This window comes from Mesoplodon bidens (assembly GCF_964165515.1).
Source record: "Mesoplodon bidens genome assembly, chromosome: 1".
Lineage (NCBI taxonomy): Eukaryota > Metazoa > Chordata > Mammalia > Artiodactyla > Ziphiidae > Mesoplodon > Mesoplodon bidens.
The window spans coordinates 92,357,831-92,646,188 of record NC_138176.1 but is presented as its reverse complement, the minus strand read 5'-3'; positions in this window follow the sequence as shown (position 1 = coordinate 92,646,188).

Below are 288,358 nucleotides of genomic sequence, written 5' to 3'. Positions count from 1 at the left end.
CTCCTAACCACTTCTGGTTCAGTGCTGTCTGATTCAAATCAATTTTTGCTCAAATAAACTCTTAGAAATTTTAATATGCCTTAGTTTATCTTTTAACAGTAGGAAGAACACTCAGGAAAAGATCTTGAGGGAAGGACATTGTGTTGGCTTACATCTCTGGCTTGTATCACCCTGGGTTGATTTTGGATCTGATCTGTGACCCAGGAACAAAAAGGATTTAGTGCTGGGCTGGTTTTCACAGAGGAAGGCTACCATCTCCTACTGGAGTTATTTGGGCTGAGCCACACTAAGAATGTTTCTGAAGTGGTATACTCATTAAAAAATCAAAACCAGAAGAAATCATAGGAGTAAAACATTGCAAATCACTTCTGTTTATTTAGGCATGATGTTACCACTGTGCTGGCAGAAGTTTTATTTTTTCAGTTTGGAACCAATCCCATGAAATCAGAGCTAGCCTCATCAGATGTTCAGTCAGCAAGTATTTGGTGAGTGCTCAAGGAATACACCACTGAATGTGGGGAGTGTATATGAAAAAACCCCAAAACTCTGGTCTTGAGGGGTTTATAGTTTTATAGGTCAAACTAATGTGTAATCAAAATAAATGTAGAGTTATAAATGCAATAATTACTGTTGTGTATTTAGGGGGAGGGATGGATGAGAACTGAAATACTGGGTTGAAGAAAGCGTAGAGTTAAGTGGAGAAATCTGCAAAGATATATGTCCCTGACACAACCTCTTCCCTGACTTTTCTCATTCAGACTCTAAAAGAGGCTGTAATTACAGGCTGATGAACAGCCACAAAATACTTTGGAGGCTTTATGATAGAAAGACCCTTGGTGATGTGCAGACCAACACTGTTCAATAGAACTTTTTGAGATGATGGAAACGTTCTGCACAATACTGTAGGCACTAGCCACTGTGGGCAGTTAGCACTTTCAAGTGTCAGTGGAATGGAACCTTTTATTTAATTACATTGAAATTTAAATAGCCACATAAGACTGGTGGCTACCATATTGGATGGCACAGGTCAAGACAATGCTTTCCTCTGAGAATCAATCACTTCCTAAACAATGGAAACTGGAGGAACAGACAAGAGCAAGGGCTGGTGCTAGGCAATGTGGTTCAGGTGGCAAAAGCAAATCCAAAGGCTGCTGTTTGTGTAATGAAGGCCCATGTATCAGTAAGGGCCTAGTCTGGAGACAGAAACCACACCAGCTATTTATTTATTTATTTAGAGGTGAACTTGACATAACATTACAGTAACCATTTTAAAGTGAACAATTCAGTGGTATTTTGCACATTCACAACATTGTGCAATCACCACTTCTATCTAGTTCCAAAACATTTTCATCACTCCAAAAGGAAACTCCATATCCATTGAGCAGGTGCTCCCATTCACTTCTTTCTCCAGCCCCTAGGAAATACCAATCTGCACTCTAACACTATGGATTTACCTATTCTGGATATTTCATATAAATGGAAAAATACAATATGTGATTGTGTGTGTGTGTCTTTGTGTGTGTGTGTCTGTGTCTGTGTCTGTGTGTGTGGCTTCTTTCAATTCACAGTGGCATTATTCACTGTGAAGGTAAAATGTGGCAACAACCCAAATGTTCATGAATGGGTAAACAAGTTTTATCTATCCATTAAAGAGGAATGACGAACTGGGGCTGTGGCAAGATGGCAGAGTAGGAAATCCCTGAGTTCACTTCCTACCATAGGCACACCCATATTATCACTATTTACAGAGCAACTATCTATGAAAATGACCTGAACTAGCAGAAAAGATTTTCTACAGCTAAAGATATACAGAAGGACCCATAAAGAGATGAATAGGAGAGATGAAGACGCAGTACAGTCAAGATCCACCCACCACCCTGAGACGACCCACAGATGGGAGGATAATCACAGTTGCAGAGGTTCTCCCCAAGGAGTGAGGGGTCTGAGCCCCACATCAGGCTTTCAAGCCTGGGGAACCTGCACTGAGAGGACAAGGTTCCAGAATGCTTGGCTTTGAAGGCCAACAGGGCTTGTGTACAGGAGAGTTGAAGGGCTGTAGGAACCAGAGACGCCACTCTTTTTTTTTTTTTTGGCTGTGTTGGGTCTTCGTTTCTGTGCGAGGGCTTTCTCTAGTTGTGGCAAGTGGGGGCCACTCTTCATTGCAGTGCGCGGGCCTCTCACTATTGCGGCCTCTCTTGTTGTGGAGCACAGGCTCCAGACGCGCAGGGTCAGTAGTTGTGGCTTATGGGCCTAGTTGCTCCACGGCATGTGGGATCTTCCCAGACCAGGGCTCAAACCCGTGTCCCCTGCATTAGCAGGCAGATTCTCAACCACTACACCACCAGGGAAGCCCTGAGACGCCACTCTTAAATGGTACATATAAAACCTCATATGCTCTGAGTCCCAGCACAGAGGCAGTAATTTGAAAACAGCCTGGGTCAGACCCACTTGCTGATCTTGGAGAGCCTCCCAGAGAAGCAGGAGGCAACTGGGGCTCCCCCTGGGAATGTAGACACTGGTGACAGCCTTTCTGGGGAGCTTGTTCTACCACGAGGACACTGGTGCTGGCAAGTGCCACCCTAGCCTATCAGCGCTAGGCACTTACCTGCCTACCAGCTGGCTGGCACCAGCCCCAAGCCCCTCCAGGCCTGCAGCCAGCTGTGCTAGGACATGGCACTGCCCACCACTGACCTGCGCTAACTCTGGGCCCCTGCAGCTCCCAAAGCCACAAGTGGGCTGGCAGCCATCACATGAGGCATGGCCTTACAGCCAACTGGGCTAGGAGCAAGCCCTATCTACCAGTGTTCCCACAGTAGTCAGCCCCACTACAACAGAAGGGCTGACACAGCCCATGTAGGAGGCACACCATAACATATAGCTCTGGTGACCAGAGGGGAGTGTGCTGCTGGGCCCCATAAGATGTCTTCTATATAAGGCCACTTCTCCAAGGTTGGAAAGTGTAACCAACCTACCTTACAAGAAATAATCACAGAAAATTATTAGGGGAAATGAGGAGACATAGGAATGCATTCCAACTGAAGGGATAAGAAAAAAATTTAAAAAAAACCCAGGAGAAGAACTAAACAGAGATAAAGAATCTGTTAAATAAAGAGTTCAAAGTAATGATCACAAAGATGCTCAATTAACTCAGGAGAAGAATGGATGAACACAGTGAGAAGTTTAAGAAAGAGGTAGAAAATATAAAGGAAATATAATGAGCTGAAGAATACAATGACTGAAATAAAAATTACATTAGAAGGAATCAACAGTAGATTAGATGATGCATAAGAACAGATCAGTGAACTGGAAGACAGAGTAGTGGAAATCACCCAAGCTAAAGAGAGAAAAAAAATTTTTTTTAATGAGGATAGTTTAAGAGATCTTTGGGACAGCATCAAATGCATTGCATTATGCATTATAGGGATCCCAGAAGGAGGAGCGGGAGAGAAAGGGGCAGAAGAAATAATAGCTAAAAACTTCCCTAAGCTTCAGAAGGAAACAGACATCCAGGTCCAAGAATCACAGAGAGTCCCAAACAAGGTGAACACAACGAGGTGTACACCAAGACACATTATAATTAAAATGTCAAAATAAAGAGATTAAAAGCAGCTATTATTTCTTTTGAGTATTGACTTTTCAGGAGAAACTTTGCAGTCCAGAAGGGAGTGCATGATATATTCAAAGTGATGAAAGGACAAAAATTACAGCCAAGAATACTCTACCTGGCAATGCTATCCTTCAGATTTAAAGGAAGATAAAGAGTTTTACACACAAGCAAAATCTAAATGGGTTCAGCACCACTAAATTGACTTTACAAGAAATGTTAAAGGAAATTCTCTAAGCAGAGAAGAAATGACCACAACTAGAAATATGAAAATTATAAAAGGAAAAATCTCATTGGTAAAGGCAAACTTACAGTAAAGGTAGTAGATCAATCACTTATAAAGCTATTAGGAAGTTTAAAAGTTTAAAAGGTAAAGTAGTAAAACCATCTATAAGTAGTTAAGGGATACACAATACAAATAGATATAAAATATGATGCCCAAAACAATACAAGTAAGGGGGGAGGGTAAAAATGCAGAGTTGTTAGAGTGCATTTGAACTTAAGAGATCATCAACTTAAAAAATAATCAGGTATATACATAGGTTGTTATATATGAACCTCATGGCAAATGCAAACTAAAAATCTATAATAGATACACAGAAAAAAGGGAAAGGAATCCAAACATAACTTTAAAGATAGTCATCAAGGGCTTCCCTGGTGGTGCAGTGGTTAGGAATCTGCCTGCCAATGCAGGGGACACAGGTTCAATCCCTGGCCCAGGAAGATCCCACAAGCGGTGGAGCAACAAAGCCCATGTGCCACAACTACTAAGCCTGCACTCTATAGCCCGCAAGCCACACCTACTGAGCCCACGTGCCACAACTACTGAGGCCGCGCACCTAGAGCCTGTGCTCTGCAACAAGAGAAGCCATGGCAATGAGACACTCACTCACCGTAACGAAGAGTAACCCCCCACTCACTGCAACTAGAGAAAGCCTGCGCACAGCAACAAAGGCCCAACACAGCCAAAAAAAAAAAAGATAGTCATCAAATCACAAGGGAAGAGAGCAAAAGAATAAAAAATGAACAAAAAAGAACTACAAAAACAATCAGAAAACAATGGAAAAAATGGCAATAAGTACAGACCTATTAATAATTACTTTAAATGTAAGTGAACTAAATGCTCCAATCAAAAGATACAGAGTGGCTAAATGGATTTTTAAGAGAGACCCATATATATGCTGCCTACAAGAGATTCACTTCAGATCTAAGCATATACATAGACTGAAAGTGAGAGACTGGAGAGGGGATGGAAAATTCCATGCAAATGGAAACAAAAAGAAAACTGGGGTAGCAATACTTATATCAGACAAAATAGACTTTAAGACAAAGACTGTAACAAGAGGCAGAGAAGGACAGTCAATAATGAAAAAGGGATCAATCCAACAAGAAGATATAAAAATTATAAATATATATGTGCCCAGCCTAGGAGCAATGAAACACATAAAGCAAATACTAGCAAACATAAAGGGAGAAATTGATAGTAACACAATGATAGTAAAGGACTTTAACACCCCACTTATATCAATGGACAGATTATCCAGATGAAAAATCAATGAGGAAACAAAGGCATTAAATGAAATGTTATATCAGATGAACTTAATAGATATATAAAGAACATTCCAATATCACTGATGAATATAGATGCAAAAATCATCAACAAAATATTAGCAAACTAAATTCAACAATACATAAAAGCATCATGTACCATGATCAAGTGAGATTTATTTCAAGGACACGAGGATGGTTTAATATCCATAAATCAATTAATGTGATATACCATATTAACAAATTGAAGAATAAAAATCATTTGATCATCTTAATAGATGCAGAAAAAGCTTTTGACATAATTGAATATCCATTTGTAATAAAACTCTCAAGAAAGTGGGTATAGAGAGATATACCTCAACATAATAAATATCATATATGACAAACCTACAGCCAACATCATACTCGATGAGGAAGAGCTGAAAACATTTCCTTTAAGATCAGGAACAAGACTAGGATGCCATCTCTTGCCACTTTTATTCAACATAGTATAGTATGTCCTAGCCACAGCAATCAGACAAGAAAAAAAAAAGGAATCCAAATTGTAAAGGAAGAAGTAAAACTGTCACTGTTTGCCAATGACATGCTACTATACATAGAAATCCTACAGATGCCTGCAAAATACTACTAGATCTCATCAATGAATTTGGTAATGTTGCAGGATACAAAATTAATATGTAGAAATCTGTTGTGTTTTTATACACTAACAACAAACTATCAGAAAGGGAAATTAAGAAAATGATCCCATTTACAACCACACTGAAAAGAATAAAATACCTAGGAATAAATCTATAGGAGATAAAAGACTAATACTTGTAAAGCTATAAGACATTGATGAAAGAAATTGAAGAAAATACACACAAGTGGAAAGAAATACTGTGCTTATGGATTGGAAAAATTAATACTATTAAAATGACCATACTACCAGAGTCAATTACAGATTAAATGCAATCCCTATCAAAATACCAATGGCATTTTTCATAGAACTAGAACAAATAATTCTAAAATTTGTATGGAAACACATATGACCTTGAATAGCCAAAACAATCTTGAGAAAGAAGAACAAAATCAGAGATATCACACTCCCTGATTTCAAACTACACTACAAATCTACAGTCATCAAAACAGCATGTACAGGCACAAAAAACAGATACATAGATCAATGGAACAGAATAGAGAGACCAGAAATAAATGCACCCTTATATGGTCAATTAATCTACAACAAAGGTGGCAAGAATATACAATGTGAAAAAGACAGTCTCTTCAATAAATGGTGTTGGGAAGACTGGATAGCTACATGCAAAAGAATCAAACGTGACTAGTTTCTCACACCATATACAAAATAAACTCAAAATGGATTAAAGACTTCAATGTAAGATCTGGAACCATAAAGCTCCTAGAAGAAAAGAGTACACTTTTTGACATTGGTCTTAGAAATATTTTTTTGGGCCTGTCTCCTCAGGCAAGGGAAACAAAAGCAAAAGTAAACAAATAGGACTACATCAAACTAAAAAGCTTTTGTGCATGGAAGGAAACTATCAACAATAAGAAAAGGCAGTCTACTGAATGGGAGTAGATATTTGCAAATGATATATCTAATAAGGTGTTAATATCCAAAATATTAAAAAGCTCATACAACTCAACATCAAGGAAACAAACAACCTCATTAAAGAATGAGCAGAAGACCTGAATAAACATTTTTCCAAAGAAGACATACAGATGGCCAACAGACACATGAAAAGATACTCAACATTACTAATACTCAGGGAAGTGCAAATCAAAACCACAATGTGATATCACCTCACACCTATCAGAATGGTTATTATAAAAAAGACAACAAATAACAAGCATTGGTGAGGATGCAGATAAAAGGGAATCCTTGTGCACTGTTGTTGAAAATTTAAATTGGCTCAACCACTGAGGAAAACATTATGGAACTTCCTTCAAAGGTTAAAAATAGAACTACCTTAGGATCCTGCAATTCCACTTTTGGGTATTTTTCTGAAGAAAACAAAAACACTAATTTGAAAAGATACATGCATCCCTTTGTTCATTGCAGCATTATTTACAGTAGCCAAGATATGGAAGCAATCCAAGTGCCCATCAATAGATGAATGGATAAAGAAGATGTTGTATATATATACAATGGAATATTATTCAGCCATAAAGAAAAGGAAATATTGCCATTTGTGACACCTTGGATGAATCTGGAGGGAATTATGCTAAGTGAAATAAGTCAGACAAAGAAAAACAAATACTGTATGATTTCACTTACATGTGGAATCTAAAAAACAAAACAAATAAACATAACAAAACAGAAACAGTCCTCCAAACAATTACTGGGTCTGTTTTCGAGTACTGTTGTACCCTCAAGTGTTTGAAACAGTCCTGGCACAAAGGCAGGTCAGCATGTTACAGGCGAAGGAATGACTGCATAGTATTACAGAATATGGAAGTACCATAATGTATTTAATCAGTTCCTAATATATTTAATCACACTGAGAGATATGTAAGTTGTTTCTACCTTTTATATATTAACAAATGCTTCATGTTAGACTTTCAAAGCCTGATGAAGACTATGGCAATTTTCCCACCATTGAATGTTCATGGATCCAAATGTTTTGGAAACAATGATGGCATAATCTGATTACTTTAGCATTTTCTTGAACTGGACAAGAAACAAAGTACTTATTACATATTAATAAAAGGCATACTATTTATTTATAAATCAATAATGCCAAATAGTACCAAATACAATGAATTAGAATCATCAAGGGAACCAAATTAAAAAACTAACATTTTATTGTGAACCGATAAATATGTATACATTTATTTTATTATTGTTTTTGATTCATAGTTTAAGTAGTCATTGTCATTAAGTTCTTTTTTAAAAAATTAATTAATTCATTCATTTTTGGCTGTGTTGGGTCTTCATTGCTGTGCACGGGCTTTCTCTAGTTGCAGTGAGAACGGGGTACTCTTTGTTGTGTGCGTGGGCTTCTCATTGCGGTGACTTTTCTTGTTGCAGAGCACCGACTCTAGGCATGCGGGCTTCAGTAGTTGTGGCTCACGGGCCCTAGAGCACAGGCTCAGTAGTTGTGGTGCACGGGCTTAGTTGCTCTGCAGCATGTGGGATCTTCCCGGACCAGGGCTGGAACCCATGTTCCCTGCATTGGCAGGCGGATTCTTAACCATTGCACCACCAGGGAAGTCCTGTCATCAAGTTCTTGGCATGAAACTTACTTGTTTTCTTTTCATGTGATTGCACAGACAGAAGGGTATCATGCATTTTCAATCTTGTTAGGATTATTTTGACTTAACAAGGGTAAAAATATACACAAGACTACATCCCAAACTGTCAAAACTCATAAAAGAATCTGGCAATAGCTATTAAATTAAAATATCTGTATATTTTTTTATTTTGATGCCCCTGTTTTGGGGATTCTACCTTAGGAGTAGGAACATCACTATCAAAGAACATATATACAAAGATATTAAAGTAACATTATTTGCAGTTGCCAAAATGTTGGTAAAAAACCCTGTATGTTCATCAGTAGGGGGATTATTGGCTTATTTGTGGAACATTTATACTATGGATTGGTTATACATTTATGAAAAAGTGAATTGGAGATATATATATATATATATATATATATATATATATATATATATATATATATATATATATATATATATATATATATATATATATATATATATATAATCCAGAGGGATATCCATGATCTACTATATTTAGGAAAATATTTCCAAAACTTGGAAATAAGGCAAAAAAGATGATTGCGTGATCTTAATATCCTTCTATAGCATTTTCTAACAAGCCCAGTCTGAGGGTCATCTATCTCTCTCTTGAGGAAGAGAGACTTGGCCTGACTTAATGTTTACAATTGATTAGGGCCCAGGCATTTTACATCTCAGTAAAGTTAAAGGTTAACTTGTAGAAATCTAATAAGGTGTGATTATTTTTTTCTGTATAGTAAAGGAGATAACCCCAAAGGTTAAGATTTTATTTCCCTGTGGGACAATGACCATTTTTATGTTTAATTTAGCAATTTTATTTATGACATTCCTTTTTTCACTATTTATATAAGTCCAAGTTTCTCATATCTAAATTGAACCAGTGTTGTCATTCTGTCGATTTCCTCATTAATGAGTCAAACGAAATTTTGACATGTACCCATTACTATTTGTGTGGGACTTTGTTTTAACCAATTTGACTGGTTAATTGAGACTGTTAAATGAGAAAACAAGTTGAAGAGTAATGTGTATAGATTATTTATATAACGATACAAGACCCCCTATTTCTATCTCTGCATGTCTGTATATGTTTGTATAAGTGTGGATACAGGTGTGGAAAAACACACACTAGGGTGTTTACATTAATCCTGCTACCTTGGGGGATGGAGTGCAAGGAAAATTATATATATATTATGTATATATGATTTATTTTATGAATTGGTTCTTAATTTAACAGTTAAACATTTAAATTAAAACATTGAGGGGGAAAACCCTTCAAAAAAGATTCTGCAACAATTTATAATCCATTGTTTGTTTCCATAGTATATACAAGATAGTCATAATAAAAGTTTATATTTTCAAATGCAAAGTAATTTCACAAAATTGGGGTTCTATTGTACTAACTACATCCACCCATGCTTGTATTATTCGTAAAACTAGTGTGAAATTTGTTAATATGTTCTTCTCTTTTGCATTTCTGAATATATAACCTTAGATCTGACTGGTCTAGGAATCCCACTTGGGGTGGGGACAAAGAGAAGGTGTGAAAGGAATGTAGCTTCTGTATTCAAATTTGCTCTAAGACTTTTTTTTTGCAAGCTAGGCTACTAGACAAGAAAGGGTTTTCTAAAATCCTGTATTTATCCCCTTTAACATATCAAGGAGCAAATTGAAAGCACTCTATTTGTAGAATAGAGGGTGTGCCACTTGTCTGGTGGTCTAGAACGAGTCTTGCTGCTCTATGGTAGAGAGAGTATGGTGGAGAGGATCCACTAGATGCTATCTGTGGAGACAGTTCAAATCACTGGATTGGACTAAGGTTTAAACCAGATGTTTAGTAATTTTTCCCCTACTACCCAGGGGGTGTGGGCTCATGAGAAAAACCATATTAACTTCAAAGTGGAGTTGCGCTCTCTCTGTACATTTGGGCTGACATAGGAGTTAATTTAGAATGCCTTTACATTTTTGTGTTTCGTACCCCCAGTTAGGGTTAGGGTTATGCACAGTGTGGTAAAGTGGGAAGGGCTTGGATTTTGGAGTCAGTCTGACCCTTTATAATTATGTGTCCTTTAGTCGGTAATTTACTGTGACCTGTAGTTACTTGTCTGTAAAATAATAATGTATATAACGTGTCTAATACTGTGCTTGGCACAAGGCAGGCTGTCAGAAACTGTGACCTTCCTGTCTTTTAGGGTGAGATGTCATACCACTCAATTCTGGTGAGAGTCTATAAAAGAGCGACTTTGCCAGTACACTGTACATAGTGGATGTTGCCTATTACTGTTCCTTGGCTCAGAGAAATCCCCCACTATTTAATATTTCATAAGACATTTGTAATGGTTGCCACCTGCTTTATTAATAGAATGTTTTCTCTCATTAAAGTAGATGAGAAAAGCTGACAGTACTCTGGGGAATGGGTGTGTCTTGCTGAAATCAATTGCAATTTTTCAAGGGCAAGTCCGTTGGGATTATAAATATGTGTGACTGTGGCTTTGGTGGTTTGAAAATGTCCAAGGGACTCTTTCTATGGGAATATCTGATAGTTATATTGGCATAGATAAAGGGACGTTGAGGTTTGAAGTAATGATTTAGAAAACTTGGGCAAAGTAATCTTTAATGAGTAGTTTCTCTTATATAGGCTGCCTAGATGATAGACAGTTATAATCCTCTACAACTGTATTTCCTTTTGACTGTGTAGCTTGACATGTTCACATTTCTATTGCCCAAATAAAGATTCACCAGTGTAAGAGGATTATAGCTTTCTAAGGAATAGTGTTATGAAAAACTTAATTAGTGTTTATGTAGCCACTGAGTCTTTTGATCGACTCTGAGACATGTTTGGACAAACTGGCAATGTTTAGTGAAAACTGGAAATGTTTAGTGAGCCAATCAGATTAACATGTGAATGATAGCTCAATTCATAAATGGTTTATTGATTTTTGTTAAATGACCTCCAGATGTGTTTGCATTTTTTCATAACTTATTACAACCCATATTATAATATTTATAAGTAATATAGAGAATTCTTTGGAGATGATGCTATATATAATAAACTGATCTACACCAGATGGCATTAGGTAAGAGGCAAATACTCTTAAAGTTAAGGGACTGTGTGGTGTAGGACTTTAAGCAATTCTCAAGCAAGTCATAAAGTACCAGATACCTGAATTTTCAAAATGTACATCACTTCTAAAAGGAAAACTTTTGCAAGTTTAATGAGATTCTCATCTCACATGTGTAAGACACTTGTTTGCTGTTGAAATTAGGTACTGTTGCTGCAATCTCAACCTTACTTTTGATTTGATAACTCAATAGGAAGTGATAAAGTTTGCAAAGGTCACTTTCCTAAGCTGCTAGACAAACATTCATAGAAAGATGTGCCTACATTATGTAATACCTGAAGATGCACTGCAAAACATACTGTATATTATATATGTATATATGTACATGTATACATCTATATATACACACACACAACAGTTGTGAAGTAGGTTGGGAACTGTGTAAATGTAAGAGAGAGAAGACTCTCACCTAAAAATAACTAAAGGAACTAATTTAAGCAGTCTATAAATATAAAGCAATTAAAGTTTATTGTGATAAGTAATGTTGACATGTTACATTCAAGAACAAGAGATGAGTAAGGGAAAAAAGAGAGGAAAATTCCTTTTGGCAAATAACACAGTTGACAGAAAACAAACGTGAAAAAAGCCCAATTTTCTCTGTAATGCTCTGTGCTCTTCCAGTTCTTCTGCAACAAATACAAAGTGATATTTTTGGAGAAGTGGCTAATTTCATTTCATGAGCTCATTCATAATGAGAAATCTGATCATTATTTTAATTCTGCCACTTTTGTGAATGTGTTTTCATTGTTACAATTGCAAGATTGATATGAAGTCTTTACAATTATGATGCCAGGTAAATTCTACCTCAATGAATATTTCCATTCATATGTGTGGGGATTTTTTGTATAAAAATACTAAACCAGTCCTCAAATTCTGAGTTGACAAATAAAAATGAAAACCCTCCTATTGTATATGTGATATTTTAATTATATTTATTTAATACTAGATTAAGATATTTTCAGGCTGCAACCTTATAATGAGAAGAGTAATTTCTCTGTATGTGGGAGGATTGTGACTTCAGGTAACTTTGGCCCCTCCTCCCCATCTCCATCATGATTGCCCTAGTTGGACCCTCATCATTTCTTGGCCAGACCATTTCTATAGTCTACTACCTGGTTTTCATATTCAGCAGTCATTTCTCTTTGCAATCTGTTGTGTATATTACAGAGAGAATGATATATGTATTTGAATACCATGAGGTGCGCTCTGTGGTGAGGTGTTCTCCAGGAGTTTGGGAATCAGATTACACTTTGGGATGGACACTTTAGTATCAACACAGAATGATCAGATTGTAAAAATCCAAATGACCCCCAGGTGAGTCAGACTTCACTGTAACCTGATGGAATATATCCACTCACTTATGGAGAATTCTAGTCAGTCAACCAACTCGTACTGTTGAGGTGAGATTGCTGCTGGCCATCTGGTATGCTGGTCCCATCGGTCGGATTATATCTGCTGTGGAATTAACTGCTACATCTTTTCCTAAGACACTACAATGGTGCTACCTTGTTGATGTGATGAAGTGCAAGCTCTTTGCACTTATCCTTCCCTTTCCTCTTCTGGCTCACTTGTACTGGTTTAGGCGTCACTTCCTCCAGGAAGTCCACCCCTCCTAGACTGTTAAGTCCCCTTCTCTTTGCTCTTATGACATTCTGGCACTTAGCAGAGTACAATGAATTACACTTTCTGTGTCTAACTCCTAAACTGTTTTATTCTCAGGGGACAGAGACTGTGCATACAGGAACAGGGAGTGTCTTTTATTCATTTTATCACTAGGGCTCAGCACTGGGCTATTTCCCCCACCTGTTATGCTCTTGTTTTCCCTGCTATCTTTGCTTTCCTTTCCCTAAGCTTTGCCAAGAGAGTGGTTGTTTTAATTTGCATTTCTCTTGTGAGTGAGGATGAACATCTTTGTCCATTTTTCTATTATGTTTTTGGTCTTTTACCCCTCAATCTTCTTTTTTTTTGCCGTGCTGCGGGGCTTGTGGGATCTTAGTTCCCCAACCAGGGATTGAACGGGGACCACCACAGTGAAAGCATCAAGTCCTAACCACTGAACCACCAGGAAATTCCCCATTACCCCTCCATTTTTAAGAATTCTTCATATATTAGAGATATTAGCCCTTTATCTGTGATCCATGTTGCAACTATTTTTTTTCTCAGTTTGTCAGTTGTCTTTGCCTGTTTTTTTTCAAATGAAGTTGTTAATTTTTATGGAGTCAAATTTGTCAATCTTTTAAAAATTGCTTCTGGATTTTTAGTTATGGTTAGAAAATTGTTTCCTACACCTGATCAGTGAAGAATTCAACTATGTCTTCTTTTAGTACTTGCATAGTTTTATTTTCTGCATTCAGCTCTCTACTCCTCTTGGAGATGTGTATATGTGTGTATGTGTACTGAGAGGTGTAGATCTAAATTTATCTTTTTTTCAAGTAACTAAACAGTTGTTCATCCCATTCATGAAAAAGTCAGTTTCTTCTGTAGTGACTTAAGGTGTCATTTTTATCATATACAAAAGTTTAATATGTACTTGAGTCTATTATTTGAATTTCTATTCTATTTGACTTTTCTATTGATACACCAACCCCACATTATTTTAATTATAGAGGTTCTGTGGTGTTTTAATATCTGGTAGAGTTAGTTACCACTACCTCCATCATAGCTTTTCTTTTTTAGTGTTTTTTTCTGACTATTCTTAAATGTTTATTTTTCACATGAAGTTTAGTATCAACTGTATAGTTTAGTTCCATTAAAAAGCTTGTTTGTATTTCTATTGAGAGATTGCATTAAATTTATAAATCAGCATAGGGACAACTGACATTTTAAAGATGTTAGGTCTTCCTATGCAAGAACAAGGGATGGTTTTTTATTTATTCAGCTCTACTTTATGTCTTTCAGAAGTGTTCTGAAGTTTTTCTAATATAGGTTTTGCATATTTCTTGGTAAAATTTCCCAAGTATTTTAACTTTTTTGTTGCTATTGTAAATGGGCTTTTTTCTACCCTTACATCTCTAACTAGTTATTAGTTGTGTATATGAAGGCTCTTAATTTCCATATGTTAATATGGAAATTATTTTGAATAGGAAGATGCAATAGTGTAAAAATAATCTACAACTTCATTAAATAAAAAAAGTTTAAAATTCATTTTGGATAAACTTTGACAAATTTTATCTGAAAGAAGAAATATATGAGAATATCCAGGAAATTTCTTAAAATAAATCTTAATGAAGGGATGCTTGATCAATCACATATTAACATATATTATGAAGTTTTAGCAGTTGAAATAGTCTGGTGTAATAGTAGCCATATGAATTAATGAAGCAGAATTCAGATATAGCCTGGTATATAGAAATTTAACTTATGATAAATCTGTCATTAAACTTATTAAGGAAAATATAAAGTATTTAATGAATGATGTTGGGAAAACTGATAATCATTTGGAAAAAAATTGCTGGATTTCTTCTTCTAGTCTCTGCACTGAAATGAATTTAGATGCATCAAAGTTTTAATTACAAGAAATAAAGCCACAAGAATAATGGAGAAAATGTAGTTGAGTATTTTTATGATGTGGAGGCTTAGGAAACCTTTCAAAGCATTGATACTTAAAACAGAAGACAAAGGAATGTGTTTAAAGATGTATAAAGCGATAAACAAAAACCAAATCAAAACAAACCCCCAAAAGGTTGAAGGTAAATTACAACCTAAGAAAGAGGAATAATATTGACAACATATATGATAGATATGGACCAGGAAATAATTTTTTTTTTTTTTGCAGTCAAAGGTTTTGACTTTTGAGATAATCACCTGTTCTATAGATAACACGTGCTTATTTTGGAACTCAAAGTCAAGAATTTGATTATTTATTTATTTATTTATTTTTTGTGGTATGAGGGCCTCTCACTGTTGTGGCCTCTCCCGTTGTGGAGCACAGGCTCCGGACGTGCAAGCTCAGCGGCCATGGCTCACAGGCCCAGCCACTCCATGGCACGTGTGCTCTTCCCGGACCAGGGCACGAACCTGCATCCCCTGCATCAGCAGGCGGACTCTCAACCACTGTGCCACCAGGGAAGCCCCAAGAATTTGATTTTTTTGCCTTCTCCCCATTCGTCATTTTACTGAAGCAATGTTTCATTCTTTTTTTTATACAGCAGGTTCTTATTAGTTATCTATTTTATACATATTAGTGTATATATGTCAATCCCAATCTCCCAATTCATCCCACCACCTCTACCCCCCACTTTCCCCCGTTGGTGTCCATACGTTTGTTCTCTACATCTGTGTCTCTATTTCTGCCTTGCAAACTAGTTCATCTACAGCAATGTCTCATTCTTATGATCTAATGTTAATAGTGGAAGGGCCTTGAAGTAAAAGGGAATTTCCAAAATGTAAAATAAAAACTGGAATCAGATAAATACGTTGCTAATTTTTAAGTAGCTTTTATAAATTGATGGAAAAACATAACTCCACCAATAGAAAAATGGACCAAAATATAAAGATGTTATTCACAAATGGAAAAATGCAAATGGCCAATTAAACTATAAAACAGGTGTACAACTTTGCTTGTAATACAGCAAAGAAAGCAAAAACTTATTAAGATGTCATCTTCACCTATTGTATTAAAAAAGGAGAAAGAATATAATAATGTCCATTGTTGTAAAATGGGGTAGGAAATAGAACTCCCATATAGTAAAAATTGGCACTTCTTAAGAGGGTACTTTGGAACATGTGGCAAAATGTATAACATATATACATTTTATTCTATAAGTAGGAATTTATCCTACGGATATAATCTGATATCTTCACAAAGGTATATATTTAAAAAGTTAATTATAACATTGTTCATAATAATGAGAAAGAAGGGATCAGTTGTGTATATCTGTTATGGACAATGGAACATTATATAGTATGGAATGCTACACAGCTATTAAAAATAATGATATATAATGATATTTAGTGACAGGGAAAAATGTCCATGGCACTGTAGAGTTACAAAATAACAAGTATAGTACTGAGGGTCTCTTCATACAGAGACACAGAGACACATAACCTCTGGGGCGCCAATCTGCATAGACTAGGATGTGAATGGTGCTCCCAGAATTGTGCAGGGTAGCAGCCTAGATAGTGTGATAATATATATATATATATATTTTTTTTTTGTAAAAAATTCTGTATATATGTACAGGAAGAAAACGATTATTTTAAATGAAGGCCTCTGAATTCCCTGAGAGAAAACTGTGATTGTGCTAGATGGGTATGCTTCCTTGTGAAGATGAGGCTCCTTTGGCATAGCTGTGATGGGCAAGGAAGGGATAAAGAGAAAGCTGAACTCTTCTGCCTAAGAAATTGAAAGGAATTTTGGGAATAGAAGCCAGCCAGAGAGGGTGGGGAGGGGAAATACAAGGGGGTTGTACAGCAGCAGAGACTAAATGGTAGTATGTGAAAATTTCCTTGGAGCAGAAATGGCTTTGGGACTTCTTTAAAAGAACAGGTTGTATAAAATGAAATTTTACATTGATTGCTTTTCTCTGCTGCCCTCACTGTTGTCTTAAGTACCATTCAATTCTGCTATACATACAGCCTTCCTTAGGAAATATTTTGTCCCTTCCTTATTGAAGGGAAGGGACAGCGGTCAGCTTGGTCCCGATGCAGAAAAACACAGAATGGAGGTAGGGAAGCAGTGCACTTAAGGTCAGTGCCAAAATATATGTGATTCTCACCAGTCATGGGGACTGTAGCCAATGTTTAGTTTAGATATTCAGGGCAGTTGTTTGTCAAAATAAAAAATGATTTTTTTTTTCTGAGGGTGGAATTTGGGATAACTTTTTACTTTGATTTTTAACATCCCTCTGAACTATTTACAATGATCATAATTTTTTTTAAATTAGGAAAACTAAAATTATTTTCTTTTCAGGTAGTGCAACAATGTGAATGTACTTAATGCCATTGAACTATACTCTTAAAAAGGTTAAGATGTTAAATTTTATGTTATGTGCACTTTATCACAAGTAAAAAAAGGCCTCATTAATGACACAAAGATATTTGCCACAGATTCCTGTGATTTAGAGGAGAAGGAAAAATAAAGATAAAACATATATACTTCAGGGCTTCCCTGGTGGCACAGTGGTTAAGTATCTGCCTGCCAATGCAGGGGACACGGTTTCAAGCCCTGGTCCAGGAAGATCCCACATGCCGTGGAGCAACTAAGCCCGTGCGTCACAACTACTGAGCCTGTGCTCTAGAACCTGTGAGCCACAACTACTGAGCCCGCATGCCACAACTACTGAAGCCTACATGCCCAGAGCCCGTGCTCTGCAACAAGAGAAGCCACCACAATGAGAAGCCTGTGCGCCGCAACGAAGAGTAGTCCCCGCTCGCCGCAACCAGAGAAAGCCCGCACACAGCAATCGAGACCCAACTCAGCCAAAAATAAAAATAAATAAAATAAATAAATTTGTTTAAAAAATATATATATATATATACTTCAAGTCCTCTGGGGTAATTGAATGACTCCTGAAATTTCCTGCATTGTTTGTTTTGGACTATTGATAGTACTAGAAGATAAAAAGTACTAAGGAGGCAAGAAAATTAACAATTAAAAAACTAGTGTGCATTACAAGGAAAGTATCTCATGGTTTATGTGTCACGGTTTCCACATTTTATTTTTGCCCTTCCCACTGCCCACATATTTCTAAAAATTGCCACCATGGGGCAAGAGTGTGCCAATGTTAGGTTTCTGAACCTGCCCGGTTTAGGGTTTCCTTTCACACAAAGTCTCCACACAGGAATTACTGTTCCTATTATACAGATTAAGAAATTAAGGCTCGAAGTGAAGTAGGTAGTAGGCGACCTAGCATTACATGAGTGACAGAGGTAGGATTTAAATACTAGTTTCAGTAGTCCATTGGTTAGGCTCTCCTGAGTTTATAGCTATTATTTCCACATTTCCCCCATTGTTTTACAGGCCCCTTTTATTAAAGGCAGTAAATTAAGCAAATTTTAAACAAACAACCAAACAAAAAGAAAACAGAGGTGTGCTTACTGCATGGATGGTGGTAGAGAGTCAGAATTAATGTGAGAAAGTTACAAATAGAAAATGAAACCTAAGAGGACAAATTAGGTTTTGTTTGTCCATTCACCTGTTTTGAAACTCTTCTTTCAGAGTTTTTACTTGTGAAAAACTTAAAGATGGTAGCAACCATTGATTAAGATGACATATCTACAGATAAGAATTTCTTTTATCAGAGCAAGTTTTCTCAAAAGACCACTGTTATAGGTGGAATTGTGTCCCCACCCCAATTCATATGTTGAAGTCGTAATCCCAGTACCTCAGAATGTGACTATATTTGGAGATCAGGTCTTCAAAGAGGTAACTGAAGTAACATGAAGTCATTAGGGTGCACCCTAATTCAATATGACTGGTGTCCTGTTTTGTTTTTTTTTTCAAATTTATTTATTTTATTTATTTATTTTTGGCTGTGTTGGGTCTTCGTTACTGTGCGCGGGCTTTCTCTAGTTATGGAGAGCAGGGGCTACTCTTTGTTGCGGTGTTTGGACTTCTCATTGCAGTGCCTTCTCTTGTGGAGCAAGGGCTCTAGGCACACGGGCTTCAGTAGTTGTTGCACGCAGGCTTAAGTAGTTGTTTCATGCGGGCTCAGTAGTTGTGGCTCATGGGCTTAGTAGCTCCACGGCATGTGGGATCTTCCCTGACCAGGGATCGAACCCATGTCTCCTGCATTGGCAGGTGGACTCTTAACCACTGTGCCACCAGGGAAGTCCTTGGTGTCCTATTTTAAGAAGAGGAGTACACACACACACAACTGACTATTGTAAAGACACAGGGAATAGATGGCCATTTATAAGCCAAGGAGAAAGGCCCTCAGAAGAAACCAACACTACCTACACCTTGATCTTGGACTTCTAGCCTCCAGAATTGTGAAGAAATAAATATTTGTTGTTTAAGCCACCTAGTCTGTGGTATTGTTATGGCGACACCAGCAAACCTATATCAAAAAACCTATATCAAAATCATATGGGAGACTTATGAAAAATGAGAGACCTGTGAATGATTGGGAAAAAACAGGAAAATATTAAAGAAGATGTCCATACTCTTAGTTTCTTCTGCTAATCGTCAGGATACAAGTGCTATCGAAAGGATGGTACTGATCTTGTGTAATATTCATTCTTCAGGAAATGTACATTAAACCACACAGATTTTTTTTTCCTAAAAAAAGTATGATTTTCTACTCTTTAGGATAATACAGTTATCTATGTATGGACATAAATCCAGAAAGGCAGCTCCATGTTAACTATGGATTCTGAAATTCCCTTTGCTCTTCGATTCTCAGGCCAAAACTGTGAGACTTAGACCAATGACTCATGGCTTAATATGTGGATTTCTGAAAGCTCTGATAGATTTATAAATGTACTTATTTGTGTATATCCCTAGATACACAAGAAGATCCTAAAACTACCTGATCCAACAAATATTATTAGTTGATCAGTCAAAGCATAATGAATCTGATATCTTTACTCTTTTTTATGGCATGCTAATGTTCTCTCTCGGTTTTTCCCTCTTCTTCATGGCTCTTGCTGTCTCCTCATCCCTCCCCGCCCACTCTGAGCTCCTCTTTTCTTTTTCCTTGTCTCTTTCCCTTGCGTGCTCCATCACTGTTATAATCCATTTCACAAATCCTTGTGCTAATTCCACTCTTTGTGGCTATTAAGGTGATGTTTCACATGAGTTACAATGAATATTTACATGTGGAAAATAATTAGTGATATTATTCTCCGAATGTTTTCTTTTTAAAAATTTAGAAGTGAAAATCTACATAAACAAAAATAAAGCAAAAAATAAATGTTTGTTTTCTGGATTGCATTAATTTTACTACAACCCAGCAGGGAGATGAGGAAAGGGAGTTGATTTTCAGCTACTTTAAATTAAACATTTTGCAATGTTTTTATAAATTTCTTTAAATGAAATTAATATGAATTGTTTAATATTTAATAATGTTTTGACTAGAATTTGTAGAACTCCGAAGCCTTTAAGCTTAAAAGCATACATTATGCACTTAATGAAGCTGTTTTATAACAATGTTCTGTAGAGATGATATTTAAATTTAGTACTAGTTGAGAAGAGTAATATAAGAATGTCTGAATGAATCTTTATAAGAAGGAAAGGGAAAAGGAGAAAAGACATTTTGAGAGGAGATGAAAGATGGCTGGCATTGTGAACTACAGACATTAATCCCCTTCCTCATGGAAAATGGGGGATTTTGAACCATGGGGCTTAGGGGGAGAAGCCAGGGCTGGCTATTTGAATCCAGAAGGTACAAGGAAATAACAAATCAGTTGTTGTGAAACAGAGAGGTTTTATCTGCCTGGCTCCATGAAGTATACTAGGGTGCTGGCCCTGGGACAGGACTGGGCTACTGACCCCAGATGGATGCATTTGTCTTGGAACAGAGAGCCAGCTGAAGTTAGCACATATATTTTCAGCTTGGGAATGTTGGGAAATGGAAAAAGAAGCAAGTAGATGCCAAAGTTCTTACATTCAAGGGAGATTCCCCATTGCTGGCTTGGAGACATAGAGAGCCAAGTGTCCAGGACCTGAGAATAACTTCTAGGAGCTGAGAATGACCCTTGGCCAGCAGCCGGCAAGAAAATGGGAACCTCAGTCCTACAACTGTGAGGAGCTGAGTTTGGCCAATGGCCCGAATGAGCTTTGAATCACATTCTTCCCAGAACCTCCAGATGAGAACTCAGCTGAGTTAACAGCTTGAATGTGATACCCAGAGCAGAAAATCCATTTGGATAACTCTAGGACTTCTGACTTTCATAACCGTGAGAATAAATGGATGTTGTTTTAAGATGCTAAGTTTGTGGTAATTTGTTATGCAGCAATAGAAAATGAATAGTGATATAACATTGAAAACTCTCTCCTCAAGCTATTTTGGTGGTCTTAACTCAGTTTCAAACTGATTGCCTCTTACCAGTTGTTATTACCTTGGGTAAGTCACACAATCCTTCTGAGTCTGTTTTCTCACCAGCATAGTCAAAGGAAATAGTGACTGCCTCCTTAAATGAGTTTAGGTGGTAGGTGAAGTGAATGAATGCTCATGAAAATTCCTAGCAGGTTTCTTGGCATGTGGTAGACACTCTTAAATGGTTTATTCTTTCCTTCCTCCCTTCCTCTTCCTATAGGCCATTCATGCCCTGTTCCAGCAGTTTTCAAAGTATGGTCCGAGGTCCTCTGGGGAGTCTCTCAGACTCTTTTATGGAGTTCTTGAGGTCTAAGCTATTTTAATAATGATAGTAAGATGACATTGGACTTTTTCACTCTTATTCCTTCATGAGTATATGGGGGAGTTTTCCAGAGACTGCCTGACTTATCACGATAGTTGGAATGCAGAAGCAATATGAGAATCTAGTTGTCTCCTACTAATCCAGACATTGAAAAGATTTGCAAAAATCTAAACAATGCCAATCTCATCACAAAATATTTTGTTTTGGAAAACATAGTTATTTTTTAAAATAAAAAACTTATTTATATTAACATGTAAGAAGACACATGTACTATTCTGCCTTGAAATGAATTGATAAAATTTTAAATTTTCTTGGTTTTCATTTCCAATATGGTAAATATGAATAAACAAAAGCTCTTTGGGGGTCCTTGATCATTTTTAAGAGTGCTTAAGCAGAGAACCCAATATTTCCTCCTAAATGTTCATCCTCCATGAGGAGGTAAAGGTGCCTAGAAAAAGAGCTCTATAGAAAAGTGAATTTAGGAAACACTGAAATGTATTTACCTCTACTCCACCCCTTACACAACAAATGAGAGTTTAAGTTTAAGTTTGCTTAATTCAGCATTTCCCCAATTTAAACTACTCGACTATCAAGAGTAACAGGAATGATTTTACTAGACACTGGTAATAAGATTGAGATGCAGGCTCAGATTGTGAGAGAAAGATTTTATTTTAAGGGCATCAGAAAGAGAGAAAAGGGCATTCATAATAAACAAGATCATCTTTCCCAGTGAATTTTTTTTTTAAACACAGAAAGCCTAACAAGAGATTAGCCTGTAGACCACAAGGTGTTAAGAACTACTCTTGCGAGGTCATCTCCACTGCATTTCACCTACCCTGTTCTGTCTCCTTTTCCCTACGCTTATTGTTTACTTCCTTTGTGCACACCTATTCTAGCCCTAACAGCCCATCACCCGACCTTTTGGAGAATAAACTTTTGAAAGATGTTCTTTCTCTTCCTTCCTTTCTTTCTTTCTTTTCCTTCCTTTCTTTCTTTCTTTCTTTCTTTCTCGTTCTTCCTTCCTTCCTTCCTTCCTTCCTTCCTTCCTTCCTTCCTTCCTTCCTTCCTTCCTTCCTTCCTTCCTTCCTTCCTTTCTTTCTTTCTTTCTTTCTCTTTCTTTCTTTCTTTCTTTCTCTCAACATCTTTATTGGAGTATACTTTCTTTATAATGTTGTGTTAATTTCCACTGTATAACAAAGTGAATCAGTTATATGTATACATATATCCCTAAATCCCTTCCCTCTTGCATCTCCCTCCCACCCTTCCTATCCCACCTCTCTATGTGGTCACAAAGCACCGAGCTGATCCCCCTGTGCTATACAGCTGCTTCCCACTAGCTATCTATTTTACATTTGGTAGTGTATATATGTCAATGCTACTGTCTCACTTCATCCCCGCTTACACTTCCCCTTCCTCATGTCCTCAAGTCCATTCTCTACATAAGTGTCTTTATTCCTGTCCTACTGTGAGGTTCATCAGAATGATTTTTTAAAATTTTTTAGATTCCATATGTATGTGTTAGCATATGGTACTTGTTTTTCTCTTTAAGACTTACTACACTCTGTATGACAGACTCTAGGTCCATCCACCTCACTACAAATAACTCAATTTCATTTCTTTTTCTGGTTGAGTAATATTCCACTGTATATATGTGCAACATCTTCTTTATCAATCCATTCATCTGTCGATGGACACTTGGGTTGCGTCAGTGTCCAGTGTCCTGACTATTGTAAATAGTGTTGCAATGAACATTGTCTCTTTTTGAATTATGGTTTTCTCAGGGTATATGCCCAGTAGTGGGATAGCTGGATCATGTGGTAGTTCTATTTTTAGTTTTTTAAGGAACGTCCATAGTGGCTGTATGAATTTACATTCCCACCAATGGTGCAAGAGCGTTCCCTTTTCTCCATACCCTCTCCAGCATTTACTGTTTGTAGATTTTTTTAACATATTTATTGGAGTATAATTGCTTGACAATGGTGTATTAGTTTCTGCTTTATAACAAAGTGAATTAGTTATACATATACATCTGTTCCCATATCCCCTCCTTCTTGCGTCTCCCTCCCACCCTCCCTATCCCACCCCTCCAGGCAGTCACAAAGCACCAAGCTGATCTCCCTGTGCTATGCGGCTGCTTCCCACTATCTATCTACCTTACGTTTGGTACTGTATATATGTCCATGCCTCTCTTTCGCTTTGTCACAGCTTACCCTTCCCCCTCCCCATATCCTCAAGTCCATTCTCTAGTAGGTCTGTGTCTTTATTCCTGTCTTACCCCTAGGTTCTTCATGACATTTTCTTTTTTTTCCTTAAATTCCATATATATGTGTTAGCATATTTGTCTTTCTCTTTCTGACTTACTTCACTCTGTATGACAGACTCTAGGGCTATCCACCTCATTACAAATAGCTCAATTTCATTTCTTTTTATGGCTGAGTAATATTCCATTGTATATATGTGCCACATCTTCTTTATCCATTCATCTGATGATGGACAGTTAGGTTGTTTCCATCTCCGGGCTATTGTAAATAGGGCTGCTATGAACATTTTGGCACATGACTCTTTTTGAATTATGGTTTTCTCAGGGTATATGCCCAGTAGTGGGATTGCTGGGTCATATGGTAGTTCTATTTGTAGTTTTTTAAGGAACCTCCATACTGTTCTCCATAGTGGCTGTACCAGTTCACATTCCCACCGGCAGTGCAAGAGTGTTCCCTTTTTTCCACACCCTCTCCAGCATTTATTGTTTCTAGATTTTTTGATGATGGCCATTCTGACTGGTGTGAGATGATATCTCATTATAGTTTTGATTTGCATTTCTCTAATGATTAAAGATGTTGAGCATTCTTTCATGTGTTTGTTGGCAGTCCGTATATCTTCTGTGGAGAAATGTCTACTTAAGTCTTCTGCCCATTTTTGGATTGGGTTTTTTGTTTGTTTGTTATTGAGCTGCATGAGCTGCTTATAAATTTTGGAGATTAATCCTTTGTCAGTTGCTTCATTTGCAAATATTTTCTCCCATTCTGAGGGTTGTCTTTTGGTCTTGTTTATGGTTTCCTTTGCTGTGCAAAAGCTTATAAGTTTCAAAAGGTCCCATTTGTTTACTTTTGTTTTTATTTCCATTTCTCTAGGAGGTGGGTCAAAAAGGCTCTTGCTGTGATTTATGTCATAGTGTGTTCTGCCTATGTTTTCCTCTAAGAGTTTTATGGTGTCTGGCCTTACATTTAGGTCCTTAATCCATTTTGAGTTTATTTTTGTGCATGGTGTTAGGAAGTGTTCTAATTTCATTCTTTTACATGTAACTGTCCAGTTTTTCCAGCACCACTTATTGAAGAGACTGTCTTTTCTCCATTGTATATTCTTGCCCCTTTTGTCAAAGATAAGGTAACCGTATATGCGTGGGTTTATCTCTGTGTTTTCCATCCTGTTCCATTGATCTATATTTCTGTTTTTATGCCAGTACCATACTATCTTGATTACTGTAGCTTTGTAGTATAGTTTGAAGTCGCTTTGGCTACATGGGGTCATTTGTGTTTCCATACAAATTGTGCAACTTTTTGTTCTAGTTCTGTGAAAAATGCCATTGGTAGCTTGATACGGATTACATTGAATCTGTAGATTGCTTTGGGTAGTATAGTCATTTTCACAATGTTGATTCCTCCAATCCAAGAACATGGTATATCTCTCCATTTGTTTGTATCATCTTTAATTTCTTTCATCAGTGTCTTAAAATTTTCTGCATACAGATCCTTTGTCTCCTTAAGAAGGTTTATTCCCAGGTATTTTATTCTTTGTGTTGCAGTGGTAAATGGGATTATTTCCTTAATTTCTCTTTCAGATTTTTCATCATTAGTGTATAGGAATGCAAGAGATTTCTGTGCCTTAATTTTGTATCCTGCTACTTTACTAAATTCATTGATTAGCTCTAGTAGTTTTCTGGTGGCATTTTTAGGATTCTCTATGTACAGTATCATGTTATCTGCACACAGTGACAGTTTTACTTCCTTCTTTTCTGAGTTGGATTCCTTTTATTTCTTTTTATTCTCTGACTGCTGTGACTAAAACTTCCGAAACTATGTTGAATAATAGTGGTGAGAGTGGGCAACCTTGACTTGTTCCTGATCTTAGAGAAAATGTTTTCAGTTTTTCACCATTGAGACTGATGTTGGCTGTGGGTTTGTCATATATGGCCTTTATTATGTTGAGGTAGGTTCCCGCTGTGCCTACTTTCTGGAGAGTTTTTATCATAAATGGGTGTTGAACTTTGTCAAAAGATTTTTCTGTATCTATTGAGATTATCGTATGAATTTTATCCTTCAGTTTGTTAATATGGTGTACCACCTTGATTGATTTGCATATATTGAAGAATCCTTGCGCTCCTGGGATAAACCCCACTTGATCATGGTGTATGATCCTTTTAATGTGCTGTTGGATTCTGTCTGCTAGTATTTTGTTAAGGATTTTTGCATCTACGTTCATCAGTGATATTGGCCTGTAGTTTTCTTTTTTTGTGACATCTTTGTCTGGTTTTGGTATGAGGGTGATGGTGGTCTCGTAGAATGAGTTTGGGAGTGTTCCTCCCTCTACTATATTTGAAAGGGTTTGAGAAGGATAGGTGTTAACTCTTTTCTAAATGTTTGATAGAATTCACCTGTGAAGCCATCTGGTCTTAGGCTTTGTTTTTTGGAAGATTTTTAATCACACTTTCAATTTCACACTGCTTGTGATTGGTCTCTTCATATTTTCTATTTCTTTCTGGTTCAGTCTCGGAAGTTCTACTTTTCTGAGAATTTGTCCATTTCTTCCAGGTTGTCCATTTTATTGACATATAGTTGCTTGTAGTAATCTCTCATGAGCCTTTGTATTTCTGCAGTGTCAGTTGTTACTTCTCCTTTTTCATTTCTAATTCTGTTGATTTGAGTCCTCTCCCTTTTTTGTCTTGATGAGTCTGGCTAATGGTTTATCAGTTTTGTTTATCTTCTCAAAGAACCAGCTTTTAGTTTTATTGATCTTTGCTATTGTTTCCTTCATTTCTTTTTCATTTATTTCTGATCTGATCTTTATGATTTCCTTCCTTCTGCTAACTTTGGGCTTTTTTTGGTTCTTCTTTCACTAATTGCTTTAGGGGTAAGGTTAGGTTGTTTACTTGAGATGTTTCTTGTTTCTTCATGTAGGATTGTGTTGCTATAAACTTCCCTCTTAGAACTGCTTTTGCTGCATCCCATAGGTATTGGGTTGTTGTGTTTTCATTGTCATGTGTTTTTAGGTATTTTTTGATTTCCTATTTGATTTCTTCAGTGAGCTCTTGGTTATTAAGTAGTGTGTTGTTTAGCCTCCATGTGTTTGTATTTGTTACACATTTTTTCCTGTAATTGATGTCTAGTCCCATAGCTTTGTGGTCGGAAAAGGTACTTGATATGATTTCAATTTTCTTAAATTTACCAAGGCTTGATTTGTGACCCAAGATCTGATCTATCCTGGAGAATGTTCCATGAGCACTTGAGAAGAAAGTGTATTCTGCTGTTTTTGGATGGAATGTCCTATAAATATCAATTAAGTCTATCTGGTCTAATGTGTCTTTTAAAGCTTGTGTTTCCTTATTTATTTTCATTTTGATGATCTCTCCATTGGTGAAAGTGGGGTGTTAAAGTCCCCTACTATTATTGTGTTACTGTCATTTTCCCCTTTTATGGCTGTTAGTATTTGCCTTATGTATTGAGGTGCTCCTATGTTGGGTGCATAAATATTTACAATTGTTATAACTTCTTCTTGGATTTATGCCTTGAGCATTATGTAGTGTTTTGCTTTGTCTCTTGTAATAGTCTTTATTTTAAAATCTATTTTGTTTGATATGAGTATTGCTGCTCTAGCTTTCTTTTGATTTCCATTTGCATGGAGTATCTTTTTGCCTCCCCTCACTTTCAATCTGTATATTTCCCTAGGTCTGAAGTGGTCCTGTTGTAGACAGCATGTATATGGGTCTTGTTTTTGTATCCATTCAGCCAGTCTGTGTCTTTTGGTTGGAGCATTTAATCCATTTACATTTAAGGTAATTATCGATATGTATGTTCCTATTACCATTTTCTTAATTGTTTTGGATTTGTTATTGTAGGTCTTTTCCTTCCCTTGTGTTTTCTGCCTAGAGAAGTTCCTTTAGCATTTGTTGTAAAGCTGGTTTAGTGGTGCTGAATTCTCTTAACTTTTGCTTGTCTGTAAAGGTTTAATTTCTCCATCAAATCTGAATGAGATCCTTGCTGAGTAGAGTAATCTTGGTTGTAGGTTTTTCCCTTTTATCACTTTAAATATGTCCTTCCACCTCCTTCTGGCTTGCAGAGTTTCTGCTGAAAGTTCAGCTGTTAACCTTATGGAGATTCCCTGTATGTTATTTGTTTCCGTTCCCTTGTTGTATTTAATATTTTTTTCATTGAATTTAGTTTCTGTTAGTTTGATTAATATGTGTCTTGGTGTGTTTCTCCTTGGATTTATCCTGTATTGGACTCTGCATTTCCTGGACTTGATTGAGTATTTCCTTTCCCACGTTAGGGAAGTTTTCAATGACAATCTCTTCAAATATTTTCCCAGACCCTTTCTTTTTATCTTCTTCTTCTGAGACCCCTATAATTCAAATGTTTGTAGGTTTCATGTTGCCCCAGAGGTCTCTGAGACTGTCCTTAATTCTTTTCATTCTTTTTTTTTTATTCTGCTCTGTGGCAGTTATTTCCACTCTTTTATCTTCCAGGTCACTTATTCTTTCTTCTGCCTCAGTTATTCTGCTATTGATTTCTTCTAGAGTATTTTTAATTTCATTTATTGTGTTGTTCATCATTGTTTGTTTACTCTTTAGTTCTTCTAGGTCCTTGTTAAATGTTTCTAGTATTTTCTCCATTCTATTTCGAAGATTTTGGATCATCCTTATTGTCATTACTCTGAATTCTTTTTCAGGTAGACCACCTATTTCCTCTTCATTTATTTGGTCTGGTGGGTTTTTACCTTGTTTCTTCATCTGCTGCATACTTCTCTGTTTTCTCATTTTGTTTAACTTACTGTTTGCAGTCTTCTTTTCATAGGTTGCAGGTTCATAGTTCTCGTTATTTTTGGTGTCTGCCCCCAGTGACTGAGGTTGGCTCAGTGGCTTGTGTAAGCTTCCTGGTGGAGGGGACTGGTGCCTGTTCTGGTGGGTGGGGCTCTATCTTGTCCTTCTGTTGGGCAGTGCTACATCCCATGGTGTGTTTTGGAGTGTCTTTGAACTTAGTATGACTTTAGGCAGCCTCTCTGCTAATGGGTGAGTTTGTGTTCCTGTCTTGCTAGTTTTTTGGCATGGGGTATCCAGCACTGGATCTTTCTGGCCTTTTGGGTGCAGTTGGGTCTTAGTACTGAGATGAATATCTTTGGGAGAGCTCTCGCCGATTGATATTACGTGGGGCTGGAAGTTTCTTGTCGTTCAGTGTCCTGGACTTGGCCCTCCCACCTTGAAGTCTCAGGCCTGACACCCAGCCAGGGCACCAAGACCCTGCTAGCCACATGGCTCAGAAGAAAAAGAAGAGAGAAAAACAAAAAAAAAAACAAAGTAACAAAACAAAAACAAAAACAGAAAAATGACAGACAGAACCCTAGGACAAATGGTAAAAGCAAACCTATACAGACAATATAACACAAAGAAGCATACACATACACACTCACAAAAAGGCAAAAAGGAAAAAAAAAGTATATATATATATATATATATAAGAAAAGGAAGAGAGCAACCAAACCAATAAACAAATCCACCAATGATAATAAGCACTAAATACTATACTAAGATAAACGTAACACCAGAAACAAATTAGACATAGAAGGCTAACCCCAAGTCTACAGTTTTTCCCAAAGTCCATTGTCTTAATTTTGGGAACGTTTGTTGTCTATTCAGGTATTCTTCAGATGCAGGGTTTATCAAGTTGATTGTGGGGATTCAATCTGCTGCTCCTGAGGCTGCATGGAAAAATTTCCCTTTGTTTTCTTTGTTTGCACAGCTCCTGGGGTTCAGCTTTGGTTTTGGCCCTGCCTCTGCGTGTAGGTCACCCTCAGGTGTCTGTTCCTCACCCAGACAGGAGGGGGTTAAAGCAGCAGCTAATTAGGGCTCTCTTGCTCACTCAGGCCAGGCGGAGGGAGGGGTAGAGTAATATTAATTGGAATGCAGGGCGAGCCTGCATCAGCAGAGGCTGGCATGACATTGCACCAGCTTGAGGTGCGCCGTGTGTTCTCCCAGGGAAGTTGTCCCTGGATATCGGGACCCTGGCAGTGGCATGCTGCACAGGCTCCTGGGGGATGTGGATAGTGACCTGCGCTTGCACACAGGATTCTTGGTGGCAGCAGTAGCAGCGTTAGAGTTTCATACCTGTCTCTGTGGTCCAAGCTGATAGCCACTGCTCGTGACTGTCTCTGGAGCTCGTTTAGGCGGTACTCTGCCTTCTGTGGGCACAGGGGGAAGGAATCCCCTCTCCTCTCACACCCCAAAACAAAGGTCTTTTGCCTCTTAGGCAGGTCCAGACTTTTTCCCGGACTCCCTCCCGGCTAGCTGTGGTGCACTAGCTCCCTTCAGGCTGTGTTCACGCAGCCAACCCCAGTCCTCTCCCTGGGATCTGACCTCCGAAGCCCAAGCCTCAGTTTCCAGCCCCCACCCGCCCTGGTGTTTGAGCAGACAAGCCTCTCAGGCTGGTGAGTGCTGGTCGGCCCTGATCCTCTGTGTGGGAATCTCTCTGCTTCGCCCTCTGCACCCCTGTTGCTACACTCTCCTTTTTGGCTCCAAAGCTTTCCCCCCACCCACCCACTGTCTCTGCCAGTGAAGGGGCTTCCTAGTGTGTGGAAACTTTTCCTCCTTCAGAGCTCTCTCCCAGAGGTACAGGTCCCTTCCCTATTCTTTTGTCTCTGTTTTTTCTTTTTTCTTTTGCCCTACCCAGGTACGTGGTGATTTTCTTGCCTTTGGGAAGTCTGAGGTCTTCTGCCAGTGTTCAGTAGGTGTTCTGTAGGAGTTTTTCCACATGTAGATGTATTTTGATGTATTTATGGGGAGGAAGATGATCTCCACGTCTTACTCCTCTGTCATCTTGAAGGTCCAGCCTCTCTTTCTTTCTTTCTTTCTTTCTTTCTTTCTTTCTTTCTTTCTTTCTTTCTTTCTTTCTTTCTTTTTCTTTCTCTCTTTCTTTCTTCCTTTCTTTCCTTCCTTCCTTCCTCCCTTCCTTCTTTCTCTGCTTTGAAAGAGTAACCATTGTTTCTAGAAAACATTTTTCTAAGCCAAGTATGTCCTCTCAGAAGACAAAGAATGACTGGGGGAAGGGGAAAGTTAGTTGTTACTGATTCTCTGCTAATTCCTTGTGCCCAGTCGCATCCTTACCTTCCTGCCTCTTCAGTCTGCCAGCCTCAGATTCAGAGCCATCATTACTCTAAGGGGAGGGGGCCCAAGGAGACCTCCCACCCCAAGCACAGGGAGTGAATATGAAAAGTGTTAAATTCTTTCCCTTGTTCTATTTCTGTAACAGCTCAATTCTGTGACATGAAAATCTCCCTTTCTGTCTTAAAATCATCTGTACAGACAGATGCAAAGCTGTAACTCATTAAGCATTGCCCCCAACTGATTGCTAAGGAACCTAAACATAACAGAGGAGGGTGTTGGGAATTTGAGGAAATTGTTTCAGAGAAGAAAAAGAAATAGAACTAAGGCAGAAAAACCTCAACTGGTGATTGGGGATTAGGGAACCAAGGGGGAGATGTTTTTCAAATGGAGAAAGACTATTTTTGAGAAAGCCTTCAGACAAGTCATGGGATTAGCAAAACTCTAGGGTGGAAAGCCCGTGAACAGTGGCCAGCCCTGGGCAAATGAGCTTCCTCATTATGAATATTCTCTTCTTCCTTTCTGACACTAGCTGAGTCTCATTCTTTTTCACAGTGACTGGTCAAATAATTCCAGCTAAGATATAGTCAAGAGCAGTTTAAAATAGATTTGGTCCATTCAGGTATGTATAGTTCAAGTTTGGGGAGAGAGGATGAGAGGAACAGCATGGTAGATTTAAACCCTGACACTGGTTCTATAAAACTGAACCTGTGTACCTCAGATTGGGACTTGAACCCACAGGCCAGGACTTGAACTCAGCCAAAAACTGAGATTGGGACTTGAATCCATGGTCTTTTAACTGAAATCACACACCTGGTCTCAGGACTTAATGAAGCTCAGGTTCTTGATGTCTCATCACAGAAACAATTTGGTGAGAGACAAAGTGATAGGTAAGAAGTGGATTTATTTAGAGAGAAACACACTCCCCATACAGAGTGTGGGCCACCTCAGAAGGCAAGAGGCCTTGGGAGAAACACACTCCACAGACAGAATGTGGGCTATCTCAGAAGGGGAGAGAGGCCCTAGGGTATGGGGTTGTCAGTTTTTATAGGGGTGGGTAATTTCATAGGCTAATTAGTGGGAGGACTATTCCAGCTATTTTGGAGAATGGGTGGGGATTTCCAGAAATTGGGCCACCATCCACTTTTTGACCTTTATGGTTGGCCTTGGAACTGTCATGGCTCCTGCGGGTGTGTCAATTAGCTTGCTGATGTGTTACAATGAGGGTATACTGAGGCTGAAGGTCTAGTGGAAGTCAACTCATCTGCCGTTTTGGACCTATTTGTCTGTAATCAGTTTTTTAAAAATTAATTAATTAATTAATTAATTAATATTTTTGGCTGCGTTGGGTCTTTGTTGCTGTGCGCGGGCTTTCTCTAGTTGCGGCGAGCAGGGGCTTCTCTTTGTTGTGGTGCATGGGCTTCTCGTTGGAGTGGCCTCTCTTGTTGTGGAGCATGGGCTCTAGGCACACAGGCTTCAGTAGTTGTGGCGTGTGGGCTCAGTAGTTGTGGCGCACGGGCTTAGTTGCTCCGTGGTATGCGGGATCTTCCCAGACCAGTACTTGAACCTGTGTCCCCTGCATTGGCAGGTGGATTCTTAACCACTGCACCACCAGGGAAGCCCTCTAATCAGTTTATATCATGTCCTCAGGCTATGTCATTCTTTTAAAGGTTGTGCCCTGCCCCCTTTCATCCTGTTTCAAAACCACTGGTGTCAGTATCTAGGGTCAGGGGTCTCCACAGGTAGCCTCTCAAATGCTGTCTCCACAGGAAGGACTTACCTGTAGGTAGAGAATAAATCCCCTAATGTGGCATTTATTCTCATGGTTTGTTACTTTTAGTTTTTATTGTTTGACTTAGTCCACATATGCTTCCTGACAGCAGGGTTTTATTTTGCTGTGATGGGAGCTGGAGCCCTGCTACACTGCAGCACCTGCTGTGTGTACTGGCAGGTGGCCCTTGGCCACATCTCAAGGAGAATCTCAGTATACCTTTTTTTTTTTTTTTTTTTTTTTTTTTTTGCAGTACACGGGCCTCTTACCGTTGTGGCCTCTCCCGCTGCAGGAGCACAGCCTCTGGACGCGCAGGCTCAGCGGCCATGGCTCACACGCCCAGCCGCTCCACAGCATGTGGGATCCTCCCGAACCGGGGCACGAACCCACGTCCCCTGCATCAGCAGGCGGACTCTCAACCACTGCGCCACCAGGGAAGCCCTCAGTATACCCTTTTTTATACAGAGCCAACCAAGGTAGTCAAAAGCTAATAGCATTTGTCAACATGGGTAAGATTAGTATTTTCCATTTTCTGCTTAGTCCTTAGAATTTTCATTATATATGCAAAGTGTTCAGAAACGGGTATATGTGAAAGACTGAAGGTGTAAAATTCCAAGAGTGTAGCAGAAAATCTAGGAGGTTGGCTCCATGTCCTATACATTAAATAGTTCAATGAAGATTATTAGTTTTCTTAATATAAGATTAGTATGTTCTTATGACCTTTCTGATGGGAATTTTTGGATCAAAGATTGCCTATCTACTGATACAAAAAAATTTGGTAGTCAGAGTGTATCTTCCAAGCATTTGTACCTCAGAATATGTACAAAATCCAATTGTTATTTAGAAAGTGATATTAGAATGGAAATAAAATGTGCTTAAGTTAGTGTTTTTGTTTTTTTAAAGAATGATCCATTTGCACATGGATTTGTTTGAATCTAACCTCTTGAAAACATGAAGGACCCTCAAATTTGTCATCTTTTGTTCTTTGATTAGTATTATACATACTCTTCTTTAGGAAATAGGATCTGCAAGTCTATTTTTCTTTTTGCCCTAGAGATTTCACTCATCTTTTTTGTATTATCCTACAGGGTTAGGCGATTATGCACATTTATTTTATGTTTCTTCTGTGAATGGATTTAAATTCCTTTACTTAGAAACCATCCTTTCAGGGAATGAAGAGGGCTTATCTTTGCTGGCCATGTGGATTCCTGTGAACTCTCTCATCCAAGATGAAAGCAATTTGCATTCCAGTAATACTGAGCTATCTTGTGTTTCTCCCCAAATTGGTAATTTTCCAGAGGCTTTCTCCTCTGTTTGGGATGTCCTTTCCTAGCTGGTAAACACTTTGTTCATTCTTCATGTTTATGAATCAATTCTTTGTGAAGCTTTTTCTTTCCATCTTCATCTCCTTCAACCCCTACCCCATAATCCTAGGCCAGAGTTTATCATAGCTTCTTCTCTAGTATCTCCACACTGCAGATATAGCTCTATTATTATGTTAATCATGTTATACTGGGTCATAATGTTAGCGCTTCTGATTTCACTTAGCTTTCTAGGACTAAAGTTGTTGATCTTTCCAATATCTGTAAGCTTTACCTTGGGTCTCCATACAAGTCTCCTTAATAATAAGTTAAATGTAATAAGTTATATGTGATAACAACAACTATTTATTAAGTGCATACTACCATATTTTATCCACAAGGTACACATAGTTTTCTTCCATATTTAAACATCTCTAAAATCAGGATGCATCTTAAAATTGATTAAGTCTTAGGTTGATGAAATACAATGTATGTCAGCCACTGTACTGATTTCTTAATATTATATTTCATCCTTAATAATCCAATAAGGTAAGTTTTTTAAAAAAATAAATTTATTTATTTATTTATTTTTGGCTGCGTTGGGTCTTTGTTGCTGCACACAGGCTTTCTCTAGTTGAGGCAAGTGGGGGTTACTCTTCGTTGTGATGCGTGGGCTTCTCATTGCAGTGGCTTCTGTTGTTGTAGAGCACGGGCTCTAAGCATGGGAAGTCCCAAGGTAAGTGCTATTAATATTTGGTTTATGGATGAGGAAACAGAGATTTGGAGGGATTAAAAAACTGGTTCAAGGTACATAGCTACTAAGAGGCAGAGCGAGGACTGAAACTTAGGTATGTATGTCTTCATCACCCATGATCTTAATCATTCTGCTGGGGAAGAGTGGGAAGAATGGAAGAAAACTAACATTTTGAGAACTTTCTATTATGTGGCAGCCACTGTGCTAGGTACTCCTTGTACTACTGAAACCATGCAACTCAGATTGGGTCTTGAACCCACAGTCTTTTAACTGAGATCACATACCTGGTCTCAGGACTTAATGAAGCTCAGGTTCTTGATGTCTCATCACAGAAAGAATGCAGTGAGAGACAAAGTGATAGGTAAGAAGTGGATTTATTTAGAGAGAAACACATTCCACATACAGATTGTGGGCCATCTCAGAAGGTGAGAAGCCTTGGGAGAAACACACTCCACAGACAGAATGTGGGCCATCTCAGAAAGGGAGAGCAGCCCCAGGGTATGGGACTGTCAGTTTTTATAGGGGTGGGTAATTTCATAAGCTAATGAGTAGGAGGAGTATTCCAGCTATTTCAGGAAGGGGTGGGTATTTCCAGGAATTGGGCTACTGCCCAATTTTTGACATTTATTGTCAGCCTTGGAACTGTCATGGCTCCTGTGGGTGTGTCATTTAGCTTGCTGATGTGTTACAATGAGGGTATACTGAGGCTGAAGGTCTAGTGGAAGTCCATTCATCTGCCATCTTGGACCTATTTGGCTCTAATCAGTTTATATCATGTCCTCGGGCTATGTCATTCTTTTAAAGGTTGTGCCCTGCACCCTTCCCTCCTGTTTCACTACTTCTCATTTTATTCTCACAAAAACTTTGAGGTAGGCATTATAGTCTTTATATTATAGACAAGGAGACTGAGGCTTATGTTAGATAGATTGTTTGAAGCCACATAGCTGGGAAGTGCTGAAGTAAGGATTTGAACTCAGGCCTGGTGGGTTCCATAGTCATTTTCACCAGAATTTTAGCAGTGCCCTTTCAGTTTAAGAGAAACTGAACATTGATATAGGCAATGTGAACCGAACAGATATAAAAATCCATTCCCCAGATGGCAAAATTAGGTCGTGTTCCTTGTATGATGATCTAAGAGTGTCTTAGACTCTCGACTTTCCTTAAATATAAAAGAAGTAGGGACTTCCCTGGTGGCACAGTGGTTAAGAATCCGCCTGACAATGCAAGGGACAGGGGTTTGAACCCTGGTCCAGGAAGATCCCACAGACCGTGGAGCAACTAAGCCCATGTGCCACAACTACTGAGCCTGTGCTCTACAGCCCATGAGCCACAACTACTGAAGCCTGTGGGCCTAGAGCCCATGCTCCACAACAAGAGAAGCCCGCGCACCACAATGAGGAGTAGGCCTCACTAGCCATAACTAGAGAAAGCCCAACGCAGCCAAAAATAAATAAACAAATAAATATATAAAGTTATTTTTTAAAAAGTAAGCACTAGTGATGACTCTGCTGATTTGAACTGTGGACTAGTCTCAAGGTGTTTTCTTGACGTGTGTAACAAAGATAATGCTCTTTAGCCTCCACTGCCTCATCCGGTACCCCAGCAGTGTATATACCAGGTGACATAAGGGCTACTATTAACTAGACCCTACCCTGTAGCTTTGTGTGTTAAAGGACATTGAACTGGCACCATAAACAATGTTTAACTGATTTTCCATTTATTAAATTGTTTGACTTGTGGCCTAACTGATTTATCCTGGGCTAGACCATTAACCCCTTGGACACTCCATTATGCAGGATGCCTATCATATACATTTATTTTGTCTTTCATAAAGAAATATCTTTCCCCCCTTTTGAAGGAAAAAGCAAAATAGTTTCTCAAACTAATCTTAATGAGCTCACTGCAAGAATTCAAATATGCTGTCTTTAGGTATATTCAGCTCTTTCAAAGAGTATAATGTGAATACGCCAATGTTTTCATTTTTCTCTTGGACGAATTTTGATTTGTAGCTAGAGTTAATGAATTTAAGAGTAGTATTCCAAAGTAGTGTTTCCCAAAATGTATTCCAGCACATGTTAGCTCTAAGAGTTGACCTTTGAAATATGGGTCCCATGGTCAAATAAATCTAGTTAATGTAGCAAAGCTATTCCTCCCTCATAGAGTTTAACCATTAGTGCATTAAAGGCCCTGATAAGTCCAGCTGTAAAGAACTTGTTTTTTGGTAAGTCTGTTGACAATTCATGGAACTAGTCTTTCCTTAACACACTTCAGGATATACTGTCTCTGGCAGAGGCTGTAATTGTCCCCTGTATCCATTCTCTTTTTCCTTTTAGTAAGAGAATCTCTGAATTGTAGCTAGGCACATAGCTTTCTAGCTAAACACTATGTTTTCTCACTTCTTTATAACCAGTTGCAGCTGTGTGAATGATTTTTTTGACAGTAGAATGTAAACAAAAATGATGTGAGCAAAACTGAGTGTTGCTCCTTTAAAAGGAAGTTGCTTGCCCTCTACTTTCTATCTTTCCCCATTCTTGCTGGCTGGAATGCTCAGTTGCTGGTGACTCAGTTTTGACCATCTGACCAGACCACACTTCAGGGGATGCCAAATGAAAAGACACAAGGAATCTGCGTTCCTGATGGTTTTGTGGACTAGCCATTTATATCTGAATTGTTTCACGGAAGATAAATAAAATTCATTTTGTTTGAACTACTCTATTTTGGGTATCTTTGTTATAGCTGCTTAATCTAAACTGTCACTAATCACTGTCCTGGAATTCTCTGAGAATTTTATGCTTGGGTTAGTATAAACTTCCTGAATTCTATTGGCTTTTCTTAATAAATGTTTTTAAAGAGAAATTCCTAAATGCTTTAGAGGAAGCTAAAAATTTAGGTGAAATAACGTTTGGAATGAAGCTAAGCTGTAGACTTAGCATTAAAATATAGAATGAACACTCAAATAATGAAATATTTGCTCAGACTGAGCCAGGTGAAAGACTGGACTTTCTCATGAAAGAAGATGAGGTTTTAAATGACTCATGTTATACATAGTATCACTAATTTTTCTAAGTGTGTTTATACATAAATGTCTCAAGCTACTGAAATAAATGAATGATTCATATTAGCTTCAAAAAGAAAGCCTTTGGGGTTTTCTCTGTCTGCTCTGCATTTTAACTTGCCATTAATTACAGGCTTATTCAAGACTTTTAACAGCAGACACACTGGCAACAATGTCAATTCTGACCTCAGTCAAACATAATAGGAGAGAGCAAATTGTGTTTTCCTCGGAAAAGAAAACCACAGCATATTTTCCTCCTGGAATAATTTGATTTCCTTTTGCTGTAGAAAGTCCAGAGAAAATGACAGCAATTCTGCCATAAGCTTCCACAAGTTGAAACTGAATGTCTGTGATTGTACTTCCCATGATGACTTTTCTACACTAATGCTTGGGTTTCCATTTTAGAGCCCCTGATTACTAGATGTGCTTCAAGATCTTAACGTAACTAAGCATGCTTGGCTTGGCTCTGCTTTGGGGCAATGGCATCCTGCCGGCTTCTGTGATGAATGCATCCAGAGCTTTAGCCCTGAAAACTCCAATCTCCAAGGAATTGTCGATTTTGTCTCTGACATTTATGAAGGACATCTGTGTAATGTCTGACCATGGCTTAAATCTCTGTATCTCCACATCTATCATGGTACCTGTGCTTAGCTGCAAGCCCAGCAATGGAAAGGAGCAGTTTACTAATTGGAAATCGTAACAGGTTTTGACTTTTTCATTGCAACATCTGTGAAGTAGTATGAGATTTGATTGGTGTCTAAAAATCTTTATTTAATTTACTACCAGAAGCAGATCAAATTTCAGATTCCCTTTGCTGGTATTAGCATCAAGATAAATCTTTTATAAGGGTGTACAGGAATTCTAAAGAAAAAGTGAAACCAGTAGCTTTTTAGATTTTCCTTGTTTTATGTCGGGTTTCCTAGAAAATGAAAAAGAATTTTTTCTTGGGAGAAAGTTAAAAACTACTTGTGCAGAGGAAAAACAGAAAAGGAACAATGAATGATATTTCATATTTTTAGACTCTTGAAGGTTAATTTTGATCCATTTCCTATTTTTTTTTAAGATTATAATATAGTTCTTTGCAGGTCATCTCATCTCTGGAACATTCTCACTCAGTTATCAATGAAACCCAAAGATATCTGTGGGACTAAATTCTTCTTTGAAAGATTAGCATAGATTCACTATCAACAAAACAAAGTAGCCCTTATCCTCTACCTCATAACATCTTTTGAGAAGAGATTTGTGAGCCTTTTGGGTGCATGTGCTATGAAAATGCCAAATGGTGGTAAATAGATGATGTAAAGGGAAAAAAGGTTTCCATAGGTTCCCTTTGTAAAAGGAAACAAATACATGAGTTCTATACAACATTCATGATAAGGCATACCGCTTCTGTCCCAGACTGCTAATTTTTCCTTTTTCTCATTCTTTTTTCCCTCTTTTTCTCATTATTTATAGATAGAAACTTCTAATCTTACTCCCTTCCTGAAATGAGTTCTCAGCCCACTTCAGACTGCTGAATTCCAAAGAACATGGGTCATGTTTGGAAGCTTTCTTGGTGAAGGGCCTTAGTGCAACACCACCTGTGAATAAATGCTTAACAAGTAGGCTTTTGATCAGGATGTCTCTTAGATATTAGAAAAAAATTGTTTCAATAGAATAGCTTCAGGCTGCAACTCACTGTTAAATAAACTAGACAGCTGCCTCAAATCCTTTCTGAAATGAAGTGGGATTTACTCACTAACTAAAATAAGAGATCAACTCATCAAGGCAACAAGTATTCATTCTTTAACATGGCTTCAACAGATCGTGGTGCTAGGCTGGTGTCATCACAAGGTTTGTGTTAGAAAGCAGTGTGCACAAATGAGGTCACATTAATTCTAACAACTCAAATTTTACTGACTTGCGAGAGTCTTAGCCTCCTGAAAACTCCCTGCTAAGTATATTTTTAGGGTATCTTTAAGGGTCTCTCCTATACTCTCCTAGATAGCCCTTCTGCTCAATGATGTCCTCTTCCTAAGAAAACAACTGAGAGCAGTTGCTGCATGCTATCACCATACTTCTGGAGCTCCTAAAGCTGCAAACTTGAGGGACCATGTACAGTAGTATGCTCTGTAAATGACCCTGGCCCAGGAATAAGCTGTGTTCTGCACAGAATATATTTTGTAGGAAGCACACAAAGAGGGTCTTAAAAGGTGTCTCCTAAGTTCCTTTGGGAAAACAGTTTTTTGTTTGTTTGTTTGTTTGTTTTTGTTTTTTTCCATTTTTGCCTATAGCATCTCTCACTCCTTAGAGCTCAAACACGAGTCTATGTGTCCTGAGCAGGAGAGCCACCATGCTATTCCCTTCAAATCCCAGATGTCTCCCACAGTGTGCCTTGAAACACCCTACTCCCTGCAGTCACTCTACACCCCTAGGCAGATCAATTTGTATAAATAGACACCTGTGGTCTTCCACTACCTCATCAGACATACCCAGACGTGTCTGAATCCCAGCAGAGGAAATATCTTAGGCTAAAACCAAAGCGTCTGTACATGCTTAACAAAAAATTCACACAAAATACTGTGAAACTTAAAGTCTTTCAGTGGAAAATGCCTCATATTAATTTGGTTCATGCATGCATGCTTCATTTATAATCCAAATAAATTCCTAGGCCCCATATGGCCCAGTTTTGGCATAGTACTACATTAAAGAAACACAGTTTAGCAACCAAAAGTAATTAAAAAGTAATTCCCACATTTATTTGGGCTTCCTTAAGAATATTAAATGAATAACAAGTTCATAATCCTTAGTTATGAATCCTTCTAGAAGCTTTCTTTCTTCTTTCATGTTCTCTCCTGTCCCTTTGTGTTCCTAAGTGCCTCTATTTGTGCTAAGTCCCCAATATTTCTCTCCCAAACCTGCCTCTATGTCTCTTACTTTTTCTTTTTCTTTTCTTTTTGCCTTTTCAGTTTGTTCCTCTCTTTCTCAAAATCTGGGAATTTTTGATAAAATTGAACTCATCTTAATGGGTCAAAGTTTCATGGAAGCTAGCAGACCAAGACAAGACACTTTTTAGTGAGCAGAAAGGGTAGGGATGCATCAATAATTTTTGTATCCATTATACATTCATCTGACATTTATTGAGGACCTAATATACATGGCAGGCATTGTGGAGGCACTGAGGACATAAATGAATAGGATATTGTCTCCGACTTCAGGAAACTCAAGTCCAGTAGAAGGTAGAGGCATATTAGACAAATGATTGTAATCAGTGGGGCAGGTATAAGAATGGACTTAGATTTTAGGCCATATGTGACACCAAAGTTGGGTAGGTCAAAAAAGACTCCACAGAGGAGAAGCCCTTGCCTTTAAGGATAAGTTGTAGTTTTTCAAGTGGGTGGTTTCCTAAGGCAGAAACCCAGCAGTGATCCTAGAGTCTTCCCATTCCTTTATCCTCTACAAATACTTTTAGTTCTTATGGCCTATTGAGTCTATATCCTTAACATCTCTTTTGTCCACCTCTTTCTGCCAATCCACATTGCTATTGTTTATGTTAGCACAGCTTTCACTTTGAAAGTATCCAACTGGCTTCTTATTTATCTTCTTGCCTATTATCTGGCACCTTTTGAAAATATCTACCATATTGCCTATAGTCTAGATAAGTCATTTTCAGTTTTATTTTCTGTCTTAAGTCTACTTTATACTCTCAAAAAGTATTGAGGACCCCCAAAAGCTTTTGTTTATGTAGGTGATAGAAACTTAGAATTAAATTAAAAATTTAAAGATAAAAACAATCTCATTATGTGTTAACATAAATAACATGTTCTTATGAAAAATATATTTTACAAAACAAAATAAAATTTAATGAGAAGAGTGGCATTGCTTCTTACTTTTTTTGCAAGTCTCTGTATGTTTGGTTTAATAGAAGACAGATGGATTCACATATCTATTTCTACATTCAGTATGTTGAAATGTCACATGTTATATAGCCTCTGTAAGCCTCCATTGTACACTCTAAAAAATGAGGGTGAACAATACTATTATTGCAAAAATATTTTTGACCTTGAAAACCTTCTGTATGGTCTTGGGGAACCCACGGCTTCTTAGGCCACACTTTGAGAACTGCTAGTATGGATCTTTCTAAAGAACAAATCTGTTTATGTTTCTCCCCTGCTTAAAATTTTTCAGCAGCTCTCTTTTGTGTACAGAACAAAGTAAATGGAAGAGTGGGAGGACACTAAGATGACTCCTAGATTTTATGCTTAGATAACTGGGTAAACAAAATAGAAAATTAGAAAAGGGAAGCATATTTTTATAGTGATGAAGTTGATGAATTCAGTTTTTTTTTTTTTTTTGTCATGGCTTTTGAGGTGAGTACCAGTTAACTACAGTGTATAACATACCCCTCAAAAAACATAGTGGCTTAAAACAGCATTTGTTATACAACACCAAAGATGTGATCTGTGAAATAAAGAATTGATAAGCTGGACTTCATTAAAATTGAAAACTTCTTCTCTGCTAAAGACAATAACAAGAGAATTAGAAGACAACCCACAGAGTAGGAGAAAATATTTGCAAAAGACACATCTGATAAAGGACTTCTATCCAAAATATAAAAGAACTCTTAAAACTCAACAATAAGAAAACAAATAATCTGTTTTAAAAATGGGCTAAAGACCTGAGCAGACATGTCACCAAAGAGAATATACGGATGGCAAACAGCATAAGAAAAAATGTTCTACGACTTATGTTATCAGGGAAATGCAAATTAACAACAACGAGATACCACTATGCACCTTTTTGAATGGCCCAAATCCAGAACGCTTGACAACACCAAAGGCTGATGAGGATGTGGAACATCAGGAACTTTCATTCATTGCTGGTGGGAATGCAAAATGCTGCAACCATTTTAGAAGGCAGTTTGGCAGTTTCTCATAAAACTAAACATACTCTTACCACTTGATCCAGCAATCATGCTCTTTGGTATTTGTTTAATCAAAGGAGTTTAAAATTTATGTCCACACAAAAACGTGCTCAAGGGTGTTTGCAGCAGCTTTATTCATAATTGCCAAAATTTGGAAGCAACCAAGATGTCCTCCAGTAGATAAATGGATAAATAAATCATGGTACATCCAGACAATGGAATGTTATTCAGCTCTAAAAAGAAATGAGCTATCAAGCCATGAAAAGGCATGGAGGAAGCTTAAATGTGTATCACTAAGTGAAAGAAGCCCATCTGAAAAGACTACACACTATATGATTCCAACTGTATGACATTCTGGAAAAAGCAGAACTAGGGAGATAATAAAAAGGTCAGTTGCTGTCAGGGGTATGTATATGCGGTGGTGGGTAGAGGGGGGATGAATAGGTAAAGCACAGAGGATTTTTAGAGTGATGAAAATACTCTGTATGCTATTATAATGAAGGATATATGTCATTATACATTTGTCCAAACCCATAGAAGGTACAACCCAAGAGTGAATCTTAGTGTAAACTATAGACTTAGAGTGATTATAATGCATCAATGCAGGCTCATCAATTGTAACAAACGTACCACTCTGGTGAGTGATGTTGATAATGGGGGAGGTTATGTATCTGTGAGGGAAGGGGGTATATGGGAAATCTCTGTATCATCCTCTCAATTTTGTTGTAAATCTAAAACTTCTATTAAAAACGTAAGAAGTTTTAAAGAAACCCAGCATTGTTAAGCATTTGTTATTTCTCACAAGACTGTAAGTTGACTCGACAAAGCTAGGTGGTGAATGGAGGATGGTGGACCCGTGGGATGGAGAGCATTTCATCTGGCCTTTCTTTTGTCAGTATAGTGTGCTTCCTGCTCAGTCTTTGCTTTTTCAGGAAGAAAGTGCTGCCTGCCACTGGTAGAAAGTCAGGAGACATCACATCTGGGTCACTCTTTGCCAGTGGGTGGAGGGCCAGAAGACACCAACAGTCTCCTGCTACTGTGTAAGGGCTGGGAGAGCCTGGGCTTGGGTTGTCTTCTGCCACTGGGTGGAGGATTGGGAGGTATTCTACCTGCTTTTAATATTCCTCCTCTCTCTGTGTTCTCATAATGTCCTATACTGGTATTTATAACATTACATATTAATCATTGACTTTTTTTCAAGCAGAGACTATCAATATTCAACACAATGCTTAGCATGTCATAGGCACTCAATAACTGTTTGAGAAATGAATGGATGGTGAAATTTGATATTATGCAAAGCAGGCTGACAATAGGAAATCATTATAAACTTTTGAACTGAATTATGACATAAGGAATTATGTTTTAGGAAGATTTTACCATTATTATGGATGTACTGAGAAATACACTCCTCTACCTGGGTGACAACTACTGCTTTTTATTTTTTAATATGGAGGTTTGGGGATATATCCCTACTGATTTTCTTTTTTTTTTAAACATCAGGTAAATGTTTATTTTCTCTCATTCCAAGCCAGAAAATGTACATAGGTCTCGAGTTATCCCATGAAACTATCATCTACTATACATCTTTTTAAAAAATTTTTAAATTAAATTTATTTTTTTATACAGCAGGTCCCTATTAGTCATCAATTTTATACATATTAGTGTAGACATGTCAATCCCAATTGCCCAATTCAGCACACCACCATCCCCACCCCCCTGCCGGTTTTCCCCCTTGGTGGCCATACATTTGTTCTCTACATCTGTGTCTCAATTTCTGCCATGCAAACTGGTTCATCTGTACCATTTTTCTAGGTTCCACATATATGCATTAATATACGATATTTGTTCTTCTCTTTCTGACTTACTTCATTCTGCATGACAGTCTCTAGATCCATCCACATCTCTACAAATGACCCAATTTCGTTCCTTTTTATGGCTGAGTAATATTCCATTGTATATATGTATCACATCTTCTTTATCCATTCGTCTGTCGATGGGCATTTAGGTTGCTTCCATGACTTGACTATTGTAAATAGTGTTGCAGTGGACATTGGGGTGCATGTGTCTTTTTGAATTATGGTTTTCTCTGGGTATATGCCCAGTAGTGGGATTGCTGGATCATATGGTAATTCTATTCTTAGTTTTTTAAGGAACCTCCATACTGTACTCCATAGTGGCTGTATCATTTACATTCCCACCAGCAGTGCAAGAGGGTTCCCTTTTCTCCACACCCTCTCCAGCATTTGTTGTTTGTAGATTTTCTGATGATGCCCATTCTAACTGGTGTAAGGTGATACCTCATTGTAGTTTTGATTTGCATTTCTCTAATAATTAGTGATGTTGAGCAGCTTTTCATGTGCTTCTTGGCCATCTGTATGTCTTCTTTGGAGAAAGGTCTATTTAGGTCTTCTGCCCATTTTTGGATTGGGTTCTTTGTTTTTTTAATATTGAGCTGCATGAACTGTTTATATATTTTGGAGATTAATCCTTTGTCCTTTGATTCAATTGTAAATATTTTCTCCCATTCTGAGGGTTGTCTTTTTGTCTTGTTTATGGTTTCCTTTGCTGTGCAAAAACTTTTAAGTTTCATTAGGTCCCATTTGTTTATTTTTGGTTTTATTTCCATTACTCTAGGAGGTGGATCAAAAAAGATCTTGCTCTGATTTATGTCAAAGAGTGTTCTTGCTATGTTTTCCTCTAAGAGTTTTATAATATCTGGTCTTACACTTAGGTCTCTAATCCACTTTGAGTTTATTTTTGTGTATGGTGTTAGGGGGTGTTCTAATTTTGTTCTTTTATATGTAGCTGTCCAATTTTCCCAGCACCACTTATTGAAGAGACTGTCTTTCCTCCATTGTATATCTTTGCCTCCTTTGTCATAGATTAGTTGACCATAGGTTCGTGGGCTTATCTCTGGGCTTTCTATCTTGTTCTGTTGATCTATGTTTCTGTCTTTGTGCCCGTACCATATTGTCTTGATTACTGTAGCTTTGTAGTATAGTCTGAAGTCAAGGAGTCTGATTCCTCCAGCTCCGTTTTTTTCCCTCAAGACTGCTTTCACTATTCGGGGTCTTTTTTGTCTCCATACAAATTTTAAGATTTTTTGTTCTAGTTCTTTAAAAAATGCCATTGGTAATTTGATCGGGACTGCATTGAATCTGTAGATTATTTTGGGTAGTATAGTCATTTTCACAATATTGATTCTTCCAATCCAAGAACATGGTATATCTCTCCATCTGTTGGTATCATCTTTAATTTCTTTCATCTGTGTCTTATAGTTTTCTGCATACAGATCTTTTGTCTCCTTAGGTAGGTTTATTCCTAGGTATTGTATTCTTTTTGTTGCAATGGTAAATGAGAGTGTTTCCTTAATTTCTCTTTCAGATTTTTCATCATTAGTGTATAGGAATTCAAGATATTTGTGCATTAATTTTGTATCCTGCAACTTTACCAAATTCATTGATTAGCTCTAGTAGTATTCTGGTGGCATCTTTAGGATTCTCTATGTATAGTATCATGTCATCTGCAAAGAATGACAGTTTTACTTCTTCTGTTCCAATTTGTATTCCTTTTATTTCTTTTTCTTTTCTGCCGTGGCTAGGACTTCCAAAACTATGTTGAATAATAGTGGTGAGAGTGGACAACCTTGTCTTTTTCCTGATCTTAGAGGAAATGCTTTCAGTTTTTCACCATTGAGAATGATGGTTGCTGTGGGTTTGTCATATATGGCCTTTATTATGTTGAGGTAGGTTCCCTCTATGCCCACTTTCTGGAGAGTTTTTATCATAAATGGGTGTTGAATTTCGTCAAACGCTTTGTCTGCATCTATTGAGATGATCATATGGTTTTTATTCTTCAATTTGTTAATATGGTTTATCACATTGATTGATTTACATATATTGAAGAATTCTTGCATCCCTGGGATAAATCCCACTTGATCATGGTGTATGATCCTTTTAATGTGTTGTTGGATTCTGTTTGCTAGTATTTTGTTGAGGATTTTTGCATCTATATTCATCAGTGATATTGATCTGTAATTTTCTTTTTTTGTAGTATCTTTGTCTGGTTTAGGTATCAGGGTGATGGTGGCCTCATAGAACGAGTTTGGGAGTGTTCCTTCCTCTGAAACTTTTTGGAAGAGTTTGAGAAGGATGGGTGTTGGCTCTTCTCTAAATGTTTGATAGAATTCACCTCTGAAGCCATCTGGTCCTGGGCTTTTGTTTGTTGGAAGATTTTTAATCACAGTTTCAATTTCATTACTTGTGACTGGTCTGTTTATATTTTCTATTTCTTCTTGGTTCAGTCTTGGAAGGTTATACCTTTCTAAGAATTTGTCCATTTCTTCCAGGGTGTCCATTTTATTGCTATAGAGTTGCTTGCAGTAGTCTCTTAGGACGCTTTGTATTTCTGTGGTGTCTGTTGTAACTTCTGTTTCATTTCCAAGTTTATTGATTTGAGTCCTCCCCAGCTTTTTCTTGATGAGTCTGGCTAATGGTTTATCAGTTTTGTTTATCTTCTCAAAGAACCAGCTTTTAGTTTCATTGATCTCTGCTATTGTTTTCTTTGTTTCTATTTCATTTATTGCTGCTCTAATCTTTATGATTTCTTTCTTTCTGCTAACTTTGGGTTTTGTTCGTTCTTCTTTCTCTAGTTCCTTTAGGTGTAAGGTTAGATTGTTTATTTGAGGTTTTTCTTGTTTCTTGAGGTAGGCTTGTATAGCTATAAAGTTCCCACTTAGAACTGCTTTTGCTGCATCCTATAGGTTTGGGATTGTCGTGTTTTCATTGTCATTTGTCTCTAGGTATTTTTTGATTTCCTCTTTGATTTCTTCAGTGATCTCTTGGTTATTTAGTAATGTATTGTTTGGCCTTCATGTGTTTATGTTTTTTACATTTTTTCACTGTAATTAATTTCTAATCTCATAGCATTGTGGTCAGAAAAGATGCTTGATATGACTTCAATTTTCTTAAATTTACTGTGGCTTGATTTGTGACCCAAGACGTGATCTATCCTGGAGAATGTTCTGTGCGCACTTGAGAAGAAAGTATAATCTGCTGTTTCTGGATGGAATGTCCTATAAATATCAATTAAATCTATCTGGTCTATTGTGTCATTTAAAGCTTCTGTTTCCTTATTTATCTTCATTTTGGATGATTTGTGCATTGGTGTAAGTGAGGTGTTAACATCCCCCACTATTATTGTGTTACTGTCAATTTCCTCTTTTATAGCTGTTAGCAGTTGCCTTATGTATTGAAGTGCTCCTATGTTGTGTGCATATATATTTATAATTGTTATATCTTCTTCTTGGATTGATCCCTTGATCATTATGTAGTGCTCTTCCTTGCCTCCTGTAACATTCTTTATTTTAAAGTCTATTTTTTCTGTTATGAGTATAGCTACTCCGGCTTTCTTTTGATTTCCATTTGCATGGAATATCTTTTTGCCTCTCCTACTTTCAATCTGTGTGTGTCCCTAGGTCTGAAGTAGGTCTCTTGTAGACAGCATATAGATGGGTCTTGTTTTTGTATCCATTCAGCAAGCCTGTGTCTTTTGGTTGGAGCATTTAATCCATTCACATTTAAGGTAATTATCAATATGTATGTTCGTATGACCATTTTCTTAATTGTTTTGGGTTTGTTTTTGTGGGTCCTTTTCTTCTCTTGTGTTTCCCACTTAGAGAAGTTCCTTTAGCATTTGTTGTAGAGCTGGCTTGGTGGTGCTGAATTCTCTTAGCTTTTGCTTTTCTGTAAAGCTTTTGATTTTTCCGTTGAATCTCAATGAGATCCTTGCTGGGTAGAGTTATCTTGGTTGTAGTATCTTCCTTTTCATCACTTTAAGTATATCATGCCACTCCCTTCTGGCTTGTAGAGTTTCTGCTGAGAAATCAGCTGTTAACCTTATGGGAGTTCCCTTGTATGTTATTTGTCATTTTTCCCTTGCTGCTTTCAATAACTTTTCTTTGTCTTTAATTTTTGCCAGTTTGATTACTATGTGCCTCAGCATGTTTCTCCTTGGGTTTATTCTGTATGGGACTCTCTGCGCTTCTTGGACTTTGGTGGCTATTTCCTTTCCCATGTTAGGGAAGTTTTCGACTATAATCTCTTCAGTTATTTTCTTGGGTCCTTTCTCTCTGTCTTCTCCTTCTGAGACCCCTATAATGTGAATGTTGTTGCATTTAATGTTGTCCCAGAGGTGTCTTAGGCTGTCTTCATTTCTTTTCATCCTTTTTTATTTATTCTGTTCTGCAGCAGTGAATTCCACCATTCTGTCTTCCAGGTCACTTATCCGTTCTTCTGCCTCACTTATTCTGCTATTGATTCCTTCTAGTGTAGTTTTCATTTCAGTTATTGTATTGTTCATCTCTGTTTGTTTGCTCCTTAATTCTTCTAGGTCTTTGTTAAACATTTCTTGCATCTTCTCTATCTTTGCCTAGATTCTTTTTCTGAGGTCCTGGATCATCTCCACTATCATTATTCTGAATTCTTTTTCTGGAAGATTGCCTATCTCCACTTCCTTTAGTTGTTTTTCTGGGGTTTTATCTTGTTCCTTCATCTGGTATGTAGCCCTCTGCCTTTTCATCTTGTCTATCTTTCTGTGAATGTGGTTTTTGTTCCACAGGCTGCAGGATTGTAGTTCTTCTTGCTTCTGCTGTCTGCCCTCTGGTGGATGAGGCTATCTAAGAGGCTTGTGCAAGTTTCCTGTTGGAAGGGACTGGTGGTAGGTAGAGCTGGGTGTTGCTCTGGTGGGCAGAGCTCAGTAAAACTTTTATCCGCTTGACTGCTGATGGGTGGGGCTGCATTCCTCCCCTGTTGGTTGTTTGGCCTGAGGCAACCCAACAGTGGAGACTACCTGGGCTCTTTGGTGGGGCTAATTGTGTACTCTGGGAGGGCTCACGCCAAGGAGTACTTCCCAGAACTTCTGCTGCCAGTGTCCTTGTCCCCACCGTGAGCCACAGCCACTGCCCACATCTGCAGGAGACCCTCCAACACTAGCAGGTAGGTCTGGTTCAGTCTCCTCTGGGGTCACTGCTCCTTCCCCTGGGTCCCGATAAGCACATTAATTTGTGTGTGCCCTCCAGGAGTGGAGTCTCTGTTTCCGCCAGTCCTGTCGATGTCCTGCAGTCAAATTTCACTAGCCTTCAAAGTCTGATTCTCTAGGAATTCCTCCTTCCGTTGCCGGACCCCTAGGTTGGGAACCTGACGTGGGGCTCAGAACCTTCACTCCAGTGGGTGGACTTCTGTGGTATAAGTGTTCTCCAGTCTGTGAGTCACCCACCCAGCAGTTATGGGATTTGATTTTACTGTGATTGCACCCCTCTTACTCTCTCATTGTGGCTTCTCCTTTGTCTTTGGATGAGGGTATCTTTTTTGGTGAGTTCCAGTGTCTTCCTGTCGATGATTGCCCAGCAGCTAGTTGTGATTCTGGTGTCCTTGCAAGAGGGAGTGAGAGCACGTCCTTCTACTCTGCCGTCCTGGTTCCTAATCCCTACTGATTTTCTAAACGTTCATAATATTTGATTCTTTCCATTTCTATTTTTATGAAGTAATTATTTTCATAACCTGGAGGCAAACTGCCTTTACTTACATCATACAGGTATTTTCATAGTGAATGAAAAATCACACATATGATGTAGAGCTTTAGGATATATTATTATATTATTTCTGAGGAGTTAGACTTTACCTCACAGTAATTTCTCAATTGCTCCATGATAGGTGGATGTGAAATGCATCATTTTTATGTGATTAGAAATAGTCACTTTGATTATCTAAAGATTTTACAACTATTGCACCTTTTTAAAAAGATTGTATCTTGGTTTATAGAAATTGAAATAACTCTACCTGTATTTTTAGCTGGATTTAAATGTGACAGTTTCACATCGGTGGACGGTGTCTTTGGAAGATCTTGCTTCTGCCAATTCTCTAATACTGAGCTGTGTCAAACAGATAAAAGAAAGTAGATGGTTAGGCAATTTCCTTTAAATATGTTGATAAAATTATCTGTAAATATGAATGAGAGCTGGGTGTTCAAATTTTTTGAGTTCATATAATTCAGATATTGGAAACATCACCATTTTTCTCCATGAATAAACAGCAAGTTTTATTATTGTTCCTCTTATCCAAATTATCTAGACTATTTTTAATCTTCCACTTTAATCTTCTAGGGTGGACATGGTCATATAGGAGGTACACATACACACACTGCCAGTTGAATATTCAAGCTTTATTCTATTGCCAAGAAGTGATTTGTAACAAACCTGCTGATATGATTTTATATTCTCTGCAGAAATCACTCTGTAGTAAACCAGGTTTCTGGCCACAGCAGTATCCCCTGCTAAGAGCTAATAAGCCATAGTATTGAGAAGCCAGGCTGGAATTTAACTGTTTAATTGTTTTCATGTGTTTACATTAGAATGGGTATGAACCCTAACAAGTCAGCTTTACGAAGGTTGGAGATGGAATCCAGGCCTTGTTCTCAAAGAGCTAAAGCTAAAACAGTCCCTTAGTTAGCCTGTCTTAGCAGTCTCTGTTTCTCAGGAAATAAATTCTATTGCTTTTGAAGAAAACAAAGTTATTTGAAGGAAAGCAAAGTTATTTGAAGGAAAGACTCTCTCTCTTGTCCAATGCTTCCACTTCCTCCTCTTTTCTCTTGGGATTTCTTAGAATCCTGCAATTATCCGAGTAAATAAAGTTAAGCCTTTACTACCAAAAAATAACTTCCAGACTACTCATGGATCATGCACTTTATAGCCTTGCATAGATTCCTCAGATCTACTTTCTGAGGTAGGTATATTATACCATACACTATTTTTAAAAACCGCTTTTTTGAGGTGTAATTAATATACAAAGAACTGCGTATACTTAATGCATACAATTTGATGGATTTGAACATGCCCAAACACCTGTGAAACCGTTACTACAATCAAGGTAACAGAGGGTCAGAGAGAAGGAATTTGCTAAACATTCCAGAGGTTATACAGGGACTAGTAGGGATTTGAACACTGGTCTTTCTGACTCCAAAATCCATGCTCTTTCCAATTCAAAGCTGCCACGTTATGTTTTCACCTGGACTGATGTTTTTGTGTTGGCATAGGACTTGCTAGAGATGTTAGCATGGAAGACCTGTAGGTATGGGACTACTTTTTCCATCAAAAATGAAGATGTAAACGTACTTATGAGACACAACAATTGGAATTGGACTGTCCAAAAAATCTGGAGTATATTCAATTCCAGAAATTTCACTTTAGTCAGAGACAAGAGATAGTCACACTGTCTAATTATATCTGTTTCTCAGTTGTAAAAGCAAATGGGGGGATTGTGTGGATAACAGGAGTGGGTTAAGAAGCTCTGCTTCCCCAAACTGCCACAGAATCACAAACCACACTTTGCGTGATGGATGGGTTCCTCTTTCTAGGGGAATACAGTATCATTTTATTAATGCCTCTTTAAAGCAGGAGTGAATTATATACATGTGTATATATGGTATTAGATGTATTAAACTGCTTATTAAATTTTATTTTCATATACTGCCTTTCTCCTAAGTATGTGCTTATGGCAATACATACTGACATATGGAGGTGTTGGAATCACTGAAAATATAATTATTCTTAAGTTTTCAGCATGTAACATACTGTGCAAGGGGATAAAGTTAAATTGCAAGGAGTTTTGATTCCTCTCCAATAGTAAAAATAATTTTCACTAGACAATATGGTCAATGTAGAAAGCATTTACAAAAAAATAAAAATGACTTTTAACTTCATCAATCAGATATGACTATTATTGTTCTTTGGTGTATTGATAAAGTTATTTAAAAGAAAGATTTATATATGTTGCTACATGTATGGAAAATGAGTGAAGAAATAAATGTTTAATATTTTATACCACTCAGTGTAGAGGAATTAAGGTTGCACAATAGCAAGGTACTCTAGCATTTCACCGAAGAGTAACAAAATAATTGTATTTATAAATAGACATTTTCAAGAAAAAAAGCATGGATTCCCTTTAAAGTATACAGTGAAAACCTAATTTTGTATAGTAATCAGGATTATGGATCCATAATTTGAAGTCATGGTTAAAAAAAAAAGCCCATGGCTACCTAGTGTTAAATGATGGCCCCTCCCTCCATCCTCAACTGGGATACTGTTCCAAGGGCTGATGGTTTGTTTTACTTCCCACTTAAAAATAGCTAGAGAAAGAAACCATATGGAACAAAGTCTAAAAGTATTATTATGTAGCAGATTGTATTTTTGGAAAATGGTTACAAAGTAACTCCCATGTCACATACATTTTTAGAACCTTGCCACTCACCCATAAAAAGATGGAGTCTCATTTGTTCCCTCAACTTGACTTTGGGTAGGATTATAATTGCTTCACAAATGGAGTCCAGTTGAGGTGACTTTGCATTACTTATGATACTAGAAAGAACAGAACATAAGCTTCTATTTAGTTCTCTTGGTATGTCTTGTAGGAAGTCAGACCATGGAAGCTGACCAACTCCCCTGATACTGCTGTGCTGTGAGGGAGCTGAAATCAGCCTACATGGAGAGAACACATAGAGGAACATTGAATCTACAAGTTAGGAGAGATGTGTCTAGCCATCCCAGCTGCTCCAGCTCCTCAATGTTCCAATCTATCTACTGTGTGACTACAAATAAGGGACGCTGAGCCAGAACTGTAAACTGATCACTTTCTGAATTTCTGAGCTACAGAAATCATGAAAGAGAATAAAATGATTGTTGTTTTAAGCAGCTACATTTTGGGGTGATTTATCATGTAGCAATAGATAATTGGAGCAGAATTTGATGCAGAAATGGAGTGCTGACATAACAAAAATCTCAAGTGGACAGAATCCTATAGGAAGAGACTGTTAGTGAAACCCTGAAGCACCTAGGGAGGTTTGTTGGTGAAAGCTGGAAGAAACTTGAGGAGAGCCTTAGCAGTAGCCTAAAGGGTCTCAGGAAGGCTGTCTGAAAGGTCTTAAGGCAAAAGGAGGAAATCATAATTGGAAGTTGGAGAAAGAGGGACCCTCATTATGTAGCGGCAGAAAGTTTAGCAAAATTCTTGCCTGTGTGAATGTGGAGCATAGACTGTGTTCCTAATGAACTCAGTGATCTGGCCTTTCTTGCTGCCCATAACAAAATAAAAGAGGAGAGTGATGAACTAATGAGCAAATTATTCAGTTCTGAGTGAAATTCTTAGGAAATGCAAAGGATTCAGAGAAGTCTTTTCAGAAAGCAAATTGTTCTCAAATTTAGAAAGGGCTTTAGGACAAAGACCTAAGGGAAAGATAGAGCTAGAATATTCTTTTAAGACCTCAGAAAGTTCTAAGGCATAATACATGAAGTTGATGAGAGGCCCCAAGCCAGAACCACTCAGATGAGCCTTCCCTAAATTCTTGGCCTACAGAAACCAGTGGAAATAACAAAATGACTGTTGTTTTAAGTCAATCCAATTTTCAGTGAGTTTTTTAAAGAAATAGATAACCAGAACATATTCAAAAGACAAAAATAATGTACAAAGTCATAAATACTCATTTTTCATTTTAAAAATTATTTTATCACCAGGGAGTAAGGTAAACATTATTCAGGTATGTGGATATTAAATAAATTACTTTACATCAAAAGTAAAAAATTAAAACAAAAATAAAAACTTTCCACTTAAAGACTAAACCTTATTTAAATATTGACTGAAATACGTGTTCCCTTTTTTATTAAATCATCATTAAAATAGAATGGAAATATTTTTAGACTGGGGAGTTTGGCTTTCACACTATGGGTGTTGCAACATATGACACCCCTCTTCAGAAAGATGAGTGTTATAGACAGGGGGTACATAACAGTAATTTTAATTAAGTATTTAATTTTCACCCAGAAGTGAAAGTTTCCATATGTAAGTAAAGTTTCTCACCATGTGAGCTTTCACATTGATATGTTGAGAAAACCGATATGACTTTCTTTTACATAAAATTAAAAATGAAAGGTGGCTGACACTGTGCCTTTAATCAGTAATAGATACACATTGATTTAAATATAGCAATTCAAATGAACTCTACTGATAAAATTCATATGGTGTGTATAGTTGAACTACTTTGAAAAGGGGTAATACTGTAGGATATTGTTATATTCCGAATCTTCTATAGGATTCTTCTTCACCACCTTTTTCCACCCTTCCTTCTTCTCTTCCCCCCTTTCTTCCTCCTCCTCTTTTTCTCTTCCCTCCTCCTTCTTCTGTTACTTTAAAAGATAGTTTTCTTTATGATAGGTCAAAATATTGTTTCTGTTTACTTTGATCCCTTTATCATTTGCATCTGTATAACATGTTTAGTCTAGCTGCTAGCAATATTTAAGAAGAAAACCCTTCATTGTATTAAAAATGAGTGATGGAGATAATTATTCCTGACTTCACGGAGTTCACATTTTATTGTGGGAAATAGTCACGTATTGATCTCATCGCCATATTCTCATACACATGTAAGTAAAACGGATAATGAGCTTGAGATCACAGAAAAGAGAGTGATGAATATTTTGGCGTGATGAATATTTTGAGGGTGAAAATGGGATTTAAGCAGTGTTGTACTGAAGTCAGCTTGCACTGATTTGGCGATGCTTTTATGGAAGAGATGTCTTTTGAACGGAGCTTTAAAATATAAGTAGAAGAAAAAAGAATGGATATATGTATATGTATAACTGACTCAGTTTGCTGTACACCTGAACTAACACATTGTATATCAACTATACTCCAATAAAATTTTTTTAAAAATTTAAAAAGTATAAAAAATATAAGTAAAAGTATTTTTGCTGTGTTGAAAGAGAGAATGGGCTGGGAGAGAGCAGTCTCGGTAATAATAATGGCTACCATTTACTGGGTGCTAACTATGACCAAGGTGCTGTGCTAATTAAGCACTTACACTGTCATAATGCATCCTCGAAACAGTTCTGTGAGGTAGATATTACCTACTTCATTTTACATGGGAGATGGAGGCTCATGACTTGAAATCATGTCCATCATCTGAAAGGTTTACCACTGCACTTACTGCCTCAAAAATAAATAAGTGGATATGGGAAATTTGAGGGGTAGAGGTGGACTAAGTTTAACAAAACGCATTATTTCTCTTATTACCACTTTACATAGCCTGCTATTTTCTAAAGTTATGTATAGATTTCTCTGGCTGGGGCAAACTTATTCTCCAGGCTAACTCATTGATTTCATAATATAGAAGATTCCTTTAAGATATTTTGTAGTTTATTTGGAATATTAAATTTCAGGAGAGCAGTGAGTGATAAGGTTGAAACAGTTGACACATACTGTAAGTTGAAATTGTGACCTGCCCAGTGTTTTGGGTAGGGAAATTTAGGTGGCCTGCAAAGAAGGAAGGAGTTAGCCAAAGTTAACTGACAGGGACAGACTGAGAGAAGACATTTGCAGCACATATAACCAAAAAGGGATTAATATCTAGACTATATAAGGAACTCCTGCAAATCAGCAAGGATAACATAGGAAAACCATCCAAAAAAGGCAAAGTGCTTGAATAAGCAATCCATAAAAGGAAAAATCCCAAACGACCAATCAGTATATAAAGAGGTATGAAACCTCAATAGAAATCAGAAAAATGCAAATTAATAACTCAGCCTCCAGCTTCTTAAAAAAGATGTCTTACTCAGTTTTTTAATTATTATGATTATGTAAATATTACTAATATCGACAGTTATATTTCATTTGATTTATAGCTTTTAATAACAATTTTACAGAGGTATAATACACAATACAATAAGGTACACATTTAATGTGGAAATTTGATAAGATTTTACATGTGTTTACTCCCAAGAAACCATCACCACAATCAAGATAATGAACATACCCATCACTCTCAAAAGTTTTCTTGTGTCCCTTTATAATCTCTCCATACTGCCCATCACCTGATAGACAATCACTGATACACATTTTGTCATAAAGATTAGCTTGTGTTTTCAAGCATTTTACATAATTGAATCATAGAGCATGAGTCTATTTTGGCCTGGCTTCTTCCACTTAACATAATTATTGTGAGAGTCACTCATGTGGTTGCAAATCACAATAGGTTGTTTACTTTTATTGCTGAATTGTATTCCATTGTATGGATGTACTACCTTTGTGTGTGTGTGTGTGTGTGTGCACCTGATGATGGATGACTGGGTTGTTTCCATTTTTTAGCTATTATAAATAAAAACACTATGAACATTCATTGAACATTCATTTACAAATCTTTGTATGGATATATGTTTTCATCTCTCTTGGTTAGGTGCCTAGGGGTGAAATGAGAGTTCCAATTCTTTCACACCCTCTCCAACACTTGGTATTGTCAGTCTTTGGTCTTTTTAATTTTAGCCATTCTACTAGGTGTATAGTTTTAACTCACTGTGGTTTTAATTTCTGTTGCCCAATAACTAATGACATTAAGAATCTCTTATGTTCTTATTTGCCATCTGCATATCACCTTCTTTTTTTTTTTTTTTTTTTTTTTTGCGGTATGCAGGCCTCTCACTGTTGTGGCCTCTCCCGTTGTGGAGCACAGGCTCCGGATGTGCAGGCTCAGCGGCCATGGTTCACGGGCCTAGCCACTCCACAGCATGTGGGATCTTCCCGGACTGGGGCACGAACCCATGTCCCTTGCAGGGGCAGGCGGACTCTCAACCACTGCGCCACCAGGGAAGCCCTCATCTTCTTTTTTTAAATTGAAGTATAGTTGATGTACAATATTATATAAGCTATAGGTGTACAATATAGTGATTCATAATTTTTAAAGGTTATACTCCATTTATAGTTATTATAAAATATTGGCTATATTCCCTGTGTTGTAAAATATATACTTGTAGCTTATTTTTTACATAATAGTTTGTATCTCTTAATCCCCCCCTCCTGTATTTTCCCTTCCACTTTCCCGCTCCCCACTGGTAACCACTAGTTTGTTCTCTATATCTGTGACTCTGCTTCTTTTTTGTTATATTCACTAGTTTGTTGTATTTTTTTAGATTCCACTTATAAGTGATATTACACAGTATTTGTCTTTCACTGTCTGACTTATTACACTTAGCATAATGCCCTCCAAGTCCACCCATGTTGTTGCAAATGTCAAAATTTCATTCATTTTCATAGGTGAGTAGTATTCCATTGTGTGTGTATATATATATATATATATATATATATATATATATATATATATATATATATATATATATATATGTATACCACATCTTCTTTATCCATCCATCTGTTGATGGACACTTAGGTTGCTTCCATATCAACAATTGTAAATAATGCTACTATGAATATTGGGGTGCATGTATCTTTTCAAATTAGTGTTGCTGATGTTGTTTTTTTTGATATATACTCAGAGTGGAATTGCTGGGTCATATGGTAGTTCTATTATTAGCTTTTTGAGAAGCTTCTATACTGTTTTCCACAGTGGCTGCATCAATTATATTCGCACCAACAGTGTATAAGTGCTCCTTTTTCACCAAATCCTCGCCAGAGTTTGTCATTTGTGTTCTTTTTGATGATAGCTATTCTGACAGGTGTGAGGTGATATCTCATTGTGGTTTCGATTTGCACTTCCCTGATGATTAGCAATGTTGAGTATCTTTTCATGTGCCTCTTGGCCATCTGCATTTCCTCTTTGGAAAAATGTCTATTCAGGTCTTCTGCCTTTTTAAACGTTGGGTTGTGGGGGTTTTTTGATATTGAGTTGTATGAGTTGTTTATATACGTTGGATATTAACCCCTTATTGGTAATATCATTTGCAAGTATTTTCTCACATTTATTAGGTTGTCTTTTCATTTTGTTGATGGTTTATTTTGCTGTGCAAAAGATTTTAAGTTTAATTAGGTCTCATTTGTTTATTTTTGCTTTTATTTCCTTTGCTTTAGGAGACAGATCCAAAAAAATATTGCTAAGATTTATGTCAAAAAGCGTTCTGCCTATTTTTTCCTCCAGGAGTTTTATGGTTTACATTTAGTTCTTTAATCCACTTTGAGTTTATTTTTGTATATGGTGTCAGAGAATGTTCTAATTTCCTTCCTTTGTAGGTAGCTATCCAGTTTTCCTAGCACCACTTATTGAACAGACTGCTTCTTCTCCATTGTATATTCTTACCTCCTTTGTTGTAGATTAGCTGACCATAAATGCTTGGGTTTATTTATGGGCTCTGTATTCTGTTCCATTGATCTATGTGTCTGTTTTTGTGTGAGTACCATACTGTTTTGGTTACTGTAGCTTTTGTAGTGTAGCCTGAAGTTAGGGAGCATGATTTCTCCAGTTCTGTTCTTCTTTCTCAAGGTTGCTTTGGCTATTTAGGGTCTTTTGTGTTTCCATACAAATTTAGAAATTATTTATTCTAGTTCTGTGAAAAATGCCATTGGTAATTTTATAGGTATACACTGAATTGCACTAAATTATATTTTGACAGGGATTTCATACTACCCAAGGTTACCTTGGGTAGTATGGTCACTTTAACAATATTAATTTTTCTAATGCAAGAACACAGTATATCTTTCCATCTTTTTGCGTCATCTTCAATTTCTTTCATCAGTGTCTTATAGTTTTCTGAGTACAGGTCTTTTACTGTCTTAGGTAGATTTATTCTTAGGTATTTTATTCTTTTTGATGCAGTGGTATGTGGGATTGTTTCCTTAATTTCTCATTCTGATAGTTTGTTGTTAGTGTACAGAAATGCAACAGATTTCTGTATATTAGTTTTTTATCTTGCAACTTTACCAAATTCATTGATGAGGTCTGATAGTTTTCTGGTGGCATCTTTAGGATTTTTATGTATAGTATCATGTCATCTGCAAACAGTGACAATTTTACTTCTTCTTTTTCAATTTGGATTCCTTTTATTTCTTTTTCTAGTCTGATTGCTGTAGCTAGGACTTTTAATACTATGTTGAATAAAATTGGTGAGAGTGAGCATTCTTGTCTTGTTCCTGATCTTAGAGGATATGCTTTCAGCTTTTCACCATTGAGTATGATGTTAGTTGTGGGCTTGTCATATATGGCCTTCACTATGTTGAGTAATGCTCCCTCTTGCATATCTTCTTTAATGAAGTGTATGTTCACATCCTTTGCTCATTTTTAAAATTGAGTTTAAAATTGTTTCTTATTATTGAGTTTTAAATTCTTCTTTATATATTCTGATACAAATCATTTATCAGAGCTATGATTTACAAATATTTTCTCCCAGTTTGTGGCTTGTCTTTATTTTCTTAAGTTTTGAAGCTTTCAAAAAGCAAAAGTTAAAATTTTATTGAAGTTCATTTTATTAATTTTTTTCTTTTATAGATTGTGCTAATAGTGTTGTATCCAATAAATCTTTGCTTAACTCAAGGTCACAAAGATTTTCTCCTAATTTTTCTTCTAGACATTTTATAATTTTAGGTTTTACTTTTAGGCTTATGATTCATTTTGGTTTAATTTTTGTATATGATGTGAGGAGTAAATCAAAGTTCTTTTTTTTTTTTTTGAATATGGAATTCAATTGTTCCAACACTGTTTATTGAAAAGACTTGCTTTTCTCCACTGAATTTCCTTTGCATCTTTATGGAAAATCACACATGTGGGTCTATTTCTAGATCTCCATTCTACGCCATTCATCTACTTATGTATATTGATTCAAATATCCATTGTTTTTACTCTATTGTTTTATAAGTTTTACAAGCAATGTTTTATAAGTTTTTTTCTTTAACTTGTCAAGATGAAGTTATGATGAAAATAAGCTGGTGTGAGGGTATGAGGACATTTAGGTTGGGTGGCTCAGGTGAAGTATTATGGCTTTTTTACATTGATGTCGTACTCACTGAGGGCAGAGATCAACTCCTCCATGGTCAGAGAGTACTTGTTGTCCTTTCTCTTGCTTCAGGAGATGCCAGAGCTTGTGCTCTTTATTTTTCAGTCTTGCTGAACATCATTAGCAAAACCTGAGATGAATTTCTGGGCAGCTAGGGAGATGAGCTAAATTATTTGTGGATCTGAGGCTCCAAAGTCAACATTGTTCAGGGAATAGCCAGTCACTGTATCTGGGTTTTTAGGTGTATAGTCCTCTAGCTACACCAGGGAGTCCACTAGAGGCTTGCCGAACATCTCTGGCTTCACATCTATGTTGGCCTGCTGGGCAGGAGGTAAACCCCATTAGACATGGCCCCCTGGAGGTGCTGTGGGAAGAGGGTGGGTACCAGATGCTGCTCCAGCTCCAGACCCTCCTGCTGTCCCCAGGACCCTGAAGGTTCTAAGGGGCTGTGCAGCCTCCCTGGATCTTTTCACTATAGTTGTATGATGATTCTTGAAACCAGGAAGTGTTAATCCTTCAACTTTGTTCTTTTTCAAAATTTTCATGGCTGTCCTTTGCATTTACAGTGAATTTTAGAATCAGTTTGTCAATTTCTACAAAAGTCCTGCTGGGATTTTTCATTGGATTTTTAAAATCTATACATCAATTTGGGGAGAACTGACATCTTATTATTGAGTTTTGTGACCCATTAACAAAGTATAGCTCTCCATGTATTTAAGTCTTTAGTTTCTCTCAACAACGTTTTGTAGTTTTGGGTATAGAAGTCTCTCACACCTCTGATCAGATTTGTTCTTATTTCATTGTATTTGGCTTCTTTCACTTAGTCATATGCTCTTAAGTTTCCTCCATTTCTTTTTGTGACTTGAGAACTCATTTCTTTTTAGTGTTGAATTGTCCATTGTCTGGATGTACCACAGTTTATGAATATATTCACCTATTGAGGGACATCTTGGTTGCTCCCAAGTTTTGGTAATTGTAAGTAAAGCTGCTATAAATATCCATGTGCAGATTGTTGTGTGGACATAGCTTTCAGCTCATTTGAGTAGATAATAAGGAGCACCATTACTGGGTTGTATGGTAAGAGTATGTTTACTTTTGTAAGAAACTGCCAAACTGTCTTCCAAAGTGACTGTACTAGTTTGCATTCTCATCTGGAAATGAATGAGCACTTCTGTTGCTCCACATTCTCACCAGCATTTGGTATTGTTGGTGTTTTGGATTTTGGCCATTCTAATAGGTATGTAGTGGTAACTTGTTGTTTTAATTTGCAATTCCCCAATCTTGTATGAAGTTGGCAGTGCAGACTTTTTTAGGCTGAGACTTTTTTCCCCAGCTTTATTGAGATATAATTGATATATAACATTATGTAAGTTTAAGGTGTACCTCGTGTTGATTTGATACACTTATATATTCCAAAATGCTTACCACCATAGTATTAGCTAACACTTGCATTATGCCACTTTTGTGTGTGTATGGTGAGGACATTTAATATATACTCTCTTAGCAACTTTCAAGTATATAATACAGTATTGTTAACTATAATCCCCATGTTGTACATTAGATCTCCAGAATTTATTCATCTTATTACTGGAGTTTATACTCTTTGACCAACAGCTCCCCTTTTCCCCTACTCCCCAGGTCCTGGTAACCACCATTCTAGCCTCTGTTTCTATATTTGGCTTTTTTATATTCCACATACGAGTGACTTAACAGTATTTGTCTTTTTTTGTTGTCTTTTTTTTCATGGCCCATAGTATGGTGTGTTTTATGTGTATTTAAGAATAATATGGATTATGCTATTTGTTGGAGCATTCTCCCAGAGATCACTGTCTTTTGTTACTTAGTGTTGAGTGTCTTAAAAACCACTGTCTTTTTTATTGTTTGCCCTAGGTGGTAGAGTAAGTCCAGCCCCTGTTAATTCATCTTGGTTGGAAGTCTGAGTTCTTGTGTAATAATTTTCCTTTCTCTTGGGCCTTTTCCCTTACTCCTTTTTGGTTTCTTTAGTTTTTTTTTTTTTTTTTTTTTGTATCCACGACTAATTATCCTTAAACTTCATGTCAGAAATTCAAATTTCCTCTCCATTCGTTCAGACATGTTAGGTAATTTATCAATTTAATATTTTCTTAAGAACATCCTGTCTGAAGCTTTCCTTCATCATGTTTTCAATGCAGACTAGTTGCTGTCTTTTCAATACTTTGAAATCCCAGTATTGTCCTGGGATTTTTCTTAACTTACTTAAAATATTATATAAGCATTGCTGTTAACTAGTTCTAATATTCTATAAACTTACTTCTTTACTCTTTTGTGTTTTATGGACCTCTTAGCTTCCTTTTTCTTGATTTACTCCCTAGTTTTGGTGGAATACATCTTTCAGTAGCTTTCTGAGAATAGATATATGAGAGAGAAATTTTCTTGAGAACTTATAGGACTGAAAATATCTTTATTCTATGCTCCCATTTGATTTCCAATTTGGATTGTTATAGAATTCTAGGTTGTATACCAATTTCCCTCAGAATTTTAAGGTATTGTGCCATTTTTTCCCCAGAGTCCAGTATTGCAATTGAGAAGTCTGAAACGTTCTAATTCCCACTCTTTCATTGGCAATCTGCTTTTCTCTTTGGAGGCTTGTGGTGTCTTTATCTTTAGTATCATAAAAATTTTCACTGATCCCCATTACTTAGCACTTAAAAAAATCTCTTTGAAGATATTAATTTCAGTGTTTAAAGTTGTATTTTGTTCTTTGTATTGACTCTATTTCTTCTGGCCTTCATTTTTCTTTTCATTTATATTTGTCACTATCATTCATGTCAAAGATTTTTCTTCTGATATCTGGTAAGTTTTTCCTGTTTATAATTAAGAATGAAGGATTAAAGATTTGGCCAAAAGGTGTGTGTGTGTAAGTGTGTGTCTGCAGGGTGTGTTGATTAAACTGCGTTCTCTGTAGGCTATTTGGGTGGGGAGCACACTTCTCCATTGTTCAGTCAACTCTGAGTATGTGGATATTTTCTTTATTTATGGTTAGTTTTCCAAGGTAGAAATCCTTTAACTTTACCTTCTTGCTTAGGGTTATAAGGCTTACTGCCAGCATTCCAAGAGTCAAGATGGAGTATGGGGAGGTGGGATTAAGGATCTTGCTATTTAGTATCTAGAATTTCACTCACTATGGCATTTCTGCCCTCAGCTGTGCCCAGGGACTCCTAGTGCAAAGTTTCTAAGGTTCAAGCTCTTTAGTCTTTTTTGGGGTGATGGAGGATATCTAAGGGTTTAACTGCTCCTTTTTTTATATTAACAACAGGTTTTTATTAAACAACAATATATCATTTATAATAACTTTTAAAAATCCAATTTAGATCAGAGGTACAAAAGTTCCACACAGAACACTAAAAATATTATCAAGAGAAATTTTTAAAGATCTAAGTAAGAGTATACATCTGTATAGATGTTCATTCTACCAAATCAATCTATTACTCAAAACAATCTCAATTAAAACTCAGCAGTGGGGTGCGGTGTGTGTATGTACATGTATGTGTGTTTGACAAAATAATGATGAAACGTGTATGAAAATGCAAAGGGTCAAGAATAGCAAAGACAACTTTTAAAAGAATAAAATGGTAAGTCTTACCCTACATGATATCAGGACTTATTTATTATAAAGTTATTGTAAATAGAGCATGAGATATTGGCATAAGAAAAGACAAACCAGTGAGTCCAGAAAAAGACTCACATATATATGTACACTTGATTTATGACATTAGTGTCACTGCAGAGCAGTGGGGAAAGGAAGATTCTAGTCAGCAACACATGGAGTAGAACCACTGTGTTTTAACTGCTTCTTATACACAGATAACCAATCCTATCTTCAGTCCCACCAGAACCTGAACTTCAGAGGTACCTGGTAGACCCAGCTTGTGAGCCTTTTTATGGTTCTTCAAGGTTTGCATCTTCTTTCTAGGCAAGAATTTGGTTTTCTTTTGTCTCCTAAGTCAGTTATTATAAGTCCATGTACTTTCCACCTTCCAAAATTTAGTTGACATCTCTCTTTTTGATTTTATCCTCTTCTGTTCTTTTTGCTCTGTAGGTTTGAACTTAAAAAAATACTTTCAATGTAATTTTAATGTGTTCTTAGGAGGCACCAGAGATTAACGAATGGTTGAGATATGGTCTCTTTTGACTTTTAACTGTGAAATGTAACAAATGTATAGAAAAGTATAAAAAATATAATTCACTGATTTTCACAAAGTAACCAGTCAGGTTAAGAAACAGAGCATTGCCAGTCTACCAGAATCCTCTCTCATGCTTGAAAAATTCATGTTGTAAGAATCTTCATCCCGTCACAATAAGTATAATGTCAGTGCACCCCAAATATTCTGAAATTTATTATCTGGCTTCTGGAGTGTGTCACTTGATACCAAACTAGCCCCATTTTCTCTATATTTTCCAGCTGTCTATTTTACAGAGAAAATATTCCTTATAATAGGTAATATTTAGTGCTGATGTAGAGTAAGATCTAACAAATCTTGCTGAGTAAGCTTTACCTTAGCTAATAAGTATAATATTTTAAGGAACATTTGTGTGCAGGTACAACCTAATTTTATATACAAGAAACTTCATCTAACACAGTAAACCGTTCCTCCCTTGAGATATTCATTCCTTAAGACTAATCTACTTTCCAATATGATTTCTTTTTCTGTGATTTTAGAAGGTCCTGGAGAAACATTGAAGTTAGACTGTGATATAGAACCAGTATAAAATAAGTTGAAAAGTAATATTTCTCAGTAATATCATTTATTCTCTACTTCCTAGAAGCCCAACACCCTTCCTGTACAAAGGCCATAGTTTTCTGTGAACCAGAAACGCTATAAATTTTACCAGCTGGGTTTAACTGAAAAGAAATATCAAAAAATTCCTCCTCTGGGCTCTATAAATGCTCAGATAGTTGACTGACACACATGAAATATAAGCACTGTAGTTATTCATGCCTTTTTCCCCTCTCAAACATGTCCTAATGATTTGTTATTCTACTCCGTGTATAAATAGCCATGAAGCAGAGTCTCACTAAGTGAGAGGCCTGCTGTTTTTTCTTATGTAAAGTGTCAAGTGAGTTGAATATTTTTGGGCACATAAATCTTTGTTTGGTACCTAAGCAGAGAACGAGTTAATGATTTAGCATATGGAGAATAAATTGGTTATCAAATTTTGTCTACATTTAGTTTCTTTATTTATCCTTCAGGAATTAACTTGAAATTGATATCCTTTTTTTGAATTTTACTTTCTATCAGTAATCTAAAGAAAAAGATTGGAAAATAAACAGACTTGATCTTCCTTTCCATGAGTGTGCAACATTGGGAAATTTCTGCAATGCATGAGGCATTCCTCTACATGAGAAACAGGATGCTGGATGAAATCTCCAAAACCTTCTGGTTCCAGTACTTGCATTGCCACATTTAATCTCCAGCAGTTTTGTATTGCTTTTTTCCCATGCAAGAGTTTTAGATTAACTATTGAAATGGAACACCCAAAATGTAACTTCAGGGGAAACAATTTGAATACACATTATACTGGGGATTTTTTAAACTTGCTGAACATTAGAGTCCTGTGGAGTTTGTTGAACAGTTTCCTGGGTCCTGCTCCTAGAGAGTCTGATTTTCCAACAATTTTGGATAAAGTTTTTGGTTTCTGCTCCTGTAACAATGTAGTGAAGGGACCCTTTCAAAATAGCTTCCCAAACTCTGAAGTTCAAAGACCATTTTCATTACATTGCTTCTTTATTCCATAGAGTAGTAATTTTTAAGCACTAGCATTCTCTCAAGTAAGGAATAGGGATAGCTAATTTGAGGGTACGAGGCTCAGTGAGAGAGAAGGGCAGGCTGGAGGGTGGACAACATAGAATCCTTTGATATCAGATCTCTTAGCAGCCACTGGGAAGGTAGAGGACACCTATGAGAAACTGTTTCTGCTTTCTAACCATTTTCTCACTAAGCACACATCCCTCATCTCAGCCAGCTATATGAGTGGTTCTGTACAAACAGCTGGAAACAACCCCAATAATCCATCAGTATGGCAGCTCGATATTCTCCTGTGGTCTTCTCTGTGGGACATAGGTTAACTCCAAATCCACTGGATTAACTCATACACAAGGAAACATTTGAAAATATGGGACTGAGGAAAGCATACCTGAAATGGGAGACAAAAGTTCTAGTTGTTTATTACCAAAGTGACTTCCTTAATATCCCTGGACATTAGCTTTTTTGTTTACTTAAGGAAGTTTGCATTAGATGATGTCTTGTGTCTCATTTAGCTCTCAGTCTATTCTGAGAAGGCTGAGTCTGAGGCAGGAAGCTGGTTTCTGATAAAAGTTCTGGTGCCTGCTGTTGTCAGGTAACTGGTGCCTAAACTCTTTTGATGAGATTCTTTCTCTTTGGAAGAAATCAATATTTTTGATGAGTTGGCAACATTGCTTGTTTCTGCTTATTGCTGAGTATTGGAACACCTTCTGTTTTTATATACTGTAGATTGGTCTCTTTATGTTCCAAAGTCTAAAATTAAAGAGGCTGGGACTTGGAAATGTGATATGAGTTGCAAACTAGTCACTGAACTCCTACTTGTTTGAATAAGTGTTGAAAACTGGGCGATTGAACAATTTCCTTATGAAGTCTCAAGATTTGGTTTTAGTCCCTTTTCTTTTAATATCGTATTTATTAATACTATTAGTATTCTAATGGATGGATTAATAAGCAAAATCTTATTTTCAGGGACAACTAATTGCTCAAACTCAATCTACCCTAAATAAATTGATCTTCCCCTCAAAATGAGCTTCGTTTCCTGTGTTTCCTAACATTTTTAAAAGAGATGTCTTTGTAATCACCTCTAATCCCTCCTTTTCCTGCACCCTCCACATTTTAATCAATAGCCAATTTTACTTGGTTCTACCTCTGAAGAGTCATTAGTTATATGAGCCTTACTGCCACTGACTCATTACTTGTCCCTCATACCACTGCAATAACCTTCTCTCTATCTTTAATTTTTATCCACACTAATTTGTTCTTTGTCACTAGGATAATCTTTCCAACACACCATTCTGATGATTTCCCTCTTTTGTTTAAAAAACATTAATGACTTGGCATTATATGTAGGATGAAATCTAGACTTTTTAGTGGAACTTTAAATTTTTTCTTGTTTGGACATGCCTAATATTCACACACATATGTTATCCCCTACTTTTGTTTATCCTGTTCCTGTAGCATTAAATGTTGTCTCCCCACCCTTGTCTTGGTCTGGCAAAGTCCTACTCATCCTTTAAAGACAAGCCCCAAAGTGACATCCATCATGAATACTTTCCTGAGTATTTTACACCTAAATAAATGGTCCTTGGTCTAAGCTCTTAGAGCAGATCTTATTGCTTTAATATTATGCTACTTTGTATTATCTTCATACCTATTTTTCCTTCAACATTAAGGGCTCTTAATAAGCATCAGGTAGTCTTTAACCTTCAAACTGATGCAAATTTTACAGGTATTTTTGTATTTCTGGTAAGAGAAGCTGTATCTTTCATCAGATTTTCAAAAGATTCAATAACTCCAAATGATTGAGAAATATAATACAATATTGCAAACTCTTAGATAGAAGAAATGTATTTTGCCATTTTATCTTCAACATAGTCAATAAATAATTTCTCAACTGAATAAGAAAATAAATGGATATTGCATTTAAATACAGTTTAATTGAAGAATCCTCTAAATTTATATTCAGAATCATGTATTGGGTAGTTGTTATAACTTGCCAGTGTTTCTAAATATCTAGGATAAGGAAGTTTGATATAGGTAGTCTCTGTTTTATGAGAAGAGGGTTTTTTGGTATGTTTTTGTTTTTTTTGACTAAGATCCCATGGGATATGAACTTAATTAGGATTTATCTAGTATATTGGGATATGATTAGAAATCCCTTCTGTTCCATGGACTTTTCTTTTAGTCCCTGAATTGGGAGGTAGTCTAGATTAATCTTTAAGTGAGGCCCTACGCAGATTTAAATCTGTCTGCTGTGTGACTTTGGGCTGAAACTAGCCTTGGCCCTCTGCCTTCCCCTTGCACTTATTCAATGCCATCCTGTGAATTTACGTTTAGACACACTCTCCTTTCTCACCATCAAACACATGAGGAGGTACCCTCACCAGATGCGAGCAACCTCACTCTCAGCAGCAGCTTCTCCTGTACTTTTCCCCAGACCCCTATACACCGGAATTTAGAGGATACCAGACCTGATGAACCTATGCATGGCTGGAAGTTTACCTGTTGGTTTGGCTTCTTTTTCTTGTCTTTGAAATTAGGGAGCAGGAATTGTTTGCAGACTTAGGGAGGGTTTGCCAAGGACAGTGAGGAGTGATTACAGAGTTGGAAGAAAGTGCTGGCAGCCTGAGAGGGGTTCCACATTCTCAGACTTATAGTTTCTTTAAGTAGAGAGGGCTGCCTCTGGTGCACAGCAAGCATATGTGATTATAGAGACAATAACTGTTGAAAAATGCTTTTTTCTCTTTGCAGAATATTGATTAATTTGCAATATTTACTTATAACAAAGTAGACAATCTAAAGATTTATAGTCTATTTAGAAATAAAAGTATATACATTTTATTTCTAAAATGTATATACTGAAGAGGAGGGCATTTGGAATTTGTAGTTCTCATACTTTTTCATATATATTATCTCATTTAATCCTGAAAATAATTCTGTGAGGTATGAAGGGAAAATATTATTATTCTCTTTTAAAAAAAGAAAACTGAAGCTCAGCAGAATAAATAATTTACCCAAGAATTGGAACTAAAATTCAAATCCCCTAGTCCTGTGATCTTTCAATCATATTATATAATAGCAATAACCCTTCCTAACTCAATTATAGCAGTTTGTAACCTGTGGGTAATTTGGGGCAAAGAAAAATTTCTCCTACAAAATAAATGGCACGGTCATTTTACACTCAGGGAGGGACCAGAAATACTTGTGTGTCCATTGATAGTATGAATATAAATATTACTGTAAAGTACTACCATTTAAAAATAATAAAAATTCCACATCTCTACACTAAAATTTCTTATTATTTTGAGTGAAGCAGGCAAGCAACAAGAGCTTACCCTCTAGGGATAGTTGTATGAGAAGTTTGGGTATTTCTTAAATTTTTTGAGGTAATTCTAAAATTTAACTAGTGTTGAGAACCAATGGTGGAAAGGCAAGGTTGGTAGCAATCAGAGCAGGATGCCAAAGACCTGGACCATGGTAGTGGCAGAGAAAATGAGAGGCATTTCTAAGAAATATTTAAAGGAATGTTGATCAGTTGAGTATATGGAGAGAAGGAGAGAGAGAGGTTGATGTTGACTCTATAGTTTCCAATCTGCTAACAGAAGAGGCTAATCTTGGTAGTAAACTAGTTTGATGGGATGGGTGTAGGACAAAAAGACATTGATAAGCCTGATTAGGGGTATAAGATCGTAGTAGAGATATAGTTAAACATACGTTCTTCTGTTAGATCAACAATTACAATAATGACAGTTTTTAAAAGAAATTAATATTTGATAGTTAGATGTATTCTTTTTTATGTTTATTTATTTATTTTTGGCTGCGTTAGATCTTCGTTGCTGCACGCGGGCTTTCTCTAGTTGTGGCGAGCGGGGGCTACTCTTCGTTGCAGTGCGCGGGCTTCTCATTGCGGTGGATTCTCTTGTTGTGGAGCACGGGCTCTAGGTGCGCGGGCTTCAGTAGTTGTGGCACGCGGGCTTCAGTAGTTGTGGCACGCAGGCTTCAGTAGCTGTGGCACTTGGGCTCAGTAGTTGTGGCTCGTGGGCTCTAGAGTGCAGGCTCAGTAGTTGTGGTGCACGGGCTTAGTTGCTCCACGGCATGTGGGATCTTCCCAGACCATGGATCGAACCTGTGTCCTCTGTGTTGGCAGGTGGATTCTTAACCACTGCGCCACCAGGGAAGTCCCTAGATATTCTTGTAAATATTCACTGAGGTCCATTAAATACTCTAAATTGAGTAAATTAGCAAGTGCCCTCTTCCTTTTCCACCCTAGGATGGATTTAAACTAAGTAGAGCTGAGGGGAGCAGAGGTAACCTTGAATGGTTTCATGCCTAGAAAATATCACAGGGCACCTGTTCCCATTTCCACTTTGAAGGAACTCAGTTTCTTGGACCATAATTATATTGGCTTTCACCCACAGCTAGTGCAGATACTATTTTTACACATACAGTGGACTCATTATGGGATTCTGTTATTATTTTTGTTCTTTTTGGGGGCATAGTGTTAAATTCAGGCTGGGTGGGACCCTATGTGTATATTTTGTGGCTACAGACAAAGCAGTATAAGGCGTTTCCTTCTGTTCAGTTTCCAGGGTATTTCTGGGAAATCAGACCATGAAGTTTGCCCCAGGAAATTGTTTCTTTGTGGCCAAGACCAGTGTTTACACATTTTCATTGAGGGAATCTTTAATAAGCTGTTCTATTTGCACACAAACTGCCCTAAGAAGGTATTTTTACCCTCTTTTCTAAAACCTTGGCATTATAAGAATGTATTAAAACAGTGGCTCAATTGTGAGAGGTTATCCAGAACTGAAGGTTTGAAGTTCCTTTTTAATAATGTTGTAACACGGGAATAAAGACACAGACCTACTAGAGAATGGACTTGAGGATATGGGGAGGGGCAAGGGTAAGCTGTGACAAAGTGAGAGAGTGGCATGGACATATATATACACTACCAAACGTAAAATAGCTAGCTAGTGGGAAGCAACCGCATAGCACAGGGAGATCAGCTCCGTGGTTTGTGACCACCTAGAGGGGTGGGATAGGGAGGGTGGGAGGGAGGGAGACACAAGAGGGAAGAGATATGGGAACATATGTATACGTATAACTGATTCACTTTGTTATAAAGCAGAAACTAACACACCATTGTAAAGCAATTATACTCCAATAAAGATGTTAAAAAAATGTTGTACATTTAAGAATCTAAAATGACTTACTCCTGTAGATGTCATGTCTTCCCCTCATTGAAGGGATGATCCCTTTTTATCTTTGGAGGAAAAAACGTAACAAAAAGTTTTAAAACTTCCCAGTGGTTTTTTGGATTTCAAAACAATTTATGAAGGAAGTATTGGAAGATAATTTAGCTCCATTTTACCAATGAGAAAGCCATGGCCTTCACCTGGAAATGTTAAAATATGTTCTCTACAGGAAGTCAGTTGTCCAGCTGAAATTAGGACCATGGAGAAGAATCTTTGGCTACTTTTATCCATTTACATATAGGATTCTAAAATACTCTAAACTTCTTGTAGAAGTTTAACAACAATCTTGAAGGAAGAAAAAAAAGTCAAATCCCTCTTTGTGTTTGAAACAGGAATATGACATTATCCACTCAAGAGAGAAGCCTTCAATGGCTTAGTTATAATGATTTTCTTTTCATTTCTTCTTTGCCTCCACTAATTGTTTTATTAATTGCTTTTCTCACATTTTTTCTTCTCTGTACTACTTTATGGCCCTTTGTAACATATACTTAAGATCTTCCAACTATATGGTTATATACCATAGGATGATAGGGATAAGATAAGAATGAGATAGACACAACTTTTCTCACTAGAGGTTGTCATATGGCAGGAGCGTATATCACTGGGAGAAGAATGGAGAAGACATTATATTAGACCAACACACATCAATATAGTGTCAGGAAAAGTTTCCTTCTCCAAGTAAAATTTAGACTGGGACATTTCTTCTCTCTCTCCTGAGTTGATGAGAACTATGTGGTCCATAAAATCTCCTAATTTTTTCCTCCTTGAAGTGTCTTCCGACTCCAAATGTCCATGGCTACTGGGGAGGATGGGTCCTGTTATGAATAACATACACTGTTATATATTTTTCATCATAATTAATGATAATTCTGTTGGCAACATTTTTTTCATTCCATCTTTTTATTGTCAAAAAGATTTGCAAGAGTTCAGGTATAACTTAGATTCAGTGTCTACATAATGATCTCTTTCTTCTTTTTCACGAAAGTCAGGAGAATGTGAGCTATTATGTTAAGCTGTTTACCTGAGACCTAAGGACTGGGTATGACATTTACATCCCCAACCAAAATTTCTGGGTTTCCTGATAGAAATTAATTTTTCCCAATATTTCTTTTCTTCACATAGAGTGAAAGATTAACAAGCTCTGTCTTCTCCTGGATTGACATAAATAGACATCATAGTAGGATATTGGAGAGAAGTGGTGATTTTCATCGTCCTGGTTATACGTTAGTAATAGAATTTTCTTCCTGTGCTGCACTGTGAGAAGGGCATGTGGTCCACTGATGGTTCATTGATTTTTATTCATTCTCAGATCTCCTTTCCTTCTTCATTCTTTTCTTCATGTCTTCCTTTATCAACTACTAATTGAACACATACTGTGATCTAGTCACCTAAAATGCTTGAGCACACAATCCAAAGCACACACATTTTATTTGCATCATAAAATATAGACAAATAAGCTTAAAAAGGAGAATATAAAACTAGATAGAAATAGAAGTTCTAATGACTTCTTATATACATAAAGCACAGGAACACAAGAGTAATGGGGTCCAAAAAAATAGTCCTTGGTATCCTACTGAATTCCAAAAAGAACCTGGGTTATGTGCATACTGTGGCTAATGAAAATATTACCCGTGGTAGGCCCCCCAACTTACTGATATAATTTCCATCAAGGCTCATGGCAGTTTTATGTACACATTTATAAGGGGAGACTCTTAAATACTACTACTGTTCTATATCTAAAGTAGGCTAAAGTACTTTCAGGAAAGACTATTTAATTTTCTTGTGTTTGAAAAACATAAAATGAGGTGATGACTGGCAAATGAGAGCAAGCCTGTTTAATATTAAGATTATGACATAAATTGACAAAAGCCCAGGCATTCCAAGTCCAAGTTGCTAGGCACCTTCTTCTTGCTCCCATCTGAGTATAATGATGTATTGTCCGCCTCAGCTGAAGTACAGAAGGGTTATTAGACCTCGGAGTCCATCTGTTACCCGTGCAAAGGAAACAATTGAACTAACACTGCTTGCTCTTTTCCTTGGTCTCTTGCCACCTTAATTATAGTTCATCTGAGCTATGTGTGTACTTGCTGCCTTGAGTAGAACATTTTCCAGGACTGTAAGAAAGCAGAATGAAAGCTCAGGTAAGGGAATTGAAGCAGAGTTTGGAGTTAGAACTTGGGGGAAAGTGTTATCTGACGAGTCACCAAGGCAATCAAACCAACAGCACATGCTACCCACAATTCATGTCGCCTCGATGCCCACTATAGCCAAACTATTTTCATGAAGTTTTTCAACTCAGCCTTGGTCTTGGTTTTTATTTTTAAATGTTTTGTGAGTGTGCGTATGTATGTTTTTTGTTAAGACTTATATCAGGAGGTATTTCTTTTATGAATTTTAGGAAGGAGAGATGAACCAGCTTACCTCTCAAATTTATTTACCTATCATTTTTAAAACCAGCAGTCAGTCTCCTGTTTTCTGCTGGGGTACACCTTGTGGTAGATGTCTTCATGTACAAAGTGACAACTAGGTTTGTGGCTTGGATAAGATAGACTCAGGTGATGTTCATCTCCCTGAGAGACAGTGTCACTTTATTTCTTTCCATACAGCCAATGTGAGACTCACTTAGGCTACTACACCACTAATAAGAATTGCTTCTCTAAGAATAAGCCAAGTAGCTTCAAAAAGGTGATACTTAAATTCTGGAACTTCAAGGGAGATTTTGCAAGTCTTTCCTTGTCTCTTTATAAATGCTTTCACTGTGTCCAGAGTGTCTTTTTCTTACTCTGTGCAACTAGGACTATTGAGAACCTTTGGACAATCTTCTGCTTAAAACAAAATTTCTTGCTGCATTAGCTGAACTGCCCCCGCATAATATCAAATATGTTTTTTTTTGGGGGGGATATCTGATTTTGTGTCTAAAGGTACAAATCCCCTAAAGGGACAAATCTTGGTTCCTTTAAATAGGCATGTATATTGTTGAGAAATGTGGACAAGCTATTTGCAATGAATATAGGTAAGAATACATTCTCTCTGCTCAGTGTTGGTGGATCTAACTTTCATTATTGTTATGGCTAAAATTTTTTATTAGTAAATGTGTTGTTTATCTTAAGATGAATTTTTCCTCAAGAAAATTAAGAAATTGAACCTGAAGTTAAAATTTGTCAGTATCATTATCAATTGGATTGCTTATAATAGTATACGATGGCTCTGGTCTGCGTTTGGTTTATGAGTCCTGTTTTATGGCTAGTGAGAGGATTGAAATGATGCAATGGGGGTAAATTAGTAGTTCCCCACACCGTTAGATTAGAAGAATCACCTGAGCTTCATCCTCAGGTGATTTGGATCAGGGAAAGAGGGAGGCAGGGAGTTTGTACTTTGATCAGCCCAGGTGATTCTGAGGATCAGACAGATTTGGAAACTTCTGGAGAGAAGGTAAAATTTTTTCTCCCTTAGTTCTAAAATTCCATGACTATCCTCTATTCATCACATTCCAAATAATAGAAATTTAGAGCTAGAAAATACCTTAGAGCACATTTGGCCTGAACCCTTCATTAAAAATAAAGTATTTTTAGAATTAATTTAGAAAATTTGGAAAATGGGCATTAAAAAAAGAAAATAAAAATCATTGCCCCCTAAACTCACCAAATAGACATAATTATTATTTACACTTTGATAATTTTCCTTCCTTTTTCTTGAATATATACTTAAGCAATGGGAGCACACTGTACATATACATATGCATGTTATGTATGTATGTTTCTAATGTGTTATTTTCACTTAATATATTTGGGAACATTTTCCATGTCATTAGATACTCTTTAAGGTTGCAGAGTCAATGGTTTGGTTTTAACATAATCATTTTAATGGTAATTTAGGTTATTTTCCTTTTTTTCCCCTATTATAAATAATGGTGAGATTAACACTCTGATTGAAAAGTCTTTGTGCATATTTTTGATTATTTTTTTAGGATAAATTCCCAGAAGAGGAAGCTCTGGAAGTATTGCATAATTGTTAGCAGTGTGGACTCTGAACCATAGAGCCTGAGTTTGTGTCCAGGTATTACCGAGTTTACACCACTTGTGCAAATTTTAGTGTCTCAGTTTACTGATATGTAAATAGGGTTAATTATAGTGCTAGCTCATAAGATTTTTGTGAGAGTTAAATGAGCAAATATACTTAAAGCACTTAGTGTATAGGACAAGAGTTAGAGTTAAATATTTGACCTTTTTCTGGCACTAAGGCAACGTACATTTGGAAACTCCTGGTTTTTGAGAGTTACTGGCAATGAACTTAGGAAACGCCTGTTAGTTTGAGAGTTATTGCCAATTTTCCCTCCAGAAAGGCTGTAGCATCGATGCTCTCACTAGAAATATTTAGAGTCCATTTCCCTGCATCCTCACCAAAGCTACTAACCTTTTTTCATTTACAGATGAAGAAAAGTGAGGTGCAGTGAGATCACGTTACTTTCCACAGGTCTCATCAGGCATTGACAGATTTGGGACTTAAATACAGATCCAAAACTCCATAAACTTGTCCTTACCACAGTTAGAGATTAAAATTTTACATTTGTACATTTTAATGTCCCTTGTTTTGCAGGTTTGGAGTTAAGCCCTTTTTGCCCTCCAGATACAATGTAACTGTGGGAGCAATGGACAAAAAAGGAGTCATTCTCCAGTGTGCTTTGTGCTAATTTATCATAAATACTTTTCCCTCCCAGAAACATAAATTGACATTTATAAATATTTATGGGAAAAACTCTTTGAAAATGTACAAGATTCACTTAAACTTTTGTTCTCTGAGATTGAAATAAAAGTGGGTCTTATCAATGGGTCACTAGAGGGCACTGTGACTCTTCAAGTTGTATTGTTTGGAAAAGAAATTCTGCCCTGAAGGGTATTTTTGATTTCAGTGAAGAGTTTTGCTGGCATCCAGAAAAGTGTAATCAAATATGAAGAGTTTGAGAGGTGCATGGAAATAGATATGACTGTGTATGAGCTGATCAGGAGATTACCTTTTTTGGTTACAGGAAAATCCAAGTTTTAGGAGCTTTTAAAATATGAAAATGGTGTGTTTTGATCTATTTTCCTTTCAGTTTAAGACAGTGTTCTGGTCCTGAAGCTTCTCCTTGTTTTTTCCCTCTGGAATATTTTACATTACAGTTGTAGTTGTGAGTGTTCTTGAGTCACCACATGACATAAACCAATATTTGTGAAATAGACATTTACATTGTAGTGATTTTAAAGTACTGTTATCCATTAAACAACATATTTTTTCCCCACAAAGTGACCTGGGCCTTTACTAGATACTTTAGAATTGACCTGAAATAGCTTCAATGACATCCTTATTTTTATTTCTTTAAATAGTGTGCTAAAGAGAAAGCTCTTTTTCCAAACATGATGGTATTTCCCACTCCATTAGTAAGCCTGGGATCAAGTTAACATAACTGGTTAGCAGCATCTTTGTCCTTCAAAATAACCTTCCTGAAGGTTATTTGGGACTACATACTGAATAGTGCATCAAGTAGCAACTTTGTTAACAATTTAAACTATGGTTTTCATTCACACAACATAAAAACCCAAGAACATTTGAAATGGTAGTTGCTGGTTTTCATTTGATAAACTTGCAAATGATTTACCAAATTTTTTCTTTTATATGCTTGTCATCCTGTAGTATGCTGTTTATTAAACAAAAAAAAATCCGGGCTTCCCTGGTGGCGCAGTGGTTGAGAGTCCGCCTGCCGATGCAGGGGACGCGGGTTTGTGCTCCGGTCCGGGAAGATCCCACATGCCGCGGAGCGGCTGGGCCCGTGAGCCATGGCCACTGAGCCTGCGTGTCCCGGAGCCTGTGCTCCGCAACGGGAGAGGCCACAACAGTGAGAGGCCCGCGTACCGCAAAAAAAAAAAAAAAAAAAAAAATCCACAAATCATTAAGTTTGAGTTTGTTCTGACCTTATTAAGTAAACTTGACTTAAATGAGGAATGGTCTTGTGAAGTCTTCAACAACAGATGCTAGGTTTTTCCTTTAAAAAAAAGGTTCTTAATATTATATTTAAGAAATAAAGTATTAACATTATATTTAAAATATACTTAAAAGTGGAAAGAAAGGCTCTATTACTGCTTCTATCCGGAAGATAATCTATCAAAATCATTTCAAACTGATTTCCTTATGTTTCCTAACCAAACATCTTCCTCAACAGTTTCCCTGCCCCATCCCCTCCACATCCCCCTTACCTCCTTAAATCAGAGTTTATGTTGGCGAAACTCTTTAATTCTTTCCCTCCATTTCTCCCCTCTGTTTCTCCTCCCAGTAATCCATCTAACAGCCTGCAGGATTCTATATCTCCAACTGAGTACACACTTAATTTTTTCATTTCTGGAGTGATATTTTCTGAAAATAGCCAAAGCTTGTAATATAGCATCTTACTATATATACCTTGGGTTCAAATCATGTTCCTGTATATGATTCATTGCAAGGCAGAACATCTTAAACAATGGTGGCAGGTCTTCCCCTCCAGGATCAGTATTACAGTTTCCTTTACGGAAAGTGAGATCAAAAGTGAGTGTGCGTTGTGTGCCCTTTGTTTCCCAGACTAGGGTAGCATTTGAAATTGATGGTGAACCTAAGTGGCCAGTTTAGCTTTTTATGGGTCCATGTGGTTATGGGGTTCACTACTTTGAACATGTTCATTTCCTACTATGGCACTCTGCTCAGATCTTTTTCTGCCCCCTTTCTGCAGCATGGTAATCATAGCTAACTAACACTATTGAATACCAATATATATGGCAGGCTAAGCACCTCATACACATTATAGGGTGCATCCAGATCTCATCATGCCCTCTAGGCCCAGGCAGGATTGGCAATACGTTCTTTGGGAATTCCAAATGGGACGTATTTCCAGAAAGATTATCTTGTGGGCAGTAAGTGTTAAATTACTTGCCTGTCTGTGACTTTCAGAATGACCCTAGGATTCCCTTCATTACACTTTAAAACTAATATTTTGGGGATGGGATTATAGAAATAGAAAACATGTGCAGTATCCTGTAATAGTAAACTCTTATTTTTTCAAACCCCCTGCATCCATTCCACCATTATGGTTCCTAAGAAGGGGAGAACTGCTGCCTTGGGAAGAGGAAGATGGATATAAGGGAAGTCTAAGGTCAAGTAAACACAAAGTCAGGCAGCGGCTGAGGAAGCTAATGGCCAGACACGTGTCGGGATTTACTTCGAGGTGGGAAGGGGCGATTAAAAGCACCTGGCCGCACTACCAGGAAAACTGATGGTGGGGATGGGAAGCAAGAAGCACCTCATTGTGCCTTCAAGGGAATGACGGCTGCGTCCAAAACTCAGGCACCACGAGGGCGCTGTGCAAGTCGCAGGGGTCACGTAAGCTTCAAAAAAGGGAGAGAGAAGGAGACACAAACGTACTGGCCGCGGTACCACACCGGCCCACGAAGAAGCCTGCCTGCTGCAGAGGCCGCACTTCTTGGCCTGCAGTGCGTGGCTGTGCGCGGCTGTGCGCGGTGGTGCGTGGCTGTGCGCGGCCGTGCGTTGTGGTGCGTGGCGCGGGGCAGCCTGGGAGCTGCGTACGGGGCCGTCCCGACGGGTTAGGAGAAACATTAGAAGTTACGCCTTGCTCCTGGGCGACCCCGGGGGGTGGGGTGGGGCGGCCCGCGGCGGCCCGCGGCGGCCCGCGGCCCACATGGTGGGTGAGCCCAGCACGTCCTCAGTAGGTTCCCTAGGACAGAGACCCAGGCCTGGAGATAGCGTGCGAGATGCCGCCCGCAGCATCGCCATCTGGGAGAACGGGAGGGGAGAGAAGCCTTTCGCAGTCTGCCATTACCCCAAAGAGGCATCACTTAGCCGGAAGTTACTGTTCCACTCTGGAATTGTGTGTTACAACCTGAAGAAAAGGAGTAACGTTAATGGACCGGTTTACTTCCCAATTCTGCTGAGAGTACGAACTTGAGCGACACATTACGTCAATTATATGGACAAGAAAGGAGCCACATTTTCACGAAACGCGTGAGTGTGTACTTTTTCAATCTTATCAGGCACAATTTGTGTTATCACCTTCCTCCTCCCTTTTCTCAAATGTTTCTTCTGGCCCCTTTACTGCCACAGCTGTCTCCTTTATACCTCTCCTCGGTGCATCAGGCTTCCTCTTTTTCAGTCATGCCTGTATTTGGGGAAGCTTTCTGAATAATGAAGCCACCATTAAGTACTCAGAGACTCTGTTGCCTTGGACGTATTCTCCATTTATAACTCAGTGCCTCATCCATAAAATGAATTGGAATTAGGAAGCAATGGGCAGAAGACTGACCTGTAATTCCATATACTGAGAATATTTTTGAGAGCTAATTAATATGTGCAGTCTTACCAGAAAAAAATGTCCAGAACCACCATAAACTGTATTCTCCAGTCTTCCAGCCAAGTCATAAATAAATGTTCTTGATAGAAAGGAGAGGGAGGGTGGTTTAGTTGGGATTAAAATATCATGACTGGAAAATGCCCGTGCCTTTAGGATCATACGCCTCTGAGAATTGCTCTTTCCTTACCTATATGCAGGAGCAAGCTCCCTTTACAAGTGGAAAGTTGTTTATTATTATATTTTTGGAAAATTTGGTTTATTTTTATTTTCTTTCTTTAACTTAAGACATCTTCAACTTTGCTCTCTTTACTTATGACTGGCATGTATATTTGTAGTTGGTATCTTCTAATCTTGGGATGATTTTTACAGAGGTAACTTTATTTTCTACCTTGTACTTAATCTGCACGAGGAAATGGGTCTAGAATGAATGAATGGCTAGTCAGTTTTAGTGTTAATTATTCAAGGAGAGCTCAGGTTAGTTATTGTATATTTTAAAACTTAAAGATAGCAGGTTTTAGGTTTGATTTGATTATTGAAATAACTGAAGATTTTATAAGATTTTGAAATTACTTTTTGAAGAATGAAGCAGGCTTTGAAAAGGGAAACATATCCTTCCTCTTCCCTTCATCTCAAAATATACCCATCCCATAAAAAAACGCAGCAGAATCCAATTTTGATCACTTCTCTGAAATTAAAGGGAAATAAGTTTGGGTTTGAAATCTTGAACAATGATTATTTGCTGGGGATATATGAAGGTGGAAGGATAACTTTAATGAGAAGGAAAGAGTTTATTTTAGGATCATTATTTTAAGGTTAGGTGTATTATTATTGCCTTTTTTACCTCCCTGGCAAAGGTAGAGATGCTGTTGTGATTTCTATTAGGTTCGTTTAAAATATGTAAAATTATTCTCAGACCGGGCCTTTACGTATTACAAATTACATTCTGGAGGTCATCTGTTAGAGGCATGTTAACTCAAGGGAAGAAAATTATTTTATAGTAATTAGAAATTTAGAGCCATGGTAACCAGCCTGAGAGCACTGGATAAAAGGAACTGTAAGAGAATTAATTCAGTATAGGCTGAAAAGACTCAGGATACTAACAGCCTGTGGCTATGTCAATTTAAGTTTTATATATTAGGGAAAAAGCACATGTATTTCACCTGAGTTCAGTATTAAACATGATTGCAGAGTAGATATATTGCCACATCTGTCAAACATGGAATAAAAGCATGCTTTGTCTGGGGGCTCCTGCATACAAAGATATGACCTTCACTTTATGATGCTAGCTGGGTTATGAGAAGAAACTGGAAAAAAAGAGGCTGTTCTATAAATGATATTGATCACAGGATTCAATGGAAAAAATTCTGCAATGTATTGTAAATACAAAGAACCATATGTAGAGAAAACTCCACCAAAAATTATAATAATCTGAGAAGGGGAAGTTAAAGTTAAATGTGGAAGTTAAGGTTAATAGTAACTTTGACCATGAGGCCAACGCAATCCCTTTCCTCCTATACCATTGGATTTCTCTACATGGATTTTAAGAGAGGTGTTTGGATCTGGGTTATACAATCCATTGTTCTTTGCTTCAGAAGAACGTTGTGTTGCATCTTTGGATGCAATCCAAAATGCAGTCTTTGGAGATTTCCTGTCAGCTCCTCAGTAAAAAGAATTGTTCTTAAAAACTCTGCTGTCTGGAGCCAGGCTTCAGCTAGTGTAATTTTTCCGTATTAACCATGCTATAGGCAGAGTCTACATTAAACATTAGTTTGATGCAAGTTGTGAAGAAAAGGAAATAATAATGAGGTTTATTCAGTCTTTTATAACTTTTGCTTGAGGAAATAGTTTGCAAATTTTTATTATTTAATTATTTTTTAGGCTCGCTCTCTCTAACTTTGTCGAAGTTGTTTACCCCATCAGCAGACTGAAAGTCTGTTTGCCAGACCAAGGGCAAGTCAGTACACAACATTTTCTCTTTATTATTTATACTGTTACGATTGAAAAAGAAATTGAGTGAAAGGAGTCATATTTGTGGAATATATCATTTGAAGACCATATAGCTATTAGGGATTAGCCATGCAGATAGAAAATATCCTGAAGTCCTTGAAACTTCTATTTGGTACTCAGCATTTGCATTAGCTATACTCTCTTCTAAACTGTACAACACTTTTGAATAACTTTTTCCTCCACCCAACAACCAGTTCTCCAATTCTCTGACACCAATTGGGTTTCCTACAATTTAATTCAATTCTGACACTACCCAGAGTTAGCACAGACCCCACAGGTTAAGGTCTCAGTTCCATATGACTGCTCCCATTTCAGATGTTAGTAGCAAGTACTAGGTAGCCATCTATACTACTGACCAGCCATCTATGTATTGGGGGTTCCCACGACTCCCTCCTCAGGTGGGATAATTTGCTAGCATATCTCACAGAACTCAGGAAAACACTTGCTATCACTGGTTTATTATAACGGATACAATTCAGGAACAGCCAAATGGAAGACATGCACAGGGCAAAATATGGGGGAGGGGCACATAGGGCTTCCATGCCCTCTATGGACATGTCACCCTCCCAGCACCTTGATGTATTCACCAACCCAGAAGCTCTCTGAACCCCATCATTAGGAGTTTTTATGGAGGTTTCATTGATTGAGTAAATCATTGACCATTGGTGATTATCTCAATTTCCAGTGCCTTCCACCTCCCCAGAGGTTAAGGGGTGGGCCGAAAATTCCAACCCTCTAATTATGCCTTGGTCTTTCTGGTGACCAGCACCCATCCTGAAGCTATGTAAAGGCCCACCAAGAGTGGCCTCATTAAGACAAAAGATGCTTCTATTACCCAGGAAATTCCAGAAGACATAGGAGCTCTTTGTCAGGAAGCAAGGATAAAGACCAAATATTAGAACAAACAATGTTCCTATCACCCCTATCATTCAGGAAATTACTAAGGTTTTAGGAGCTATGTTTAAAGAATTGTGAGCAAAGACCAAATATATGTAGTTTTTTTAAAAAAATCACACTCTCCCTTTATATAAGTTTTGGGTGCAGTGTTATAGTTTAACATCTGTATATTCTAATTTTTTTAACTTTTGTGTTTTTTTTGAGTTAGTAATGTAGTTCTTTTTTTATCTTTCAAATTAAATTGATTTTTTAATTTTTTTAAATCTATTTTTGTCTGTATTGGGTCTTCGTTGCTGCATGTGGGCTTTCTCTAGTTGCGATGAGTGGGGGCTACTCTTCATTGTGGTGCATGGACTTCTCATTGCTGTGGCTTCTCGTTGTGGAGCATGGGCTGTAGGCACATGGGCTTCTGTAGTTGTGACATGCGGACTCAGTAGTTGCTTGCAGGTTCTAGAGTGCAGGCTCAGTAGTTGTGGTGCACGGGCTTAGTTGCTCTGTGGCATGTGGGATCTTCCTGGACCAGGGTTCAAACTTGTGTCTCCTGCATTGGCAGGCGGATTCTTAACCACTGCACCACCAGAGAAGTCCTCTATGCTCTAATTTTTAATCATAAGGAAAATATTGTCTTCCTTCCTCCCTCACGTCACATGTGTCAGTTATATTTAACTAAGTATCTGGTGTGTATTCTCTCAGAGCTTCTTCACCAGGAAACATTTTCATGAAAGTTCCAATAAGAGGAATAGAAAAGAGAGACTTCCTCATATTTTATGGATTATATTGTCCTTTTTTCCCATGTAATCTTAGCACATAATGTTATATGAAGGGTATGATAATGTTCACAGAAGTCTTGTGATTTGAGATAATTATCATAAATTACAAACATGTTTCCTTTGCTAAACAATGAATGTGGCAAATGGGAAATAATAATCTATCTTCTCAGAATGCTCTTTTGTGTACTTTTCTACCTGGTCTTAAAATGTTGGTATTTCTTGTTCTGAGTTTACCCCTCATCTGTCCTCTGTAGTGCATGGGTCACTTGATTGAAATCAGTCATACATGGTTTTAAAGAATACCTGTACACTAATGACTCCCAGATCTATACTTGTAATCTAGGGCTGCCTACTAAATACCTGATACATATAGGAAGAAATCTTACAGTTTTCCCATAGACATTTTAAGGATTCATTTATTCATTAACTCAGTGCATTTTTATTGAGGGCCTGCTTTGTGCTAGGCACTTAAAATTTCAAAAATTTGTCATTTATATTTTCTTTTCATAGGTAAATACCTCCACATAACAAACATAGCAACCTGGGGACTAATTTTCCATTCATTGATAATGATAAAAATAAGTGATCTAACACTATGATAGGCATTTAACATATTTCAGTAGCTCACTGAATTCTCACAACAACTCTGTGAGTTAGGAATTATTATTATTTTTATTTTAAAGTTAAGGAGAAATTTGAATTGAGAATTATGTAAATTATTTAAGGTCATACAGCTAGTAGATGAGAGAGCTGGGTCTGAACTAAGGCCATATACAGTAACAGAGACCAACTGATTCTCCTTTGTTAACATCACTGACATAAATCTACCTCTTTTCCATTCTCACTGCTTCAAAGTGTAGTTCAGCCCATCATCACTTGGGCTGGACTACTTTAGTTGATTTCCCTTGTCTTGGCTTATATGTCTCCATTTCATCTTCAGTACTACTACCAGATAAATCTTTCTAAGACCTGGTCATGTTACTTGTAAATTAAAAAGCCTTCAGTGGTTTCTCATTAACTACATGACATGCTACAAATTTGTCAATGTGGCGCTCCATGAGCTCATCCTGCCTCCCTCTTGTATCATCTCTTACCAGAGTCTTCCTTGCATGCTGTGTTTTATTCATATGGGATTACTTGAAGATCTTGTGAAGTATTTTGCTATATCGTGCTTCTTTGCTTTTTAGTTAGTCTTTTTACTCTGCTTGGAATGCTGTTTTTCCCTGGCCCAATTGTTGAATTCATACTCTCCATTTAAGACTCATTTCACTTACGAAGCTGTTTCTTGGTCTCTGGGTATACCCGATCCTTTATATACTTATGTTATTTCAACTATAAAAGTTTATTCACTTAATTGTTTACATGTTGGTCTCCTCTAGAGTCTGAATTCCTCGTGGCAGGAAATCATTTTCACTTAATTGTATCTAGGACAGTGTCTGGCATACCACAAATGATAGCTGAATGATCCCTTATATATAGCCCAGATAAACTGCAGAATTTGCAGTAGTTTGTTAAGAGTCACAAATTATTTTATAACTATGGATTGTTTTATTATTTATAATTTCAAGATTAAGGATCTGTGAGAAGTTCTTGACTGGCCTAGAATTAATCTTGGTTGACTGGGTAATGGTATTTGAATAGCAAATCCCCACCCCTCACTTCATTTTTATACTTTGTTCCCACTTATCTCTAACCATACATCTTCTTTACGTCCATTCATACGTATTATTTCATCCGTGATTTCCCAATAGGAATACTTTTTCCTCCTCTTGTTTTTTTCTTTTCATAGTTCAAATATGTTGATGGGAATATCAGGATTCTGTGACATTGTGGGTTATAAAAAATGCAAAAATGGATATAACTATTTTGTTTTAGGAGCAACCTAACACATACCAACTGCTGAAAAAACAAAGCAAAACAAAAGCATCAAAAGACAGAGTTTGATTTGTTTTGATGTGTCTCTGAACATTCTATCAGTTGTAATGGCAGGTATTTAAGGGGCCAATTTCACTCTTGATATTATTTCAGGAATGCACATTAATTATAAATTAATAGATTTTCTTTAATGAGCTATTATTTAATAATATAAAGACACTGCTTTCTGCATGGCAGTAGAGAAATTTCAGAGAAATTTCAAAAATTTTAAACATGGGTACCAGTTCCTCCCTGTTGTGTGAATGGAACAGTACTGTTCTGTAAGATATGCATATTCACAGATTATAAACTATATGTATTAACATGCTCCCATTTTTGATAAACATTTAAAAAGTATATATCTGCATGGAAAAAAATAAATGAAATGCTTATATGGCTCATGACTGGAGGTAGTGTTACAGTGTGTTTCAGTGGACTTTATTTCCTGTATGTTGTTCTCCTATATGTTAAATATATATATCTTAGTATATTATTATTTGTGTAATATAAAGAATAAAGGGAAAAGTAAGATATACTTTAAAAAGATCCTCTAACATGTAAATATAATTTTATTGTGGTAGTATCCTTTTGAGACTACTTTAAAGCAGGACTCAGCACTGCAAAGCTACCCCAAAATATGTTCAATTCTCTATTGCATTAATGAAAAATATAAATTTTTATGAAGATTGCATGGAGAGAGGAGAATAATGTACATTACATACCATATGCAAAACTTAATACATACCCCTTGTTAATTTTCCAAAATTTTTTTTCTGGTGTAACCCGTATCACATTTCTTCTCTACCCTCCCACTTCTTCCTAACTGCTTCTCAGCTGTACTGAGTCTTAGCTTCTTAGCCCTCTTAGATTTTTCTCTTCACTTCAATCTTTTTTGAAAGGATTGTAATTATAGTTCTTTTGGATTCTCTGTTTTTTTACTTTCTCACTCAACGGTCTAATCAACTGACAAAGTACTCTCCTCTTCTTAGAAGTCTTGGAAGTCAGGAGCATTGTGAATAATAAAGGCATTTTTCCCTTTCATATACAGTAGTATTCACCAGATATTTTCACTTGAATTCTATATGCCTTTAACTGAAGTGACTCCTTTAATGAAATTTGCTTTGCTAGTAGTAGAGCATGCAAAAACAATTAGATTTAAATTAGATATACACAGTGTAGTGACAGTATTTGTCCTGGTTATCTAGTGAAGATTTCTTTTATATTTTAATTTACTCAGAAATCTTGCCAGGTCAAAATCTAAAATTAAAATAAAAACAAAAAACTGGGAAAGATGAAACAAATGGTAGAATGTTGATAACTGTTGAAGCTGGATGATGGGTACATGGGAATTCATTACACTGTTCTTTTCACTTTTTATATGTTTGAAATTTTCCATAAAAAATAAAAATAATTGTGAACACCAGAAAGCTCAGGTAAGATGCTGCAGATACTGTCAGTTCTACCCGATATTCACCTCACTCTACTCACTCTCTCTTCTTCCCACATTTTCTGCTAACAGAACACAGATTTTCTTTGTAGTAGCAGTGTGCCCACTCCAGTGACTCGTCGCAACTGGTCTGAGTCAGGGTTTCTTAGTGGAGACATTTTGGTGTTTTGGGCAGGGCAAATCTCCATTGTAGGGGATTGTTCCTTACATTTCACTGTTTTTGGCATCTCTTACCTCTAGGCACTAGGTGCCAATCAGTAATTGGCCTCCTTCTCATCACTGTGATAATCAAAATGCCCTGACACATATTAAAACATTCTTTAAGGGTTGGAGGAGAACTGTTTGAGAACTACTAGTCAGAGCTAATCGTGGCATTCCTGCCCTCTACTTCCCAGACTCCCGCATAACTAACTGTAGCCCTGTGATCCCCTTAGGGACACTGAGACTTAAGCTGCAGGGGCTTCAGGGAAAGCTTTTTGTTTTCTTAATTGAAAGGACAAATGTAACTGTTTAATGCTCCTCTCTTTTTCCTGCCCTGAATGAAGGACTGGTGCAAAGCTGTAGAAGTAATTTTGCAACCAGTCAATGTGCCAAGTGTAGTGGAGTAGAAGGAAAGAAGGAGCCTGGATCTTAGAAGACGTGTACCAGCACTGGCCTCTTTATCTCTTTTTTTTTGTGATAAAAATAAACCCCTTTTTGTTCTAGCTACTGTTCGTCACGGTTTCTAGTTTTACTTGCAGCTAATAACACTCCTAACTAAAAATGTGAAAGTTCTGGGTTCTTTGATCAATGTTAATATGAGACAAGGATTATTTAAACAATTCTAGCCAAACTTCTTTTTGCAAAGTCCTTTATTATGCTTGGTGAAAAATAACACTCTTATGTAGAAATGAGAATGCTATTTGGAAATATTTATCAAAGTGACAACTGGAAATAATATTGTCACATATATTCAGACCTCCCTGTCCCAGATATCTAAATCCTTTGGGGAAATAGCCATACTAGTCTGGTTTTTTTCCCCCCAGGATCTAGGTACTTTTTAAACTGAATTCAAGTGATTTTAAATAGATTTTGAGAGGAGGAATTGGATTGTTTTACTCTGAATTACAAACTCAGGCTTGGTATCTAATACAATACATGTAAATTTAGAACAGATTAAAACATTGGATGTAATTGTTGCTTGAATGTGGCATTTGAGCCCCTTTAGACTAACTTTTCTGGCTCATTGTGTCCTTTTCTCTTTCACTTGTCATGTCATCCTAGGCGGCTGCAATGTTCCATGTCTATAGATAGTTCAGCATCTCATCCTTTTATTTACTTGGCTCCAGACAACTTCACCTTCTTTCTATTTCTTCATCTTTTTTTCATGGCTACACGTTGGACTTTGTCATAGCCTAACATTTCTTCCTCAGAAGTAATAAACCATCTTATTGATACAACTTCTTATTCTTCATTACTTCCTCATGTGCATCTCTAGTCCTTTTTTTTTTCTATTGGTCACTTCCTGTCTTTACTTTCTACCATATCCTGTTTAATTTCTCTGGTTCATCATCTCAACCACTTTTAAGTAGTTCCTTAAACTTCCTTATATTTTACATGGCTTGGCAATCTTTTTATTTCTTTTGTTCTACACAGAAGTTCTTTGAAAGCTTTTCCATTCTCCTTGTACTCCAGCCACTTTTGCCCTTCTCCAACCACTCCTCTCTTATAAACATGTATTATACCACAAAGAAAATCTATACTATACCTGTCTTTTACTCATGTTCTCCTGTCATAATGAAGTATCCTTTTTTAAGTATTATTTCTCTACCTGAGCTCTGGATCTCATCCCCTGCCATCTTCTGAGGAACCTTCTTCTCAGGGGCCTTCCTCAATGAATTACTCCCTTTCTCCTTCTGATATACTCTGTTAGAATTTAAATATAGTATATGTTTTTCCCATTTTATAAACAAACCAAACTTAGATCTCTCATCGCTTTCTGGATTCTCTTGATCTCTTTTCACTCCCTTGCAGCCAGACATCTTGAAAGAATTGCTTATACTTTTGCTTCCCCTCTGGCCTATTTCTTCCTTAACTCACTGAGATCTGGCATTTACCTTCACTACTCCACTAGCTCCTGGGCTTGGCTGAAAGCTGTTCTCTTCAAAGTCACTAGTGACCTTGATAAAGCCAAGAGACATGCCTCAATCCTTATGTTATTCTACCACTTTCTAGTATTTGACACTTCTGACCTTGACACACTTCCTTGACCTCTATGGTATCCTAGGTAAAAAATTTCTTTTTACCTTTTTGGGTGTTCTTTCTTATGCCTCTTTGTAGGACTCTTTGCCTAAGGAGCTTCTCCTATAGCCTTTTTCTCTTTTCATTCTATAGTTCTTTTACTAAATCATCTATTCCCATAGCTTAAAATACCAGTCATGTGGTAATGATTCCCAAGCGGTTGATTCCTTCTCAACAATCATCTTTGAACTCTAAACCAATATATCCTATTGCCTGTTAGATGTTTTCACGTGGCTATTTTATAAGTATTTCAAAACAATACATCAGGGCTTCCCTGGTGGCGCAGTGGTTGAGGGTCCGCCTGCCAATGCAGGGGACACGGGTTCGTGCCCCGGTCTGGGAGGATCCCACGTGCCGCGGGGCGGCTGGGCCCGTGAGCCATGGCCGCTGAGCCTGCGCGTCTGGAGCCTGTGCTCCGCAACGGGAGAGGCCACAACAGTGAGAGGCCTGCGTACCGGAAAAAAACAAAAAAACCCAAAAAAACCCCCAAAAAACCCCAATACATCATATCTTCCCTTCCCACAAGCTTACTTATCCTCTATCGTTTCCAATAAATGGCATCATCCAGTTATTCAAAGGAGAAACTTGAACATCATCTTTGACTTGTCCTTCTCCCTTATGTTCCGTAGTTAAAGATAACTGGATTATATTTGTTCTCCCTTCTAAAAGTTTCTCTGATCTGCTAACTTTTTTCTATCCCTATTGCTGTTTTCCTAGTTCAAGTTGATATCTAGCTGTCATCTGGATTAATTTAAGAGCCTTCTATTTCATCTGCATGCTTTATTTTTTCCTTCTTTCAATCTATTCAAATGCACATATTATTCACCTGTTTAAAATCCCTCAGTGACTTCTAGTTGTTCTTATAGCCTAAACTTTTAAACATGGCTTATAAGACCTTGTCTACTTCTTTACACTCACAATTCATCATTTAACCTTTTTTATTCCAAGCACTAGACATACTAAAATTCTTTCCATTCATTTTGCAGCGTTACATTCTCTTTCATGATTTCACACATGCTCTTTTCTTTCCACTCCTACTGTTTAACTCTTACTCATTTTCTAGATTTCATCTTAGATATCTCTTCCTTTAGGGAGCCTTCTTTCTGTTCTTCACCCCTACCTTAAGTCTGTGTAGGTCCTAGGGCACCCTGTATCTATGTCAGCATGGCATTTGTAACAGTGTATTATATTTACCTGTTTGTCTGTATCTTGGATTAGACTATGAGTTGTGTAAGGGCAATGATTAGGTCAGCGTGGCTCCCTAGTGTCTAACAAACTACATGATACTAAATAGATACTTAACACATGACTGAATGAATAAGTGAATGAATGGTGTGATTTTTTAGTTGATTAAATGTATAAAGTGAGTGAAATTTTGGGATTAAAAAAGCTAATACATAGGTTTGAGGTCCTAATTGGCTGATGTTGCCAATCACTGGCTAAAGGAATCCATAAAGCAATTTTGGGAATGAGATATCTAAAACATTCATATGGAGATATCTGATAATCAGCTAAATATATAGGACTGGTGTCAGGAGAGGGAAATGAGCTGGAAACATTGATTGGGAGTCATCAGCTTATGAGTTTGAGAGAGCCCAGGGAGAAGCTGTATTGTTGGAGGGGAAGAGAGCAACACTGGTATTTATGAGATGAGCAGAACAACAGGGAACTACCACAGAGGCATCCAAGGGAAAGCTGACAGGCAGGTAACTGGGGAAGGCACCCGACATTGGTGTCATATAAGCAAATGGAGGAGAGTTTCAAGGAGGGATGATTGACAGTATCAGGTTAATTATTTTCTTTTGTCATTCAACAAATGGAGTTTCTACAGAGGATGTAGTGTCAGATGTTATTTGTCTACCTTGCTTCACTGCAGGTTTCTTGAATGCAGGGATATTTTCTTATTTGTACTTTTAATCCCAGAATTTATCATAATATATGGCACACAGTGGAATTCAGTAAACAGAGGTTAAATGAACGTAATGCATTTGCTCTGGTAGCATGGGCATAAATAGATACTTTTATTCCGTAATGACTTTCTTCTGTATTATGCTTGGATTTCAAAGACATCTGGAAAGTGGAATATGGTTAGGTACTTCTCATTGTATGATTTTCAAATGAGCCAACTCTAATAAATATTTTCAGTTTTAGCATCCTTGACTTTTTGTGTTTTATGCCACCAGTTCTTCTTTGTTTTGTTTATCTTGCAGACATTGCCAATTATGTCTCTCTCTCTATTTATTTATTTAGTGTTGGGTCTTTGTTGCGTGCGGGCTTTCTGTAGTTGCGGCAAGTGGGGGCTACTCTTTGTTGCGGTGCGCGGGCTTCTCATTGGTGGTGGCTTTTCTTGCTGCGGAGCATAGGCTCTAGGTGTGTGGGCTTCAGTAGTTGTGGCACATGGGCTCAGTAGTTGTGGCTCGTGGGCTCTAGAGCACAGGCTCAGTAGTTGTGGCACATGTGCTTCGTTGCTCCGCGGCATGTGGGATCTTCCCGGACCAGTGCTTGAACCCGTGTCCCCTGCATTGGCAGGCAGATTCTTAACCACTGTGCCACCAGGGAAGCCCAATTCTGTCTCTCTTATTCGGAGGAGTAAAAAATATATCTGATAAAAATAGGTAATTTATATTAAAGCATATTAACTTAAAATGTTAAAAACTCCCAGGAATGCTTTCATCCAAAAATAAGACTTAGTAGAGAACTTACTTATCAAGTAGGGTAGAAGTGGTGGTAGTGGAGATGGTAGGAATTTTGAGGGAGATGGGGAGGACGACCTTTTTTTGTGTTCCTAATTATGCAGGAATACTGACACTGCTTTCCATCCTCTCATATAGAATTTGCCCTAAAAGGCATGTGTGGAGAGAGCTCTGGTTCTCAAAAAAAAAATACCTGGTTTGAATCCTTACTTCTCACCTACTATTTGGGCACCTTTGAATATATCCCAACCTTTATGAGTTTTAATTTCCTCATCTGTGAAAGGATCATAATAACTTTACTACTTACCTCTTGGGTTATCCAGCGGATCAAATGAGATTGCGTATGTACAGCTAGTTTGCAAATGAAAGACTGTTATTCTTTGCAGGCACTATTTGGAAGTGTCTGATGTTGTTGCATTGTGTTTTCAGTCTTATGTTTCTGTTTGGTTTTCTAAGTTTGAATACTCGAGAGCTGCAAAAAAAGTTTATGATATTATAACATAATTGTAATATTACATAACATAATATAATATAATTATTTGGAGGTAGTACAGATACGCAAGTGTCTTAAGCCTCCTTCCCACTTAAAAAGAATATAAAACAATAGCCTCGGACACAAAAACAGTCTTCCCATTTTGTTCTTCCTGGGGACACCCAAACTCTACATAGAACTGACTGGTGTTCATACTTCCCACACAGCTGCAGTTGAACCTGTGCAGCTATCTCCAGAGAATTGTCTTGGCTTCCAGTCTGTTGGGTAACTGCCTATTTGGACAACCTAGCCTTGGATAATTTCCCTTTGTCCAACCATGGGACTCATAAATCCATGTACAGGGGGATAGAGTTCAGAAAATGATATTTGGCCATAGGTAGTTGCAATTTCAAGACCCTTTCAAAGGGTGATGATGACAGATTTTTACTGGACAATGTAAGTTTTCAAACTTTGAAGATATATCCTGGGATCCAGATCATTTATGCATCAATATAGAATATGCGTTGCTTATCCATCAACCTGTTCTAAGATGTTAAAGTCATGAGTAAGAATGTTCCACAGCCCATAAAATACTTCTCCTGGAGTATAACTTAACTGTGAGGGAATATTATTAAATATGTAGGAGTTCTACTTTGTTATCAACTGATATATAAAATAAGAAAGAAAAAGACCCATTTCCTTCACAGTACGTTTTCCTTATAATAAATGTTTAGAAAGGAATATGCCAACAAAGATTTGTTGTTGTTGTTTGTTTTTTCTATCTCTTCTTCATCTCTGAATTTTATTTCATTTTTTGTTTTAATCATGGAAATCTGGCTGAATGACCTGAGTGGTTATCTCATCTGTAAAATATGTGAGATATAGTTATGGTTTCCCAGACAATTAACTATGTGCTAAATGTAGGTCAGTAGCATTTACAAAGGAGGACACAGCTGTATACTATTCCAAGGGAAAAGGAAACAATGTCAAGAGTCATCAGAGAGACTTAGAGATGCTTTCTGCAGGATTTCAGATTTCAACAAAACTGTTTTACCCTGAATAATGGTAGGATTAGTCTTAGCCAAAATGCAACTGGGCAATCTGTTACTTCCCATATGGAAACCAACTGTTCAAGTAAATTATATAATTGTACATTACAACTTAGCTTCTGTCATACATTATAAATTCACTTCTATCCCAAACTGAGGCCATTAAATGAGTGAGCCAAGTTTAATGTTGCTCAACCAGCCTTTCTTGTTGTAGTTATATCCAGCAAAAAAATGAGTTCTCTTGTCTATTATTCTTATCTGGCTTATTGGAAATAGAAATTTGGTTTGGACCTGTTAGTGGATGTCACTTTTATCCTGACTTGGAGAATCAATCAGGAAGACTTTCTAGAGTAGCCTATTGTGTAATCAGGAACCTAATAGGAAAAGGTAATTAATTGTTCCTTTGGATTAATTTTTATTTTCTTCTAAATGAGATTCTTAGTATTAAAATTCATGGAGAATCTGTAAAAAAAAAAAAAGTTGTTACATGGACCTTTTTGTTTTATCACAATGGTATTGTACCATGAGAGAGCTGAGCTCATGCTCTCACTGGGCTGGTGCTCTTGAGGCAGTGTAGAATGTTCCCTGTTTTGTCTTGTTGGCAAAGGAAATTACACCAGTGCCATGATTGTCAGAATGATGCAGAACCTCTGAGGAAGGGTAGGTTGGGGTGAGCTATGCCAAATGTTGAGTGAGATTTATTGAATACTCTACAAACACCATGCAAGAATTCTGTGCATTACGGTTATGAGAAAACAAGTGTTGATGAGAAAATAACAAAAGTGCAAATGGGAAAATAATAATTATTTCCAGGGTCCATTCATGAAACAAAGGGATGAAGTCTAAAAGGAATGGAAAACTCCTAAAACCCCCCCACAGAATTTACTGTCAGGGAAATGTTGTTAATTTAAATGAGGCAGGTAAGTAATACTATTCATGCTTCATAGTAAATAGAATATCTGAGACATGATACTTATGATCTGTCTGGCTCTTTACCAGTGATTTGTTTCCTTTTACTTGGTTTGTGAGGATGTGTTATGAATGTACAATTATATTTAAATTCCAATTATATTTAAATTCCTCTAAAATTCCAATGTTTAAAGCATTGACTTCTCAGATTAAAATGATACCATTTAAATATGGGCCATGATATTAAAATATAAACCTTAAAACTTTATTTTTCATTTTATGAGTGATGTCTAAAATAGTTGTCATCTTTTATATATATAAAAGAAGACATGGTATATAATGACCTTTGGAATTGTCAGATCATCTTCCTTGTAGCAGATTCACAAAGTAAACTCATTAATACAGTGTGTGGACCTTTACATGAGCCACTGCTCATGTAAAAGAAGGAAAATCTTACAGTTTTTTTATTGAACAACATATTATATTTCTACAAATGTCAGCATTGGGCTACGCAAAGAGCTTAATAAGTACTTGGGGAACCCTGAAAATGATTACTTTTTGCTATTATTAATGAATAATTGTCTTCCTATATCTTGTGTCATTTGTATTTAGGATTATAGAGTCTTGGATAGAGAATTAAAGGGAAGCAACAAAGGATCAATTTAAAAGCATAAATTACAGCAATGAATAAGGGTAACTTTGTACTGCTTAAAAATTTAATAATAAATTATGAAAGTTACAAAGTAAAGCTACTGTAGAGTTTTCAATTAGGCAAGTTTATACATCTTTTAATTTTGTTGCCACTACTGATCATAATTCATTGATATCATTATAAATAAACCTCCACTGAGTAATTGATATGTAAACTATCATTTGGTAAATAATGGTTTATAGGTTGTCAGTTTAATGCATTGATTTAGTGGACTGTCAAGTTACTACAGTGTGATTAAGAATTGTTTGATGACTTTTGGACTATTAATCCCTCAGGAAGTAGATAGGTAGGTATGCATAAAAGTCATTTAAGCATACTTAAGGACATTTTGACATCGTGTTTTAAAGTGAGAAGCTAGAAGTAGGTTTGTCAAATGCTAATCAGTGTGGAAAACTAGATGTATTCTTGAATGCTTCTTTCTTGTTTCACCAAAACCCAGCATTCTGAAAACTGACAATATGTCCCTTAGCTAAACTGTATCTTTAGTCTGAACCTGTGGACTACCTTCTTTATCTGTTATATCTTTGAACTGTCTCTTCCAATCGTCTGTATGTTAAGACACAAACAAGAAAATAGTCTTGGTATCTTAGAAAATTGTTACTTTTATTTCTCCAATCTTCACAGTTCATAGAAATATATTTCCACATTGATTGCTTTGAAGGAGAAGATAGGCAAATGTGAATTATATATCTTTCTAACACAAAAAAGTCAGTAATAAATAAGTTAGTAAAGTCTACTGTTCTTATTAGGAAGACTGAGAAACTTGTGCTCAAAGGAAGTTAAACTTTAATTTTTTTTCTGACCAATAAGCGAAGAGGAAAAATTTTTCCAGGAGTTTCTTTTACCTCCGTCAGTGTTACATGGTAGTTTGGTACTTTGTTTTATATTTGGAAGTAGGTGCTTTCTCCTAGTTTATGATGTATCAACAAAAGTGTGCAAAAATGTACTACTAGTGATAATGGTATTTTTGAGGAAATAGTTTTTTTTTTTTTTTCCTAGTAGATAGCATGAGGTAAAATGACCTCAAATAATGGTGTTACTCAAGGGGGACACATTCTCTTCAAATTGAAGGGATTTTTCTTAGTTTTGAAAGATGAAAAGAGTAAACACTAAAAAAAGGAGTTAATGCATTTCATTATTTTATGAATTAAACTTTAGTTGAAAGCATTTTCCCTCTTAAACAATGTAGAGGACAAATCACACATGATTAGCACAAACATAAGACTATTAAGGCCATAAATTAGTATTTCCAAAAGCTCTGACTGATTACTGAATGCAGGATTTATTTTGAAGACCTTTTGGTAACCTCGGCTGTAATGTTTGCTTCCACTGAAGGCTCGGTGAGTTGGGGAAGGAGTCCACATGTTCCCTTTAGGTCACAGTGGGCATGTAAAACTGATTTCCAACTTGGGCTCACACTTTTGTTCCAAACCTGAACCTTTTGGCATCAGAGCTCCTGTTCTTATGGCCAATTTGGATTTTTAAGCAAAGAAACTAATTTAAAAAGTCTCTTGGACAACAAATGGCTTTAAAAAAATAACATTTCAATGATTTAAATGGAAACAAACCAGAAGAAGCTGGATTAAATTTCTCTTAAAGTATATGTGTTTAGCGATTAAGAAGAAAAAGTGGCTGAAAAAATGCTGTCTGTTATTTTCCTTCAAAACCCCAAATAGTTGAACAGTTGAGTAGCTCAAAAGATTTGAATTGGGATATCTTTGTGGAAAATATTTCTGGCAGTGAAAGTACTGTTAATGAAAGAATGAAAGATGATAAACTCTTTAACAATGAATTTTTAACCTCTATGTTTTCTAAAGATTAGTTTTAGTGATAAAATTATTTTATTGAAGATTCTTTAGAAGAAGGTTGATCTGATTTAAGAATTTGGGGGATAGAGAAAAAATAAGTAAATATTTTGGGAAAAAAATCATTGTGAATTAGGGTTTTCCTGGATAGCACTTGCTGTTTGTGTGTCCCAGAGCTTTTTAATACCAAACTATTTCTAAGTGTCTGTATTTTTTTAGCCACCATAGACTTTGCATATGAGTGGGAGAGGTTGAGAAGCCTAGGCTTTTCAAAAATGTGGGCTTGATTTAGATGTTTTGTTAAAGAAAAATGGGGAAAGAAATCTAGATTAGTAGAAAATTTAAGTTAGTAGACAGGCAGACTTGTGGGTTTGAGCAGGTTCAGTAAATAGTATCTTTTTTAATGTTTTGAGTGAACTGAGAAATGAAATAGAGAAGATGGGAGATCAGAATGCCATCTTTATGTTTCATAACACTAATGTTGGAGATTGTGGTTTAGCTATAGGAACAATGGGCTTCCTCAAAACAGCTAGACAGCCTTCCCCAACCAGTCCCAAACAGCACAAGACTAGGCAGACACTACCTGGCAGGGTCAGAGCTGTCCCATACAACCTTCAGTGTTGGGGAGGTAACACTGAATTGTTTGCTTTCTGCAGTCATCTTATTTCTAAGAGAAAGGAAAGGGGAAATGAGTTGAACACGCCAGTTTATTTTTCTTAACATTTTCAATCAGTAAGTCTGTGTGCCTCTCTTGGAGAAGGGGGAGTAAAGTTTTGGCAAGAGCCCAAGAATGGTACTTTAATGGGACTTCCTTCACGTTGGAAGGAAACATCAAGAGCAGGAAAGAAGTGTTTTTTGAGATTTTTGTTCTTTTAACCCAGAGGTTCTAAAAAAGGATTGTTATCTACCCCTAGGGAAATTTTTGTTGTAACAATGATCACAAAATACTGACAGTTTTTAGTGGGTGGGGGGGGTCAAGGATGCAAGATATCCTGCAATGCACAGAACATCCCATACAATGAAGAATTATCACCATAAAGCTCCCTAGAGACACCCTGAACTGATCCTATTGGGTTGTCTGCTCTGTGGGTTGAGGACGAGAACAGCACTATGTCAAGAGCATTCCTGCTACACCTTCCTGAGGCTGCCCCCTCAGTGCAACTCACTGCTTCTTTGTGGTTCCTCTTTGAGCTATTCATGGCAATATAGATTTTTCTCCTAGCGGTCTCTGAAATGGGTCAGAACAACACATTACTTAAATGGACTTCAAAGCTCCTCTGTACGCAAGGCAGAAATGTCACACCCTAGTCTAGTTCCCATAAAAATGATCTGTAATATTGTCCAACATAGTTTAGAAATTGTAAAATGAAATCATATTGTAAAATAAAACGAAGTGAGACCTTCAATATGGCTGAAGAGTAAGACGTGGAAATCACCTTCCTCCCCACAAATACATCAGAAATACATCTACATGTGGAACAACTCCTACAGAACACCTACTGAACGCTGGCAGAAGACCTCGGACTCCCCAAAAGGCAAGAAGCTCCCCACGTACCGGGTTAGGGCAAAAGAAAAAAGAAAAAACAGAGACAAAAGAATAGGGACGGGACCTGCACCTCTGGGACGGAGCTGTTAAGGAGGAAAAGTTTCCACACACTAGGAAGCCCCTTCACTTGTGGAGATGGGGTGTGGCGGCGGGGAAGCTTCAGAGCCACAGAGGCGAGCACAGCAACAGGGGTGCAGAGGGCAAAGTGGAGAGATTCTCACACAGAGGATCGGTGCCGACCAGCACTCACCAGCCTGAGAGGCCTCTCTGCTCACCTGCCAGGGTGGGTAGGGGCTGGGAGCTGAGGTTCCGGCTTTGGAGTTCAGAGTCCAAGGAGAGGACTGAGGTTGGCTGCGTGAACACAGCCTGAAGGGGACTAGTGTGCCACAGCTAGCCAGGAGAGAGTCCGGGAGAAAGTCTGGACCTGCCGAAGAGGCAAGAGACTGTTGCTTCGGGGTGTGTGAGGAGGGGGGATTCAGGGGACCGCCTAAACAAGCTTCAGAGATGGGCACGGGCTGCATCTATCAGCGCTGACACCAGAGATGGGCATGAGATGCTAAGGCTGCTGCTGCAGACACCAAGAAGCCTGTGTGCAAGCACAGGTCACTCTCTACACCTCCCCTCCTGGGAGCCTGTACAGCCCGCCACTGCCAGGGTCCTGTGATCCGGGGACAACCTTCCCAGGAGAACACACAACACGCCTCAGGCTGCTGCAACATCATGCCGACCCCTGGCGCCGTAGGCTAGCCCCACATTCTGTACCCCTCCCTCCTCCTGGCCTGAGTGAGCCAGAGGCCCCTAATCGGCTGCTCCTTTAACCCCGTCCTGTCTGGGCGGGATCAGACGCCCTCAGGTGACCTACACACAGAGACGGGGCAAAATCCAAAGCTGAACCCCAGGAGCTGTGTGAACAAAGAAGAGGAAGGGAAATCTCTCCCAGCAGCCTCAGGAGCAGTGGATCAAATCTTCACAATCAACTTGATGTACCCTGCATCTCTGGAATACCTGAAGAGACAACGAGTCATCCCAAAGTGAGGTGGTGGATTTTGGGAGGAACTGTAGAGTTGGGTTTGCTTTCTGCATCTAATTTGTTTCTGGTTTTATGTTTATCTTAGTTCAGTATTTAGAGTTTATTATCATTGGTAGATTTGTTTGCTCTCTTCCTCCTTTTTCATTTTTTCATGTATAGATATATATATTTTTTCCTTTTCTTTTTCTTTAGTGTATATGTGTATGGTTCTTTGTGTGATTTTGTCTGTATAGCTTTGCTTTTATCATTTGTCCTAGGGTTCTGTCTGTCCTTTTTTAAAATATTTTTTTAAGTATAGTTTTTAGTGATTGCTATCATTGGTGGATTTGTTTTTTGGTTTGGTTGCTCTCCTTTTTCTTTTTTTCATTAAATTTTTTTTATTTTTAATAATTTTTTTTATTTTAATAACTTTTTAATTTAATTTAATTTTTTTCTTTCTTTTTTTCTCATTTTTCTTCTGAGCTGTTTGGCTGACAGGGTCTTGGTGCTCTGGCTGGGTGTCAGGCCTGTGCCTCTGAGTTGGGAGAGCCGAGTTCAGGACATTGGTCCACCAGAGTCCTCCTGGCTCCAGGTAATGTCAAACAACAAAAGCTCTCCCAGAGATCTCCATCTCAATGACCAGCAAGCTACAGTGCTGGACAACCTATGGCAAACAACTAGCAAGACAGGAACACAACCCCACCCATTAGCAGAGAGGCTGCCTAAAATCAATAAGGTCACAGACACCCCAAAACACACCACCGTATGTGGTCCTGCCCACCAGTAAGACAAGATCCAGCCTCATCCACCAGAACACAGGCACCAGTCCCCTCCACCAGGAAGCCTATGCAACCCACTGAATCAACCTTAGCCACTGGGGGCAGACGCCAAAAACAACGGGAACTATGAAACTGCAGTCTGCAAAAAGGAGACGCCAAACACAGTAAGTTAAGCAAAAGGAGAAGACAGAGAAACACACAGCAGATGAAGGAGCAAGGTAAAAACCCACCAGACCAAACGAAGAGGAAATAGGCAGTCTACTTGAAAAAGAATTCAGAGTAATGTTAGAAAAGATGATCCAAAGTCTTGGAAATAGAATGGAGAGAATATAAGAAATGTTTAACAAGGACCTAGAAGAACTAAAGAGCAAACAATGATGAACAACACAATAAATAAAATTAAAAATTCTCTAGAAGGAATCAATAGCCGAATAACTGAGGCACAAGAACGGATAAGTAACCTGGAAGACAAAATAGTGGAAATAACTGCTGCAGAGCAGAATAAAGAAAAAAGAAAAGAATTGAGGACAGTCCCAGAGACCTCTAGGACAACATTAAATGCACCAACAGTTGAATTATAGGGGTCCCAGAAGAAGAAGAGAAAAGGGAAGGGACTGAGAAAATACATGAAGAGATTATAGTTGAAAACTTCGCTAATATGGCAAAGGAAATAGTTAATCAAGTCCAAGAAGTGCAGAGAATGCCATACAGGATAAATCCAAGGAGAAGCATGCCAAGACACATATTAATCAGACTATCAAAAATTAAATACAAAGAAAAAATATTAAAAGCAGCAAGGGAAAAACAACAAATAACATATAAGGGAATCGCCATAAGGTTAACAGCTGATCTCTCAGCAGAAACTCTGCAAGCCAGAAGGGAGTGGCAGGACATATTTTAAAGTGATGAAAGGGAAAAACCTACAACCAAGATTACTCTACCCAGCAAGGATCTCATTCAGATTCGACAGAGAAATTGAAACCTTAACAGACAAGCAAAAGCTAAGAGAATTCAGCACACCAAACCAGCTTTACAACAAATGCTAAAGGACCTTCTCTAGGCAGGAAACACAAGAGTAGGAAAAAAACCTACAATAACAAACCCAAAACAATTAAAATGGTAAGAAGAACATACTTATCGATAATTACCTTAAATGTAAATGGATTAAATGCTCCAACCAAAAGACATAGACTGGCAGAATGCATACAAAAACAAGACCCATATATATGGTGTCTACAAGAGACCCACTTCAGACCTAGGGACACATACAGACTGAAAGCGAGGGCATGGAAAAAGATATTCCATGCAAATGGAAATCAAAAGAAAACCGGAGTAGCAATTCTCACATCAGAAAAAATAGACTTTAAGATAAAGACTGTTACAAGAGACAAAGAAGGACACTACATAATGATCAAGGGATCAATCCAAGAAGAAGATATAACAATTGTAAATATGCACCCAACATAGGAGCACCTCAATCCATAAGGCAAATGCTAACAGCCATAAAAGGGGAAATCAACATTAACACAATCATAGTAGGGGACTTTAACACCCCACTTTCACCAATGGAAGGATCATCCAAAATGAAAGTAAATAAGGAAACTGAAGCTTTCAATGACACATTAAACAAGATTGACTTAATTGACTTTTATAGGACATTCCATCCAAAAACAACAGAATACACTTCCTTCAAGGGCTCATGGAACATTCTCTAGGATAGATCGTATCTTGGGTCACAAACCAAGCCTTGGTAAATTTAAGAAAATTGAAATCATATCAAGTATCTTTTCCGACCACAGCACTATGACACTAGATATCAATTACAGAAAAAAGTCTGTAAACAATACAAACACATGGAGGCTAAACAATACACTACTTAATAACCAAGAGACCACTGGTGAAATGAAAGAGCAAGTCAAAAAATACCTAGAAACAAATGATAATGAAAACTCAATGACCGAAAACCTATGGGATGCAGCAAAAGAACTTCTGAGAGGGAAGTTTATAGCAGTAGAATCCTACCTCAAGAAACCAGAAACATCTCAAATAAGCAACTTAACCTTACACCTAAAACTATTAGAGAAAGAAAAACAAAAAAACGCCAAAGTTAACAGAAGGAAAGAAATCATAAAGATCAGATCAGAAATAAATGAAAAAGAAATGAAGGAAACAATAGCAAAGCTCAGTAAAACTGAAAGCTGGTTCTTTGAGAAGATAAACAAAATTATAAACCATTAGCCAGACTCATCAAGAAAAAATGGGAGAAGACTCAAATCAATAGAATTAGAAATGAAAAAGGAGAAGTTACAACTGACACTGCAGAAATACAAAGGATTATGAGAGATTACCACAAGCAACCATATGCCAATAAAATGGACAACTTGGAAGAAATGGACAAATTTTTGGAAATGTACAACCTTCTGAGGCTGATCCAGGAAAAAATAGAAAATATGAACAGACCAATCACAAGCACTGAAATTGAGAATGTGATTAAAAATCTTCCAACAAACAAAAACCCAGGACCAGATGGCTTCACAGGTGAATTCTATCAAACATTTAGAGAAGAGCTAACACGTATCCGTCTCAAACTTTTGCAAAATATAGCAGAGGGAGGAACACTCCCAAACTCATTCTCTGAGGCCACCATCACCCTGATACCAAAACCAGACTAAGATGTCAAAAAGAAAGCAACAGGCCAATATCACTGCAGAACACAGGTGCAAAAATCCTTAACACAGCACTAGCCAACAGAATCCAACAGCACATTAAAAGGATTGTATACCATGATCAAGTGGGGTTTATCCCAGGAATGCAAGGATTCTTCAATATACACCAATAAATCAATGTGATACACCATATTAACAAATTGAAGGATAAAAACCATATGATCATCTCAATGGATGCAGAAAAAGCTTTCGACAAAATTCAGTACCCATTTATGATAAAAACTCTCCAGAAAGTAGGCATAGAGGGAAGATACCTCAACGTAGTAAAGGCCATAAATGACAAATCTACAGCCAACATCGTTCTCAATGGTAAAAAACAAACCATTTCCACTAAGATCAGGAACAAGACAAGGTTGCCCATTCTCACCACTGTTATTCAACATAGTTTTGGAAGTTTTAGCCACAGCAATCAGAGAAGAAAGAAATAAAAGGAATCCAAATCGGAAAAGAAGAAGGAAAGCTGTCACTGTTTGCAGATGATATGGTACTATACGTAGAGAATCCTAAAGACTCCACCGGAAAACTGCTAGAGCTATTCAATGAATTTGGTAAAGTAGCAGGATACAAAATTAATGCACAGAAATCTCTTGCATTCCTATACACTAATGATGAAAAATCTGAAAAAGAAATTAAGGAAACACTCCCATTTACCATTGCAACAGAGAATAAAATACCTAGGACTAAATCTACCTAAGGAGACAAAAGACCTGTATGCAGAAAACTATAAGACACTGATGAAAGAAATGAAAGATGATACAAATGGAGAGATATACCCTGTTGTTGGATTTGAAGAATCAACATTGTGAAAATGACTCTACTACCCAATGCAATCTACAGATTCAGTGCAATATCTAACAAACTACCAATGGCATGTTTCACAGAACTAGAACAAAAAATCGCACAATTTGTATGGAAATACAGAAGACCCCGAATAGGCAAAGCAATCTTGAGAAAGAGAAATGGAGCTGGAGGAATCAGGCTCCCTGACTTCAGACTATACTACAAAGCTACAGTAATCAAGATAGTATGGTACTGGTGCAAAACCAGAAATATAGATCAATGGAACAGGATAAACCCAGAGATAAACCCAAGCACATATGGTCACCTTATTTTTGACAAAGGAGACAAGAATATACGATGGAGAAAAGATAGCCTCTTCAATAAGTGGTGCTGGGAAAACTGGACAACTACATGTAAAAGGATGAAATTAGAGCACTCCCTAACACCATACACAAAGATAAACTCAAAATGGATTAAAGACCTAAATGTAAGGCCAGAAAGTATCAAACTCTTAGTGGACAACATAGAACACTCTATGACATAAAGCACAGCAAGATCCTTTTTGACCCACCTCCTAGAGAAATGGAAATAAAAACAAAGATAAACAAATGGGACCTAATGAAACTTAAAAGCCTTTGCACAGCAAAGGAAACTATAAACAGGATGAAAAGACAGCCCTCAGAATGGGATAAAATATTTGCAAATGAAGCAACTGACAAAGGATTACTCTCCAAAATTTATAAACAGCTCATGCAGGTCAATATCAAAAAAAACAAACAACTCAATCCAAAAATCAGCAGAAGACCTAAACAGACATGTCTATCTTCAGACCTAAACAGAAGACCTAAACCTAAACAGAAGATCTAAACTGAAGACCTTCAGACCTAAACAGAAGACCTAAACAGACATGTATATCTTCAGACATGTCTGAAGATATACAGATTGCCAACAAACACACGAAAGGATGCTCAACATCACTAATCATTAGAGAAATGCAAATCAAAACTACAATGAGGTATCACCTCACACCAGTCAGAATGGCCATCATCAAAAAATCTACAAATGATAAATGCTGGAGAGGGTGTGGAGAAAAGGGAACCCTCTTGCACTGTTGGTGGGAATGTAAATTGATACAGCCACTATGGTGAACAGTATGGAGGTTCCTTAAAAAATAAAAATAGAAGTACTATATGACCCAGCAATCCCACTTCTGGGCATATGCCCTGAGAAAACCATAATTCAAAAAGAGTCATGTACCGCAGTGGTCATTGCAGCTCTATTTACAGTAGCCAGGACATGGTAACAACCTAAGTGTCCATTGACAGATGAATGGGTACAGAAGATATGGCACATACATACTATGGAATATTACTAAGCCATAAAAAGAAATGAAATTGAGTTATTTGTAGTGAGATGGATGGACCTAGAGTCTGTCATACAGAGTGAAGTAAGTCAGAAAGAGAAAAACAAATACCGTATGCCAACATATATATGGAATCTAATAAAATAAAATAGTTCTGAATAACCTAGGGGTGGGACAGGAATAAAGACTCAGACATAAAGAATGGACTTGAGGACACGGGGAGGGGGAAAGATAAGCTGGGACGAAATGAGAGAGAGGCATTGATTTATATGTACTATCAAATGTAAAATAGATAGTTAGTGGGAAGCAGCCGCATAGCACAGGGAGATCAGCTCAGTGCTTTGTGACCACCTAGAGTGGTGGGAGGGAGATGCAAGAGGGAGGACGTATCGGGATATATATTTATAAACAGCTGTTATACAGCAGAATCTAACACAACATTGTAAAGCAATTATACTCCAATAAAGATGTTAAAAAAAAATGAAGCTACCTTAAGATGTTCCTGAAACAAAATGTCAAAAACTATGCTGTAAATGTGAAGATAAGCACCCTCCCATTATAAGTTTCTTGGGGAAGAAAATGGATGTTCAAAGATCCATCCCCTTTAAAGTTGAGTGTTTTGGACTTGTGAATTATATTAAAAGAAATTGAAGTTTCATATTTACCTCAAATTCTTATGGTCAGTCTCTGCCAGAAGGTTCTTAACGTAGAATTTGTTTTTTTTTCCCCTGCAGTTGTAGCCTGTACTTTTTCTCACTGGAATTAGTGAAGTTTCCTCAAGGTCTTAGAGGTTTTATTGATTCTGAATCATATCTCTGATAAGCCTTAATTTTAAAAAAGATTCTAAAGGACCAGTAGGCCGTCTAACATTATAACAGCACTGGTTCCACTCTTAGGTAGAACCTAAGTACTGAGAACAGCTATCCCAGGCAAAATCATGTTCCTTAAAAACTGGTACTTAGTGTTTCTGAAGGTCCATGCCAGAAACCCAGTGGTATCTTTATCAGCCACCGACCGGCCCTGTAGGAAATAGATAGCACACTTCTAGTTGGGATAATCTGAGGGGAATTTAATAAGGTTGTACGTGGTGAGAATCTACAGGGAATAGTGTACACCTCTGTGGCTGGTTATTAGGATGCTGTTGCCACTCTTAGAGCTGAAAGGGGAAGGAAGAGAGTAATTGGAACCCTGAAAGGGAAAAGGTTGTGGTAGAGGACATCCTGACCATGGCAGGGAGAGAGGCTGGGGAGTATTTTTTCCAACCTCACTGTCTTTCCTTCCTCCAGTCTCTTGCTGTTACTTCCAAATGACTGAACTAGTCAGAAGCCAGAGGGCACAGGAGCCCATTAATGGAGGAACGAAGTGAAGATATCTGGCATAGTAACTGAAGAATGAAAGGAAAAAAGAGAAAACCTTGTTTCACTTTTACCGAGATGCCAGCGGAACCAGACATCCAATATCCTTGACCAATGAGTTTGAACTTGATTGGGAGGAACCCCTTATTAACAGGTTAATTTTGGCAACATGGATTTACTATATCTGGAGAAAAAAATACCTGTGAACACTTTCTCACGTTTAGAAAGTAGCTGTAGAGACTTTTTTGTTTTCTTGCTAAGTTTAAAAATTGCAGTGCTGGCAGCCCTAATCACCAAGTCCTACCGGAGGTATTCTTTTTCTAACTCAGCAAAAACCCATTAATGCACTGTCGAAACCTCTGAATTTCTATGTCCTCTTTGAACTCCATGTTCTGACATCGTCCGTAGACTTTGTCTAGTGACAGAGTTTCCAATGTGCCTGAAAAGGGGGCATTTTCAGTCTTGAGTTTAGGGCTGTGAAACCTGCCTTTTAGGGAGCATCTACTGGTCAGGGCCATGTTGGTATTGGTTGGTTATCTAGTTTAGATGTTGGCTTTTTAAAAATAATTTTCTCACAGTGTAAAGCTAGGCTGTCACTAGTGTTCTGAAATGGAACTCTTGCAGGTAAAAGCAGCAAATATTGTTTCATATCCTAGCTTGTAAGAAGTTTTTACCTCACTCTGACATATTCAAGCTATACCTGTGTAGTTCAGGATCAAGCTGCAACACTTATTCTCTGAGTCCCCACCATTGATGTATATCCTGTTTGATCAACATCACTTGACCATATGGTACCAGCTTGATGAGCAGCCAGCCACTCAGTATGGACAAGATTCCATGGACTGCAGTGGGAATCCATACAGTTCCCGAGGCCTCAACTGATCTGCTTCTGTCACAACAGTCACAGTAGTTAGAAACCAACTTTGTAACTGATAAAAACAAAGAAGCTCTAGTTGGTAGCCAAATATATGCTGCTATACGCTACCAAATTTTAAATGCTTTGCCACTTACTAAAAAGCCCTGGTCTTACCAAAAGCCTATCCAATTTTTATTTATTTTTATTTCTTTTAATTAATAGACTCTATTTAGAGCAGTTTTAGGTTTACAGAAAAACTGAGCAGAAAGTACACAGAATTCCTATATACCCTCACACCTTCCCCTCCCCCACCCAATTTCCCCTATTGTGAACATCTTGGAATAGTGTGGTACATTTGTAACAATTGATGAACCAGTATTGGTACATTATTAGTAACTAAAGTCCCATAGTTTACATTAGGGTTCCCTCTTTGCATTATACATTGTATGGGTTTTGAAAGATGTATAATGACATGGATCCACCATTTTAATATTTTACAGAATAGTCTCACTGCCCTAATAATCCCCTGTGCTCCAACGGTTCATCCCTTCCTTCCTCTCCCTGAACCTTTGGCATCCACTGATCTTTCTACTGTTTCCATAGTTTTGTCTTTTTCAGAGTGTCATATAGTTGGAATCATATAATATGCAGCCTTTTCATACTGGCTTTTTCAACTGTTATTTTAGTCTGTAAATTTCACCTCCTGGTTGTTTCTCAAGTATACTCCACTTAACACAACAAAGAAGATATCCTAGTTTGGTAGTATTACATTAATTTTACATTTTAAACATGATTTGGGAATGAATCTACCTCTTTATTGTTAGAAAAATGAAATATTTAATCTCCTTCCTCCCCCGCTACAGAACAGGGTTTTTTTTGTTCATGTTAGTATTAGAATATCATTGTATATAAATCTAGTGTTGTGATCTTCCCATCTTTCCATCTTTCCATCTTCACTATCTTTCTATAAAAGTAATGTGTTTATTATGTAGTGACTTTTAAAGTTTGGACAGTAGTAATGGCACCCACTCTTCTCTAAGAACCTGAACACTGTTAAAATGAACTAAATATCGAATCTTTCATAGATTAGTTGCTCATCTTGTTGGAGGCTATATTAGGATTTCCAGAGAAACAGAACCAATACGATATATATAGTTGAACTTTGAACAACATGGGTTTGAATTGCAAGGGTCCACTTATACGCAGATCTTTTTCAATAGTTATGTATTACAGTACAACATGATCTACAGTTGATTGAATCCTTGGTTGCGGAACCTTAGATATGGAGAGCCAATGGTAAAGTTACATGTTGATTTTTGACTGTGTGGTGGTGGGGAGGAGGAGTGGTGCCCCTAACCCTCACACTGTTCAGGGTTCAGGTGTGTGTGTGTGTGTGTGTGTGTGTGTGTGTAAAAGAATTGACTGACATAACTATGGAGGCTGACAAATTCCAAGATCTGTAGTTGGCAAGCTGGAGACCCAGGAGAGCCAGTGTGTACTTCCATTCCAGTCCAAGACTGAAGACCTGAGAATCAAGGGAGTCAATGTGTTCTAGTCCGAGAGCCAGCGGGCTCAAGACCCAGGAAGAGCTGATGTTTTGAGTCTGAAGGCAGGAAAAAAACCAATCTTCCAGGTCAAGCAGTCAGGCTGGAGGAAATTCTGTTTTACTCAAACTTTTTGTTCTGTTTAGGCCTTCAATGGATTGGATGTAGTCTACCAACATTTGGGAGGACAATCTGCTTTACTGAGTTCAGATGTTAATTTCATTCAGAACACCCTCACAGACGCACCTAGAATAGTGTTTGACCAAATGTTTGGGCACCTCATGTCTCAGTCAAGTTGACACATAAAATTATCCATCAGAGTCTAAAAAGAGCAAAGTACTGTCAGAGATACTGAGTGAGTGAGAGAGAGACCAGTGAGCTCTTTTTTCCTTTCCCAATGGACACAAATACTATCTAACATTCACTGAGCTGTGAGTTGGATGAGAATGGGGCCATCTGAATCATCTTTCCATTCTCTTGCCACCAACAGGGTTTGCTGTAGATCATATCCCTGGTTAATCCTGGATAAATAAACAAATGGATAAGTAAATAAAAGCTCCTGCATTGCAACATGAAAAGGTAATAGGGTCCTTTTTGGAAGAGTTTACTTGATGGTCCTGAATTTGACTTTTTTATTTTGTATTGGTAGCTTGGTTTTGGGACTCTATAGTCTTAAGAGACTTAACAAACCCATAAATTCTTTATTTCCAATGCACTGAAAAATCTTAAAAATGAACCAAAGTGATACTGTGTTTTCATTGTTGGTGCATAAAATTAGGGGATTGTGTGTTGGACATGCTAGAATGGCAGTGATGGCACAATGGGTTAAAGTCATAATGACTGAAAGACCTCAAAGCATTCCAGATTCAAAGAGTATGTGATCTGAAGCCAGACTGAGCATGCCCATTGAATTGTTTCCAAATTTATGTATCAGAAAAGTCTTCACTCCTTCTCTGAAACTGTTTGCTCATTTGTAAAATGGGATGACAGTGCATTCTGAATAGGATTGTTGTAAGAATTAAATTAGATAATTTACTTTTATTGCCTGAGTGTGTAATATATGGAAACCAGAAGAGCATGGATTTCAAGCAGAGTCTAACTGGGCTCTAGACATGCCTGGTGAGCTGTCAGAAGTATTAACAGAAATTTATTTACAGAGACACCTAGAAGCCTCCTGGTAAACATCTCTTTGATCATTTGAGTAAAATGGAAATCCTAACTTTTGAATGGTATCTTCCACTTGGATTTTTTTTCTGGCCCAGTATTTCATATCTGCATATAATGGAGAGTGAGGGTGTAGAGGGATGATGCAGATATAGAAAGAGAAAGAGTAGTTTCATGGGAAACTCTGTGAAACATTATGGATATCAGCAGGACAATCCCTTTTCCTTATAAGTTAAGAGAAGAGAAATATTTTCTCCCACTTTACCACAGGCCATTATGCAGCGCTGACATCTTAAAGCTGTGCTTCCCAATATTTTTTATATCATGACGAACATGGAAACTAATATTTTATCGAAGCTTGAGGGTACTGGAATAGATTCAGAGTCATTGCTGTGGTGATTCATGAAAAAGTTAAGATGAGGTCAAGGATAAGGTTAGTACATGAAGCTTTGGCTGCGAGTTCCTACACTTTTACTAGGGATGGAACCAAATTTTGGCTCCAGGCTGTGTATAGCCAGTCCGAAAGTAGAAAGGAGGATCAGTTACATGATTCACAGTATTCATGATATAAAAGTAGTTCAGGAGAGTTTTGTTTTGTTTGTTTTTGGTAGTGAGATCAGAGTAAAACATCGCTCATGAGACTTCATAGGGAGGACACTTATGAGATATGGTAAAAACAAATGTCTTTAGCATCATATTTATGATAAATGCAGTGAGAAAATCCATAGAGATTTAAACAAAATCATCAGTATAATCTGACTTTAATTCAAATGACTATTCAAGGAAGTATATTCTAGGTGGAGTCAAGATGGCAGAGTAGGAGGACACGGAGTTCATGTCTCTACAAAACTAGGGCAGCTACCAGGCTCTGGTGGAGGACCACAGACACCTAAGGGGATGGGAGGAAACCCCTGAGCAACCAGGTAGGATGTGTCAGGGGGAGGTAGGGCAGGAGAATTGGAGGCAGGATGGGACCAGCATCCCTGAAGGGTGGCTGATGGAGTGGAGGGGTTCCCATGCCTGGAGGGGCCCACCACAGTGAGGGGATCAGCGGGGAGGGGGAGAGTCCCTCGAGGGATTGAAGGATTGGAAGGAAGCATGGCCAGCATTTCCTCTGCCCACTCAGGCCCCAGAGAGCCTGCTGAGGGCCCAGGCCTGATCCTCCACCCTCTGAGGTGCCCTCCAGCCATGCTAAGGCTAAGCCCCGCCTCCGCACACCCACCTAGGGCCTTACCTCTGCACTCAGCACTCTGAGGCCCCCTCTGCCATGCTGCCTTTTCCGGCTGCACAGGTCCTGAGCCTAGGCCTTGCCCACTGCCCTAAACCTGGCCCTTGCCTAAGCCCCGCCCCCCACAACCAAGGCCTTTTCTGACTCTTTTTTCTTTTTATTTTTTTGAGGTTGTGGTTCTGTTTTACCTTGTTGTTTCATTTATATTTTTATTTTCTCTAATAGAATTTTTATTTTTCCAATATTTTTTTTATTCTTTGTAATTTTTCTGCTCCTTTTGGTTTGTTCCCCCACCCACCTTTTTGTTCTTTTTTTGCTGTTGTGTTTCTCTTTTACCTTGTTGTTGTTGTTTCACTTATATTTTTTCTATTATATTTTTAATTTTTCTAATTTTATTTTTTATTCTTTGTTATTGCAATCCTCCTTTTTATTTTTTTGCTGTGCCACCCAGCTTGTGGAATCTTGGTTTGCAGGCTGGGTGTTGAGCATGAACTCCTGTGGTGGGAGTACGAGGTCCAAATCACTGGACTAACAGAGAACCTCAGACACCAGGAAATATTAATCGGAGTGAGGTCTCCTGGAGGTCCTCATCTCAGCACCAAGAACGGGCTCTACCCAAATGCCTGCAAACTCCAGTGCTGGATGCCTCAGACCAAACAACCAGTAAGAGAGAGACACAGCCACACTCATGAAAAAAAAATGAGATGACAAAAAAATGTTACAGATGAAGGAACAAGGTAAAAACCTACAAGACCAAATAAGTGAAGAGGAAATAGGCAACCTACCTGAAAAATAATTCAGAGTAATGATATTAAAGATGATCCAAAATCTTGGAAATAGAATGGAGGCATGAATCAAGAAAACACAGGAAACATTTAACAAAGACCTAGAAGAACTAAAGAACAAAGGAACAGTGATGAACAACACAGTAACTGAAATGAAAAATACACTAGAAGGACTCAATAGCAGAATAACTGAGGCAGATGAACGAATAAGTGAGCTGGAAGATAGAATGGTGGAAATAACTGCTGAGGAGCAGAATAAGGAAAAAAGAAAGAAGAGAACTGAGGACAGTTGCAGAGACCTCTGGGACAACATTAAACGCACCAACATTCGAATTATAGGGTTTCTGGAAGAAGAAGAGCAAGAGAAAGGGTCTGAGAAAATATTTGAAGAGATCATAGTTGAAAATTTCCCTAAGATGGAAAGGAAATAGCCACCCAAGTCTAGGAAGTGTGGAGAGTCCCATACAGGATAAACCCTAGGAGAAACACACCAAGACACATATTAATCAAACCAACAAGATTTAAATTCAAAGAAAAAATATTAAAAGCAGCAAGGGAAAAGCAACAAGTAACATATAAGGGAAACCCCATAAGGTTAACAGCTGATCTTTCAGCAGAAACTCTGCAAGCCAGAAGGGAGTGGCAGGACATATTTAAAGTGATGAAAGGGAAAAACCTACAACCAAGGTTACTCTACCCAGCAAGGATCTCATTCAGATTTGACGGAGAAATGAAGACCTTTGCAGAGAAGCAAAAGCTAAGAGAATTCACTGCCACCAAACCAGCTTTACGACAAATGCTAAAGGAACTTCTCTAGGCAGGAAATATAGGAGAAGGAGAAGACCTACAAAAATCCAAAACAATTAAGAAAATGATAATAGGAATGTGCATATCGATAATTACCTTAAATGTAAATAGATTAAATGCTCCAACCAAAAGACATAGATGGGCTGAATGGATACAAAAACAAGACCCATATATATACTGTCTATAAGAGACCCACTTCAGACCCAGAGATACATACAGACGGAAAGTGAGGGTGTGGAAAAAGATATTCCATGCAAATTGAAATCAAAAGAAAGCTGGAGTAGCAATACTCATATCAGATAAACTGGACTTTAAAATAAAGAATGTTACAAGAGACAAGGAAGGACACTACATTAATGATGAAGGGATCAATCCAAGAAGAAGACATAACAATTATAAATATTTGTGCACTCAACATAGGAGCACCTCAATCCATAAGGCAAATGCTAACAGCCATAAAAGGGGAAATCAACACTAACACAATAATAGTGGGGGACTTCAACACCTCACTTACACCAATGGACAGATCATCCAGACAGAAAATTAATAAGGAAACACAGCTTTAAATGACACAGTAGACCAGATAGATTTAATTGATATTTATAGGACATTTCACAGAAAGCAGAAGAATACACTTTCTTCTCAAGTGCACATGGAACATTCTCTAGGATAGGTCACATCTTGGGTCACAAATCAAGCCTCGGAAAATTTAAATTGTATGAAGCATCTTTTCCGATAATAATGCTATGCGATTAGAAATGAAAACAGGAAAAATAAGCTGTAAAAAAACAAGTACATGGAGGCTAAACAGTGAGCTACTAAATAAAGAAGAGATCATGGAAGAAATCAGAGGAAGTAAAAAAATACCTAGTAACAAATGACAAGGAAAACACAATGACCCAAAATCTATGGGATGCAGCAAAAGCAGTTCTCAGAGGGAAGTATATAGCAATTCAGTCTCACCTCAAGAACAAGAAAAATCTCAAATAAACAATCTAAACTTACACCTGAAGCAACTAGAGAAAGAAAAACAAAGAAAAGCCGAAGTCAGTAAAAGGAAATAAATCATAAAGGTCAAAACAGAAATAAATGAAATAGAAATGAAGGAAACAGTAGCAAAATCAATAAAACTAAAAGTTGGTTCTTTGAGAAGAAACACAAAATTGATGAAACTTTAGCCAGACTCATCAAGAAAAAAACTGAGAGGACTCAGCTCAATAAAATTAGACATGAAAAAGAAGTTACAACTGACAGAAATACAAAGGATCATATGAGACTACTACAAGCAACTATACACCAGTAAAATGGACAACCTGGAAGAAATGGACAAATTCTTGGAAAGGTACAACTTTCCAAGACTAAACGAGGAAGAATTAGAAAATAGAAACAGACCAATCACAAGTAATGAATTTGAAACTGAAATTAAAGATCTTCCAACAAACAAAATTTCAGGGCCAGATGGCTTCACACCTGAATTCTCTCAAACATTTAGAGAAGAGCTAACACCTATCCTTCTCAAACTCTTGCAAAATATAGCAGAGGGAGGAACACTCCCAAACTCATTCTATGATGCCACCATCACCCTGATAACAAAACCAGGCAAAGATGTCACAAAGAAAACTGCAGGCCAATATCACTGATGAACGTAGATGTAAAAATACTCAACAAAATACTAGCAAAGAGAATCCAATAGCACAATAAAAGGATCATGCACCGTGAGCAAGTGGGTGTTTTCCCAGGATGCAAAGATTCTTCAATATATGCAAATCAATCAATGTGATAAACCATATTAATAGATTGAAGGAGAAAACCCATATGATCTTATCAGTAGATGCAGAAAAAGCTTTTGACAAAATTCAACACCCATTTATGATAAAAACCCTCCAGAAAGTAAGCATAGAGGGAAATTACCTCAACATAATAAAGGCCATATATGCCAAACCCACAGCCAACATCATTCTCAATGGTGAAAACTGAAACCATTTACACCAAGATCAGGAACAGGACAAGGTTGCCCACTCTCACCACTATTATTCAACAAAGTACTGGAAATTTTAGCCACAGCCATCAAAGAAGAAAAAGAAATAAAAGGAATCCAGATTGGAAAAGAAGAAGGAAAGCTATCACTGTTTGCAGATGACATGATACTCTACACAGAGAATCCTAAAGCTGCTACCAGAAAACTAACTAGAGCTAATCAGTGAATTTGGTAAAGTAGCAGGATACAAAATTAAAGCACAGAAATCTCTTGGATTCCTATACACTAATGATGAAAAATCTGAAAGCGAAATTAAGGAAGCACTCCTATTTACCACTGCAAAAAAAAAGAATAAAATACCGAGGAATAAACCTACATAAGGAGGCAAAAGACCTGTAATCAGAAAACTATAAGACACTGAAGAAAGAAATTAAAGATGACACAAACAGATGGAGAGGTATACCATGTTCTTGGATTGGAAGAATCAACATTTTGAAAATGACTATACTACCCAAATCAATCTACAGATTCAATGCAATCCCTATCAAACTACGACTGGCATTTTTCACAGAACTAGAACAAAAAATTGCACAATTTGTATGGAAACACAAAAGATCCCGAATAGCCAAAGCAATCTTGAGAAAGAAAAATGGAGCTGGAGGAATCAGGCTCCTGGACCTCATACGCTACTACAAAGCTACAGTAATTAAGACAGTATGGTACTGGCACAAAAACAGAAATATAGACCAATGGAACAGGATAGAAAGCCCAGAGATAAACCCATGCACGTATGGTCACCTTATTTTTGATAAAGGAGTCAAGAATATACAATGGAGAAAAGACAGCCTCTTCAGTAGGTGGTGCTGGGAAAACACAGCTACCTGTAAAAGGATGAAATTAGAGTGCACCCCAACAGCATACACAATAATAAACTCTAAATGGGTTAGAGACCTAAATGTAAGGCCAGACCCTATAAAACTCTTAGAGGAAAACATAGGCAGAACACTCTTTGACATAAATCATAGCTGCATCCTTTTTGATGCACCTCCTAGAGAAATGGAAATAAAAAGAAAAATAAGTGGGACCTAGTGAAACTTAAAATCTTTTGCACAACAAAGGAAACCATAAATAAGTTGAAAAGACAGTCCTCAGAATGGGAGAAAATATTTGCAAATAAAGCAACTGACAAAGGATTAATCTCTAAAATATACCAGCAGTTCATGCAGCTCAATATCAGAAAAACAAACAACCCAATCCAATTTAGGGCAGAAGATCTAAATAGATATTTCTCCAAAGAAGATATACAGATTGCCAACAAACACATGAAAGGATGCTCAACATCACTAATTAGAGAAATGCAAATCAAAACTACAATGAGGTATCACCTCACAGCAGTCAGAATGTGCATCATCAAAAAGTCTACAAACAGTAAATCCTGGGGAGGGTGTGGAGAAAAGGGAACCCTCATGCACTGTTAGTAGGAATGTAAATTGATACAGCCACTATGGAGAACAGTATGGGATGTTCCTTAGAAAACTAAAAATAGAACTACCATATGACCCAGCAATCCCACTACTGGGCATATACCCAGAGAAAACCATAATTCAAAAAGTCATGTACCGCAATGTTCATTGCAGCTCTGTTTACAATAGCCAGGACATGGAAGCACCCTTAGTGTCCTTCAGCAGATGAATGGATAAAGTAGATGTGGCTCATTTATACAACAGAATATTACTGAGCCATAAAAACAAATGAAATTGAGTTATTTGTAGTGAGGTGGATGGACCTAGAATCTGTCACACAGAGTGAAATAAGTCAGAAAGTGAAAAACAAATGCCGTATGCTAACACACATATATGGAATCTAAAAAAAAAAGGTTCTGAAGAACCTAGGGGCAGGACAGATGCAGACGTTGGCAATGGACTTGAGATTATGGGGAGTGGGAAGGGTAAGGTGGGACGAATTGATAGAGTGGCATGGACATATTTACACTACTGAGTGTAAAATAGGTAGCTAGTAGGTAGCAGCTGCATAGCTCAGGGAGATGAGCTCAGTGCTTTGTGACCACCTAGAGGGGTGGGATAGGGAGGGTGGGAGGGAGATGCATGAGGGAGGGGATATGGGGATACATTTATATATATAGCTGATGCACTTTGTTATAAAGCAGAATCTAACACACCATTGTAAGGCAATTATACTCCAATAAAGATGTTAAAAAGAAAAAACAAACAAATATAGATCCATGGTACAGGATAGAAAGCCCAGAGATAAACCAAGGCACATATGGTCACCTAATTTATGACAAAGGAGGCAAGAATATACATTGGAGAAAAGGTAGTCTCTTCAATAAGTGATTCTGGGAAAACTGGATAACTCCATGTTAATGAAATTAGAACACTACCTAACAACATACACTGAAATAAACTCAAAATGGATTAAAGACCTAAATGTAAGACCAGACAGTATAAAACTCTTAGAGGAAAACTTAGGAAAAACACCCTTTGATGTAAATCACAGCAAGATCTTGTTTTCACCCATTTGCTAGAGTGATGAAAATAGCAAAAATATGCAAATGGGACCTAATTAAACTTAAAAGCTATTGCACACAAAGGAGAACATAAACAAGACAAACGTAATACCCTCAGAATGGGAGAAAATGTTTTCAAATGAAGCAACAGACAAAGATTAATCTCCACAGTGTACTAACAGCTCATGCAACTCAATATCAAAAAAACAATCAACCCGGGCTTCCCTGGTGGCGCAGTGGTTGGGAGTCCGCCTGCCGATGCTGGGGACCCGGGTTCGTGCCCCGGTCCAGGAGGGTCCTGCGTGCTGTGGAGCGGCTGGGCCCGTGAGCCATGGCCGCTGAGCCTGTGCGTCTGGAGCCTGTGCTCCGCAACGGGAGAGGCCACAGCAGTGAGAGGCCCATGTACCGCAAAAACAAACAAACATAAAAAGCAATCAACCTAATGAAAAAATGGGTGGAAGACCTAAATGGACACTTCTCCAGAGAAGACATTCAGATGGCCAGGAGCACATGACGAGATGCTCAACATCACTAATTATTAGAGAAATGCAGATCAAAACTGCAATGCATTATCACCTCACACCACTCAGAATAGCCATCATGAAAAAAATCTACAAACAATAAATGCTGGAGAGGATGTGGCAAAAAGGGAACCATGTTGCCTTGTGGGTGAGAATGTAAATTGATTATAGCCACTGTGGAGAACAGTCTGGAGGTTCCTTAAAAAACTGAAAATAGAACTACCATATGTCCCAGCAATCCGACTACTGGGCATATACCCTGAGAATACCATAATTCAAAAAGTCACATGTACCCCAATGTTCACTGCAGCACTATTTACAATAGCCAGGACATTGAAACAACCTAAATATCCCTTGACAGACAAATGGATAAAGAAGGCGTGGTGCATATATATAAAATGGAATATTACTCAGCCATAAAAAGGAATGCAGTTGGGTCATTTGTAGAGATGTGGATGGACCTAGAGTCTGTCATACAGAGTGAAGTCAGAAAGAGAAAAACAAATATCGTATATTAATGCATATATGTGGAATCTAGCAAAATGGTATAGATGTAGCTATTTGCAGGGCAGGAATAGAGCCCAGTTGTAGAGAACAGACGTGTGGACATGGCGTGGGGGAAGGGGAGGATGTGATGAATTGGGAGATTACGCTTGACATTAGTACACTACCATGTGTAAAATAGATTGCTAGTGGGAACCTGCTGTATAACACAGAGTTCAGCTTGGTGCTCTGTGATGGCCTAGGTGGGTGGGATGGGGGGGAGAGAGGTCCGAGAGGGAGGAGCTATATGTATACATATAGGTGATTCACTTCACTGTGCAGCAGAAACTAACAACATTGTAAAGCAATTATAGTCCAATTAAAAATAAATATATTCTATGATATGTGTATGGTAGAGTCTAATATAGTGCATTTGGATCCTCAGTTTTGTGATGGTCTGGTACAATCCAAGGGTGACTTTTATAATGGAGTATTTCTAAGCCCTGACTACAAATTAGAATCACTTTTCATGCTTTTGTCAAACACAGTTGACTAGGCTCCCCTCCCCACCCCCGCAAATTCTGATTCCTTCTGTCTTGTGTAGTGTCTAGGCTTAGGCAAGAATAATGAATGTGTGGCATTTTTTTCAGATTATCCTTTATAGATGTTATTTCTCTCTGTTGAGTTTATTATGGGTATAATACAACCATAAATTTCAGAATATGTTTCCTGAAAAGTGCTTGATTCATATCTATTTAATAATTTTAATCAAATACAGAGTTTTAATCAGCTGACCTGCAGATGGGAGTGGCAATGTAATATCTTCACCAACACTTATTATTGTTTGTCTTTTTGATTTCAGTCGTCCTAGTGGCTGCGAAGTGGTATCTCAGAACCACTCAAAAAAACGTGGTTTTAATTTACGTTTCACAGATTGCGAATCATGGCTAAAGATGGCCGTTTTTAAATCTTCTTTAGAGAAATGTTTATAAAGATCCTTTCCACATTTCTAGATTGTGTTATCTTTTTATTTTCGAGTCTTAAGTGTTCATTATAATCCTAGATACAAGCCCCTTACCATATATGTGATTTGCAAATATTTTCTCCCAGTCTGGATTGTCCATTCACTTTCCGGATGGGATCTTTTGTAGCACAAGAGTTTTAAATTTTGATGAAGTCTAAGTTATCTATTTTTTTGTTTTATTATTTGTGCTTTTGGTGTCATATAAAAAAGAAACCATTGCCAAATCCAAGGTCTTGAAGATTTACTCTTATATTTTCTTCTAAGAGTTTTATAGTTTTATGATCCTTTTTGAGTTAATTTTTGTGTATTATGTGAAGGTATTCAATTTCATTTTTTTGCATATGTATATATATTCAGTTGTCCTATTACCATTTGTTGAAAAGACTATTCTTTCCTTATAGAATTGCCTTGGCACCCTTATAAAAAATCAGTTGACTGTAAACATAAGAGTTTATTTCTAGACTTTCAGTTCTTTTCCTTTGATCTATGTGTCTGTCCTCATGCCAGTACCACACTGTCTGTCTTTTTTATTTTTATTGAAGTATAGTCGACTTACAGTGTTGTGCCAATCTCTGCTGTACAGCAGAGTGACTCAGTTGTACACATATTTCCATAGTGGAAAACATTCTTTTTTTTTAATATTCTTTTCCATTATGGTTTATTCTAGGAGATTGGATATAGTTCCCTGTGCTATACAGTAGGACCTTGTTGTTTATCCATTCTAAATGTAATAGCTTACATCTACCAAACCCAAATTCCCAGTCCATCCCTCTCCTTCCCCCATTCCCCTTGGCAACCACGAGTAGGATCTCGGTGTCTGTGAGTCTGTTTCTGTTTTGTAGATAGGTTCATTTGTGCCATACTTTAGATTCCACATATAAATGATATCATATGCTTTTGTCTTTCTGACTTACTTCACTTAGTCTGATAACCTCTAAGCCCATCCATGTTGCTGCAAATGGCATTATTTTGTTCTTTTTTATGGCTGAGTAGTATTCTGTTGTATATATGTACCACATCTTCTTTGTCCATTCATCTGTCGATGGATATTTAGGTTGTTTTCATGTTTTGGCTATTGTAAGTAGTGCTGCTATGAACATATGGGTGCACGTATCTTTTTGAATTATAGTTTTGTCCAGGTATATGCCCAGGAGTGGGATTGCTATATCACTCTGTTTTTAGTTTTTTTAAGGAACCTCCATACTGTTTTCCATAGTGGCTACACCAACTTACAGTCTTAGCAACAGTGTAGGAGGGTTTCCTTTTCTCCATACCCTCTCCAGCATTTGCTATTTGTAGACTTTTTTTTTTTTTTTTTTGCGGTATGTGGGCCTCGCGCTGTTGTGGCCTCTCCCATTGCGGAGCACAGGCTCCGGACACACAGGCTCAGCGGCCATGGCTCACGGGCCCAGCCGCTCCGCGGCATGTGGGATCTTCCCAGACCGGGGCACGAACCCGTGTCCCCTGCATCGGCAGGTGGGCTCTCAACCACTGCGCCACCAGGGAAGCCCTGTAGACTTTTTAATGATGGCCATTCCGACCTGTGTGGGGTGGTACCTCACTGTAGTTTTGATTTGCATTTCTCTGATAATTAGTGATGTTGAGCATCTTTTTATGTGCCTACTGGCCATCTGTATGTCTTCTTTGGAGAGATGTCTGTTAAGGTCTTCTGCCCATTTTTCGATTGGGTTGTTTATTTTTTGTTGTTGTTGAGTTGTATGAGCTGTTTGTATATTTTGGAGATTAAGCCCTTGTTGGCTGTATCATTTCCAAATATTTTCTCCCATTCTGTAGGTTGTCTTCTTGGGTTTTTTTTTTTATAGTTTCCTTTGCCGAGTACAACACTATCGTGATTACTGTAGCTTTGTAGTAAGTTTTGAACTTGGGAGTCCTCCTACTTTGTTCTTCGTTTTCAAGATTGCTTTGGATACTCAGAGTCCCTTAAAATTCCATATGAACTTTAGGATCAACTTGTCAAGTTCTGCCAAAAAGTCAGTTGGGATTTTGATAAAGATTGTGTTGAATTTGTAGGTCTTGCCATCTTAAAAATATTAAGTCTACTAAACTTTTACTTGGGTCTTTCTGTTTATTTATTTATTCATTTATTTTTTATTTAATTTTTTTAATTGGAGTATAGTTGATTTACAGTATTGTGTTAGTTTCTGGTGTACAGCAAAGTGTATCAGCCATACATATACATATCCAGTCTCTTCTAGACTCCATTTCCATGTAGGTCATTACAGAGCACCAAATAGAGTTCCTTGTGCTATACAGTAGGCTCTTATCAGTTATCTTTTATCTTTTATATATAGTAGTGTGTATATGTTAATCACAGTCTCCCAAGTTATCCCCCCCTTTTCCCCCTTGGTAACCGTTAAGTTTGTTTTCTACATCTGTGGCTCAATTTCTGCTTTGTAAATAAGTTCATTTATACCATTGTTTTAGATTCCACATATAAGCGATATCATGTGATGTTTGTCTTCTCTGTCTGACTGACTTCACTCAGTAAGACAATCTCTAGGTCCATTCATGTTGCTGCAAATGACATTATTTTGTTCTTTTTTATAGCTGAGTAATATTCCATGGTATGTATGTACCACATCTTGTTTATCCATTCCTCCAGGTTGCTTCCCTGTCCTGGTTGTTGTAAATAATGCTACAATGAACATTGAGGTGCATGTATCCTTTTGAATATTGTTTTCTCTGGATATATGCCCAAGAGTGGGATTGCTGGATCATGTGGTAGCTCTATTTTTAGTTTTTAAGGAATCTCCATACTATTCTCCATAGTGGTTGTACCAATTTACATTCACACCAGCAGTGTAGGAGGGTTCCCTTTTCTCCACACCCTCTCTAGCATTTATTGTTTGTACATTTTTTGATGATGGCCATTCTGACTGGTGTGAGGTGATACCTCATTGTAGTTTTGATTTGCATTTCTCTAATAATTAGTGATGTTGAACACTTTTCATGTGCTTCTTGGCCATCTGTATGTCTTCTTTGGAGAAATTTCTATTTAGATCTTCTCCAGTTTTGATTGGGTTTTTTGTTTTTTTGATATTGAGCTGTATGAGTTGTTTGTATATTTTAGAGATTAATCCCTTGTCAGTCACTTCGTTTGGAAATATTTTCTCCCATTCTGTGGGGTTGTTTTTCATTTTGTTGCTGGTTTCCTTTGCTGTACAAAAGCTTTTAAGTTTAATTAGGTCGCATTTGTTTATTTTTGTTTTTATTTTTACTACTCCCAGAGGAGGATCAAAAAAAATTTTGCTGTGATTTATGTTAAAGAGTGTTCTTCCTGTGTTTTCCTCCAAGAGTTTTACGGTATCCAGTGTTACATTTAGGTCTTTAATCCATTTTGAGTTTATTTTTGTGTGTGGTATTAGAGAATCTTCTAATTTCATTCTTTTATATGTAGCTGTCCAGTTTTTCCAGCACCACTTATTGAATAAACTGTCTTTTCTCCATTGTATGTTCTTGCCTACTTTGTCATAAATTAGGTGACCATAGATGTGGGGTCTTTCTGTTTATTTACACCTTGTTAAATTTCTTTCAACTGCATTTAATAGTTTTCAGAGTATAAACTTTGTACTTTTTTTGTTAAATGTGTTCTTAAGTATTCTTTTCATTTTGATGTTATCTAAATTGTATTTTCTTGACTTCATTTTTTGACTGTTCATTGTTAGTGTATAGAAATACAGTTGATTTTTGTATATTTATCTTATACCCTGTAATATTGCTGAACTTGTTTATTAGTTCTAATAGGTTTTTAGTGGATTCTTTAGAATTTTGTATATCTGTAACAAAATGTCTGCAAATAGAAATAGGTATACTTTCTTTCTGGAAGGCTTTTAGTTCATTTTCTTGCCTAATTGCTCCAGATAGACCCTCCAATATAATTTTTAATAGAAGTGGTGAGGGCGGATATCCTTGTCTTATTCCTGATTTTAAGAGAAAAACATTGAGCTTTCACCATTATGTATGATACTAGCTGTGGGGTGAGCCAAGATGGCCTTTATCAGGTTGAGGAACTTCTCCTCAATTCCTAGTTTATTGAGTATTTGTATCATGAAGGGGTGTTGAATTTTGTGAAGTAACTTTTCTGCACTTATTGAGACATTTATGTGTTTTTTATCCTTTATTCTATTGAAATAGTTTATTACTATAATTGGTCATTGTATATAATCTTTTTTATATGTTAATGGAATTGGTTTGCTAGTATTTTATTGAGGAGTTTTGCATCTATACTTATGAGATATTGGTCTTTAATTTTCTTTTCTTGTGGTGTCTTTCTGGTAATTGTATCACAGAAATTCTGGCCTCATACATTGAACTGGGAGCTGTTCCCTCCTTTTCCATTTTTTTGGAAGTGTGTAAAGTATTAATTTTTAAGTATTAATGTTAATAATTAATATTATGTTAATTTTTTATTGAAGTAGATTGACATGCAATATTATGTTAGGTTCAGGTGTAGAACATAATTGGTCAGCATTTATATACATCGATAATACAATCACAATAAGTCTAGTAACCATCTGTCACCATACAAAATTATTACACTATTGTTGACTATATTCCCTATGGTGTACATTATGTCCCCATGATTTACTTATTATATGACTGGAAGTTTGCACCTCTTAATCCTGTTCACCTATTTTGTCCATTCTCCTACCCCACTCTGGGAACTACCCATTTGTTCTCTGTATCTGTGAGTTTATTTCTGTCTTGTTTTGTTTTTTAGATTCCACATGTAAGTGAAATCATGTGGTGTTTGTCTTTCTATGTCTGACTTATTTCACTTAGCATAATACCTCTAGATCCATCCTCTGTATCCATCAATGTTATTGCAAATGGCAAGATTTCATTCTTTTCTATGGCTGAGTAATATTCCATTATATACATATACATGTATATACACATACATATATATTTGTCTATGTATACACACACATGTATATATGTATGTATGTATGTATACATACACAGACACAGACGCACACCACATCTTATTTATACATTTATCTGTTGATGGCCACTTAGGTTTCTTCCATATATTGGCTATTGTAAATAATGTTGCAGTGAACTTAGGGGTGCATATATCTTTTTTGAATTAGTTTTTTGTTTTTTATCACAAAAATACCCAGAATTGGAATTACTGGATTATATGGTAGTTTTATTTCTAATTTTTTTGAAGACCTGCATGCTGTTTTCCATAGTGGCTGCACTAATTTACATTCCCATCAACAGGGAAAGTGTACAAAGGTTTCTTTTTCTCCACAACCCACCAACACTTGTTACTTGATGTCTTTTTGATAATAGCCATTCTGAGAGGTGTTAAGTCATATTTCATTGTGGTTTTGATTTTCATTTCCCTGATAATTAGTGATGTTCAGCCTCATTTCATTTATCTGTTGGCCATCTGTATGTCTTCCTTAGAAAAATATCTCTTCAGGTTCTCTGCCCATATTTTAATTGGATTGCTTGTTTTGTGATATTGAGTTATATGAGTTCTTTGCATAGTTTGGATATTAACCCCTACTGGATCCATCATTTGCAAACATCTTCTCTCATTCAGTAGTTTGTGTTTTCATTTTGTTGATGGTTTCCTTTGCTGTGCAAAAGCTTTTTAGTTTGGTGTAGTTCCATTTGTTTATTTTTGCTTTTGTTTCCCTTGCCTGAGAAGACAGAACCAAAATGATATTTCTAAGACTGATGTTAGAGTGTACTGCCTGTGTTTTCTTCTAGGAGTTATGTGGTTTCAGGTCTTACATTTAAGTCTTTAATTTATTTTGAGTTTATTTTTGGATATGGTGTAAGAATGTTGGTTCAGCTTCGTTCTTTGTATGTATCTGTCCAGTTTTCCCAAAGTCATTTATTGAAGAGTCTTTCTTTCCTTCATTTTATATTGCTGCCTGCTTCTCATAGACTAATTGACTGTGTAAAGATGGATTTATTTCTGGGTTATCTATTCTTTTACATTGGTGTTTGTCAGTACCATACTGTATTGATTACTAAAGCTTTGTAGTATAGTTTGAAACCAGGGAGCATGATACCTTCAGCTTTGTTGTTCTTTCTCAAGGTTGCTTTGAGTATTCAGGATCTTTCATGGTTCCATACAAATTTTAGGATTTATTCTAATTCTGTGAAAAATGCCTTTGGTATTTTGATAGAGATTGCACTGAATCTGGGGATTGCTTTGGGTAGTATGGATATTTCGAACAATATTAATTTTTTTAATCCATGAGCATGGTATATATTTCCACTTATTTGTGTTGTTTTCAGTTTCTTTTATTAGTTTTTTATAGTCTTGAGAGTACAGGTCTTTCACCTCCTTGGTTAAATTTTTTCCTAGTTATTTTATTTTTTTGTCTGATGTAGTTGTAAATGGGGGCATTTTCTTGATTTCCCTTTCTGATAGTTCGTTATTAGCATGTACAAAAGCAACACGTTTCTGTGTATTAATTTTGTATCCTGTAACTGTACTGGATTCATTTATTATGTTCTAATATTTTTTTTTGGTGGAGTCTTTAGGGTTTTCTATAATAAGTATCATGTCATTTGCAAATAGTGGCTGTTTTACTTCTTCTTTTCCAATTTGGATGCCTTTGTCTTTTTCTTGTCTGATTGATGTGGCTAGGACTTCCAATACTATGTTGAATAAAAGTGGTATGAGTATGCGTCCTTGTTTTGCTCCTGATCTTAGAGGAAAAGCTTTCTGTTTTTCACCGTTCAGTATGATGTTAGTTGTGAGTTTGTTATATATGGCTTTCACTATGTTGAAGTATGTTCTTTCTGTACCCACTTTGTTGAGAATTTTCTTCATAAATGGATATTGGATTTTGTCAAGTGTTTTTTACATCTAATGGGATGATTATATAATTTTTATTTTTACTCGTATTAATGTGGTATATCTCATTGATTGATTGTGGATATTGAATCATCCCTGCATCTGTGTGGTATATATTACTTGGTCATGGTGTATGATCCTTTTAATGTATTGTTGAATTCACTTTGCTGGTATTTTGTTGAGGATTTTTGCATCTCTATTCATCAGAGATATTGGCCTATAATTTTCTTTTTTTGAGTGTCTTTGTATGATTTTGGTATTAGAGTAATGCTGGTAGAAGGAATTTGGGGGTGATCCTTCTTCTTTACTTTTTTGGAATACTTTCAGAAGGATAGGTATTAACTCTTCTTCAACTGTTTTTCAGAATTCACTTGTGAAGCCATCTGGTCTGGATTTTTTTTTGTTGGGAAGTTTTTGATTACTGATACAATTTCACTATTAGTGAGTGGTCTGTTCAGATTTTCTACTTCTTCCTGATTCAGTCTTGGAAGATTGTATATTTGTAGGATTTTGTCCAGTTTTTTAGGTTGTCCAGTTTGTTGAAGTATATTGTTTGTGGTAGTCTATTAGGATTCGTTGTATGTCTGTGGTATCAGTTGTATCTTCTCATTTTACATTTCTGATTTTATTTATTTGGGGGTCTCTCTTTTTCTTTAGGAGTCTAGCAGAAGGTTTATCAATTTTGTTTATCTTTTATAAAGAACCGGGGGCTTCCCTGGTGGCGCAGTGGTTGAGAGTCCGCCTGCCGATGCAGGGGATGCGGGTTCGTGCCCCGGTCCGGGAAGATCCCACATGCCGCGGAGCAGCTGGGCCCGTGAGCCATGGCCGCTGAGCCTGCACTCCGCAATGGGAGAGGCCGCAACGGTGAGAGGCCCGCGTACCGCAAAAAAAAAAAAAAAAAAAGAACCAGCTCTTAGTTTCATGGATCTTTTCTATTGCTTTTTTTTTGGTCTCTATTTCATTTGTTTATGCTCTGATTTTTATTGTTTCCCTCTTTCTACCAACTTTGGTCTTGTTCTTCTTTCTCTTGTTCCTTTAAGTGTGATGTTAGATTGTTTACGTGAAATATTTCTTCTTTCTTGAGGGAGGCCTATATCACTACAGACTTTCCTCTTAGAATTACTCTTGCTTTATCCCATAGATTTTGTTTTGGTGTGTTTCCATTTTCATTTGTCTCAGGTATTTTTTTATTTCTTCTTTGATTTCTTTTTTAACCCATTGCTTATATAGTAGCATGTTGTTTATCTTCCATATGTCTGTGTTTTTCTATTTTCTTCTTGTAATTATTTCTGGTTTCATACCATTGTGGTTAGAAAAGATGCTTGATATAATTTCAGTCTTCTTAAATTTATTGATACTTGTTTTGTGACCTATCATGTGATCTGTCTTGGAGAATGTTCCATGTGCATTTGAAAAAAGTGTGTATTCTGCCACTTTTGGATGGAATATTCTGTCTATACCTGTTAGTCCATTTGGTCTAATGTGTTGTTTAGTGCCAGTGTTTCCTTATTGATAGTCTGTCTGGATGATCTAACAGTGATTTAAGTTGGCTGTTAAAGTCCCCCACCATTATTGTATTACTGTTTCTCCCTATATGTCTGTTGATATTTGCTTTATGTATTTAGGTGCTTCTATGTTGTGTGCATAGATATTTATGAGTGTTACATTCTCTTGTTAGATTAGTCTCTTTATTATTATTTAATGCCCTTCTTTGTGTTTTGATGAAGTCTTTAAAATCTATTTTGTCTGATATAAGCACTTCTTCAGTTTCCTTTTGGTTCTCATTTGCATGGACAATCTTTTTCCATCCCTTCACTTTCAGCCTGTGAGTATCTTTAGATCTGGAGTGAGTCTCTTATAAGCAGCATATGTATGGGTCTTTTTTAAAAAAATCCATTCAACAATCCTGTGTTTTTTGATTGGAGGGTTTAATCCATTTACATTTAATGTAATTATAGATAGGCATGTACTTATTGCCATTTTATTAATTGTTTTCTGGTTATTTTTGTAGTTCTTTTAAATTTTTCTTCATTTTCTCTCTTCCCTTGTGATTTGATGACTGTCTTTAGTATTATGTTTGGATCCTTTTCTTTTTATTGTTTATTTTTTTGTTATCTATTATAAGATTTTTGGTTTGTGGTTACTATGAGGTTCATATATAACAATCTTTGTCTATAGCTGTGTGTTCTAAATTGATGATCTCTTAAAGTTGAATGCATTCTAAAAGCCCTACATTTTTTCTATTTTCTGTTTAGTTTCAGTGATTTCCTCTACCCTGTCTTCCAGATTGCCTATCCATTTTTTCTGTATCATCTAATCTACCATTAATTCTCTCTAGTGTATTTTTAATTTTAGTTATTGTATTTTTCAGGCCTGATCGGTTCACTTTTATATTTTCTAACTCTTTGTTGAAGTTCTCACTGTGGTCATCCATTTTTCTCTCAAGGTCAGTGGGTATCTTTATGATCATTGTGTTGAATTCTTTGTCAGGTAGATTGCTTATCTGTTCCATTTAGTTATTTTTCTAAGGTTTTGTCTTTTCCTTTTGTTTGGACAATATTCCTTTGTTGCCTCATTTTGCCTAATTATCTGTGTTTATTTCTATGTATTAAAAGTAAGTTTGTTATGTCTCCTGATCTTGGAGAAGTGGCTTTTTGTAGGGAGATGTGGTGCCTATTAGCATACTCCCCTCTGGCTACCAGAGCCAGTTTCTCCAGGAGTGTACCCTCTGTGGGCTGTGTGCATCTCTTTCTTGGTGGGGCCAAGTGTTGCAAGCACACTGATAGTCAAGACTGGTCCCCAGCCTGGCTGTCTGTGAGGCCCTGCTTTGTGTGATTGCTCTGGGTATGCTCTTGGGTGGGCCAGGCCCCTGGCATGACTGGTCGTGAGGCCTACCAGCGTGTGACTTTTTAGGATGCTGGTAGGTGAGGCAAGCTCCCAGCATGGCTGGTTATGAGGCTTGCTGGTATGTGACTGGTGCGGACATCCTGGTGGGCAGGACAGGCTCCTGGTGTGACTGACTGTGTGGCTGGACAGTGTGTGGCTTCTGCAGATTCACTCGTTTGCTGTGATTGTGACCAGTGCTAATAGGCTAGAGGAAGGGTGCCTGCCAGTGTCCATGTCAGCATGGTAGAATGAGATCACAAAATTGGATGCCATCAGCATCTCAGTCCCTGGCCTGGTGGGGGGAGTTCCACCTGCCTCTGGCCTGAGAGGCTTTCTAAGATTAGCAAGTGAGCTTGACCTCGGTGCCTTTCAAATGCTACATCTGCTTGGACTCGGAGTGAGTGAGTATTTGTGCATGTCCTTTAAGGGTGGAGTCTCAGTTTCCTGTAGCCCTCTGACTCTCTTGAATGTAAGCCCAGCTCGTTTTCAAAGTCAGACATTTTGGGAGCTTGTCTTCCTAGTGCTGTACCCACAGACTGGGAAGCCTGATGTGGGGCTCAGACCCCTTACTCCTAGGGGAGGACCTGTGCATTTCTGATATCCCTACAGCTTGTGGGTTGCCATGCCAAGAGTATGGGTCCTTACCGGACCGTGTCTCTGCTCTTCTTACTCATCTTCTTGTGTCTCCTTCTTTATATCTTTTGTTGTGGAAAATCTTTTCTTCTAGCCTTCAGGTCATTGTCAGAGACAGTTGCTCTGCTCTGTAAGTAGTCGTGTTTTTTGTGTACATTTGGAAGGAAATGATCTCAGGTCTTCCTACTTTGCCATCTTGATCTCAACTCTTTATTAATTCTTCTTAAGTTTTTGGTAGAACTCACCAGTGTAGGCAACTGGCCATGGTCTTTTATTTGTGGGAACTTTTAAAATTAATAATTCAGTCTCTAATTTTTATAGGTATACTCTGGCTTTCTATTTTTTCTTGATTCAGTTTTAGTAGTTTTTGTCTTTCTAGGAATTTGTCCATTTCATATAAGTTAGTAATTTGTTGGTATACAGCTTATAGTATTCCATTATAATTCTTTTTTATTTCTGTAAGGTCAATAGTAATTTCTCCTGGGAAAGCTTGATTTAGAAGAGGGAGACAGCCAATAAAAATTTAAATAACAAGAGGTCAAGTAGTGATCAGTGTTACAATGATACTAAAGCAGGGTGAAGTGAAGGAAGTGGGCAGGTGGCTATTTTAAATTGAGTGATAGGTAAAGGCCTGGCTGAGAAGTAACATTTTAATTGAGACTTGTATGACAATGATGAGCTGGCCACACAACTATTCATGGCATTTTAGGCAGAGGGAAATCACTAGTCCAATAGTGTAAGAGGTAAAAAGCTGGTGTATTTGAGGAATATAAAGAAAGCCAGTATGGCTGAAGTGTACTGTGTGAGAGATTAGGAGATTAGGCCAGAGATACAGACAGGTCCAGAACATATGGAACCTGGCAGGCAGCTATGGTAAAGAATTTGTATTTTATTCCAAGTGAAACCATTGGAAGAGTTGAAGCAAGGGACTGACATGGTCTGTTTTATATTTTAAGAGATTACTTTGGCTCCTCCATAGAAAACAGATTGTAAGGAGTCAAGAGGGAAAGACCATTTATGGGAGACAAATTATGTTTTATAGTAGCAATCCAGGTGAGAGAAGCTAGTTCTGGACCAGGGTAATAGTGGAGATAGAGTGAAAAAGATGCATTCAGAATATGTCTGGTAATCGAGTCACTTTGCCAATGGCCTAGATGTCAGTGGAGAAAAGAGAGGAATTATAAGAGGAATCTGAGGTTTTAGACTTGGGCAGCTTGGTAGATGGCATGATAGTAGATGATATTGTTGTGGGTCAGAGCAGGTTGCCCCAAGATATGCCATGGTGGCATATCATGGTTGCCCCAAGATATGCCATGGTGACAAATTATTTTGAATTACAGTTACTTGACAAATACCTGGTGTGGGAAAATCATATAGAAAACACTTTCCCTCTGAAAGCAGGAAATAAATCTCCCATGTGAAGGTACCCTCTCTATACCAGGAGCATAGAAAGCATTCTTATCACCAGAGTTAGGTAATTCAAGGCTAAGAAAGCTGTATAAGCAAACTTTGTTACTTCTTCATCAGTCTGTTACCCCAAGTACAAGCCCCTTTGTTTTGTTAAATCTTCGCAAATAATTGTTTCTTTGTCTAAAAATGATGTATAAACAGTCTGCTTTGGTTACTCTGGGTGTCCTATTTCTATGAGACCTCTTTACATACAGATTAAAAACTTTTTTTTCTCCAATTAATCTGTCTTGCATCAATTTAATTATTAGACCAGTCAAAAGAACTCAAGATGGGGAGGGGGGAAATTTCCCCCTCCCTGACACTATACATAATTTTTCTTTGCATGAGTGTCTCCAGTACCAGACTAGGAACTTGGCACGGCAAGTATCTTTTTTTTGGCGGTACGCGGGCCTGTCACTGTTGTGGCCTCTCCTGTTGTGGAGCACAGGCTCCAGACATGCAGGCTCAGCGGCCATGGCTCACGGGCCCAGCCGCTCCGCGGCACGTGGGATCTTCCCAGACCGGGGCACGAACCCATGTCCCCTGAATCGGCAGGCGGACTCTCAACCACTGCACCACCAGGGAAGCCCATGGCAAGTATCTTATTCATTGTTGTATCTCAAGCATCTAGCAAATGCTGGGTCAGTTTGGATTGGAAAAACCATATACCATGATAATAATAAAATATTATTATTATCTTTCTCTAATTTAACTTAGGGCAATCAGAAAATGCTCCTAAGAAAGAATGTTTGAACTGACTCATGAAGGAAAGCAGGGGTTGTTGGGAAAAGGGAAAATTTGTAATTTAGCACAAAATACTCTGTTATAGTGTCTAAGCTAGTGCTATAAGCAGAAATGAGCTTCTTTCCCTTGCAAAATTAAGTACCTCCTTAATGGTCACTCTCATTTCTTGAATGAAAAAGCGATACTGGTTAAACTTTCTATATCCTGTGAGCTAGTTGATGTGGTGGAAGGTATATGGAGTCATAAAGGTTGGAATGAGCTTTGCCAAATTTGGGCAGCTTTATTTGTGTGTGGTTAGAAAAGTGGTGATGATTAGGACATATGCTTACTTTATTGTTTAGATTTGTACAGCTGTTCTATTTTCAATTTAAATGTTCTTTATGTTTATCAACAGTGTTGGCTTTAGATTATATGTTCCTTTTTTTTTAACATCTTTATTGGAGTATAATTGCTTTACAATGGTGTGTTAGTCTCTGCTGTATAACAAAATGAATCAACTATACATATACATATATCCCCATATCTCCTCCTTGTGTCTCCCTCCCACCCTCCCTATCCCACCCCTCTAGGGGGGTCACAAAGCACCGAGCTGATATCCCTGTGCTATGCAGCTGCTTCCCACTAGCTAACTATTTTACATTACATTACATGCCACTCTCTCACTTCGTCCCAGCTTACCCTTCCCCCTCCCAGTGTCCTCAAGTCCGTTCTCTACGTCTGTGTCTTTATTCCTGTCCTGCCCCTAGGTTCTTAAAAGCCACAGACTATATTAGTTTTTTGTTAGAACACTTAGTACAATATGCCATGTGTATTTAGTTGATAAATACATTTGACTTTTCTGGTGATAGTTTCCTATCTAGTTCTGCTTTGTGTTTTTCTAGAGATTCTATTTCCTAACAATATTGGATTGAGATATCTTGCCTTCCTTCCCAGATTTACATTTATCAAAATTAAAAACCTACAGAAAAATTGAAATAATACAGAAATAATAGTGCAGTGAATGCTCATATACACTACATTTAGATTTACCAATTAAAAAAATTTGCTACACTTGCTTTACACACACACACACACACACACACACACACACACATGCACTACATACATATGAAAGTGAGTTGCATTTTACCCCCAAATACTTTAGCATGAATCTTTAAGGAACAAAGACATTCTCCTTCCTAAATGTAAAACATTATTAAGCCCAAGAAATTTAACTTCAAATTAATAATATTTAGTATAGATTCTGTATTCAATTTTCTTTAATTGTAACAAAAAAAGTTTTTTATAGCCTTTAACTTATTTATGGTTTTGAATCCAGGAGCCACCCAGTGATCACACATTGCATCTGGTTGAGAGGTATCTTTTAATGTGACATGCATTGTGTGTTAAATCTATTGTATATCTTGTCTGCTCTTATAGAGTCATTTGCAGTCTTTAAGGGTAACATATTTTGCCTCTTTCAAGAATAGTGCATGACATTTACTAACTATATAATAGAATAAGCTGCTTTTCCAGCTGCTGCTTAGCCCTGAAGGTTAACTGTGAAAATGACTTTTCCAGTAAATGAGTGAGCTGAACTGTTGCTTTTAAAACTCTTTTTAGTGCTTCTTTTCCAGCCTTTGAACTTTTCACTAAGCATTAGTCATTTTTAATAAAAATACATTTTGTTTGTAGGTCTTAATAGCATTTTGTCCTCATAAAAATGTGGAAAACTTCGCCAGACTCAATCCATTGTAGCTCTTAAAAAAAGGTAAGTTTTGAAATGAAACACAAAAGTTTCCTCCCTCACCCCCAAGTTAATAAATTACATAATTACTGAATTCTCTCTGACCAGCTTTGGAATTTCCTAATTTTAAAATCTGATTTCAGAGAAGAAATGCTGAAATACTATTAAAAACATTAGATTTGCTGAAAAGTATCCCCTGCCTAGTTATGCTACTCTAAATACTGTGGCAACGTTAACCACATTTTCTCTATCAGTGTGGAGAATTTGGAGTTCTTTATTCTTTTGAGTGGCTCATTCTCATTCATTGCTGCATTTTTTTTGTGGATGAAGCAGTATTGTCCAATGTTACTTCCCAAAGGAGTACTTTTAATTTGATTATTTCATGTTCTCCAAATGTGTAGTTTGTTTATAGTTGCAGTATAAATGAGATAAGGGAGGATTAGGTCACTAGTGGCTACAAAGTATATATATCTTGATGGTATTTATTATTTTAATAAAAATTCTTGACATCATTATTAGAGCCAAATTGGATATGATTATTAGCTCTGTCTTGTCTTCCTCAGCTCCATTTTTTCCTTTCTGAGTTTTCCAGTGTTCTTTGAAGCTGTACCTTTTTTTTTTTTTAACATTTTCCTTTTTTTCCCTAAAATATGTTTTTTGGGGAGTCATATACTTAGCTTTTACAGTTTTTAATTTTTCTTTCAGCTCATCTCCCGGACATTTTATTGTTTGTATTCATGGGAATTTTCTCCCCTCAGGTCTCTTAAGGCATGTCAACCTCCTTTAAAGCGTTCCTTCTTCAGTGAATTTATCTGTGGAGATATTATTAAAATTTATTCCAGGGTCTCTTACGTTGGTTTAAATTGCTCTTATGTTGAAAATTTTTGGCTAATGAAAATGATGTTTTTCCACTCCTCCAACTTAATGGTCCTGGCTGTCCTTGAGGCCTTGAACTTCTGTCTCCATCCTACCGCAACATGATCTAGTGTAATATATTCTAGACTTTATCATTCATCACAATAAACTTCTACCTCTGAGGTCTCTAAAATTTGTGGAATTGACATCTTGCTTATTGCCCATTCCACCAAGCCTGCATTGTTATTCTCAGTGAAACATTCAATTACTCAAGCCTTTTATATCCTCTCTATTCAATTTCTGTGTGCTTAGTATCCAAAACTAACTCTATGGAGAGTCTTGCCTGCACTTTTTTTGAAAACCATGTTTCTATCTATCTACAGGCTTATCCATTAGGGTTATCCTAGCAGTAACTCAAACTCATTGTCTTCAAAATAGACTCAGCATTAATTACCCCAGATATGAATGAGAACTGTGTTTATTTTGTTTATTGCTGAATTCTCCACATCTGGTATGTACCGTACATGAAGTGTGTTTTTATTGGATGAATGAACAAATTAATAATATTTCCCTCAACTAAACTGATTCCCCTTCCTAACTTCTCTATCTCATTCGTAACATTATTCCTTATCAACTGGCAGAGAGGATGTCAGGGTGTTTTCTGTTTCAGGATTTTAGGTCCAATGAAGAGGATGAAGCCTGGAATTATACTTCCAAAGGGGGAAAAAAAATGGAAGCCAGGCTTGAGTTGAGATAGGTAGAAGGGTTTTAATCCTGGAAGAATATGAGTTATTTTGGGGGATTTTATCAAGGTTGAGGAAGGCAACAATATTTTGGGAAGTGTTGTTTTTTTCATGTGGCGGATACATGTGTCCATTCCCATGCTGAACCGCAAAGAGGTAACAGTACCTCTGATGGCGTGGTAGAGGGGTATGAGTGTGTGTGTGTGTGTGTGTGTGTGTGTGTTTGAACATTAGGAGTCTTGGTCTTTAGCTTTTTCCTCTCTGTGATCTTGGAGCTGCATCAATCAAGTACCACAAATACAGCATAGAAACATTTTTGTTAATGGAATATATGCAATTTTATATTATGATTTCATTAGATAGCAGTGATTTCCATGTTGGACCACAGTTTTTATGATGAAAATTTATGATACTGATTGAGGGTATGTTCTGTAACTGAGCAATTCCTGTATTAATGTGCATTTAGGTTATTTCCATTTTTTCTCATTTTAAAATAAAACTGATGAATGTCTTAATATATAAAGTTTTTCCTATGGCTTATTTTCAATGCTTATATAACCATATTCCCCTAAAGTTTTAAGTCTGAATCATTCTCTGTTTCCCTGAGGGTTTTCTGTTTGTGTCATGGTATCAAGGCACAGGAAGCTTAATGTTCCTGGGCCTTGAAATGCTTTTTATCAGCCAATGACTGTGAATTCAATCATTTTAATTTCTTAGATGTTTATTTGAATCCACCCATTACTGAGGATTTACTGATATTGAATAAAGAGTCAGCTGTTTAAACCAAGTATAACATACCATCATGAGCTTTATTTTTGCTGTGGATAGCTATTTAATTGTTTTTTTCTCTGGAGAGCCTAGTATTTCTTGTCAATGTAAGATTTAAACAATTTTCATAGTTAGCCTTTTAACTTTTAACTAAGTAGGAAATTCCCACGTATGATGACGTAGATGGCAAACCCCACCATCTTACGTTTGCTGTATGGATTCTTAATATCTTTACTGTTTAAAAATGTTTATATTTAATATATATTTTTTATTTTTTGAAAAATCAATAATTATATATGATGAAAAATTCAAGCACTACAAAAAATATACACTAAAAAATCCTCCAACTTTCTTCCCTAGAGGCAACCATTATTAACAGTTTCTCTGTATCCTTTCAGAGTTATTCTATGCATATTCTAGCTTTTCTCTATCATATTTACTTTAGCTAAAACTGTAGTGTTCCTGAAAAGGGGGAACATGTTGTTGTTTTTTTAAGCATTTATTTTTATTTTATTTATTTATTTACTTATTTTTGGCTACGTTGGGTCTTCGTTGCTGTGTGCAGCCTTTCTCTAGCAGCAGCGAGCGGGGGCTACTCTTCGTTACAGTGCTCAGGCTTCTCATTGTGGTGGCTTCTCTTGTTGCGGAGCAGGGGCTCTAGGCACGTGGGCTTCAGTAGCTATGGCTTATTGGCTCTAGAGTGCAGGCTCAGTAGTTGTGGTGCACGGGCTTAGTTGCTCCGCGGCATGTGGGATCTTCCCGGACCAGGGCTCGAACCCATGTGCCCTGCATTGGCAGGCGAATTCTTAACCAGTGTGCCACCAGGGAAGCCCCATATTGTTTTAATTACTAAATGTTTTGTCATTTTAACAATACATTTATTTAAATTATTATTTACATGGGCTTAATATAGTTTTGCTTAGTTATATTTGGCTTTTCTTTTATCTGTAAATAAAAATCTGAGTAAGGTTGATTCAGATAGTCATGAACCTTTTTTTGGAGAATTAAAATTAGGAAATTAGGAATTAAAATTAGTGAATAAAAATCTGAGTAAGATTGATTTAGATAGTCATGAACTTTTTTTTTGAGAATTAAAATTAGGAAATTAGGAGAATTAAAATTAGGAAATTATTGAAAAGGTAGAGAAACTGAATAAGACTGGGTTGGAAGTAGGGGAAAGTAGGAGTTAGGACTATTGCCTATAATATTTGAGGAGCATTCTCTATCTATAAATACTTTTCTTCCCTTCTTTAGCACATATTTGTGCTTCTATTATCCATACTGTTTGATAAATTATTAAATTCTGTATAACTGGTCTCTAAGCTATGCTCTGGGAATGTTAGTATTTTGCAAGATATTAATAGGTATGTGATGAAACAATTCTCTGGTGAAAAGTGTTTGGGAAAAGTGCTGTGGCATTGATAGTAAACTTTTTTAGTGAAATTCATAAATTTCTTTCAAGGTATAAGGTGCTGAATGCATCCATCTGAGCTGCTAGGATATTTTACAACATATTTAGAATGAAAAGAAAATCGATTACAGAGCTCATCATTTTCTTAACTCTTTCACTAATAGATACCATCTTTGTATTTGGCAGAAGTATTCTTCTTTTTTAGTGTTTGCAGAATGCAGTTTTGGCAGTTCCTGGGGGGAATAGAATTTGCTGAGGTAGTTTATATTCTTCAAATGCAATAACTTACTATGTCAGAAACTATTTAGAAATGCCAGAAGAAAATGTTTCCTCTTTCTATGCCTTTCTTTTGTCATAATTGCCATAAACAATGCAAGTTGTATACATAAACCGTACAATTATTTACTTTTAGTGTTTGATGGAATGGATTTTAAAAAGTCAGACATACTGCCAAATAGTAAAATATGTATTTATTTATTTTTCTTTGAATCAAGGGAATGTGGGAGGGCAGCACCAGCCTGGTGGGAAAGACCCTGGTCTGGGGAAGGGCAGGAAAATCAGCAGCTGTATTAACACTACTTCCACTGCTGCCACCACCTTTCACTAGTGGAGTCTTTGATAGTTTAGAAAGGAATTCTACCTAGATCCTTCTTTGAAATTAGTTGAGTGGGAAGTAGATAAATAAAAAATAAATGAATAAGAACTTACATTTATATTTTCCTCCATATTCACAAATTCTTTATGAATTAGATATGTACATATACATTTTTTTGAAACTGACAACCCTTTTCCAATGATTGAGACTGTTATTTCATTATAGTTATCTGTGTATCTGGGAATAAATATTATCATTGTCTTAGCTTTATTTAATTTTTTTTCTGTCCAGTTTTAGTCTTGACTTTGGTTTGGTTATATCGGCCTATGAAGTCCATAAAAATAGTTATATTTATCAGTATTTAGGAGTGAAACTTCTATTGATAATCCCTCTATCATCCTCTTGAAAATGAAAGGGTTCGTTTTAAACAGTGAGGACACCTCAAGGTCATAGAACTCTTGAGATTTTTATTTGACCTGATAGCAGAGCCAGACTTCATTGGATATGGTGATTCTATTGTTGTCACCCCTTCCCCATTCATAACATAAAGAAACACAAAAAATAAAGTAAGAAGTGGAAGAAATTTCACTGTGGACTTGAATGATTCTCACAAGGTTTTGTTTAGGGTGAAGGTGTATATATTTATATTTTAGGAAACATTCACATTTATATATAAAATAAATTCTATATATAAGTATGTTATTTGAAATATTTATGTTACTATATATTTATATTAATATATTTTACATAAAATACATACATAAAAATACATGTTTTATATATGTATCTATTATATAATGTTTATATATTCATAAGTAAATAAATACAAATACTATATAAAATTCAAAATATAAATAATACATAGCTGTATATAACTACATATTTCTAAATATTTGTGGTTATATTTCTATACACAGCTCTCTGTATAATATAAATATACATATATATTTATGTTTTGAGGATGTTTCATATGATAGTCTAGCAATTCCTTAAAAAAAAACAACCTAAAGTAAATACATTCTTGGCTGATATAGTGTTGTATGTAAGTGTGCATGGAGGCTTAAGGAGGTAATAATGCTTTATTAACTTTTTTCAGAAGTGTTTAAACCAGTTATTGAGAGGTTAAGTGGTTTAGTGAACAAATTTTCCCAGTAAGATATCATACCCCTTTTCTCTGCTGGCTCAAATCTTGATCCATTAGTATTCTCTACACATCCGTGTGTTGGGGGTGGTGGGTACTTGGTGGTGGGCTTAATTGTGTTGGTGACAGAAGGCGTTACAAAGCTGGGGGGAGATCCCTTGGCATAGGAGAGGGAAAGAGAGTAGAAAGAATAAGCCAGTGATTCGAGCTGTTCATTAACCTTGCCTTTCTGTGGAAGAGATCCTTTACCCTGTCATTGGGCATGGAACTGGAAGCTGGAGTGTTGTCTCTGACCCCTGAAAACCAGGAGAATGAGGCTGTTGAAGGATGGGGTCAGCTGTGCTCCAGCTGCCACATGCCGTGAATAAAAGTCACAAAGAGACTTGTACATGCCACTGAGCAGGACTGCAGTGAGGAGCTAGGACCTTTTAACTGCTGATTTGTTCACCGTTTCCAAAGGACTTACATTAAGAAGCACTAAGGGCCATAATGATGGAAATGATTACTGATTAAAGGTTATAAAGAAGACAGCTTGAAAAGGTGTTGGGTAGGAGTTTCCTTTTAGAGTTATGCCCATTAGCCATAGGCTAAGGTTGAAACCCACTGCTGTCAAAGGTTCGCTTTCTCCTGATAGCTCTGTAGCTGTGGGCTTATTGGGCATTAGCTCTGTCACCACGGCACCACGGCAAGGCTTGAAGTTCTGTAATACAGTTGTAGTGCCTGGCGTGGGAGGAAAACAAAATGACAACTCAGCATGTTTGGCTGGGTATTCCCCAGTGGTGCCAGCATAAGAGCTGGGTGAGTGGTTGCTGAGACTTGTCCAGGCATTGCTCCACCTCCTTTCCATTTGGATCAGACCTTTGGACAGAGGATAAAGAATTGTGTCAAAATTTACTTAGTGATAGTGAAACAACCCAATTTAGTTGTCTTCTGAAACTTTAGCTGACATGGACGTCTAGGGTCATAAGAAAAGGAAATGCTTTGGAACATGAAAGTGATAGAAGGAAGCACCCTATTTATCTTTCCCACTTCATCTTAAGACATAAGCTCTTTGGAAGTTAAATGTTTGGATGATTAACATTCTGACAAACAACTCTGATCTTCCTCTGATACTTCTACTCCATTTTGTCAAAGGTCCAAATCCTTGAAGAGTTTCTCATCATCATCTTCAAACACCTACTGACTGTTTCTCCATGATGAAGCTTCTACTGGGCTGTCTGAAGCATTTGGTAGTTCACCATCCTTTTAGGAAATTCTGGGATGATTTAATATTTACATAGTAACTCCTTTATGGGAACTTTATATCACTTTTGACGCCTTCGTTGTCTGCCAATTCAAGTAAGCAATATTAACTAAGCACTATCACGTGCCCTGCATGAGGACTAGATCTCAGGGGACTTAGGGGGTCACGTGGATTTCACATATACTAAGAAATCAGAGAACATTGCAAGAATATACAAATTAAGGACATATTTGTGTGGTACAAGCTCTTAAGTGCAGGATGGATCAGCATAACTGAGAGTGAACCCTGGCTTTACCACTCTGGATAAATCACAGTCTCTGTAATCCTCATGTATCTAATAGGGCACTATTAACTATCTGTAGAATTATTTAAAGAATTAAATAACACAATGAAATACTACTCAATCATAAAAAAGAAGGGATATTTGCCATTTGCAGCAACATGGATGGACTTGGATGGTATGACGTTAAGTGAAATAAGTCAGACAAAGACAAATACTGTATGATATCACTTATATGTGGAATCTAACAAATACAACAAATTAATGAATATAACAAAAAAGAACATAGAGAACAAACTAATGGTTACCAATGGGGAGAGGGAAGGAAGGAGGGGCAGTATAGGGGTAGAGGATCAAGAGGTACAAACTTTTATGTATAAAATAAGGATATATTGTACAACATGGGGAATATAGCCAATATTTTATAATAACTATAAATGGGGTATAACCTTTAAAAATTTTGAATCACTATATTGTACACCTATAACTTGTATAATATTGTACATCAACTATACTTCAATTAAAAAAAGAAAAAGAAAAAAAAAGAAATAACATACAAAAAGTGCCAAGCCCATTGTAGGTACTGTGCACATGCCAGTTAGATCCACATAGGATGGGAAGACTTAAAAGGAGATAGGGGACTGTAACCTGGAAGGTGAAGAATGGGGAAGGCATGATCAGCAGAGAGGAGTGATGAGTATATTTGTAAGGAGGTGGGAAGGGTAGATGAGTTAAGATAGGCAGCTGGGAATGATTTAGGTGTGAACCTGGGTCCCACTGGGATGGAGGGTTGTACAGAATGAGATAAAAAAGAGTGACTCGCAGAGCCAGCTAAGAAGTTTGATTAGCTCCAATGAGCAGTTGAATACTGTATGAATACAAGTGGTGTTTTGGAGAGATTTTTGCAGTATGTAAAACTAATGCAGCAACTTTATGAGGAAGGTAGTATTATTATCCCCATTTTCCAGGTGGAAAATAGTGTTTGGAAGAGGTTTAAGAAAACTTTACAAATGTATTTACTATGTGAGTAACACTAATGGCAGTCAAAATGGAAGAAAAAATTAATTCATGATCCAGCCATCCAAACAAATCAGACTGTTTTCATTTTCTCATATTCCCAATTGGTTTTAGTTTTTCTGCTAAGGTATGGAAATATTGTTATGAATATTATTTGAATTAATTTCTGTCAGTGCTTTAAATAGTGCCTGGCATGTAGTAAGCACTCACTATATGTTAGCTATTATTTTTACTTTAATACAGATCAAGAATTTATAGAGTAGATGAGACAGTCTGTGTTAACAGACTGCTTAAGTAAAAGGCATTTTGGCAGGTAAGTTTTGTGACCTTCACTATTTTCACTCACAATTTCATAACGGTTTCATGCGTAAGCTAAATTACAAAGAAAAGTGCTAATCTTTTCCAGAACAGAATGAGGTATGACTGATATGCAAGTTTTCCAGTTTTTAAAGCTAAATTCTTTGGTGGCGTGTCAGAAGTTTGCTCTCATTAACCTGCAAGGGGGAAAAGGAACAGAAAATCAATTTATTACAAAAATTTATGTTGTATTCGATGGGTAATCTGTGGTTGGGATTTGTTGGCATAAAATATATGTTCAATTATTATACTTTTCCTAGAAAAGAGGTGAATTTATTTTTTGATGATTACGTTCTTGACAGTTTTATTTTGTAGGATGAATACTCAAGGTTTTAGTGTGTCTAAGAGTGAGTCAGGCAGTATATGTCCAAACATCCTCATTTTCTTAAATTTTCCTGGTGAGTTATGTGAGAGTTAGCAAATAGTTACTCGATTTGCAATAATTTATTTCTGGACTAGTAAAATTGTGAACTCTAACTGCTAACCCTGAGTTATTTTTCTAAAGACTTTCTGTTCATGTTTCTAAAATCTTAGCTGTTGTTACCACTTAGATAGGGTCATTATTTTTCAAGTGCTGAAATCTTAAGTTGTTGAATGAGTAAGACTAACCTTTGACATGAAAGAAAATTTAGAGGAAAAAGGGATTTCATTTGCTGTTCATTTTCAAGGCTGTGTCTTTTAATATGAATTTATCAAGAACATGAGTCACATTTTTCACACCTCTGTGTCCTTTGGGACATAAACATTTAGGGAGATCCACAGGCATAAAGATTGCTCTGTGCTGGGAAAAATGATAAAAAAATTAAGAAACTGGAATTAAAAAGGAAACTCTTTGTACATTCTTTGTATAAGTCAATAAGCTTTGTGGGCTTTTGGGTCTTCTCAAATCTCCTTGAAGGCATTTGTGGAACAATTATAATGACTGAAGTTGCCATTACATTCTTTCTAGGGAGCCTGGGAGGAAAGAAGGCTCATTTACAGTGTAGTCTGGTAAATGGGTTACACCTCTGCTGAGAGGACCGTATCTTTTCCAGCTATAAACAGTAGCTCAGAACATCAGTTGGTAAATGGATCTAGGTTTTAGAATTTACCTGTTAGTGCATGAAGATATGGAGACATTAACAAAAATCATTGATGAGTACATGTTCAAGGGCTTTAGTTTGCTTTATGCTCCTTTACCCTCTCTTTTTCTTCTTCCTTCTTTTTCTTTATTTCATTCACTCATTTTAACATCAGCATTTTATAAAATCTAATAGGTAATTTTACACTTGCTGCAGTAGAGAGTTTGCAAGTTCTTCTGGAGAAGAGACTCAAACCAGGAGGATAGGTAAAGATAAGAAAACTTCAGAAAAACACTTTTTTGGTTGCTCTGAATTCACTAGGGATGTACTAAAGAGAGATTTTTGAAGCATTATTTATTTGAACAATCTGGCACTATTGTCAGCTTTCATTTCACTCATAACTTGTTGAGGAAATGATTTTACCATAGAGTTACTATTGTACAACACAAATCATTTTTGTTGCTCTTTCCTTGTTCCTTTTCTTTCTTTCCCTCTATCCCTCCCTTCCTCCTCCCCTCTGACCATCCCTCTCTCCTTCTCTCTATTCCTCCTTCCCTCCCTCCTTCCCTTCCTTCCTTCAAGTGTTTTCCTCTTTTTAAAAATCACTTCAATATCTACTACTCAGTCAAAATAGTGAACAGAGTACAAACTTTTGTGACAGTTGATTTGGAATATTGTGATTTGTTACCTGAGAGCAGTTATTACTGTCTCGCCTCATACTATTTTGCTATGTACTACTGTTGGAAAGATTGATTTTAGAGGACTGGCTAGCAAAGCAGCAGTCACTCTCATTATACTTAGAAGTGCAAGAAAAATATGGCATCTTTAGTTTTCTCTATTGCTGACAGTCTTACTTGGGTAGTTAAGAAAAAAATAAACTTTATGCTTTGCAATTTATAATTCTTTACTCTTTTCTGGTTTAGTCTCTTTTTGATGGCTTAGTTTCTTATATGTTAAACTCATGGCCCTTCTGATTTCTATCTCCTTCCTATGTCTCTCTTCAATATGGAGTCTGAGAGTGATTTCATGGTGGCAGGGGAAATTGGAAACCTCTCTCTACATGGTGTCCTCTGCATCCTTGCTGTGGTTTGGAGTTATAAAGTGATAAATTTATGATGCTCATTATAAAAGTCTCTGATTGATAAGCATGACGTTTGTTCTCTCCTCTTGCCTTGGTAACCATACACTCAAGGGCTTAGCCAGAGAAGACTACATAGGTCTTTTAAGTTACTTAGTTACTAAGAAAAGTCATTTCTTAGGGTAGCCCAAAGATTATTGTGAAATGGCTGTGAAGAAGATTGTCAAGTCACTCTGAAAGCAAGTATTCATATTCTGTTTAACTTGAGAAAGCTATGTTTTCCCATCTGCATTCTACACTTTTGTGGCCCAGTTCTTAGTACCTCAAATACAGAAATTAATTCAACTTGGTCCAAATTACATCATGTGGAAAATTTTGACATTAATAACTGCTTTCATTTTTAGTAATTCTCTCTTTCTTTCTTTTTCTTTTCTTTTTTTTTTTATTTTCAAATGACCTTTATCTCCATTTCAGTCAGCCTGTGCTCACTATTTCGGAGAAGGAAAACCTGACAGAACAATTGAAAAAAAACTAGTTGATCCCAACTTCTGAGTTTAAAACTTCTGATGGAAACAGTAGTTTAAAGAAAGGATTGGAAGGTTAGCAAGAACTCATAATAATTAATGTAAGAGGGTGTTGTCCTTTTCCTAGACTTGATAAAGGTTCCATGGACTGAGGATCAGGTACCTTTCCCTGATGCCATGACACTAAACCAACTAGAACTTAAACGAATGGGGGAGAGAACCCTAAATTGAGTTAACTGTGATTTGATTGAGAGAGTACCAAATTAACTGGATTTAACTTCAATCAGTGAGTTTAAGTTTTTTGCTACCATATGGAGTAGGGAGTAAGTTGAATTTCAGAAAAAAAATACACTTCTTATACTGGACCCATTGCATAGAGTTCCTAGCAAGTATTAACAATCAAGGTCAAAAGCAAAGAACAGGTGCATATTAAGCATTTTTCCAAAAGTGATCCAGTCTATCTTAGTTGATGTCTGTTAAATTGGAGCAGAACTGCTCCAGAAAAGCATTAAGATATTGCCCTATTAGGTATTCATCAGGAGTGATTCTCACTGTAGGGCACAGAAATCCAGTAAGTTCTCTTCCACCAGTATGATCTAGAATCTTTTAAAGAGTTTCTACCACTTCTTCAGTTAGATCATTTGTAAAGGTGATGAGATTTGTTGGTGGAAGCTTAGGGAATCATCTTCATGTAAAGGAGAACACAGACTTGGAGTCAAACACATGTAATTCTAAATTCCATATCTGCTCCATAGAAGCTGTGTGCCCTCAGTTTTCTTTTCCATAGAAAGGAGTTAATAATAGCTGTGGTAGTTCTTATACTCCAGAACTTGACAGTCCAGCTGGGGTTGTGGAAAGTATGTCAGCTGTTGCTCTACTGTGTGGTAAGCACCAGAGTAAGGTTAAGAACTGGATGCCATGGGAGCAAATGCCTCACCTTTGGGCAATAAAACGAGTTTCCTGGAAGGTTTCTGTGAGGATTAAATGAGACAATGTAGGTACAGTTCTTGTTACACTGTATGACCTCAGTAAACACTAGTTTCTTTTCCTTTCCTCTTTGACAGGGTCACCCCTTACTTCATTTTTAAAAATAAACATTATTTTTAGAATGGTTTTAGACTTACAGAAAAAATGTGAAGATAGTACAGAGATTCCCCATATACTCTATAACCACTTACCCCTATTATTATCTTATATTAGTATGGTATGTTTGTTGCAATTAATGAACCAGTATTGATACATTATTATTAACTATATTAAAATTAACTATATTAAACTTATTCTGTTTTTTCTTATTTTTCACCTAATGTCTTTTTTTCTGTTCCAGGATCCCATTTGGGATACCACATTACATTTAGTCATCTCAATTATTTTTGGCTGTTACAGTTTTTCAGACTTTCCTTGTTTTTGATGATCTTGACAGTTTTGAGGAGTACTGATCAGGGATTTTGTAGAATGTCCCTCCCTTGGGATTTGTCTGGTATTTTTCTCATGATGAGACTGAGTTTATGAGTTTTGGGGAGGAAAATCAAGTGCCATTTTCCATAACTTCAAGAGTACATAGTATTAACATGTCTTATCATCTTGATGTTAATTTTTTAAACCTGGCCGAAGTAGTGTTTGTTAGATATCTCCACTGTAAAGTTACTCTTTTTTTTTTTCCTTTCCATACTGTGCTCCTTACCTTATTTAATTTTCAAATCATCAGAGGCCCACCTTACTAACCCCCATAAACAGTGGTGGTGACATGAACAGAGATAAGCAGGTTGGATAAATCATAGGTTTGTTATGAAGATCAAATAAGTAATGCTTCTAATGTGCTTTGAAATCTGTTAAACATAGCTAATATTTTTACTAATAGTTCAAAGAAATAAATCTTCAAGAAATTTGATGCCTTGGTTCAAGATAGGGGGAGAGGAACTCTGGACAAGAGTCTTCTGATCCATCTTAATACTTGCATCTTTTAAAGTGACCACCTCCTCTCTTTAAGTCCAAAGCCAAAATGATATGCCCTTCTGGTGCATGTATGTCAACTATGATTTCTGATGCAGAAATTTTGAGCAAGAGCAGGATAGTCATACTCTTATTTTCTTAGGTATTTAGGGCAACAACAGAGGCAAAAAATGGTCTACTTTTACTCCCATTGTCTTCTCATTCTCTTTAACTGAGACTGGAAATATGAGAGAGGAAAAATATGAGGAAAAAAAAGGGAGAGGTAGGGAGCGGACCAGAAGATTTAGCCTGGGAGTGGCAGCTCTTGAGTGATTTATTATGGACCAGGGAAAGCGTAGCATTTCTTCCATATTTTTCAGGAAGGATATGATGAGTTGCAACAACAATCTGGTGACTATTGCAGACTTGTTTGAATAAATCCTTCTTTATGCCTGCTTCCTTTTAAACTCGGGTTGCGTACCTACCTCAGGTTAAATGGCTAATCAGTTTTCTTTTGCCTCCAAGAAGAAACGTCTCTGAGGAGCTTTACAGTTTTACTGGTTCAAGAACATCAACATTTATCCAGGTTCAGCTTAACCAAAGGCAAAGCAATACCAGTAGTTGCTCTTTGTGAAAATAACTTCTCTCTTCGGGCTTTAAATAATGTGTTTTTCCTTTCCGCCACTGGTTTTCTCCTTTGTAATGGAGTATTTTCTGATTATTTTCCTACTACCCCTCCAGGGATTCCTACATCTATGAGAATTAAAAGCAATCAAAATGATACTAAATTTTCTTTCCTTGTATGGGAGAGAAGTGTATATCCCAAACACTTACTCTCTCTGTTTATTAACAAGAAATATTTGGTGAAATCTGAGGTATCAAATTTGATTTTACGTTGTTGCTTTCATATCCAGAGGTCCTGCTCTGAGGGTGCTGTTGTGGAGAGGGGGTTTTTAGGAATAGGGTAGGCAGTGGGACATTATGTTTAAGGCCATAAGCTTTGGAGCCAGGTCACCTAGGTTCCAATCTGAGCTTTACCACTTACTAGCTATGTGACCTTGGGCAAGTTATTCAACCTCCCTGTACCTCAGTTTCTTCATCTGTAAATGGGGATAATAATAGTCTTAACTCGTAAGGTCATTGTGAGGATTAAATGATTTAATATATGTAAGACACTCAGAACAGTGTTTTACATAGTTAATCTTTTGTGTTTAATGCTTATTAATATTTATAATAATAATAAAATTTCATCAACATACATGCCGATATTCTGTATTTGTCTTCCCTCCCACTTTACTCCCTGCCCTGACTGTAATCAGCATTATCTGGTCTCCCTTTCCAGCTGACTTCATTTGGGTTCAGCCAGAGGAGGCCCTGGGAGGACATGGATGTGTAGAAGGAAAGAGAGGTGTGGGTATCTTTTCTTTTCTTCCTCCCTGCTTCCATGTAGCTGTTTCTCCTGCAACAGATGTGCTCCTCCATGATTCAGCTCCTGTTGGACAGCCCCTCCTGCGGCTTCAGCCCTTACTGGGCTCCTTTAACACCATTTCTTCCCCCTATTCCTTCAGCTCTAGAGGTGGTAATGCCCTCCCACGGTTGGGGCTCTGGGTGCCTCATCATGCCTTGTATGCTAGCTCAGTTCTTCTCACACCTTTGTTGTTAGTCCCTTCATTAGCATCTCTTCATTTGAACCATCTTGGGAGAATTCTGTTTTCTGATGGGACCTTGACTAACATGAAATTCTATAACTTTATATTTGGATTTGACAATTTTGTGGCATCCCAGCTATGAATCCTTTCCTCTCAATTATGCTAGGGAAGTTTCACTAGAAATTTTGATTATTACTTGTAAACATTTAGCTTCTTCATTACATTTCTTGAGACAAGAGTTACTGTTTTGGGTGCATGCATGTGTTTGTATATGTGCTTCTAACACAGTGCCAGATATATAGCAGGTGGTAAAAAAATAATTCCATAGTGTTGAAGGACATTTTTGTTCAGAACAGTGAGCATGATGGTTTACTCCAGTGACACATTAAAAGCTTTGCAACTATAGCAGCTTTAGTTTCAACCTCTCTACAAATACTTGTTAGGCTTTAAAGGATTTATTACTTGTGAAAGGTGACAAAATAATAGCACTGAGGAAGAAAATCCCACAGTCTCACAACAGACTGTGACTGTCCAAGCTTCCTCTGCCTCCTGCCGAAGAGCCCAATGGAGCTGATTGAAAGATTAGCTCATTTTCAACTGAAGTTTTGATGTTCTGGGAGACTGGGCAGTTTACCTTCCCCTCAGGAAATTCTATGAAAGAACTAGATTAAGTATTTTCTCTTCCTGAGGAGTCTCTCTTATAGCCCTCCTGCTGCATCCTTGAATAGACTCAGCCTTTTTAAGAGGGAGCAGTTAATTAATTTTGTTTCTATATACTTTTTTTCTGCAAAGGAAAATGCTTGTAAAGCGAGTACCTGGTCAACTGCTGAAATATTGATAGTTTGGTGACCTGGCTAATTGTAAATAAGAACCTAGATATAATTTGTTAGCACCTAGCATACAGAGTTCTTAAATGCAGCTATAGATGTAAATATTTAATCTTCGTGAAGGCAGAAATGGAAGGTCTCTCTGTGAGTTACTTATGCAAGTAGCTTTTGGAGCCTCATTTTCTTACTAGTAAAGCAAATGGTAACACCACCAATCTTGTAGGCTTATTGTGAGAATTAGAGATGCTTACAAAACACCTACAATGCAATAAGTGTTCAACAGATGATAACAAGGAGAACTGATAAAAGCTAGATTGGAATTTTTTTTTAAACTGAAAATGAATAGAAATAATTGCTATGTTTACTTAATCAGTAGTGTTTTTGTGTTATATCCTGCATATTTGCCAGTAGAGCAAGGTTGGCCGTTGCCATAGGAAGGAGTATTTTTAGGAAGGAAGTTCTTGGCAAAAGGCCACTTACCCAACCACAGATGGGAATTTTCTTGATAAGGTTAGATAGGCAAGCTCCACTAGGTGGTAGCATCACCACGTGACCCAGCAAGGGACGCTGCAAGAAACTGGCTGAATATTATGTGAATATTAAAGACAGAAGTTTGGACATGAATATCAAACCTGCTGAGGGCCAAGTAATATGACTTTTGACTTGTCCTAATTGAGAGCCAGCTGAGGGCTTGTCTGGAGGACTGTCACATCTATCACATGTGTGCTTTAAGATATATTTATAAACAGACACACACACACACACACACACACACATATATATAAAATAGACCTAGGGAATTATGCCATCTGGGATCTAAACTGGAAGAGCAAATTTCCCTCAAGGAGGTAAAAAATATATGATAATTACATAGTGCACACAAGATGTGTTTTGAACTTTACGGAAATAAACCTTTCAGGCTCAAGTTCTGGTGCCAAATAATAATAACAGCCAAAAGAGAACTATGTCTTGTGGTTTTCTTATAATCCCTTTCAGTTCCTCACATGCACCAAATTATGCTCAGGCAAGTGGGACAACACATACTTTTCGGAGGAAGTTCAGTAAATTGAACTCTAGATCTAAACACTAGCAAAACAACATTGAAAAATCACAATATTTAAATTCCCTTTCAGAGTACATACAGACATTAGGAAAGAATGAAAATATCTTCACTTAAAAATTATTTTAAAAGTTCCATGTTTGAATAACAATTAGAGCTCGGTTTTCTCAGACTCTGGATTTTACTTTCAGACAAGGCTTTTTTCGGGGTCATTCGGTGTTGTAGTGTCTTCTTTATTATTTACATATCAAAGAAATTTTTCTTTTTCTTTCTCATCATTTCTTTCCCCATAATGATGCTTATTTTCCCCTTTGTACTAGAAATAAGAGGTGGAAAGAGATGAAACTTTTTTATGATTCCATTTTACCATATTTTTCCATCATAAGATAACAGTGGAATTCATTCAGCACATAGCTCAAAATGGAATTAAAACATGCAATATATATCCAAGTGACATTGTATGATGACACCTAGAAATTGTATAAGTAGGTAGTGGTTACTGTTAGAATGAAAATAAGAACCCTTAATTTTCCTCTACCAGCCCTTTTCCTTGGCTTCTCTTGATGGAGTTTGCCCCTGAGATGGTTGGTCCTTAGAATTTGCCCTAATATTCATGACTCTTCCTAAGCTTTGTGAGAAGTAGATTTTTGACTTCCATGGGGCTTGGCTGACTCCTCTGACCCTGGGATACCCTCAGGTAAAAGGATGCCGTAGAATTCAGGTGGTGGCAGTACTGACTTCAGAATTTTAGACCTGCTTTGAGGAAAAAACCAGGAAAAATGAGCTGTCAAAAACATGCAGATAACTTTGGAAGCAGCCAATAGCCTAAATATTGTCTTTTCTAGATTAAGGCTAGAACAGGCATAAATTGGCCAGCTATGCCTCCACACAGTCGGCTTTGGATGATAGGAATGGATTTTTCTAAGAGTGAGCGACAATGGCCCCTACTGTCAGTAAAGTGTGTGTATATATGTGAGTGGGGAGACTTAACAAGATGCTGGGATCCTTGTAATTTCTTTTGAGTCTTCATTTAAAATTGATTTAAAATGCTATTAGCTTTTGAGGTGGAGGAAGGAGGAAAGGGAGAAAAAGGTTAATTGCTGGGGGTAGACACATGAAAAGGTGGCTCTGCCACAGGACACTTGAGAGTCAAATTTAAATCCAGATGAGATTTGAGATATCTTTTTGACCATTTTCCTTCTTGCATTGAGAACCTTTGTAAGTTATAGTTTGGATCTTGCTTTTATAGAAGTTTGAAAAAATTCCAAATGCTGATTAGCCTACCAAAGGGTTTGAAGCCTACCTGAGATATCATAAAATTTTCTGTGCCAACTACTCTAAACTTCTGGAACAAAAACCAAATATAAATAAATAAACAAACAAACAAATAAATAAAGGTACAAAATATTTCTGGTCATATTTAACTGATTTTTTGGGTAAGGAAATTTTTTTAAAGACTAGCAAAGTGTTTTACTCTGCCGTAGGTTAAGAAGAGTACCATTTACCATCTACTCCTTTGTCTATGGATTTTTACATTTTTAAGAGAATGAGAGTGCTGCAATATTTTGTGCAATCATGGTGGTCTCTTTTTCCTTAAATTCTGAAGGACACCATGGCTGCCAGTGGATAAAATTTCTTCTGGGAGTAGAGATAGGCTTCCACATAGGATTACTGTGCAGTAAAGTCAGAAATCTGAAGCACATGAATTAAATGGTTAAGCAGTGCTTGCAAGCTGTGATATCAGAGGAAATATCTGCTATTAAGTGAAAGCTGAATAGCAGTGTAGAGGGGGGGAAATTTCCTCATTTTCATCAGCTAATAATCAAAACAGTTTGACACTAGCCAGAGAGAGCCAAAAAATATGGAAACAATTATTGAGCTAAATGAAATATCACAAAATTATATGTTATTTTGCATTTTGGATTTTTAAGGTAAAAGCATTTTATGAAGATTCTATTATGTATTGACCAAATAAAAGAAAAAGGTTGGGAGTGGGTTTAAAGGCAAAAGTAAGAAATGTGATATCTTAAGATACCAGTGGAAAAGTGTATGGATCATTCTTACTTCCATAGGCACAGTTCTATTTTAAATCCCACTGCTGACTGCCTTTATTATTAGGTTGGAATAATCAGTTCTATGATGGAGTAAAACTGGTTTCACTGACAAGAAAAAGATTCCTTACAAATCTGGTTAGGGGTTTGATCAAATGCATATAGTTACTTTGTCTTAAACAAAAAAGTGATGGTGATTGTCATTAGATCTCAAACTCTGTTTTTACTTTTATGAGACTATTACAGACCCTAACTGCATTAACACTACAATAACAAAATCACGTTTCCTGCTATTTCAAGAAATCTGAAATGGTGATGAAAGACATTTCCTACCAGTGATGTCAATGGTTATTTAATTGCCATTAAGATGGTAATGAAACTCTTTCTTTTCACTTACCCTGATGAAGTGTTCTTGATCAGATTGTGTTAAACAAAATGGCTGCCATCGTATTAGATGTTCTTTCTAAAAACTAGGTTTTCATTACTCTAATAATGTTAGCAGAGCAAGCTGAATTATGTTTGGCATTAGCTTTTGAATTGTTGCTTCTAAATAGTATTTTTGTTTAACAAATTGGATTTCCTTACTTTTCCATATTAAGGATAACATATTTTTGTAATATTAAGAAAAAAACACACTTTTCATTATTTGATGTAAAAATAATTTGCCCACCCTAGATCTCAAATTTGTTCTGTTTTGGCAATTTCAACTTCTAGTATCATTATTATTATTTTTTCTGAACACCAGACCTGTACTTAGGTCACATTGATGGGACGTAAAGCCAATTAGAAATTTCAAGATGCTTTTTCTTTTGGTTTGAGATACAAATAAAGGGATATATAATGGTCCTGTCTTTGCTCACATTAATCTTGGTATTTCCCATTACCTGGTTAGCTGCTCTCTTTATTCCTGAGAAGGCTTCTATATTCTGGGGAAGGTTGGGATAGAAAGAAAAGAAATGAAGACCACAAAACAAGAAGAAAGATTACATCATCAATTCAGAAGTGGAGAAGCAACATTAACATGGGAATAAGAAAAATTTCCCCATGTTTCAAACCCTAAACAAGGCTATTGATACTTAAATTTGAAGATACTGTGGCTAGTAGAAAAAAGAAGTCTCAAATATTTGCAAATGAAGCAACTGACAAAGGATAAATCTCCACAATTTACAAGCAGCTCATGCAGCTCAATAACAAAAAAACAAACAACCCAATTCAAAAATGAGCAGAAGACCTAAATAGACATTTCTCCAAAGAAGATATACACACTGCCAACAAACACATGAAAGAATGCTCAACATCATTAATCATTAGAGAAAAGCAAATCAAAACTACAATGAGATATGATCTCACACCGGTCAGAGTGGCCATCATAAAAAAATCTAGAAAACAATCTAAAAATCTAGAAACAATAAATGCTGGAGAGGGTGTGGAGAAAAGGGAACCCTGTTGCACTGTTGGTGGGAAAGTAAATTGATACAGCCATTATGGAGAACAGTATGGAGGTTCCTTAAAAAACTACAAATAGAGCTACCATATGACTCAGCAATCCCACTACTGGGCATATACCCTGAGCAAACCATAATTCAATCCTGTACCACAATGTTCATTGCAGCTCTATTTACAATAGTCAGGACATGGAAGCAACCTAAGTGTCCATCGACAGATGAATGGATAAAGAAGATGTGGCACATATATACAATGGAATATTACTCAGCCATAAAAAGAAACGAAATTGAGTTATTTGTAGTGAGGTGGATGGACCTAGAGTCTGTCATCCAGAGTGAAGTAAGTCAGAAAGAGAAAAACAAATACCGTATGCTAACACATATATGTGGAATCTAAGGGAAAAAAAAAGGTCATGAAGAACCTAGGGGTAAGACGGGAATAAAGGCACAGACCTACTAGAGCGTGGACTTGAGGATATGGGGAGGGGGAAGGGTAAGCTGTGACAAAGTGAGAGAGTGGCATGGACATGTATACACTACCAAACGTAAAATAGATAGCTAGTGGGAAGCAGCCACATAGCACAGGGAGATCAGCTTGGTGCTTTGTGACCACCTAGAGGGGTGGGATAGGGAGGGTGGGAGAGAGGGAGACGCAAGAGGGAAGAGATATGGGAACATATGTATATGTATAGCTGATTCACTTTGTTATAAAGCAGAAACTAACACACCATTGTAAAGCAATTATACTCCAATAAAGATGTTAAAATATATATATATATATATATATATATATATATATATATATATATATATATATATATATATATACACCAAAGACGGAGTCTACTTTCTCTACCCTTGAATCTAGGTTTGGTAATGTGCCTTGCCTCGGTTAACAGAACACTGGGAAATTTGATTCAAGCAGAGGTTTGAGGAACACTTACATGTTCAACCTTACTCTGTCTCACTGTTCTCTGCAATCCTGAGACTGCTGTGTTTCAGAATGAAATACCACATGGAATAGAGAAGAGCTGTCCTATCTCTGGTGTCCCTAGACCGACAAGCCTGCCAACATTCAGTTATGTGAGTGAACTATCATAGATTATTCAGTGCCAGCCAAACTGGTGTAGACCGGAAGATCTGCTTAGCCAACCCATGGAATCATAAGAAATAAAAATGTTGTTTCAAGCCATTAAGTTTTGGGGTAATTTCGTATGCAAGTAAAAGCTAGTTGATACAAATTTTAAAATGGAACATTTGTCTTTAAATGAAAAATATCCTAAAAGTTTTTGTTGTTGCTTTTAAATTTCTTTTTGAAAAAGGTGCTTCAATGGCAAACTTAGTTTTAGGTTTCATGAACTCACTGTAGCTTGGGTAGACCACTCTATAAAGATTCAATGACTTGAGTAATTCATTTCTCTTGAATTCCTTGGTGCTTTAGTTAGCTTTGTAAGAACTGGTTGCAATAATCAGTCAAGATATTATCACATTTTCTATTAGTCTTTTCATTTCAATTTTGCTGTTATATTTTTATACCATTTTGAAAATGTACAATTGAGAACTTTTGGAAACCAAACATATTAGCTACTGCTAATTTAATGTGACACATCATAGATGTAAGTAACATTAACACTAACATATTTTTTACCTTTCCTTTGGAATTTGTACCAAACCCTCAGAACTATCCAAGAACGACTTTTGCTGTATATACTGTCAATAAGAATTATATCTCAGGTGTATGTATAGAGTACATTCTCCTTTCATCTACTGGGGAATATCCAGATGGTTAAAATTCATTTATATTTGAATATATGCTCCCTGTTTTTTTATACTTGATTAACATAGGTTGTTGACTGAATGTGAGACTGTAGGAAAATTCAAGAAATTGCAGTCCTTAGAAATTGTATTTATCTTATTCTAGGGCTTTCTTGCCTATTGTTGCAAAATTGTCTGAGCATTTTGATCAAGTACCCAAACTAGGTCCTTTTGAATACGTTGATTTGAAAGCTCAAATTTCAGGGATGGCCAGTTTGGTCTCAGATGGTCAGAGTTGCAATCTGGTCCTTTGGACATAAGTTTTACCAGATGATCCTGATCTTTGTAAACAATTTGCTCTATAATTCTCTTTGTTAGATAGTAAGTTTTGAAATTGCCATCTAAAATCTGGAATAGTTACCCATCCAGGTTAGCAACAACTTTGTATTTTCTAAGACTAAGTATAATTCATGCTAAAAGTCATTATTAGGGGCAAAAGTATATGGAATGAATAAAGTAGAGAATTCTTCCTTAGAAATGAGAAATAAGGAAACATTAAATTTCATGTGTTTAAAATATGGCTCCAGGTTTTATTGATAATGATTTCAAATTAAATCTGTTAGTTGTGTATCAAGGCAACTGAGAGGACCAAAAGCCATATTTGTGAGTCCATAGTGGACTTAAATATAGCAACTCAGGATGGAAGGAAGCATGGTAAAGACTATTCTTCTGTGACATGTTCTTATCAGTTTTGTAGGAAGCAAGGTTATATTTGCTCAACAGTAGGTTTAGACTAATTCTGTTCCCTTTTTGCTGAAAAGAAGGAACTTTTAAATTTGTTTTTGGTGGAGGAGGTGAGATTCTGTGTGGTCATTCTTTTTTTTTTTTTTTTTTTGCGGTACGCGGGCCTCTCACTGTTGTGGCCTCTCCCGTTGTGGAGCACAGGCTCCGGACGCGCAGGCTCAGCGGCCATGGCTCACGCTGCTCCGCGGCATGTGGGATCTTCCCAGAGCGGGGCACAAACCCGTGTCCCCTGGATCGGCAGGCAGACTCTCGACCACTGCGCCAACAGGGAAGCCCCCGTCGTTATTTTAATAAGAATGGATAAGAATGAATCATTGACTAGTGAGCACATCATACAATTCTAGGGCTGATACAACAAATCCCAGATAATTGTACTTTGAAAAAAGGTGGAATTTAGATCTAGGTAATTTGAACCTAACCTGCTGATTTGTTGGGTAGCCTTCAATAAATCACTTAACTTGATTCATAACATGCTTTGAAATTCTTAGATAAAAGTCCTCATGTCTAAAACAGAGTATCAGACTAGATTCTCATTTTATACAATACCCAGGGGTAATTTTGAGAGCATTACATAGAGTGAGAATTTGGTACAATAGTATTATTGTGGATTTAGGAACTAAGGGCGCATGTTCAGGATTTATGGTTCTCAACATTGCAACAGCTCTGTATGATGGAAAAACATTCAGTTTTGTACAGGTTTCTTTTGAGTGCTGGAGAGACTAGGTAGCATAGAGAGAAATGAATGAGGCTCCTTAGTCTGGCAATTAAAATAAAAAAGAATCACTTATGGCTGAGTAATATTCCGTTGTATGCATGTGCCACATCTTCTTTATCCATTCATCTGTTGATGGACACTTAGGTTGCTTCCATGTCCTGGCTATTGTAAATAGAGCTGCAATGAACATTATGGTACAGGACTCTTTTTGAATTATGGTCTTCTCAGGGTATATGCCCAGTAGTGTGATTGCTGGGTCATATGACAGTTCTATTTTTAGTTTGTTAAGGAACCTCCATACTGTTCTCCATAATGGCTGTATCAATTTACATTCCCACCAGCAGTGCAAGAGTGTTCCCTTTTCTCCACACTCTCTCCAGCATTTATTGTTTCTAGATTTTTTTATGATGGCCATTCTGACTGGTGTGAGATCATATCTCATTGTAGTTTTGATTTGCATTTCTCTAATGATTAATGATGTTGAGCATTCTTTCATGTGTTTGTTGGCAATCTATATATCTTCTTTGGAGAAATGTCTATTTAGGTCTTCTGCCCATTTTTGAATTGGGTTGTTTGTTTTTTTGTTATTGAGCTGCATGAGCTGCTTGTAAATTGTGGAGATTAATCCTTTGTCAGTTGCTTCATTTGCAAATATTTTCTCCCATTCTGAGGGTTGTCTTTTGGAATCTAAGGGAAAAAAAAAAAAAAAAGGTCATGAAGAACCTAAGGGTAAGACGGGAATAAAGACACAGACCTACTAGAGAATGGACTTGAGGATGTGGGGAGGGGGAAGGGTAAGCTGTGACAAAGTGAGAGAGTGGCATGGACATATATACACTACCAAATGTAAAATAGATAGCTAGTGGGAAGCAGCCACATAGCACAGAAACTAACACACCATTGTAAAGCAATTATACTCCAATAAAGATGTTAAAAAAACAAACAAAAGAAAAGCAAAAAAAAAAAAGAAAAACAAAAGAAAACAAAACAAAAGAATCACTTATGTCGTGATTTATCAGCTTGGATCCCCAGTGAGGGAGGGATTCAGAGGTAGTTAAATGAGTGAAAGTGTCATTTGAAATGTTTCCTTTCATGGACATCATGCTTTGGTTATGTTTGATTCTTGGAGAAGTGCCAGGGGATGACACTGAGGTGGCACTGGGCTTCACAGACACATCTGGCCTGGATGCCTGGAGTTAGATGCAGAGGTTCCTGAGGGTTTCGTGTAGCCCTCTGGAAAGAGGGTTATTTTTAGAGGTGTAAAATCTGTTTTTTTGCCTATTGCAAATCAAATATCTCTTAGTTTCTCAAGCTAAGGTGTGATGATATGATGATATTAGGTTAATGTTAGACTGGACATTCAGATAGGGCTGTGCTCAGAATGTATAAATGATAATCCTTTGGCCTGACACTGTACTGCTCATGGGATTCGCCTAGTGGTTGTTCTGGAAGCCTGGATGTAATTTCATTCCAGTCACATGGAGGAAGCTTAGTGAAGGAAACTGAAAACATTTCCAGCTTCTTTGAGTCATTCAGATCTTTACTGTGCACCTACTCTGCTCCAGGCACTGTGCCTGATTTGGGATATGGTGGTTCAGTAGACAGATGCTTAATGATACTGCTGCTATGGTAAGCAGCTGCTCTTCTGAATAACTGTTGTTTTTAATAAATGCATTTCATGTGAAATGTAAACATTCTGTATATTGTGCTTCATTTTAGAATGATATGCTTCTACAAATACGGCATTCTGAAGTGGGCCTAAAAAACCTTCTAGGATCAACTTAGTTCATTCATTCAATAAGTGTTCATTCAATTAACCTTTATTTTGAGCCCATTTTTAAGTGCTAGGCACTTTCCCACTGAGTTAAAATTGAGTTTATCCTCAGATTAGCATCTGTAACTGCTCTTTGAAAAAGGTTATTGCTGTAGTGAGACTGTTCCTGAAACTTGTGACTAGCCTGAAGTATTTGGTTTTACTTGTTCCTGCTGGTTCATCAACATGAATGTCTTCCCTGGCATTCAGTTGCTGACTTGGTACTATGTATTGTTCTTTATTTTTCCATACTCTGTCCAACAGAGTCATCTTGTTGTAGACAACAAATACATTAGTCAAGCATTTATTGTGCACCTGAAGTGCTTTGCTCTGGGGAAACCCAGTACCTACCTTCAAGGTGCCTGCTGTCTAGAGAGGGGGCAGATAAATAAACATTTACAATAGAGGATGATAAATGACACAGTAGATACAAACATGGGATATTGGAGAAACACAGAGATGGATCACTTAACTCAGACTAGGTTTGTCAGGATGGAAAGGATAAAACTCACTTGTATTAGTCATTATTACTGTGTAACAAATTGCCATAAAATAAATGGCTTAAGACAATAATAAGCATTTTCCCCCCCAGTCTCACAGTTTCTCTGGGACAAGAATTTGGGGCCTTTAGCAGAGCAGTTCTGGCTGGGGTGTCTCAAATGAGGAAGTATTGAGATATTAGCTCAGGCTACTGTCATTTAAAGGCTGGACTGGAGCTGAAGGTTCTGCTTTCAAGGTGGTTCATTCACATGGCTTTTAAGTCTGAGTTGTTTGTTGGTGGGAGACCTCAGTTCCTTTCTATGGAGGCCTTACCACAGGACTGCTTGAGTGTTTTCATGACATGGATACTGGCTTCCTTTAGAGTGAGTGATCCAAGAGAGACCAAGGTAGAAACCCTACTGTCTTTTATGATCTAGCCTTGGAAACATCCCACCTGCACTTCTCTAGTGTTCTATGGGTATCACAGGCTGGCCTGGTAAAGTGAGGGAGGGGACTACACACAGTGTGAATACTGGGAGGTGAGAATCATTGAGGCCATTTGGAGCTGGCTACCATACCAATCTTCAGGGATGCTTAGCGTCTGTGATTTGATGCTAGTCCCTGGAGCATTAACTCATTTGGGCCTTGGCAACCACACTGGTACTGTGAGTCTTTGATTTTTCATATGTTATACAGTTTTCTGATACTACTACTCTTATTTGAATCATACAGAGTAACAAGATGTTAGCAAAACAGTGGATACAAATGCTTCTTAACTCAATGCTACTCATGTATTAATCCTAGTGGTGACACTGACAGTTAATAGGTTTCAGACAACATCACAGAAGAAAACATATTTGCTGTTAAACATGAGAATTACAAAAATAATTGTTCTTTCTAATAGTATCACTGAGATATCATCATGTGGCTCCAAGTGGGAATCTCTTTCCCTGGAGGTTTGACAATTAGTCATTTGCACATACTGGCTCATATTGTGTGTAGCTCCAATGTGAGTTTCAAGCGTATCATGCAATGGACCATTTAATACTCAATATTGTAAGCATCCTCCAGATCCTATCTCAGAAGAGCGATGAAGCCACTTAGTGTTTGTGACTTGAGGCCTGAAACCTTTCTTTTGTTGAGTAGGGAAAGTGGATGTTGATGATTAAAAGTTGATGCCTATTATGTTTATTAGATAATAATATTTTGCTAATACCATTTCCAGTTCTGTGGTTGTATCAAAAGGTGGTTTAGAAAGGGGCTTCAACTCTTCTTAATTCCAACTAGTCCAAAAAGCCACCCTACTTATAAACTTGTCATCTAAGTACAGTGTGCTTCTAATATAAACTTTACTTCAAGATTCTAGATTCAGCCTTTTAAGTCCCTTATATATAAAAATTAGGGCTGCTACTGTTCCAGACAATCACTTGCCTGCCTGTATTAACATAGTTCCACATTAACATAGCTCAGACTTTGCAGCTTGTTAAATTTTGGCATCTGCATTTATCCATGTAGGACCTGGCCCCTTTCTTCCAATTTGTCATTATGGGTGAGCTCTGAATTGATTGTGCTTATAGAGCATTTTCTGCCTGTGTGTTGCTAGTAACGCAAATTGGTTATTAGACTTCCCATTTAAAGCAGACTTGCTGCTTTACAACCACTCTGACATGCTGAGAGAGCCCACAGTTTCAGTACTAAGGCTTGTTAGAGTCTAATGCACTTATTATAGTATTTTCCATAGCTTGTCATTTGATGAAAGCAGAGCTGCATTCACAAACAAAGATCCAAGATGCAGAGATTGCTGAGTATATATATTTTATCTTCTTTGTATAACTCATCTTCCCTTAGTCTCTGTAGGAACCCCATCACTTACAGCCTCTTTGTGTATAGCCACAGTGCTTTGTTGTTTATCCTGTTTTTAACGTAGGCGCTGGGACACATGTTCGCCAACCTAAATTGGTTGTATAATTTGGACACACGTTCAGTTTCATCTCCTCGTAGTCCTCCCAATGTCTTTTTTTCCATTTTTACCTATAAAAGACCATTCTCCCTCTTCCTGGGGATACCCCTTTTTCTCTATTTCATTTCTCTTGCCTGCTGTCATATCTGTTAGACTTCTGTCTTAGGCAATTTTGAGAAAAGAAGTTGGGCATGCAAGGGAAAACTGAGGGTACCCTTTCAATATTGGGGATCTGAAGACCCTGGGGAGCTTGGAACTCTGAATGAGTAGGAATAGAATATTAAGTCAAAAAGCTTTTAGGAAAATTTGGAGACTTTGATATAGAATTACACCCATAAAATTCTTTAGGTCTTTCACACCCTTATGGTATGTATTCTCTCTTTCCCAGTTCCTCCATTTCCCTCAGTCTGTACCAGCCTCACAATGTAAGTGAAGCCAAACTCTAATAGATCAGTTACTTAGCTCCCCTGGCCACATCCAGGTTCCTTCCTCTGATGGTAAAAGAGAGGGGAATCACTGAGAGTATCTCACACAAATTGAACTCTGTTTCTCACTGGGCTAGTCACTTTCAGGTAGCTCTGGGGACTTTTTCAGATACCCCTGAATTACCTAGCCAAGTCCCTGATTTACCTGTTGAATGTTGGTCAAGTAATATTTCATGATGGGGTCTCTAGCCCTTTCTTTGTTCACAGCAGTCTCCCTTTAAGCATTATCTTTGTATTGATAGCCAACTTATTTACAGGCATTACTGAGATTTCTGGTACATAACATTTTACCTTTTTCGTTCCTACATCTTATTTTCTTAATGCAAGGGGGAAGTATATTGAAATGATAAGCTTTGAATCTCTGCAAGTTCTTCTGTTTCTCTCCTTAGCTACATTTTGAACTGCCCTGCTTCTGGTCTGAACTCAGAAAACTAGAGGCACTATCCCAGGTTTCACCTCTCTCCATATGATGTCCTCTGCATCCCCTGAAGGTCCCATTCCATCAACACTCCAACTCCTGTCAGTAATTTTGTCAGAGAAAATTGTGATGATCAGAGGTTCACACCCCATATTTACCACTTCCATATACATCTGTCTAGATGCTTTTTCCCCGTTTTAGAGGAAGGGTCAGTGCAGTGTTGACCATGTGTTTTGACACCATGCAGATAAAATTTGAAACATAGCTCTGCAACTTCCTAGCTGAGGAACAGTGGTTGGATTATTTATCATCTAAAAAGTGTCCTTATGTGCAAATTGAGGATAATAACCATTGGTGGGGTTTGATTAAATAAGATAATAAATTTATATGCCTAAGCAGGTGCTTGGAATCCAGCAGACTATTAACAGTTGTCAGCTTCATTTCTTGCTCCTTACCTCTTCCCAGCTGAGTCTGCTATATCTTCTGGGGTCTTATTCCATCAGTCCTAAATTTTAGGATCCAGCCCTTCAACTATGTACTCACTCTTTCATATTAGAAATTTCTGTTTTTTTTCCATTTAGCTATTGCTCCAATTCCCCCTTCTTTATATCCTAGCTTTTTGAGAAGTTTATCTAAACTATCATGTCCCATTTATTACTGCATGAATCAATGATTGTTTGGCTTTCACCTTCATCTGACTATTGAAATTGCTCACACCAAGGTTTCTAATACCTGCTGAATTGCCAAATATAATGGATACTCTTCAGTCCTTACCTTCCTTGATCTATTTATAGCATTTTACAACACTTATCCATTCTTTAGAATTGTTTCCTATTTTAGATTCTTCTCTACCTCTCTGAGTGCTGCCATATTCTCTTTATAAACTTTATTCTGCTGTCTACCACTTTAATGTTAGTATGCCAGTCTCCTCTCCTCTTCTTCTCTTTTGTCTCTGCCCTTCACTCTTGCTCTCTCCCCTTTCTCTTTAATTCACTTCTCTCTGGGTGTTTTCTTTCTTCCCAACAAATGTAGAATACCAAATACATGTAGAATATCCACTGAGACAGAAAGATACAACAGACCATGATTACATAAAATTGTATGGATGAATCTCAAAAACATTGTTTTGAAGAGAAGAAACCAAACGTACAAAAGACTAAATACTGTATGCTTGCATTTACATGAAGTTCATGAAAGGTCGGAATTAACATACGTTGTTAGAAATCAGAGCAGTGGTTGCCTATGGGGGAATGGGGATTGACTAGAATGGTTCCTTGCAAACTTTCTGGGGTTGATGGACATGTTCTATATTTTGATTGGAGTGTTGGTTACATGGGTCTATATATTTTTTAAAATTTATTGAATTGTGTATTTGAGATCTGGGCATATCATTGTATGTAATATTTACTCCAAAAGAGAAGGAAAAGGTCATTGAGAGAGGTAGAGATGGTGGTAGAAAGTAAATGTTACCCTCGCTCCTCCATATTCCCCCCCACCTCCCATAGGAGTTTCAAAGTGTTCTGTATTAAGCAGGATGGGTCTGCTTCATTAGAGAGTGCTTTTGACTAGGACATAGATTTTGTAGTTTAGAGGGTTCACCGTCAGGGTATGTCCTAGAACTGAAGAAGTATGAAGGAAAGACATCTCCATATGCTAGTACTAAGTTGAGACTGACATTCAAAATGTCAAATATTGGGCTTCCCTGGTGGCGCAGTGGTTGAGAGTCCGCCTGCCGATGCAGGAGACACGGGTTCGTGCCCCGGTCCGGGAAGATCCCACATGCCGCGGAGCGGCTAGGCCCGTGAGCCATGGCCGCTGAGCCTGTGCGTCCGGAGCCTGTGCTCTGCAACGGGAGAGGCCACAACAAAGAGAGTCCCGTGTACCGCAAAAAAAAAAAAGTCAAATATTTAGTTGCATGAAGGGAATAATATTAACCAGCTTTATATACAGTACAAACACTGAATTAATGGAACTGTGTGCTTGAAGTACTTGGTTTTTATGTTTCAGATCTGTTCAGCATGCTAGGGGTAGAAAGAGGGTTGGAAAGGGAAATATGCCAACTTGCCAAATTCCATGTACACAATTATTTGAGGAAATTCTGGTAAGAATGCACTAAAATATAAGTATATTTACTGACATTTATAATTATGATGCAGTTACTCTGATCTAAACAAGGAAAAGTAAATAACCGTGGGAAAAATTCATTTGCCTATTTAAGTAATCAAAACATAATTTCTAAAACTCAAGATATCTTAATATATATGCATTGATTTAGTGTACTTAGTTGAAGATTGAGGTAATGGGGCAAAGCATCTTGACTGGCTCTGATTGATTCTCTCTCCTCTAAGGATGCATTGACTCACAGATCTCCAAGTGGCCTGCCATACTGTCTAGATCTACTGTATTTTTTTCTGGAGAGAGGAGCCTTTGGTTGATAACATCTTCATTTACACTCAAAAGTGGCAAGTGGTTACGTGTAATGACTTGTATCTTTTTAAAGAGATAACACTATATATTTTGATTGTTGAAAGTTCAGCATTTTTGTGTTTTCTGATAAAAGATGCTTCATTTTCTTTTTATTTCATAGAGTAGTTTGGCTTTCACTCTTGGTTATTTCATTAGTTAGCAGAAATTGGAACCAGTTTTTTTCTGTCAAGGTACCATGAAGATAATTCTGGGAAAACAAGAAGAATGAGAAATAGTTTTCTGGTTCAGTCCTTTTTTTCCTATTTATTCTAGCTGTCTTAGTGAAAGATTTGTAGCCAGGTTGAACTTTCTTCCTTGTTATGCTGTTTTTGTCTCATCATAATATTTCCTCACTTTAATTAAGGCAACGTGTTCTACTGCCATGGAAATGAATTCAAAGTCACAGGTTTGGCATACTGGTTCCATTTCTTTACCAGGAAAGGTGTATGTGCTGAGAAGCCAAGCCTCTGTTTAAGCATAAACCCACATGGTAGTCTCTAAAACTAGGAAGGCTAATATGATAGAGTTATCAAGTAGATGTTTTATTTTTATTTTTTTAAACTTTTAGTTTTATATTGTAGTATAAGTGATTAACAATGCTGTTTTAGTTTCAGATGTACAGCAAAGTGATTCAGTTATACGTATACATGTATCTATTCTTTTTCAAATTCTTTTCCCATTTAGGTTGTTATGTAATATTGAGCAGAGTTCCCTGTGCTATACAGTAGGTCCTTGTTGGTTATACATTTTGAGTATAGCAGTGTGTACCTGTCAATCCCAAACTCCCTAACTATCCCTCCCCGCCATGCTTCCCCCACACCCCCAGTAACCATAAGTTCATTCTCTAAGTATGAGTCTGTTTCTGTTTTGTAAACAAGTTCATTTGTATCATTTTCTTTTTAGATTCCACATATGATATTTGTCTTTCTCTGTCTGACTTACTTCACTCAGTACGACAGTCTCTAGGTCCACTGTTTACAGTAGCCGAGACATGGAAGCAACCTAAAAGTCCATTGACAGATGAATGGTTAAAGAAGATGTGATACATATATACAATAGAGTGTTACTCAGCCATTAAGAAGAATGAAATAATGCCATTTGCAGCAACATGGATGGACCTAGAGTAGGCATTTTAAATAGCTAGTTTACTCCATGGTAAACCTTTGTAGAATATAAGGTTTTTCTTATAATGACTAATATCATATAAATCAATTAAACAACATTAGGACTTTTACTTGTTATGAGTTAGATTTATAAAGTCCTTTTTTTTTTTTTTTTTTGTGGTACACGGGCCTCTCACTGTTGTGGCCTCTCCCATTGCAGAGCACAGGCTCCAGACGTGCAGGCTCAGCGGCCATGGCTCACGGGCCCAGCTGCTCTGTGGCATGTGGGATCTTCCCGGACCGGGACACGAACCCATGTCCCCTGCATTGGCAGGCGGACTCTCAACCACTGCGCCACCAGGGAAGCCCTATAAAGTCCTTTTTATTCCACATAACACATCAACTAGTATACTTAGTGGTGACCTCCAAATACAGGCCATATGACTCTCACTCTCCATAATTTGCCATGACCTTAGACATGTGTACATGAAAATTAATGTTTCATATACAGTTGTTGAGACAGGTATCTTTTGTGTATTTTCTCTAGGTCTCTCCTTCTCCCTCTCCACACACACACAAACATATATATTTTTTGTGTATATATGTATGTTTCAATGTGACCTGAAAAAATAGATTGATTACATAGCATTCTCAGTATTTTATTGCCTCCTCTCCTCCTCCCTTCTTCCCTTCTCCCTCTCCCTCTCTCTCTCCTCTCCCTCTTGCTCTCTCTTTTCTCCCCACCCTTACCCCTCTTCCATGCATTCTTCTGGAAGAAATTTAGTGAGTAAACATGAGGAATTGATGTGGTCATCACTACCTTTAGGTTCAGTGAGCTTTTGGCTTTGTCCTTCCACACTGCTGTTCTGCACTTTTATAGAGCTGGTGCTGTGCATACAGATAGACACTTGGCTAGCAGAAATATACTTTTTGTGCTTTATTTCACATATCTGTGTATGCACATTGCACATAGAGACATGGTTCACATTTCCCTGTCACAGGAAATGTCATCCAACATATTAATCATAAACATCCTAAAAATTGGATCTGATCTCTTTAATATCCTATTTGCTGTTGCAATGGAAATAGTTCCTAATAAAAGTATTCAAGTCTGCCAAACCAATGTAGTGATCTCCAGTGTAACATACTGCTTTCCAAGTACTCTACAATTTTATGATACTAATGTCATGTCGCCAAACTTGGCCACCAAGCTTGCTCCAAAATGTTGAACTCTTAGCAAAAATGCTTTTATAATAACTCCCATTCCCTTGTCCAGACCAACTCTCAAATCTATGAAAGCATCCAAATTCATTATTAATTTTCTTGCTTCTCATTGAGTACTCTAATATAAAACTATCCATTTGAAAGCTCCTCATCTTTTTAGTCATTTTGTTTTGATTCATTTTCTTTTATTTTGTTCTATGCAAATTATTTTGAGAAAAAGGAAATTGACACAAATAAAGATTTATATTTAAAGTCTTCTTTCTTACCACTGTTAGTGTTTTCTTAGGGTAGTGAGTCAGTGTTTATGGGAATGGCATATATTTGTTTTCTTCAGTGGATTTTTTGGTCATGTATGTGTAAGACATTGATTTGCGATACTGATGCCCATTAATCCTTTGTTTTTAATGCTCTGAATCCTAATTTAAATATAATTTTCTCCAGCTTATGAATACAGTTGTCAGTTAAAGCAACCAAAAACTCACAGGATCCCTGGAAGCAGAATGGTGGTGTTTGTAGGAAAGAGATGTGTGAATTTCTAAGTGTCTTGGGGACTGATGTGGGAGAAAATTAAAGAATGGAGGGAAGGTGAAAGAGAGTTAAACTATTTTTCTTTTTGTTAGAATTAAAGTTTTATCACTTTGCTTCACTATTGAGGTTTATTGTAAATATGGACATAACTATATGTAAAAATGTGCTGTTTGCCCACTCAAAAAATAGAAGTGCTGTTCCACTTCTACCATAGAACTGAAAATTCTGACCATTAGCATTACTCCATCTAATCTTAGAAAGACTGTACTCTTGGGAAAGACTAAGGACAATTATTTTGGTTTCAGACCACTTGGAATAGATAATTCTTTATGAGAATGGATATTTGCTACATTTAATTTGAATTATTCACTGTCTCCATGAGAATGGGTATTTGCTGCATTTACTTGGACTTATTCACTGGAATAGTTCAAGGACAAGAAATTTGATGAACAAAGGAGAGACACAGAGGGTTGGCTCATGAAAATGGGATGTCTGTAGCTGGGGATTGGCCAGAGCACTCACACTATTGGAGTCACCAAAGGTGAGGGACATAGGTAGAGAACAATGACAAACTGCCTCACATATGATTTTGTCTCAGGTCATTTATTCATTAATTTTTTCTCTGTTATGTATCTCAGATAGGGTTGGTCCATTAGTCTGTGGCAGACAGTGTGGCACTTAGTTTTTCTGACATTTTTTAAAGGGTAGAGATATGTTGCAAACATCACTAATTGATTTAAACTTTTCTTGAAGTTGACTATATTTTTGGTCTTTATCCCCTCCTTTAATGTTTACTACTTACCAAGTGAAATTTTCTCTTATTTATTCCCAAATTACTTATTTCTGTGCCAAAGGAGCACTTGTTAGTTCTAGTGTTCAACATAATGAATCTACATTCAACCTTGCTATGCTTGTTTGTAATATTTGCAAGTTGGTAAAGTATTATACTTATTGATATGTGGGCAACAGAGAAAACATGGAATTGAGACTACTGTTATATTTAGACAACACCTAGGAATAAAATGCTAGCAAGGCATTGTATACTGAGAAAAAATGAGTGGTACTGAGAATTACTGTAATAAATTCAGGAAGGGAGAAATCATGGTGGATTAGGTATAAAAGTAAGGAGTCATGGGAAAGTCAGTCCTGGATTTGCCCAAAATATGCTCCTGACAGTGTCAGAAATAAATGCTTTCATCTCAGCACAGTATAGTAACTCTTATCTCAAGATGCAGTTGAGATATACTCCTTCCTCTTGCCCGAGTAACTTCCTTCATTCTGAGAACACGTTCAACTCAAATGTCTCTTTATACTTTATCTTTTTGGACTGGAATTCAATTTATAAAACTTTTAGAAACGTAGAGTCTTTTATCAGCCTCTTAGTCTCTTCAGTCATTTCAGTTACCTTTAGTTGGACTTTCTCCCCATTGCTATTTCTTGAAGTGTGGTGTCAACAGAAGGGCAGATTATTACATGGGTTTCTGTACAGGATAGCATGATGTGTTCTATTTTGTTTCAGATGCTCCTCCTTGATTATATCTGGAACTTTGATGCCCATTTTTATAAAGAGAAATACTGTGTTTGCTCTCAGGATTTTTCCTGGGACTAAAACTTTTATTTTAGAGTGTGCCATCTTTTAGATATAGTTTAGATTTGGCTTCTTATATTTCTAAGTTTCAAAATAGCTCAATGTAATCTACAATCTTAGACATTCCTTTGTGCACACTCTTTTGAGATTATTTATAAAATAAGACCAATTTCAGGATTTATTTCTGCAGACCCTATTGTTTGTGCTTTTTTCTATCCAAAGAAATAGCACGTCTTTAGTGAAAGCAAGAAAGGTAACTCTTTATCTTCATGTTAACTTGTTTCTAAGCTAGTTCCCTATCCATGACAAATCAGTCCTCCCTACCACCCTTCACTCAAAATTAATTAAAAAGTATCTTTTAGGGACTTCCCTGGTGGCGCAGTGGTTAAGACTCCACATTCCCAATGCAGGGGGCACAGGTTCGATCCCTGGTCAGGGAACTAGATCCCACATGCATGCCACAACTAAGGGGCCTGCCCGCCACAACTAAAACGTGGTGTAACCAAATAAATAAAATTAAAAAAAACAAAAACAAAAAAAACAAAATGAAAGTATCTTTTGGTGTGGAACTTTGTCAAAGGCATCTTTGAAAATCAGCATCTGATGTAGTACATTGTATATAATAGTAAAGTTATGATAAATATGAGTAGTACTTAAGCCTGTCTTGAGAGAGAGAGCTTCCAGAAGTTTTCAGGCTGAGGGGTCCTTTTCATTGGGATAACAGCTTGGATAAAACCAAATAAATCAGTGTTCTATCCTGATAATCTATAAAAGTTGACTAATCAAGGCAACTATACTCCATACTTGCATTTGGAAAAGAAAATAGAAGAAAGGAATGCTGAAAAGGAAAAAAAAATAAGCTAAGAAAAGTGGAAAGCTCTCAGAAACAGATGGAGAAGTGATAGTTGAGTATTACATTTTAATACCTAAGTATAGGACTGAGAGAAGTATAATTTATAAATATGCAGTATTTAATCTGCTATCTCAAAAATAATATATATATTTTATCTCTGTTGATTATTTAGCCTATTAACTTTAAGGCCTGTAACTATGGGTCAGTTTTTTTTAGAGGCATTGGAATGATAATTGAAAATTCAAATCATAATGTGAACATATTCTGAATGAACCCATTTGGTATCCCCTGTGCAAAAAGGCCATAAGAAAATGAAGATTAAATAGGAGAACTGAACAATGGAGAGTGAGGTACTGCCAAACTTGTTGAGAAAACCTTTCTGTAATGGTTATTTCTACATGCTTACCCCATATTCATTCTGCAGAATTGGTGGCTTTGTCTTCACCACTTCTTTAAAAGTGCTTTTGTTATGGTTAGTAATGAATTCTTCATGTCTGAACCTAAAGTGTCTCTTCTCATTCTCATCCTACTTGCCCTCTCTATATATAATCTGTGTTGATCCAGTCCAGCTTAGCCTGAGAACATATAGATGTGGGGGTTAGAATAATGTCAAAGTGACAGTCACAAATTAGTATTTCTGCCCACTCTTATGGAACTCAAGAACATCTAGAATTACATCAGTGTTATTCTGGGAGCAGTGCCTCCTATGTGCTCTGTTGAACAATTCTTTACTACCTGTGGTATCTGCCATTTTTCTCCTTTTGTGCTACAGCTCAGAAACAGGCAGTTATGTCACAGGTCCTGGAGGAGGATATAACCACCCTTGCTGCCTGTTAAAGAGGACAGTATATCAACTTGCTATTTCCCAATGTCCAGTGTCATTGGCACTGTGGTGACTTGATGCTGGTTACTGTTGTTGCCAGAGCAGCTTATCGTTTTTTATGGTCCCTATGTAAGTTGTGACATCAGTGTTAATTAATTATTTAGACTTTCAGATATTTATGAAACTTATCATGAAACTGTGCATGAATCCTTGAAGACTGAATCTGGGAACAATCCTGAATCATTACTCATTAAAAAATAATAGCTTTGTTGAGATATAATCCACATACCACACATTTCATCTGTTTAAAATGTACTGTTCAGTGGTTTTTAGTATATTCACAGAGTTGTATAACTATCGCCATAAGTGACTAGATTATTTCAGCATCCCCAAATGAAATCCTGTACCTATTAGCCATCGCTGCCGATTTCTCCTTAACTTCCAACCTTAGGCAAGATTTGCTTGTTTTGGACATTTCATATAAATGGAGTCATACAATATGTGTTCTTTTGTGACTGGCTTTTTTTCACTTAGGATAATGTTTTCAAGGTTCATCTGTGTTGTAGCATGTGTCAATATTTCATTCTTTTATATTGTTGAATAATATTCTATTGTAGATGTACCACACTTCATTTATCCATTCATAAATTGATGGACACTTCGGTTGCTTTCACTTTTTGGTTATTATGAATAATGTTACTATAAACATTTGTGTATAAGTTTTTGTGTGGACATATGTTTGAAATCCCCCTGGTAATATACCTAGGAATGGAATTGCTGAGTCATATGGTAGCTCTATGTTTAACATTTTGAGGAATTGCCAGATGGTTTTAAAAAGTGGCTGCTTGATTTTACATTCCCACTAGCAACATATAAAGTTTTCACTTTCTTCACGTCCTCATCAATTCTTGTTATATTCTGTCTTTTTTTTTTTTTTTTTTTTTTTTTTTTGCTGTACGCGGGCCTCTCACTGTTGTGGCCTCTCCCGCTGCGGAGCACAGGCTCCGGACACACAGGCTCCGCGGCCATGGCTCGCGGGCCCAGCCGCTGCGCGGCATGTGGGATCTTCCGGGATAGGGGCACGAACCCGTGTCCCCTGCATCGGCAGGCGGACTCTCAACCACTGCGCCACCAGGGAAGCCCTATTCTGTCTTTTTTATAGCCATCTGAGTGGATGTGAAGTGGTATCTCATTGTGGTTTTGATTTGTCTTTCACTGATGGTTAATGAGGTTGAGCATCCTTTCATGTGTCTGTTGGACATTTTAATATCTTTCTTTTGAAAATACCTATTCAGAACCTTTGTCCAATTCTTAGTTGGGTTTATTTGTCTTTTAATTATTGAGTTGTACAAGTTCTTTATAAATTCTAAATACAAGTCTCTTACCAGATACATGGTTTGCAAAGATTTCCTCCTTTCTGTGGGTCACATTTCCACTTTCTTGATGGTAGCCCCTTTGAAGTACAAAAGCTTTTAATTTTTTATGAAGTCCAACTTACATATATTTTTCTTTTATTGCTTGTGCTTTTGGTGTCATAGTACAGAAGGCTTTGCCTAACCCAAGGTCACAGAGATTTTCTATATTTTCTTCTAAGAGTTTTATGGTTTTAGTTCTTAAATTTAGGACTATAATACATTGAGTTAATTTTTGTGTATGGTGTGAGGAAGGAGTTCATCTTCATTTTTTCGGCATTTAAATCCAGTTGTTCCAGCATCATTTATTGAAAAGACTGTTCTTTCCCTATTGGAATGTCTTGTTGAAAATTAATCAATCCATTGTTTTTAAACCAAACTCCTGTGCCTCTAGACTCTTTCTTAAGGATGAGGGTATTTCATCCACTCCCTGCCCCACAAGGAGGCCTCTCAGCTCCTCCTCTAAATAGAGTTCTAATTAGTCTACCCTGTGAGTTCTCCACATACTCATATTTCCAAATTACTTTGCAGCTGACAGTTCCAGACACTTCCTGATTAAAAACATTGTTCTTCCTTGCCCCCAAAACACTGATCATTCTTTTCTCCTGGTTTTCTAGTCTCCTCAGTTTACCTTGGCTTATTTCTCACTGTGCACATAATTTCACTTCCTGTTTCTGTGCTGGCTTCCAAATCTGTAATTTCAGTCCCGACATTTATACTGAGCTCCAGACCCATATTTCCTGGATGCCCAAGATTGAAATCAAATCCAACACAAACAAAATTGAACTTTTTGTTATCTCTTCTCCCCTTGACATGCTCCATTTCTTCAATTCTCTATTTTAATTAATGTCACCACTATTCATGTAGTCCTGAAGTTGGAATTCCTAGAGTTATTGTAGACTCCTCTCTGCCTCACCCCCCCATCACCATGTTCTGTTGATTCTACCTTGGGACTCTAATATCTGATCCTTACTGTCCATCTTCTGCCTTAGTTATATCCTGATCATTTTGTATTGGCCTACCTAATCTTTGTGCTGCTAGTTTTACTCTTTCCAACCTATTCTTCATGCTGAGTCTAGAATTATTTTTCTTAACATAAATTTTGTGATGTTATTCCTCCCTACAGACACTCCAGACCTTCATGGGTTCTTATTGCCCAGAAGATCAAGTTCTTTGCAAAGTGTGTCAGGCCTCCTCTTCTTACTTTTGTAACCTGTTTCCTGCCACTCCTCTCCCTAATTCACTGTTCCTAGCCATGTTAAGCTATTACTATTTGTTGAGCAGGCTCTTCTCTTTTGTGCTTCCTTTTATTTTTAAATTTTTTTGGCACATGCTATTCTTGCTATCTAAACTGCTTTGAATCCTTCAAGATGAAAGTATAATTTTCTCTAATGTTTCTTCCAACTTTCCCAGGTAGTTAACTTTCTTCTTGTGCATTTGCCTTGAGTACTTACTAATGTTATAGCATTTACCCCGTTGAATAATAATTGTTTGAGCATTCCTAAATAATAGAGCATAAATCAGTTTTCAATTAGTATCTGTTGCTTAAAGTATATGCTTAATAATGATTTATTTAATTATTGAATGAATAATAAATTTTTGGTCAGATTTTTCTGCTGTTTAGTTTATGAGAGGACCATTATTTTAATCTTACATATTTTATAGAAACTTACTGAAAATACAAATTTAATAGAATATTAATAGATTTCTACCCAAAAAACAGTGTTCTAGTGGGATTTTCTTTTCCTTAACAGTGTGGGGTTTGGACTTTTTCTTTCTTTTTTTCAGTGTGATGAAATCTACAGAGTTTAAAACAGGATACAAGCTGATGAAAGAAAATTCTTTTAAATCTATATAAAAATTTACTTAAGTTTTCAGAAGCCCACCATGAACTGAAATTATACCTCAGACATTATATATGGGTGGTTTCATGACTTTTTCCTTTATGCTGTTTAAAAGTGTCATATAAAGTGGTTCTTTACTTTTGTTTCTTGATTTAGCACTGACCGTGATTTCTGAATGAGTCCCCTATGGTCCGATATGTCTGAAGCTCAGTGGGGTTTGCAGTTGCATGGAAATTATGACTCATCACATTTGGCATTGAAATGGAAGTAGATTGTAAAGATGGGGCATGGTACTGACAGTAATAATTGTAACTTAACTCTTCATGGCAAGATACAATGAAAAGTAATTGAATTACATGAAATGTACCTAGAAATTAAGATGTTAATTTCTATGCTTTATTTAACTGTAGTTTATACTTTTTCTGTTGTTTAGGTTCAGGGCATTTTATGCCTGTGGAGAAATAATGATTGCTTGTTTCATGGAGTTTTTGGTAAATGACAGGCTTTAATGAGTAATAAATTTCCTTTGAAGAAGGAGACAATTATTTAGCATCCTGAGCGTTTTGAGGGTAGTTTTATTTTATTAGTTTTCTTTTACATGTTGTATAAAATTTGGCTATCAGCTATGAGTGTGGAAGAAAACAAGACAAACTTGATCCTTAATTTGACATGTATTAATTATAAATTTTACTGTGTCTCTTATATGTCAGGCATTGCAGTATAGGTAAGAAAGAGAACATGATCTTAAAGAATTCATATACCAGAGTTAGAAGAGAGTATTCAGCAAATGAGTTATAGCTTAACATGGCAAATACTGTAAAAGTGTTGTAAAAATGAACTTCTAGATAGGTGGATATGACCTGGGGTTAAGAAAGCCTTTACATAGAAGGTAACTTTGTGCTGGATCTTGGAGGATGAATGGGAGTTATCAGGGCAAAAAAGAGGAAGATTATTGCATACAGAGGGAACAGCATGTTCATAAGTTTGGATTTATCAAGGGATGATGTTTTCATGAAATAAAGAGATTGTGATGGAAGAGACTGCAGAATTTTAAGTTGCTACAGTGACTCCTTGTTGGTTGGAGCAAATCTAAATACTTGAACAAGGCATGCAAGGATATTCTATTTAATAGCTCCAGTAAATGTATATCCATTATTGATTCTGCCTACTTCCTCCTGTAGTCCCTTTGCTTTAATGGCTTGGTCTCATTAATGTATTGCACATGTGCCTGAAGACATTCTTGACAAATCTAACATTATTGTAACTCTTCCCTTACTTTGGACACCCCCCTCTCCACCTGTTGCCATCATAGTTCTCTAATGGTGTAAGATACATGTATTTAAAATATGAACATTTGTGGAAAAGAGACTATGTACCTTCGACTCCTGTTAGTTACAGTGCTCAGCAAAGAGCAACTAACCATAGGAAATTTATAAATTACTGAGAATTGCTACTGTAGCTCTAAATAAATTTTTATATATTTTACCTCTATAGCCTCTGTATTAATTTTTATTTAGTTTGATTTTTCAAGGGCATCTGTGTTTTGTGAAAACACATCTAGGGAGGTGTGTTTGACACCTGTCTCTGCTGCTCATTTATTATATGAATATAAAATTAAGTATCATGGCATGGACTAAGTGATATGTAGAATCCCTTATAGTTCAAAATATTCTTCTGGAGTAGGGTAAGGAGAACTCTGGATGATTTTGATATGAGTATGTATTTATATTCTCTGTCCCCTAACTCTCATACTGCCAGGTATGATGATTCCCATATTTACTTTTGTGATTGATTTTCCCATATCTGTAATGATCTCAAAGATTGCTATAAAATTCTCAAATAAAATTATAACTAATTCATTTAGATCTTTTGAAAAACATGCCCTGCAGTACACTCTATATATGTTATATCCAGGAAAAGGGATCCAATAGACAAAGTTATAAGAAGAGTTGGGACATAGCATTCTAGGTATTAGAGAGCAATAGATGCTCTCTAAGTAAGTAAGATGCATATGACCAGTGCCAGTTTTGGTTTTGATTCTGGTTATCTATTGTTGTGGAACTCACCCCCAAACTTAGGAACTTAGAAAACAACTTATATTTATTTAGCTTTCAAATTTGCAGGGGTCAGTAGGGAAGGGTCATCTTTGCTCCACAAAGTGTCAGCTGGGGTGGCCTGATTGGGGGGCTGGAGGATCGTTTTCAAAATGACTCACTTACATGGCTTTGACTCAAGTTGGCAGGGAGCTCAGTTGGGGCTGAAGGCCAGGCACCTTGGTTCCTTTCTACATGGGCCTCTCTGTTGTGTACTTGAACTTCCTCACAGAATGGTGGCTGAGTTCCAAGAGAGAGTGTCCCAAGAGTCAAGAAGTGGAAGCTGCCAATGTTTTTAAAGCCTGGTGTGGAAACTGGCACTGCATTACTTCTGATGTGTTCTATTGGTCTATCGGTTGCAGAGCCCAGATTTGAGGAGAGGAGACGTTTACCCCACCTTTAGATGGGACTGTATCAAGTAATTTGAAGGAATGTTTTTAAACTGCCACTTGTTTCTTCAGTGAAAATACTATCATTGTTTTTATTATGGTGCTTATTTTCATTGTAAAAAAAGTCAAACAATACAGAAAATTTCCAGGGCTCATTTGATACAAAATTTGGAAATATTCCAAGTCTGCTTTAGTAACACTCTTCTGTATCTAGTCATCTGTCTAGTGATGTCTACCTTAATGCTGCCTTAAGTTAGCTAATCACACATTTTTGTTTTATAAACAAAATATTTACATTTGAGATTTAGTATGTTAATTCTCTGCTTCCATTCAAGGCTTTTGTTAATTCCAGTTTAGGCTTAGAAGTGAATTTGTGTGTGTGTGTGTGTGTGTGCATGTGCATGCACATGCATGCATGCTGTGCTTTATGGAACACTTTCACTCTGTCATTTTTCAAATCTCTATGACCTTTCACCAGCTTTAAGTCCTCTTTTCTACCAGGCTTACAATAGATACTCCAGAGGAACAGTGGGAATTCCCTTTGAAGGAAGATGGTGAAAGCACTGAGAGTACAGCATTTCTATTTTAGAATTTAGAATCTTAATATCGGAAAAGTGCTTTGAAACTCATATAGTTCAGGTATTCATCAACCCAATTGCTTGAATTCCTTCTATAACATTTCTGCCAAGTAATTATCCAGCCGATGCCAGAATAGTTCCAGTGGTAGAAGGTCTACTAGTCTTGTGTGGTAGCCAGTTTCATCTTCAAATATTTCTGCATTTTATTCCTCTTATTGAGCTGAACTTCTGTCTCTGTACCTTCTTAACATACATGAAATTCTAAACCCTCTTGCCCATGAAAAGCCTTCAGAATTGAAGATATTTATCATGGCTATTTATTGTTCTGTTAATTTTTCTTACTCCAAACTAAACAGTCTTTTTTCCTTCAGTTGTTCCTCTTGACATAGGTTCAGGTGATTTTCCACCTAACCACTTACTTTGAGTATATTCTGGTTTGTTGATGTTCTTGAATATTATTTAGTATTTAAGAAGAAAATAACACTATTGTTAAATGCTAAAGAGTATTTAAGTACAAAATACAGCACTCCAGAAGCAGTCCGACAGGGAACCCTCCCATGATGTTCTTAGCTGTTTATTTTCAATATAGAACGGGTTGCAAGGTGCCTGCTTGGAGTTCCAAGACTGGCTCAATCTCTTCTTCACATTTTGTCTCCTTCAAGACTGTGTTGTGACTGGACTATGGATTTTAAATCTGGAAGAGGAGAAGAAGACACCTAGCTTTTCCTTCTAGTCTATTCAGAATTTAGCAATTGTGAAATGTACTGAAGCATTTAGTAGGAAAAATGACTTTCCAACTTTGTCATTCTTTTATTTTTTTAATTTAAATTTATTTCATTTATTTATTTATTTTTTAACATCTTTATTGGAGTATAATTGCTTTACAATGGTGTGTTAGTTTCTGCTTTATAACAAAGTAAATCAGCTATACATATACATATATCCCCATATCTCTTCCCTCTTGCATCTCCCTCCCTCCCACCCTACATATCCCACCCTTCTAGATGGTCACAAAGCACCGAGCTGATCTCCCTGTGCTATGTGGCTGCTTCCCAGTAGCTATCTATTTTATATTTGGTAAGGTATATATGTCCATGCCACTCTCTCACTTTATCCCAGCTTACCCCCTCCCCATACCCATGTCCTCAAGTCCATTCTCTGGTAGGTCTGTGTCTTTATTCCCATCTTACCCCTAGGTACTTCATGACCGTTTTTTTTTTTAGATTCCATATATATGTTGGCATATGGTATTTGTTTTTCTCCTTCTGACTTACTTCACTCTGGATGACAGTCTCTAGGTACATCCACATCTCTAAAAGTGACCCAATTTCATTCCATTTTATGGCTGAGTAATATTCCATTGTATATATGTGCCACATCTTCTTGATCCATTCATCTGTCAGTGGACACTTAGGTTGCTTCTGTGTCCTGGCTATTGTAAATAGAGCTGCAGTGAGCATTGTGGTACATGACTCTTTTTGAATTATGGTCTCTCAGGGTATATGCCCAGTAGTGGGATTACTGGGTCGTATGGTAATTCTATCTTTAGTTTTTTAAGGAAGCTCCATAGTGTTCTCCATAGTGGCTGTATCAATTTACCTTCCTACCAAGAGTGCAAGAGCATTCCCTTTTCTCCATAACCTCTCCAGCATTTATTGTTTGTAGATTTTTTGATGATGGCCATTCTGACCAGTGTGAGATGATATCTCATTGTAGTTTTGATTTGCATTTCTCTAATGATTAGTGATGTTGAGCATTCTTTCATGTGTTTGTTGGCAATCTGTATATCTTCTTCGGAGAAATGTCTATTTAGGTCTTCTGCCCATTTTTGGATTTGGTTGTTTGTTTTTTGTGATACTGAACTGCATGAACTGCTTGTAAGTTTTGGAGATTAAACCTCTGTCAGTTGCTTCATTTGCATATACTTTCTCCCATTCTGAGGGTTGTCTTTTCATCTTGTTTATGGTTTCCTTTGCTGTGCAAAAGCTTGGAAGTTTCATTTGGTCCCATTTGTTTATTTTTGTTTTTATTTCCGTTTCTCTAGGAGGTGGGTCAAAAAGGATCTTGCTGTGATTTATGTCATAGAGTGTTCTGCCTATGTTTTCCTCTAATAGTTTGATAGTGTCTGGCCTTACTTAAAGGTTTTTAATCCATTTTGAGTTTATTTTTGTGTATGGTGTTAGGGAGTTGTTCTAATTTCATTCTTTTACACGTAGCTGTCCAGTTTTCCCAGCACCACTTATTGAAGAGGCTGTCTTTTCTCCATTGTATATTCTTGCCTCCTTTATCAAAGTTAAGGTGACCATATGTGCATGGGTTTATCTCTGGGCTTTCTGTCCTGTACCATTGATCTATATTTCTCTTTTTGTGCCAGTACCATACTGTCTTGATTACTGTAGCTTTGTAGTATAGTCTGAAGTCAGGGAGCCTGATTCCTCCAGCTCCGTTTTTCTTTCTCATGATTGCTTTGGCTATTTGGGGTCTTTTGTGTTTCCATACAAATTGTGAAATTTTTTGTTCTAGTTCTGTGAAAAATGCCATTGGCAGTTTGATGGGGATTGCATTGAATCTGTAGATTGCTTTGGGTAGTCTAGTCATTTTCACAATGTTCATTCTTCCAATCCAAGAACATGGTATATCTCTCCATCTATTTGTATCATCTTTAATTTCTTTCATCAGCGTCTTATACTTTTCTGCATATAGGTCTTTTGTCTCCTTAGGTAGGTTAATTCCTAGGTATTTTATTCTTTTTGTTGCCATGGTGAATGGGAGTGTTTTCTTAATTTCTCTTTCAGATTTTTCATCATTAGTGTATAGGAATTCAAGAGATTTCTGTGCATTAATTTTGTATCCTGCTACTTCACCAAATTCATTGATTAGCTCTAGTAGTTTTCTAGTAGCAGCTTTAGGATTCTCTATGTATAGTATCATGTCATGTGCAAACATAGACAGCTTCCGATTTGGATTTCTTTTATTTCTTTTTCTTCTCTGATTGCTGTGGCTAAAACTTCCAAAACTAGGTTGAATAATGGTTGTGAGAATGAGCAACCTTGTCTTGTTCCTGATCTTAGTGGAAACGGTTTCAGTTTTTCACCATTGAGGACAATGTTGGCTGTGGGTTTGTCATATATGGCTTTTATTATGTTGAGGTAAGTTCCCTCTCTGCCTACTTTCTGGAGGGTTTTTTAATCATAAGTGGGTGTTGAATTTTGTTGAAAGCTTTCTCTGCATCTACTGAAATGATCAAATGTTTTTTCTCCTTCAATTTGTTAATATGGTGTATCACATTGATTGTTTTGCATATATTGAAGTATCCTCACATTCCTGGGATAAACCCCGCTTGATCATGGTGTATGACCCTTTTAATGTGCTCTTGGATTCTGTTGGTTAGTATTTTGTTGAGGATTTTTGCATCTATGTTCATCAGTGATATTGGCCTGTAGTTTTCTTTCTTTGTGACATCTTTGTCTGGTTTTGTTATCAGGGTTATGTTGGCCTCGTAGAATGAGTTTGGGAGTTTTCCTCCCTCTGCTATATTTTGGAAGAGTTTGAGAAGGATGGGTGTTAACTCTTTTCTAAATGTTCGATAGAATTTGCCTGTGCAGCCATCTGGTCCTGGGCTTTTGTTGATTGGTAGATTTTTAATCACAGTTTCAATTTCATTACTTGTGATTAGTCTGTTCATATTTTCTATTTCTTCATGATTCAGTCTTGGAAGGTTATACCTTTCTAAGAATTTGTCCATTTCTTCCAGGTTGTCCATTTTATTGGCATATAGTTGCTTGTAGTAATCTCTCATGATCCTTTGTATTTCTGCAGTGTCAGTTGTTACTTCTCCTTTTTCATTTCTAATTCTATTGATTTAAGTCTTCTCCCTTTTTTTCTTCATGATTCTGGCTAATGGTTTATCAATTTTGTTTATCTTCTCAAAGAACCAGCTTTTAGTTTTATTGATCTTTGCTATCATTTCCTTCATTTCTTTTTCATTTATTTCTCATCTGATGTTTATGATTTTTTCTTTCTGCAAACTTTTGAGGTTTTTTGTTCTTCTTTCTCTAATTGCTTTAGGTGTAAGTTTAGGTTGTGTATTTGAGATGTTTCTTGTTTCTTAAGGTAGGATTGTATTGCTATAAACATCCCTCTTAGAACTGCTTTTGCTGCATCTCATAGGTTTTGGGTTGTCATGTCTTAATTGTCATTTGTTTCTAGGTATTTTTTGATTTCCTCTTTTATTTCTTCAGTGATCTCTTGGTTATTAAGTAGTGTATTGTTTAGCCTCCATGTGTTTATTTTTTTTTACAGATTTTTTCCTGTAATTGATATCTAGTCTCATAGTGTTGTGGTCAGAAAAGATAGTAGATACAATTTCAATTTTCTTAAATTTACCAAGGCTTGATTTGTGACCCAAGATATGATCTATCCTGGAGAATGTTCCATGAGCACTTGAGAAGAAAGTGTATTCTGTTGTTTTTGGATGGAATGTCCTATAAATATCAATTAAGTCCATGTTGTTTAATGTATCATTTAATCTTGTGTTTCTTTACTTATTTTCATTTTGGATGATCTGTCCATTGATGAAAATGGGGTGTTAAAGTCCCCTACTATGATTGTGTTACTGTCAATTTCCCCTTTTATGGCTGTTAGTATTTGCCTTATGTATTGAGGTGCTCCTATGTTGGGTGCAGAAATATTTACAATTGTTATATCTTCTTGGATTGATCCCTTGAGCATTATGTGGTGTCCCCCTTTGTCTCTTGTAATAGCTTTGTTTTAAAGTCTACTTTGTCTGATATGAGAATTGCTACTCCAGCTTTTGATTTCTGTTTGCATGTAATATCTTTTTGCTTCTTTTCACTTTCAATCTGTATGTGTCCCTAGGTCTGAATTGGGTCTCTTGTAGATAGCATATATATGGGTCTTGTTTTTGTTTCCATTCAGCTAGTCTGTGTCTATTGGTTGGAGCATTTAATCCATTTACTATCTATCTATCTATTTTATTTATTTATTTATTTATTTATACATACATACATACATACATACGTACATATCTACATACGTTGGCCTATCACTGTTGTGGCCTCTCCCGTTGCGGAGCACAGGCTCTGGACATGCAGGCCCAGGGGCCATGGCTCACAGGCCCAGCCGCTCCGCAGTATGTGGGATCTTCCCGGACTGGGGCGTGAACCTGTGTCCCCTACATCGGCGTGCAGACTCTCAACAACTGCGCCACCAGGGAAGCTCCTAATCCATTTACTTTTAAGGTAATTATGGATATGTATGTTCCTATTACCATCTTCTTAATTGTTTTGTGTTTTTTATTGTAGACCTTTTCCTTCTCTTGTGTTTCCTACCTAGAGAAGTTCCTTTAGCGTTTGTTTTAAAGCTAGTTTGGTTGTGCTGAATTCTCTTAGCTTTTGACTGTGTGTAAAGGTTTTAATTTCAACATCAAATGTGAATGAGATCCTTCATGGGTAGCGTTATCTTTGTTGTATGTTTTCCCCTTGCATCACTTTAAATATGTCCTGCTACTCCCTTCTGGCTTGCAGAGTTTCTGCTGAAAGATTAGCTGTTAAACTTACAGGGATTCCCTTGTATGTTATTTGTTGTTTTTCCCTTGCTGCTGTTAAGATTTTTGCTTTGTATATAATTTTTGATTGTTTGATTAATATGTGTCTTGGCATGTTTCTCCTTGGATTTATCCTGTATGGCACTCTTTGTGCTTTGTGGACTTGATTAACCATTTCCTTTCCCATATTAGGGAAGGTTTCAACTATAATCTCTTGAAATATTTTTTCAGTCCCTTTCTTTTTCTCTTCTTCTTTTGGGACCCCTATAATTTTAATATTGGTGCATTTAATGTTTTCCCAGAAGTCTCTGAGACTGTCCTCAATTCTTTTCATTCTTTTTTCTTTATTCTGCTCTGCAGTCGTTATTTCCACTATTTTAGCTTCCAGGTCACTTATCCGTTCTTCTACTTCAGCTATTCTGCTATTGATCCCTTCTAGAGAATTTTTAATTTCATTTATTGTGTCTTTCATCATTGTTTGTTTGCTCTTTAGTTCTTCTAGGTCCTTGTTAAACGTTTCTTGTATTTTCACCATTCTATTTCCAAGATTTTGGATCATCTTTACTATCATTATTCTGAATTCTTTTTCAGGTAGACTGCGTATTTCCTCTTCATTTGTTAGGTCTGGTGGGGTTTTACCTTGCTCCTTCATTTTCTGTGTGTTTGTGTGTCTTCTCATTTTGCTTAACTTACTGTGTTTGGGGTCTCCTTTTCGCAGGCTGCAGGTTCATATTTCCCATTGTTTTCAGTGTCTTCCCCAAGTGCCTAAGGTTGTTTCAGTGGGTTGTGTATCCTTCCTCATGGAGGGGACTAGTGACTGTGTTCTGGTGGATGAGGCTGGATCTTGTCTTTCTTGTGGGCAGGTCCACGTCTGGTGGTGTGTTTTGGGGTGTCTGTGACCTTATTATGATTTTAGGCAGCATCTCTGCTAATGTGTGGGTTCGTGTTCCTGTGTTGCTAGTTGTTTGGCCTAGGGTGTCCAGCACTGTAGCTTGCTGGTCGTTGAGTGGAGCTGGGTCTTGGCATGGAAATGGAGATCTCTGGGAGATTTTTGCCGTTTGATATTATGTGGAGCTGTGAGGTCTGTTGTGGACCCGTGTCCTGAAATTGGCTCTCGCACCTCAGAGGCACAGCCCTGCTGCCTGGCCAGAGCATCAAAAGCCTGTTTTCCACACTGCTCAGAATAAAAGGGAGAAAAAAGAAAGAAAGAACGAAAGAAAGAAAGGAAGAAAGAAAGAAAGAAAAAGATAAAATAAAATAAAATGAAATATAGTAAAATAAACTTATTAAAGTAAAAAATAATATTAAAAAAGGTTTAAAAAGTAATACAAAAAAGAAAGAAGAGAGCAACGAAACCAAAAAAGAAATCCACCAATGATAACAAGTGCTCAAAACTATACTAAAAAAAAGGAAAAATGAAAACAAAAGAAAACCAGACAGACAGAACCCGAGGACAAATGGTAAAAGCAAAGCTATACAGACAAAATCACACACAGAAGCATACACATACACACTCAAAAAAAGAGAAAAAGGGGAAAAAAACGTATATATCATTGGTCCCAAAGTCCATCTTCTCAATTTGGGATGATTCATTGTGTATTCAGGTATTCCACAGATGCAGGGTACATCAGGTTGATGGTGGAGATTTAGTCTGCTGCTCCTGAGGCTGCTGGGAGAGGTTTCTCTTTCTCTTCTTTGTTCGCAGAGTTCCTGGGATTCAGCTTTGGATTTGGCCCTGCCTCTGCGTGTAGGTCGCCTGAGGGCGTCTGTTCTTCTCTCAGACAGGAGCTGGTTAAAGTAGCAGGTGATTAGTGGGCTGTGGCTCACTCAGGCCGGGGGTGGGGGGGGCGGTAGGGAGGGGCATGATGCCGTGCGAGCCTGCGACGGCAGAGGCCAGCGTGACATTGCACCAGCCTGAGGTGCGCCATGCGTTCTCCCGGGGAGGTTGTCCCTGGATCACGGGACCCTGGCAGTGGTGGGCTGCACAGGCTCCCGGGAGGGGAGGTGTGGAGAGTGACCTGTGATTGCACACAGGCTTTTTGGTGGCTGCAGGAGCAGCCTTAGCGTCTCATGCCCGTCTCTGGAGTCCGCGCTGTTAGCCGCAGCTTGCGCCCGTTTCTGGAGCTCCTTTAAGCAGTGCTCTTAATCCCCTCTCCTCGCGCACCATGAAACAAAGAGGCAAGAAAAAGTCTCTTGCCTCTTCAGCAGCTCCAGACTTTTCCCCAGACTCCCTCCCGGCTAGCTGTGGCGCAGTAGCCCCCTTCAGGCTGTGTTCACGCCACCAACCCCAGTCCTCTCCCTGGGATCCGACCTCCAAAGCCCGAGCCTCAGCTCCCAGCCCCGCCCGCCCTTGCGGGTGAGCAGGAAAGCCTCTCAGGCTGGTGAGTGCCGGTTGGCAAAGATCCTCTGTGCGGGAATCTCTCCGCTTTGCCCTCCGCACCCCTGTTGCTGCGCTCTCCTCCATGGCTCCGAAGCTTCCCCCTCCGCCACCAACAGTCTCCTCCCGCAAAGGGGCTTCCTAGTGTGTGGAAACCTTTCCTCCTTCATGGCTCCCTCCTACTGGTGCAGGTCCCATCCCTATTCTTTGTCTCTGTTTTTTCTTTTTTCTTTTGCCCTACCCAGGTATGTGGGGAGTTTCTTGCCTTTTGGGAGGTCTGAAGTGTTCTGCCATCGTTCAGTAGGTGTTCTGAAGGAGTTGTTCCACATGTAGATGTATTTCTGATGTATTTGTAGGGAGGAAGGTGATCTCCATGTCTTACTGTTCCGCCATCTTGAAGCCTGTCATTCTTTTCTTTGCCAGGTTCTTTCAAAATAATTGTTTTAAGATATGTAGACAACATAACAATAGACATTTAAAAAAAACTTAAATGAGTGAAGGATTTCTTAGTAAACATACGTTTTATTTAGTTTCAAGTTACCAGATAACGAAAATACTACAGTAAAGACAAAGGAGAGGAATGATATCTGTATGTTGGTTTCTATGTTTAATTATATAAATAATAGTTAAATGGCTTGTTGGTCCATGCTGGAATATTGAATATTGAATCTGAATTTCCTTGATGTAAGATAAGATGCATAACATTCATGCATTCAGACTACCTTCAGTTCCCCGAGTGAATTAATTTCTACTTGTTAAAGCTAATGAGTTAAATTCCCTAAGTCAATTATGTATATGACCCTTTTTGGAGACAACATGGAGGCAAATTTTTCTTTCATATTTGTAATGAGTTTATTTTAATCTATTCCTTTATAAAGTTTGGTAATCCATGTATATGATAAGAGATACATTTTATATATGTGTAGGTACAATGCTAACATTTCTTTCTTAATGGTTAGTCGATTTTGAGGGATATTTTTAGTTATGAAAATATTAAATTTTGTAGGAAGAGGCAAGGAAGAAGAATGGTTAGTTTAGGACTGACATGTTAAGTGTGGCTGCTTGTAGTTGCCAATCCATGTCTCCTTTGTTATAATAATATGTTCTATAGAGTTAGCATTGGTTCTATACATAAATTATATCAGGAGGCGTTTTGTGATATGGATAGAGAAATGTTGCAGCACTGTAACAAGTTAAACTTTTGTTATAAAACAATTTTTTAACTCTGCCTGTCCTATCCATGGAATGCAGAGGCTTATTATTTTATCAGCCACTGATCTGGAAGCTTCTTCTTAGAAAACTTGTGTAAAGAATGTGCCTGCCACCCTTCTTAAATACTATAAATGCATAACTAAAATTTTCTAAAATGGAAATGATAGATGAAAAATTTGGTTCAGGTTAATATGAAAACTTTAGCCAGTAAACTCTTCTTGTTTCTCTGAGATGAGGCCATCTTGGGTTTCCCAACCCTCAATATAAGTACATCTGCTACTGGTTTGTCCTAAGTGGCTTTTTTCTCTGAAAATGGTGACTTATTTTGTAAATGATACATGAAAATATTATTTTTATTTATCATATGAGGTATGAATCCAAGGACTACAGTTCTAAAAAGGAAATTAAGAAGGCAAACTGTACAGTTTGTGGGTAAATTTCAGGAGTTCCTTTGTTTCTTTTTATACATAATTACCCTCTGCATGAAAAATATTTCAGTTGTAGTAGATATTAGGTAGCACTATTCTGTGAATATGAAGTAGAGTAATTGAAATTTTAGTTTGAAGTACGTAGAAATATAGAATCTGAGGAAAATAAAATATAGAATCTGAGGGTTGAATTATCTAGCTTTCCATACAAATGCTGTTTATGCCTCTTCTTAAACATTTCCAGAGGTGGGAAACTTTCTGTCTACTCCTGTGGCTAGTTCCCTTTTTAGGAAAGTGTGGTTGAAAGGCAGTTCTCACACTGAATTAAATATTCACCCCATAGCATTTACCTTTTACTCTGAGTTTTGACCTTTCTATGTGATAGTTATTTACATATTTGAAGATAACCGTCAAGCATTCTTAAATTTTCTTTTGCTTAAAACAAACAAATTTCCTTCAGCCTTTTTCTTATGACAGTTTTGATTTCTGTTTTACCTCATTTGGTCACTAGTCCTCTTAGAGTATTTTATTAATATTTCTGTTACACATTTAGGATATTATCATAAAGAGTAAGTAATTTTCCTAACTAATTCTCATTTCAATTAAAATGAAAAAAAATCTGATTAATTTCATGTAGCTCAGTGTTTGTCTTGCTAAGGTCAGAGGCTGGAAATAAATGAACACCAAGGAGAATTCAGGCCATGTGTAAGGGAGAATTTTAATTGGAAATGAAATACAGGATTCATGTTTGTTCTTTTTCCAAAATTTGAAGTAGAGGCAGCCTGCTGTAAAGATGGTACAGGCCGTTGCTCACATAGAGTGATTTTAGACAATCAGTAAGGACAATTTTGCATCCATATTTTCTACTTCTTTAAGTTTAACTTCTTTAGTTGCAATAGAAAGAGTCTCTGGCAAACAGTAAAAAATGAAATTTATTGGACAACTATGGATTCAGAATTGAAAGACAGGAACCACGAAAGCACAGGAACCAGAGAAACCTTGGAAATCTAGGGCAAGAAAGGAAGCACATCCATTTCAGGGTGCTTCTCTCACTGTTGGGATGGAAACCAAAAATTGTCAGTCTTTGAGACACTGTTCTAGACTTCAAATCTAGGGGAGCCAGAGTGATTGTATTAGTCCTGCCGTAACTTTGTCCACGGGTAAAGGTAGCATCCCATGGCAGAGTCTGAGTATCGTGCAGGGAAGAGCAACATATGACCACTGTACTTCCCTAACTTACTTCTGGATACTTTTAATGTGTCTAATAGGAACAAAGCTTTTAACTTTACACATTTGTATTCTATATGAAAAGAAAATTCACATAATAAAGGTAATAGTGACACATTTAGTCTAAGTTTTAAATGAGAGTCAAGAGATCCTCTCCTGTGAATTTTGTTAGTAAGATGGAAGGAGAAATGTAAATGCAATGATTGCTTTGCACAGGGTGCTGTGGCCTTTCTGGAAAGGTTCCACAGAGGAGGGTTGGATGCTCGAGAAAAAAAAACCCAGTTCTAAAATTTTGCCTCGGCCAGTCCCTCCCAAAGCAAGCTTTTACTGTGACATTTGTGTTAATTTAAAGGGTAGACATTAAAAAAATTTTTATTTTTAGAAGTTTTTATTGGAGTATAGTCGATTTACAATGTTGTATTAGTTTCAGGTGTACAGCAAAGTGAATCAGTTATACATATACATATATCCAGTCTTTTTTAGATTCTTTCCCCATATAGGTCATTACAGAGTATTGAGTAGAGTTCCCTGTGCTATACAGTGGGTCCTTATTAATTATCTATTTTATATATAGTAGTGTGTATACGTCAATCCCTATCTCCCAATCTCTCCCCCGTTTCCCTCTGGTATCCATAAGATTGTTTTATCTGCATCTGTTTAAAGGGTAGACATTTAAAGTTACCTTTGAAAAATTTATCATTGCTACTATCTTGATAGCAGTTCTAGATTCTACTACCTGCCAGTTTCAATTTGTCTTCCTCAGGAGTCTGGGTTCACTTTACCCTGCAATGAGAATTGTGGTTGATTTGGAACAGAGAGGAGATTATGGGCCAAATGATGGGCTTCTTGCTGGGGAGTAACCTTAGGAAGTCCATCAAAGAGACTGTAAGGATGGTCTTGGAGACTATTTCCTGATTAAAATAATTATCAGATATTGATGATCATAGTATACAGAAGCTGGCAGGCAGAAAGATTTCAATTTATTATAGTTTGGAAAGGGCTACTCTCTTTTAAAAAATTGAAGTATAGTTCATTTATAATATATTAGTTTCAGGTGTACAGCAAAGTGATTCAGTTATATATATTTTTTTCAGATTATATTCCATTGTAGGTTATTATAATAGGTTATTGAATACAATTCCCTGTGCTGTACAGTAAATCCTTGTTGCCTATCTATTTTTGTACAGTAGTTTGCATCTGTTAATCCCATACTCCTAATTTGTCCCTCCTCCCCTCCCTCTCCCCTTTGGTAACCATAAGTTTGTTTTGTCTCTAAGTCTGTCTGTGTTCTGTATATAGATTCATTTGTATTATTTTTAGATTCCATATGTAAGTGATATCATATAGTATTTGTCTTTCTCTGTCCGACGTATTTCACATAGTATTCTCTAGGTCCATCCATGTTTCTGCAAATGGCAATATTTGATTCATTCTTATGGCTGAGTAAAATTCCATTGTGTGTGTGTGTGTGTGTGTATATATATATATATATATATATATACATATATGTATATATATATATACATATATATATATGTATATATATACACACACACACACACACACACACATACACACCATATCTTCTTAAGTCAGTTGTCTGTTTTTGGGCACTTGGGTTGTTTCTATGTCTTGGCTGTTGTAAATAGTGCTTCTATGAACGTTGGAGTGCATGTATCTTTTTCGAATTAGAGTTTTCATCTTTTTGAGATATATACCCAGCAGTGGGATCACTGGAGCATATGGTAGCGCTATTCTTAGTTTTTAAAAGAACCTCCATACTCTTTTCCATAGTAGTTGCACCAGTTTACATTCCCACTAACAGTGTGTGAGGGTTCCCTTTTTTCCACAACCTCTCCAGTACTTGTTATTTGTAGGCTTTTTTTTTTTTTTTTTAATTTTATTTATTTATTTATTTATTTTTGGCTGCATTGGGTCTTTGTGGGCTTTCTCTAGTTGCAGTGAGTGGGGGCTACTCTTGGTTGCGGGTTTCTTGTTGCAGTGGCTTCTCTTGCTGCAGAGCACGGGCTCTGGGCACGCGGGCTTCAGTAGTTGTGGCACACGGGCCCAGTTGCTCCACAGCATGTGGGATCCTCCCAGACCAAGCCTCAAACCCATGTGCCCTGCATTGGCAGGCGGATTCTTAACCACTGCGCCACCAGGGAAGTCCCTGTAGGCTTTTTGATGATAGCTATTTTGACCTATATGAGGTGATACCTCATTGTGGTTTTGATTTGCATTTCTCTAATAAGTAGCGATGTTGAGCATCTTTCCATTTGCCTGTTGGCCATCTGTATGTCTTCTTTGGAAAAGATGTTTATTTTGGTCTTCTGCCCAATTTTTGATTGGATTGTTTGTTTTTTGATATTGAGTTGTATGAGCTGTTTGTATATTTTGGATATTAGCTCCTTGTAGGTTGTATCATTTCTAAACATTTTCTCCCATTTCGTAGGTTATCTTTTCATTTTGTTGATGGTTTCCTTTGCTGTGCAAAAGCTTTTAAGTTTGATTAGGTCCCATTTGTTTATTTTTTGCTTCTATTTCTTTTGCCTTGGGAGTCTTATCTAAGAAAATATTGGTACAACTTATGTCAGAGAATGTTTTGCCTGTGTTCTTTTCTAGGAGTTTTATGGTGTCATATCTTATATTTAGGTCTTTAAACCATTTTGAGTTTATTTTTGTATATAGTGTGATGGAGTGTTCTAATTTCATTGATTTACATGTAGCTGTCCAGCTTTCCCAGCACCATTTGCTGAAGAGACTCTCTTTTCTCCATTGTATTGCCTCCTTTGTCATAAATTAATTGACCATAGGTGCATGGGTTTATTTTTGGGCTCTCTATTCTGTTCCATTGATCTATGTCTGTTTTTGTGCTGTTTTGATTACTGTATCTTTGTAGTATAATCTGAAATCTGGAAGGGTTATGCCTCCAACTCTGTTCTTTTTCCTCAGGATTGCTTTGGCAATTTTGTTTTTTTTGTGGTTCCATATAAATTTTAGGATTATTTGTTCTAGTTCTGTGAGAAATATCATGGGTAATTTGATAGGGATCACGTTGTATCTGTAGATTGCTTTGGGTACTATGACCATTTTAACAAAATAAGTTCTTCCAATTCAGGAGCATGGGATATCTTTTCATTTCTTTGGACCCTATCTTCAATTTCCCTTATCAGTGTTTTATAGTTTTCAGTGCGTAGGTCCATAACCTCCTTGGTTATGTTTATTCTTAGGTATTTTGTTATTTTTTGAAGTGATTTTAAACTGGATTTTTTTTTACTTTTTCTGATATTTCATTATATAAGTGTAAAGAAATGCAACAGATTTCATTATATTAATCTTGTATCCTGCTACCTTGCTGAATTCACTTATTAGTTCTAATAGTTTTGTATGGAGATTTTAGGGTTCTCTATATAGAGTATCATGTCATCTGCAAATAGTGACAGTGTTACCTCTTCCCTTCCAAGTTGGATCCCTTTTATTTCTTTTTCTTGTTTGATTGTTGTGACTAGGAATTCCAACACTATATTGAATAGAAACGGTGAGAGTGGGCATCCTTGTCTGTTTCTGAATTTAGCAATAAGGCTTTCAGATTTGCACCAAGGAGTATTATGTTGGCTGTGGGTTTGTCATAAATAGCTTTTATTATGTTGAGATATATTCCCTCTATAGCTACTTTGGTGAGAGTTTTTATCATGAATGGATGTTGAATTTTGTTGAATGCTTTTTCTGTGTCTATTAAGATGACCATGTGAATTTTGTCTTTTATTGATGTGGGGTATCACATTGATTTGTGTATGTTGAACCATTCTTGTGACCCTGGAATTAATCCACCTTGAGCATGGTGTATGACCCTTTTTATATATTCTTGGATTTGGTTTGCTAATATTTGGATGAGGATTTTTGCATCTATATTCATCAAAGATATTGGCCTGTCATTTTCTTTTTTTTGTAGTGTCTTTTTCTGGTTTTGGTATCAGGGTGATGGTGGCTTCATAGAATGAATTTGGGAGTGTTCCCTTCTCTTCAATTTTTTTGAATAGTTTGAGCAAGATAGGTATAAGTCCTTCTTTGTATGTTTGGTAGAATTGGCCAGTGAAGCCATCCAGTCATGGACTTTGTTTGCAGGGAGTTTATTTATTACAGATTGTGTTTCATTTCTAGTGATCAGCCTGTTCAAGTTATTTATTTCTTCTTGACTCAGTTTTGTCAGGCTGTATGTTTCTAGAAACTTGTCCAGTTCTTTTAGTTGTCCAGTTTGTTGGCATGTAACTGTTCATATAATTCTCTTATGATTTTTTGTATTTCTATGGTATCAATTGTTATTTCTTATCTTTAATTTCTTATTTTGTTTATTTGGATCCTCTCTCTTTTCTTAGTGAGCCTGACTAGAAGTTTGCCAATTTTATTTATCTTTTCAAAAAACCACCTCTTGGTTTTATTGAGCTTTTCTGTTGTTTTTTTTTGAAATCCATTTTTTAATTTCCTCTCTGAACTTTATTATTTCCTTCCATCTGCTCACTTTGGATTTTGTTTGTTCTTCTTTTTCTAGTTCTTTTAGGTGGTAGTTTAGGTTATTTATTTGAGATTTTTCTTGTTTTTTGAGGAAGGCCTGTATCTCTGTGTACTTTCTGTGAGAACTGCTTCTGCTGCATCCTGTAGATTTTGTAAGGTTGTGTTTTCATTATTGTTTGTCTTGAGGTATTTTCTGATTTCCTCTTTGATTTCATTGTTGACTCATTGGTTTTTTAGTTGCATGTTTAGTCTGCATGTGTTCATTCTTTCCCTGTTTTTCTTTCTATGGTTGATATCTGGTTTCATACTGTTGTGTTCAGAGAAGATACTTGAAATAATTTCTGTCCTCTTAAATTTGTTGAGGCTTGTTTTGTGTCCTAGTACATGGTCTACCCTAGAGAAATGTTCTCTGCACCCTTGAAAGGAATGTATTCTGGTTTTTTTGGATGCAGTGTACTGCAGATGTCAATTAAGTCCAACTGTTCTATTGTGTCATTTAGGACCTCTTTTGCTTTGTTGATTTTCTGTCCATTGATGTGAGTGGGGTGTTAAAGTCTCCTACTATTGTTGTATTATTGTCAATTTCTCCCTTTATGTCTGTTAATGTTTGCTTTATATATTTAGGTGTTTCTGTATTGGCTACATATATGTTAATGAGTATAATATTGTCTTCTTGTATTGATCCCTTTTTCATTACATAATGCCCTTCTTTGTCATTTGTTATAGCCTTTGTTTTAAAAGTCTGTTTTGTCTGATATGAGTATTGCTATGCCTGCTATCTTGTTTCCATTTGTAGGAAATATCTTTTTTTCATCACCTTACTTTGTGTGCATGTGTGTGTGTGTGTCTTTCACCCTGAAGTGAGTTAATTGTAGGCAGCATATTGTAGGTTCTTGGTTTTTTTTTATCCAATCTGCCACTCTATGTGTTTTGATTGGAGCATTTAGTCCATTGCATTTAAAGTAATTATTGATATTGCCATTTTATTCCTTGTTTTATAGTTGTTTTTTAAGTTTTTCTTTGTTCATTTCTTCTTTTTGTTTTTCCTTTTGTGGTTTGTAGTATTCATAAGTTACTTTCGTTTGGTTTTTGTGAATCTGTTGTAAGGTTATGCTTAGTGATTGCTCTGGATTTCAAGTATGTTGACCCATAACTTTATCTACTTGCTTTAAACTGATAGTCATACAAGTTAAATACATTCTAAAAGAGCTACATTTTTGTACTCCCCTCCCTTACATTTTGTGATTTTGATGTCCTATTTTACATCTTAATGCTTATCCTTTTGCTGTTTATTGTAGTTATAATCACTTTTAAAATATTTTAATTATTTTTAATCTATATACTGGCTTATTTAAGTGCTTCAATCCTTTTATATATTTGCCTGCCTTATTGTGATTTTCCCTTTCCTATAGATTCTTGCTTCTTTTCTATTTAGAGAAAACCCTTCAATGTTTCTTTTAGGATAGGTTTAATATTGCTGAATTATTTTAGTGTTTGCTTGTCTGAGAAATTTGTTATCTCTCCTTTTAGTCTAAATGATAATCTTTTGGGGTAGAGTATCCTAGTTTGCAGGTTTTTCCCTTTCAGGACTTTGAACATATCTGACCTGCAAAGTTTCTACAGCAAAATCAGCTGATAGCCTTATGGAGAGTTTTTCCCTTATAACTGGCTCTTTATTTTTCTCTCACTGCCTTTAGAATCCTCTGTCTTTTGGCATTTTATATGGTATGTCTTGGTGTGGGTCTGTTTGGGTTCATTTTGTTTGAGATCCTCTGTGCTTCCTCTACCTGGATATCTGTTTCCTTCTTTAGGTTTGGAAAGTTTTCAGCCATAAGTTCGTCAAATACATTTAGATCCCCTTCTCTATCTCTTCTCCTTCTGGAGCCCCTATTATGCATAGGTTGCTATGCTTTATATTATACCATAGATTTTTTAAGTTGCTTTCATTTTTTTCATCTGTCTTTCTGTCTGCTGTTCTGATTGGGTGATTTCCATTATTCTATATTCCAGGTTACTTGTTTGTTCTTCTCTATCATTTAGTCTGCTATTCATTGCTTTTAGATTGGTTTTTATCTTGGCAATTGGATTGTCTAATTTTGATTAGTTCATCTTTATAGTTTCTAGTTCCTTGTTACAGTGATTGCATTTCTATCAATAACCTTTCTTAATTTCTGTAGCATTTTTATTATCTCCTTTTTAAACTCAGGGTCTAGTAGACTGCTGAGGTCTGTTTTAACATTTGTTCTTTCAGGGAATTTCTCTTGTTCTCTTAATTGGGAGTAGTTCCTCTACATTTTCATTTTACTTATCTTTCTCTATCTCTATGAATTTAGGGGAAACAGTTATATATTGTGGTCTTTAAGGGGTGTGTTTATATGGGAGCATCCCTACATAGACTGTGTCCAGTATTTTTAGTGCAAAGTCTGGTTTGGTATGGATGCAAACCACATCTTTAGTCAGAGTGTGCTGGCTGTTATCCCCTTGGTAGGGGGTGTGGTTGGTGTTGCAGTGTCTAGAGTCTGTGCTGGACGTGAGGTGGGGCTCTCTCTTTGCTCCCTGGTTGTTACTGCCCTGTTGGAGGTGGAGTCTGCTCCCCAGTCGTTGGAGTGGAAGCCCTGAGGCTTGGGTTTGATCAGGCTCTGTTTGATCAGACCTACATGCTGCCTGTGTAGTGAATCCTCTGTGATGACAGCAGATCTATTTGCCACCTGTGTAGGCATCCATGGTTCTGCTCAGGAGCAGCCCATGGTCACATGTCATTCTCTGTTGTGTTCATCCCATGTCTAGTGCAAGACTGTGGTGTGGAGTAGGCTGGGGCTTGGGGCACTGTGGCTGCAGGAATTGAGGTGGCTATGCTTCTGCCTGAGATTTGTGATGCCTCTGTGGCAGACTTTTCCCAGGACCTGTCTGCCTCAGAGCTAGCGCTAAGCTGTGGTGTAGCGCTAAGCTGTGATGTAGAATGGGCAGAGTTGGGATGTTCTCATTGGCAAACAAACTGCTGCGTACTCCTGCCCAGTGTTTAACCATTGTGCATTCTTGTGGTGCCACCCTGTGCATGCTGCCTACCATGGCTGGACCTGCTACCACAGTGTATGCACTGATAGTAGGCTCCATGGTTCCACCCAGATCACATCCGATACTCTCACAGCTGTATCTGAATAGCTGCGTGGAGTCCACTGCCATGGATTCAATGCTTAGCCTCTGTTTTCTTGTGGCACTGCCCTGTGCATGAGCCGACAATGTCTGCCTCAACTTGACCCACCGCCCCTGTGCCCAAGCTGACAGTGGTCTCCACGGCTTTTCCCTGATCACACCCCAGGTGCCCTAGTCTGTCTCTTTGTAGCTAGACCAAATCTATGCCTTGATCTTGCACCAGGCTGTGGTAGAGAGTGAGCAGGGATGGGGCATTTGCCCCTTTGGATTGGGAAGTGTGGCAGGGAAGTGTGAGCTGCCAATGCGAGGCTCTCTCCACCCTGATTGTTAGCAAGCCAGCATGTGGGCACTGCTTACAAGCAGAGTCTAGACTTCTCCAGCCCTTCTGTCTGTCTCAGTGGATTTCCCAGCAGGCAGGGGGCTTGTCTCCTCTGTGCGGGACCCCAGGACTGGGATGTCCAGATTGTGGGCTGACCTACTCACTCCCTAGGGCAAGAATCCACCCGTGTGGACCTTCTCTTCCTTACAGATACCTCTCAGGGGCATCGGTCTCTACCTGATGCCTTTTTCCCCCATCCTACCTGGTTACATAGAGATCTTTCTTGCAGCTTTGGTTGTGTAGGAGTTCTTCTGCCAATTTCCAGGAAGTTTTCTGTGAGAGTTGTTCCACATGTAAGTGTATTTTGGGTGTGTTTGTGAGGAGAGGTGAGCTCCACGTTCTCCTATTCTGCCATCTTGAGCCCCTCTCAAAAAGGGTTACTCTTTTTAAGATAGAAAGGAAAACTGTGGACAGAGGATAATGCAGTGTTTCAAGTAGATTGAAGGTAAAAAGTAATTAGGCTAAGTGTAATAATGAAAAAAATGTGATGAATGAATTATAGAAAGTAATCATTATATATGTTCTGAATCCAGGGTAAAATTTTATAGGAGGACATGAAGTTCTGCTTCAAGTGAGTTCAAGGAATTGTAGAGTAGCCACATAGAAAACTTAGAGCTAGACTTGGTAAAGACACAAAAGATAAATGCTCTTTTGGTAGTGACTGGAAACTGGAAAAGTATACTTTTGTACTTGCCTAGTAGTAGATAGTTGGCATGGGAACAAATGGGTTATGTTCTGTGTTTATCAGTGCATTTCTTCTACTGCATTGGACCCCAGTGGGCCATTATACTTGAGATATTCTTTATTCCTGGGGAAGGAATCAACTTCATTTTGAGGGAATGTATGCATATTGTCTCTCCCTGTGTTCTCTTGAAATAAAAAAGAAACAGCTTATTCAAGAACATTTCTGACATCAGCATTTAATCACTGTAAGTCACTGTTAATTGTCATTCGTATGCTTTGCCAAGACCTTGATAGATGATGTTTATTGTTTATAGATGTTCATAGATGGTAATCAGAGTTAGTATAATATCCTAAAATGTCTTCATAATAATGAAGAATGATTGAATTGTGTGCATGATAGTATTAGAGTTAAGTCTAAATAAGGAGCTGTTATGTTCTGATTCCTTTATTGTTATGTCATGTGAAAGATAGATGCTAAATGTCAAATGGGGCAACTAATAAAAATTTCATATTCCTTGTTTATTTTTAATAATAGAGCTTGCTGGAAGTACAAGAAACCTAACTGAGCAAGCATCTCAAGTTCTGGGAGCTGGACTTATCTGAGATTGTATATAAATTGTATCTGATATAGATCTACATGTACTCTCCCATGATATTTAGCTCTCACATTATAATATAGGGTCTCCATTTTTGGGAAAGCATGATGTTTTATTTATCCTTTATAAGGAAAGATACAATTTCAGTTTAGTGACTTCTTCAAAGCAATGGCCACTTGCCATCATGTAAAAACCTTGAGTCAAGATGATTAGTGAAATAAACTATATAGTCCTTGCTAAGGAAGCTATTCTCAAGGACATCACTGACAGTCATAATTTCTCTACTATCCAGTTTAAATTTCCCTTACCTTTGTTGAAAATTTAGCTAGTCTGGGTATGTTTCCTGGTCAGGTGACCTAAGTGGTCTAATCCCTTAGTTACTTTGCCTTTCTTGAGTTACTGTTACTGCAACAGTCATTGGAATACAGATGATTAAGAGATGCATACAAAATAAATGCACCAGATAAAATTGTATATTACTCATCAATTAATCAAAATAGGCAGTAGAAAAGTAATTTGGCTACACAATTATGTAGCACAATGCAATATAGCAGCAATTTAAATATTCATTTGAATTACTCTTATCTATCTTAATTTCAGATTTATTTTGTATAGTTTTTTAGAACAATGGTCATTCCAAAATTCAAATTGTCTTAGCTGAGAGGAAGGATACTGCTTTCAGAAACATGCTATGAAGGAAAGAATAAGTTAAGGAACATTGTGGTGGTCTCATTATTCATGCCACCATGCCCTAGCCATGCAGGTTAGTGGAACTGACCCCAGCTTTGAGTTTGTTTCTTATTGTCCTAAGCCAGTCAGTGTAATCCCATCTGCTTTGCTCCACTGGTAAACTGAGACTTAATCCAGTCTTCCCCAAGGCATTTCCTGGTAATTGTTTCAGTGATGTTTTAGCCATAGTTTAGGACTTTTTGGATTTTTTATGATGCTGTAAAAGTGACTCATTTCTAACTCCCAGTATATGAATGATGAAGCATGCTCCTGGCAGCTCTCTTTCAGTTGAGGGAAGGCAGCACTGCTTGAGGATGAAGCTTAAACATGGAAAAGGGCAGAATAGAGAAAATCAGAACAACTGGATCTTTGCCATGTGCCCCAAACCTGATTACTTCTAGAATTTTCAGTTATGTAAGCCAATGAATTTCTTTTATTGTATAAACCAGCTTGAGTTGAGTTTACTTTTACTCGTAACTGACAGCATTCTCTTTGGTACAGTGGGTGAAGGTACAGAGATATTTTGAGCTGTAGAGGAGCCAAGAGTATAAATGGTGACCATCCTCTGCCTTATCTGTAAACTGGAAGGAAAGGTTAATCTACAGAGATTTAGGGGACTATATATAGGATTGAAGATATAAGAAAAGTAAAAAGGAATTCTACATCACTAAAGGAAATGTGTTAGGGAAACAATTTGCATGGATCGCTGCTTCATAACATTTATCATTACTTGATATTATATTATATGCTTTTAATTTGTCTTTCTCATAAATTGTAAGCCTCATGATGGTGTGGATTTTGTCTGATTCATTTATTCATTGTATTTCCAGTGCCTAGAATTAGGCTTGGCATATGGTAGAGGCTGAACAGGTATTTATACACGGGGATAAAGAGTAAATTTCTGAATAAATTTAAGAGCCCAGCTCAGATTGGGTAGTATGAATATATGGTAGAAAAAAATTGACCTAGTATCTTAACTCTTCCAGAAAATACTCTTTAGCTTGGGTACATCAGAGGAGAAAAGAGATTATGGAGTTTGCCCATGATTGTGGAGTGGCACCTTGCCCAGTGCCTGGAACTCAGTGAATGGTAAATATAACTTTAATGCTGCACAATGTGACACAGTGGTTACAGCAGAAGATAGGTGGTGAGGAAATCTAGTATGGCAGCCAGGGTAGTGTTGTTGACATGATTAAACACTTGATACAAGCTGGATAGGGAAACAGTTGATTAAAGTAATTTGAAAGTAAAAAGTAAAACTACATCAAACTAATGTGATGCTGAAGTCTTGGTTTTGGAGTTCATAGTATAGTTGTGTAATTTTACTGGAGAAAACATAAGTACCACTAGCTGAACTACTTAAATCTAGCCTTTTTTAGGTAAATATAGTAATAACAGGACAAAATAAAGTCACAAAGAGATCACCAGAAAAAAAAAAAAAGTCCCAAAACCCTTAGAAACATAGCTGGACATGTGTAGGCATTGTGAGTCTTGGTGATGCAGGGGTCTGAGAGAATCTTTTATTAGGACTTATTTGAAAGGTGGAGAAAAGGAACAGAGGAAGTTCCAATTTCAACCTACATTAAAAAAAAAACAAAATAGTGGAAAGAATTTAGGAAACTGGCTGTCATGTTTAAATTTAGTTAAGTAGGCTAAAGAAGGTTCAAAACAATGGGCTACACTGTTGTAGCTGCTTATTTTTACAGGGTCTATTGGCAAAAATCTCTCATTTTTCACACTTGCTTTTCAAAGACCCTGGAGTTCCAGGTTTCATTTAGCAGAGTAATAGCTTTCAAATAATAATCTGGTGTCTGTCTCAGCCTCTGTTTTTCCTTTTCCCTTTGTACCCTTTCCCTCTTATTGTTTTTCTTAATTCCTTCCCCTACCTACTCCCCCTTCTCCCCACACCTTTTTTTTTTCTTTTCTCCTATTCAGTTTTCGCTCCAGATTACAAAAGATGTCAGTTAGCTATAAAAGTCATCTCATGTATATGAAATGTGTTTGATGACCAAGTCTCAAAGTGTCACAGGGAATTATGTTCCACGGTGGTCATCATGACCCCGCTATAGCAAATTGGTTTCGAGGGTTAAGATCAACTTGAAGGGATTGAATGTAATTAGTCTCTTGGAACCTCTCGAAATTAGGAGCTACTCTGTCATTCTGCATGGTGTAATAATAGAAAAAAGACTTTGTGATTAGACAAGCCTTGTTCAAATTATAGGTTCTTTTTTTTTTTTTGCCATACGCAGGCCTCTCACTGTTGTGGCCTCTCCCGTTGCGGAGCACAGGCTCCGGACACGCAGGCTCAGCGGCCATGGCTCACGGGCCCAACCACTCCGTGGCATGTGGGATTTTCCCGGACCGGGGCACGAACCCGTGTCCCCTGCATCGGCAGGTGGACTCTCAACCACTGCGCCACCAGGGAAGCCCTAGGTTCATTTTTTAAATTAGCTGTGTGACGTTGGATAGATAGCTTCAACTCTATGGGTCTCAGTTTCCTTATCTGTAAAATGAGAATAATAATGAACACCTTGAAGTATTTTGTGAAGAGTAAACGAGTAAAGCCTGGAAAATGGTTAGTACAGTACCTGTCACGTGGTAAACATTCAGTAAGTGGTAGCTATTCTTATTGTTCTCTTGTTCTCTTGAATTGATGCTAGCTTCACCCATTCTCCTACCAATGTCCGGCTTAGACCACAGAATTGGCACTGCTCTTCTGGGATCTGAACCAGGACTGAAGTGCTCAAGTTTTGTGCTGCTGGGGCTTCTGGGCAGAGAGATGTACTTTTCTGGTAGAGAGGATTTTGGTGTCTGAGTAAGTACCCTTCAGGTAAGCTGCAGGGTAGGCTTGCTATTTAGGTTGTTCCCTTTCACATTTTACTTCATTTCTTCTGAGAGCCTGACCTGTTCATTTTTGCATTAATTGATTTTCTCAGTACAAATTTATTGAGCACTTACTTGATGTCAAGGTTGGGTTTACAGTGGTGAGTAAGACCTAGGTCCTACTCTCCTGAGCTATAAAACAGCCCCTTTGGGTAATATGGAGCTTATATATGGCTTCATGGAGTGAATTACATTGTAGATGCACCTGCACTGCAACATGCTGACCTTTTCGGCCAGTGCCAGTGTTAATCACTTTCTTAAGCGTTATGCCGGAATCTTCCCTAGCATCTTAGTTTTTTTTCCCATGCCTCTTGATCCCTGTCAATTTTTCATTATCAGCTTAAAATCTCTATGAATTCAGAGGGTTTAACTCCTAATCTTGAACAGTTTACACTTGCAAGTAGTGTAAGTGTAACACTTCTTGTAGAGCCAAATACCCTGTTGCAGAATATAAAGCATATATTTACAATATCACATGCAAAGAAGCATACTGTTATTTAAATATGGGAAAATTTAAGACCTATGAGCTTCTTTATGCTCTTTTAATGCTCAGATTTAATGGCATAGAATTGAAAGGTCATTGTAGTAGGTTTAGATGCATTTTCTCAGTTCTAGGTTACCCAAGAAATCAGGACTCAAACTGGAAGTTGCAAGAATGTGGGGCATAAGTGCATTTTGAAAAAATGTCAGCAAGACACTGAGTATTTTTCTTTCTTCCATGTTTTCTTTGGTGTACATTTTAAGGTAAAACAGGGGTAATATTATTGATGAGGTGTGCTGTTTTAGTCTTGCTGATAACAAAGCTAGTCTTTTTTTCCCTCTTTTTCTGGAGGAAAGTTATTGTGATGTCTGCAGTCATATCTGGAGTATTTATGAGGCTCAGTTTACCTCCCCAGGTCCTTTATTTCGGATGTCAGTATTGCTAGGGTGGGGCACAAAGCAAAGTCTTGTTACTTTTATAGATGTAAGTGCTGTTTTGGTTATTATTAAATTGCAGGAGCACTGCAGAATCTTGAAATGATTGGCAGTTTATTTGTTTTTAATAGTAAAGTTTAATTTTGAAATGGAGTTTGACCTTTGAATAAAGATTTTTGGTTTTAGGAATTCATGGTAAATGAGAAGTGTAAAGTTTGCCTGACTTCCAAAACTCACGTTTTTCTAAGTCTGCTGCTGCAATACCCCCCTTCAATTTTAGGCTTACCACTAGTTTACATTCTGGATACAGTCCTTGTATAAGTCAGAGGAGCTTAATAAAAGCTGTAAAAATAATAAATTGACTAAGGTTTGTGTCAGTGTTGTTCTCTGTTTCTCTGTCTTGGGCACTCTGGTATCCAAATGATTTGGTTTTCTTCATAAAACTCTACCCTAAAATATTTGGCTCCTGTTGTATATTCTATACACCCCAGGGGATGGGTTCCTGATTAGTACTGTAGTTCTGTAGTGTGGAAGTTCTTACCTTAGGCTGAAGTGAGTTGAATTTCCTACTTTGAACCTGAGTCTCCCAGTGACTTACTTCCTGACATCTGTTGTTGGCCCTCACCAATACCAACTGACTTTCTTGTTTGGGTTTCTGCTTTATGTCACCTTTTGTGTGAGCTCTCACTGCCTGACCCATCATGGCTTGGATAGTAATATGAGCATTTTGCTTAGCAGTATTTATACTCTGTTTCTTTTCCTTTTTGAATTGACGCCCAGAGTTTTGCCTTTCCATGTGGGCCTTCCCTGGTCTTCTCCTATATGAAATAAAAATATTCCCCTAGAGGCCATGCTTAGCATTTTGTTGAATCTCTAAAAACTTCAGTAAAAATAAATGAACAGATCCAGTAAGCAGTATTTCCCTCAAGCCCTACCACAAAGCCAACTCTAAAAGTATTGTCAAGTGCTGCAGCATTTACTGAAATTCTCATGAGATGACAGAAGAGCAGTTCAATTGCATACCACAGTGCAAAACTTCTTAAAATACTCTAATCATCTTTCTTCTCTCCTTTGTTTCTCTTGCTGTCTGTCCCATGACTCTTTCTTTTTCACAAGTTCTACCCCTAACCTTTCCAGTGGGGTGTCCCTCTGTTGCCCTAAGCATTGCAGCTCTTCCCCTCAGCTGGAATACTTCACTCAGCAAAACAAGAACCAGCATAGAACTTTTTTATTTAGTGTGTTCCTTGGGAACCTTGGTATGTCCTACACCAAAAACTGACAAGATGCCTATGATCCAGAGATAGGTGACTTCTGCAAAAGTGTATATTATTCAGTCATTATGAGTGTGTGTCCACATGTTTGGGCATGAATGAGTATGTATATACATTTTACAAAATTGAGATTATGCCACATACACTATTTAATAACTTGCCCTTTACTTAGTGAAAATATCATGGATATATTCTCCTTCTTTAGTAGTCTTCTATTATGTATTTTCAGTCATTTCAGGAATTGCACTGTATGGATGTTTCATTATTTAATATGCCACCTTGTTGGCTTGTTTAGACTGTATACATTTTTTTCCTTTATAAATTATTCTGCAATCTGTGCTGTTATTTCCTAAGGTAAGCTAATATAAATAGAATTTCTAAGTGGAAATGTATGAGCATTTTAAAAGTTTTATCCATAACATGATATTGACTTCCCAAAGTGATTATACTAATAAATGCTCTCATTTACAGTATATGAGAGCATCCATCCTCTGTACCCTCATCCACAATATGTATACTTCTTTTTTCATTACTGTATTAGATGGGGAGGAATGGAATATAATTATTGCTTACATGTTCAATTATTTGATTACTACTAAGGTCATATATTATAGAATTTGTCAAGCAGTGCAGTCACACAGAGCTATACCATATGTTTCTTTGCTCCCTTGCCAGGGCTCATCCACTGCCGGGACTTTCCTCCTATGCTTGCCTCTTTGCTTCTCTGTAGTCTTTCAGGTGACTTGTGATCTGATTCTATACCAGTTTTTGTTTTACTTATTTTGTTTCATAGGCCTTTTTCATACTTAGCTTTTTCTTCTTTTCAGCTTCACTAGTCGACTTCATTACCTAAAACTTAAAAGATCATCTCAAAGATAATGTGAGAAAAATGAATTTTTGTCCTCAGACTAAAGTTACATCAAGGACACTCATTTAAGGCTCTGAGTAAGTGGATAGACTGAGGATAAATGGGCTTTACTGGAAAGCAAGAGGCAGAGATATTGATGAAGGACCCCTGGGAACTGAGTCTGCTTTCTTCTCTAGATGTGGATGTGGTCTTGCTGATGCTATTTAATGCAAGAATCAAAAGATTGTATTTTTTTTTGGAGGGGGCGGTTGCGGGGAGAAACAAATAGGGGTAAAGGCATGGTTAGTGTAAGTTCTTCTGGGGTAGTAAAATGGTGATGGTTTAGCAAGCACTCAGTTTCTCAGAATCAGTGCACATACTGTAGCTTTTTCTGCTGTTCCTCAGCCCACCCCAAGGGAAGCTGAACTTTGAATTCTGCTGTACTGCATTGGGTCATACTCTCTGTGACCATCTTGCTTCCAATAAGATCTTACATCCCTGGCTTATTAGTCATGAATGTAATCTAGCCTCATGTGGTGATTGCATGTTGCCTTTTTCTACCCACCCATAGCTTATAAGGGTTAAAAATTGCATAGCAGAAATTTCATTTTAATAAAGATATGAGTAACTGATAAAATGGGAATATTTGTGTAAAGTTTAATGTATGATGTGTTTACTACGTACTTTATTTTCTATTTTATAGATGGGTTCATGTCTGTTTCATTAAAAAATTAGGCTGTACTTTCTTTTACATTTTAATTTCATTTCATAATTTACTTACCCATATTGTTTATATCTTTCTCCCTATATGAGTCAGATAAGTTAGTTATGCTGAATTAACAAAAAACTCCTAAATCACATGGCTTAACACAATACAAATTTATTTCTTACTATACCTGTTCAAAGTAATTATCTTTTTAGAGAAATGAAATATTATAGATACAGGTAAAGACACATTTTTCTACCCTTTTCTCCCCCATCAATCTCTAGAGGTGACCACATGTAACTAAAGTTGGTAAAATTTATGATAAACTTTGAATTTCTACAGAAACATTGGGATTTTGATTGGAATTCCATTGATTCATAGGTTAACTAGGAAATGATTGCTATCTTTACAGGGTTGATTCTTTCCTGAATATATCTTTCTGTGTATTTAAGTCTCCTTTCATGTCTTTGAATAAGTTGTAATTATTTTCTCTATTAAGTTCTTCCATATCTTGTATTAAATTTTGTTCATAGGTACCTTATATATTTTGATGGGGTTTTAAGAAGTGTCTGTGCAGATTCTGTGTATTGGCTAATCTAGTAGCAATTTTTAACTTCCTCTGCAGCTTGAGGTGGCTGTATTACCTAATTCTGGTCAATGACACTTAGGAAGTCTTTTGAAGGGTGATTATTAGGAACTTTTTTTTTTCTGGCAAAAGACAAGTGTGGGGCTTCCCTGGTGGCGCAGTGGTTGAGAGTCCGCCTGCCGATGCAGGGGACACGGGTTCGTGCCCCAGTCCGGGAAGATCCCACATGCTGCGGAGCGGCTGGGCCCGTGAGCCATGGCTGCTGAGCCTGTGCGTCCGGAGCCTGTGCTTCGCAACGGGAGAGACCACAACAATGAGAGGCCCACATACCGCAAAAAAAAAAAAAAAAAAAAAACAAACAAAAAAAAGACAAGTGTGTTACTGATGATATATTTTCCCTGTTCTCCCTGCTTGTGATGCAGGTGTGAAGACATGGTGCTTAGAGCTACTATTCTGTGAATAAGAAATGACAAAACATAAGTATAAAAAACATGGCAGTCGGATGGAAAAAGCCCTCAGGTACTCACTAACTTGTAGAGCAACTGAATCAAGTGACTGCTTATCTCCAGGTTTCTTGCCATGTGAGAAAAATAAACCTTTATTTGTTTACATAACTATAATTTTTTTCTGTTACTTTCAAACAAAACCACTTCTGACATAGTAGCTATTGTGGTACTAAATATTTTAATTGTTTGTTGCTGTTTAGAGTAAAATTAATTACTGTTTTCTGATCTTGTATCTAGCAATCTTCTTAAACTTTATTATTATTTCTAATAGGTTTCTGTCAATTCTCTTGAATTTTTAATGTACCCAACCATATATTATGAAGTATGATGGTGTTTATAGGGACAGGCAGGACAGGAAAGCAGGAAATAGGAACTGAAAATGTTTTTTATTTCTTGTTGGTCATATTAAAGCTGTCTGACTTCTGTAGAACTATAATCAATTTCATGCAAGATATAAAAATTTTTGACTTTGTTATTATTCCCATATAAACATGCAACAGATTCTAGTGGTGAAACAGTTTTGTAATTTCGAAAGTTTGTTACATCTATTAATAGTTTATCACTAGAAGTATCTGACTTTAAATAAACAATCAAGACACTATTAACTCAATTATTGTCCATAGTTTTAAAAGGAACTTTCCTCAAACTCTTGAACAAATTATTTGGGTCATACCTTTTCAGATTCTTAAAATCCAGATATACTGGGAGTATGGGTTTGCCCATAAAAGTAAAGGGCAGATGGTTGAAGAAAACTGTATGAGGTGTGGAATTGTGGATACTAGTTACCAAAGAACTCACTTTACTTTCTGTTGTTCAATATGCTGGATTTAATAGACCATAGAGAGGACTGAACAGAGTTATAGAGTTAGATTTATTTGAAATACATTTACAAATGGTTAAAGGACAAATGTGAATTTTACTTTTTGGATACCCTATTTTGATCTTAAAATTTAGAGACTATCTATAGTTCTGTTTTAATTGTAACTTTACTTTTATGTCTCTAAACTTTGTGTAAACCCACCTAAGTTAGAGTCAGAAGGTTTGTTTATTACAAACAGTGATGATGTTTTAAGGGAAGACTTGTTCTGTGGAAATATGAATGTTAAAGCACTGATTTAAAGCATATCTTTTATGGCACTTCACTGTAACACCTTTTCTTAATTTAGGTTTTTAGGTCTGCATACTTGAAGCTGTCTGTGTCTGGTTAGAAATTGTTGTTCTTTCACACTTGGTTGTCATAGTATGGTGGAGCACTTCAGAGACCTTTAATTTCTCCCAGCTGGACACTGTTGCTACTGCTTCCCTTCTACTAAGGATGATTAAGCATTTCTACTGTTACTTTGACTCTCTCCACCTTGAATATCATGAATATATCATTTTCTCAGTTGTTATTTTTTCTTTAGATTTCTGCAGACATTTATAATATTGAAACTCCAGGTCCTGTCATTTAATCACTCTTCTACTAGCTTTTATGACTTTAAGCTATGCTATCTTCCCTTTTATCTCTTGAACTATTCCTTTATTTCTGTTGCTTTTTATACTTCCTTCTCTCCTACTCTACCTATGATTATAATCCCTTGGCCTACTATGCTTTTCTCATTATATACTTTCTTGCATAGATAATTATTGATCTTTTTTGGTTCAATTATTCTACTCTTGACTGAATATATATATCTTAGGATTGACTTTTCACATGAGCTTCACTTACTTATACCCAGTTTCTTCCAGGATGCTTACACTTGTATAGTTTCCTATAATTAGTCTAAAATTTATTTCATTGCTCACTTCACCTAAGCTATATGTATGTCTCCTGCATGTTACCATCATTTTTCTGGTCACTAAGGCTTGAAACAATTTCATCTTAATATATCCCTCTTCTTGGTATTTTTATATACTTTACTAAATTTTATAAATTTTCCTTTGAAATATCTACTTCACACTTCTCTTTATTTCGGTTCTCTGTGCCACAGGCCCTTCTAGCCTTTGATCTCTTTGTATCTGGATTTCTTTATTGATCTCTTGGATCTTTCTTGGGTCATTCTTTCATAAAAATGCTGTATATTCTGGTTATGTTAATCACTTATAGAAATGCTTTTTCTGTTACTCTCCTACTCAATAATTTCTTTACAAAATACATTCAATTATCTGACCTTGGGAATAAAGACCTGTCAGTTTGCATATGGAACAATAGAAATAACCCAAAAGGAAGACTAGAGAAATACAATATGCAGAGCTTCAGTGAGCTGTGGATAATACCAAACAGTTTCACGTATGTATAATTGGATTCCCAAGAAGAGAGGAGAGACAGGAATCACAAAGGACATTTTGAGAAAAATGGCCTAAAATTTCAGGGCCATATTATTATTAATTTAGACTCAGAACAAGGAATATTACTAGGGATAATGTAGATTTTCATTTCATAATGACAAAAGGATCAACTCTTCAAGGAGACTATACAGTTCAAAGTAAATATCTGTATACATAATAAAAGTGCTTGAATATACATAAAGAAAGAAATGATAATTGATTAAAAGAGAAAATAGACAAATCCACAGTTATAGTCAAATATGTTGATTATTCTCTCTTACTAATGTATAGAACAAGTAGAAAATCAGTAAGGGTATAGAAAACTTGAAACGTTAATAACCAACTTGACATAATTGACATTATAAAGCATCCTGCCTAATGACAACAGAATATGTATTTTTTCCAATATACACAGAACATTTATGAAGATAGATCATATTCTGGGCTATACAGGATGTCTCAAATTTTAAATATGTTCTCTCATCATAATAGAATTAAACTAGAATACCAGAAAGATATCTAGAATATCTCCAAATATTGATATTTATCAGTCAAATAGTACAGAGCTAAATAACTCATGAGCCCAGAAAGAAATGACAAGTATTAGAAAATATTTTGAAATGAATTGAAATTACAACCTACCAGAATTTGTTGGAAGAAGTTATAACATTGCTTAAAGGGAAATGTATGCCTTTAAATATTTGTATTGGAAAAAAGAGGTCCTGAAATCAATGATTTAAACTTCCACCTTAAAAAGAAAACTGGAAATACAAGACAAGTTAAACACAAAGTAAGGGGCAAAATAATTATGAAAAGAGCAAAACTCAATGAAATATAAAACAAACTCTAGAGAATGTTAATAAACCAAATGTTGTTAATAAAATGTTAATGTAATAAAATTGATAATCCGGTAGTCAGACTGATTAGTTAAAAAAAAAGAGACACAAATTACCAATATCAGGAATGTAAGAGGAGGCATCCTTACCAATACTAGAGGCATTAAATGATAAGAAAGTGATGTTATCCATCCAACTTTATGCAATACATTCTACAACTTAGAGATGAAATAGGCAAATTTCTTGAAAGAACAATATGGAAAAGATGATCAAAGTTGGAGGACTTATGCAATCTGTTTTAAAGACTTAACTATAAAGCTGTGGTAATTAAAACAGTGTAAGTTATTGATGTAAGGACAGACCTGTGGATAAATAGAACAGAATGAACAGTCCACAAATAGAACCACATTTATATGGCTAATTAGTTTTCAACAAATATGCCAAGGTAATTTAATGAGGGAAAGAATATTATACCTAAAAATGGTGCTAAAATAATTTGATATGCATTTGCAAAACTCAAACCTTTATATGACCTTTACTTCAAAATTAAAAAAATAATTTTTATTCAAATGGGATCAGAGACCTAAATATAGATGAAATAAAACTGTGAACTTTCTAGAAGAAACTATAGGAGAAAGTCTTTCTGACTTAATATTAGGAAAATATTTTTCTTGAGAGCTCACAAAATGAGACTTTGGTAAATTAGATTTCTTTAAAATAAATAAAAAGACTTTGCTTATTCAAAAGACACTGTTAAGACAAGCCTCTTAGATAGCCTCATCCACCAGAAGGCAGACAGCAGAAGCAAGAAGAAGTACAATCCCACAGCCTGTGGAAAAAAACCCACATTCACAGAAAGATAGACAAGATGAAAAGACATAGGGCTGTGCACCAGATGAAGGAACAAGGTGAAACCCCAGAAAAACAACTAAATAAAGTGCAGATAGGCAACCTTCCAGAAAAAGAATTCAGAATAATGATAGTGAAGATGATCCAGGACCTCGGAAAAAGAATGGAGGCAAAGATCAAGAAGCTGCAAGAAATGTTTAATAAAGACCTAGAAGAATTAAAGAACAAACAGAGATGAACAGTACAATAACTGAAATGAAAACTACACTAGAAGGAATCAATAGCAGAATTACTGAGGCAGAAGAACAGGTAAGTGACCTGGGAGACAGAATGGTGGAATTCACTGCTGTGGAACAGAATAAAGAAAAAAGAATGAAAAGAAATGAAGAGACTTAAGAGACCTCTGGGACAACATTAAATGCAACAACATTCGCATTATAGGGGTCCCAGAAGGAGAAGACAGAGAGAAAGGACCAGAGAAAGTATTTGAAGAGATTATAGTTGAAAACTTCCCTAACAAGGGAAAGGAAATAGCCACCCAAGTCCAGGAAGTGCAGAGAGTCCCATACAGGATAAACCCAAGGAGAAACATGCCAAGACACATAGTAATCAAACTGGCAAAAATTAAAGACAAAGAAAAATTATTGAAAGCAGCAAGGGAAAAATGACAGTACACAAGGGAACTACCATTAGGTTAACAGCTGATTTCTCAGCAGAAACTCTACAAGCCAGAAGGGAGTGGCATGATAAAGTGATGAAAGTGAAGAATCCACAACCAAGATTACTCTACCCGGCAAGGATCTCATTCAGACTCGATGGAGAAATCAAAAGCGTTACAGACAAGCAAAAGCTAAGAGAATTCAGCACCACCAAACCAGCTCTACAACAAATGCTAAAGGAACTTCTCTAAGTGGGAAACACAAGAGAAGAAAAGGACCTACAAAAACAAACCCAAAACAATTAAGAATATGGTCATTGGAACATACATATCGATAATTACCTTAAACGTGAATGGATTAAATGCTCCAACCAAAAGACACAGGCTGCTGAATGGATACAAAAACAAGACCCATCTATATGCTGTCTACAAGAGACCCACTTCAGACCTAGGGACACTTACAGACTGAACGTGAGGGGATGGAAAAAGATATTCCATGCAAATGGAAATCAAATAAAGCTGGAGTAGCAATACTCATATCAGATAAAATAGACTTTAAAGAATGTTACAAGAGACTAGGAAGGACACTACATAATGATCAAGGGATCAATCCAAGAAGAAGATATAACAATTATAAATATATATGCACCCAACATAGGAGCACCTGAATACATAAGGCAACTGCTAACAGCTATAAAAGAGGAAATCGACAGTAACACAATAATAGTGGGGGACTTTAACACCTCACTTACACCAATGGACAGATCATCCAAAATGAAAATTAATAAGGAAAACACAAGCTTTAAATGATAAAATAGAGCAGATAGATTTAATTGATATTTATTGGACATTCCATCCAAAACAGCAGATTACACTTCCTTCTCAAGTGTGTATGGAACATTCTCCAGGATAGATCACATTTGGGTCGAAAATCAAGCCTCAGTAAATTTAAGAAAATTGAAGTCATATCAAGCATCTTTTCTGACCACAATGCTATGAGATTAGAAATCAATTACAGGGAAAAAAACATAAACACATGGAGGCTAAACAATACATTACTAAATAACCAAGAGATCACTGAAGAAATCAAAGAGGAAATCAAAAAATACTTAGAGACAAATGACAATGAAAACACGACGATCCAAAACCTATGGGATGCAGCAAAAGCAGTTCAAAGAGGGAAGTTTATAGCTATACAAGCCTACTTCAAGAAACAAGAAAAATCTCAAATAAACAATCTAACCTTACACCTAAAGGAACTAGAGAAAGAAGAACAAACAATACCCAAAGTTAGCAGAAGGAAGAAATCATAAAGATCAGAGCAGAAATAAACAAAATAGAAACAAAACAATAGCAGAGATCAATAAAACTAAAAGCTGGTTCTTTGAGAAGATAAATAATATTGATAAACCATTAGCCAGACTCATCAAGAAAAAGAGGGAGAGGACTCAAATCAATAAAATTAGAAATGAAAATGGAGAAGTTAGAACAGACACCACAGAAATACAAGGTAGTCTAAGAGACTACTACAAGCAACGCAGTGCCAATAAAATGGACAACCTGTAAGAAATGGACAAATTTTTAGAAAGGTAACCTTCCAACACTGAACCAGGAAGAAATAGAAAATATGAAGAGACCAATCACATGTAATGAAATTGAAACTGTGATTAAAAATCTTCCAACAAACAAAAGTCCAGGACCAGATGGCTTCACAGGTGAATTCTATCAAACATTTAGAGAAGAGCTAACACCCATCCTTCTCAAACTCTTCCAAAAATTGCAGAGGAAGGAACACTCCCAAACTCATTCTATGAGGCCACCATCACCCTGATACCAAAAGCAGACAAAGATACTACAAAAAAAGAAAATTACAGACCAATATCACTGATGAATAGAGATGCAAAAATCCCCAACAAAATACTAGCAGACAGAATCCAACAACAGATTAAAAGAATCATACACCACAATCAAGTGGGATTTATCCCAGGGATGCAAGGATTCTTCAATATAGGCAAATCAATCAGTGTGACACACCATATTAACAAATGAAGAAGAAAAACCATATGAGTATCTCAATAGATGCAGAAAAAGCTTTTCACAAATCTACACCCATTTATGATAAAAACTCTCCAGAAAGTGGGCATAGAGGGAACCGAACTCAACATAACAAAGGCCATATATGACAAACCCACAGCAAAGATCATTCTCAATGGTGAAAAACTGAAAGCATTTCCTCTAAGATCAGGAACAAGACAAGGATGTCCACTGTCACCACTATTATTCAACAAAGTTTTGGAAGTCCTGGCCATGGCAATCGGAGAAGAAAAAGAAATAAAAGGAATACAGATTGGAAAAGAAGAAGTAAAATTGTCACTGTTTGCAGATGACATGATACTATACATAGAGAATTCTCAAGATGCCACCAGAAAACTAGAGCTTATCAATGAATTTGGTAAAGTTGCAGGATACAAAATTAATGTACAGAAATCTCTTGCATTCCTATACACTAATGATGAAAAATCTGAAAGAGAAACTAAGGAAACACTCCCATTTACCACTGCAACAAAAAGAATAAAATGCCTAGGAATAAACCTACCTAAGGAGACAAAAGACCTGTATGCAGAAAACTATAAGACACTGATGAAAGAAATTAAAGATGATACCAACAGATGGAGAGATATACCATGTTCTTGGATTGGAAGAATCAATATTGTGAAAATGACTCTACTACCCAAAGCAATCTACAGATTCAATGCAACCCCTATCAAATTACCAATGGCATTTTTTATGGAACGAGAACAAAAAATCTTAAAATTTGTATGGAGACACAAAAGACCCCGAATAGCCAAAGCAGTCTTGAGGGAAAAAAACAGAGGTGGAGGAATCAGACTCCCTGACTTCAGACTATCTACAAAGCTACAGTAATCAAGACAGTATGGTACTGGCACAAAAACAAAAACTTACATCAATGGAACAAGATAGAAAGCCCAGAGATACACTCATGTACCAATGGTTAACTAATCTATGACAAAGGTGGCAAGTATATACAATGGAGAAAAGACAATCTCTTCAGTAAGTGGTGCTGGGAAAACTGGACAGCTCCATGTAAAAGAATGAAATTAGAATGCTCCCTAACACCATACACAAAAATAAACTCAAAATGGATTCGAGACCTAAATATATGACTGGACACTATAAAACTCTTAGAGGAAAACATAGGAAGAACACTCTTTGACATAAATCACAGCAAGATCTTTTTTGATCCACCTCCTAGAGGAATGGAAATAAAAACAAAAATAAACAAATGGGACCTAATGAAACTTCCAAGCTTTTGCACAGCAAAGGAAACCATAAACAAGATGAAAAGAAAATCCTTATAATGGGAGAAAATATTTGCAAATGAAGCAACTGACAAAGGATTAATCTCCAGAATTTACAAGCAGCTCATGCAGCTCAATATAAAAAAAACAAACAACCCAATCCAAAAATGGGCAGAAGACCTAAATAGACATTTCTCCAAAGAAGGCATACAGATGGCCAAGAAGCACAGGAAAATCTGCTCAACATCACTAATTATTAGAGAAATGCAAATCAAAACTACCATGAGGTATCACCTCACACCAGTTAGAATGGGCATCATCAGAAAATCTACAAAAAACAAATGCTGGAGAGGGTGTGGAGAAAAGGGAACCCTTTTGCACTATTGGTGGGAATGTAAATTGATACAGCCCCTTTGGAGAACAGTAGGGAGGTTCCTTAAAATACTAAAAATAGAATTACCATATGATCCAGCAATCCCAGTACTGCGCATATACCCAGAGAAAACCATAATTCAGAAAGACACTTTCACCCCAATGTTCATTGCAATACTATTTACAATAGCCAGGTCATGGAAGCATCCTAAATGCCCATCGAAAGATGAATGGATGAAGAAGAGGTGGTACGTATATACAATGGAATATTACTCAGTCATAAAAAGGAACGAAATTGGGTCATTTGTTGAGACCTGGATGGATCTAGAGACTGTCATACAGAGTGATAAGTGAGAAAGAGAAAAACAAATATCGTATATTAATGCATATATGTGGAACCTAGAAAAATGGTACAGATGAACCGGTTTGCAGGGCAGAAATTGAGAGACAGATGTAGAGAATAAACGTATGGACACCAAGGGGGGAAAGCGGCAGGGTGTTGGGGGTGGTGGTGTGATGAATTGGGTGATTGGGATTGACATGTACACACTGATGTGTATAAAATTGATGACTAATAAGAACTTGCTGTATAATAAAGTCAAAACAAAAAAGAAAGAAACAGAAGACACTTAAGAAAATGAAAATGTAAGCCATATACTTGGGAGAAAATAGTCACAATACATATATCTTAGAATGGACTTGAAACATAATATGTTAAAACTTTTTCAATTCAAGAAGACAAAAAACTTTTATAAATGGGCAAATATTTGGACAGACACTTTACCAAAAATCTGAGTGGCAGTTACGCAATGGAAATATGCTCAATATAATTAGTTATAAGAGAAATATGAGACTGCAATTAAATGTCATTATCTATTCCCTAGAATGACTAAAATTAGAATGGCTATAGTTATATGAACTAATTTCTTTCCTAGATATCTACCTCAGAGAAATTAAAATATATGTCAGTACAAAAGCTCTTCTGTGAACATGTATAGCTACTTTATAATATCTGCAAACTGGAAATAATTCAAATATCAATCAGCTGGTGAATGGATATACAAATTGTGATATAACTACACAATGGAATACTACTCAACAACTCAACAGTTAAATTAAAAAACTCAGTGATACACACAACAACAAAATTTCAACAAATATTCTGCTGTGTGATAGAAGACAGGTGCAAAAGACTAGGCAATATGTGACTTTATATGACATGTTATAAAGGAAAAGCTATAGTGACATTGAAAAGATTGGGGTAGCCAGGTGAAGTAGCCAGTATGAATGGGATCTAACTGCAAAGAGGCATGAGGAAATGTTTCTGAGGTCATGGAAACGTCCTGTATCTTGATTTTGGTGGCTATTATATGACCGTATACATTTGTCAAAACACTAAATTATGCCCTTAAACTTAGTGAATTTTATTGTATAGAAATTATAGTTCAATAAAATTCATTAAAAATACTGAGTAGAGGGTATTTCCATGTATGTTTCTTTGAGACAGTATTTTTGAAAACATGTCAAAGAGTATTAAAATGCTTGTCCATGTAAAGGTTGACATCTTACTATACTGATCAAGTAGTATTTGATTGTTTTATGGCAATGATATTGTTTCTATAGAGACTATATGACTATATAACACTCTAATCAACTAGATTCTTTTATTTAGGCAGCACAAAGTCCCAGGCCAGAGAAGGCTTAAAGAAGATAGTGACGAAAATGAAGACATTTTACGAATCAGCTCAAATGAGAGGCAATAGGTCACTATTTAGATATGACAACTAGAAAAAAAGTTCTTGTGTCAACAATCAGAAACACATTTGTTTTTTGAAATATCTGTGCCAAACCCCTAAGAAATATTAGGAGAGACAAGCATAATGAAGGTCATGGAACCCCTATGAGATATGAAATCCCAATATGAGTTGTTCATCTAGTCTTGAGAGGAAACTCGAGATGGATTGACAAGGAAATCTGACATGAAGCTTTAGTTTAAAAATCTTGGTGAGGAAGCTGGAGAGAAGGCTATCATGAGAAAGAGAACTGTCATCTTTCTTTATTCCATACTACCAGCTATATCCAAGTTTCCAGCCACACTGTCTTAGGCTAAAACAATTGCTGGCAACCCCATTTTTCTTTGCTGATGTCACTTGCAAATAAAGTCACTTGCAGTTTATTTGTGTGGGTATATTTTTCCCTTTCCCTTGGCATTTTTGAGTTTTACATTATTAGATTCTATCCCTCATTGTGAACTGCTTAGTGGTTTATTAGGGACAAGTGTGGCCACTGCCTCTGGAAGATGCCAGAGTGGTATATATAAACCATGATGAGGTTTTAGCCGACAGTGGATGGTATGTTAGCTTTGGCCTTGAGTTCCTGAGATATCATGATTTAAAAAGTTGTTCAGGGAGACATATTGCTCTTTTTAGGTTGCCAACTTTGTGGCTTTCCTGTGGAGTTGGACTAGTTTTCATCAACAGCTGTGGTTAATTTTCAGGAGCTAGGAGTAGCCATTTTAGAGGCGAATCTTCCCCTGTCTTTGAATGGTGAATGAAGTTTTTGACTCTTTGGTCGCTGTGGTGTGTGCTTTTTTAATTTCCTTAACTGAGGATTGATTAAAAGTGATTGGATTGGATTTTGTGTAAGCTAAGCAGAGACCTAGGGGATGTTCAGTGACACTTCATGTAACCAAAGAGTATTCTCACATTAATGGTTGGGAAGAGGCAATTCGGGTGAGATGCAGAGACAAGAAAGGATAATAATAGGTTGATGTTTAGCTGTTATTTACCATAGCTGTGGATGTGGGTTTTAAAGTGTACATGACACAATTCCTTATATATGAGGAGTAAAGTGGCTGATTTGATTTTTCATTTGTTTTAGGTACAATTTACGTGCAATAAATTATGTCTGTAAATTTTACTGAGTGCACAGTTTGTGAGTTTTGACAAATACAGTCATATAAGCACCACTGTAATCAAGATACAGAACTGTTCCAGTACCTCACCAAATTTTTCTGTTCCCCATTGTAGTTAACTCTTCCTCTGATTTTAATATTTGCCTTTTCCAGAAAGTCATATAAATTCAATCACATAGTATATAGATTTTTGAGTTGGCTTCTTTCACTTAGCATAATGCGTTTGAGATTCATTCATGTTGTTGCATATGCCAGTAATTAATTCATTTATATTGGTGAATGATATCCCACTGTATAGACGTGTCACAGTTTATTCACCAGTTGAAGGATATTTGGGTTATTTCTAGATATTGGAGACTATGAATAAAGCTGCTGTAAACACCAATGTGGTGGTTAATTTTAGGTGTCAATTTGGTTGGGCAACAGAGTGTCCAGATATTTGGTCAAACATTATTCTGGATATTTCTGTGAGGGTGATTTTGGATGAGATTATCATTGAAAATCAGTGGGCTTTGAGTAAAACGTCACTCTCCATAATATAAGTGGGCCTCATCTAAACACTTGAAGGTCCAAATAGAACAAAAAGGCTGGCCTACAACCTTACCCCTCCTCCCGCCCCCCCCACCCACGAGAGAATTCTCCAGTATACTGCCTTGGGACCTTATTTACAACATTGGCTCTTTCCTGGTTCTAAATCAGATGACCTTTGGACTCAAACTGGAATATCGTCTCTAACCTGCTGGCCTACACTGCAGATTTTGGATTTGCTAACTTCTATAATTACATGACCAATCCCTTATAATAAATCTCTTTGTGTGTATATATATATGTGTGTGTGTGTGTGTGTGTGTGTGTGTGTGTGTGTGTGTGTGTGTGTGTGTGTGTGTGTGTGTGTGTGTGTGTGTGTGTGTATACACACACACACACATTCTGTTGGTTTTGTTTCTCTGGAGAACCCTAACACAACCCACATACAAGTTTCATGTGAACACAACTTTTCATTTCACTTGGAGTAGCATTGCTGAATCGCATGGTAAAGGCATGTTTAACTTTTTAAGAAACTGGCAGACTGCTTTCAGAAGTGGCTATACTATTTTGCATTCCTACCAACAATACATGAGAGTTACCATTGCTCTGTATCCTTTCAAACACTTGGTATTTTCAACATTTTATTTTAAAAAATTTAGTCATTCTAAATTGGGGTGTAGCAATATCTTATTGTTTTATGTTTTTGAGTAATGGTATGTTGAACTTGGAGCTAGTCTGGGAGAGCCCTGTCATTATTTTCTGGTTGTCTCGATATCTCGTACTGACACCTTGGTCAAGATAAGGATGAAATCACTAAATAATAATTTATAAGTTGCTGTTCTAAACCTAATACTTCCCTGGAGTGGTTTTAAAGTTTGTTCATGAGTTATTTAATATGCCTCCTTTCAAGAGATAAAGCTTAATTTCCCCCGCCCCCACAAAAAGAGTAGGTTGTCCTTATTGGCTCACTTTTAATGAACAGCATATATAACTTTCAAAACTGATAAAACGGTCCCTCCTTGCTTCCTTTTCTCTGGGATTACTCCCGCTGGGGAAAGCCAGTCAGCTGCCACATTGTGAAGACACTCAAGAAGCCTTACATGGTGGCCCTTGTAGGGAGGAACTGAGAACTGGTAAGGAACTTGTTCTGAGAACTAGTAAGGAACTGTCTTAGTCTTAACCTCTTGCTAAGACTCATGCAAATGAACCATCTTGGAAGTGGATCCTTCAGCCCCAGTCAAGGCTTCAGATTACTGCATCCTCAGCCAACATCTGGAGTGCAACCTCGTGAGAGACCCTGGGCCAGATCCACCCAGCTAAGCTGCCCCTGAATAACTGATCCATAGAGACTATGAGATGATAAATGTTTGCTGTTTAAACTACTAAGTAATGGAGTAGTGTGTTACATAGCAATAGATAGCTAATACAGATTAATACAGATTTTGGTACTGCGATTTGGGGTGCTATTATAACAAATACATAAAAATGTGGATATGGCTTTAGAATCATGCAGTAAGCAGAAAGTGGAGGGACTTTGTTATTAATTATTCTGGAAGAGTCTCGGGAACTCCCCCAAATTATTGCTCTTGCATTTTAGCTTTGGTATAAAAATAGGCTCTACCTGATTTTAGTTTCTTTTAAATAGATTTTACAATGACTGACTCAAATTACGTACAGAGGATCATTTGTTTTAGGACTTTAAAAATGTCATACAGTTAACAAGTAAAATCATAAATCATGAAACACTCTTATCCAATTTCTTAAATATCTCCCTTTTTAGTGATTACTGAACAGTAGGAAGTCCTTGTCTCAATTTCTGTTTTAAATTTTAATCTCAGTATGAGGTTTTAAAATAAAAAGTTTGGATGGAAATAACTGATTATCTGGTTCCAAAGGACATTTCCAAAAGAGATCTCTTGGGTATAATCCATGCACCTAAGTCTCACAGAGTAGGAGATTTACCACTTAAGGAGTTTAGTATCATTGGTGGACATTTTACATGTACATTCTTTAAGCCTCAAATTTAATTTCTTTGGCAATCCAAGCTATTCTTCGTACAGGAGAAGCCAGATTCTCTGCTATACTAATATATCATACCTGCCTTTTGTCAATTCCACAGTGCTACATAAATTGCTGAGTTCTGCTTTTTTGGCTTTTTCCTGGCCAAGGTGTGAAGAGGCCCAGGAGAGAGGAAAGTAAATCAGAATGTGTATACTGTCTTTTCCTCTCAATAACCAGGTCTGACTTAATCCTTGGCCGAGCTGAAGCACTCTGTTTGCCATGGTCGAGTCTTATTTCTTTCTGTTCTGGGGGTTGTGATGCATATATTTAAACTTATATTGAGTCATTCATATCCAGAATTGCAAGGAAAGGGAGAAAAGTACTATTGAACAGCTACCAGGTACCATTTATGTCACACAATAGCTTAAATGTATATTGGATTGGCTGGCACAGTTTGGCCAAACTTGTGTTGTTAACTATTGATCAGGATCAGTCCAGCTATACCTATCAGCATGTCTCAACTCAACTTGGAAGAAATTGTTGAAGGTCATTCTAATGGAATATATGAAACTGATCCTTCATATTTAGATAGAAAATCTGGCTTGTTTCCTATAAATTTTCTGCCAGGTCATGGTACACGATATTCAGTACAGTTTGAATATTAGCCCTGGACCCCTGGCAGTCCGTTGAGGTAGGCATCCAAGGCATATTTGCTAGAACCGAGCTCTGCTTTTGTGGGAAGTCAGGTACATTGTTCCTTTATTGTCATGAATTCACTGTCACTTAATGACTGTTTCCAGTGATGGGTTCATAAGTGGTGAGAATACCTGGCACAAATTAAGCCCGTATGTATATGTGTGAAATATTCTCTGTTAGTTGTGCCATTATATAGTGTACTGGTTTGGTTTTCCAGGAAGTATACTTCAAGATGGACTTAGGAGTGCAGAAAGTTTATTTGGGTTTAACACCTGTGAAAGGAAAAGGAAGGAAGCAGGATTGGGCAGGGGTGGGTCATCAGACTGTAATACAGACCTGTTAAGTTTCTGCCAGCCCACTGGGGAGCTCTATCACAAAAATCATCATCTGGAGTAATTCTGCATTAGGCTGAAATGCCTAGGTCCTTGTACCACAGTCTTTATCAGTCATTAGGGGCCACCTTGAGAAGAATGTGACCTTGGTTCCCTTGGTTCTAAAGCTGAGGCAGACCCTGAAGAGCTAACTGCTGAAAGCTGTCAGCTGACAACATTTTTTCTTTTTGCTGCTGGACATGGAGTGCTTTCTCAAAGAGGGATCTGAGCAGCACATCTCCATATCTGCTACATGTAGCTAAAGGCAGATCTTGTTTTGGCTGTTTACTGTACCATCCTTACTTCAGTTAGGTCACAGAGATATAGCTATAATCTGTGCATAGATTTAGAGATATAGTAAAGCCTTTCTTTTCTGAAAGTTTATTAATAAAAGTAAAAGTCAAAGTGGAAAATGATACAATGTTAAAAATAATGCATATCTAATTTAACTTAATGTTATTTTATCTTTTATGTAGAGATGTCTTTTATGTAGGGACAAAACCTTTTCTTTGAGTATGAGTCTTCTGATTAGAATTCCACTTTATCTTTCATGCATAGGGAATACCAATAAAACAGGATACTGAATTTGCTGTTTTGTTTTCTTTTTTGTTGTTCTTTTTTTATTTTTTTTGCGGTATGCAGGCCTCTCACTGTTGTGGCCTCTCCCGTTGCGGAGCACAGGCTCCAGACTCGCAGGCTCAGCGGCCATGGCTCACGGGCCCAGCCGCTCCACAGCATGTGGGATCTTCCCAGAACAGGGCACGAACCCGTGTCCCCTGCATCGGCAGGCGGACTCTCAACCACTGCGCCACCAGGGAAGCCCTGCAGTTTTGTTTTCGTAAAGCAGAGCACAACCTTATACACTGTGAAACAGTCTGAGTACAGGATTCCCTAGATTTTTATGATTTTTCCACCAGTATTTCATAGTTATTTTTATACCAGTTTAATTCAGTAGTGTTTTTAAATGATTCACCTTAATTTAGACTTTTCAAGTCATCTGACCTAATTTTTATTTTAACTTCCTCTCCTTTTGCACTAATTTTTACTCAGCTTAGACTATATTTAATGAAAGTCATTGCATAAGAATAAATAGATTTGACTTTGGTGTGTGTATGACTTAATAGATGAGAACAGAAGTATTCAGGCTTCCTAGAGAGGGGTATACTAGCTCTAAGGCTTCAGTTAGTGGTGAACATTGGCCAGTGTCTTTTGTAAAGGGGAAAGAAAGTGTCATTTAATCAAGCAAATAAAATGAGAGCTTTTTATATTTATAGCTGTATCTCCAACTACATCAGTAATTATAGCTTATATCTGTTAAAGGACATTCAAGAACAACAAATATTTTGTTACTAGAGAGGGATATGGGCCCAAATCACTACCTAATGTCTTACTTTGGTGAACTGGGCTGGGCTGTGAGAGAGTCTCAGCATGCCTTTTGACATATTAGTGTAAAGCCTGGACTAGGGTAGCAGTAATATTCTTTTTCCCTCTAGGCCCTATTCTGTTTCCATTGACCATCCAAGGGCCTCCCTCTAAGTCAGTATCTTCCCTAGGATTCTTTCACAATACCAGCTGCCTGAGATAAAGTGAGCCAAGAGAGATAAGAGTTCAAAGAGAAGAAGGCCTTTGTCCCAAATCAGTTCTATTTATAATCACTTTACTCCTCTAAGTAAAAGCTCCATCCTCAACTTCATGTCCTTGAAAGAGTCTATTTTTCCCTGACTTCTGGAATTGAAGAGAGGAAGCCTTGAGAGCCCCTGAAGATTAGCATGTGCCATGAACATCATTTTTATATTCATTTTTAAAGGGTTAATACAGACCTTTCTTCCATTAATTTTTGTGGATGGCTTGACTCTGGGCTCTTTGAATAATGTTTGTGAACATCTGGCTGGAACATCCCATCAACCTGGAATAACTATACCTAGCATCCTAGTTTTCGTACTTAGGAGAAAGAACTATGGAAAGGAGGTAGCTAATCATATGATTCAAGATCTCTGTATGATGATTAGTTAAGCTGAAAACCCTGATAAGAGTCTATAAAGTCCTGCTTCAATTAAAGATGAAGCAGACATAAAAGCTGCTATGGCCTGATGCCCCGTATCTGTCCCAGAATTGATTTCATTGAAGAGATGTATTCTCAGTGCCAAGATATTTCAACAGCTTTCACTGTTTCTCCTCATTTTGTAGGCACTGAAATTTACATTTTCTCTTAATTTACAAATATGTGACGAGACTATTGGGGGACTATTGGTATCAAATAGAATATTGTAGCAGGAAAGGGAGAGTAGTTGATGTTTTTATAAAGGAAATTTTCCTAACTTTTCCATTCCTAACCTTTAAACTGATATTTAAGTAAAACATGGTGATGGGCTTCCCTGGTGGCACAGTGGTTGAGAGTCCACCTGCCGATGCATGGGACATGGGTTCGTGCCCCGGTCTGGGAGGATCCCACATGCCACGGAGCGGCTGGGCCCGTGAGCCATGGCTGCTGAGCCTGCGTGTCCGGAGCCTGTGCTCCACAACGGGAGAGGCCACAACAGTGAGAGGCCCGCGTACCGCAAAAAAACACAACATGGTGATAGTTATGATTAGGTGTAAAGGTTTTACATTAATATTATTACATTGTCAGAATGATCATCTGTTGTACAAAGGTCTGGTACTTATGTTTAGCTGTGACAATTGAAGACATTTAAGTAAGAATGCAATTCTGTACTCACAGCAATTCCTAGGGTCTACATGTGTGTGCCTGATGGACCTATACCAGGTGTTCTTTGGATAGGGAAGAGAAGAATGGAGAGTTTATTTAGGTTGCTGTTGTGTTAATCATGGTACTTGCCGTAGTTTCTTTTGAAAGAGGTTAAGGAAACTGGTCAGAGTTTAAACCAATCCATAGCTTTGGGCTTTTTGATAAGATTCACTCTTTAAAGAGGGGAAGGTTTTTTTTCTGTGCATTAAGAGATAAGTGTTACATAAACCACAGTTAATCCGGTACATAGTTTTTGTTTTGTCAGGGATAAAAGACTGTTGTTAACAAAGAAAGCAAAAGCTTATGTTTGGAGAAAAGGGCCAGGAGCCATGCATGGTCTGTTACCAGGGACTCCTATATCTAAGTGGCAGTAAGACTCTACTCCTCACAAGAGCCACAGTCTTTTCGCATGTTCAACTCCATCAAATACCCTTGGAAGGTCTTTCATTTAGTCTTTACTTTGCTCTCAAGACAAGACAGCACCTTTGGTGGACCTCTTTCCTTTTCCTATATAATATTTTCATTTTCTGCCTCATTTTATTATTAGTATCTCCTTTTTACTTTGGGTTGCTGCATTAATTACTTACATGTACCTACTTAAGGGCAGGTAAACTTTAACAAAAGTTTAAAGCTCAAGTGTAGTTGAAATGAAATAATCTTTATGCCTTATGAAAATACACAAGTGAGTCATTCTTTATTGGAGCTAAAGGCTCAAGTTAAAAACTTTTTCCCATAATCTTTTAAACATATGTTCAGCAGAGATTAAAAAAAAATCTGTTTAGGCTGGAATCTTCTACTAAGTTAATAAAATGTTAATGTTTTCCCATGTTATAAATTTAGACATTTCTAGGATCCTAAAGTCACAGTGGTTAAAACTTTGAGACAATACTAAGAGTGGAGTGTGGAGTATGGAAAAAGGAGAGGTACTTAAAGATTCCTTTTTATCTCTGCTAGTCTCACTTTCTCACATTGTGTTGGACTAGGCAGTTCCAGTTGCATAATTAAAGCCTCCTCTCCAGAATGTCTGCTTTACTCATTACACAGAAGTAGATTAAACATATTGGTGTGTGATATGTGGAAATGGTGTATGTGCGTATGTGTGTGTGAATAAAAGGATCATGCAGACTTTTGAGTGAGAGCAGGTTGACTTTATATTTATTTTCTAAGAGTACATAAGAATACAACAGTGCCCCCAGAGATAAAATCCTGTAAGTTTTAGAAAAAGTAAAAATTTGGAATTTAAAGAAATGTCATTTCTTATGTTTTCTTTCTTTGGTGACATTTTTTTTTTTTTAATGCTTGTGGTGGAAATTTTTTCTCTCTTTGAATGAGAGAGCTTTTGGTATTTATTGATAGCTGAGAACATTCATCTCTCATTCCAAATAGACAAGATTGACACCTTTGAGGTCCCTGGCATACTTATATCCCCAAATCTGCACAAATAGCTTTTGGGGCCACTCTGTCATCAGGGCACCTACTTTCAAGAGAAATGGATGAGGTAATGTCTGTAGGAACTTTGAGAAGGCTAAGCACCAAAAATAAAATATTTTTAGAAGAAGTTATTACTTTGGACAGGCAAGACCTAAATGTGTAATGTAAAGCCAAGTGAGGAGAACACAGAATTGTGGTGCCAGTCAAAAGCTGCACTGTGATCATGGATGGGTGCTGAGCCCTGAGGAATAAAAAGATTGCATGGAAGGCACAGGAAGAGAGCAAAGGAGCATCAAGGACTGGATTAAATGACCAAATAGAGACCCAAAAGCCTGGGAAGGTAGAAGATCACAGATGATAACAAAGGAAGTGGGAGTTTGGCTTCTTATTACCTTGCTTTCTTTAATCAAGCTATTCTTTATTTTAAAAAGTGTTTTCTCTCTTTTACTTTCCTATTTGTTTTCTATTATTCTCCATTTCAATTTATGGCTTTTATTGATATTTACATTCTTATTTATATCCTAAACAAAGCTAAGGAATAATCCTCAAACATTACTTTTCTTATCACTGGTGTACAGTGAAAGTCCTTGCCTATTATAGTAAATTTTTCAGCATTTTAGAAGATATCTTTCAAATGAAAGATTACTTAGATGAGAAATTGTAAAATAGTTGAAATTATAGTCATTGAAGTTGGAGTTGGAGGAAAGGGGCCTAGAATATTTCCTGCTCAGATTTTCCCCTCCTTGGCGTCTAGGAGACTCCCATAACTTCCTGATTGTTGGATAAAATCTAAACTCCACAGTTGACATACAAAATTTTTGGTACCATGGACTCATTTCTGTAATTCTTGGTCACTCATTCCTATAATACTCATTCCTCTTTCCTATAATGCTTGATTAACCTCATTCCTCATTTGTTTTAAGTGTGTCTCTGCTTTTCCACTTGGGCCCTTGCCACATTGTTCTTAGAGCTCTCTTTATATTTTACATGTTCTTCTTGCCTATAATGTTCTTCAGTTGAACTATGTACAACTCCTTTGGACTTGGCTAAATCCAAAGAGGCTCAGCTGCTCTTGACCTATGCCACCCTACTCTACTTTTCCTTTTACTGTACTCACACCTTTATTATTCCTCATCATCCACAACATCTTAAGACCTTCAGCTTAAAAGCCCAGCACTACTCATTGTCTGAAGCAATCTGGACCAGAATACAGAAAACTTATTATAAAAGAGCTATCATCATCTATGATAGGTAGAACCTAGAATTATTCCTGCTGCCCAAAGCCTAGAATTTTATCTGAATAGGGTGAACTGTTGGGTACCATAGATACCTGGTCTGGATGATTGCTCTTTTGTCTCAGTGCCATACAGTTTAGGACAGACTCTAGTGTTTGAATCTACCTAACTTTGATGTTTCCCTCTCTTGGGGATTAGATCTTGTTTCTAGCAATGTAGATTCTAGTTGAAAGCATGCTTTATCAGGGTCAATGGTGTCATCATTCCCTGGACAGTGAGTTTCTTTGAATCAGTACCAAGAGTGTTTTCTTTGTAGTTTCTTTGCATAAGCTGGTTTGGACTTCCTTACAGCATGGTAGCCTCAGAGCAGTTGGATTGCTTTTATAGTGACTCAGCACTCCACTGTGACTGTTCTAGCAAGCAAGATGGAAGTTGCAATGCCTTTATTGACCTCACCTTAGAAGTCATGCAGCAGCACTTCCACCGCATTTTATTGATTTCAAGGCAGTCATAAACCCTCCTAGATTGAAGGGTAGGAGAATTTGATGCCACATTGTGATGGGGCATGGCAAGAGTCTAGAAAAATGGTAAGACAGGAGATGTTGTTGCAGCTGTCTTTGAAAAATACAATCTGCCACAAGCTACATGTATAGTTATAGTTAGCATTTATGAACATAGCATAGATAAAAATAAACTTGGCTTCTTGCTTGAACAATAGTATAGTATAGCATGTTCACATATTGCCTGTTCTAATAATTTAGATATTTAAATGTTGATAGTGGTTATTACTACCTTGAAATAAGAAGTGGTATGTAGTTGAAGTTCATTGATACATATTAATTATACACTGGGTGTTGGAGGCTGTGGTAAGGACCAGTATTTATTCTAGTGCTTTAAAGATGACCGAGGAATAGATGACCAGGATCTGTCTTGCTTCTAAGTAGAGCTGCACAGGAGAGCAGTTCAGAGGTATAATGGGGGAGGGGCCCCCGTAATGGGCTGAGAGTAAGATGCTAGTCCAAGTCAGAGAGACAAAGGAGAAAGGGTTAGAATGCTGACTGTGGAATTTGTCAGGAAAGTCCTAGAGACTAACAAAGAAGTGAAGATGACATCAGAGAAATATCCAATTAGGTAGGTATTGTGTTAATAGTTACACCAGGAACTAGTCCCACAAACATGGCTCATGTATTAATTTGAAGGTGAGCTCTTAAAGCAGCAGAACAGCATTGGACACAAGCCTCACTCAAGTTGGCATAAAAATTAATCTCAATAAATTAATTTTTGTAAGAGAATTACACAAACTCATTCTGTAATGAATTTTCTAAGAGCTGCCTTGTTTATAAACAATCCATGTGAGGTTTTTAATAGTAATTCATGTTGGTAACTGTGGCAAATTGTAGCCATACCTCGTTTTATTGTGTTTTGCTTTATTGCACTTTGCAGATATTGCATTTTTAACAAAATGAAGGTTTGTGGGAACCCTGTGTTGAGCAAGTCTATCGACATCATTTTTCTAAGAGCATTACTTTTAAAATTAAAGTATGTACTGTTTTTTAGATAATGGTATTGTATACTTAATAGACTACATTATAGTGTAAAGATAACTTTTTATGCATTGGGAAACCAAAAAATTTGTGTGACTCACTTTTTGCAGTATTTGCTTTATTGTGGTTGTCTGGAACTGAACCTGAAATATCTGAAAGGTATGCCTGTATTTGGAGATCTCTATCCCTGTGTGTATGTTTATCTATATACAATTCTATTTCTATATTTCTATCTATGTCTGTGTACAGGTCCATGTCCATGTTCCATGTCCTTACCCATAACTTTATATCTATATATCTATGTCTATATCTATGTCTATATATATGTATATGTATATCTAAATCTACATTGATATCTCTCCAAGATGTCAGCTGGAGATTCACTGCATCTTAAGAATAAGATAAGATTGGCTTAAACCTCTATTTCCTTCTCAAGATTTTTACAATTCTTGTAGGAACAGAGAAAGTTTTATGATCTCATGATAACCTCTGACTTTGAGCTCCTGCTTCTACTACAAATAGGTTAATTTATGGATTGTCCCCAAACCCTGAAGGTTTTCAGCTTATTTTTCTAAACAAAGCTGATTCCCTCCTTTAACGGTTAGTTTCTGTTGCATAACGAATTGTCTTCAAAATGAGTGGCTTAAAACAAAAACCATTTTATTCAGTTCACTATTCTGTGGATCACCTAGGTTGTTCTAAGTGGGCTGGCTTGGCTGATCTCTTCTGGGCTCTCTCATGTACCTGTGGTCAGATGGAAGTTGGGTGGTGGCTAAATGATCTGGATGGCCTCAATCATATGTCAAGAGTGGGTAGACTGGTTGGTTTTGTGGAGTGACTGGCACACAGCGGGAACTGCTTGAATATGCTCTGTTCAGTCTCTCATCCTATAGGTAGCTAGCCTGAGCTTCTTCACATGGTAGTCTCAGAGTTCCAGAGAATCACGCAAGTGACTTTTCAAGCCTCTGCTTGTGTCACACTTGCTAATGTCTCATTGGTCAAAATTATTCACGTGGCCAAGGCCAAAGACATTGTGGGAAGGGATAACCCCAGTGCCTGGGGCAGTGAGGGAAATTATTGCGTTAATTTTTGCAAACACTTTACCACATCTTTCTAAGAGAAGTTTAATGTCAGCTGTTAAATGCATATATTTTAAACTCTAATCCTTACTTTCCCCTAAAGACTCGATTTTTCATTAGATCAGGGAAATATTTTCTACTTCTTTTGAAACAACAACAAAAAATAAAAATGTGGTAGCACTGGGCTTTGGGAAATGTAGCGGACTTCTTAGTACAGTGACTGGGGGGCTCTAATGGCATTTAGTGGTCAGGGGTCAGGAATGCTGGGGGCAGTTTGGCACAGCACAATTAAGGCTTGTCTTGCCCCTGTTGAGAAACACTGAGCTACATGTACCAAGGAGATATTTTTCCTTTTGAATTATTTTTCCTCCTCCTTCAAGGCTTAGGGAGGTAATTTTATGATAGAGGAGAAGGAACACTAGACTGAGTGAGAGGAAACTGAATTTCTAATCTTATCTGTGCCACACTCTGACTGCATGATCTGGAGCAAATCACTAAAGTATTCTGGAACTCAGTTTCCCACCTTAAAGTAACAGGGTTGGATGAGATGATATATACTTATTTATGCACTTATTTCCCTCATCAATCCACAAAGAATTTGAGATGGCATGAAAAATGCATAAAGTAAAATAAATACTTGAGGAAATCTATACAAAAGGAAAACAAGAGAGGGGGAATAAAACATAAGGAAAACTGGTTCACAGAAAACATACTTTGAGAATCTATATGGCTGCTAGAAACAGACTTCAAATTTGACTCTAAGTACAGAGGGAAACATGATCATTATAGAAGTCACAGCCACGATAAAATGAGAATACAAGTTGTTCAGGTGAAAGAAAGTTTTGTTACTGAGACTTGAGAGGAACCCCTTAGGATATCATAATGATGTGTGAAAGACCATATTCTTGAAAGCATACAACAGATATGTTAAACAATTTTCCCACAGTGATTTCTTATATCCCTTAGTGTAAATTGATGTCATAACAAAAAGGGACTAAAACAATGATCTCTAATATGCATCTCTGTTGATTTGACTTGTCTCAGTGGTAATATACAGACTATTTTCTAGAGTAATGTTCTTAATGGAAGTCCTTCAAGATGCCCTCAATGAATATTATTTTTCACTATTAGGTCTCAGTGATTTTAAGGTCCTTTCTATCTCTATGGTTATAATAACTTATGTTTTGGGAAGAAAAAAGACTTTTGCTTTGTGTTAGTCTGCTAGGGCTACCATCACAAAATACCATAGACTGAGTCATGTAAACAGCAGAAATTTATTCTCTCATAGTTCTGGAGGCTAGACGTCCAAGATCAAGGGGCCATCAGGGTTGGTTTCTGGTGATGCCTCTCTTCCTGGCTTGTTGACAGTTGCCTTCTCACTGTGTTTTCATATGGCATTTCCTCTCTGTGCCTGTGGAAAGAGAAAGATCTCTGGTTTCTCTTCCTTTTCTAATAAGAATACCTGTCCTATCAGATTAAGTCTACCCTCATGACCTCATTTAACCTTAATTACTGCCTTAAAGGCCCATCTCCAAATACAGTCACATTGATGGCTAGGGCTTCAACATACGAATTTTGAGAGATACAGTTCAGTCCATAACATGATTCTTTAATTCATCATGGTTCTTTAATAATCAACTGAGAATTTTCAGTTTGAAGCCAACAGAACCATTTCATTTTTTCCCCCAAAGTGCTTTATTTTGTGTATACATGAAAGAACTCCAGAGATCTGACATCTGTATTTAAAATAATAAATGGAAATTATTGTAATCTGATGCATCTTACCTCTCAGATTGTCAGTTGAGGTAATTTCACCAGTTACAGATGAAAGTGGCTCTTTGGCATGTCTTCAGAGGGCTTCTTGGTGTTATATGACTTTTGGGATACATGGAAGAGATTCATATCTTGAGAAGCATATATATGTGCATGTGTGTGTACATACATATGTTTAGACACTAATGCTAAAAATACAATTAAAGTGAAATACTTTATTGTTTATTGAATGGTAATATACACTTTTTGCAATACTGTTTGGCAAAGGGCAGAATCTAGTCTGTGGTTTCATCTTTGTTTAATAACCGAAAATATGTTATAGGGCAGCTAACATGCTTTCTGGTTTATCCCAGTGGCAATCTCATTCTCTAGTCCCCCAGCAACAGCTGTGTCAAATAAACCTAAGTAAAGAAGAAAAAGAGGGGGAGAGTTGGAGAGGGTGGAGCTTGAGGTGGGAGTAGCAGTAAAAAAAAGAGAGAGAGAGAGAGAGAAAGCAGAGTTGCAAAGAAAATTGACTTAGGGTGGTATTTTTTTGAACCTTTATTATATTTGTGTTAGGATATGTTTTATAGGCTTATAAAATTCAGTTACATGAGCAGACTCAAAAGTAAAGCAGCGAGCCTCAGTCTATTTGTTATCATCATAATAGTGTGAAAACCATTTCCATTGCAGGTGTTTCAAAGACCCATAGAGGTTGCATGACTTAAACTTTAACATATTATTATAATAATATGAAGCTGTGACCCTTTGACCCATAAGCTTTTGACTTTAATAATTTCCAGGTTATTCCTTAGCCAAAATACGTTTTCCCTTCAATTTTCACACTGGTGCACTTTCCTTAATAAAGTACTAATATAATAAATAAATTATATCCAGATGAAAGCCTGTCATCCAGTACCTCATCCCAGCACAGTGCCTGCAAATGCTATAGTAAGGATTTCTCAACGTGCTGCCTGTATCAGGGATAGAGACCTGGGAATCTTGCCGACGTGGTATTTGATAAGAGGAAGAACGAAATGAATGGATAAGGTCAAGAAAAGATCACCTTGGACAAAAGTCTTAGAGGTCAGTACTTGCTTTTTTATTCTCTCATAAAGTGAAGGAGGGGATTGGGGTGACGAGGAAAAAAAGAGTTCATCACATTGAAAAACTTTGTGTCAAATGTGGGAATAAACCCACCAAAGTGAAGCCTTTATCATGAAATGCACCAAACACAAAAGAATGAATGCATGGGTTTGAGGCATTTGGGAGTGATTGCTAGTCATCTTATTTAGCTTGCTGCACACTAGATGGCTGTAGTCAGGTTTTCTGTTCTGTTAACCATGGGGTCAGTGGTTTCATAAAGCTGTTACTCATTTGGAGGGGGTTTGTGTGCTTTATTTCCACATAGGGTATCTGTCTGAAAAGTACATTGAATATCTAATAAGCTGCTAATTGCTCAGATTGAGTAATCTTTCAATCAGTGATTTCTAAGAAAGAATGGTAACATTTATTTGAATGCTGCGTACTCTGAATGGATACTGTATTCATATCCAATAGTTATTATATACTTCCCTCTTTTCTAGTGAGACAACCAGATTCTTCTCTTTCCTCTGCTCTCCTCCCTCCCTCCTGGTGTCTCTTCCTCCCTCTTCTTTCCTTCTTTCCTTCCTTTCTTCCTCCCTTCATTTCCCCTGCCTCTACTTTTTTTCTCCTTTTTTTGTCAGATAGCCAACATAGGAGCTAAGGGAAGAAGAGAAGGGTCATCATGGTAAGTGAACAGAGTTATAGAGAGAAATATAGATAGTCCTTTGGTGGTAATATCTTTTGAGGGGATTAGGCTTTCTACACACACACATACACATACATATACATTTGTAATACTGCTATAGAAGAATACATTGTCAGGGAGGAAGAGGAAAAGTAAGATTAGCATTTGTTGAACTTCTGTGTACCAGGTTCTGTTAGACTGCTTCATTTAATTCTTAAAATAACACAAGGAAGTTCTAATGAGAAAGTAAAATATCTCTGATATCTGGTATTGGTATCTGTTTGTTACCAGCATTTGGATAGTACCCAAGCTGTTTAAAAAATACATGTTATTCACCATACAAAAATATGTGCAAACATAGTGATGCCAGCAATTCACTATTCAGTAACTCATTTATTAAGGAAATATTTATGGATTGTCTACACTGTCCAGGTCAAAGAAAATAGTCAAGGTTATTTCATTAAATGAGTATTTGTGTGTGTACTCCTGTGTGTACCTTTATTTGGTTTACAACACTGCTACTTTGACATTACAGTGTGCAATTATGTAATGATAATGATAACAACTGATATTAACCGGGCACTTTCTCTTTGTCAGGGGCTCTAGGTCTGCTGAATGGTGACTGCATATTAGGTTCCTTAGAAGTGGGAAGTCCTATGGAATTTTTTCATTTAAATTAATTAAATAACTAATCATATCCTACGTTATTCCAAAGGTGACTTAAAATAAAGATTCAAATAATATGGTAAAAGAAAATAATTAAAAATGAACAAGAAACATGAGGTAATGGTAAAACAAAGTGAAGAAAGTATATCGAGCTGGCAGTGAGGCTGTGAAACAAATTACAGGCCATATATTTCCATGTATTTTCACCAGGGGCGGGGGAAGCCTGGTATGATACAGGGCCCATAAGGGAAAAATGAACTAGTTGTTGAGGATAAACATAATATCTGAGACTGAGATAAAGTTCTTTTGTAGGTCCTCATGTATGATGCCACATAAAGAACAGTATACTTACTGGAAACGCAGTCCAGTCCATTTTTCATTATAGGCTGATGGCTTCATACATTTAATTCTAGAACAATTCAGTAAACAGTTTTAATGGGGTAGAGGGAGAGGTTGAGTGTTGGGGCAGATGGAGTTGAAATGATGGGCCATATCATGTCCAGTTAAGAAGTTTTCTGAGTTTTCTTGCTTAATCCAAGGAAAGATAGTATCAGAGGAATGTGTAGTCTGCATAATCTGATGAGATCCTTCATAAAAATAATATCTCTTAGCCAAGAGTTTACAAGGCGTTGACCCACAGTAAGTTCAAGATTAATTTCAGTGTCAAATATTTGGAATGCAGATATTCTGGATAAGTTCAGCCTTCTGCTTTAATAATCAGTGAAACTGGGGATAGAGTTGACATCCTACAAAAGGGCATTATTTATGAATTCCAGAAGGTCCTATTATAGTGTAATTCCTGTGACAATACTCTTGTCAAGTTACTTAGTACTTCACAACTGCATTTGTGTTTCACTGTGTGAGCCCCTCTCCTGCCTTCTTAGGCTTTATTTTAATGTTTCCAGTCATGAATCTGAAATAAGACAATATTCTTTTTTTAAAAAAATCAAACATCAATATATATTTTTCTATTAATGAGTCAGTGCATTACATTTAGAAGACAAGGGATAATTCACTCATTGTCATGCAGAGTTAACATTTAGATAAACATCTTTCAATATTTTTCTAGGAATAAGTTTAAAAATAAGTCTTACGTATTATTTTTTATCTTACATTTTTTACTTAGTTTATCCAGTTCTTTCCCCTGGTACAGCATGGTGTTTGCAACAGTCTTTTAAGGTTGTACAATATTCTATTATGTTGTGTTCTATACAGTTGATGTATTATAGTTTACCTAAGAATATAGTTTAGTTAAGCACTTGTAGATGTTGTGGTGTTAAAGACAGAAGAGACAGAAAAGAAAAGGAGTAGGAGAAGAGATAACGTGGGTTATTGCAGAGTTAGGTCAATAAATGCCCAGCCACTTCTCTGCCTTTTAAGAGATCAGAGCACAAAGAGCTTTGTATGATAATAAAGAAAGTTAAGTAGAAAATGTGAAAAAAGTTTCTTCCTTAGTCTCCTTCCTCTCTCTTGCCTTCTACTTTACCAGTAGACATGATAGAAATATTTTAAATAATGGAAAGTGAGCATGAGAGAAGTAACAGGAAGTTGAGCCAGTTGAGTGATCTGATGTAATCTGCAGTAAGATCCTAAACTCTGAATCTAATATAGTCGAAATTAGTAAGGTCTGGATTTGTTTTTAGTGTAGCTGGAAATTTCCACAGAATTTCTAAATATCTTTTTTAAAGACAATTAAATTTATTAGTATTTGCAAGGAGCCACAGTCTTGGATGATACGTGTTGGATATTATTATCATCAATAAATTTACAAGGCAGAAGAAATTGTACTGAAGTGTGAATCCATAGGCTTGGAGAGAGACTGCTGGGCCAACCACATTTCTTTTGTGACTCTTCTAGTCTACTAGATTTATAGCAGAGCACAATAACTGTTAAATCTGAAATGTTATGTAATTTCAGAACTCAGTTTCCTCTAAGCTGCAGTGGACGCTTGAAGGTCTGGGATGGAACAACATGTTCTAGACTCTGGGTGGAAAGGCTAGCATGGAAACTGTAAAGGAAATCTCCTGGAAAGCAAAGCCTGAGTCTGCACCCATAACTCACCACCATGTGCTTCCTCTGAAGTGTCACCCCTTGAGCTTAGGGAGCTCTTTTATTGCCAGCAGCACATTTTATACATCTAAGCATCATCTTCAGTAACTGGATTTATTTCTATCATTAAAGAAAGTCATTGCTTTGCATTTGGTTTCTTGGAGCATGGTATGGTGGGAGTGGAAAATTCTTTAATGTTTCTGAATGTGGCTACAATCAGATCCTCATCCAGATTCTGCCTGTGAGGTTTATTTAAGAAAAGAGTTTGTTTTTCTTCGTGTTGTCTAACACCATGTTTATTTTTTTCTAAGTGTTGCAATTTATAGTCTGAGATTCGTGTGGTGATCTGGTTTAGGTCTCTTTGAACAAATAAAACCTTTCTTGGGAATGTAATTATTTTTTCCTTAGGCACTATGGTAGATATTTCGTGAAAGAGAAGTAGTGTTATTATTCTTCTCCTTTAGAGAATGAAATTTACATGGACTTCTGTCCCACTACATAACAAGGATTTTTTTTTTTTTTTTTTTTTTTTGCGGTACGTGGGCCTCTCACTGTTGTGGCCTCTCCGGTTGCGGAGCACAGGCTCCGGACGCGCAGGCTCAGCGGCCACGGCTCACGGGCCCAGCCGCTCCGCGGCATGTGGGATCCTCCCGGACCGGGGCACAAACCCGTGTCTCCTGCATCAGCAGGCGGACTCTCAACCACTGCGCCACCAGGGAAGCCCCATAACAAGGATTTTAAAGGTGGGAATGAGTGGCTTCTGTGGTATGGTCTAGTAGAAAGAGCACTAGGCTAGGAGTTAAGACCTGCCCTAATCTTGACTCTCATTAAATAATTGTGTGTTTCCACATCTCAGATTTACTCTGTTGGATTGCATCTGATGATGACTATTACCATTCATACATTTAATAAAAACTTGATTATAGACATTTAAAAACATATATGAAGGAAGAGGGAATAATAAAAAATGAACGTGTATATATCTCCCAACTTCAGCAATCATCAGCACAGTCAGTTCTGTCTCATCTATGCCTACAACTACCAGCATCACTGTCCTTCTACCCCAGAACTATGTTGAAGCAAATCCCAGATGTCATATCATTTATCTGTAAATACTTCATTATACATCTCAAAAAGATACAGACTTTAATAAAAGACACCATCACAATTATTACACCTAAAAATTACCCCTCGAAATCCTTAATACCATCAAACTCCCAGTCAGTATTCACATTTTCTCATTTTCATATATATATTTTTAACATCTTTATTGGAGTATAATTGCTTTACATTGTTGTGTTAGTTTCTGCTGTATAAGAAATTGAATGAGCTATAGGTATACTTATATCCCCATATACCCTCCCTCTTGCATCTCCCTCCCACCCTCCCTATCCGACCCCTCAGGTGGTCACAAAGCACCGAGCTGATCTCCCTGTGCTATGCGGCTGCTTCCCACTAGCTATCTATTTTTACATTTGGTAGTGTATATATGTCCATGCCACTCTCTCACTTCGTCTCAGCTTACCCTTCCCCTTTCCCATGTCGTTAAGTCCGTTATCTACGTCTGCGTCTTTATTCCTGTTCTGCTCCTAGGTTCTTCAGGACCATTGTTTTTTTTTTTTTTTTTAGATTCCATATATATGTGTTAGCATACGGTATTTGTTTTTCACTTTCTGACTTACTTCACTGTGTATGACAGACTCTAGGTCCATCCACCTCACTACAAATAACTCAATTTCGTTTATTTTTTTGGCTGAATAATATTCCATTGTACATATGTACCACATCTTCTTTATCCATTAATCTTTCGATGGACACTTAGGTTGCTTCCATTTCCTGGCTATTGTAAATAGTGCTGCAGTGGACATTGTGGTAAATGACTCATTTTGAATTATGGCTCTCTCAGGGTATATGCCGAGTAATGGGATTGCTGAGTCATATGGTAGTTTCTATTTCTAGTTTTTTAAGGAACCTCCATACTTTCTCCATAGTGACTATATCAGTTTACATTCCCACCAACAATGTAGGAGGGTTCCCTTTTCTGCACACCCTCTCCAGCATTTATTGTTTGTAGATCTTTTGATGATGGCCACTCTGACTGGTGTGAGGTGATACCTCATGTAGTTTTGATTTGCATTTCTCTGATGATTAGTGATGTTGAGCATCCTTTCATGTGTTTGTTGTCAATCTGTATATCTTCTTTGGAGAAATTTCTATTTAGGTCTTCTGCCCTAAATTGGAATGGCTTGTTTGTTTTTTTGATATTGAGCTGAATGAGCTGCTTATAAAGTTTGGAGATTAATCCTTTGTCAGTTGCTTCATTTGCAAATATTTTCTCCCTTTCTGAGGGTTGTCTTTTCATCTTGTTTATGGTTTCCTTTGCTGTGCAAAAGCTTTTAAGTTTCATTAGGTCCCATTTGTTTATTTTTGTTTTTATTTCCATTTCTCTAAGAGGTGAGTCAAAAAGGATCTTGCTGTGATTTATGTCATAGAGTGTTCTGCCTATGTTTCCTCTAAGAGTTTGATGGTGTCTGGCCTTACATTTAGGTCTTTAATCCACTTTGAGTTCATTTTTGTGTATGGTGTTAGGGAGTGTTCTAATTTCATTCTTTAACATGTAGCTGTCCAGTTTTCCCAGCATCACTTATTGAAGAGGCTGTCTTTTCTCCATTGTATATTCTTACCTCCTTTATCAAAGTTAAGGTGACCATATGTGCATGGGTTTATCTCTGGGCTTTCTATCCTGTTCCATTGGTCTATTTTTCTGTTTTTGTGCCAGTAGCATACTGTCTTGATTACTGTAGCTTTGTAGTATAGTCTGAAGTAAGGGAAGCTGATTCCTCCAGCTCCGTTTTTCTTTCTCAAGATTGCTTTGGGTATTCAGGGTCTTTCGTGTTTCCAGAAATACTGTGAAATTTTTTGTTCTAGTTCTGTGAAAAATGCCATTGGTAGTTGGGTAGGGATTGCATTGAATCTGTAGATTGCTTTGGATAGTAGAGTCATTTTCACAATGTTGATTCTTCCAACCCAAGCACATGGTATATCTCTCCATTTCTTTGTATCATCTTTAATTTCTTTCATCAGTGTCTTATAGTTTTCTGCATACATGTTTCCTTAGGTAGGTTTATTCCTAGGTATTTTATTCTTTTTGTTACAGTGGTAAATTTGAGTGTTTCCTTAATTTCTCTTTCATATTTTTCATCATTAGTGTATAGGAATGCAGGAGATTTCTGTGCATTAACTTTGTACCCTGCTATTTTACCAAATTTATGGATTAGCTCTAGTAGTTTTCTGGTAGCATCTTTAGGCTTCTCTGTGTATAGTATCATGTCAACTGCAAACAGTGACAGTTCTACTCCTTTTTTTCCAGTTTGGATTCCTTTTATTTCTTTTTCTTCTCTGATTGCTGTGGCTAAAACTTCCAAGATTATGTTGAATGATAGTGGTGAGAGCAGGCAACCTTGTCTTGTTCCTGATCTGAGAAGAAATGGTTTCAGTTTTTCACCAATGAGAACACTGTTGGCTGTGGGTTTGTCATATATGGACTTTTGCATTCAGGTAAGTTCCCACTGTGCCTACTTTCTGGATGGTTTTTATAAATGGGTGTTGAATTCTGTCGAAAGCTTTTTCTGCATCTATTGAGATGATCATATGGTTTTTTCCCTTCAGTTTGTTAATACGGTGTATCACGTTGATTGGTTCACGTATATTGAAGAATCCTTGCATTTCTCAGATAAACCCCACTTCATCATGGTGTATGATCGTTTTAATGTGCTGTTGGATTCTGCTTGCTAGTATTTTGTTGAGAATTTTGCATCTATCTTCATCACTAATATTGGGCTATATTTTTCTTTCTTTGTGACATCTTGTCCGGTTTTGGTATCAGGGTGATGGTGACCTTGTAGATTGATTTTGGGAGTGTTCCTCCCTCTGCTATATTTTGGAAGAGTTTGAGAAAGATAGGTATTAGCTGTTCTCTAAATGTTTGATAGAATTCGCCTGTGAAGCCATCTGGTCCTGGGCTTTTGTTTGCTGGAAGATTTTTAATCACAGTCTCAATTTCAGTGCTTGTGATATGTATATTTATATTTTCTGTTTCAGTCTGGGAAGGTTGTGCTTTTCTAAGAATTTGTCCATTTCTTCTAGGTTGTCCATTTTATTGGCATATAGTTGCTTGTAGTAATGTCATGATCCTTTGTATTTCTGCAGTGTCAATTGTTACTTCTCCTTTGTCATTTCTAATTCTATTGATCTGAGTCTTCTCCCTTTTTTTCTTGATGAGTCTGGCTAATGGTTCATCAATTTTGTTTATCTTCTCAAAGAGCCCGCTTTTAGTTTTATTGATCATTGCTATTGTTTCCTTCATTTCTTTTTCATTTATTTCTGATCTGATCTTTATGCTTTCTTTCCTTCTTCTAACTTTGGGTTTTTTTTAATTCTTCTTTCACTAATTGCTTTAGGTGTAAGGTTAGGTTGTTATTTGAGATGTTTCTTGTTTCTTGACGTAGGATTGTACTACTGTAAATTTACCTCTTAGAATGGCTTTTGCTGCATCTCATAGGTTTTGGGTTGTCGTGTTTTCATTGTCATTTGTTTCTAGGTATTTTTCGATATCCTCTTTGACTTCTTTAGTGATCTCTTGGTTACTTAGTGGGGTATTGTTTAGCCTCCATGTGTTTGTATTTTTTATAGTTTATTCTTGTAATTGATATCTAGTGTCATAGTGTTGTCATCAGAAAAGATACTTGATACGATTTCAGTGTTCTTAAATTTACCAAGGCTTGATGTGTCACCCAAGATATGATCTATCCTGAAGAATGTTCCGTGAGCAATTGAGAAGAAAGTGTATTCTGGTGTTTTTGGACGGAATGTCCTATAAATATCAATTAAGTCCATCCTGTGTAATGTATCTTTTAAAGCTTGTTTTTCCTTATTTACTTTCATTTTTGTTGATGTGTCCATTGGTGAAAGTGGGGTGTTAAAGTCCCCTACTATGATTGTGTTACTGTCGATTTCCCTTTTTATGGCTGTTAGCATTTGCCTTATGTATTGAAGTGCTCCTATGTTGGGTGCAGGAAATATTTACAATTGTCATATCTTCTTCTTGGATTGATTCCTTCATCATTATGTAGTGTCCTTCTTTGTCTCTTATAATAGTCTTTATTTTAAAGTCTCTTTTGTCTGATATGAGAATTGCTACTCCAGCTTTCTTTAGATTTCCATTTGCATGGAATATCTTTTTCCATCCCCTCACTTTCAGTCTGTATGTGTCCCTAGGTCTGAAGTGGGTCTTTTGTAGACAGCATATATATGGGTGTTGTTTTTGTGTCCATTCAGACAGTCTATGTCTTTTGGTTGGAGCATTTAATCCATTTACATTTAAGGTAATTATCTATATGTATGTTCCTATTACCACTGTCTTAATTGTTTTGGGTTTGTTATTGTAGGTCTTTTCCTTCTCTTGTGTTTCCTGCCTAGAGAAGTTCCTTTAGCATTTGTTGCAAAGCTGGTTTAGTGGTGCTGAATTCTCTTAGCTTTTGCTTGTCTGTAAAGGTTTTAATTTCTCTGTTGAATCTGAATGATATCCTTTGCTGGGTAGAGTAATCTTGGTTGTAGTTTTTTCCCTTTCATCACTTTAAGTATGTCCTGCCACTCCCTTCTGGCTTGCAGAGTTTCTGCTGAAAGATCAGCTCTTAAGCTTATGGGGATTCCTTTTTATGTTATTTGTTGCTTTTCCTTTGCTGCTTCCAATATTTTTTATTTGTATTTAATTTTTGATTGTTTGATTAATATGTGTCTTGGCGTGTTTCTCCTTGGTTTTATCCTGTTTGGGACTCTCTTTATTCCCTGGATTTGATTGACTATTTCCTTTCACATATTAGGGAAGTTTTCAACTATAATCTTTTCAAATAATTTCTCAGTCCCTTTAATTTTCTCTTCTTCTTCTGGGACCCCTGTAATTCAAATGTTGCTGCATTTAGTGTTGTCCCAGAGGTCTCTGAGACTGTCCTTAATTCTTTTCATTCTTTTTTCTTTATTCTGCTCTGTGGTAGTTATTTCCACTATTTTATCTTCCAGGGCAGTTTTTCATTCTTCTGCCTCAGTTATTCTGCTATTGATTCCTTCTAGAGAGTTTTTAATTTCATTTATTGTGTTGTTCATCGTTGTTTGTTTCCTGTTTAGTTCTTCTAGTTCCTTCTTAAATGTTTCTTGTATTTTCTCCATTCTATTTCCAAGATTTTGGATAATCTTTACTATCATTACTCTGAATTCTTTTTCAGGTAGACTGCCTATTCCCTCTTCATTTGTTTGGTCTGGTAGGTTTTGACCTTGTGTCTTCATCTGCTGTGTATTTCTCTGCCTTCTCATTTTGCTTAACTTACTGTGTTTGGGTTCTCCATTTTGCAGGCTGCAGGTTCATAATTCCTGTTGTTTTTGGTGTCTGACCCCCTGTGGGTAAGGTTGGTTCATGGGGTTGTTTAGGCTTCCTGGTGGAGGGGACTGGTGCCTGTTTTCTGGTGGATAAGTTTGCATCTTTTCTTTCTGTTGGGCAGGACCACATACGGTGGTGTGTTTTGGGGTGTCTGTGACCTTATTATGATTTTAGGTAGCCTCTCTGCTAATGGGTGCGGTTGTTTTCCTGTCTTGCTAGTTGTTTGGCATGGGGTGTTCAGCACTGGAGCTTGCTGGCCATTGAGTGGAGCTGGGTCTTAGCATTGAGATGGAGATCTCTGGGAGAACTTTCACCGATTGATGTTATGTGGGGCTGGGAGTTCTCTGGTGGTCCAATGTCCTGAACTAGGCTCTCCCACCTCAGAGACTCAGGCCTGACACCCAGCTGGAGCACTAAGATCCTGTCAGCCACATGGCTCAGAAGAAAAGGGAGAATAAAAGTGAAAGAAAGTAAAGAAATAAAATAAGTAAATTTATTAAAAGAAAAATTTTATAAAATATATTATTAAAATAAAAATTAGTAATAAAAAAAGAAGAGAACAACCAAACTAATATATAAATCCACAAATGATAATGGGCACTAAAAACTAAACTACGGTAAACATACAAATCAGAAACTGGTCAGTCACATACAGCAAACCCCAAGTCTACAGTTTCTCCCAAAGTCTATCACCTCAATTTTGGGATGATTCGTTGTCTGTTCAGGTATTCCAGAGATGCATGGTACCTCAAGTTGATTGTGGATATTTAATCCACTGCTCCTGAGGCTGCACAGAGAAATTTCCCTCTCTCTTTGTTTGCACAGCTCCTGGGGTTCATCTTTGGATTTGGCCCCACCTCTGCATGTAGGTCACCCTCTGGGATCTGTTCTTCATCTAGACAGGAGGAGGTTAAAGGAGTGGCTGATTTGGGGGCTCTGGCTTACTCAGGCTAAGGGGAGGGAGGCCTGAGTTGGGCTATCCTGTGGCGGCAGAGGCTACCATGGCATTGCAACAGCCTGAGGCACTCCGTGTGTTCCCCTGGGGAAGTTGTCCCTGGATCACAGGACCCTGGCAGTGGAGAGCTGCACAGGCTTCAGGGAGGAGAGGTGTGGATAGTGACCTGTGCTTGCACACAGGCTTCCTGGTGGCTGCAGCAGCATCATTAACGTTTCCTGCCTGTCTCTGGTGTCCGTGCTGATGGCCTTGGCTCGTGCCCTTCTCTGGAGCTCGTTTAGGCAGTGCTCTGCATGTCCTCTCCTCGTGCACTCTGAAACAGTGGTCTCTTAACTCTTAGGCAGTTCCAGACTTTTTCCCAGATTCCCTCCCAGCTAGCTGTGGTGCATTAGCCCCCTTCAGGCTGTGTTCATGCAGCCAACCCCAGTCCTCTCCCTGGGATCTGACCTCCAAAGCCGAAGCCTCAGCTCTGAGCACTGAACCGCCCCGGCGTGTGAGCAGACAAGCCTCTCAGGCTGGTGAGTGCTGGTCGGCAGCGATCCTCTCTGTCGAAATCTTTCTGCTTTGCCCTCTGCACCCCTGTTGCTGCGCTCTCCTCCGTGGCTCTGAAGCTTCCCCCCCGCCCACCCCCCCCCCCATCTCTGCCAGTGAAGCAGCTTCCTAGTGTGTGGAAACCTTTCCTCCTTCATGGCTCCCTCCCAGAGGTGCAGGTCCCATCTCTATTCTTTTGTCTCTGTTTTTTCTTTTTTCTTTTACCCTTCCCCAGTACATGGGGAGTTTCTTGCCTTTTGGGAAGTCTGAGGTCTTCTGCCAGCGTTCAATAGGTGTTCTGTAGGAGTTGTTCCACATGTAGATATATTTTTGATGTATTGTGGGGAGGAAGGTGAACTCCACATCTTACTTCTCTGCCACCTTCACAACTATCTCCTCAATTTTCATATATTTTTTAAGGTTTATTTGAGTGGGGATCCACATAAGGTCATACATTGTGATTAATCATATTTCTTTTTTAAAAAATATTTATTCATTTATTTAGGCTGCACCAGGTCTTAGTTGCGGTACTCAGGATTTTCCTTTTGGTATGTGGGCTTCTTAGTTGCTTCATGCGGAGTCTTTGTTGCGGCATGCATGTGGGATCTAGCTCCAACCAGGGATCGAACCCGGGCCCCCTGCATTGGGAATGTGGAGTCTTACCCACTGGACCTCCAGGGGAGTCCCTTTAATCATATTTCTTACGTCTTTTAGTCAATAAGTTTCCCTCCACTTTTCTTCTTTTTTTGAATCCACATGGGGCTATTTAACACATTCTTTCTCCTTTGTATTTCCAGTACATTGATGGATCTAGAGAACTGATCAAGTCCAGATTTGAGGGTTGGGTTTTTTGTTTCTTTTGTTTTTGGTTTTGTTTTGGTAAGATTACTTCTTACATGGTGTTATGTACTTCCCAGGAGGTACATAATGTCTTGGCATTTCTTTCTGTGAGTTATCAATCATTGATCATTTTCTGGGTCTGTTACTTCATCTTGAGTTGCAAAATGTTAATTCTATCATTTCCTGTTTTCACTGTTAGCTGCAGAATTTCTATAAAGAACTTTTCCCCATGGACTATCATTCCCCTAAGGTAGAGGCTATATAAAACTTTGATTCTTTCCATTTAAATACCAGTTTTCATAATAAAGGTGGTTCCCTAAAGTCTTGCAAAAATGACCTTTTTTTTTGGAGGAGGGATGATCCATGGAAGCGCTATTTTGAACACATGAGTTAAAATACATTTATCCATTTCAAAATATCATCTGAAGTTTATAGAGTTGGAGCTCATGCAGGTTGTTCCCAAGACTTTTGACATGACCCTCCCCCACCCAGTAGTCTTTTTTTTTGAATTTTTGAATTTTTTTTCATACAGCAGGTTCTTATTAGTTATCTATTTTATACATATTAGTGTATACATGTCAATCCCAATCTCCCAATTCATCCCACCACCACTCCCCACCCCCGCCAACTTCCCCCCTTGGTGTCCATACATTTGTTTTCTACATCTGTGTCTCTATTTCTGCCCTGCAAACCGTTTCATCTATTACCATTTTTCTGGGTTCCACATATATGCGTTAATATACGGTATTTGTTTTTCTCCTTCTGACTTACTTCACTCTGTATGACAGTGTCTAGGTCCATCCACATCTCTACAAGTGACCCAGTTTCGTTCTGTTTTATGGCTGAGTAATATTCCATTGTATATATGTGCCACATCTTCTTTATCCATTAGTCTGTTGATGGGCATTTAGGTTGCTTCGATGTCCTGGCTATTGTAAATAGGGCTGCAGTGAACATTGGGGTGCATGTGTCTTTTTGAATTATGGTTTTCTCAGGGTATATGCCCTGTAGTGGGATTGCTGGATCATATGGTAATCCTGTTTTTAGTTTTTTAAGGAACCTCCATAGTGTTCTCCATAGTGGCTGTATCAATTTACATTCCCACCAACAGTGCAAGAGGGTTCCCTTTTCTCCATACCCTCTCCAGCATTTGTTGTTTGTAGTTTCTGATGATGCCCATTCTAACTGGTGTGAGGTGATACCTCATTTACCTCCCCAACCCAGTACTCTTTGATAGCTTCTTTGCTTCTGGAATGACAAGATGTTCCAAGCTCATCTTGTGCATTTCCTGTCCCTGACCTGGATTCAGTCATTTTTTTCAAAAAGCCCTGATTCCTTTTAGTGGGATTTGATGTTAAGACGTCATAGGGACAAATATATATAATATAAGTAAATATATTTATTTTTAAAAGATAAAGTAGACCATGAATTCTTACTGTTGCTTAAAACCAGGACTAAAGAGTTTTTAATTATCTGTTTTACATCTTTATCTCCTTTCAACCTTGTTGAAAATCTTGATTCTTAACAACACCAAACTAAGTACGTACGTGCATTATTTCACAGTATATATTCAACCATCTCAGAATAATGATGCCAACCTACAGTATGACTACTGAAAATGACTTAAGATATATCATTACTATATTTTAAGTTACTCTAAATTATTGTAGTTTAGAATCACTTGTAATAGGTACTCTCTGTATGGTTATGCCATTAAATGTATACATATTGGGCTTCCCTGATGGCGCAGTGGTTGGGAGTCCACCTGCCGATGCAGGGGACATGGGTTCATGCCCCGGTCCAGGAAGATCCCACATGGCGTGGAGCGGCTGGGCCCGTGAGCCATGGCCACTGAGCCTGTGTGTCCGGAGCCTGTGCTCCGCAACGGGAGAGGCCACAACAGTGAGAGGCCCGTGTACCACACACACACACACAAAAATGTATACATATTTATGTTCATTTTGTTTGCAGTTTTTAGGAATTGCTTTGTAAAATTAAATTTATTGTATAATTATATAAAATAATTACATGTTTCTAAAGGCATATCTACAGAATAAGCTATTTGCAAAGAAGTGTGGCTTCTGTCCCTTGTTCCTCTACCTTTTTCATTCCTATTCCCTATAGGTAACCATTTAAAATTTTCATGTTTTGTCTTTCTATTTTTCAAAAGATATAAACATATACATGGGTTAAGGTTTCAGTACTACAACACTACTCCCTCAGCTACCTCCCCGCACCCCCACTTCAGACACCAGTCACAAGTCCAGGTTGTCACCTCTGCTTCTGAAGGACTATAGATTAGAGGTTCCCATTGAAACTGTGCACCTCAGATTGGGACTTGAACCCCTGTGCCAGGACTTGAACCCAGCCTAAACCCAGATTGGGACTTGAACCCATGCGGCTGGGGCTCGAACCCGGCCAAAACCCACAGTCTTCCAACTGAGATCACACACCTGGTTTCAGGACTTATTGAAGCTCAGGTTCTTGATGTCTCATCACAGGAAGAATTCAGTGAGAGACAAAGTGATAGGTATGAAGTGGGTTTATTTAGAGAGAAACACACTCCACAGACAGAGTGTGGGCCATTTCAGAAGGTGAGAGAGGCCTCAGGGTATGGGGTTGTCAGTTTTTATAGGGGCAGGTAATTTCATAGGCTAATGAGTGGGAGGAGTATTCCAGCGATTTCAGGAAGGGGCAGGGAATTCCAGGAATTGGGCCAATGCCAGTTTGATCCTTGTGGTCAGTCTTGGAACTGTCATGGCGCCTGTGGGTGTATCATTTAGCTTGCTGATGTGTTACAGTGAGTGTGTACTGAGGCTCAAGGTCTAATGGAAGTCAGCTTGTCTGCCATCTTGGATCCATTTGGTTCTAATCAATTTATGTCACGTCCTTAGGCTGTGTCATTCTTTCAAAGGTGCCCTGACCCCTTCCCTCCTGTTTCACCATGTCCCTCTCCTTGAGTTTTATTAATTGCTAGAGCAGCTCACAAAACTCAGAGGAACATTTTACTTAACTAGGTTACCTGTTTATTATAAAAGGATATAGTTCAGAAACAGCCAGATAAAGGAGATGTATAGGGCAAGATATGTTGGGAAAAGGCTCGTAGCTTACATACCATCTTTAATTGCACCACTCTCCCCAGATCTCCACATGTTCACCAACCCACAGGCTGTCTGAAACACATCCTTTTGGGTTTTTATGGAGGCTTTATTACATAGGCATGATTGATTAAATCATTGGTCATTGGTGACTTCCCTTCCTGGAAGTCAGAGGAGTGGGACTGAAATTTCCAACCCTCTAATCACAAGGTTGGTTCTTCAGGCAGCCAGCCACCATCCTTAGGTGGGGTTCAAAAATCACTTCATTAACATAACAAAAGACACCTTTGCTGCTCTTATAACTTTGTAAGTTCCAAGGGTTTTAGGAGCTCTATGCCAGGAACAGTGGACAAAGACCAAATATATTTCTTTTTATACGTGACAGTATAATATCTTATGGTTCTGGATTTGAGGTTTTTAATCCAAACTAGGGAACCCAGGAGAGCAAATAAGTCTGAGGGTCAAGAAATGATGGGTGGGAAACAGTAATTTGCTTTTGAGCATGTTGAATTTGAAATACTATGGAACATCTGAGTGGGAATATCTAGTTGGAAACCATATTATAGATTCCAGGAGATAGGTGTGAACTAGATGTGTGGTTCTAGATGTAATAGCTGAAGCTATGCATGCTCATGAGACCTGTCAATTTTGTATATGGTAAGAAGCAGGCCATGGTTGGAAATAAGGCTGCCAGTCTACCTGCTAATTGTCCCGCAAAATGTGACCCCTGTCAGGATCACAGGCCCTGAGAACACAAAGACAAATGCCATCATCCTCTGCATCTTTTGAGAGAGGGTGATCTGTTCATTGTCCGAGGCAGAGGAGCTTACTTTGAAAGCACTAATTAAATTATGAAATGTAAATAAGATTTAATTGGAGGAACCTCAGAGGAAGCCCTTTGCTAAATAGATCTTGATTTCTTGATGAATTGGTTTGGTAGGATAGAAAGGGAAGAGTAAATAGGATTTAGGTTCAGATTCCTCTGAGTTGTTCTGCTGGGATATAATGCTTATTCAAATGCCTAAGTTGAGGGAGTGTATCACGAAGAGGGAATGGGATTTGGGGACTGAGAACTTTGGGGAAGGGTGAGCGTTGGTGGCAAATGAACTTTAATGCATCTTTTATTATTTGGGATTAAATTCCAAAAGAGACCCTTGGCCATTCAGTGACTGGTTATCTGGTCTGAACTGCTTCCTCTGATGCCACGAAGCTCAAGGGATGGCAACGCAGTGTGGCAGTCTTGTGACTGCAGTATAGCTCTCGTGCCTTGGAGTGAGGGAGGACTGGAAGGCGTATTTTGAATATAAATGTTGGTCGTTGTGGTTAGTGTCCTCAAATTTTCTCTTCCCTCAGCATTTTTTATCCTGTTGCTCTTTTCTTCATTTATCTGGTAGCCACAAGAAACTAATTTTCTCAAACTTTGGTCTTTTTGAATCTTTGGTCCATTATTTAACAAACACATTTGTGTGGTTACTATTCCATTCTCTGTCTAATTTCATCTTCAGATTGACCCTGTGATTTGGAATTATTCATTCCATTTAATATCTGAGGAAGCCAAATCATAAAAGGTTTTAATGAGTTGAGTTAGCTACTGTGGCTAGTAAGTTATAGAGCTGGAATCTGTATTCAGATCTTCTGATTTGAAGATAGTACTCTTTTCTTGACTGCATCTACCTTTATACATAATGGTAGTAAAGGTGAAGAAGAACGAGCTGGTGGAAGAGACACAGTATTTGAAAGGAGTTTCTAAGAATTAGAAGATGCTTCTTGAACTTCAGGAAACTATCATTTTTTTGAAAGGAACAGAAATTCTCATGTGATTTCTAGGACCTTGTTATTTAGGCAGATCACATCACAATGTTCTTTTACAACATAAAAATCCTTAATAGCTGAGCATAAAGGGATGCCCTTCAGGGTAGGATCAATGAATTCCTTTTAACTTTTTATGTCCCCTTAAAGGGGCTATAGCTAAAAGTGTGGAGGTGAGAGAACCATAAATCATGGACGTTGAAATACTAAATGCTGTGAACGTAAATGTTTCAATAAATACTAAGCAGTATCAAATTCTGCTGTGAAATTCCAAAGTGTAATATAATCCTTTAGTGTGAGGAAAGAAGTCTCCAAGTGAACAACAGTTAAAGGTGGTCAGCTTGGCTTCTATATTTTGAAAAGGGAGCAAAGCTTAACACTGCTGCATGTCAGTCAGTCCAGAAAGAGCAAGGGAATGGCTGTTTCATGCTGATGAGTTGTTTGTTCTTTTTTCTACTTTACACCTTTCTTCTTGTTTAATATGTACAGGTATACATTATATAGCTATTATGTATACAGAGGCCTTTTTGACATCAAAGATTCTGGTTTTGCAGTTTGGATAATCTATAAGATTATACCGACCATAACATAGCAGGCACATGCCAGACACTTGACCCCTAAAAGGGAGTCACAGGCCATGACATATTTAAACACAGTGAGAAGTGAAGTTAACAGCCAGCATGCTCTTGAACAAATGTGCATTGTTGTTAAAATTGAAACCACATGTTGATTAATAAAACATAGGTGCAACCTAACTGAAAATGTGTGGACAGTTGGAACCCTGAGTATATTATTATTTTTTAAATTTATATTTTGTCTGTGGGTCTTGAGGCCCCATGCTCTGTTTTCATAGTGGAAGTCAGCAACACAAGCTCAGCTGCATGGAAGGTGCTGGGTGCCGAAGGACCATGTCTTCTCTAGCTGCTGGGACCGTGGAAAGATTTCAGCTGCTGCAACAAGAGCCTAACCAGATCTTTCTAAACCATGTCAAACCTGAACTTACCTGAGGGGCTAAATCACAGCCTGCTGAGCCAGACATCTCTGAATAAAGCAGTAATTCAATGGCTGTTTATTACTTTATGGAAAATTCAGCCATAGACAGTTGTATGAAGAGATATTCAACAAACTGTTTCAAGCTTCATTTAGTTTGAAATAACACAGGTTTCTTCTTCAGAGCTCCAAGCTTTTAGCTCTCGTGCATCTATTTTTTGTTTATTGGCAACTTAAGACAGGTGAGAGCTGTTGAATTTTCTCTGCAGGCAGATGAGAATGATGAAATAATGATTTATTTGTGTATCCTTTGCGCAGTAACAGCTAGAGTTGTCCAGAAATCCCATTAGTAATTTCTTTTTGCTTCTGTTCTATATATTTACTTGGAGCCAGCAATAGAAAGGTTGAGGGGAAAGAGGAGAGAGAACATAGGGGATATCTTCTGTTCATTGGCGGAATTTTTCTATTTTTGGAAGGAGCACGAGGTCTGTGGGAAGAGCCTAAACTCTTGCACGGGAAAGGAAGCCCTCATTCCCATTCAGTATGCTTTCTTCTTACATATTTCTAGGGTTACTACTTTGCCTAGGTGAAAGCAAAGGCTGAAGCTACATAACCAGTCTCCCAGGTAATAAAGTACCCTGTCTTGATTTCATACCAGCAGCTTGTTTCACCACAGATAATACTTACAGCTCATTTTTTATTTTAATATTCTACTAAGACCTTCTCCTCCTAGGTGTTCATTTATTTATTTATTCAGCACATATTTAAGGACATACTTTGTACATAATTAAGTGCTATATTTTTAGGGAAGAGAAAAGGAATTATAACATACAGTAATTCGTGTCTCTTTTAACCTAGAGGTGAAAAAAACCCATACACACTCATAAGAACAAATTACACACTAAAAAAATGAGTTCACAAAGTAGCATTAGATGAAGGGAATAGAAAATAAGTTATGTCAGTTCAGAAACAAAGGAGAGTTAGCATTTAACCATGAGCGGGACTGATTCTTGGAATCAGAGAGGCCTTGTGCTGTGTCTTAGTGGCTTGGTAGGGGTTGTATGGGAAAGGAAGACAGCCTCTTTCCAAGAATGTGGAGGGTTAGGACCCAAACTGCAGAGGCAAAATGAGCATGGCACCTTTAGGGAAGTGTGAGTTGACTAGTGTGCTAGAGTGGAAGTTTCACCGAGGGAAATAACTACTTATTCTTTAATTTCAACAAGTATTATACTGAGTTCCTACTAGTCTGTGCTGTGTGCTTTGTATACAAAGATGAAAAAGGCAGACATGGTTTCAGCCATCAAGGAGGTTACCATCTGGTAGATGGCAGGACAATAAACATGGGAATAATAATTTATTAAAATTATTAGGTAAAACTTATTAGGAAACATACAAGGATCTATGAGTGAAAACAGGGGAAAACAACTGGAAAATAAGATAACTGTGTGTGTATTGTGGCCCAGAGGAAGCAATGTGATGTTGTATAGTTAAATAGTGTGTTCAGATCCCAGCTCTGCTGTGGGACTTGGTGAGTTATCAAACCTATCTGAGCAAAGGTCTCCACCTTTGGAAAATGGAATACCATCTGCTTTACAGAATTACCATCAGAATTGAATGAAATAACATATATGAAGTTACATCCACAGTCTTTAACACATAAAAGATTATGAGTAAGTATTAAAACCCATCGTTCAGTCATGCCAAAACACCAGAGAAATAAAGAAATGCTGTTGTTGTTTTTTTTCCATTAGAAAAAGTCTCTGCAATGTTTATGATGAATATAAGTTAATATGGTTGGTTAGAGAGTCACAGATAAGGTCTCCTCATCACTACCTATACCTGTTGGGATGGTGATGGCTTAGTCAGTAGCCTTAGATTATGAACACTCCTCTCACAGAGGCTGCACACGCTATGGATTTGTCTTTTCTGCTATTATTTTGGTTGTGAAAAGTATATGCCATTTTTCATGGATGAATATAAGACATTTTGGTTTAATGACTGCAGGGTGGCAATAAATTCAGCAAGTGCAATTTTCCCTTTGATTAAAATAGTTAATACCATGCAAAACCCCTGTCCTTCCCACAGAAGTCCTTTTTCTGCTTTAGGAGTTGCTGGATCAAGTCCAAGTTATATTAGGACTCTGAAGTGTTCTTTCCTTTCTCATTAAAGTGGGGACTCTGAAAATTGGGTGGAAAAATATTGTTTCCTTGTCCAACCTGACCTGTTGTGTTCCACTAGTATATCGATGGATGCCTCGTGATGCCAGCAGGATACTCAGGGCAGTGGATAGTAAGCGGTAGGAACAGGACGTGGTTTCTGATGCTCTTGGAGCAGTAAATTTATCTGTGAAGGCAAAATTCATATTTTCCTATGTGAATATTTATGGTGCCATTATTTTCCTTTGGTGGTATCTGACTGGAAGTTACTGCATTTTGGCAGATATGGTTCTGCTGTTGTTGGAGATACTAAGAAATTGGAGAGGCAGTTTCATAAAATAGTGAGGAATTAAAGTAAAGAGCCATTGACCTTCAAGAATCCCTGAACTCATGGACCTGGGAGAAGGAATTACAGTTTCCAACTGGTATGAACTAAAGTTTTCAAACTGGATGTCAAAAGTCAAAACACTAAATCAATAAAATATCAAGTCAGAGCCATTTTATTGTCAAAAGAAACCTTCATTTGTCCTTCACACAGTAAGATTTTAGTCTTTGCTGATGACTGCTGTTCTGTTTTGATTTAGTTCATATGTGGGCATTCCAGAAAAGATTTAAGATAGATGGTGGACATAGATTTTTAAGGCTGTTACCCAGGAAAGACAACTGAAAACTTCCAAAGTATTTTGTGACACTGGATATCAAACATTAATCGTATTCTTTTATTCCTCATGCTTTATTTCTATGGGTTTCTTCAGTGGTTTCCAGCTGTTTCTTGTCCCTTTGGCTGCTTTTCTTGCCCTTTCCATTCCATGTGGTCACTAACCATGATCCCTGGGCTTAGGAAGGGCTTTGTTCTGAGGAAATGAGAAGTTCTCTGAAGGGGACATTGACACTAGACCGAAATGGAAATGAGCAGGACGCTGTTCTTGCTTGAAAGAAGAGAAGTAAAACCAGCAAAATAAATGGTAGAAAATAAATGTGGGTGAAATATTCCATTTCTAAAAGTTCATACTTAATCTGACCAATAATACCCATAATGATTATCCTACTGAAATCCTAATCTGAGAACAAAATACACATGAAAGTATTTTAAAGTAACTATTACCTGCCAAGGCACAATTTTCTATTAGTAAATGAATGTGCTTCAACAGGGTTTGGTCCTAAATGAGGCACATGTTAATTTTCACTAAGTGTTATGATGTGCATCAGGTCAAGATGGCAGATGAAGTCCATCCTTTTGAACACACCTCCCTCCCATGTAACTGTTAAAATGAGAATTGGATAGTGATAATGAAATAAACATGTAATGAGAAGAATAGGAAGGGCTTTATTGAACAAACAAAATGTTTTAACAGGTGTCTGGAAGGCAGAGAACAGGTGGAAAAATGATGATTAGGAAAAAAGAATGGAGGAAACTGCAGCCTAGAAGACAAGCAGAAGGGCTGAAGATTTTCTCTGTATTTTTAAGTAGTACATACATGGCATCTGAAAGTCTTCCTGATTCCCTCATTATCTCCCCAGAGCCAACAAATAATCCATGCTTACTGACTTTAGATCCTAAATATCAACCAGTGTCTGTTCTCAAACATTTCTTGAAGTTCTCCTCTCCTTTATCACTTTATTGCCCTGCCATAGTTCAAACCTTCATTGTCTCCAGTTTTGACCATTGCAGCAGCTTCTGTCTGGTCCTCCTATCTCCAGGCTTGGCTTGTTCTAACCTTTCAAAATGCAAATATTACTAATGAAGCCACCCTTCCAATTAAAATCTTGTAATAGTTTCCTGTGACTTTTAGAATAAGCAGGTTAGCAGAGGATGAAAGGTCATAATCCTCATCTTTACTCCAGTGTCATTAACTCTAATCTGTTTCCCCTCTCCCCATAATTATAATGAACTTGCCCCTTTTAAAAAAAAGCCTTATAGTTTTCTATGTATAAATCTTTCACCTCCTTGGTTAAATTCCCTAAGATACTATGCAGCTTCACATCTCAGTGCTTTTGTTGATGCCACTTATTTTGATTGGAATGTCCTCTCTTGTGCCACTCCCCTGTCCCTATGACTTCTTTTCATGACATATTTCAGTTTATCTTTGAAAATGCTACCTAGTGGTCACCTTCTCTGTGAAATCTTGCCTCCTTGAACATGCTTCTATTATTGCAGATATCAGATTTTATTGTGCTTATTTGTTTTAAATGTGTGTTTCTTTTATAAGACTGAGCTCTTAAAGCAGGACTGTGTATTTGCAGCTCTACAGCCCAAGGGTTTTTTTTTCCTTCAAATTTAGAAAATTTTCAACCACTGTTACTTTAAATATTTCTTCTGTCCCCTTCCTTTACAGAAACTCTAGTTACACCTATGTTAGGCCACTTGAAGTTATCCCACAGCTCACTGATGTTGTGGGTTTTTTTTTTTTAATTTACTTGATTCTTTTTTTTCTTACTGTGTTTCATTTTGCATAGTTTCTATTGCTATGTCTCGAAGTTCACTATTTTTTTTCTTTCACAAAATCTAATGTTGACTTAACCCCATTCAGTGTATTTTTCATCTTGGACATTGTGGTTGGCATCTCTAGAAGTTCAGTTTACATCTTTAAAAAATACCTTCCATGTCTTCATTGACCTTTTTGTATACATGGAATGAAGTTATAAGCTGTTTCAGTGTTATTGTCTGCTAATTCCAATATCTCTGTCAGTAGTGGTTTGGTTTCAATTGATTGTTTTTTTTTTCTCTTCATTATGTGTTGTATTGTCCTGATTTTTTTCCATGCTTGTTACTTTTTTACTGGATATTTACCATTGTCAGTTTTTACTTTACTGAGTGCTGGGTATATTTCTTTTTTTTCTTTTTTTAAATACAGCTTTTATTGAGGCATAATTGATATACAGAAATACTGCAAATATTTAATGTCAAATGCATACACCCATGAGGCCATTGCCAAAATCAAGGAAATAAGCATATTGATTGCTTCCAAAAGTTTCCTTATATCCCTTTGCTTTTTTGGTGGTAGGAATACTGAACATGAGATCTACTCTCTTAACAAATTTGTGAGTACACAGCATCATTTTGTTAAATACAGGCACTGTTTTGTACAGCAGATCTCTAGAACTTATTCATCTTGTATAACTGTAACTTTGTACCTATTGAATAACAACTCCCCATCTCCCCCTCTCCTCATCCTTTGGCAAACACCATTTATTTTCTGCTTCTATAAGTTTGACTATTTTAGATACCTCAAATAAGTGGAATCATGCAGTATTTGTCCTTCTATGACTGACTGATTTCACTTAACATAATATCTTCTAGGTCCATCCGTGTTGTTGCAAATCGTAGAATTTCTTTCTTTTTTTAAGACTGAAAATATTCCATTGTTATATCAATATATACCATTTGGTTTGAACAAGTAGTTTGTTTCCATATCTTGGGCATTATGAATAATGCTACGATGAACGTAGGAGTGCAGATATCTCTTCAAGGTCATGATTTCAATTTTCTTTAGATAAATACTGATCAGTGGGATTGCTGGGTGATTTGGTACTTCTACTTTTAATCTTTTGAAGAACCTCCATACTGTTTTTCGTAGTGGCTGCAGGTGGCTACACTTCTCACCAGCAGTGTACAGGGGTTCCAGTTTCTCCAGATTCTTGTCCACACTTCTGTTTTTTTGATAATAGCCATACTAACAGGTGTGAGATGCTATTTCATTGTGGTCTAGATCTGCATTACCCTGATCATTAGTGATGTTGACCACATTTTCATATACCTGTTGACCATTTGTGTCTCTTCTATAAAGAAATGTCTATTCAGGTCCTTGCCCATTTTTTAATCAGGTTACTTGAGGGTTTTTTAAACTGAGTTTTAGTCATTCCCTATATATTTTGGATATTAACCCCTTATCAGATATATGGTTTGCCAGTGTTTTCTTTCATTCCACAGGTTGCCTTTTCACTCTGTTGATTGTTTCCTTTGCTGTTCAGAAGTTTTTTTAGTTTAATGTAGTTCCACTTGTCTAGTTTTGCTTTTGGTGCCTGTGCTTTTAATGTCATGAAATTGTTGTCAAGAACAATGTCATGAAGCTTATCCCCCATGTTTTTTTCTAGGGATTTACAGTTTCAGATCTCATACTTGAAACTTTAATCCATTTGAGTTGATTTTTCTGTATAATGTAAGATAAGAATTCAATTTTATCCTTTTGCATATAGATATCCCATTTTGTCAGCAGTATTTGTTGAGAGATTGTGCTTTTCCCTTTGTGTAGTCTTGGCACCTTGTTTCAGATTAGTTGACTGTATACACATGGATTTATTTCAGGGCTCTCTGTTCCATTCCATGTGTCTATATGTTTGTCTTTATGACAGTATTATATTGTTTTTATTATTATAGCTTTGTAATATATTTTGAAGTCAGGCAGTATGATGCCTCAAGCTTTGTTCTTTTTTTCTCAAGATTGCTTTGGCTCTTTGGATATTTTTTTTCCATAGAATTTTAGGATTGTTTTTTATATTCCTGTAAAAAACTATCATTGGGATTTTGATGAGAATAGCATTGAATCTGTAGATTGTTTGGGATAGTATGACATTTAACAATGTTAAGTCTCCCAATCCATGAACACAGGATGTCTTTTTGTCTATTTGTGTCTCCTTTAATTTCTTTCATCACATATTGTAGTTTTCAGTGTACCACTCTTTCACCTCCTTAGTTAAGTTTATTCCCAAGTATTTTATCTTTTATATACTATTATAAATAGGATTGTTTTCTTAATTTCCTTTTTGGGTAGTTGGTTACTGTATGGAAATGCAATTGATATTTGTATGTTGATTTTGTATCCTGCAACTTTACTGAATTTGTTTATTAGTTCTAACAGTTTTGGTGGGAATCTTTTTTTTTTTAATTTTTATTGGAGTATAGTTGATTTACAATGTTGTGTTAGTTTAAGGTGTACAGCAAAGTGAATCTGTTATACATATACATATATCCATTCTTTTTAAGGTTCTTTTCCCATATAGGCCATTACAGAGTATTGAGTAGAGTTCCCTGTGATATACAGTAGGTCCTTATTAGTTATCTATTTTATATACAGTAGTGTGTGTATGTCAGTCCAAATCTTCCAATTTATCCCACCCACACCCCCTGGTAACCATAAGTTTATTTTCCACATCTGTAACTCTATTTATGTTTTGTAGATAAGTTCATTTGTATCTCCCTTTTATTTTTAGTTTCCACATATAAGCAATGTCATATATTTGTCTTTTTCTGTCTGACTTACTTCACTCAGTATGATAATCTCTAGGTTCATCCATATTGATGCAAATGGCATTATTTTGTTCTTTTTATGGCTGAATAATACTCCATTGTATATATGTACCACATCTTTTTTTTTTTTTTTTTTGCAGTACGCGGGCCTCTCACTGTTGTGGCCTCTCCCATTGCAGAGCACAGGCTCCGGACGTGCAGGCTCAGCGGCCGTGGCTCACGGGCCCAGCCGCTCTGCGGCATGTGGGATCCTCCCGGACCGGGGAACCAACCTGCGTCCCCTGAATCGGCAGGCGGACTCTCAACTACTGTGCCACCAGGGAAGCCCCATGTACCACATCTTCTTTATCTGTTCCTCTGTTGATGGACATTTAGGTTGCTTCCATGTCCTGGCTATTGCAAATAGTGCTGCAATGAACATTGGGGTGCATGTATCTTTTCGAATTATGGTTTCCTCCAGATATATGCATAGGAGTGGGATTTCTGGGTCATATGGTAGCTCTATTTTTAGTTTTTAAGGAACCTCCATACTGTTCTCTAAAGTAGCTGTACCAGTTTACATTCTTGGTGGGAATCTGTAGGGTTGCTATATATAAGATCATGCCATCTGCAAGCAGATATAACTTTTACTTCTTCCTTTTTGATTTGGATGCCTCATATTTCTTTATTTCTTTTCTTCTTTTTTCTAATTGCTCTGGCTAGGACTTCCAGTACTGTGTTGAATAGAAATGGTGAGAGTGGGCATCCTTGCCTTGTTCCTAAGCTTAGAGGAAAAGCTTTCAGTTTTTCCTCTTTTAAGCTCTGAGCTTTTCAGACATGGCATTTGTTATTGCAAATAAATTCCTTTTATACCTCATTTGTTGAGAGATTTTATCATGTATGGGTGTTGAATTTTGTCAAATGCTTTTTCCCTATGTATTGAAATAATCATATGATTTTTATCCTTCCTTCTGTTAATGTGGTGTATCACATTAATTGATTTGCATATGCTGAACCATCCTTGCACCCCAGGGATGAATCCCACTTGATCATGATGTGTGATCCTTTTTATATATTGTTGAAATCAGTTTGTTAATATTTTATTGTGGATTTTTGCATCTATGTTCATGGCCTGTAGTTCTTGTAGCTTCTTTTATTTTGTTGTTAATTAATTGATTTTTTAAACATCTTTATTGGAGTATAATTGCTTTACAATGGTGTGTTAGTTTCTGCTTTATAACAAAATGAATCAGTTATACATATACACATATCCCCATATCTCTTCCCTCTTGAGTCTCCCTCCCTCCCACCCTCCCTATCCCACCCCTCTAGGTGGTCACAAAGCACCGAGCTGATCTCCCTTTGCTATGTGGCTGCTTCCCACTAGCAATCTGTTTTACATTTGGTAGTGTATATATGTCCATGCCACGCTCTTGCTTTGTCTCGGCTTACCCTTCCCCCTCCCCGTATCCTCAAGTCCATTCTCTGGTAGGTCTGCATCTTTATTCCCGTCTTGCCACTAGGTTCTTCATTACCATTTTTTTGGATTCCATATATATATGTTAGTGTACGGTATTTGTTTTCCTCTTTCTGACTTCACTCTGTATGACAGACTCTAGGTCCATCCACCTCACTACAAATAATTCAATTTCATTTCTTTTTATGGCTGAGTAACATTCCAGTGTATATATGTGCCACACCATCTTTATCCATTCATCTGCTGATGGACACTTAGGTTGCTTCCATGTCGTGGCTATTGTAAATAGAGCTGCAATGAACATTTTGGTACATGACTCTTTTTTTGTGTGTGTGTGGTATGCGGGCCTCTCACTGTTGTGGCCTCTCCTGCTGCGGAGCACAGGCTCCAGACACGCAGGCTCAGCGGCCATGGCTCACGAGCCTAGCCGCTCCGCGGCATGTGGGATCTTCCCGGACCGGGGCACAAACCCGTGTCCCCTGCATCGGCAGGCGGACTCTCAACCACTGCGCCACCAGGGAAGCCCCATGACTCTTTTTGAATTATGGTCTTCTCAGGGTATATGCCCAGTAGTGGGATTGCTGAATTGTATTGTAGTTCTATTTTTAGATTTTTAAGGAACCTCCCTACTGTTCTCCATAGTGGCTGTATCAATTTACATTCCCACCAACAGTGCAAGAGGGTTCCCTTTTCTCCACAACCTCTATAGGATTTATTGTATGTAGATTTTTTGATGATGGCCATTCTGACTGGTGTGAAATGATATCTCATTGTAATTTTGATTTGCATTTCTCTAATGATTAATGTTGTTGAGCAATCTTTCATGTGTTTGTTGGCAATCTGTATATCTTCTTTGGAGAAATGTCTCTTTAGGTCTTCTGCCCATTTTTGGATTGGGTTGTTTGTTTCTTTGATATTAAGCTACATGAGCTGCTTGTAAATTTAGGACATTAATCCTTTGTCAGTTGTTTCATTTGCAAATATTTTCTCCCATTCTGAGGGTTGTCTTTTGGTCTTGTTTATGGTTTCCTTTGCTGTGCAAAAGATTTTACGTTTCATTAGGTCCCTTTTGTTTATTTTTTGTTTTCATTTCCATATCTCTAGGAGGTGGGTCAAAAAGGATCTTGCTGTGATTTATGTCATAGAGTGTTCTGCCTATGTTTTCCTCTAAGAGTTTGATAGTGTCTGGCCTTACATTTAGGTCTTTAATCCATTTTGAGTTTATTTTTGTGTATAGTGTTAGGGAGTGTTTTAATTTCATTCTTTTACATGTAGCTGTCTAGTTTTCCCAGCACCACTTATTTAAGAGGCTGTCTTTTCTCCACTGTATATTCTTACCTCCTTTATCAAAGATAAAGTGACCATATGTGCATGGGTTTATCTCCGGGCTTTCTATCCTGTTCCATTGATCTGTATTTCTGTTTTTGTGCCAGTAACATACTGTCTTGATTACTGCAGCTTTGTAGTATAGTGTGAAGTCAGGAAGCATGAACCTCCAGCTCCGTTTTTCTTTCTCTAGATTGCTTTGGCTATTCAGCATCTTTTGTGTTTCCATATGAATTGTGAAATTTTTTGTTCTAGTTCTGTGAAAAATGCCAGTGGTAGTTTGATAAGGATTGCAATGAATCTGTAGATTGCTTTGGGTAGTGGAGTCATTTTCAAAATGTTGATTCTTCCAATCCAAGAACATGGTATATCTCTCCATCTGTTTGTATCATCTTTAATTTCTTTCATCAGTGTCTTATAATTTTCTGCATACAGGTCTTTTGTCTCCTTAGGTAGGTTTTTTCCTAGGTATTTTATTCTTTTTGTTGCAATGGTAAATGGGAGTGTTTTCTTAATTTCACTTTCAGATTTGTCATTATTAGTGTACAGGAATGCAAGAGATTTCTGTGCATTAATTTTATCTTTCTATTTTACCAGATTCATTGATTAGCTCTAGTAGTCTTCTGGTAGCATGTTTAGGATTCTCTATGTATAGTACCATATCATCTGCAAACAGTGACAGCTTTACTTCTTCTTTTCCAATTTGGATTCCTTTTTATTTCTTTTTTTTCTCTGATTGCTGTGGCTAAAACTTCCAAAACTATGTTGAATAATAGTGGTGAGAGTGGGCAACCTTGTCTTGTTCCTCATCTTAGTGGAAATGGTTTCATTTTTTCACCATTGAGAACGATGTTGGCTGTGGGTTTGTCATATATGGCCCTTATTATGTTGTGGTAAGTTCACTCTATGCCTACTTTCTGCAGGGTTTTTATTATAAATGGGTGTTGAATTTTGTTGAAAGCTTTCTCTGCATCTATTGAGATGATGGTTTTTCTCCTTCAGTTTGTTAATATGGTGTGTCACATTGATTGATTTGTGTATATTGAAGAATCCTTGCATTCCTGGGATAAACCCCACTTGATCATGGTGTATGATCCTTTTAAAGTGCTGTTGGATTCTGTTTGATATTATTTTGTTGAAGATTTTTGCATATATATTCATCAGTAATATTGGCCTGTAGTTTTCTTTCTTTGTGACATCTGTGTCTCGTTTTGGTGTCAGGGTGATGGTGGCCTTGTAGAATGAGTTTGGGAGTGTTCCTCTCTCTCCTATAATTTGGAAGAGTTTGAGAAGGATAGGTGTTAGCTCTTCCCTAAATGTTTGATAGAATTCTCCTGTGAAGCCATCTGGTCCTGGGCTTTTGTTTATTGGAAGTTTTTTAATCACAGTTTCAATTTCAGTGCTTGTGATTGGTCTGTTCATATTTTCTGTTTCTTCCTGTTTCAGTCTGAGAGGTTGTGCTTTTCTAAGAATTTGTCAATTTCTTCCAGGTTGTCCATTTTATTGGCATATAGTTGTTTTTAGTAATCTCTCATGATCCTTTGTATTTCTGCAGTGTCAGTTGTCACTTCTCCTTTTTCATTTCTAATTCTGTTGATTTGAGTCCTCTCCCTTTTTTGTCTTGATGAGTCTGGCTAATGGTTTATCAGTTTTGTTTATCTTCTCAAAGAACCAGCTTTTAGTTTTATTGATCTTTGCTATTGTTTCCTTCATTTCTTTTTCATTTATTTCTTATCTGATCTTTATGATTTCCTTCCTTCTGCTAACTTTGGGCTTTTTTTGGTTCTTCTTTCACTAATTGCTTTAGGGGTAAGGTTAGGTTGTTTATTTGAGATGTTTCTTGTTTCTTCATGTAGGATTGTGTTGCTATAAACTTCCCTCTTAGAACTGCTTTTGCTGCATCCCATAGGTATTGGGTTGTTGTGTTTTCGTTGTCATGTGTTTTTAGGTATTTTTTGATTTACTATTTGATTTCTTCAGTGAGCTCTTGGTTATTAAGTAGTGTGTTGTTTAGCCTCCATGTGTTTGTATTTGTTACACATTTTTTCCTGTAATTGATGTCTAGTCCCATAGCTTTGTGGTCGGAAAAGGTACTTGATATGATTTCAATTTTCTTAAATTTACCAAGGCTTGATTTGTGACCCAAGATCTGATCTATCCTGGAGAATGTTCCATGAACACTTGAGAAGAAAGTGTATTCTGTTGTTTTTGGATGGAATGTCCTATAAATATCAATTAAGTCCATCTTGTTTAATGTATCCTTTAAAGCTTGTTTTTCCTTATTTATTTTCATTTTGGGTGATCTGTCCATTGGTGAAAGTGCAGTGTTAAAGTCCCCTACTATGATTGTGTTACTGTTGATTTCCCCTTTTATAGCTGTTAGTATTTGCCTTATGTATTGAGGTGCACCTATGTTGGGTACATAAATATTTACAATTGTGATATCTTTTTCTTGGGTTGATCCCTTGATCATTATGTAGTGTCCTTCTTTGTCTCTTGTAATAGTCTTTGTTTTAAAGTTTATTTTGTCTGATATAAGAATTGCTACTCCAGCTTTCTTTTGATTTCCATTTGCCTGGAATATCTTTTTCCATCCCCTCAGTTTCAGTCTGTATGTGTCCCTGGGTCTGAAGTGGGTCTCTTGTAGACAGCATATATACGGGTCTTATTTTTCTATCCATTCACACAGTCTCTGTCTTTTGGTTGGAGCATTTGATCCATTTACGTTTAAGGTAATTATCTATATGTATGTTCCTATTACCATTGTCTTAATTGTTTTGGGTTTGTTAATGTAGGTCTTTTCCTCCTCTTGTGTTTCCTGCCTAATGAAGTTCCTTTAGCATTTGTTGTAAAGCTGGTTTGGTGGTGCTGAATTCTCTTAGCTTTTGCTTGTCTGTAAAGGTTTTAATTTCTCCGTCAAATGTTAATGAGATACTTGCTGCATACCGTAATCTTGGTTGTATTTTTTCCCCTTGATCACTTTAAATATGTCCTGCCTCTCCCTTCTGGCTTGCAGAGTTACTGGTGAAAGTTCAGCTGTTAGGCTTATGGGGATTCCCTTGTGTGTTATTTGTTGTTTTTCCCTTGCTGCTTTAATATTTTGTGTTTGTGTTTAATCTTTGACAATTTGATTAATATGTGTCTTGGGGTGTTTCTCCTTGGATTTATCCTTTTTGGCATTCTCTGCACTTCTTGGACTTGATTAACTATTTCTTTTCCCATATAGGGAAGTTTTCAACTATAGTCTCTTCAAATATTTTCTCAGTCCCTTTCTTTTTCTCTTCTTCTTCTGGAACCCCTATAATTCGAATGTTGGTGCATTTAATGTTGTTCCAGAGGACTCTGAGAGTGTCCTCAATTCTTTTCATTCTTTTTTCTTTATTCTGCTTTGCAGTAGTTATTTCTACTATTTTGTCTTCCAGGTCACTTATCCGTTCTTCTGCCGCAGTTATTCTGCTATTGATCCTTTCCAGAGAATTTTAAATTTCATTTATTGTCTTGTTCATCACTGTTTGTTTCCTCTTTAGGTCTTCTAGGTGCTTGTTAAACATTTCTTGTATTTTCTCCATTCTATTTCCAAGATTTTGGATCATCTTTACTATCATTACTCTGAATTCTTTTTCAGGTAGACTGCCTATTTCCTTTTCATTTGTTTGGTCTCGTGTGTTTTTACCTTGCTCCTTCATCTTCTGCATATTTCTCTGTCCTCTCATTTTGCTTAACTTACTGTGTTTGCGGTCTCCTTTTCGCAGGCTGCAGGTTTGTAGTTCCCGTTGTTTTTGGTGTCTGCCCCCAGTAGCTAAGGTTGGTTCAGTGGGTTGTTTAATCTTCCTCGTGGAGGGGAGTAATGCCTGTGTTCTGGTGTGTGAGGCTGGATCTTTCCTTTCTGGTGGGCATGTCCACGTCTGGTAGTGTGTTTTGGGGTGTCTGTGGACTTATTATGATTTTAAGCAGCGTCTCTGCTAATGGGTTCAGTTGTGTTCCTGTCTTGCTAGTTGTTGGGCAAAGGGTGTCCAGCACTGTAGCCTGCTCGTTGAGTGGAGCTGGGTCTTGGTGTTGAGATGGAGATCTCTGGGAGATTTTCGCCATTTGATATTATGTGGAGCTGGGAGGTGTCTTGTGGACCAGTGTCCTGAACTTGGCTCTCCCACGTCAGAGGCACAGCCCTGACCCTGGCTGGAGCACCTGGAGCCTGTCACCCACATGGCTCAGAGGAAAAGGGAGAAAAAAAATGAAAGAAAGAAAGAAGATAAAATAAAATAGTTTTTAAAACAAAATTAATTATTAAAGTAAAAAAAAAAAAGAAAGAAAGAAGAGAACAGCCAAACCAAAAAACAAATCCACTAATGATAACAAGCACTAAAAACTATACTAATAAGAAAAACAAAAACAAAAACAAAAAAAACGGACAGACAGAACCCTAGGACGAATGGTAAAAGGAAATCTATACAGACAAACTCACACACAGAAGCATACACATACATACTCACAAAAAGAGAAAAAGGGGAAAAAATGTATATGTCATTGCTCCCAAAGTCCACCTCCTCAATTTTGGATGATTCGTTATCTATTCAGGTATTCCACAGATGCAGGGTACATCAAGTTGATTGTGGAGATTTAATCTGCTGCTCCTGAGGCTGCTGGGATAGATTTCCCTTTCTCTTTGTTCGCACAGCTCCTGGGGTTCAGCTTTGGATTTGGACCCACCTCTGCGTGTAGGTTGCCTGAGGGCGTCTGTTCCTGCCCAGACAGGATGGGGTTAAAGGAGCAGCTGATTCGGGGACTCTGACTTACTCAGGCCATGGGGAGGGAGGGGTACAGAGCGTGGGGCGAGCCTGCGGCCCCAGAGGCCAGTGTGACGTTGCACCAGCCTGATGCACACTGTGCATTCTCCTGGGGAAGTTGTCCCTGGATCACGGGACCCTGGCAGTGGTGGGCTGCACAGGCTCCCGGGAGGGGAGGTGTGGATAGCGACCTGTGATTGCACACAGGCTTTTTGGTGGCTGCAGCAGCAGCCTTAGCGTCTCATGCCCATCTCTGGTGTCTGCTATGATAGCCGTGGCTCACGCCCGTTTCTGGAGCTCCTTTCAGCGGCGCTCTTAATCCCCTCTCCTTGTGCACCACAAAACAAAGAGGCAAGAAAAAGCCTCTTGCCTCTTCGGCAGCTCCAGAGTTCTTCCCGGACTCCCTCCCGGCTAGCTGTGGTGCACTAGCCCCCTTCAGTCTGTGTTCTCACAGCCAACCCCAGTCCTCTCCCTGGGATCCGACTGATGTCTGAGCCTCAGCTCCCAGCCCCTGCCCGCCCTGGCGGGTGAGCAGACAAGCCTCTCGGGCTGGTGAGTGCCCGTCAACACCGATCCTCTGTGCGGGAATCTCTCCGCTTTGCCCTCCGCACCCCTGTTGCTGCGCTCTCCTCTGTGGCTCCGAAGCTTTCCCCCTCCGCCACCCACAGTCTCCGCCCGCGAAGGGCCTTCCTAGTGTGTGGAAACCTTTCCTCCTTCACAGCTCCCTCCCACAGGTGCAGGCCCCTCCCTATTTTTTTTGTCTCTGTTTTTTCTTTTTCTTTTGCCCTACCCAGGTATGTGGGGAGTTTCTTGCCTTTTGGGAGGTCTGAGGTCTTCTGCCTGCATTCAGTAGGTGTTCTGTAGGAGGTGTTCCACATGTAGATGTATTTCTGATGTATTTGTGGGGAGGAAGGTGATCTCCACATCTTATTTTTCCACTATCTTGAAGCTCCTGCCCGTTCTTGTAGCTTGTTTGTCCGGCTTTTGTATGAGAATAGTGCTGGCCTCATAAAATGAGTGTGGAAGTATTCCTTCTTCAAGTCTTTTCAAAGAGTTTAGGAAGGATTGGTGTTAAGTGTTCAAATATTTGGTAGAATTCACAGTGAACCTGTTTGGTCCTAAGCTTTTCTTTTTGGACAGGTTTTTGGTTACTGATTTTATCTCCTTACTGGTCTGTCAAGTTTTCTCTTCCTTCATGATTCAGTCTTGGTAGGTTGTATGTTTCTCGGAATCTATTCATTGCTTCTGTAATTATTCATATAATTTGTTGGCATAGAACTATTCATAATGTCTCTGATGATCCTTTTCATTTCATTGGCTTCTGTTGTAATGTCTTTTTTCATCTCTGTTTTTATTTATTTGAGTCTTCTCTTTGTTTCTTAGTTTAGTTTAAAGCTTTGTCATCTTGTTTATTTTTTTAAAAAACCAACTATTAATTTAATCATTTCTTTCCCATTGTTTTTCTGTTCTTCATTTCATTTATTTCTGCTCTAAGCTTTACTGTTTCCTCCTTTCAGTGAACTTTGAGCTTAGTTTGTTCTTTTTCTAGTTCCTTGAGGTGTGAAGTTGTTTTTTGGTTTTTTCTTCTTTTTTAATATAGGTGTTTATTGCTATAAATGTCTTTCTTAGTAGCTTTTGTTGTGCCCCTTAAATTTTGGTATGTTGTGTTTGAGTTTTCATTTATCTCAGTATATTTTCTGATTTACTTTTTGATCTCTTTTTTGATGCATTGCAGAAATTGGTCAATTTCTCATTATTTGTGAATTTACTAATTTTCCCTTTTTTTAATTTTCATTTTCATATCATTGTGGTTGGAGAGATACTTGATATAATTTCAGTCTTCTTAAATTTGTTAAGACTTTTTTTTTTTTTTTTTTTTTGTGGTATGCGGGCCTCTCACTGTTGTGGCCTCTCCCGTTGCGGAGCGCAGGCCCAGCGGCCACGGCTCACGAACCCAGCCGCTCCGCGGCATGTGGGATCTTCCCGGACCGGGGCACGAACCCGTGTCCCCTGCATCGGCAGGCGGACTCTCAACCACTGCGCCACCAGGGAAGCCCCTGTTAAGACTTTTTATGTGACCTAAACTGTGGCCTTTCCTGGTAAACGTTCCATATATGCTTGAGAATAGTGTGTATTCTGCTGCTGTTGGGTGGAATTTTCTGTGTATGTGAGTTCCCTTTGGTCTGTAGTGTTAAATCTGCTGTTTTTCCATATTTTTTTTATCCTGATGTTTTATCAGTTGTTGAAAGTGGCATATTTAAATCTACTTTTATTGTGTTGCTGGCTATTTCTCCCTTCATTTCTATTAATACTTACTTTTTTATTTCAGTGCTCTGCAGTTGGGTGCATATATATTTATGATTGTTATATCATCCTAATGAATCATTGTATTATACCCTTCTTTGTTTCTTGTAACCATTTTTGATTTATTCTATTTTATCTGATGTAAATATAGCCATCCCTGCTCTCGTTTGTTTACTGTTTGCAAGGAATATCTTTTTCCACCCCTTTACTTTCAGTCTATGTATGTCCTTAAATCTGAAATGTGTCTTCTAGACTGCATATACTCATGTCTTGTTTCTTTTAATCCATTCAGCCCCTTTTCATCTTTTGATTGGAGAGTTTAATTTATTTACATTTTAAGTAATTATTGATGAGGAGGGACTTGCTATTGCCATCTGTTATTTTCTGTCTTATAGTTCTTTTCTTCTTTCCCTATGTTGCTATCTTCCTTTGTATTTAACTGATGTTTTTGAAATGACATTCTTTGATTTATTTCTTTTTTTCTGTTGTATCTTCTGTAAGTATTTGTGTGTTTGTGTGTGTGTGTGTGTGTGTGTAGTTACCATGAGACTACATAATAGTTTAATAGTCTATTTAAATTGTTAACACATTAGCTTGTGACACATCTATGTTTTTACTTCTCTTACCCACACTTCATGCTATTGATGTCACAATATCTTTTATATAGTGTACCCATTTTTGTCTATAGCTGAACTTTTGTCTTTTAACATTTTCACTAAAATTAAGAGTGATTTATACATCACTATTTTAATCCAGTAATGCATTATTCTGTATTTGGCCCTTGTTGAGTGCTGGGTACTTTTTCATCTAATCCTCTTGGTTAGGTCTTTTCTTGGCCTTGAATAGTTTGCTCACATGCACATGCTGATCAGTATTCATATGATTATTCAAGGAAAACCCTCTGTAGAAATCTGGAATTCTCTCTATGTGCAGCTTTCTCTTTAGTATTCTGTTTTGTGAATTCTAGCTATGTTGGTCTCCTCAGCGTTTCAATTTCATCATTTCAACTTGGGGAATCTTCTTGGCTTTGCCTGTTAGTCTGTTCAGGCAGCTGTAACAAAATACACAGACTGGGTAACTTATAGACAACTGAAATTTGTTTCTCACAATTCTGGAGGCTGGAAGTCTGAAGTCAGGGTGCCAGCTTTGTCAGGTGATGGCCCACTTCTGGGTTGTAGACATCTCATTGCATCCTCACATGGTGGAAGGGGTGAGCTACCTCTCTGGAGTCTTCTTTATTTGAGCACTAATTCCATTCATGAGGGCTCTGTTCTCATTATCTAATCACCTCCTAAAGGCCCTACCTCCTAGTACCATCACCTTGGGCATTAGGTTTTAAGCATATGAATTTTGGGGTAACACAAACATTCAGACCATAGCACCTGGGTTCCCCCTTCTTTTGCTGCTAACTGGAAACTCTCAAGGCATTACATTCCATCAATTGAAGAACTCACCTTATTTTGTTTTCTGTCTCCTAGGGATCACTCTCCTTTTTTGCCCGATTTCTAGTGTCTTCAAAACCATTGTTTCACATATTTTGTCTAGTTTTTTGGTTGTTTCAGGTTATAGAGTAAATCTAGTACCTGTTATTGCATCTTGGCTAGAAGTAGAATCCTCCAGAGTTTCACTTAATAGTTACAGAAGGTAGATGCTCAGAAGAATTGTTCAGAAGCATTCAGAATATAGAAACAGAGGAAATACTTCCTAACTCATTCTATGCAGCCAGCATTACCATAATACCAAAACCAGACAAAGATATTACAAGACAACTACAGACCAACATCTTTCATGAACATATATGCAAAAAAATATGATAAAAAATGGGCAAGAGTTCTGAATAGAAATCTCAGCAAAGAAGATATAAAGACCTCAAGGTAACTCAGATTAAAGCAATGAAACATACTTTTACTATCCAATCCAGCAATTGTAAACCTTGGTGTAATTCAAACGAGTTGAAAACTTGTATGCACACAAAAACCTACACACACGTTTGCAGCAGCTTTAATCGCTATTGCCTCAAATTTGGAAGCAACCAAGATGTCCTTCAGCAGTTTAATGGATAAATAAACTGTGGTATATCCATAGAATTGAATCTTAATTAGTGCTAAAAGGAAATTAACTATCAAGCCAAAAAAGACATGGAAGAACCCAAGCAGTTCAAACCCTTAGAGTTCAAACCTGTGTTGTTCAAGGGTCAACTGTATATGATTCCAACTCTATAACAATCAGGAAAAGGCAAAACTATGGAGACAGTAAAAGGATCAGTGGTTGCTAAAAGCTGAGGAATAGAGAGGAATGAGCAGCCAGAGCACAGAGGATTTTTAGGGTAGTTAAACTGTTCTATATTTTGCTGTAATGGTAGATATATGTCATTATTCACAATGGTGGATATATGTCATTATACACCATACATTTGTGAAAACCTATAGATTGCACAAAACGTATGTTAACCCTAATATAAACTATGGACTTTGGGTGATAATGACTGGTCAATGTAGGTTCATTGATTATGACAAATGTACCATTCGGGAGTGGGATGTTGATAGTGGGACTGTATGTTATTTATGTGGGGGTGTGGGTTATATGGGAACTCTTTCACCCAGTTTTGCTGTGAACATGAAGATGCTCTAAAAAATAAAGACCATTAAAAATAATTCAAGATTATCACCCAAAGAAACTTTGTACCACTTTGGTAAACCATTATTCCTATTTGATTTTATGATAAAAAAAATTAGTTATCCATTCCATCTCTTTCATAACCATCCACCTACTTCTCTCTCCTAAACCTACTAATACAAGAAATGTTTTCTTCCTATTTTCTATGTTGACCCACAAAAAGTGCACAATATTGTGCTTCATTCATGCTGAACTCTGATGAAAGGGATCAGTCATTCATCTGATCCTTTGGTATAGGTTTCACTGAGGGTATATTAGTTTTTACAAATAATTTTTAATAGATACTCTGTAGGTGAAAGGGTTTTTAATATTCTGTAAAGCACATTGATGTATAGACTGTGAATGCTAATTGTGAAGTGCCGAGGTAGCTTAGTTGCAAACCAACTACTTTTGCATGTTGAATATTGTGCAGTGGGGTTGCTTCAGCTTCAACTCAATAGCTTAGTCTAGTCCTTATGCATAAATATGAGAGCTTGATTTCTATCTAGATATAACACCAGCGTTCTGCCTTGCCTCCATTTTGTCTTTTATTAACTAAAAAGACAGAGAAGTGGCTGTGAGTGAAAGAAGAAATAAAGAGAAATAAATGTTTTAGCCAATAAGTCAAATTAGAAATGTCATTGTACCAACAGCCAGTGCCCACATGTTCTAACAAGATATCCATTTTCCTTATTCAGAATTAACTATCTTCGGGGCTTCCCTGGTGGCACAGTGGTTGAGAGTCCGCCTGCCGATGCAGGGGGACACGGGTTCGTGCCCTGGTCCGGTAAGATCCCACATGCCGCAGAGCAGCTGGGCCCGTGAGCCATGGCCGCTGAGCCTGCGCGTCCGGAGCCTGTGCTCCGCAACGGGAGAGGCCACAATGGTGAGAGGCCCGCGTACTGCAAAAAAAAAAAAAAAAATTAACTGTCTTCCTCCATATCTGTAATTCTTGTTACCCATGAGAGAAGTTAGGCTATATTAAAAATAACTATTTAGTTTTATTTAGATTTTGTGATTTTTTTTAAAGGAATACCTGGGATTAGGTTGGGGTCTTTACTGATCTGGCTAGGTTGTTGGAGAATTATCTCTGTGTGTGCAAGTTTAGGTTAATTTCTGAGTTTGCAAGATTCTGAAGTAAGTTTGAGACCACTATTAAAATGACTACAGTTTGTGGCAATAGATGATATTACTTACTCCGTGGCTGAATTCCCTTATCAAAAAGTTCCTAAAATTTATGAAAAGTAATAGTTATCAGAATCTATAACCGGAATAACACAACAGATAATTTATGCATTACATCTTAGAATTGTTAAAATTTCGTGTTGCTGATCACCAGCTACTCCAGCTACTCCAAATTGGATGATGGGGGCATAAACTAAATTGTTTATTGATTAACACAATTGGAGTGCTAAATGATGTTTAGTTTGTTTTATGTTTGAAATTGTTACTAAAAATCATTTCATGATCTATAACTTTCTAATGCCAGTGAATCATACATCTATAAAATAATAAGATTTTTAGATGAAAAAAAATCTCTTACTATATTGGGTCAGCCAGAAAGTTCATTTGAGTTTTTTTGGCCAACCCAGTATATATACATTCTGAGCTTAAGAATACTTCTAGCAATTCGAACTAACGGACTATACTGTCTAGAGGATAGTAATTCAGTGCTTTAGAAATGTGCGAGAGAATTAATTTGAGAATGATGGAAGTCACATTGGGGAATAAATGATACAAATTAAAATTAATTTCAGCAGAGTTGTTTTGGCCTTACTTTCCAATTCATCCTCATCGGGAATTAATAAAAATCTTAGCAGGATGTGTTCAGGTTCTATTGATCCTATTCTCTTTCAATCATATTCTCTACTAAGATAGTCCATTCCTTGTGTGAGCTGTTGATTATTAATATTTTCTTAGGAAAACCTAAGATACTTTAAAAGTAATGCCTTGATCTTATTCTACTTCTTTGATACATTGCATTTTGAAGGGGAGTTTTGCAATTGCCTTGATCTTATTCTACTTCTTTGATACATTGCATTTTGAAGGGGAGTTTTGCAATTGCTCAAGGTTGATATGAAACAATGAACTTTTGTCAAAGAGTACTTTATTTCCCTCATATTGTATCCTCCACAGTGCAACTGCCATTAAATGTTTAATTGCTACACCTTAACATTTTGGCCTTATGTATATAGAAAGTAATGTTGATTTCAGAAGTCATTGGTTATATTTCTGGGACATTATGAAATTAAAATAATTATTATCTCTAAGCAGTTATAAAATTCAGAGGCTATAATGGAATAGTCTAATTTTATAGCATTTATTTTCCATTTTACAGTTATTTTATTGTTAACATATGTTTTCTTCAACTGATATTCAAAAGCCTGGAGTCAGCAAATCTCCCCATTCAGATACTAGTTCAGGAAGTAGTCAGGCTTAAGGCTTAGTACCTAAACATCTGTGTACACATAGTTTAGTGTAAAGTAGATTCCACTACCTGTGCACATCAGTGAGTCAGAGAAAACAAATTGGATTATATATTTTGGAAAATGAAATGTAGTAAACATTGTCTGGGACCAGTGATTTAGATAAACTGAATGAAAAAGAAGAGTTTATTTTGAATCATCTGGCACTTGAAAAGGAAAAACAGGAAAGTCATATTGATTTTTAATGTAGGAAGGTGGAAGATAACTTGCTTTTGGGTTTGGTAAGGAGTTTGGTGATGTCTTTTAGAGCAGTGGTTCTCAAACTTTATTGTGCCTAAGAATCAACCCTGAGCTTTAAAAAACGCTAACTTCCAGGCCCTAACTCAGAGATTCTTTTTCATTATGTCTCAGGTAGCACTTAGGATTATTTGTTTTTTATGAACACCGTGAATGATTCTCATGCAGGTGGTTTGTGGACTTTATTTTCTGAAACACCCTCTTATACTATTTCTGTTAGCTTTATGTTCTTCCTGCCTGTCTAGATGTGTAGCAAAAAATATTTTGTCATTTGGTCAGAATCTCTGTGTTACTTTTCATTAATAATTCATATAGCAAAGATGAAATTTAAAAATATACATATTGGGTGTGTCAGACTGGAGAGTATAGGCACAAGTGGAATCAGAGGCTAACAATTTGACATTATATATTTTATTGAAGATTTCATACAATTTAATATCAATGATTTAAAATTCATATTTATCAAACTTTTTACTCTCCCTCATTTCCCGTGAATCAGTGCTCAATAAAATCTGTCAACCAACAGCCAAGTGTAACAGAATTTGCATACTAAGACAGTATTTTGTAATGTATTCCCTTTATTTTACTAATTTCATAAATTATTAGAACTTTCTGATGCTGTTTTCATTTTGTATTCTTTTACAAGTTTGACCTATTTTCATTATACAAAAGGTATTTTGGAACACTAGGGTACATTGGCAGCAATATGTGTGTGTGTATGAGTGTGTGTGTGTGATTAGAGCTCCCTCTTAGGAGAAGTTGAGGTATGTGACTGACTAGAGGGGAAAGTGAAAGGACATGAGATGAGGAAGATAGTAAGATATTAAAAAGAAAAAAAGTAGAGAGATGGAAAAGAAAGGAATTTCTTGCATGGCCTATACCAAGGTTTAGAACAATTGGCTTTTGTTAAGTTAATTTGATGGTTCAGTTGTGTAGGAGGGTAAGCTATATGCAAAGTTTTTCTCTGGAGTGACACAGCCATATAATCTGAAGAGTGGTCCTATTAAGGTCCATTTTCCATTTGCTGTAGAAACATCCCAATGACTTGAGAGGTAAAATGTCAGTTATTCCTATCCAAGGGTAGCATTTGTGGTTGTGGTAGTGGTGGTATTGGTAGTGTGGTGGTGGTTGTGGATGGGTTGATCCCTGAAATAAAGCAGATTGACTGCATACCAGGATGTGCCAGAATAGAAATAGAGAAAACTGGATCTCTCTGTGAAATTTATGTAAAATGCATAAACAACTTTGTGTCTCATGGGTATAGTTTAAGATAAAGAATGACTTAAAGTCAAGAAAACAGACAGTGGTGGTGTAAAGGGTTCGTTTTAAGATAAGCATAAAGGGACTTCTCTGGTGGTCCAGTGGTAAGGAATCCGCCTTCCAATGCAGGGGATGTGGGTTTGATCCCTGGTCAGGGAACTAAGATCCTACATGCCACGGGGCAACTAAGCCTGCGTGCCAAAAACTACAGAGCCCATGTGCTCTGGAGCCTGCGCCACAACTAGAGAAGAGGAAACCCGCACGCCACAACTAGAGAGAAGCCTGCGCACCTCAGTGAAGAGCCCGTGCACTGCAACGAGCACTGCAATGAAAGATCCTGCATGCCACAATGAAAGATCCTGCATGCCGCAGCGAAAAATCCCGCATGCCACAACGAAGACCCGCTGCAGCCAAATAAATAAATAAATAGATATTAAAAAAATAATAAGGTGAGAATAAAAACTCAAATGTGGAAATCAAAACCTTAAGAAAAGCATTAAGTAAAACTTGTATCACTGGATTTTAAATCCTAAATCGATGAAAAAGGTCATTAAATTAGTTTTAAATTGGATGTTTTGTACATGATGTTGTAATTACCACATTATTGAAGTTAAATAAGTTTATGTCTTTCAAAATAGCAATGACGATTGGCATAAACCTTGGGTTTAAAATTTAAATTGTGCATTGTCTCCTAGAATGTCAGACTGAGAGCCACATTTTGGGGAAATGATTATTAAGGGTTTAGGAAAGTAGTAGCTGCCACAAAGCCAGAAACCTGTCCCTTTAAATTTTTTTTTCCCGAAGTCCTGAGTAGTGCTAGATATGTTTTATTCACCCCTTTTAGGCTGAATCTCATAAGAAAGGTTATTTTAGGAAAAATATTAAAAATTTTTTTTTATGAAATATAGGTGATTGTAGCTCAACTAATTGACCAAGGCTTGGAAAAAGCCATATATGTGTATATAGACATCTGTTCAACTTACTAAAATTTAATTTTTATTTTTTTGCTACTTGCTAAAACAAAGCTTCATCTTTATAAGAACAAAAGTAACCGTTACTCATCAGGATTATCTAAAATCATATAAAATAACAAAATATCTTCAACTTGGAAATGGAGGAACAAAGATGAGATGGACCAAGAAAAGGGGTAAAAAAATTTAGAATCACTCAGGATTGAGGAGAAAGTAGACAAAAAGGTATCTTTAAATCATTCGGCAGTGACCAAGAACCACACAGTAGGAAGAAAGACCAGTACTCACTGTATAATTGGGGAAAAATGTAAGGAAGAGTGGAGCTATTAGTACCAAGCAAATAGGGGAGTAGCGTATGGGATGACTGAGGCTGATTCTCAAGCTGATACCTATTGACTTGATTATTTGATAGCAGAGGTGGAGAAGTCCATGTAGAAAACACATTGATTGTGGTGAGGAGTACTAATTTATATTAAATAAAAAATGCCACATGAAGCTCATAAAAAACCTGAACATATAAGCCAGTAATAATAAGAAAAAGCATAAATCTGTGAATTAACATAAAAGTTAAAATGACAATAAAATGCTAAGACAGAAAGGGTCTATTTAAATGCAGATATGGACCCCATATGACTCTAGTACTTTCATAGAAAAAATAGAACGCTTTTATGGGTATTTTTGACCCTACAATATATGACAGGAAGAGACGAGACTTAAGATTTTGATTTTAGACCAGAGCTCAGTGGAGTAGTTAACAGAACTTTCAAAACTGAAAAAGCTCTAAGTTTCTTCAAGCAGTCATTGTTTCTGGTTCATTGACTAGAGAGAAATTTTTTTCAGGCAACTGAAAATTTCTTTTATTTATTTAGACACATCTGTGAAATCACTTTTCTGTTGAAAGATAGAAAGACTTTCCAGGTTAGTGTGTAGAAGAGAGTTCTTTTAAATGGAGTACAGAATTTCCTATTCTACATGTGCTTTCATGTCAGTTTTTTAAAATAAGAAATGAAGAGAATGTATGCTTGCTGTTTATTGTGTTAAAAAGGAGCTTTTATCTCTTGCTGATTTTCAAAGATGAATAACAGAGCTGTAGATGAAGTGGTAGACTCTAGGGTTTGGGTCTGGTTAACTTTAACAAGGTAAAGAGGAAGTACTCTTAGCTTTGTTAACTTAAGAATTCCACCTGGAAGGGAGGTTACAGAGCTGCCAGAGTTTGCCTGGTATTATAATTTTATAATGCCTTCATAACTTCAACATTTTTGGGGGGGCTGTGGGTTGAACATGAAATTTAATTCATTCTAGATACTGCAGATGTAAAGTACATTCAATTTTGGTTGAAGGCTTGGACATTTTTGAATGAGATAGAAGACACAAATCAAGTAGGTTAGATTTCTGTGGCTTCCTGGGAGCATTTGGGGAGCAGTATAAAAGCAGGTGCCTATAGTCCTTATTTTCAGAATGGCAGAAAGCACACAAAAGCTATTTAAATCCCTTCTGTTATATGAAGTCCAAATACCTTAAATCCAGTAGATTAAAAAAAAAAACTCCCTACTTTGAAACCAATAATTTTGACAAATTCCAGGGAAATGATACATTTATCTATGATATAAAAGAAAATCTCATTTTTCAGTGTGTGGTTCAAATATGTTTAGAGTATCCATTATGTATTTATTCTTGGGAATACTTATTACTGTGCTAATGGGCATGCCTTATATCAAAAATGGGTGTTTCAGCAGCAGATGTTTAAATTATACTTTCACTCTGTAGCAAGTAAAATCATTTTTGAGTATCAAAATAAATAAATACAGCAGTTTGACTGATATGTCCCAACTAGAATCTTTAACATAAGACAAAGAACTTTAACGTAAGACAAAAAGAAACTTAACATTTTTTTGGGCAAGTATTACAGGAAGGAATTGCCTACACATAAGGATGGCCTTACTCATCCAGTTTAAATAGATTGGTATGTGTGATCCGAAGGGCATCTGGTGACTGATAGTTGGGGGGAAATATGTTGAACAGGATTAAGTGTAGGATACTGAAGATAGATTTTTTTTAAATGTTGGAATCATTTTTATGGAATGGTCACTGTTCTTGTTGTACCCAACATGTATGATTCCCTTATATACAGGGATTATTAACCTGGAGCAATGAGTCATCTCAACATTATTATCAGTACAGTTAGCTCTCTATAGTTCATCTGTGGATTATCCACTTAGGTGTTATTTGTGACCGTTTTTCACTTTTGGATGTAATTGGACCCAATGCTTAGTATGTCCCATAGCCACACTCACCTGATCAGAATATGTTGTAAATTATATTGGGTCAACTATTTTCTACTGGTACTCTATCTTTGTGCTCCCTTTCAGACCATGTAAAATGAAGACTATACAATATGAAGGATTTTTACTGGGCTCAGCAGTACCTATATTTAGAATTGTCAAAAAATTGACTTCTTCAGCAAATTCTTTCAGTTTAATTCATTTATGGTCCCCATGATTCAGTTAGGTTTGGATTGAGTTATTAAAAGGAAAAGCTGTAGAAACTTAACTGAGCTATACTTCCATCCTGGCATTCCCAGGAGGGAATTAGAGCATTACAGGGGTGGGGGAGGGAGGGAGGGAAGGAGGGAGAGAAAGAGATGGGTGGGGTGGGGAACGTGAGTGCAAGCACACTGCGTGCCTGTGTAGGTGGTAAGATTGAGGGCTTAATTCTATCCCCTAGAAAAAAAGTCCCATTTCTCTTTGATCACCAGTCATTGCTAATGCTTTGATAAGAAGACCACATGATGAACACAGATTTACAGTACAAAAAAATGACTACTTTCTAAAGCCAATGTAGAAGAATGTGGATATTCTTTTCTCTTTTGACTCAGTAGACATCAGAAGCATGGAAACGAAGGAAGTGTTGTAAAAGAATTTTTAATGATAACCCCTCATGGTAATAGTTGAAGTACAATTCAGGATGTGTGCTGATGTCTTAATTTCAGTGGCGATGATGAATTGTAATTATGTAAATATATGTGTGTATGTGAATGTGTGTATGTATTTCTTAATTCATTTAATGTAATGGAAAGCAAGAGAATGCATCTAGAAGATGTTGGAGAGGGGATCATGTTTTTTAAATTGTTGGATATCTAAACTCAGGGCATCTGATAATCTTGAATAAGTTAAGTCCTGAAAATTCTGGGTAAATGATCTACTAAATAGTATTTGAATCTAGAGTTTCAAGTAGACAGCATCCACTTGGTGTTAGGTAATCTGGGTTATATCCTGAGATCCAAATCCCTCTATGAGTAGCATTAAATTTCCTTTGGTGGCAGTATGTGAACAGTTCCTTGATATTTCTCAGTTTCTGAATGTTGTGTCTTTTAGGGTGTTTGCCCTGTGTACATGGCTCTCAGTCACCCATCCTAAGTCTCTGCTTCTTACTTTGAATAATGGAGTTAATCACATTTCTTAATATTTCCTCTTGTGATTCACTGTGAAATTATCCCAACAAGAAGAACTTTGTCCTTTAGAAATTTTGAAAAAATGTTTTGAGGTTAGGTAAATGTAGAGGCAGTAAAATATATTCTGTTCTTTACTTATAATCATCTGTAATTTTATACTGGGAAGTTTTTGCTTTGTGAATGTAATTCATTCAGTATCAATGATTGGTAGCTATGTGTTGCTGGCTCACTGCTGCTTAATAGGGTGTATGGTTGAACTTTATTCCATGGGAGCCCATTACCCCCCTACATTCAACTAATGATTATCTAGTGTTCATATGTTCATAATGCGAGACCTTGAGAAAAATTGCAGAGACCTCAAGTCAAACTTTAATTACAACTGTAAAACAACAGTGTAATGCAGTAGAAAGAAGACTGAATAAATACAATATGGAGACTTGTGTTTGATTTCCAGTTTTGTCTCTAACTACCTTTGGCCATGGCAGGTAAGTCATTTAACCTCTATAATTTTTTTTTCTCATGTGTGCAATGTAGGGGTTGAATTTAGGTAACCTGTAAATTCTTTCTAGTTCTAATATTCTATTATTTGATATTATTAAATACCAAATTGTTTAATTGGCCTTCTGCCATTTTGTCAATTAATTAAAAACCAAAATTCTTATGCAAGTAAATTAATAGCCCAGTGTATTAGCTAAATGGTTACTCAAGAAGTAAGATATGGAATTTTTCAGGATTCTGTTTTGGAACTTGTTAGGATTCTCAAGAGAAAAAGGAGATTATCTCTATCTCCAGCTCCATATCTATCCCTATCTCTCTCTCCCTCTCTCTCTATTTCTTTGTCTATCTAAATATCTATCTAGTTAGCCAATTCTCATATATGTGTGTGTATATACACACACATACATGAATGCACACATGTGTGTGCATGTATGTATAATATATAAATTTACTTATAAATTAAAAAATAGGGTGTTGGCTCACATGATTATGGAGGCTGAGTAGTCCAGACCCAGGAGTTCCAGTCAAGTCTGGAGACCTGAGAACCGGGAGGGCTGATGGTGAAAATTCTAGTCAGTCTGAATTGGAAGGCAGGAGAAGACCAAGGTTCCAGATCAAAGACAATCAGGCAGAGAGAACTTTTTCTTACTCAGACTTTTATTGTATTCAAGGCCTTCAGTGGATTCACTGAGGCCCACCCACATTGGGAAGGGCAGCCTGTTTTTCTCAGTCTACTAATTGAAATATTAATCTCATCCAGAAACACCCTCATAGACATATGCAGAAATAATGTTTAATTAAATAATATGGGCATGATGCAGTCCAGTCAAGTTGACACATGAAATTAACCATCACAGGACTGGAAGTTTCAACTGTAAGGAAAAGTGAGAAAAAGTTTCTTTAAAATTATCTGTTTCATGAGATAACTACAACTATTTTTTTTCCTTTTGAGTTATTAGAAATCATAGTACTGTAAGATATACTGAAATAAACATTGGATATTCCCAGATGACAGAAACAGCATGGCTCTGTAGGAAAGCAGCAGATGATAACATGAATATTTTTGGAAGTAAGATGATTAAATAAAAATTAGAGATTGATGTGGATGAGATATGAGTTTGGTAAAAATAAATGTCAAGTAAAAAATATTATGTGAAGATTAAAATAACTCTTAAGCAAAGCCTTTTCGAAAACTATGAACCTGAGAGATGGAGCTAGAAAGACCTGAGGAGTGAGACTCTGGTCTCTTCAGTCATACTTGTTCAGACAGCCATCATCTTTTACTATTATCTTCTTGGACTCAGGGAGAGAAATGCATATTCACCTGTTGTTGCAGCTTGATATTGTGGAAAGAGTCCTGGGAGAGAAGTCAAAACATCCTGAGCCAAGGCCTGGTGTTTCCACTAAAAAGTTTCCTTTAATTCCACTCAAAAATTCCTTTAACTTCTTTGTACCCCAAGTCCTCATCTATAAAATGTCAATAAATTAATAACTTCCCACCTGACAAGCTCTACAAACGTAAGGTGTTAGTGTTCTTTATTTTCTTTATTATAGACGTTTTTCTCCTTGGTTTACTTTAAACTTTTTATAGCGAAGCAAGAATTAGTGGAGTGATGTTTATTTGCTCCTTACTGTGTTTATACTACGTTGGCATGATAATTTACTTAGAAACATAGTGGAATTTACAATAAATAAATTTAATTTTGCTTCATTTAAAGCTGAATAAGAGGAAGGGAAATATGACTATTTTCATATATTTTCCTCTGGAAATATCTAATCATGAAAAAGTGACTATTTTTGACCTACATTCAGTATTAACTACCATCTGAAGAACCTTTTTATAACTTTCAGAAACCTAAAACTCAATGTTGAAAGGTCTTCCAGGTTTTTTTAGGAAGGGATGATAGGTTAATAAGAAGTCCACGAACAGGACATGCCTAAATTAGCCCTGAGTTCACTGTGGAGTAGAATAGATTTTCGTTGGAAATACAGGTTTAGTCTGCAGATTTTCAACGGAGCTCTGATACAGGAGCATAAGTGATTGTTCTTTTAAAGCCACTAGTTTTAAGGTGCTTCTTATTTCAGTAAGAGCTCATTGATGTGAGGGTGTAATTTCCTTTAGAAAAAGAAGTATGTGTTACTCATATTTAAGTATGTAGGTAGTCAGGTACCTGGGTGCTCAAGTAGCATATTTTGTGAAAATTTTAATAAATACAGAAAATTCCAAGAATAATATAATACCATCTAGAATTAACAAACATTGTTTTAATTTTTTTCTTAAAATTTTATTACTAAAATAATGCTCTTTTGATTTTTCACCAGAGCCAACTACTATCGTGGATTTAGAATGTATCCTTATGATTCACGAATCATGAATAGCATAACTCTGCTTTGTGCGTATTAGAAACATTTGAGTGGATGTGAATATGCTTCAGATATTTCTCTATGATTTGCTTTCTTATTCAGTATTGTTTTTGTGATCTATATATGTGGATATATTTAGATTTAATTTATTCATTGTATTGGTTATATAGTATTCATTGGTACAACTGATTTATTTGTCCATTCCCCTATTGATGAGTATTTAGGATGTTTCTAGAATTTTTTAAAAACAAATAAGGCTACAGTGAACATTCTTTACTTGTCTGGAAAAGACTGTTGTCTGAGACATATGTGTAAGAGTTTCACTAGGTTATGTATTTGATTAGAATTGCTGAGCCATTGTAAACTCTGTGAGAAATTGCAACACTGCTCCCCAGTGTGACTTTTACTCATATCTGAATAAATAGGACACTTAATGGCCCTACATCCTTGCCAAGTATTGATAGGTTTTTACATTTTTGCTATTATAATGGGTATGAAATAATGTGATATGTTCTGTTTTATTTCACATTATTTCTGATTATTAGTAAGGTCAGGCAACTTTGCAGATATATATTTGCCAGATATATTTGGCTCTTCTGTTAATTTGCTTATTTTTCATTTTGGTTGCTTGCCTTTCTCTTTTTGCTTTCTTGGAATTCTTTATGTGTTCTGGATAATGTTTCTTTGTTTGCTATATGTACTGCAAATCTTTTCTCCTTGTCGATGTCTTCTCTTTTAAATTTTTTAATGGTGTCTTTGGTAGGCAGCCTCTGAGTTGACTCCCAATGGTTCCTACCTCCTGGTATTCATGACCTTTTGTAATCTCTTCCCCTTGAGTGTGAGCTGGACTTATTGGTTCACTTTCAACAAATAGACCGTGGAAAAACTGGTGGGATGTCATTCTGAGTAGGTTGTAAAACAACTGTGGCTTCCATATTGGGTTCTCTCTGTTTTGTGCATATATGTTTTGCTTGTTCTGAAATCATGTCATGAGTAGTCCTGTGCAGGGACTCATATGGTGAGGGACTGAGCCTTTTGCCAAACATCCACGTGAATGAACTTGGAAGCAGATCCTCCACTTCCAGTTGAGTCTTCAGAAACTACAGCCTGGATAACACTTCGATTACAAATTTTTGAGAAATCCCAAACCAGTATCATGGAGCCAAGCCATTCCAGATTCCTGATCCTGAGAAATTATGTGAAATAATAAATATTTGTGGTTTAACCAGCAAAGTTTTGGGGGTAGTTTGTTAAGCAGCCGTAGTTAACTACTAGGACAGTATCTTGTCATAGGAATTTAAAATTTGGTTTGATGAAAAAAATCAATATTTATAAAATTTTTTTGTCATATAAATTCTAGCCTTAAATTTATAAAGATATTTTTTTTGAAAGTTTTTTCTCATGGATTTCTTTGTTATGTTCCACTTTCTGCTTGATTACGGTATGTTGAGGTTTTATATTTTTGTCGGATAATCTTGTTGAATTGTCAACAATAATGTAGATATTATTTACTTATTTTAATACCTTCTTGATAGGTTCCCTTGGGGTTTCTATGTAAACAAACATGTAATCAGCACATAATTACTACTTCAAATCTTCCATTCTGATATATTTTAAAAATCAGCTTTATTGAGATATGATTTCAATTATAAATTAGTCGATTTTAAAGTTTTGATGAGTTTTGACATATGTATGCAGTATGTAATCACCGTTATAATCATGGTATAGGACATTTACATAACCCCCAAAAGTCTTTCATCCCCCTTTGCAGTTAATTGCTTCCTACCGCCCATAGCTCCTGGCAACCACTGATCTACTTTTTAATAGTGTAGTTTTAAATTCTCTAAAATTTCATTTAAATGAACATACAATATGCGATCTTTTGTGTCTGACTTTATTTCAGCTAGCATAGTGTGTTGAGATTCCCGTATTACCGAGTGTATCAGTAGATGGTTTCTTTTTATTGCTGATTAATATTTCATTATATGTGCATACTACAGTCTGTTTATCCACAAAAGATTGACATTTGAATTGTTCCAGTTGGTGATTGTTACGAATAAATCACCTATGGTGATTCAAATTCAAGTATTTACGTGGACATATATTTTCCTGTCTCTTGGGTAAGTACTTAGGAGTAGAATTGCTGGGTCAAATGCTAAGTGTGTGTTTAACTCTATAAGATACTGCCAAATGGTTTTCTAAAATGATTTTACACTTTGCATCTCCACCATCAGTTTTGAGTTCCAGGTGGTTCCATATCCTTGCCAAAATACGGTTTTGTCAGTTGTTTCAACTTACCCACTCTAATGCGTGTGTAGTGGTATATCTCATTGTGGTTTTATTTGCATTTCCCTAATGACTAATGATGTTGAGTGTCTTTTCATGGTTTATTTGCCGTGTGTATACCTTCTTTGGTACATAACCTATTTGAATCTATTGCCCATTAAAAATTGTGTTGTTTATATTCATATTATTGAGTTGTAAGAGGTTTTTATATTTTATATTTTGAATCTTTTGTCAAGTGTATGCTTTGAATATATTTTCTCCCAACCTGTGGCTTGCTTTTTCCTTTCCTTAACAGTGTCTTAATAGTGTCTATAAAAGAGGAAGGCATTTAATTTTGGTATAGTCCAACTTATCAATCTTGTATAGTTTGTGATTTTTATGTCCTATGTAAGAAATCTAACTTAAAGACACTAAGATTTTCCTCTGTGCCACCTTCTGGAAGTTTTATAATTTTATTTACACTTAGGCTATATTCTGTTTCAAGTTACTTTTTGTAAATGGTATGTGCTGTGGATTGAATTGCATTTTTTTGCATATAGATACTTGTGCTGGTACCATTTGTTGAAAAGACTCACTTCTCCTTTGAACTGCCTTGGCACTTATCAAAAATAAATTGACCGTAGAAGTGTGGTTCTATTTTGGGACTCCCTATTCTGTTTCATTGATATGAGATAAGTATATGTTTTTAAACGGTCAAATTATAAGGAGAAAATTAGAGACCTTTAAGTCTACTTTCATAGTTAAAAAAAAAGTTTCTCTTTAATCTTTCTGGAAATGATAATTGTCTATAATGTGATGTGACTGTAAAGTTTATTTCTTCTAAATGTATCTGCAATTGCCACTTGCCACTTACTGACTTCTTTTACCTCTGATTTCAAATATCACTCTAACCAAACATTTATATCTATATCTTTATCTGTCACATATATGTACATTCATTAAGTATGAGTATTTCTGTTCCTATGAAAGGCTGTTATTTTGTTCTGTTACTCTAGTTTTCCATTTCTCCAGCAGTATCATGTTGTTTTCATGTACAATATTATAGTTATGTTTTATGGTAGAGAAAATCTTCTTTAAATATTTCTCTTGTTCAAAACTTTATTGACTATCACATCACATTCACTATTCCAGCTGTTCTTTCTACATCTTGAAAAAATACATGGTTCCATGATTTTGTTCCTCAGTAGAGAACTGCTAACACTTTCCTTTTTTAGAAAAGGTATGATTGATATTTTTCAGCTTATGCACACTGAGAGAAGGCAACTCCACAGGCTATAAAGGAATCAGGCAGAACAAGTTTGGGCATGCCTTCACAGTGTAAACAAATCTGTCTACAGATGTGTTTCTGAAATAATGCGTTTAATAATAATACACTGTAATTAATGTGGTGTCCTATGGCCCCTGGGCATCCAACTATAACTCAAAGTATGATTTCTAAAGCACAGGACAGTAGGGTTAATAAAAACCAGAACCGTAGAACAGCTTGATTTCCTACATCTCCTACTACATGATTCAGAAATATTGTGTAAAGTATGTGAACCTGGAATATGTTTCATATCTAATCAGAGTTTCCTGATCATCTTTTGAATGTAGGAGCTTCAGGGTCAATAGCTGCTGACTGGTTTTCATTTGTCCTTTTTCATAATTCTCCAGTGACAGGTCTTAAAACCAATAGGAATTCTTATTGGTACACTGAGTCTAAAATTTTCTGGCTTGTAATCAAACCTTCAGTATCATCTACGGTAATCTTTTCTGGACATGTTTTCCTTTAAATACTGTGCTATCTCTTAATGCTGTGTTACCTCTCCTGGCTTGAGATTCCAGGGTGTTAAATATGGATGTACATCTTTCATCAGTATGGATATCCATCATACACTGTTGATCACCATAATGCATCTGCTGATGTCATCCAGTTTTAACTCTGTTAGGCTGTAATGCTATTGGGGCCTATTGCAGTAAGAGTGGGACTTTGTGTAGGAATGACAATGGGTGGGGCTCACAAGGTCATGGATTCAGAGGTAGTAACAGCATAATTCACAAACTCTAGATGTGCTTGAAGGAAATATTTTTTCTGCTTAATATATCATTAACACATTTTTTTCTCTTTACAACATTATCTGTACAAACATAGTTTAAATATCAGAATAACATTCTCTTTTGTATACATACCATAATATATTTAATAAATGCAAGCCATTTTCCTATTTAACTGTTTCTAAAATTCTGCTCTTTTCAAAAACCTGATGAGTGTGTTAAAGAATATCACTAAATTGCTTATTACAAATGTTTTACAATTTTCAATTTCCCTAGCAAACAATATATGAGACTGTCATCAGTATCAGATTTTAATTAATTACTTATTTATTTTTCAGTTATGTTTTTAAATTAAATTTTATTGGACTATAGTTGATTTACAATATTGTGTTAGTTTCAGGGGTACAGTAAAGTCAATCAGTTATACATATACATATATCCACTCTTTTTTAGGTTCTTTTCCCATATAAGTCATTAGAGTATTGAGTAGAGTTCCCTGTGCTTTACAGTAGGTTCTTATTAGTTATCTATTTTATATATAGTAGTGTGTATATGTCACTCCCAGTCTCCCAATTTATCACCCACCCCTCCCCAACTTCCACCTTGGTAACCATAAGTTTGCTTTCTACATCTGTGACTTTATTTCTGTTTTGTAAATAAGTTCATTTGTACCATTTTTTTAGGTTCCACGTATAAGCAATATCACATGATATTTGTCTTTCTCTGTCTTACTTACTCCACTCAATATGACAATCTCTGGGTCCATCTGTGTTGCTGCAGATGGCATTATTTTGTTCTTTTTTATGGCTGAGTAATATTCCATTGTATATATATACACCACATCTTCTTTATCCATTCATCCATCAGTGGATATGTAGGTTGATTCCATGTCCTTGCTATTGTAAATAGTGCTGCAGTGGAGTGCATCTATCTTGTCAAATTATGGATTACTCCAGATATATGCCTGGGAGTGGGATTACTGGATCATATGGTAGCTCTATTTTTATTTTTTTAAGGAACCTCCATACTGTTCTCCATAGTGGCTGTACAGTTAACATTCACACCAACAGTGTAGAAGGGTTCATTTTCTCCACACCCTCTCCCCTCTCCAGCATTTATTGTTTGTAGATTTTTTTGGATGATGGCTATTCTGACCATGTGAGGTGATACCTCATGTAGTTTTGATTTACATTTCTCTAATTATTCGTGTTTGTTGGCAATTTGTGTATCTTCTTTGGAGAAATGTCTGCTTAGCTCTTCTGCCAATTTTCAGATTTGGTTGTTTATTTTTTTGATATTGAGCTGCATGAGCTGCTTGGAAAGTTTGGAGATTAATCCAGTTGTTTCATATGCAAATATTTTCTCCCATTCTGAGGGTTGCCTTTTCATCTTGATTTTGTTTACCTTTGCTGGGCAAAATCTTTTAATTTTCATTAGGTCCCATTTGTTTATTTGTGTTTTACTTCCATTTCTCTAGGAGGTGGGTCAAAAAGGATCTTGCTGTGATTTATGTCATAGAGTGTTCTGCCTATGTTTTCCTCTAAGAGTTTGATAGTGTCTGGCCTTTTATTGAGGTCTTTAATCCATTTTGAGCTTATTTTTGTGTATGGTATTACGGCATGTTCTAATGTCATTCTTTTACTTGTAGCTGTCCAGTTTTCCCAGCACCACTTATTGAAGAGGCTGTCTTCTCCATTGTGTATTCTTGCCTCCTTTATCAAAAATAAGGTGACCATATGTGCATGGGTTTATCTCTGGGCTTTCTATCCTGTTCCATTGATCTATATTTCTGTTTTTGTGCCAGTACCGTACTGTCTTTATTACTGTAGCTTTGTAGTATAGTCTGAAGCCTGGGAGCCTGATACTTCCAGCTCCATTTTTCTTTCTCAAGATTGCTCTGGCTATATGGTGTCTTTTGTGTTTCCAAACAAATTGTGCAGTTTTTTGTTCTACTTCTGTGAAAATTGCCATTGGTAGCTTAATGGGATTGCATTGAATCTGTAGATTGCTTTGGGTAGTAGAGTCATTTTCACAATGTTGATTCTTCCAATCCAAGAACATGGTATATCTCTCCATATGTTTGTATCATCTTTAATTTCTTTCATCAGTGTCTTATTGTTTTCTGCATACAGGTCTTTTGTCACCTTAGGTAGGTTTATTCCTAGGTATTTTATTCTTTTTGTTACAGTGGTAAATGGGAGTGTTCCTTTAATTTCTCTTTCAGATTTTTCATCATTAGTGTATAGGAATGAAAGAGATTTCTGTGCATTCATCTTGTATCCTGCTACTTTACCAAATTCATTGTAGCTCTAGTAGTTTTCTGGTAGCATCTTTAGGACTCTCTATATATAGTATCATGTCATCGGCAAATGGTGACAGCTTTCCTTCTTCTTTTCCAACTTGGATTCAATTTATTTCTTTTTCTTCTCTGATTGCTGTGGTGAAAAATTCCAAAACTATGTTGTATAATAGTGATGAGAGTGGACAACCTTGTCTTGTTGCTAATCTTAGAGGAAATGGTTTCAGTTTTTCACCATTGAGAACAATGTTGGCTGTGGGTTTGTCATATATGGCCTTTATTATGTTGAGGTAAATTCCCTCTATGCCTACTTTCTGGAGGGTTTTTATCATAGATGTGTATTGAATTTTATCAAAAGCTTTTTCTGCATCTATTGAGATGATCATATGGTTTTTCTCCTTCAGTTTTTTTATATGGTATATCGCATTGATTGATTTGCATGTACTGAAGAAAGCTTGCATTCCTGGGATAAGCCCCACTTGATCATGGTGTATGATCCTTTTAATATGCTGTTGGATTCTGTTTGCTAGTATTTTGTTGAGAATTTTGCATCTATGTTCATCACTAATATTGGCCTGTAGTTTTCTTTCTTTGTGACATCTTTGTCTGGTTTTGGTGTCAGGGTGAATGTGGCCTCGTAGATTGATTTTGGGAGTGTTCCTCCCTCTGCTATGTTTTGGAGGAGTTTGAGAAAGATAGGTGTTAGCTCTTCTCTAAATGTTGGATAGAATTCACCTGTGAAGCCATCTGGTCCTGGGCTTTTGTTTGTTGGAAGATTTTTAATCACAGTCTCAATTTCAGTGCTTGTGATTTGTCTGTTCATATTTTTTATTTCTTCCTGGTTCAGTCTTGGAAGGTTGTGCTTTTCTAAGAATTTGTCCATTTCTTCCAGGTTGTCC